Raw genomic sequence first — 230,659 nt, 5'->3', positions numbered from 1 at the left:
TCGATAGCGCTCGTCCTCATTTAGGTCTCCGGGCGAAAGGAGATGGTACACCTGGACCAGTTTCCAGCCAATCGCAGGTTTTGTCTGTGAGCAGAATGTTTTCCCAGATGGACTCTGCTTTGTCCAGACACTCGTTGGCAAAGATCACGGTTGCCAATACTGTTGGCCACGACTGTATGAGCCGACTATGAATGAGGTGGTGGATTTTTACTGCGACTAGAAAACACCCATTTTCATTCAGTGTTAAAAAAAAAAAAAAAAGTTGCATTTAAATGTGCCCATCCAATTGTCTTGTCATCTGCTCCGCTACGGTTTTCGCCATCAACGTGCCGACAAAATGGCTGCGTGGTCGCGCGCGAAAAAAAGGAGGACAGCTCGAAAACGTGAGGAAGGCGACGGAGGAGGTGATGATGAAGTGTTTGATGTATGTCTTGAGAACAAGCGTGGCCTTAATGATAAAACACAAGCGATGAATAAGTTTGGCAGTGGACATAGCGAGCCTGTCAGCGTAAAGCATAAAACTGTGATGGGTGAGAGCGTTGCACTGTTAAACCTTCACGCGCCACGATGAACAGCTCCGAAGACACAGATGAGGGTTGAGTACATAAAACACAGTTGTAATTAAAGGTGCACTCAGTGATTGTTTTTTCCTTTTTTTTTTTTTTTGTCAAAGTCAGCAAATAGCTGCTCGCGCTCCGCTAGCTGTTCAGTCACAGGTGTTTCCCCCGTAAACTGAAAATAAAATGGATTGGCCCCGAGCAAAATGTTCACTCTTCCCTTTTCATGGCCTCCCATAAGAAAGCAGAAATCTCAAAAATCGGTGCGAGTCGATTGCATTTGGTACCAGAAACTGGTGGGAACCCACCTGACTTGGGCCACAAACATCATATGGGGGCGCTTCATGATCAATATTTATGTAATGAAATGAATTTAAAAAATAATAATTTTTTGAAAAATACCCATCAGAGATGCTGAGTACGAAATGTATCAACTGATTCACTCCCAAACACGTTTTTAAACGTCTTTTCAGACTCGAATTGGCTGGTACTGAAATGAATGGCCACAGACATGTTTTGCTAGTTGAACTTGGCTTGCTTCGACCAACCAATCAGGGGATGGAAAGATTGTGATGTCATCGAGGGCAAGCTCGCTGACCTTGAGAGGATGAATTTGACATTTGGATTTGTTCAAGAAACAGTCTCATTGACAATCGAGTTGAGTCCGCACGACTGATTCTGAAGGCCTTGGGCAGATTAGATCTGATTGGACAGAAGAAAAAATAAATCGATCATATGCTACTGGACGCAATGCGGCCAAGAGAGATGTGACAAAATGAATACAATGGACTGCTGGGAAATTTAATGAATACAATGTAATGGAGCAAATATTAGAATCTAGTTCGTAAAAGTAGGTCAGTGTTTCTTTTCGTGTTCAGGCCAGCAGAGCCACGACTGCCCAAATCAGTATGGAAACGTTCTTTCCATCTCTGGTATTCATGCTAGCATTACATCAGCAACGAGAAAACGGTCACAAAAGACATTATGTTGTACATTTCCATTCTTATTTTTTTAGAGCGATCATGAACGCTTGACCAGCGCCACTCCCTGACGATAGCTTGACAATGCTGCAATCGAGCATCCCCATTGAATCTTGAATCCGAAGCCCTTCAATCGATTAGCATCCAAAACGAAGATCAATGAGGCATGAAAGCTTTTAATGCTAACGCGCATCAATGGAAATTTACCGTTACAGAGAAGAATCTTTTTGCTCAATTGAACAAATACGGGCCCATGATTGGCTGTCTGAATGGACGTGATGAAAATAGCACGTTGTGGTTCCATTGTACTCTTTTTTTTTTTAAATCCAGCTGCTCTTGGTAGAAGAAGAATAGAAGGCACACTTTCGGGGGCTTGTATGTATTCTCATGCCTGTCAAGCACATGGCAGCTGAGCTGAGCTGAGCTCGTTCCCTGGATGAGGTTTTTTTTATAATCCACCTTGAGTTTTAAGGTGCCTCCATTTGCACATTAGTATTTCACACTGCGCACACATGCGCACCCCCCCCTGGAGTCACATTACTTTGCTGGAGACCCCTTGTCATCATCTCTTCTCGCCTGACCTTTACCCTAGCCTTAACTTCACCTTCGGAAAAGACTTTATACCCGCGAGTTTGCTGATTTACGTTTACGGGGACTTGCTTGTTGGCCCCGAAAGGAAGATGAGGCCCTGCGTGCTGATATAGTGCATGCCCCGAACATGAAATACACACGCAGTATAAATGCTCCAATGCCATAAATGCCGGTCAGAGTGTGACAATGATGATGTCACAGCATGCTTTTATTCTTGTTGGAATCAACATGACTGCCATTTGTTACACACTCATCTATGAAAGAAAAATGAGATGTGCCCGTACGCGCCACATCTTTGCCAGTGGATTCTTCCTTTTTCTTTTTAGGGGTCAGTTGAGGGCACCCCCGTGGGCTGATTTTTTGTCCCTTTGATTCCGACAGGAAGAGTGTCCCAAATGTTGGAGAGTAAACAGTCCTAGCGGGATGTGCTTTACACAAAGCCGTCCTCTCCATTGAAAGACGCACAATGGCGGAGGCGCTTTTTGAGACTTTTGCTTTGCGGTTAAATTATTCCACTTAATGGATTCATCTCTGCTCCCTTCTGCCACCACAGATAGGATGGAGAGTACACTGCCAAATCTGCAGGAATGTGGACAAGTACGGTGGGATGAAGCAGTGCAAGAATGGGAGGCGGAGGGGCAAAGAGAGGAAGGAGAAGTGCAGATGGGATATCTCAAAGGTGAGGATGCAGCCACGGGCTTTAAAACTGTAAATCCTCCTTTCTTTAAAAGATCAAGGTTTTTCCTTTTTTTTCGTCATCTTCTTACAGTCCTCTTTTCCCCCCCACCCTCCCTAAATACACACACAGTACGCTTACATAAATGCACCAACACATCCCCGATGCAACCTCTCACAAACTGGAGCCATTCTCAAACTAACACACAGCTGAGCTACAAATGTGCATTCGGGTTGGCGACACATTGTGACAACAGAGTGGGCAGATCTTTTTTTTTTTTTTTTTTTTTTTTTTTTTAAAGCAAGAATTAATCTTGGCGACCGTCCATGAATCTCAGCCTTTAGGCTCAATCCGAATCCGAATGTATTCAAATATGCAACATGTAGAGCGTAACAAGTTGAATCCATCCAGGTCATCTATGTCACTCACCGGCTCGAGCATTTCGTGGACTCTAACGCACTCAAATGAGCGCTAACGTAAAAGCCGTGTTAAAATCGATGCCCGTATAAAGTAACGGTAACGATGCACTTTAACGCCGTTTGCTCAAACGTTAATTGTTGTGATTCGTATTACGTCATCGTGAGAGCTCTTTGCTTGAGTTGGTTTGCGCTACGTGGCTACATGAGAACAAACTACACAAGAAACGCAAACAATGATTTCGTTAGACTGCACAGCTAGCATGTGTATGATTCCAATGGCTTGTCATGTCATTTTGTTTGAACTAGATCTTGATTGTTTTTCTTAACATTTAGTTCTCTTTGAAATACTAATCCTATTTCCGGTCCATTAGTGGACTATTGTTTCCCACACTGCTTGATATTTATGAGTTTTTATCTGACAATTACTGGTGGCTGACTCGCTAGCTGCGATATAGGCAGGGTAGCGAGTTGCGTTTCAAAATTCTACTTCCAAAGTTAACTGATCGCATCTGCCATGCGACTTTTATTAAGCCCTTCTCATTCATCGTTAAAGTTAGCAGAGTGCGTTTTATTGTTTGAGCATATTAATATTGCAAGGGTTTACAGCTCTTTACGCATGTGGAACATCACTTTAGCTCGTGTATTTTTATTATTATTATTATTATTGACTGGCGGTCAAAAGTTCAATCAATCAGCAGTGCCCCCCAGTTTTTTTTAACCAAAGATCACAAATAAATAAATTAATTAAGAATAAACAGAAATTGGATACGTCTCAACGGATCTGATCGCTAGCTGCTAGCTGCTATTGCAGACTGCTGCCAGCGAACAACTTCCTGTGATGCAAGTCGTACACTACCGGTGAAAGTTGACCTACTCCTTTATTTTATTTTTGTTTAGAATATTTTTTTAACTGAAAATGAAACTGATATAATGCTCAAGGCGCAGTGTACACTAACACAAAAATGCTAACATTAATAACACGCAAGCAGACAACTTTATTGATGACTAAACAGGTATTTTTTTAACAATTATTTTATTTCTCTTCATGTGGTATAGCTTCAGCTGGAAAAATAAAATCTGCTACATATTCCAAAACATCAGCGGGACATGTGACAAAAATCATTTAGCGTCCAGATATTAATGACATTTTGTTGGGAGTGAAAATCCCTCGGCGCCGAGGCGGAGTGAAGAGCTCGGAGGAGTGTGCCGGGATGATAGGACAGGCAACAGAAAAGGAAGAATAAACAGCAGGGATATATCTTGTGTGCATGAAACCAAACAGGCAATGGATCTCGACAGCCAGGCAGGTGGGTGAGAGCAGATAGAGGGGGAGTTGGAACGGAGCGTATACAGATTAAGAGTAGTGTTAATGCTGACCCATAATCTCTGCCTCTGTAATTGAGGTCGTCTGCCGGGGGAGGCAGCGGGAGTTTGGACCGTCTCGCTGCTTTGCTGAGCTCCAAGAATAAGCAAAGACACACACACACACACACACACACACACACACACACCAGAGCATTCCTCGCTGCGCTCTTGGACGACGGCAAAGTGTCCCAGAACCCAGACAACGAGAGAGAGAGAGAGAGAGAGAGAGAGAGAGAGAGAGAGAGAGAGAGGACTCACTGATGAGGACCTCAGAAAAAAATCCAACACGGCGGAGTCTGGTGGAATTGGAGACAAATGTGCTCCAGTGAAACCTTCAAAGTTAAACGCAAGCCTTCCCATGACATCGGTGCAAAGTATTTCGTAACAAGTCTCACTTTGTAGGATCTTTCGGTAAAATTTTAAGATTTCTGAAAAAAAAAAAAAACATCTACAGGTATATCACTCAATAAGAACGCTACATCCATCCATCCATCCATTTTCCGAACCGCTTGATCCTCACTAGGGTCGCGGGGGATGCTGGAGCCTATCCCAGCTGTCTTCGGGCAGTAGGCGGGGGACACCCTGAATCGGTTGCCAGCCAATCGCAGGGCACACAGAGACAAACAACCATCCACGCTCACATTCACACCTAGGGACAATTCTAGAGAGTTCAATCAGCCTGCCATGCATGTTTTTGGAATGTGGGAGGAAACCGGAGTACCCGGAGAAAACCCACGCAGGCCCGGGGAGAACATGCAAACTCCACACAGGGAGGCCGGAGCTGGAATTGAACCCGGTACCTCTGCACTGTGAAGTCGACGTGTTAACCACTGGACTAGAACGCTACAACAAAGTGAAATAATACATTCACTGTAGCTAGATTAAAGCTACTCACGCTTTTTAAAATGCCCGACCGTGAGTGTTTTATTCACATCAGCATCTGATGGCTAAAATCCATTCGTGTAACATCGCTGCTATTTTATTGATTGGATGACTGCGTAATATGCTGAGCGGCAAACCCTTCCCTATGTTCTAGTTCAGCTTTCATGATGATCATCTTCGCCATGACTTGTACGCGTCTGCGGCGGCAACACCAAAAGATGAAAATCTTTTCCGACGACCAAGAGACGAACTTCAATAATGAAATAAAATACAACTTGATGGGGTATGAAATGCATTTCAAATGTGAATAAAGCTCCGATAGAGCAAACTCACGGAACAACGTGCTCTGAAGCTCCGAAAGACCGCTTTACAAGTGGGTAAATAATTTTCACTCTATAATTGTGTGACAGTAGACATACAAAATGATTTTCAGAGAGAATTTTCGATACAACTTTTGCATTGAACTGTGCAGGAATCTACTATCTAATGTTGTGGTTGGTGAGTGAATACATTGATGACAATTTGCCCAGTGTGACCTCGCCGTTTGGTTCTGAATATTTTGTGACAAAACTAACATACCAAACGATGCAGCGTTCCCTCCCGCGTGGGGACGAGAATCTACGCAAACAACGAAGCCATCAATTGATAAAAGCGTGTCACAGCCGTGCCAAGCCAGCCCCGGCATTCAACGGCTGCCTCCTTTTGTTTACCCTTCATCCAAAATTCATTCAGCCCCTTCTATACACTCTCAAGTCATCTGTATCGCAGTCAAATCAATATTGTAATAACTGGAGAGGAGAACGACTCATCAGAATCAATATGAGCAACGTATGGCACGATGCAGAGGTAGACGGGAGAGAAATCACTGTGCCCAAAAGCCGAGCTGGATGTTTCCTGGCATCCCATTCATTACACTATTGAATAATCCATCTGTCACAGCCACACAAGAGCAGAGGGACACGGTAAGCCGCGATGCAAAATACGCGTGCAGGCGGCCGCGCGCTACAGGAAGAGCCACACGGGGGCTTTATACGTTTACTGGCTGTAAACAAAATGGCACAAAGACTGTAGTGACGGATGCGCGGGGGCAGGAGGGCTTGAAAGTAAACACGGTCTCCGGGGTGTCAGAGTCACTTGTCACATCACACGTTTTCATTTTAGGAGGTCAATTCATAGGCGGCGTGTTGTTTACCGTCGCCAAGGACCGTGTTTTCATCGCCATTTGTTCGCTGGCTCGCCAGCGGGAATCGCAAAGCGTTTATTCATCACGTGCCGTCATGTAAGATGATTTGTGGGAACGATCTCACGCCGCAAACCGTTTCTGGTGTTTGGATTTGGTGTCAAGGTCGGGCGCCGCCTCTCGTATTTAGCAGCGTAATACGGTTAAGGACCAAAGTTGCTTTTCCCTCTGGCACTCCAAGTTTAAAACGAAATATTCAAAGTCGGGAGCATCATTTGAGTCACCCGTCAGTGCTCGCGGCAGTCGAATCGTGTATAAAAGTTTCAAGTGTTTTGCATCGAAGAAAACGCGTTTCTTTTTTGCTGTTGATCTTGTGACAGCAACATCAGTCCGCTGAAGCCCAAGGTGAGGGGGGGGAATCTATAAACATTAGTGGCGGTAAAAACACTCCGACGTGGTTTGAGATTCCGGGGACGAGCGCGGCACTTACTGACGATGCGATATTCATGTGGCTCAAGGAGCTTCTCATTTCTACACACAAAAATCAATATGTTGCTAAAATTACAAATGGCCAAAAATTACAAATCGCGCACTGCATTATTTCAGGCACATAAGTCACTCAGGCTTCTGTTCCCTACTACAAATTCTGCCTCGGCCATTCCCGCTTTCTGTTTGCCTGTCTCCGTGGCCGCCGCAACGAGCCGAACCATCAGCGGAACCATTCGGGCCCAGCCCACGTTGGTCAGCTATAAAGTCCTTGTAACGTTGTTACGTCTCTGAAAACTTTCGGCGGGTTCACCAACAACTCTCGACGGGGAGGAAAGCACGTCGGAAACTACGCCAAGGCCAGCTATCCCCCAACACCTGCCGATGAACTTCTTAAGAAGCACCACGGAGAGCTTCCGGACCTACCGCGGAACAAGTTGGATCGGCAGCTGCGCTGCAGCAGGCGGTAAAACCGGCAGAGTGGCCGATTAGCGCTTGGCGACGCCTCTTCACTGGCAAAATTCCTGCCCAAAGCCGACAGAATTATTCAACATCCCTCACCCCAGAAACGGACTTTTCGCAGATGGTATAGCGATACTCGCGCGCATACAGTACATTGTTGCTATATTCTGACTGATACGACTGTAGATTAGGGAGAGTTGCTCACAGCAGTTGCGAAAGGTTTCGTCACTTGTGTGACCGCGCGACTGCGTTATACTGTCCTCCAGCGGCCAAGTCCAACACGCGGTGACGTGAAAACGGTTTCATACTTGCCGTTCTATTGAACCCTTTCAGGGGCAGCGGTTACTACAGTGGACAGCTTATCATGTGATCGGGCTACAGGATGCATGAAAGGGTTGATAATCGTATTACTGCATGCTTGTTAGCACCGTATTGTCCGCACAAAAAGCCGCACCTAAAAGCCTTCCTTAGCTCATTCAGTACCAGCCAATTCTGGACCAAGTCTGAAAAGACGTTTAAAAACGTCTTTGGGAGCGAATGAGTTAAAAGCTCACAGCGCGCCTTAAAATCCGATGCGCCTCGTGTATGGTCATGACGGTCATATTTCGACCCCCAAAAGGGCTCCTTGCTCGAGACATGCTGACAACGCAGAGTTCAAACTTAAGGCGATCGGGTTACGCAGTTGAACGTGGAAATAGAGCAGCGGCAAGAGAGTTCAACGTTAACGAGTCAATGTTATTACTCGCCGTTGGTTAAGTGAACTGCGTCGCTGCTTTATTAAATACGTTTTACTGACATCTGATCGTTCTGTTCGCGTTTCATTGAGCGTAGCTCCATCTAGTGGATGCATTGTAGATTGCGTCTTATAACGCGTTGCGCCCAATGTATGAAAAAAATGACAAAATAGGCTATTCATCGAAGGTGCCCCTCATAATCCAGTGCGCCTTTTAGTGTGGAAAATATGGTATGCGGGGTATTCAGACGTTCCTTTTTTTTTTTTTTTTTTTTTTTTTTTTGCTTCCGCAATTACCAACACGAGACAGCAACAAAGGAATGCTAATTCCAAGGTCCAAGGCGTAGCGTTTGAAAGTACAATGAAGAGCAAGTGAGGATATTTGCCAAGTTGGTTGAGGTCATTGTGCAAATTCATGTCGGTGTCACGCAGGTAAGGGTAATTTCCCCCAACTACCTCTCGAAATAAGATCAAATATGGCCTCGGGAGATGGTCGTTACTCCTGCCGCCAAGTGCGCCTGCAGCGCGATCATTACACCGCAAGTGAAGTGAGGATGATGTGGGAGGAGCTGACTCTTCACATGTTCAGAAGAGCAAACACATTTAAGAATAGGTCTTGGCTGGAGGTCCCCGTCAGTCGAGTCGAAACCGGAGGCTAATAAGGATGCGCTGTAGGGAATTTGTGCGCATGACTGCTAAGCCGAAAGGCACGCTTTGATTAGCTGCCGGGTCCGCGCGGCGGAAATCGGAGCACAGAGAGACCAGGCGCAAACCTGAACCCCCGAGTGGATTAAAAAGATTTAAACTTACATGCGCCGTCCTCTCTGACTAGACTCGGTGCATTTACAGGTCACGAGCAATCGTAAAAGGAAACATACGGAAACAACAGACTCGTTTCCGTATGAAGTCAGACTTCATTTTGCCGTCAAAGTGTTTCGGGTTTAGAAACGAATGGAGAGCCAGACGTGAAACGTGGGAAAGAAAGAAAGTGTGGCCGCGACATAAGTGATCAGTGTTGCTGTTGACTTTTAGATTGTGTTTCGCTTGACGTTTGGTCATATTTTTCCCCAGCGTCCCTTTTTCATGTCTTGTCGAGCTCGTCTCGTTTTTGATTCCACCTCCAACTGCTTCCACCCAAATGTGTCTCGTGCAGGTTTGCCTCTTTGTCTCCTCTGTTTGTTTGTTTTGAGTCTCAGGATTTTGTGTCACCTTAATCCAGTCAGGTTATATTCTCGTTTGTCCAGAATTTAAGTCTTATGTTTATTTGTTCTTTTTTTTTTTTAAATAATCAAATTGAGCCCACCTTTTACACCAAAATGCGTTTACAGTTTCACATTAGCGCAACAAATACCATGGTAAGAGCCAAATCTTTGACCTATTTTGCTATCTTGTGGCTGCATTTTTTTATTTTCATTCCTATGTCATGTCTGGCGTTCTGTGAAAATGATCAAGTTGTGCCTTTGACAAATAATCACGGCGATTACTTCAACCGCTATGTGTCGTTTCCTTCGTCTGAAATGTTGCAACAGCAGCAACCTTTGACATGGAATATTTTAAATTGGAAAGTCTACGACGAGCCATTACAGTGTTGCTTTTAGTCAATTTCATGCCAGGAAAAACTCATTAACACGCCGGAAACATTTTGATTTAAGATTGCAAAAAAAAAAAAAAAAAAATGACAGTGGAAGCTCTCCACCGAATAAAATAATCTGTTCAAACAAGCGAGTTTATTCATTGTTTGCGATCTGGAGTGTTTTACATTCTTAGCGAGGGACACCTGCATGCTAGCTATCGAAACGACGACGTCTGTGTGTCGGTATTCTAAATCATTGGGTGTCATGGCTGCAGAGTCGTATCAGCGCGTTCGCTCGTTTGTTTATTATGGCTGCTCACGCCACATGTTTTCACTTCGGCTTTTTTTCGGGGGGGGGGGCATTAATCATCTATTTTTGGTTGAGGAAGTTCGACTTGCTGTTTGTTTTATTTTATTTTGTATAAGTTTAACTACTGGATAATTTACCTTTTATTTTTTCCTTCTTCCGAACGCGACACAGCACACGCCTCATTGACTTTCATACATTTCACCTTTTCACTTGGTGACATTAAGACTGCTGGAGTTGCAGAATTATTTATGAAGGCCGGCGTGTAAGAGAGGAGACAGAGCCGGTTTGGTGCGCATTTCACTCATACGGAAGCGTCAACAAAGCACAGAAAGTTTCCGGAGCTTTTAAAAATGGTATTGTTACGTTAAGAATTCACGATTTAACAAATTGCAACGTAACACTTCAGGAATATTGCGTCAGAAACAATCCTGTCTCCTTTGATGTCCAGCTGAACCGTGTCTCGCATTTGCTCTCAGCGGACCAGGGCTGAGGATTGTTTGACACAACCAATGCAGCTGTTTTACACTCGAGGAGACAAAACTAACCGAGGAAGCTTTCTGGGAAACAAATGGAAACCAAAAAAAAAAAAAAAAAAAAAATGGCTGCCAGGATATGATTTTTGATAGAGGTAATAAACTTGTTGGATTGACTGTAAACCAAAGCATATAAAAGGAAATAGAAAAGGAAGGTAAATGTATTTTGAAAAAAAAAAAAATGAAAGCAACACTAAAGTAAATTGAAAAATACACCAACTGGAAAGATGAGGTAAAATCTGAAGACTTTGTTTTCGTAAAACTGAAGTGATGAAAGCCTTATTCCCTGATGTAGGTTATTTCACAGCCTCTGGGCCCTGAACCGCCGCCTTTTTTTGTTTCTTTTTCTTTTTTTCAGGCCAGACTCGGAAACAAACAGAACTCACGTTTGCAATCTCGCTGATATAAAATGAGAAGGATGCGTTATCAAACAGGACATCATTACCGGACATCATTACAGAAGTAATCATGTTGATCATACTTGATAAAAGAAGAATGATCTTTTCAAAGAATTACAAGGGGGAACGAAGAGGGGGAAAATTACAAACATGAGCTAACAATATTATGAAAATAATACTTCTGTTCCTCTTGAGGTACACATTGACGTGTAATATTCTGACCTCTCACAATCATCACTTTCAAACTTTTGTTCTGGAACAGTTTTTTTTCTTTTCACAGTCTATTTTGATTTTTTTTTTAATCTTAAAAATGACCATATTTTCCCTTTAGCTCCCCCCCCCCCTCAAAAATATGTTGTCATGCATTCTTTTGCCAAGACTCATTTGTAAAAATGTCTAAAATATATTTATAATATATGCATCCAGATCATTAAAAGAAAACTTGAGATATCACACGATGGAACGACTGCTGCTTTGTTGCCTGGTTTATATTTATATTAGTGTCCATATGTTGTGTTCCTCGCATTATAAGAACACTTGGCTTTTTTTTAAGTTACAAAAAAAAAAAGAAGCAGAAGTTAAAAGAAAAAAATAGGAGGGGGATAAGGAGTGGGGGGGGGGGGGCAGTTCTTCCAAGGTCAAACTGCAGCCTTTACGCCGCATTCGCAAAAGCTGCGATGAGCAAGTTGAGGAGGGTCGCCGGGGTCACTTTTTCCACATCACTTGCACCTGCTTTGTTTGGTCGACATTCTTCCTTTTCCCCCCCCCCATCAGCGCCAATTAATCTTAGTGAAGAAAAAGGTAATTTGTTTTTGTTTTTTTTTGTTTTATTTCATGCGCCCTTGCGTGTGTGATTTAAGGGTTCCTGACAGAGCGAGTGACAAGATGACAGTGCGGGGAAAAAGGAGCGCGCAGACAGTGGGAGATTAATCTCGACAGCTTCGCTTCGTATTGCTGGCGACTCCTCTAATGCATAATGATTGCGTGGCTGTTTACTCCTTGAACTTTAATTGCCAAAGCTGGTGTCGATGTGCCGTGATTTACAATGGGATCGGGACATAACAATGCCGTACGACGAACTCTCTTGACGCGGATGATAATCCCTGGGCAGCGGCCCGTCAACAATGAGGTATCCCACTCGGAGCCGGAAAACCTCCGAGCATCAATGTGCCACCTTCGGCGAGAGGCCGAAAGGAATTTCCAACACACAACAGAAACGGACGCCGTGATTTGTGATGTTAAAAATAAAACAAGAACGGGGCGGAGGCGCCGCAGACTGATGGCAAAACATCTCAAGGCGGCCCAAAATGAGAAGAAGAAATATGAGCGGCGGCACGGCAAAGAAAGATGATGCAATAAAGCACTGACACAACAGAAAAAGGATGGAACGGGAAGGGAGTGATGGGGGAGGCTGAGGGGGGGGGGGGGGGGGGGGATGCTTGATGGCACGCTTGGCAACCATGCATTCACACAAGATCGAGATAGAGACACAGTGCAATAGGAGATGAGAGGCGCAGACAGCCAAGTGGGTGGCTGGCCATCAGCGCGCAAGCCCCGAGCAATGAAACATTGCGCCGGGATAATGAAGATGGTTCTGCTTGGTCACACTCCGCATTAGCCCAGAGTCAGGCCGACCCCAAAATGTCAACAAGTTAATAGACTGGGCATCAGTGAGTCTTTCACACTGCTGCTCTCTTCTGAAAACAGCAATTATTTGTCCAAAATGTGTGTGTAAACAAAAAAAAAAACAACACATTTCTCAACGGCCGGTTTAAAAAGGTACGCGGGCGCCCAATTGATTGTTGTGGCGTGAGCGGCCGCTAGTATGACCAACACGCGATGTTGTTTCCAAGTTTTTGGGTGGATGACAAACAACAAAAGTGCACACTGTGAACAAGAAAGGCTTTTTTTATTCTACAAACATTGAAATGGAATGTTGGAAAAGATTGAGGTGGGTGAGTTTGAGCTCATTCACCTTGAGTCGATTCTTTTTTTTTTTTTGAGGACTTTACTCTTTTACTCTTCAGGGGTCAGGTGGTCAAATTGTTCATTTTCTCTCTCATTTTCTTCACTTTGGATTTATGAAGTGGGCCCTCGTGGAAGAATTCAACCGACACTGCAGTGGATAAACTGTGACTCCGTATTGGGTTTTGAGGGACAGTACACTGTCCTGTATTAGTATTAGAATTTTTTAATTGAACCACAAAAACATGAGAGAATTGGCCAAGGAAGAACCAGCTTGCCACAAGTAGAGGAAATTAGCTGGATTAAAGGAGAGAGTGGTGGTATTTTCAGAGCATTTTGGCGACAGAGACTCTCCACGCTTTGCTTTATAGCCACAGGCGCATTTGAAATAATCACTATAGGTCAGTATAAAAACAATGCATGTATATTGGAAATGCTTTTTTTTTTCCGGAAAGCATATGTACATTTTTGATTTCCTATTGACATCTGTCCAAAAGCTAGCCACTCACAGATTGGCTGCCGACACTGGGAACACTGCAACAGTAAATCGCTCTTAATGATAGCCGGTGAAAAAAATCACCAGGAAAATACTCAAGTCAAGCTCAAATACCTAAAAATAAATAGAAAATTGACTTAAGTGCAGCAACTAGTGATTTGGACTTCATTTCCCAGCACTCGTATGCGTCATGGCGGTGTACGCAGAAAATCAAAAACCCATAATCAGCATCAACCCAATAATCAAGCTTTGGCCACGTGTGCGGATATAAATCAATTACCGGTACATTCCAAGGTGAGTACAGCGGAAGCAGACAGGTTGCACATAGCACGTCGTCAATACAATTCCATTATCTACGACATACACACTCGTCAACCCACTCTACCCGCCCACGTAAATCAAAACAAGCGCGAAAACACGGAGGTGCGTAGTTCGTTAAAAAGAGAAAATAATGGCGCCCGGATCCCAGCGGAGTCGCGCTAACTTTGCCTGCTTTTTGAGGAGCCGTGTTGTCACTTCTGTCACCGAGTCTTGTTGTTGTTGTTTTTTATGACGGAAAATAGTCGGGGAAACATTTTGGTTGGTTGCATAGCAGGAAAAACGATGCCAAATTGCCAACCGCAAACTCTCAACTCTCTTCGGCTCTGCCTTGCTCGCTTCTCGCCGCCTCAGTTTGTTTCAGATGGTCATGTGTTTCTCTTGCCGATTTAGATTAAAATTCCAGACATGCGAGATTAATCAGAATACCGTTTTAAACTGGTCTCGGCGTCTAGAACATTATATTTAAAAAATTAATAAAATTGAACCCTTTCGGGGACAGCTTATCATGTTATCAGGTTACAGGGAGGGTACACGAAAGGGTTAAAGAAATAGATCCGGTAACTAAAAATTAACTCGACATGTAGATTAATTTTTTTTTTTAATTGTCAGAGAAAACGGGGAAGGCATATACTGTATACTCAAGCCGTTGTATGTCTATAACATTTAGTTTGGGCAAGTCCCGCGAACACGATGCGGTGAGCAACAAAACGCACGGTGCGCAACGAAGACAATTTAGCGCGATGCATTCCGGCGACATTACGATGAAGATGAGCCAGTTGGAACGTCGTCCTTGAAGCAAAAAATTGGAATTGTGAGTTCTGCTCAAATGAAGCATTCTTTCCAACAAAGCGCGTCCTTGTACGGGGGGGGACATTTAGGAATGTCTTTTCACGTCTCGGTATTGCTGATTCCAAATGCAAATGTATGCGGCGTTAGCTGTGTGAATCAAAGGCACGGTTAAATTTGATGACGATATAGTCAACATTTAAAGAGTCAGCCAAGGAGAAGTCAAGCATCTTATGTTTCGAGCCCAATTAAATTTTTCAATTAAGATGGTTCTGACGGTAGAGAATGTTGACAGGCAGCCACTGTGATACTCCGCCGACTTGGCTTGGGCTTAATTTTACATATCAGCCATGATTATGTCATTTGCTTTTTCAATTAGGCGACTCCAGCTGCCTGCTCTTTTATTCCAGCGGTCTTTCGGGGACTCGTTCGACAAAAGGCAGACGAGATCTTGTCGATGGGAAGCTCGAAATAAGACAGAGGAGTGCGTTGGCTCTATTTGCTTTGAGTGAGTGAAACTAGCTTTGGGGTTGAAGTCCAAAATGGATCCGTATATCTACGTCATCGGGAGATGACAGGAAATGCCCTTCGGGGTACCTTTGCCTGGAGACAAGGGGGGTATTAAAAAAAAAAGGATGCTTAATTTCATAATTTACATTTTTGCCATTTAAAGTAGGGCTCGGCATCCCGGTTGCAGCTCGTTTAGCATTCAGCGCGGCGCAGCCGTCGCTTTCCCCTTCCTTTCACCTTTTCACATCGTCTACATTTTAACAAGTTTGGCTGTGATTTACTCGCAACATCTCACTCAAAGCTATTCTAAATCTTTGCAAAATATAATTGAATGATAATTAGATTGGCTCGGTGGGGCCCGCAGCTCAGTTTGGCTCCGGTAATGCATTTAGAGCTCGAGGTTATGTCTTGTGTTTTTGCCGCGCATTAGAAAGATATTGTAATTATATCACAGTTGCCTCGTAAAATGACATCATAGGGCTTCGCCGCGCACCGCAGATGAAATGACCTTCTTGTGGTCAATGCGTCGGCATTATTATTATTATCAGACAAAGGCAAAAGCCAGAGTCCTAAAAAAATGCTGGCCTGAATATGCAGTACAGAATAAACGTAGCGAGCTGGGTTTTTTTTTTTTTTTGCTTTCCCTTTGTGGCGTCGTCCTCTTTGATTGACAGGCGGGGGTCCCTTCAACTCTTTAATTCAATCGCCGTCTACCCGGTACATCCATATCCAGAGCCGGCAAATGTCTAATGTACAATAATTAAATCTAGAATTAAAACAAAGGCTGCACGGGCCGAGTCGCGTGCTGTTGTTTGAGCTTGGTTAACCACAATAGATCCTGACAGGAAATACAGACGCGAAGAAATGAACGTCTCGCCTCCCTGATAGCGAAGTATACCTTCGTGGCTATACTTAGAATTTACCTTGTGTGTTTAAGAACGTCACTCAAATCCCTCTTTGGAACTTGCTAAATGTAGATAAAAGTCACCCGGCGTCGAGGAGTCTGTTTTGAGATCAGCTCCTGACGGCTCCTTTGTCGTCCACTTGATTACTCTGCTGTTCTTTTTTAATTAACTGTGTTTAAAAGGCAACTGTGTTTAAAAGTAAATTACACAGACCGAAGGAGAAGTGGGGGGTTTTTTTGTTTTGTTTTTTTTCCCCCCCTAAAACGAATATAGCTTCTTTCTCTTTGGAAGCTTTGTGTTTGGCATGTACACGCATGAATAATGTGTGAAGCAGTCTGAATGGAAGGGATAAAACGTGGCACAATGGGGACTCAGTGATGTTTCGCTTTTCTTCAAGCCTTTATGTGATTTCCAGCGCGTTGCTTCTTTCGGTGCCTTGATCTCAAAACAGAGCGGTCCAACGTTATATCCTCGCAACACTCAAGCGTCCAGTTGCGTGTCATCTCGGTGTCAGCAAGTTCATCAAAAGTGTCTCGAGCGGGAGGGAACAGTTTGTATGGCGGCCATGATGACGGACGGGCTCGCACCGTCCCCGTAGAGGCCGGCGGGAACAGGCGGCCAGCGCCGACGCTTGTCGTGAGACGCGAGTGTCGTGTTACTTCCGCTAAGTCGGGTCAACTGTTGCCTGTCAACGGGCCGCTCGGGGGGGGGGAGGGGTCAATTTGTGTGCGTGCTACATGTTAGCAAACAACAGCGCCGCACGTGGGAAACTTACACGGGGAACGCAAAACTTGTTCAAGTATCCATCGGTTGTTTATGCTTAAAACAGACTCGTGCCGCGCCATCAAAATGGTAATATGCCGGCCAACCGTGCTTTCTTTCAATTTAATACAGGAGGAATTGATGCGATATGTTCATCAAATCCGCTTTGTACACTGAGTGGTTATCAATGTTTTCGATCACATTGCATTTGTGTATTCCAGGTAGCATGTTGAATTGATGGAAATTGAACAAAATGAAATAAAATGCTCATCCCTTGCTCCCTTCATACATTTCTCGTGCCACGCGCAAATTGACAGACGCGTCAGTGGATGTCTTCCATACTTAATCCTGCAGTTTGGCTGAGAATGCGTATCCAATTTAGTTTCAATAAACCGTGATACACGCGCTGCCTTTTCTTGAGGAGCGCCATTTTTGCCGGGGTGATTTTCACAGAACCAATTTCGTCAACAGCAGACTGCAATCCACAAATACAATGTGATTTCAAATTTTCATGTTCACCACCTACAGTATGTGGAACAAATCTGATTAACCTATCTCCTCAACTACTTTTTTGTTGTTGGGTTTTTTTTGGGGGGGGGGGTTAATTGCAAAGCAACTTTATGGACTCTCTGTATCTAATGACAATACACAGTACAGTATACTTCTTTGGGGTACACCAACAATATAAGTGTCAAAAAGATAACTAAAGCTTGGTATATATTATGCACATTTTTCATTTTTGTGGGTGTTATTTGTGATTCAGAATAGAAATGTTCTCATCCCCACAATTAGTTTCGTAGACAGACATACGTGTGAAATTATATGACCTGACGTTCTTGTGATGCTGCTCTCAATCTTTAACTGGCCTGTGTTCAACTTCTTCTGGTTGTTAGCACACCCGCACAAAAATTCCCAAGCTATGCAAGATTTTTTTTTTTTAATGCGGGCTGGTGATCATTTAGCAAAGGAAACAAAAAAAAAACGTATTTGGCTGACCACTACTTCCGGTATCCGAAAGGAAGTTGCACTCATAATTGTTCCTACATCAGAGCCCAAATTTTTTTAGGGTGCCCCCAATCCCTGGCAGCATCGCAGTTATATGCACATCATTAAAAAAAAAAAAAAAGTCCAAAATAAATGAAAAGTGCACCGCGCCGACACCAATTTGCTCACATAATGTGACTTTTAGACAGTCAAATGATTAGTGCGGTGACTTTGCAATATATGCACGATGTTAAAATGACTTTTCAAAGGTCAACTACTTCAACCACTGCTGAGTTTTAGTCTTCAGTAGATGCATTATATATTTTTTTCCACATGTTCGAACAGCTTTTTAGCATTTCTTTTCTTCTTCTTTTTGGGGAGCTGTCGTCATATTAAAAGCCAACCTCTAATTAAAACACCACCTGGAGAAGGAGCCAGTAGCTTCTATTCATTAACGTATGAATGGAAGGTGCGAACAAAGAACCTGCGGGCCAGGTAGAAACTAGCTACATCCCATCTGAAGAAAAAGAAGGAAGCCATTTATGTCATTTAAAACACTGGACGATATATTTTTAGAGCTTCTGAGGCAAGAGCTACATGTAGTCGGCCACCTTCCGTTATCTAAAACTCGATTCAAAACATTTTATTCTTTTTGGTCTGGGGTATTTGTATTGGTCATTGTTATTTTTTTGCAAACATGATGTTATCACAAGATCGAATCAACACATTTTCATGAAACTGAAGGGTAGAGTAAAATTATTTTCACCCTTTCGCTGGTGATGTCAAAGAAAAATAAAGTTAAGACACAATAGTTGATGAGTTTGTGAAAAGGATTTCCTGCCTACCTGAATGGGAGACTTGACGCGGATGCGTGCGACGCACTTTTGCAGCTTCTCTCGGTCCTCCAAAATGCCATTCTTTGCGAGTGCCATCGGTGAATTGTACACGAAACGAACTTTGACTGATAATAATAATAATAATAATAACAACAGCTATATCGCGACAGCTCTGATCGCAAGCTGCAATTGCAGACGGCTGGGCGCTAACAACTTCCGGTTGACGCAGGTTAAAAAAAAATTTTTTTTTAATACTTTTTGTGAAAGTGAGACTGATAGGATGATTGGGGTTTAGTGTGCATTCACACAAAAAGTATATTACTCATGCACAGAGATACACAAATGTTTGTTTTTCTTTTTGTTTTTTTACTTTCTTTCTTTTCTGATTAATGTAAAAATGATTCATTAGATATAAACACATAACACGGGGTAGGACCAGATAAGTTGTTTTTTTTTACTTCTTCCTACTCCCTTGAACATAATAACTGTGTTGAATGATGACTGATTTCTCTTCCCTTTTTACTATTTTATTTACTTTATTTTCTGTCAACTGTATATGTTTTATGTTCAATAAACAAACCAAACCAAACCTCTACACCCCTCGCGATCGACTTTGGACCAGTCTGCGAGCTACCTGTCAATTGCGATCGACCTAATGGGCACAAGAATACCTCCAATTAGTATTATTACACTTACTTTTTCTCCACTCAAAGCAGCGAGTAGTCGGATAGTAACGGTACTCGTAGTCTGCACTCCTTAGAGACACCCGTCTTAATTGAGTCGGTATTTTAACATCGGACGATGATGTCTTCAAGCTGTTGCCACAAATGCTACAGCGGCTTATTGTACTGCAGAGAAAATCCTGATGACTCAAAGGAGAGGGCTCTCACATTACTGGAGATAACCGTGCTGGTGTAAAAGCATATCGTTGACAGAGATTTTCCATATGAATTAGTTGGCTTTATGCTCCCGGTGTCCCATGGACGTAAAAGTGGAGCCGCGGGAAGGGTGGGTGGCGGGGGGGTCACGTAACATTAGATTCATTGCGTCTGCTCCCGCTCCTCTCAGCACCTGTCTCAAAGGGCAAATTAATCCTGTAGCCAAACCATCCCACTCGACCCCCCCCCCCCCCCCCCCCCCGCCCCCCTGCAGTGTGTACAGACGAGACACATCTGTCCGAGCACTCACCCGCGGCCTGCCGTCTTTTCTGGTACACATCACACGCCACCTTGACACTGTGGATGCGAATTGCAGCGTCCGTTGCTGTTTGTTGTGCCCTTTTCTCCCCATTTAACCACAATCAAATATTATCTTTGCTGACAAAACAGGCGAGCAAAGAAATGTCACACTAACCCGCAGGAGACAACTTGTATTTTATTTATTTTTTCTTTCTGTAAGTAGGCCAACGGAAGAGCACACTTTGAGCACCATTCTGGTCAACCTCCCATCTGATTGAATTCAGAATTAAAAAATACCTCATGCCATAATAAAAGCTTGATGAACAATGCATACAACTTTTTAAGTAGCCGTTTAGTTTAAGTTAACCACAATTAATATCAACCAGAGATTGAGCAGTAAAAAGCTACATTGATGCTATTATTTGTTACTTTTTTTTTTCAATAACTTTGTGGGTACTCGTCAGAGGAGTTCAAATGGAACGTAGTATTTTACTTTCACTTGTAACAGTGCTCTTGATTGATGACTCTGCAATGCACTACTTGTTTATCTTTCTTTTTTATTTCACTTTACAACTTTCTTTTCTACCTTACTTAAAAGGGAAGTCAATTCAGAAATTATCATTTCAACAAAATGGTCTATGTAGCCCCACAAGTCGAAAACTTGCATTACGATTAACATTTCACTTTGGGAATATGAATTAGAAGGGTGGCCGTTTTGACACTTGCTGTCGACTGGAAATGACCTCAAGGTTGCTCAGTGCTCAGGTAACAGCCACCGTTGCTAGTCATTCTGCTCATTGTCATCGCTCAGGCGGAATTCACAGTCACGAAACATCATGTCTTGCTATACGCTCTTCGGCACTTTACACTTTTGTTGCTAAGTAACTCCCAGGAATATATCGTGCATTAAACAGCTCTTAGAGCCATGCGGTGGATTGTGGCGTCCAAATAATGCATTAAAAGCATGAGCATGAGTGAGGCCAGTGCTCAGGTGGTGGCTGGCCCTGATGAGTCGTAGCCATTGGCTCCTCTCCAGTTCGGCTAAACAACATCAGCGGCCAATCGCACAACTCCGAGCCGGGCCCTAAAGATTGAAACCCCGGGGATGAGCATGTCTGTGAAGCGGCTTTTTCATGCTTACTTACACAAACGCAACAGATGTACATAAGTGTTTTTTTTTTTTTGCTCACAAATGTGTTGATTTTTATGGCCTCAGACATTCCTGCTGATATTTTCAAAGTTACAATCTCAACATATTGCCAAACAGCTGCCGAGCATCTGAGTTGTTTTTCTTCATGCAAATATGTTTGCCTCAACGTCAGATTTCTGACAGATAAATTCAGTAGTCGTCTATTCAACATCATTAAACACTTAGAGATCATGTCTCCCCCCCCCCCCACCAAAAAAAAGACATCTGGTCCACTATACATGATATTCATGATATGGATAGCACACAAAATGCGCATGCGCGCACACACACACACACACACACACAACACAACAATACGGTTGTCAGTGTGTTCCCCATTCAATTACATAGATGTCTTAAAATTCAGTCTCAGCGTCTTCTTGAATTTTCCTTTCCGCTGCTCCTCACATACCTGCGGGATATACACATATGCGGGGGTTGTTTAAGTGCAGTATTAGAGAGGTAAAGAGAACACAAAAAGTGTGGCTGTGTACGAGAATGAGAGCGAGAAATGGGAACAAGATGAGAACAAGAAAGTGAGGAAGGGCTGAGAGAAAGGGATGGTCTCTCTGGCCTGTCTCTGCACCTCTTTCAACCTGCTCAGTCAGCCGTGCGCTCGGCCTTGTAAACTGCAGTCTGACTTGATTACTTTGTCGGTCTTCTATGTAAGTGGCTTTTGCTTGCCGCGCGAAATGGGCAAACATGCCCGACAGAGAATAAGATGTGAGGTGAGCCGAGGGGAGAAGCTCAAACTAAACGAGAGGAAATGGTATTTCTTCAATGCGTGCGAAGGGAGGAGCATCGCTATCCATCACAACACAGAGTGTTGGTGTATTCTCCCTCTCTTGGCTATAGAGGGAGCTATATTGTAGTTCAGAGACTGTGCCTTACTCCATCCATCCATTTTCCGAACCGCTTGATCCTCACGAGGGTCGCGGGGGGTGCTGGAGCCTATCCCAGCCGTCTCCGGGCAGCAGGCGGGGGACACCCTGAATCAGTTGCCAGCCAATCGCAGGGCACACAGAGACGAACAACCATCCACGCCCACACTCACACCTAGGGACAATTTAGAGCATCCAATCAGCCTGCCATGCATGTTTTTGGAATGTGGGAGGAAACCGGAGCACCCGGAGAAAACCCACGCAGGCCCGGGGAGAACATGCAAACTCCACACAGGGAGGCCGGAGCTGGAATCGAACCCGGTACCTCTGCACTGTGAAGCCGACGTGCTAACCACTGGACTACCGGGCCGCCTGTGCCTTACTCCTTTTCTAAATTAGCAAGGATATGAACCACTTTGGAAAACATTTGAAGCAATCGCTAGGCTATGCAATCTCATGGTATCAATAGCGCTGGCCAATGGGACGGTTTCTTTTAAACATGCAGATTTGAAAGTTCCGTAACCAAATGTGGAAATGGCAAACGGCATTGGTCACCTGACAGCAGATGTGCGCCCTTTTCCCGGCACCTTTCAAGCATGTCACACAATGAAATGAACACGACGCAAACCTGAAGCGATCTGCTCTGAGGTGGGGGTTCAATTGTGTTGCTTGCACTCAAGGGGAAGGCAGCGCAACACTGCCACGCTAAGGCCAAATTAGGTATGACATAATTCACGTACTTGTGTACACAAATAAAGCATTAACTCTGAGCCATCCTACTTATGCAATATTGGTAGCCGCACAGCAGTTTGTTTTATTATGTTAGTACATACTGCAAATGTGTAAATTTAAAATTTGATATATCCAGTGGCAGTGCTGCAAATACCATTGTATGTGTACCGGTCATTGTGTTGGACTGCCGGATAGGCAGCACAGTGGGGAGTGGTTCACAATTCTGCTTCATAGTTCTGAGGTTGAGTTATGAGGCTTATTTTTGTGTTATATTTCATCCCTAAGATCACAAAAACATGTATTCTTTTTAGTCAGCAAAATTCAGGCCTTGCACTACCAAAAGATGTTCACTAATTTGACATGCTGTGAATGTTTTTCCTGCTCTGAGACTTTCACCATAAACATCTTCGACTCCAAGCTATTTCAGGAGTGGCCTTTTACTCCCACTTAAGTGCTTTGCGCAGCTGTCACAAGGGGGTTTGCTGGCGATGTGCACCTGTGCGATTTAAAGCCTTTTATTATTTTCAATGTTGTGCATACCGCAAAAGAATCGAGGCAAAGTAGGAAATGTAAAAAAAAAAAAAAAAGGCCGTAACGCTACTGATGTTGACAGACAGGAACATGATGAGCGGTGCTCCAGAGAATTGAGGCTATGTGGAGGCCAGTGACAGCATCTGGACAGGTCATTAAAAATACACATTCTTGGTACAAGCAAAAGTCACATTGTGCCTGTTCCTTTAAAACGGAGTCCCGAGTTATTGATCTCAAATCACTGTTAGTGAATGTACATAATAGTGCAAGTACAAATGGGGGTTTGACATCGCTACTGCTAAGTTATGTTTTGCACTTTATTCCTGAAAGCCTGACATTCAGGAGAAAGGAAAAGCCCAAATGGTGTGGTGGCATGTGTGGACTAAAACAAAGCATTGTCCCCTTTTTTTTTTTTTCGGAACTAGATGCTACACATTTGTTTATGTTGAACACATTCTTGGCAGTAAACATGATTGTGATCCAGACGATTATGAACAACTGTTGAAATCTATCCATTCAAGTGTGTTAGTCAGGAGACATTCCAAAAATTATTACATATCAACAAGAATTATGATAATGGTACAAGTACAATTCATAATAGTAATTAGTTGTAATGCAGTAAAAATATTCCCCAGCCATTTGAAAGGAATTCAGCGCCCTGCTGTGTAAAAAACAAAAACAAAAAAAACGCTGGTATTTTAATCTAATAGATCAAATGCAGAGGTCAAATTTCCTGGGTGTGTACATAACAAAATAAAGAGGATTGTAAAAAAAATATAACAACTCTTCCTACATCTGAAAGTGAAGGTTGCCTATTATGCATGTGAACAAAGTTGATGAAATAAATCATAATTCATGACTGTATAGTTAATAATATAATAGCTAATGAAAAATTAATCACATATTAAAAATAAAATAAAACGAGTGGACTTTCGACGTTCCGACAAGAGGAACGGTTTTGAGAAGCCGGAAGTGACGCCACAAAGACGTGGAACGTCAACCAATAGCGAGCTTTCTTTGTCGAGTATGAACATGGCGGCGCTGCACAGTGAGTTTGGGGACCTGGTGCAAATTAAAAAGCAGCTCCTGTCTGCAACATGGCTTTGTAAAGAAAGAGGACTTTTACAGAGCGCCAAATGGTAAGACTGAGGCTCAGTAACTGTCGAGGCACTGACAATTTGTCACCCGCCGAAGTTACCCTTTTGTGTTGTTGTTTACCTCACCGTTTGCTTCTTTTGCATTTTTTTAACCAAATAAAATAAAATTAAAAAACGTAATAACATCGTACTACACGGGTTGATGACTGAATAGCTTGCTCGTTAGGTGGAGAAACGTATCTAACTAAAGTGCACGCATGTCAACAAAAGCTATTCGTGTTGTATATACTGTACATACACTGGCAGAGATAGATGAGCAAAGAGAAATTGTTTGTCTGCAATAAGTCATTTTCAGATCAATGGCGTGAAAATGGAACTTTCCTGTGGCTTGCTGTATGATCTCATGACGCACAACTGCTGTTTTCTGTCTTCCATGATTTAGGGCTTCTGAGTTGGCCTTTGCTTTGGATCCTCTTCCTAAGCATGCATTACCACTACCAAATCCCTTTTCAGAGGTTTGTACCGCATATTCTTTTTCCATACTCGCACAGCTTTAATGCAAACAACTGAATAATAAACGGTGCAAGTAAAAATCACCGCAAAAGTTGTCTCAGGGCAATGTACACATGGGGTGCATGTGATGACTCTGCTTAGTTTTACAAAAGTTTTTCTCCCCAACCTGCTTTGCACCTACAGGAAGACATACAAGACCTCGATGCACTCACGCTGGCCAAATCCTACTTTGACTTGAAAGAGTACGACCGCGCTGCCTACTTTTTGAAGGGGTGCACCAGTCAGAAGGCTTACTTCCTCTACATGTATTCACGTTACCTGGTAACCGTCAGGCATCAATACCCACTTGGATAACATTTTCACACTGCTGAGCTGAAAGCATCGCCTTTTTTTTTTTTTTTTTGCAGTCTGGTGAGAAAAAGAAGGATGATGAGACGGTCGACAGCCTGGGTGAGGACAAAGTAATAGAGAGTGCAAGTGTTTGGGGTTTTTGGACTATCAACGTGAGCAATAACTGTTTGTAGGTCCTCTGGAGAAGGGTCAGGTGCGCAACGAAGCTTTGCGAGAACTGAGGGTGGAGCTGAGTAAGAAGCACAGCGCAGGAGAGCTGGATGGTTTTGCCTTATACCTGTAAGAAATATTCTTTGACTTTTTCAGTCAGACATAGATCAGGGCAGTAATTCTCAACCAGTGTATCGCCAGACATCACTTATCCAAATTGCACTTAATTTACAGGATATAAAACGAGCCGCCAAAATCTTGAAAAGAAACTGCGGTAGGTTGATGCGAGCGGTTTGTATGTGTGTAAAATGGCAGGTATGGAGTGGTGCTTCGAAAACTGGATCTGCTAAAGGAGGCGGTGGAAGTTTTCGTGGAGTCCATTCACGCCCTTCCTCTTCACTGGGGGGCGTGGCAGGAGCTCAGCAACCTTGTCACCAACATTGAAATGGTTAAAAGCCAACGTTTAAAAGCACGGGCGTTTGCCTCGCCGCAAGCTTAAGGGCGGAGCGACTAAAAATCCATCCTCTGGTCCTCTTCTAGCTCAAGTCTCTGTCGTTGGCTGACTGCTGGATGAAGGACTTCTTTTTGGCCCACATGTACACAGAACTGCAGATGATCAAGGAGGCGTTGCAGAAGTACCAGAACCTCATGGACGCCGGCTTCACCAAAAGCACTTACATCATTTCGCAGATGGCCGTCGCCTACCACAACATTCGAGGTTTTTTTCTTCCAAGTCTTAAAAATTACCCACCATCTCTGAAACTTGATGAGCGCTCATCCAAGTCACACCGCAACAATCACAGATTTTGCAACCATTTTGGAGAAAGTTTTAAGACTTTTGAGTGCTATCATTGCAGATATTGACCAGGCGGTGGCTCTGTTCAACAAGCTCAGAGAACACGACCCCTATCGCATCGACAACATGGATACTTTCTCCAACCTGCTCTACGTCAAGGTGAGGCCTTTTTAAGACGGAAGTGGAAGAGAAACAAAAAGATGGAACATTTCTTTGGTTTGCTTCCACAGATCATGAAGCCCGAATTGAGTTACTTGGCTCACACGTTGGTGGAGATCGACAAGTACCGAGTGGAGACGTGCTGCGTCATCGGTACGCATTGATCACACCGTGGGCCCACTATTTGGCAATGCGTACTTCTACTAAGCGGCGGTATTGTCAGCGATCTAAACTGGATTATTGTGTCAGGCAACTACTACAGCTTGCGCTCGCAGCACGAAAAGGCGGCCCTGTATTTTCAGCGGGCCCTCAAACTAAATCCTCGCTGCCTGAGTGCCTGGACCCTCATGGGCCACGAGTACATGGAGATGAAAAACACGTCGGCCGCCATACAGGCTTACAGGTTAGCGACCGCTTCTTTTTGGCGATCACATCAAGGTGAGCGTCACGAGTATGTTTTTGTCTCCGTCAGACACGCCATTGAAGTCAACAAACGGGACTATCGAGCCTGGTACGGCTTAGGCCAAACTTACGAGATTCTCAAGATGCCCTTCTACTGCCTCTACTATTATCGAAAGGCTCACCAGCTCAGGTTTGTATCTGACTCTCGTCTATCGTTGACATGGAAGCCAATAGCGATTTTTCACGATTTATTGCGGTCGCAGGCCCAATGATTCGCGCATGTTGATTGCGCTGGGCGAAAGCTATGAAAAACTGTCCCAGACCGCTGAAGCCAAGAAGGTAGCTTACCCAACTAAGACGGTATTCTTTCCTTTGCGTATGCGCATGTTTGGAGACACGCACGTTTTTTTTTTTTGTTTCAGTGTTACTGGAGGGCGTATTCTGTCGGAGACGTAGAGAAGATGGCGTTACTCAAATTGGCAAAGTAAGGTGGCGTATTTCACATTTTCATCTTTGTACAGGCAGATATAATACAGCTCTCGTCTTGAATGCCATTCCATGGCATTGTTCGGGTGTACCTACTGAAATGTTGGGTGTATTTTTCTTGTCATCCAAACAATGCTAAATGTGAATATTTGTCTCATTCAGGCTCCATGAACAGCTGAATGAAAACGATGAAGCCGCCCAGAGTTACATGCTTTACACCCAAGACGTCTTCTCCTGTAGGGTAAGCATTTTATGTAAACTCGTGGCTCCGTTCGAGGTAAAGCCTCTCAAAGGGCAAGAAAATAGACTCTTTAGTAGCTTTTTTTTTTTTTTGGGCAACTATTTGGGCTCCTGGAGGGCCTGGACACCAACCCGCTGGTTCCGATTTCCTATTTCGTACAGCCTGAAGTAGCTCGAGCTCCAAACGCTTTCCTTCCAAATACTGTTGTTCACACAGGAACAGTTGGAACACACTGAAGTCAGCACGGCCCTCAAATACCTCGGTCAGCACTATTTCAAGAACAAACTCTACGACGAAGCGTCTCTCTGCGCCCAGCGCTGCTGTGACTACAACGATGTGAGTGTTCATGTGCATTCTTTGAACAGTCTAGAAATGTTACTGGATTCAGCATCACACTACCCCTCCCCCCCCCCAAATACTTTTACAGGCACGAGAAGAGGGGAAAGCTCTGTTGAGGCAAATCTCTCAGGTGAGAGATCAGGCGGAGACACCGTCATGCGATGTGTTTGCTCCGCTCTCCAACAACAATAACAACACCGCAACACCCGTTAGGAGGGTGTCACCACTCAATGTCATCTCCTTCACACCCTGATGCGCCTGCTTGTTTTGGACTATCTCAGTGAAAATGATGGGAAACCGAGCAGATCGTGTTCAAAACATTTACTGGATGTGGCATGCAGTTTGATATTAAAATTTGTTAAGCTGTGCAGTCTTTTTTTTTTCCCCCCCTTTGGGTAACAAAACACCTGCGATCAAGCACAGTGAACACATGCCAAACTTGTTTAAACACTTCCCTTATAGCTTTAAATAATGACAAGGTTGTTTGCATACAATAGCCAAGGTTTTCCAATCAAAAAAAAACTCTTCTCTGTTGCATACAAAGAACCGTTAAACAGTATACTAAGACACAATGAGAATTGTTGAGAGCACAGTTGTTACAAAGAATATTTGCCGTTATATATAATATGAAGAACATACAAAAAAAAATCCCAAGAAGAATTAGAAGCACCACATCTGTGTAAATACACAACCTCTTTCAAAGTTTTTCCTCCTTGGTTGAACATCAGAACTGTACGAAGGTAACAAAACCAAAACCGCCCATATACACACACACACAGCCGATGCAGCGTGAACAAGCTCAGTACTTGCCTCGTAGGCTGCGAGGGGTAGGGATAGGAGTCGCCGGCGGGGACTGCTGGCGTGACCTCAGGATCCGCGAGTACGGGGTTTGGGCGGTGTCCGCGCCGTTGCGCGTGTTGTATTTGCGCGTTGGCGTGCAAGCGGGGAACAAAGAGTGGTAAAAGGGCCTCTTCTGAGGAGGCTTGTTCTCAGAGTTACTGGCCGCCACGGCAGCACATCCCCGCTTCTTGCAAGAAGTGGGCGTGGCAAAGCCCAGGCGAGGCACCGGAAGAGACTGGACGGCCTGCGCCTGAACGGGGGTCTCGACCTTGCGCCTCAGGTCGGCTTTGACGAGCGTCAGGCCGTTCTGCAGCTCCACCAGGATCTGGTCCTAAGAGGAAGTGGGTCAACAGGGTTAAACAGGGCGCAGTGAAGGCGTAGTCACCCAAAGGAGTTAGGACAGCAAACCCTCCACATGCTCGAGCACACAAAAGTCACCCCGTTGGTTTCAATCGATTAGTATTTATTAAAGCTGCTTGTGCAGGGTTAGAGGTGAGTGAAAATGAAAGGGAGAGGGGGGGAAAAAAAAAGAAGGAAAATTACTTGGAGAATTGTTGAAATAAATAACATCGTATTATGTTTCTCATCAAAACTGTTGTTGAGACGTGTCAACTCCTCTCAGCTAATCAGTACGTCTTTAATACGAGGCATTCACAGATCTAGAATACAAGACGACTGTGAATACTGTTCAGATTGTCTTATGTGTTCATCGCTTGAGGGTCACAAGTCGCGATGGCGGGGAAAAAAAAAAAAACGTACCTGCTTGAGTAGCGTTTCATCCGCCGCAGCCAATGCCTGCCGCAGCCTCTCGCCGCCCGTGTTGCGGCAGCAGGCCCGTTCGCCAGACTGCAAGTCGGAGCCGAGCTTCTGCAAATCCGAGCGCAGCTGACGCAGGTTCTGTCGGGAGCAGGAGCAAAAATTAGCGGGGGCCACGAACGCCAGTGGATTTAGCCGAGGGGGCAGCTCCGAACCCTTTGTCCCTCTACCAGCTTGCGGACGGCAGCGTTGGCGCCCGCAGTGCCTGGTGCTTCCAGCTGGAATTTTAACTGCGACACCTCTGCAATAGCAAGCAGGGGAAACAATGAAAGCGTGTGTGAGGGCGGGGAAACTTCTCATTTGTTTACACAACAACATCGGAACGTACCCCGCGTCTTGCTTAGCAGCTCAGCACGACACAGTTCGAGCTCTTCCCGCAGTCGCGCGTCTTCTCTCTGGGTGCTGAGGCGCTGAGACCGCCGGGGCCCCTCAAGTTCTTGCTGGGGCGCAGGGCCCGCCTCACTCGTCATCTTTCGCTCCAGGGCAACTGCCAGTTCTTCAATCTCCTGATCACGCTCCTACATCAGAGAAGACGGTTGACATCAACTCCCACCCCCGACATTCTTTACGTCAGAGTGCAAGTCACCTTTAACTCTTGGCTATAGAATGTCTTCAAATGTTTCTGTAGGTTTGTTATTTTGTCCTCGCAGCGCTCTTCAATCAGAGCCCGCTCTGCTTCCAAGGTCTCACTGTGTGGGACAGGAACAGATCTTTTTTTTTTATTCTCTGGAAAAAAAAAAAAACAACCCCCCCCCCCCCCCCCCAAAAAGGCTACACGGTATGTGCTAAGCACACCTGAAATCATCTTGCATTCTGGAAATTACTTCCATCATCTCTGCGACAACCTGCTCCCTCACGTCAGCCTCGAGAAGTTCTTTTTCTTGCCGCTGGCGCTGCACCTCTCGCTTCAGGACGTCAATGGCCTGCAGCAAAGACTTTAAAAATAAATAAATAAAATTAATAAAGCAGACATGACCATTCACATTTGCCCAAGTTCTACACCAAATGACTTTATATCGAAGAAGCGACACTGTGGCAGTTAGCGTTGAAGTTTGCTGCCTACGGGACAACTTCCAAGACAAACATTTTCAACACCGACATGAGGGTAAAATTATATGGGGCGAAAACGTCCCCTTCACCTCATGCAACAACTTACCTCTGTATTCAACATGGTGATATCGCCATCCTCAACGTCGCTCTCGTCTGCATCCCCTTCCAACACCGTGCTGTCATTCCTATTCGCTGGCTCACGCAACAGGGACAGTATGTACGCCACTCTGGTTTTTGTGGAGGGTCCATGGACCAGCTAGAAAGGGGGGGGGGGGGGGGGGGCTCATCACCTTTCTTTGGTCTAATAAGCAAAAACTAAAGTCAGTCCAAATGTAGATGCTTACTTGAGAAGCGATAGCCGAGAACTTGAGGGCTTGGAGAGTCTCATCATAGATGGAGGCGCACGTGTTGATATTGACCACCATGCTGGATGTTCCTCGGCCACAAAAGAAACCCTGAAGCACCCGCGTCAGCTTGCTGTCCCTGAAGGGCACCACTTGAGGTGGCCGTGACCTGTGAACCCCAAATTTGCTACATTCAGAATCAGAATCGCCTTTATTGTCATTGTATAGAATCCAACGAAATTCGGGTGCTACCCCTTAGTGCATTTCGGAAAAAAAAAATAAAAAATAACGGTTTAATAAATTCTTGTATACGGTGAAGTTTATTTTGCAAACTGAGCACCGCAAGTTGTAGTCGAGCGCGTACTTGTTGGTCTGGTTGTGTCTCAGAGCAGCGATACAGCGGCCCAGTGTCAGGAGGGAGGTGTTGATGTTGTTTGCCTCCTTCATCCGTTCACCGTTGCGCTGCTCTTTGCAGCGTTCCGACCCAGCTAGATCGCACACAGTCAGTCTGTCAAGAGTCCACATGAGAGCAGATGAGTAAAGTAGACGACATAAAAAGGAAGTGTGATATTTGGCGACACCCAAAAAGAGTCGACTTACTCGCTGAGGTGCATGTTCTGACCAGATTCTGCATTCGGGCGGATGTGCAGGACACGAATGGAGAAAATGCTATGGCTGAAAAGATGGGGGGTGGAAAAGGGTAAGCTCGGAGAAGAAATCAGGAACATTATCACGTCACACCGATACACAAAGAAATGAAAAATAACTTGAAAGACTCCTACCTACGACTCGAGTTTTGGTTGAGATGTGTGCTGGCAAAACTTTGGTTTCGATGTCCGATTCTCAGAATCTTCCAAGCTTCCTCTGCACTCCGGACCTGAACCCATGTGAGGTCTGACACAACCAGCGGACACAGCAGAGGTTTACAAACACACAACGTCGGCAAAACACAGCTAAAGATGACATACACATAACATCAGCGTCCAATGACAGCATCTATACATACAGTACGGCGCACACATCTCCCACCCGCGTGTACGCATCGTTTTGGTCATTTCAAAATGGCAACGTGACATTTGCATAGCTGTCAATTAATTACCCTTCACATAGGGATTGCCGTGCTTGTCGTCGCTAAGTCGCAGCGTGATCCTCTTTCTCGGCTGCAGAGAGGACGCGGCATCCAGTAAGTCGTACAGGAACTCGTTGTAGATCTCGTAAAAGGACACCCAGATGGAGAACTGCAGCCCTTCCTCAAGGTCGTCTCCGCCGCTGTGGGAGAGGCCGTCGGGCTCCAGACACACGCTGTCTGCAGGGTAAGGATGTGCGCATTTCAGGACGACTGAAGCATTTAGCTGAAACTATACGACTTTCCCGTTTGGGGGGGTCAGGAAGTCCAACATAAAGCAAAAAAATATATATGTTCCTTACCTTCCAGTTGGGTAGCAATGTGGCTTGTAACCGAAAGACCCCCAATGCCGCTGTCCCACGTCGTCGTGTTGCCACCTCGACAAGAACTCGGGTTCTCATCCTGTAACGCATTCATAATTCTAATGTCCAACTAATCAGCGGCAGACACTACTTCGTGCTCTGGGGGTTTTTTTTTGTGATACCTCTTTGAGCAGAGAGTTTCTGCGCATTTCCTCCACCCTGACCTCAGAGGGCTCCAGATGTCTCACGTCCTGGTACAAGACAGGCTTCAGGTCCATGGCGCCATACAGACGACCCTGCAGTTTTCGGAACAGAGACACTAGAGCTCTGGGGAGGAGGCCTGCGTTGCGACCGGTGCCTGCAAAAAAACAACAACATAAATATATATTGGATATTCAGAAAACGGTTTCAATGTTTAGGAAGGCTTCAACGCTGTCGCTTCAATCAATGATGAGCACTGGGAATTTTGTGTTTAGTCTAGCTCATAGCAAAACATAATCTCACCTTGAATAGTGTAAGTCTTTCCGGAATTGGTGACGCCGTAAGTGTACAGGAGTCTATTCTCTCCCCGAAGAACATTTTTGACCATCTCCTTCATGGTGCTCTCGTAAAAGTCTTGCTGTGTTGTCTCCGGTCCACAAATCTTATACAAGCAGAGATCAACGGGACAAAGCATATGTTGTTACAGTTCTTGCATTTGATCTCATTAGTTGCGTCACTATCGTGTGTGCCTACGACTGAGTGCTTCATCAATTCAGTTCATCATCAATGGCAAAAAACAGTTTCTATCTTGGAAACTAGGCCGCAATATTTTGTGATTTTTTCTACCGGGTTTTGTTTATGTTCGGCAAACAACGATCATTTTCAAGTATGAAACAACATACAAGAAAACAGCCCAGTGGAATCTAATCATGGAGTCAGTCACCCTGAGCACAAAGCTCTTCTTCTAGGATTACAACCACAGATTGAGATTTTTGCGGAATAATGAATAGATTTTTTAAGGCCATCATCACAAGCCCTTCATTGTGTCTAATGTGCTTATAAGAGTAACCCACCTTGGAAAAAGTGAACTTGTGCATGCTCTGAGAGATGCCCCTCTCTGCCATCTTCATGTTTTGCGAGCACTTGGGAGCTTTGAGCAGCAACGTCTCTTCATCTTGTACGTCCACGCATTCCTGGAGGAGGAGCACATTTAGAGAGGCACGACAACCATAACAGAGGTGCAGCATAGATCAAAATTCGGACCTGTTCTTCACCCCTCTCTCTCTCCAACTCTGTGAGGGGCCTTATACGCAGGAAGACTTTCACTCTGTCCGTGTCACCTTTGCCTCCACTTCCTTGCCTCGTCACAGCATGTTTGGAAGCCAATTCCTAAAATAAGAATGCAATCAGGACTTGAATCGTGATTTGTGAATTCATGACAGCCAAAATAGTTTGACAAGTGACTTATTCAACAAGTGAGTAAACTGGAGAGGGGTAAACTCTGCATTAGACATTTAGTTTTTAAATCAAACCATACAATGAAAACACTAAAAGCAGAGATCATAAAAGACCTAATCCAATAATACTTACCGGCCCCATGGTGGAAGGCCGGGTGTCCAGGCCCGGTGATATGACTGAGAGCTCAGGAAGACGCGGCATGCCCAAGCCTCCATAATCTGCTGCAGTTGACTCAAACACAGCCATATCTTCCCCTTCGTCGAAAGGCGACGCACACGTCGAGGACAAAGAAAACGCCATTGACCTGTTGCCAAGAGGACAATGTATGTCAACTTAGATGGGTGCAAAATAGCGTCTGTATAATTAAAGGTCCGTCTTACCTACTGATACACCTACTGCACAGCACATTTCTCAATTATAGTATACACATTGCAGTTGACATTTATTCGCCGAGTATTTGTACAGTCCGCAGCTCACTGCTAATCCGTGCACGTGAGGGAGTGTCAAAACGTAACTTCTACACAGTTGCCAAACAGGAAGGATTTCTCCAACCTCTCCCATATGACGTGGGGGGGGAAAAAGTAAAAACTTAATCCCACTTCCCCAAATTACGATTAATGACTGAAATGACCATTTATTTTGTTGCTACAGTGAAGACTAGTCGTTACATGATTGCGAAGTTCCTTCGAGTATAAACATGACTATAGATCACTAATATGTATGATAGAATAAAATTCGATGCAGTTGGATAAAACATTAAGATTTGACATACAATTAATGCTACGTAACAATTAGGTGAGATTTAACTATCATATATAGGCACGAAGTTTCGGTTGTTTTGAACTTACCTCGTTTGCAGAAAAGGTTCAAAGGACGCTTGTTCTCAAAAGACTGTTACCAGTCTCTCAAATCCTTCAATCCCAAATGATTTGAGATAATCTTCAAGTATATAAAACCACGTCAAAGTAACTGGAGACTTTTGGCCCGTCTAAACACTGTTTGCACAGTATCGTCGTTCAAACTATGCACCAGATAGATGGAAGGGGCTATGAAAGCAACTTCGAGTTTGAATGAGACTCCAACAGTGAAGCCATTCGCTGATTGGCTGCTGGTCATGGAAGTCTGCTTTGATTGGCTATTACGAATAGTGAGGGTGCTCCTTTCAAGCATTTCTTCCTAAACAAGTCAGGCTTTACAGTATTTCCGGTCACATGTTCATAACGTCCTCGAATTTTGATGGCGCGTTCAAATTCACTTCGCTTGAATTGAGTTTTAGTTGATCATACAAGACGCACAAATGGAGACGAGAGAGGCGACAGTTGTCGATTGTGACAAATGAATCCACCCACAATTGAATACCATAACCATACTACACGTTATTGTATTTAGTTTGAGAAATGGCAGAACCTTAACCCTTGATGGAATGTTCATTACACTAAAACGCCTTTTAGCTATTTAACCCTAACAATATATTTTAATGATTTGTTCTTTGTAAGCATCTCACGACCCGGACACAACTCATCCTGGCACAAAGTTAATATGGAATAGAATATGGAAGCACACTCACATCAAGTCAATTTATTTTTACAATACAGTCGATATGTTTCGTAAAACATTCAACGGTATGAATGTTAATACAGATTTATAAAAACAACAGTTTGTCAGTTTGACTAACACTTATTTGATATGTTTAATCATACTGGCCATGACCTATAGCTCATCCCATGTTTGTTATCAACAAACCAACAAAATCTAGTTGAAAATTGGTTCAGGGCCTAAGTTATCATCCACATTGGAAGTGATTCTGTTGATGGTGCCTTGGTTGCGTGAATTTTGGAGCCTTTGCTTCTGTACACTGTGCCGAACCCCATAAGCAAAGTAGATGATTAAACCTGTTTAAAGGAAAATATTTGTTGCTTTATGTCCATCCATTTTGACGAAGACTTATGTCGACATTTCGTCACATACCTATCGCCATCCACACGACGTAGCGTATCCATGTGTCCGATCCCAGTTGAACCATGAGGTAAATGTTGATCAAGATGCTCAAGATAGGAAGCAGTGGCACAAAAGGAACCTGTGTGTGCAAAAGAACAGAAATATGGTTAAAAAAAGAGTCAACAAAAGTAGCATGGGAAAACGTTACTTATATCGTATAAGTATTTTAATTAACAAAGGTAACATGCCATGAAAGCAGCTCTCGTCGCGCTCTGCGGTTGTCTCCAGATAATGAGGATAGTGAGGCTCAGAATCGCCATCACTACAACGACACAGAGCACGCTCCACCACTTCGAAGACTGCAGCGCGGTCATGGCTTGGGATATGAAGAGACTCAGGATGGTTGCTAAAAATACTGCGATCATGAAAAAAAAAAAAAAAAAAACGAGCTTGAATCATGAGCAATAACAGAAAACAGTGATACACGTCATACTTGGGAGCAAACAGAATATAAGTGGAAATAAAAGAACAGAACAAAATGAGCACTTACTTATACAAACTGTCAAAACGGACACACTTTTTGATGTCCGTGCTGTGCATTGTGAACGAGGAAAGAAGAGCCCACTGACGGTAAACGGTTCTTCGTTGTCGGCATTGACGTCCACTTGGTATCTATACAGGAGGAGGGCATACGTGATGCGCTAAATCTGTCCAGTGGGATCCACTGGAACTCATGCATGCATGCGATTAAAACGATTCTCATTCCACTGATGCAAAAGTATTTCACAGCATGGAATCAACGCAAAAGGAAATAAATCTGAAAACACGACAATTACCTTAATATGAGAATGCATATGGCAACAAGGGTGTAGGCAAACAGGGTTCCAATGGACATCATGTCAACCAGAGCCTTCAGGTCAAACAATAATGCCATGATGGCTGCAAAGTCACGAGCAAAAGACGACATGACAAAGTGGAGTCACATTTGTGATTTTAGTTATTGTTGTTGTCGTTTGTTGTTGTTATTACCCGCGATAACACCGGACGCCAGCGTAGCAATGACAGGACTTTGTCTCTCACTCATTTTGCTGAGAAGGCTGAAGAGAAGGCCGTCCCTCGCCATTGCAAAAAGCACTCGGGGCATAGGGAACATTGATCCCAAGAGGCTGGGGTGCAAATTAAAACTGATTTGGTGAAATTATAAATCAAACATGACCTCCTCATCACCAGGCTATTGAATTGATCCAGCACGGACTGCTCTGACTGTCTTAGAAGATGTTTGCCCCCACGCCATTCAGTTCATGCAACAAGGCTCGAGACTGGACCAGCTTGCGTTGGTGTGGAAAACTTAACTATTCACGCACCAAGTCGGAGGCACGAATTGTATCGAATTGGAACAGTCCACTTGCAATCGATTCAATGGCCTGGGAATGAAATGACCCTGATGAAAGATCATTTTCACAGGCACCTATCGCCTCATTAAAAAAAAAAAAGAGTTATATGAACAACAAACCAACGGAAGTGAAAATATGGAGAAGGTTGTGTCTCTACCTAGTGGACAGTGCACAGAGGGATCCCACTGCCACGGCGTACTTTGCAGGGCCCCAGCCCACGTATGTAAAAGCCACAGGCAGTGGGCTGTGAACACTGAGCAAATAGTATGGCATCATGAGAGTGAGGGCAGCGGACACGCCAAAGTAAGCCAAGAAGCAAACCAGAAGGGACGCCACAATTCCGAGGGGGATTGATTTCTGGGGATTCTGGACCTCCTCACCTAAGGAAGGAAAAAAAAAATGAAAACACACAAAATCTCATACCTGCAGCATAGAGTGGCTGCCTTTCCAGCAGCTCCTATATTTTGTTGTTCTACTTCTTCCTTTCATAACTTTGCTGCTGTGAATTGGGAATTTCTCCATTGCGAGACTAATAAAGGTTTTCTTAATTCTTAATAAGGCCCAGTGGGCAAAACATTATATGCTCGGTGCTCATATGCATATAAGTGAATTATTAGAAATACTTCATAATAAGCCCATATTTTGGTTACCTTATTGAGCCACAAAAAAAATGTCTCGAGGCAGATTTTTCATTTCAATTCAATATATTGATTTTTTTTTGCTTGCAGTGTACTTAAATCAGTTTACCTGTCGTTGCAATGCAATCAAAGCCGACAAACGCGTAAAAGCAAGTCGCCGCTCCCGCTAATGTGCCGTCAAAGCCAAAAGGGAAAAATCCGCCAGTTCCAAAAGTGACGGTGTCATTCGCTGATGATGCGTTTCTAGAGCAAACAGAATGGAAGGCATTCATGTCATTCATATTGTTAAACAAAAAGGAATCAAACAAATCTTTTTGTCTGTTCTTCCGAAAGGAAACGAGAAGATAGGGGTGTCTTTTTTTTTTTGTCCATGTAGTGTATTGAGAGAGCTTGAAACAAAGATGCGTACTCATGTGAATTTTGCAGACTTGCTTCATCAATGTACCAGTTGTTGAGATCTCCCTTTATGAAGCCGGTTAGAATAACAAAAAGCAACACCACGATATTAACCGCTGTAAACACTTTGTTCACGATGGCAGACTCTTTCACGCCGAATGCAAGAATCCCTGGATGAAAAGTCACACAGTCAAAAAAAAAAAAAAGTAGTCATGAAATAGGTAAGGAGCGTGTGAACGGTTAAAACATGCCTGCCAAGAGCAGAATAAGGCCAGCTGCAAAAAAGTCCGGGTAAGGAGCTAATCCTGGCAGTTCCATGGCAGCGTGTTTCCCCAGAGAATTGGCAATGACATTTCCGATGAGGTCATCAAAGGTTCCACTCCACGCTCTGGCCACACTAGACGTGCCTAAACACAACAAAAGGGGACATTCATCCAGCCACTTATTTGTAAAATCATTTGTTTAGGTCTCCTAGCATAGGCTTTAACATTGACCAAAAAAAAATAAAGAATCAAATCAAATAAAGGGAGAGCTCAGGCTCTGTTGCTAATGCCTGTCACCGTGCTATAGATACAAATGAATTGTGAAGTCATCTTGGGTCAGTTCTAACCCCCCCCCCCCCCCCCCCCCCAAAAAAGCACTGAAAAACGGACACATGGATGGAAAATGGACTTCGACTGTATTTACCAATGACATAAGACAGGAGAAGGTTCCACCCGGTGATAAAGGCCCATATCTCGCCCACTGTCACATAGCTGTAGAGGTAGGCAGAACCCGTCTTGGGGACCCGAGCTCCAAATTCAGCATAGCACAATCCGGCAAAGACCGAAGCGATGGCCGCTATCAAGAAGGAGAGGATGATACTGGGCCCGGCCACGGTTCGGGCCACCTCTCCGGACAGCACGTACACACCGGCCCCTAATGTGCTGCCCACCCCCAAAGCCACAAGGTCAAGGGTGGTCAGGCAGCGGCGGAAGTTGGACACCTCTCCTTCGGGCTCCAGAGGTTTCCTGCGTGATAAGCTCTGAAGGAACAGCAGGATCTTTGCACCGGACATCCTAGTGAGACACGAGGATACGCGGGTAGATCAGGTTTTGATACACGGGTATGCAGAGGTTTCAAATACAAAAGAAAAGGTGGTGCTGTGGTCGCCTGGGGAGCACGTCCGCCTCACGGTGCAGAGGTGCAGGGGTTCAATTCCGCCCTCCCCGTGTGGAGTTTGCATGTTCTCTCCGTGCCTGTGTGGGTTTTCTCCGGGTACTCCGGTTTCCTCCCACATTCCAAAAACATGCTCGGCAGGCTAATGGAACACTCGAAATTGTCCCGAGGTGTGAGTTTGAGCACTAATTGTTGTTCGTTTATACGTTCCCTCCGATTGGCTGGCAAACCAGGTCAGGGTGTCCCCCCCCCCCCCTACTGCCCGAAGAAGGCTGGGATAGGCTCCAGCACGCCCCGCAACCCTCGTGAATTGTCTGAATGTCTGAATTACAGGATTACCGGCAATATATTGGAAAATATGACTGATAAGACAAACAAATTTTCTTTGATTTTAGGGATGGGGGTCAAGTGATGCAATTTGTGACCACATAACTGCACAAGACCTTTTAAAATCATAAAGTTGACTGCAATCAATCAAATGGCCCCGATGAAAAGTTTACACACCCTTGAATGCTTTGCCTGATAACACAAAGGACAAAGTACACACGGTTTAACACACGCTACTTGAACTGGATATGAAGGGTGGATATTCAGAGTGTAATTGTTGGCTGTGTCTAAATAATCAACAGATATCTAACGATTTGAAAATGACAATCGGTAGGGGTTCAAACTCTTTGACATCCCCCCAACCCCCCCCCAAAAAAAGAAGTGACAGTCAGGTAGGACAGTCAGTCCCCAAAGCTCTCCGTCACAACTGCCAGGAAGATTGTTCAGGATGCAAAGTAAAAAAAAAAAAAAAAATCTCTGCAAAAAAGTTGTTTTGCCAAACCACTCTGGTTTTCACTCAAGAACGGGATATATTATAAAAATTCCTGCCGGGTATGTGTACACTCGGTTAAAGGTCAAGGTTTTTGTTTCGTCAGGGTTAGTTATGGTAGTGCTGGGCTATGAACATTCAAATGACAATTCAATTAACACAATCATTGATGCTTAGCAGTCATTTCCTCTGATTACCCCCCCCCCCCCAAAAAAAATAAATATTCCCTTACCTTTGCAGGCTGCGAGTGGCTTTCAACACGTTTCAGACCACACCACCTATGTGGATATGTCAATCCCCTCACTGTGAAGTCTTCATAGCGCGGCATTTTTTGATGCATTCTGTTACATTTCAAATGTATGTGCCATTTCTGGAGGGGGTGGGGGAGAGGGAGAGGATCAGAATTACTAAATACTGGCATGTCTAACATTCAGCCCTTTCATAAAAATCTATTGTCATTGCGTCATTCAATCCCCCAATGATTCAATCATTGGGGATGAGTTGTCTTGTACATGTGTACCGATGATTACGAATACAAATTGATAAATAGGATAAATAAATAAAAAGGATATTTGTGTGGAGGTGTTGGCAAATTATTCCTGGTGGATAGAATATTTTAATGAACCCCAGTGAGGGAATTCCGATGATTAGGAAGCTGCCAACTGTGGGGAATATCCTCAGCTGATGATATTTGACTACATTTGTTTCTCAATCTTATGGAAAAAGGCGAGGGTTAGGTCAGGGTTTAAAATAAGACATAGTCAGTAAAATTGCTAGAGTAATTGTGACAGTCACATTTATTTTTCCCTCGAGATGAGTTGCATTGAAACCTTTTGGGAGTACAATTGCCTCCCCTGCTACTAGAGCAGGAGGACATCCCCCCCCCCCCCGAACATGAGGAACACAATCAAGATCCCACACTGTCCAGTGGCGAATGCGACGTCAGTGCGCTACGCAAAAGGGCGAGCGAGCTGTCAAGTGAAATTGTTTTGAGCGGAGACATCTGCTCAGCAACAAATTGAGGAGTGGTTCATCAGAGCAGAAGGGGACACTGTTTGAGGAAACTAATGGGGCAATGCACAGCTTCCAGGGATTCTCAGCGCCATGCAGTCATACAGATTCGAATCGGACCCCCCAAAAAAAAAGACAATGTTTGAAAGAGATGTTTGTATATTTGACATAATTTTGATGTCTTATTTACAAGTATTATTGAAACGTTGTCAAGAATGGGGACCATATGAGGTGAGGAGGAGTGGAGGCCCAGTGGGCTTTATTAGCGGGAGGAAATGGACAAACCTTCTCCTTGTTAATCATTCATCCCGACCACAAAGTGGGCTCACAAAGTAATTGTCCACAGAATTCATTCTGCACTCCGGATGTTTTGCTTAAACACCTTTAAATGACTTGCTCCACTTCTTTGAGTGAATTTTATTGCGGTGATTACAAAGAGCTTTACAGGTAAGTTGGACTTTGGCATATTTGTCCATGTTTGGCCATTTATTTATTTCAAATTTAGTGTTCGTGGTCTCATTCCATGAACGATGCTGGTCATTTGACACACAAAATGTTTTTTTTTTCCCACGTACATGTGATGTATTAAAATAATTTAAACGGGATATTTGTGCACTCATCATGTCTGCATTATCTTTTCTGTATATATTTTTTGTTTATGAATCGTGCATCCTTTCCTAATCTGACGCTCTCGGGCCCCAGGTCAGGTTTTCTTGTTGTTGTTGTTGTTGTTGTTGTTTTTTTGGGCTTGCTTGTCAAAGTGAAACACTGTAAGCTCATTAGTTACACACATTTTAATGTTATGTCTATTCATGTTGTATTTTGTTATTTTTGTGATCAAGCAAATTTGAGCTGGAAAAAAAAAAAGGGGAAACCTTGGATAACATATATCGCTTGTTGAACTAAAGTCACACCAACCGCTGGTCACAAATTGGTTTCAAATCCGGCTGTTGTTTGAAAAGTGGCCTTTGAGGAAAAAAAAAACCCAACCCAAAACATTCTCAGTGAGCGGAGAGTGCGGCGGCCGTTACTTCATTATCACATCTCTGCCCCAGCATTTTTCCAGCAGTATTAACGAGATGCGAGGCGGCCCGCTTTTGGCTGTTCTCCATGATGACTGGCTTGACTGGCCACAGCGTGAGGCTGGAGGAAGGAGGCTCGTTCAAGCATGACTCCTCTTCTCAGGTCAACACTTCTTTCTTTCTAGGACACTCTCCACAGCGTGAACATGAACATCACACGGCCCCGCAGCAAGCAGATTGATGAGCAGAGATAAAGCAGTATCTTCAGCGAAAAAGGAAAAAAAAACCCAAAAAACAAAAACCACCCCGGCAGAAAAGATGCCATTTGTTCTGTGTTCCCTGCTGCTTCTCGGATGCACTCGTGTCATGTCCACCTATGGGCCTCATCAACGAGCACAGATGACTGGTGACATTTTGCTCGGGGGACTCTTTCCCATTCACTTTGGCGTTGCATCCAAAGACCAAGACCTGGCGGCGCGGCCGGAGTCCACACAATGTGTCAGGTGACCCACCCGACGCAAAACAAGCCACAAAACATTTGAATACACTCGAACAAGCTTAGCGCGTGAGAGAAGTTGGCCGATAAACTACAGCCCCCGTGCTGGATCTCATTCCATTTCGTGTACAGTTTCACATGCGAAAACCCGTTTTTACTACATGTTATGTGGTGTCCTACAGGTTTAATTTCCGTGGTTTCCGTTGGCTGCAGGCCATGATTTTTGCAATCGAGGAGATCAACAACAGCAGCAGTCTCCTGCCCAACATCACATTGGGCTACAGGATCTTTGACACGTGCAACACGGTGTCAAAGGCACTGGAAGCCACTCTCAGTTTCGTGGCCCAGAATAAGATCGACTCCTTGAATTTGGATGAGTTCTGCAACTGCACCGACCACATCCCGTCGACTATCGCAGTCGTGGGAGCGGCGGGATCTGCTGTCTCCACAGCGGTGGCAAACCTACTGGGACTGTTTTATATACCACAGGTAAGTCTGTGTTGGCGTCCCGCAAAAAACATCGAAAAAAGGATCACAAAATGATCTCGATCTATCGATCCATCTATTCGTCCGTGCGAGGCGTAAACGATTGTGTTTCAGATCAGCTACGCCTCGTCCAGTCGCCTCCTAAGCAACAAGAACCAATACAAGTCCTTCATGAGAACCATCCCTTCGGATGAGTACCAGGCTACGGCGATGGCGGATGTGATCGATTATTTCCAATGGAACTGGGTGATTGCCGTGGCCTCGGATGACGACTACGGGCGGCCCGGTATCGAAAAGTTTGAGAAGGAGATGGAGGAGAGGGACATCTGCATCCATCTCAACGAACTCATCTCTCAGTACATGGAAGACAACGAAATCCAAGCGCTGGCCGACAGGATCGAAAACTCCAGCGCCAAAGTTATCGTGGTGTTTGCCAGCGGGCCCGATATGGAGCCGCTCATCAAAGAGATGGTCCGAAGAAACATCACGGACCGCATTTGGATCGCCAGTGAGGCTTGGGCGAGCTCCTCTCTCATTGCCAAGCCTGAATATCTGGATGTGGTGGCAGGCACCGTTGGCTTCGCCTTGAAGGGGGGACATATACCCGAGTTTAAAGACTTCCTGCAACAAGTGCAACCAAAGAAAAACGCTCACAATGAATTTGTCCGGGAGTTTTGGGAAGAAACTTTCAACTGTTATCTGAAAGACAGTCGGCGGCGCCACCAAAGTGACAACGGCAGCACAAGTTTTCGGCCTTGGTGTACAGGTGAGGAAGACATCACCAGTGTGGAGACACCATACCTGGACTACACCCACCTCCGTATCTCATACAACGTGTACGTAGCAGTTTACTCCATTGCGCAGGCCCTGCAGAACATCCTAACCTGTCAACCCGGACATGGACTTTTTGCAAACAACTCCTGCGCCGACATCAAGAAAATGGAAGCGTGGCAGGTAAAACGTTGCACTTTTTCAACAAACCAAAGATGCTAAGCCCGTTTGACCACAAGACAAATTTGTGCTTCCACAGGTACTAAAGCAGCTCAGACATTTGAAATATACCAACAGTGTGGGAGGAAAGGTGCACTTTGACGAGAACTTTGACGTGGCAGCAAACTACACGATAATCAACTGGCACAGGTCTGCCGAAGATGGTTCTGTGGTGTTTGAGGAGGTCGGATACTATAATATTCACTCAAAGAGGGGAGGCAAGCTGGTCATTGACAAGACAAAGATTCTCTGGAATGGATACAGTTTTGAGGTACATACCAATCGCAATCTTTTGTCTGCCGGTAGTGAAAATCAAGGCACAACGGTTCCGTTCAGTCTGGAACGGACGTTCCAGATCTGGTTTGTCTGCGGGTAGTGAAAATCAAGTCACAACGGTTCCGTTCAATCTGGAACGGACGTTCCAGATCTGGTTTGTGTTTCTACACCGGGGCACAGAGGCAGGATGGCGCACGCCATCGCCACTTTCACTCACCGTGATAGAAAACAGATGTGACAAAGTGGCAACGGCTGAATTTGTAGAGGCTTGACCAGTTCCGCTCACTCTCGTATCCGACCTTTGTCTGCTTCCAACCTGTCAGGTGCCATTCTCCAACTGCAGCGAGGACTGTGAGCCCGGCACCAGAAAGGGCATCATAGACAGTATGCCGACTTGTTGCTTTGAATGCACAGAGTGCTCCGACGGAGAGTACAGCAACCACAAAGGTACGCCGGAAGCAGACGCTAACGTTGCTTTCCTGAAAGGTGGAAATTCAAAGTCTGATTTTATTTTCCACGCAGACGCCAGCATTTGCACCAAATGTCCCAATAACTCCTGGTCCAGTGGGAACCACACCTCCTGTTTTTTAAAGGAAATCGAGTTCCTGTCTTGGACCGAACCATTTGGGATCGCTTTGACCATATGCGCAGTATTGGGCGTTGTCTTGACAGCTTTCGTCATGGGCGTGTTTATCAAGTTCCGCAACACGCCCGTAGTGAAGGCCACAAACCGAGAATTGTCCTACTTGCTGCTCTTCTCACTCGTTTGCTGTTTCTCCAGCTCGCTGATCTTCATCGGGCAGCCGCGCGATTGGATGTGCCGTCTGCGGCAACCGGCTTTCGGTGTCAGTTTTGTCCTTTGCATCTCCTGCATCCTCGTCAAAACCAACCGAGTGCTTCTGGTCTTCGAGGCCAAGATCCCGACCAGTTTCCATGGGAAATGGTGGGGATTGAACCTGCAGTTTCTCTTGGTGTTCCTCTTCACGTTTGTCCAAGTTATGATATGCGTGGTGTGGCTTTACAACGCTCCCCCGTCCAGCTATATGAACCACGACATCGACGAGATTATTTTCGTCACCTGCAATGAGGGCTCCGAGATGGCTCTTGCGTTTCTCATTGGCTACACGTGCCTCCTGGCGGCCATCTGTTTCTTCTTCGCGTTCAAATCCCGCAAACTTCCCGAAAACTTCACCGAAGCCAAGTTCATTACTTTTAGCATGCTCATATTCTTCATTGTCTGGATCTCCTTCATCCCCGCCTACTTCAGTACTTACGGCAAGTTTGTGTCAGCGGTGGAAGTCATTGCAATTCTGGCGTCCAGCTTTGGGATGTTGGCCTGTATCTTCTTCAACAAGGTCTACATCATCCTATTCAAATCTTCCAGGAACACCATCGAGGAAGTCAGATGCAGCACGGCGGCGCATGCCTTCAAAGTGGCCGCCAAAGCCACGCTCAAACAGGGCACGGTGTCCAGAAAAAAGTCCGGCAGTATCGGGGGATCCTCCGCCTCCTCTCCGTCGTCCTCCATCAGCCTAAGGACCAACGGGGACGGTGGCGAGACACCCTCCGGAAGGCACAAGCCGAGAGTGAGCTTTGGCAGCGGGACGGTCATGTTGTCTTTAAGCTTTGAGGAGGCGAGAAGAGGTTCTTTAATGTGATCGCCCGCCTTTTAGTGACACCTTTTTTGGGGTACTTTAAATGTCAGCCTGCCTAATTAATTGTACGTAATTTACAGAACGTTCTTTTGACTTTCAGCCATTAATTTGACTAACCACTGCGCACTAAATACAATGTGTGTTTGTATTAAAACATGATTCCAAAAACAGGCCCGCGGTGATCGTGCGTGTGTTTGTTCGTGTGTTAGCAAGATTACAATTTTTATTTCATCGCGTGGTCTGTTGGATTATGTCTCCCATGGAACAACCCATCACATTAAGAACATAATCCAGGTTTCCCAACCTTTATAATTTCGATTACCAAGTCACGAAAGAGTCCAACGATGCAATAAAAATCTGAACATTGTTTTGACAAGAATGGTAAGGATGCAGGGAAAACTCAAGAGAGAATTTGCTGGACGAATTTTAGAGCACTTTCTGTGCTTGCTTATCACACGCTTGCGTCAAGGGCAAACAGTGCCTATGTGTGTCTCACGCTTAAATGCGATGCAGACAACAGGCCGACACCATAGGCAGCCTTGACCCGTGGGGGGACATCCAGGCATCAGGGAAGAATACTTTTGGGGATGGCACTATTTGTTTAAAACCACCCAAGCAACTGTGAAGGACCTGTGAAGCTTTATTGTCTCTTTTTTTTTAATGACAGTAAAATTACCCAAGGCGGCCCGGTAGTCCAGTGGTTAGCACGTCGACTTCACAGTGCAGAGGTACCGGGTTCAATTCCAGCTCCGGCCTCCCTGTGTGGAGTTTGCATGTTCTCCCCGGGTCTGCGTGGGTTTTCTCCGGGTGCTCCGGTTTCCTCCCACATTCCAAAAACATGCATGGCAGGCTGATTGAACACTCTAAATTGTCCCTAGGTGTGAATGTGAGCGTGGATGGTTGTTCGTCTCTGTGTGCCCTGCGATTGGCTGGCAACCGATTCAGGGTGTCCCCCGCCCACTGCCCGAAGACAGCTGGGATGGGCTCCAGCACCCCCCGCGACCCTACTGGGGATCAAGCGGTTCGGAAAATGGATGGATGGATAAAATTACCCACTGAACCAGAGAGAACGCTCGAACCCCCCCTACCTTATTTATTCGACTGTATCAACGGAATTTAACCATCACCTTCAAAGATGGGGAAATAACCGCTAAAACCACTTGTAATGAAAATTTAACTTCTTAGGGTTTTTTTTTAAAGGAGGGCAAAGGGCTCTTGAAGAAGACATGCTGATATTTTCAAGATCAGGGTTGACCTAAAACAGGCTGAGAGCAGCTGGACAACTAAAGACCCAAATAACAAATCAATGTCCAGCCGAGACCAGCATGGTGTTCACATCTGAGACTGAAAGGCATTTCCACTTGTCTCAGGCCTCACAAGTACCAGTGTAATTATATATATATATTTTTTTTTTTAAAAACTTCTTGTGACACGTTGACCACTACTTGGCTAGAAATATTTTTTAAAATGTAAAGAAAAATGTATAGCAAGTGTTTAATCCAAAACATTTCCAATTGTTTTTTTCTGCCAAAAATTGGCCTCGGAAAAAAATGACACTGGCTGATTCTCTAACTTGGTGGCCACTTCCTTACAAGAATAGCCTGTTTCAAGCCTCGCTGGTCTTCATCTCATCAAAATGTGAACATCACGACAAAGAGGACTGAGCAAATACGAACACAACTAGAAGGTATTGGTCAATTCAGCGATTAAATAACTGCTGTGAATATGCCACGCACTGGAACCAGTTGGATGTGCATTCAGACGTTTGGAGGTCAAATTCAATTCACTTGCGGAGGTGATAGTGCATTTTAAATTCATCCTGACATTTCACAGTAAAATCAGGAAAGCTTTCGTTATGAAAGCCCTAAGCCGGAAGTGCAGGTATTTTGGTTAACTTTACAGACGTCAAACTGGGGAGCCGCGGAAAGTGGCAACAAAGCAGTTCAAACCCAAAGCAGAGCACTGACTTTCACCGAAACAATTGCACATTCTTAGCTGACATTCGCGATCGCGTGGGTGACGCTACTGTGGAGTTAACCAGTAAGGGAGATAACGACTTGGGGTTTGGAGAATGGACGAGTTCATTTTGAGGCAGGGGTCGCGGCAGCGTCAACGTCACTCGTCGATGCTTCAATCGAGGCAACAAAGCAACAGCGGCTCCTCTTGTTGCCTTGCCGTGCTGTATGTTGCACATACAGCGCATTTCACAATAAAGTTGCATTTGATTCGCGACATTGTAGCTGTCGCGACCCTGCCCCTACTGCAGAATGCGCCTGCCCTTACGGGGGGGGGCGCGGTGGTGTGCAAACATGGAGAGCATCCGGCTGGAGGAAAAAAGACATGTCGCCTTTAGGAGGTGTCCGTTTGCACTTTGTCCCTTCGCTATTTGGGGTTATTACAAACGCAATCAACGTAGAGTAGTGGCCAGTGTGCTATGCTGCGATGCTCTTGGAGTGAGCCATTTTTAGCTCGACCTGTCCCGAAAAGAAGGTGACTTCGAGGAAAAACACGCATCGTTAGCTCGCTTTAAGTAAGTAAAGGTAAAAAATCCTAATTGTTGACATTATGTTTGACTGTGCACGTTATCCAGATTGTTGTGATTGTTAATGTGGAGCTTCATGTGATCAATATATTTACCACTTCAATTAACTCGGAACAGAATGACGCGTATATTGACGTCTACTCCATTTAATATTATAATAACATAATTTAGAGTACCGGTAAGTTACGCAATTAGATGATTGGTCAAGGTAATAGAAAACAGTATAATAAAATATATTTTTTTTGTATGTGATGAGACTAAGATTTTTTTTCTCAATATTATTATTACTAGAAAATTCCATCTCATGTTTTTAATGCAAATGCAAAATTAATGTAAAATTAATTATTAAGGCAATAAGGAGAAGAAGAGCAGGGCCTTTGTGGAGTTTATTCTCCACATTTCTGCGGGTACCGTATTGTGGCTTCTTTTCACATTCCAAATGCATACATGTTAGTTTAATTAAATAATTTTCCATAAGTGTGAGTGTGAATGGTCCTTGTCTATATGCGGGCCCTGTAAGTGACTTGCGAACAGTCCAGGGTATATTCCCCCGACCTCTCCTGCCCACCCGCGATTCTAATGAGGCCATGGAGAATTAATGAATGCATAGCATTGCTTGTGCAAGTATACCTAATAAAATGTGGAGAAACCTTTTGGGATGCTGAACTTGCAATTTACACTTGACACATTTCAGCTGTATGAAGTGTAATTGATCATTTGGGAGGATTAGATCTTTCATGGTGTAGTTAATACTGTCTGGACACATGTAATGAGATCAAATACCGAGCTGTATCAAAATTGTCTGCCTTGACAAAGATATCAGATTTTGATATGTTATTTTGGTCAATTACCGAGTAACCACAGTTACTTGTAAAAGGCAAGAATAATAAAACACTAGTGACGACGTGTATGGCCTCATTGGAATGAAGGTGGAGGCAAGTACTACAGTAATCCCTCGTTTATCGCGGTTAATGGGGACCAAAACCACCCGCGATAAACGAAAATCCGCGAAGTCGCGTCCAATTAACATAAACGGGTAAAAAAAAAAAAAATTAAGTCCGCAAACGGTCCGCGAGAAGCTGCAAAACAACAGCGAGTCACACAGAGCAACATATACAGTACTGTACTCCATGTATATTTAAAAAATATATACTGTATATATTTTGAAAAAATCCGCGATGCACTGAACCCCCGATAAACGAACCGTGAAGTAGGTCTGTAGGTCACTGTATTTTCAACTTGCTATACTCTAGGACTGTATTGGCGTCCGGTACGAGTGACTCGATTTACAGTTTTTTACAACTCAATCAATTCACAACTAGTAACAGTTAGGCAGTTAGTTCTTCGAACAAAAAAGGGCATTCGTGCTGTTGAATACCACTCGCAGTTGACATTTATCATCAAATCTGCTAAATCTGTTTCGATGGCCCAACGAATAATATCAGCATTGCGATGCTTGCACACCAGGTCCCACAAGTACCGGTAGTTTTTTTTTTTTTTTTTTCTGTGCACTGACATCTGATCTTTCTCTCTTTCACAGCTAGTATTGATTTACCTCCCCCTCCCCATAATTACACCTTGGATGTCCACCCCAATACGGAACCACAAGGCGGAAACTGTAAAACAGCGGCACGCTTCATTGTCATGAACTGATTGCCCCAGCCATGAAGGACCCATTTTAAACGAGAAGAACCAGAACATCATCACGCAGCCATGGGCTTTTGTTCGTCTGGGTTCAAGATGTTGTGCAGAGTCAAGTATGTTTTCCTGCTGCTTCTCTCCCTGTCTGTGCTGGCATGGATTTCCATGCTCTCGGGTGACGGCGTTAAATCTGCCCTGGCCCCCTCGGCGGCGATGCTACGTCTCGTTAAAGAAGAGGACACCCAGGATGTGGCAAACTCGGGGCCATCGACATCGGTTCGCTTAATGACACCGACGCCGAGAGCCGAGTGTCCGAAGGAGTCGCCGCTGCTACGTGAGTGAACGCCCATGTTTGATTCGACAGGCGGAGAACTAATGGCTGTTTGTTTTGTCTAAAACCAACATTGGTTGAAACTCCTTCAACTGCCAGACACCTCGACTCATCTGATGAGATGCTTTGGTTGCCTTTCCTGCAACGATAGTAGTCTTTCCGTGAAGTGAGCACCTCTCTGCAAGTGTCAATCAAAACTGAGATTTATTGTCATTTGAAAGGTACAATTTTTGTAAGAGTCTTACAGTATTGGATCGCATTTTATTGTGTAGATTTAAACAATGATTAGAGGTGATTTTTATTTATTTAGTTTCCTTTTTCATTTACAGCGCCCAAAATCTCGGGCGTTGTCCCGGGCTGGATGACTTATCCAAATATTCTAAACGCTCATCAGTGAGCCATAAATTTGTCAAAGGTAGCGCTGCTATATGTCAGCTGTTGCTTACAAGTGACAAAATAGAGTAAAAGAATGAAAAGATGGAAGGCTGCCAGGCATACTTCAATTCAAACGCAATCAAAACATTTTCCCATCTGTAATAATATTCATCGATTCCGCCTCCCCCCCCCCATCATGAATTCGTCATTATACTTAATATTTATAAGTTCTCAAGTATCGTGAGGCTCTACGCCAAAATGCTGAATGATTTAGCAACGAAGATGCAAATTCTGATTCCGCAGAAGGAGCGGTGAAGCTGAACTTTGAGCCCTCTCTGCAATTGGAGGAGGTGGAGGGCGAGAACAAGCGAGTCGCCGAAGGCCGCTACCGGCCTTGGGACTGCACGGCCAGACAGAGCGTGGCCATCCTCATTCCCCATCGCAACCGAGAGCGGCACCTCCTCTATCTGCTCCACCACCTGCACCCCTTCCTGCAGAGGCAGCAACTCCACTATGCTGTTTACGTCATCCAGCAGGTCAACGCTGACGTTTTTTAATTTAACATTTTTCATTTGTGCCTATCCTGATTTCGCTGTCTTGTGCGTGTTTTTCAAAAGGCTGGCGATGGCACTTTTAACCGTGCCAAATTACTGAACGTGGGCTACTTGGAGGCGCTGAAAGACTACAGTTGGGACTGTTTCATTTTCCACGATGTGGACCTGGTTCCTGAAAATGATCACAATCTCTACGTCTGTGACTCGCAACCCAAACATCTGGTCGTTGGCCGCAATGCCACCGGATACAAGTGAGTTCCTGGAAAAAGACTCATTTCCTATATGCCTACTCTGGTCTGGTATTAGTAAATTATTGGAACTGTTCTGACATCACCCGACTCTTATTAAGATGAATGTGTTCCCTCCCAACAGGTTGCATTACAAAGGCTACTTTGGAGGAGTCACGGCCATGAGTAGAGAGCAGTTTGGTAAAGTGAATGGATTTGCAAACACCTACTGGGGTTGGGGCGGAGAAGATGACGACCTACGAAGCAGGTGAAGCGGAAAAAATAATCCATTGAAATCCATTTTGAAGATATAAACCGGTTCGCATCTGGATTTTTGTTTCCCTCAAGCAGTACTGTTCAGTGTGGTCTGGCAAATTCCATTTGGACGTGTAGTACAGATTGATTTGATAGCAGCGATGATTTTTTTTTTTTGTCGTGTCATTACCCACAAAAAAAAAAAAAAGAGTGTAATATTACACTGCTCAATAGAAAAGGGTCTTAATGCCTTGCATGTTTACTCTTAGGGTGGAGCTGCAGAAAATGCAGATTGTGCGGCCGCCTGCTGACATTGCACGCTACACAATGGTGTTTCACAAACGGGACAGCGGTAACGAAATCAACAAGGACAGGTCGGCCGTTTGTCATTATTGTGTTTGGACAACAATCTCTTTTTTCCCTAATTGACTTGTGTGTCCCCCCCCCCCCCCCCCCCCCGCCCCTTCCCCTGATTCAGGATAAAGCTGTTGAGACAAACGTCACGAGTTTGGAAAAGAGACGGACTGAATAGCTGCAAATATCGGACCTTATCAGTGGAGAGGCTGCCGCTCTATATCAACGTGACCGTAGACATCGGGAAGCCGTAGGACCGACTGTTTCACACGAGCTCAGCTCATTGTGATGCCGTTTGAAAGTGTGGAGTGAAAAGACGACCACGTGCCATTGTGACTTGCACATGATATCAAGCAGGCAAGTGCATTTGAAGAAGCGGAAGTGAAAGAGCAAACGTGATCACCTCTGCAATATGCCACTTCGGGATTTCAAGCTGACCTCTCTGCGGCAACGAAACATTTCAGCAAATCTTCTCGAATCGACTGCAACGCTTGAGCTTTATTGTTGGGCTCCACATTTGTCAAACAACATATTGCGAAAGGGCCCTTCCGTGTGCCGCTGAGGAGTGTCCAAACATTGATGCGTTCCCTTTATCTTTTGACGTTTCTTTCACGGTGTGTCCATGCAGGACTCGGGACTGCGTGAGGTTGAAAGTAATGAATGTGATTCGAGTCGGTTCCTTTTTCTTTTTTTTCTTTTTTTGGGAGGCTAGATTGCACTTTTTGACATTTCATTGGCATATTCTTTCAAAGTCCACATTGCTCAACATATCTTTGGCCAAATGTCTGGCGGAAATGTAAATTGTTCAGACTCAAAAGGTTAAGTGAACACTGGGCCGAGCCATATTTTGAAATACTGGATGGGCAAATGACATCTCGATATTATTGCACGACTAAATACAACATTATTCTTGACTTGTTGATATTCAAGGAGCATTTGTTTTGCAGTACAAAAATGCCCTCGAGGTAAGCAATAAAAGGGGCTGTTCAGCTGAAATATTTGAATGTATTTATTTACACACAAGACTGATCATGTTGAACACTAGTTATGCGCAACAATTTCCAAAATGTGGTCATTAAAAAAAAAAAATGTGTGAAGTGTCCCTGTAGGGTTTGTGTGACGCAGTGAATCTTTGGCTGTCCTCAGATAAAGATGGTAATTTCTGTTTTATTGTTAAAATAGTCAATTATTATTCCTTGACTGCCTTTTCTTCAAAGTTAATTTTGTCCTGCCATGTTCAGCGGACTGAAAAGATGGAATTTTCTGTGCAAGTATTGCATTTTATTTTTTGAAAAAAGGGCCTTCTTGTTCTTGCTTTGCAAGAAAATAGAATGAGTGGTGGAGGATCAAGAATACCTTCACGGTGTCTCAATGTGACCAATGAAAATAGCCTCTCGTTATAACCAACTGCATGATGGTTAGTCATGGGACTCGCATGATATTATATCACATCTTCGAAGGGATGCGCGGCTACTTATGTGTTTACAACATGCATATTTTGTGACCATCAAAACTTTCTTCCATTCATAGGTTGGTTGCAAAGTACTTGAATGGCACCTTCTGACGATTTCAGACACTGCCAACCGTGAAAGACCAATCTTGCTACAAATGTTTTCTCTTGAAATTACGCTTTCTAGAGTCATAACAAAACAATTCATAATTTGAGAGTGTCATTGGTCGATTTTTTTTTCAAGTGGCGCTGAGTTTGATAAAAGATTCATTATGACACGTTTCGTGGTGAAGGAAATGTCTAATAAACTGTTATTTTCATATTGTCAGATGATCTCTGGTCTTATTTTCGGGGGTGAAGTCAGCCACAAGTAACATCTTGAAATAATAAAAAATGGCTCTTTTTTAGCTTGAAATGGTTCGGTTGGGTGCAGTGTATGGATCGTGCCACTGGGAGGCAGAAGTAACTCGGATGCCTGTCCTGTACATTTCGGCAGCATTTAGCGTACTAAAGTCACAAACTTGGCCCAAATCCTTCGTGATATACTCGATTCAGAGTTTTACAAACAATAAGTTCATATGAATGAGTACAGTCACACATGGTTGTTGAAGAGGGCCGCTCGAGGCTCAAATCGTGCTTGTTTAAAAAATAAATAAATCATGTTATCTATTTGTGATACACAAAAGTCTTTTTTGTTTTTTTTTCAAACACATCCATCTCTCTAAATGCAAAACTTTTCCGACATGATCACAAAACTGCGATGCATTTTGTCTACGATACAGGAAGTGAAGGTTAAAAAAAAACGATTGCAAATTTGCAGATATCCACCACTAAAATTAGTACACACCGCCAGGCACAACATTAGGTACACTTACCGAATATGCTGGTGAATTTCTTTTCTGGAGCAGAGCGAGAGGGAAACAAATATTAGAAATGGCACTCTGACCGAAACAAACGTCTTTGCTAAGGCAGATTTAAGTTTTTAATCTATTACAGAGAGAATAAAAATGTGCCTAATGAGTGTCCACGATAGAATTTCTTGTGTTTGCAAATGAGACATGTTGCAGACAAAGAGGAACCGAGAAGTTCATCAACCCTTTCCTGGAGGATCATCTTTCTGTCTTATCCAGAGTATAATGATTGGCACTTGGAGCCCCTCAAAGCAGTTTAGTGGAGATAAGCAAGCAATCACTGACACACAGAGACAGACAACCGCATGCATTCCTATCCCGACTGGATTTAGAATGCGCGTGAAATGCTCCTTGCGCTTTCAGAATCCTGCTGCTGTGAAGTTACCTGTGTGTAGATGTCTTTCTCCTCACATCAACACAAGAATAGTTACACATAGTTTCCACTCCCTCATATGTATCACATGCTAAATATTACAGCAATAAAATGTAAAGTGACCTCTTTAATGAAGGCTGCTTGTTATTTGCTTCCATTGACCTCTCGGCTATTTTTTTTTTTTTTTTTTTTTAACGGGGCAGAGAGCGAGCGAGGATATCTGAGGCTTTGTATGGACAGAATGATGTCATGTCCTCTTCCTATGGTGCAGAAAGAAGCTTTGTCTCGCAGAGGCCCGGCCTCGTTATCAAGCTCACATGTGACACACACGAGAGCGCATTTTATAAAATGGGCAGTGTTGACTCCATGTCGCCCAATGTGTGCTATGCATAGAAAGCTGAAAGAGATTTAAAGGCTCTATCAAAATGTCTTCCTTCACTCAACAACAGTTGCATGTGTTCGGAATGGTGTGGAACCGCAGTTATTCATCCTCGGATATTTTTCGAATATATTTTCATGATTTTTCACAATTATTATCGACAATCATTCGGTTGTGTCCGTTGACAACATAGCCATGGGAACGGCGGAAGTTTCGCTTTTGTTAACTCATGTTTAGCGCTGCTACCAGATTTCTACTTTTTGTGTTTGTGCCATTTTCCTTCACTTGATTCGCGGGAGCATCTTTTTGTGAAAAGGGGACTTTGATTCTGACTGCTGTTGATTTGTTCTCAGTGTCTGACAAGAAGGCGCACTGAGTGAAAATTCAACTGACGTGTTAGCTTGTCATGCTAGTTGCAAGTTAGCAGACTGGCGATAGCTGGGATCCGGTTTGATTACTTGTGATGTTTAAGATGATTGGCTGATGGAATGTTTATGCTTCTACTGATAAATAAATGTGTGAGGAGCATCACATTTAATCTCCCCAAACTGTCTGACACAGCTGGAAACACAGAATTATGCAAAGCGTCTCAAGTACGACCAAAAAAGAGCAAGCTTACGGGATCTGGCCCCAACCCTGATTGATTGATTAACTGACTGATAATAGCCTGTCCATGTAGAGCTCTGATTGATCGAAACAAATGGAGATACTGTTTGCCAGGTTCAAGTGGCCACACAAAGCAGTAGATGAGCAAAGGATCCATAACGGTCCGACGATGCTAACATAGATTTTCTGCTTCACTTCTCGTCATACTGCACTTTGTAATCCAATTGAGTAAATCATTGAGGTAGGTGGTCCCGTCTGCCCCAACGCACTGCAATTACAAGGCGGGTCTTAAGATATGACATTTTGGCATACGGTTGAGAGATTTCAAACCTCGGAAATGTGGGACTTGGGCTTGCGGGTGTGTAATTTTCCCTGTAAAACCACTTAGTCTGGGGATACGAGGAGTCAATCATGACAACCAGTGGGAATGCAGTGATGACATCCACTTGGGATGCCTGGAAGAGTGGAAGAAAGTGCTCTGCATTTTGTTGGAGTCCACTTGGTCCAGGATTAAAAAAAAAAATCATGCATGTAACAAGAACCATGTGTCCATCTCCTAACCCTAACACCCCTTGCGGCCCACCTCCCATTTCCCATCTGTGCCCTTCAAGCCCTCACTTCAGTCACCTCCCACTTCCCTCCTTCCTTCAGAACCCCTCTGTTTTTGTTTTCCAGCCTGGGCGCTTTGCACAGGAAATTGTATACACTGGGAGCATTCAGGAAGGCGCAGGGCAGCCATCCCCCGTATAACTTTGGCGAACGTGAAGAAAATGTACTTGTGCTTTTGACATCCGTCTCCCTTCGGTCAACCTCAACATTTCTTCCAAACCGTGCCACACCTCGGGCCACGAGTTCACGCGCACAACTCCCAACACGTTGAAGGGGAAATCGGATTATAAATAGAACGTTCTTGAGATGATTGGCCTCCCTTGTATTGGTCGGTGCTTGCTACAGAGGAGCCAGTGAACGAGGAGGCTGTGGAATGAAGGAAAAGAGGAGGAGATAGAAAGGAGTAGAGAGGACTGGCCAGTGGAAGGGGGTGGGGGGGGGGGAATCCCAACAACAGGAAACGGAGCGATTCTAATGCTGTTTCTGCAAGTCCTTCGCAGATAAAGCGGCCGCTTGCCACGTCTCAGCAAAGCAAAAGTGTCAACTGTGTCATTCCTGTGAGGCGATGCCACTCTTAACGTTTGACCATTTAAAGAAGTGACGTCACGTCACTTCAGCCCTCAGCCTCCAGTCGTGCGCTCGGTCAAAATGTGAGCGGATGCAGCACATTTGGCAGAAGAGTGCCGGGGACTTCTACGCGGTTGCTTTTTGATCCGCAAGCTCGCCCTTGCTTGGGGGGGTCATATGGATTCATCGCGACCATTACAAGGAGCTGCTAATCATCTGGACCGTTAACTGGAACCACATGAAGAAAAAAGGGACCAAGCAGAAGTCCAAGACGAAAGGAAGTGAAAATGCGTTCGGCTGTGACCTGACCGAACATCTCCAGAACTCAGGACAGGAGGGTAAGATTCTCTTTTCTTCTCATTCAACCACGAGAACCTTTTTTTTTTTTTTTATTGCGTCGGAACACGAAGATTCAGGATGCTATTGGACAACACGTGTAAGACTCTATGGGCACGTAAACCAAACGACACGAAAGACAAGAAGTGAAGAACTTACAAGTGACAAAATGGGCTTTGTTCAACGGCTCCATACGTGTGGCGTGTGTATATTCAAGCGTTTAAAAACGGACTTGCCATTCATCCGACTATTTTGCCTGGAGCCGCTGGGTCATTGGTGAAGTTTGGGTGTGGCTGTGTCTCATTTTTTTTTGGACTCACTTGCTTCCAGTGACGGAGAGTCCCTGTGACTCGTCGTCGGGGCCTCGCTGCTGCCTACAGGAAACGGAGAGAGGCACAAAGAACAGGATGGTCAACTATTCATAGACGGGACCTTTGTTGTTGATGCAATATTTCCATGATGCCAAATGAAAATGTGTGTGGTTTTTTTGTTTGGGGGTTAACACGTTATGTACAAAGAGAGGGAAAGGAAATGAACACCAAAGCAAACTTTGAATGTAACTTTAATGAGCAGGACTTGCGGGGGGTGCGTGTGAGAGGCGGAGCATTCAGTCCAGGAAGTGGAGGCGGCGGGGGGGGGGGGGGGGGGGGGGGGGGGTGAGAGGTACGGTGACACCGCCGTCCACCTCTGTCATTGATACTTTTTTTGTTTTTTTAATCGTTGATTTTGATCTTAAAGAATCATAACAGCAGACCTTCAAGGTTGAGTCCTCTTGGCAAAAAAATCTAATCAAATACTGTAGATGTAGATCACCGCATGGTGTCTGACAGCCGAAATGTTATAGGCTGCTTGCTGGTTTAGGGGGGCTGATTTGTTCTATCCAAATCAAAAGATTGTGAAGTACCACAAACCTCTAAGCCTGTATCTAATTGATGGAGAACAACGGGAATGATACAGTATTAGCAATAATGTAGATGAATAAGGGACAAGGGAAAAAGTCCTAAATTGCTTGATCATCGGTTTTATCTGTATTTCCTCATCGCACTTTTCTTCGGGGTTTCATGAGAAGCAGCTATTTCGTTGTTGTGTAATCCCGCTCTAGATACATGACGAAATGATGAGACCTCGTCTTTCTGCAGACAATATACCGGTAGTGTGCACCCACAACCAAGCTCAAAATGGGCTGTTTTGAGTGCATCTTCAGCTTTATTATCTTCTCTGAAGACCGATTCACCGAACCCCTGGGGTTTGATCGAACCACTGATCTGGAGTATAAAAGCGACCGTAAAAAGATGCGCCGGCTGCATCACATACAATACTGTGCAAAATCTTCACCACTGGATTTGCTGTTTGAATGACCTTTGGTCTCCAACAGTCATTTTGATATTAAAATAGTCAACAAACGCACAATTAGCAAGTCCATGCCGAAAATTTTCTTGAGACGTGGTGCAAGATTTAATGAAAAAAAAAAATCCTTCAAAACATGAAGTCACTGACATCAATGAAATTGTACAGGCACCAGGATTACAACTGCACCACGCATCATCTTCCATGAACTAGGAAGTACAGTGATTAAAAAAAAAAAAGGCAAACCGACATTTAATTCATTCACCTAATATAATCAACCCCCCAAATTATGCAGTGGTGCAAAAAAATAATAATAAAAGCCCCAACAATGCACTGTATGGCCAACAATATCCTGAATGTAAAATTTCATGAATACAAGTGTGCCGGCGCTCGGGCGTCAAGCTGACACCTGTTGCAGGCACAAACATTGACTTATTTTTAAGACGTTACGTGACAAAAAGTTGCACGAGTCTGTTTGGGCCTCTGGAGTAAAGACAACTAAATGTGCATATTTAAAGCAAATATAGATGGATGCCAAAGCAGAAGTTAAGAGTGTCCCCTGTGTTGGCGTCCGAGTATAGAGACAGAGAACATAAATCAAGGCCGCGACACTGGTCATTGTCCAGCTTTTCGCCGCAGGCACGCAACCTAGAATCACGTCAAACACATGCTGGAAGACTCTTTGAGACGGAGATGAGGGAAGACAAAGCGCATCCCAAAATAGCTCGTAGACTATCTTCACGGTGAGATGCATGCAAGTGAGGGCGGAGTTCAAAGTTGGAACAGTCTGCTGGTCAGACAGAACACAAATTACATGGACGTGGACTCCAACAACGTTTCTATTCAGAAAAGCGAGGGATCACCGTTTTCGGCAGTTTGACTTAAAAGTCCCAACTCAAACGGCTGGAGCTGAAAGTGCATGCGCTGTAAGTGAGGAAAGTCGCGTCGGCCACTGGGTAGCCGTTTTCTATTAGAGGAAATGTCGTAAGTAATACCCGCTACAAGGGCTGGGTGTGTCAACCTTCCTCTGAAACAAACAAACCATTTTTAACTTCCTGTCAAAGGCCACCTACAATCAGTAGCCCAAAGGGAGAGAAAACAAGCCCGTAACGTCCAAGGCAACGTGCGCGGCATGACTTTGCCGATAGATTTCATGACCGGAAATGCCACTGGTATTCACCGAGTACATTTTGAAAAGGTGTCCCGTGTGCCGGCAAATAAGACAAACACTTTCTACGCTTCAGTCCCTCAGGTGCTACGGAAATGCGCAGAGTTCATCGAGAAGCACGGGATTGTGCATGGGATCTACAGGTTGTCAGGGGTCACCTCAAACATCCAGCGACTCAGGTATGTCGTTTCTTGCGCAGTCCCCCCTTTTAGATTGGGTCACACGACACGTCAATAGTCAGACGAGTAGTGCGGGGAGGGGCGGGGCTTTGCTTACTTTCCTCACATCACTGCAACAAAAATATAGTTGACTGGATCATGTCAAGCGTTCACCGTCAATTATCTGCTGTGTGTGTGTGTGTGTGTGTGTGTGGGCCCGCGCAGACAGGAATTCAGCGCCGAGGCGTGCCCTGACCTTACAAAGGAAGTGTACCTCCAGGACATCCACTGTGTGGGTTCCTTATGCAAGCTGTACTTCAGGGAGCTACCAAATCCTCTCCTCACATATGAGCTATATAGCAAGTTCACTGTAAGTTACAGAGCCGTGACGGGAATTTTGCCTCTTTTCTTTTGTGGCTCGCCATCTATGACTGATAAATCGATGTTTAGTTCTTGTAAAACCTGAAATCTTTGTGGCAACGACTGGGAAAGGCCCTTTTCTGTTTCAGCTTCTGTCCACAAAGTAAGGTTTGTAGACATAAATTTGTACTTCCGAGCCCTGACCTGAACCCCATCGAACCCGGGATAAACAGCAACCGCGCCTGTGGGCCACGTGTTCTTCATGTCCATGTATTGTGGCCTCTCAAGAAAGCCTTCCCAAAATGGAGCCCCGCCCCCCAACTCCAAATTTTCAAGTGCGCCAATACTTTTGACCCTATCTCAGGTTTCCAGAGCTGCGTCTTGTGTTTGATTTGGCACCATGAGTGCGACTCGTCATCTGAAGGTGATTTTCAACATCCCTTCCATCCCCAATAACCTTCCTGGAAGCTTTTTCGAGTATATATCTGTCATCCTGTGCTTTAGTATTACCTTTTTTTCCCCCCTTGGAACCGTGCCACCAGACTTGCCGCCAGACACATAGGAGACTGCATAAAAACAATTTACGTTGGCCACAAATGCCCGACAAATCCAGAAAATGTGTTGAGGCCTAGGTAGCATCATTTTGAGGCGGCACACACTCCGACAAAAGGCTTGTTGACATTCACGCAAGTGTCCTGGTGGGAGTTGACTTTGGAATTCGGTTCATATTCCAAATAAAGCAGCAAGTGGAATTAAAAACATGATGTTTATTTGACATGCTAGGAAGTGGCTTCAGTGTGCGGTGATCACGAAAGACTTCTACACATCCAAAAGATTGTGAAGCAACTGCCGACCCCTCACTTCAGGTGAACTGCGGCACGGAATGCCATCTCATACTTCATTTAAGCCTTAGTATTGTGATAAATGAGAGACGGAGTGTTTCTCAACTGCTTTCAGGACTCTGGAGTACCTCACCAAGCATTTGGCCCGCCTCGCCACTTTGAGTGCCCAGACAAACATGCACACACGCAATCTGGCCTTGGTTTGGGCTCCTAATCTACTGAGGTGGGTTTATAAAGAACAATCAGATTCTGAACTTTTTCCCCTTTGCACGTCCGAATGTATTATTTATTTTCACAGATCTAAAACAATAGAGGCCACATCTGGTAATGGAGACATGGCTTTCCAGGAGGTGCGAATACAACAGTCGGTGGTAGAGTTCATCCTAAACCACACGGAGCAGATCTTCAACAGCGACTCGGTGCAAATCAAAGCAAAAGACGGTATGAAATTCACCTCAGGCAAACCGACCCGGAAAAGATTTGTGAAAACATGACTTGTAATACTTCAACAGGGCCGAGTTTGATGTGCGGGGAGAAATACGCCACGCTCCCGATTAGCGGTCAGTGCGGGCCGATGAAACTGATGAGTCTGGAAGAAGCCCAAGCTCGTTCCTTAGGTCCAAACCATCCCGTGCATAAAGAACGCCAACGAGAGAACAGTCTGCCCAACACCAGCACAGCCACGCTCTACCACACCGTCATAGATTTGGACAGCAAGTAAGTCACACTTCACTGAGCGTACAATCAATTGTGGCCAAAGCTTGCAACTGAGCGGGGAAAAAAAACAACAAGAAATGTCAGCATGTGTGCCATACTCAAAGGAATTACCAGCAAGGAAAACAACTATTTATCTTTCAGGAGAAAGCTTTCTGGGAAATCCAAGAAATGGAAATCCATCTTCAACTTGGGACGCTCCGTGGACTCCAAGGGAAAACTGAGCCGAAATGGAAGCGTGTTCATTCGAGCTCCAGGCTTAACAGGCAAGTTATCTTGGGACTGTAACAGTAACGCGGACAGCTCGCCAGTGACAAAAGTGTCCAGTGCCGCAGGGTACGGCATAAAGTACAATATCATCACCCAAGCCTGTCATTCAAGGCTACGCGTTACGAGCCAGCGGCATAGTCCAAAACAATGCACATACTGTGAATGACATTCCAAGAAATCTTCCTAACCAACAATCAGGAAAATAATTTGTAGATGGCACAAAAATGAAATCTTTGTTCCTGTTGGCATAAATTATCTTCAAAATAAATCAAAAATGCCTTGATGAACGTCAGAAGGGTCGCAGAAACTTCAGGTCAACAGTTAAACTCAAATGCTTAAGACAAATGAATGAAGCGCAGTAACCATGCCAAAAATAATTCTTGTTGAGAAATGAGCGTGTTACTCTGTGAAAGCGGTCTTATGACAACCCCTCACCCTGATGAAATTACAGAAGATTTTATGACACAATAGTTCCACAGCTACAGTTGGTTTTACAGCAGCACACTTGAGGGGGCCTGAATGTATTGCGCCATCTGGTGGATCCTGCCAACTGGTGTCATCCACTGTACCTCCATTTTTTGGAGACACCAACACAGCATTATCCCGTTGACACAAACATGAATTTGATCAAATTCCACATGACAGACCCATTTCTGAACAGTCATAAGTGGTCATCCAATTCATCACGGTATCCATCCTGACCGAGCTCATTCCTGGTTTCTCAAGAGCTCAGTAAATTTGTGGTCGAAAGGTCTTTACAGATTCATGTAATGCTCAGGGACTGTGTGTTAATCATATGCATTTTTCCCTCAGAAAAGGCATCTCTTCGACCATCCAGAAGCATGGAGTCGCTGTGCTCCTTGCCAACAGGTAGAGTCTATGCCAAAGAAAATGAAAATGATATATGGCAATCCTTTCATTGGTCCAACTCCTCTTGTTTCCAGATGATGATAGAACTGGAAACAGTCAATCCGATGGACAAGGCGGCATTTTTGTTCCAGATGTCAAATCAAGAACACTGGGATCGGATTCACTTTATGACTTGAGCGAACACGAGCACAACTGGGAGTTGAAAGGGAAAAAATCTGCCGGCGCAACAGGTGGATGGAACGCCGGCTTGAGCCAAAAAGGCGGCTCATCGGGTGCTTCGGCAACTTCTCAAAGAACACTGCCAGAGCAGCTCAAGGTGTTCAAAGGAGATGAGCTGAGTGGCTACAAACCCACATCGCCTAAAAACAGGAGAATGCTCTACTCGGGTTCCTCCTCTAACAGCACCTCTCGACCTTCCTTTCCGGGAAGCTTATTTCCACTGGAGTCATCGCCGAGACACCAGCGTAGAGCGGTCAACATCTCTGAGCCTTTCGCTGTCTCGGTGCCCCTGCGCGTGTCGGCCGTGATCAGCTCCAACAGCACGCCATGCAGAGGCCTTGCCAAAGACCGAATAGCTGCAGCAACCCTGAAAGCCTGTCGAGAGACTTCAGAGCAGAGCAATGGTGGAAAAGGCGGCATGGGTCCCGAAACGGAGCCCGACAAGAGAGATGGAACAGAGAAGAAAAAATCATCGGAGCCGGCCTCAAGTGGACCGCCGGAGGGTAAGAGCTGCTGCGTCTTTCAACCCATTTTAGAATGCAGGTTGCTTAACAACGACAGTCTGTTCCAAATCCAACCGTATCCAAAGGCATTCCTTTTCTTCCTCCCTTCATCACGACTCTTTAAAAGATGTGTCAGACGGGTGTGGCAAATATGTATTTCAAATCCAAATGACAAAATGCGAGTTTTGCTCTTCAATGCGGGCCGGATGATCAACCCAAGCTCAAGGGAATCATGATGTCAAAAAATATTTATTTTGTGACACCAGTCCTAGAACCATTCTGGAACAGTTTGAATGCTACTGTCACCTTTGGTAGCATAGGTCAGGAATCGCAGGCTACCCATCCGGCAATTAATAATGTGCTTCGCTCTCAGATTCAAGCAAAGGAGTACGACAGGGAGCTGGGGAAGAGGCGAGTAATACTGCAGTGGAAGATGTTTCAGTTCTGAATGAGGGCATGGCTCCAGTGCACTTGGTTGAGCAACAACTGGACAACCAAAACACGGCTCAACGGGTAAATAATCGGTTGTTAGTATTGCTACAAGAGTCTTATGAACAAGTATCTCGAAACTTTATGATGTCGTGACAAATGTGCCGACAGTATTTGTTATACAAAATGTTTTGTTTCTTTTTAATCTAGGACGAGGGCTTACGAAACGCAGAGGAGCTATGGTATGATGTCCGCCAAGAGCTTAAGATAACCGAAGCTGAAAGTGACCTCAGCTGCGATTCCATTTTACCTAGCGAAAACAAGAGGCTAACCATGGATGTTAAATCAAACAGAAGTCGCAGCTCTCCATCGCTGTCCATGTTCTGTAAAGACCAGACTTCAAAGACCTCTCTCAACCATCATCTTAACCCCTGCAGGGCTCAGTCGACAAAGAAGCAGCCTTCAGAGTCTGACATCTTATTTTCTCTCTATAAAAACGATGCTTGGGTGAACCAAAGTCGAAAACAGGGCAGCCCTGCTCCTGATGAAACAAACGACAAAAGTCAGCAGATGTCTCCAAAAATTCTGCCTTTGAACAAAGACGCAACCAGTGCAGAACAGTGCCGACTCACTTTGAAAGAAACCTGCGTAAATGAAGTTCCCGGTGACTCTCCAATAGTCGGCGGCTCCTCAGCAGCGGACGATGACCAAAGGCGATTTGGGGAACACGAAAGTCCCAAAGAAAACCAAAACGTCTCGCGTGATAGAGAGAAAATTCCTGAAGTTATTTCAAGGTTTTCCGCATGTTTGGAGGAGAGACCTAAATCTCTGGAGCTGCCAATCCAAGACGATGATGAAGGATGCGCAGGAAACTCTGAGGAGCTGGACCTGGTGGAATCATGGGAGGACCTCAGCTCCAACAAGCAGTGGGTCACCAGTCCACTGCACTCACCTGATGTGGAGGAATTGTTTCTACAGCAACCCTACGTCAGCTCCCAAGAGGTAACTTTGACCTCGGGCGATGACCGGACCCCGTTTCCTTCATCCGGTGTCAAACAATCAAAAAGAACATCTGTGGCTAAGACCTCGTCAGGAAACATTCCGCCAACATCCAGCAGCAAATGTCCGACTAAATTGAACTGTTTGCCTTCGATGCAGGCTAGCATCAGCACCAGCAATGGGTTGCACGCTCCAACTGGGAAATGCGGACCGAAAAAACTGAAATCATCGCAGCACTTTTACAGACAGATGTCTTGTGATTCAGCAGGGCCGGAGAAAAGAGAAGAACACAACCTTGCTAAACACAGACCATACTCTCTGAATCTGGACTTGGGGCCTCGATACATTCGCGACATTTCTAATCAGCAAAGCCGACCTTCATACGAGTTCTCCTCCTGTACGAGGTGTTCGTCCGGGACTGTGAACAATGGGCTCCTCTCTGAGTTGGACTTATTCCTGAATGATCGGCAGGCACCGCTGCGGCGAAACTCCGCCCCCGTCAGCGTGTCATCAGTGCGGACTGCCTTCATGATAAAGACATGCCAGGCCAAAGCCGTGCCTGTTGTACCACCAAAGGTGCAGTACAGTCAGATACCTCACTCGAGGAGAGACGGTGACATTGAGACAGGGACGGAACAGGACAAGGAATATCCTCAAACGAGTACCGAGAAAAGCCACGCTGCACCTGTCCCAGTTATGTCCGATCTGAAGGAGGAACTCGAGAATAAAGAGCCTGTGCCCGAACACCAGTCGCACCCAAAGGTTGAGAAACCAGCGGAGAACGCCAGAACGAGCACGACCGAGCTACCGGTTATCACCAGGCGACACGCCCCGAGTCTTGATGTGTTTGTTGACTGTCCCAGACCCAACAGAGCAAACCTTTTGCAAAGGCCCTCTTTTAGGAACCGGCAGAGACCCCAGAGTCTGATCCTGTTCAGTCCCCCTTTTCCCATAATGGATTACCCTCCATCGGGTGACGACGGCAAACTTCTGTCCTCCATCAAGAGCCTGGATGAGGAGTCAGCAGCGAAAGAGACGTCGGGAGAGGGGATCGCTCTCCAAAGTAAAATGACCATTCCCAAAAGTGGTCAGAGACTCGAAACGTCAACCAGCTGCTTCTACCAGCCACAGAGGAGATCGATGATATTCGATAACAGGAACCACAGACAGATCGAGTAATCAGGAAGACTGGCTGAATGTAAATAACTTACTGAGACGAATTTGAGAATGTTGTAAATCACAGTGATAGTATTTTATAGAAAGCTGTTCTGGGGGGGAGGGGGTTTTGAATGTTTTATTAAATTAAGATTTCTCACTACATTCACGGAGTATTTAAGAGAGTGTACATTTCGGAGATCTTTTAGTCACCGAGGCGTTTTAGCGGCGACATGGGCGACAACATCCGCGATTCAGACACGCAAAAGTGCTTTTGACCCCATGTGTGGTGCTTGAGTCACTTTAGTACAAACCAATGTTTTTTTGAGAGCATCTGACTGGCAATCAGCTTTGGATGATCGATCAATTACCTGCAGAATTGACTCTGTTATTTGATACTTGAAAACCAATGAAGGTTAGTTTGACTGGAGATAGTTTTCTTTTTGGCTCAGGCTCTTACCTGTTGAGTGTCTGTTACTTACTGGAAAAAAAAAAATGTTTGTTTTTTTACATGTCCAGCATAAACGCAACAATTCCAAAGACTAGCTAACATTCTCTGTATGTCATGGATCCAGTTTCCGCCAAGCAGCCCAGCTCCATCCGTATCTTAGGAAGTCTAGCAAAATATCTTCCTGGTAGCGCTGAAAAAATGTGTCAATTCATGGTGGGCTGCACTCTGTCGAACGGTCGCAAATCTCAAAACTGTCAATGATGGATCAAGATTGGCAGTTCCAAACCAGACCGTGGCAAGAACTGAACTGTAGCACTCTGCCTTCAAAGATGTGACATCAATCGCATTGCGATGTACTGACACTGAGCTCTCAGAAGCCAGCGTTTGTCCTGCAACCTTTTCGTGTTTTGTTGCATCCAGTTGAAACAAATCCTCCAACGTGAAGGCTTTGGGATCAACGCAAGTGTACAAAAACTGATAACGATTACCTGTGCTAGCTATAATGGCTCTGATCATATCGCTTGCAGGAACTATCCTGTGAAGATGCGTCTATCGGTGACATGAAGTCAACTTTAAACAGAAGGAAATAGAGGAAACAGTACCAAGATTTTGACTGTGATCATGATATTTAAAAGGAAATACACTTTCTGGTATACAGACTGTAAATCCGACCATTATCTTAACCGGCGGAAGAACCTTTTTTTTTGGGTGTTTATTTTCTTCATATGTTTACATTAGATTTTTTATCTGACAAAGATGCTTTTGAGAGGAGGAGCAAAGGCGATTGATACAGCCGACATGTAAAATCCGGGAGTTGCTCCCCCTGTGCATGCTGCTGTATCAATGTCCACCGAAAGCATCTAGAAACAATTTTATATGTTTGATATTGTTTTCCCAAATGACAACGTGTTGGGTGCACGATTCGACACAATTTGATGACCGTCGCTGTTTTTATTTGGTTGTTTTGTAATTTTCGCCTAAAGTGGACGCCTAAAATGTCTCCCAAGAAAAGTCCTCCTTCGGAGAGCTTGACCACAATGAAGATTATGAGAATAAACAGTTCTTCAAATGAAATGTTTTTGTTTTTGTTTTTTGTACAACAGATCAGAATTTGGGGAGAAATTTCACCCGCAACAACGTAGGCCAGAAGAGGACTTATTCTGAGTAACTGTAACTAATATTAACATTGTTGATGTATGAATGTTCCTTCAGGGTATTGCATGGACAAAGCCTTGTCTTGGTTCTAGTGGTGTACAAGTCCTCCATACAGTATTTCCACCATGTCGGAACCAAAAGAACATAAAAAAAATATGAGTTGTGGTGACCCGTCTTTCTTTGCTGCTGTAGTAGTAAATGCTACACATTCGGTGTACGCACAGTAGTTTAGGACAACATACAGAGACACGTTGGGCATATTCGTCTGGTTTTGGAGACTACAACTGTAATCAGTGACACAACGTTTCATCAAATGCAGGAGCGTGGCTTAGTTACATTTCCAATGCTGTTTTCAATCGTGTCATTTTAGCAGTGGAAGAAAAAAAAATATGGGGCCTTTTTTTGTGTGTGTTTGTTTTGAAACGCCACACTTGGCAATTGTGAGCTTCTATGTGGAAAGGAACCCAAGTTTGTCTTTTTTTACCAGCAGATGGCGCTCATGCGCCAAAATGCGGGATAGCAAAAGCAAGCCCGGGTGCAAGTCCAGCTGGACGCACACTGACCAAGTAAAATAAGTAAGTGCGTGTCTGTGTGCTGCAGGAGCAGCAAAGTAACTCGCCGCGAAACCCAATAAACGGGCGGCAAACGAATGCCATCCACGTTTTATCCTTAAAAACACCTCCAAACAACGGTGCTTTGCTGCGTAAAAATCGCATTTGTTTTCAAATGGATTTGATTCATAATTGCAGTGTTTCTCCTCGACACCATCACTGCCTTGCGTGTGGCATCTCAACCGCGATAAGTTGTCATCACGAAGAGGGAAAAAAATCCATCAGTGTTTTGTGAATTTTCACGATAAGATGTGAATAAATACAAAAATAAAACCCAAGCAGAAAGTGCACCCAAACGCGTAAAGGACAAGCGTCACACGCACGTCCAAGTCTATAAATTGGCGCTTGCAGAGGTCACTTCCATGTCTACGTCAGTTCATTATTAGTCGACCTCTGACACCGCTTCTATAAACCGAGGCCGAATTAGAAAGGCGCATTCTGAGCACCCTGGAAAAAAAAAAAAGGCAAAGCAAAGCACGGTTGCGCGCGTTGAATATTCAATTAAGAAGGGGGGCACATGTGGGAGAAGTGAGGCTGCGTGCCAGTCCTTCATCTTACATTACTGATTAGTTGTTAAACAGATTATATGCAGCTGAATGGGTTCAAATGTTGCAGCGAGAATACACTCAGGAGTTCAAGGCGCCAGTTTCCTTCTCTGACACTTTGACAAGGGCTCTGCACCCCACCCTGGCCCCTCTTCCAAAAAAAAAAAAAAAAAAAGCATGGAATGATGCAGCTCGCTTCATAGAAAAATAAAAATAAAAAATAAACGTCAACAAAGAGAAGCAAGTATTGGGTTAGGGGTAAAACACACAAAATCCTTCACTATTTATAAAGTGAAGTTAGCGAAACAAACATTCGCCATGCATAAACATGCCAGTTGTATTTGTTTATGTGATATATTCTAAAAAGGCTGAAAAAAAGTACTTATCCTTTCATACTTAAACAAGAAAGTCGTTATACTATCTCCAAATAGGAATTGATTCTCCCAATTGCTCTTGCTTGAAAGATAGAACACGTTTCAAAGTAGCAGCTGCTATTTATCCTTTCAACAAACAGGTCGAAACAACTTTAAAAAAAAAATTAAACTAAGAGTGTTGTGGTTTGCCTGCCGGCGGCTCTATAGATTATTTAGTGGGCCTCAAAAGTTTTTTTTTTGAAAGTATAGTCGAGTGTGCAGCGGCTGCAGCGAGCAAGCCACGCTCTCATTGAGAAGCCACGTGTCCGTTTGCAAAGCCTCTCCAACTTAACCACCTCCTTTGTACCACTAACCCACATCGGCAGCGTCCCTCCACATAAAGGGATTTGCAATTTCAAGATATTTCAGCTTAAATGTTTTTGACAGTTCCCTCGCTTTTACCTCGGCTCGGTTATTTTAACTGTGCCAAATGGGTCACCTTGGGTTGCTGTCTGCGCGCAAAGGGGCTTTTGCGCGCATTCAGCCTGAATTTTTTCCAACTTTCCTTGACGGGGAAACCAGCTGCTGGTCGTGAAAAGACGGCTTATTAATTGTCCTTTGTCATGCAGAATTGCTTGATTTCTAAAGAAACGTACAAAGGCTCTTTTTCAGGATTCAAGTATTTTGTTTCGTGCGTATTTTCAAACCATCGAATCAGCTGCAGCGCTGCGCCCGTCTACCAGACTCTCAGGTACTGACTGCCTGCTCCTTTTGTCCCCTTTTAATGCTGTTGTAAATCGGGCAGACTGATTTGTTACAAGCCGTTCTTTTAATCTGATAGATAAGAGACATGTCAAAGGAAAGCCGTAAATAAAAAATTAGCCGGGATAAAGACGAGGGCGAGTCTGCGAGATGGGCGCCTGTTGACTCAAGCCGCTCTCCAAGCGTCAGGGGAGCCCTCTCGTCAGCCCCGTCGAGGTTACGTCCACAATCCCCTTTTCTTCTTTTTTAAAAAGACACCGTGGTCCTTTTTGCTTCAATGAATTGATCGGCACAAAATTAAGAATAAATAAATTAAGCATTTGGAGCAGCGGCCGTCTAAGCTCCCCCAGGGCGCGTAGCCCCGGGCTATTGAATGGATAAAGGCTGCTTTGCAGAGAGCACATTTGGGGCAAAATGGGGCTATATGATGCAATTAACAAAATAGTCTAATCCCACATCTTAACAAATGCAAATATTGCCGTTTTGTTAAAATGCTTAAGTGAACCATTAAAGGGAGGTTTAAAAGCGAAACGTAACTTCCAAAAGGGACATTGATGCAAATAGCAGGCTGTGCACTTTTGAGGTTGGCATTTTTTTTTCGCCCTTTACAAAATTATACGATATGTTTAGAATGAGGCAGATATAATTTAAAGCGTATTCACTACAATAAGATCGGTTTAGGGCCCAAACAGTCCAGCAGAAAGCGGCTGGAACAGTGCGTAAAACAAAGGAGAAAGTCAGTGCGTGGACACTAAGCGCACAGGCTATGCGAGAAGAGATATATTATTGATTAAAATACATATTCATAAAATATTAATTTTTTTAAACCACAGATTTTTTTTTATCCGAAACATTCTAGTGACATTTGACAACGCACGATTTGACCATACATGGCACATTTTATCCATATTTTTTTCCCATCCTTTTTTGCGGTTTCCATTTTGTGTTCATAAAAAAAAAAGATGACGTCAATAAATAGCGATGTTTTATCCAGGGTAACAGAAAATGAGGCGTATTGTATTTATTCCCTTTAGGCTTCAAGCCACCTGCTCATGAATGCGGCAATAAACTTGAGCACACTTTGGGGCGCGTGAACAAAACAATAATGCGGGTCACGGACACCAAGCAGTGGCTCCTCATTTAATTTTCATACCCGATCGATATCTGACGCCATACGCACCCTAAATGATGCGCGTTTATTCACTCGCGGTCACGATTAACTCGCGCAGTCACACGAGACTTCTCGTTTCAGCCTAAAACCGCAAATGAATGAGTGAGTGGCAGTGAAATCCGCTTTAAAGGTCCCCCCCTACGGGAGAAAACGCCAAGAGATAGGTTTATTACTTCAGCAAGAAACAAGACAAAATATTTCATTTGTCACTCCAGGTTGCACTTCAGCAATCTGTCCACACTGCTAAGTAGGATAGTCAATATCAAAATGTGTTGGGAACACGTCTCTCTGCACACCACAGTCGCTTTTGTATTTATAATAAATGACAAAATTCTGAAGATGAGCTACACATTTTGTGAAAGCAATACTATTCTTTTGTATTGGTGTGCACACTTGCACACTTGAGTCAAGTCCAGTCGACTCGCATGAACTTGGCTCAGGTTTACGCGCGCGCACAAAGGCGCGCGCAAAAAAAAAAAAAACAACACCACCGAGACAACACAACTCGTACGGCTCAGAAATCTGCTTTTATTTCCCCACATTTTTAAATAAATAAATAAACTTGAAATCACGTTGAATCATAGGATTTGAGTCCAAGCTCAAAAACGGCGCAGGGTTCGCCTTTCCAAATATGCCTCCCATACTCAAGGTTTCGGCAACAACAAACGGACCGTTTTCAGAAGAAGAAAAGAAAAAAAACCTACATTACAAAACGTACAACATGTATACAGAATTATACAATCATTCAGGACAATTCCCTGATTAAATATTCTCTTTGTATTTACAGAAGTGGAACAGTCTTTTTGGCTCATGTTACATTTTTTAAAAAAAAATCATAAATCGTCCAGATGGGTGTTCAGGGGGAGACGGACAAGTCCACGTCATCCTTTTCGGAGAATGAGGAAGGAGACACGGGCATGTCGTCCTCTTCTTCCTCCGAGCATCTGGCCGCCGACGAGCATTTGCAGCCGTTGGTGGCAGTCCGTGGGCCGCCGGATCCGCTCTTGCCTTCCTTTTTGTGCTTCACTCGGCGGTTCTGGAACCAGATCTTGACCTGCTTCTCGGACAGGTTGAGGTAGGTGGCGATCTCGATGCGCCTCAGCCTGGACAGGTACATGTTGGACGTGAACTCGCGTTCCAGCTCCAAAAGTTGCGTGCTGGTGAAGGCCGTGCGCATGCGTTTGCTGCTCTGAACTTTGCCGTTGCCGTTTTCTGCCAAAATATGAAACGGGGCGGTCAAGTACACGCCGGGATGGGGGATGAGGGAAGGAGAAGTGCGCACGCGGCGACGGACTCACCGATGGAGATGCAGTGGTACTGTCGCGGGTCCGGGACCGCGTAGGCGGCCTGGTACATGGCGGCTCCGTGGGCGAGATTGATGCTGTTGGATGAGCCGTGTTGCCTGGATAGCGCCGTGTGGCAGTACTGCGAGCCGAAGGCCGGGAAGGAAGCTTTGAGGAGCGGCAGCGCGGGCGGGGACGGGTGCAGCTGGGAGGCGGCCATGCACAGCGGGCAGAAGCACAGCAGCCCGGCCTTCCTGGAGTGGCAGGAGCCCGGCAGCCCGTGCGCGGGGTGGCCCGGCGAGTGCACCGCGTAGGGGAAGAGAGGCGGGCTGTTCTCGCTCCCCTTGTCGTTGGCCTCTCTTAAAATCAACGAATCCACGAGAAAAGACCTCGGCATGGTGGCGGGTAGAAGTTGTGCGGCCGCAAAAAAAAGGCGTGGGACGTTGGCAGCGTGCTCTCGCGTGGAAGGGTGGACAGCGAAGTGGTGCTGAAGGCGCGCCGGGGGCTCCTTAAATAGGCGCCGCCGAGCCGCTTCAGCCATGTGACGGTTACGCTGCAAGCGGGCCGAGAGCCCTCAATAGGGTTTTGTGCTTTTCTCTCGGCATTCCCACTGCACGCTTCCCCATTATTTCACTTGTTAACTAAATGAACTGCATAATGTAGTCTATTCTTGTCAGCCCCACCCACGCCGCGAGAGGCGGCACTGCCCCATTCGGCCCTTTATCATCGCTCTTATTTTATCATAAAACACGGGCTTCAATTGTCACATTCAGAAAGCCCGGCGGTCGGGATTTCGAGGATTTGTCAGCCGGACAGGAATAAGAGGTGCGTGGCGCAAAAGCAAGCTCGAAATTTGCGCACGCTATTCGGTGACACCATCGCGGGGAGATGCGTCCGAAACGTTTGTTTTACTTTTTTTTTTACTATATGTATACGTACGCAACAGCTGAATGTAAAGTTTATGCAAACCAATTTAGGGTTAATGTGTCATTTTCGAGGCACAAGAAAAGGGACAAGTCATTGCCTGAAGGCAGTTCTGTTAAAGAGCGGTGATTAATTCCTTTGCTCGGGCCCCTGCCGAGTCGCGGGCGGGAGGGGCGGTGGTTTGGAAGAATATGTAAAAATAACCAGGTTTTCACTCGGCGGCCCTTATTGAATGTCATTGTGGAGGCTTTCAATGAGGGAGAAAGAGAGTCGAATTAAAGTGTGTGACAGCGGCGGATAGACGTAACAAAGGCGACTCTGTCATGGAGCAGCCCGGCCTCGCTTTGCGCTCTCATTCAATTAGCTAATAGGAAAACATTTTCTTTCACTTTAAGGCGCTCTGAACACGACCTTCAAAGACAGGACAAGTTTCCCCAACACTTAAAAAAAAAAAAAAAGTTGGACATTTTTAAGATCATTAACGTCAAAAACACGGAGCAGGCAAAAAGTGCCCTGCATGCATGCACAGCCCACCGTCAAGACTGCTTTCAAATAATTGTTTGTGGGCTTTTATTTTTGGGCCATCCACTTCGAAACACATCAGGATAAATGGTGTCTGTGTGACCATTAAAAAGAGGCCCAGCAACATGTAATGTGCTCGGCATCACACCGCTAATGCGCAATAAACCTTAGACCTGTCATTAGGCTTCAGCATTACAGCGAATTAGGAGCAGTTAAACCCTGAGATGAGATCTGTTATCACAGGATACCAAAAAAAAAAAATGCCGTTGCTCATTAATTAGCATGGCAACCTCGTTGAAACTTGTGACAAGATCACGACAGGTGTTGGACAAAAAAAATCACAGCTGTAACGGTCACATCAGTCAATGGGCCAAATGTGTCAGATTACGTTCTAAAACCACAAAGGGAAGATGAAATGTGTGTCCGCTTAAATTATGGCTCAACAGAAAGCTGCTGGTCGCCACATCAATTCTCAAATGAGGTGAAGCAGTCACCCCGCGGTTAGGAATGGAAGTTCTGCGGGTCATCACGCAGGGAGGCTCATCCCAATTTGCAATCCCAACTGGAGACTGACAAATAGTTCTGACCTCCCTCTGGAGGCGCAGGCCAGAAGTGCAAAGATTCTCATTCTCCACCATCACTTGTTACTGAAGGGGGGGGGGGGGGGGGAATCCAGCCTGCGTGCTCACTTTAGAGCACTGTACTTTTTCAGCACAAAAAAAAAAAAAAAATCAACATTTCAAATCATGAGTCCTGTGCGCCTGTACTTCAACAACCATGCCCCAAGCGAAACCGACTTACAGCTGTTTGGAGAATGTTCATGTTGGATAAAAGAGAGAGGAATCGACACTGCAAAGAGTAAATTATTTATACGACATTAAGTTGGAACAATCGCCGTCACTCAAATTCACCCCTGACGATAAGGCTGACCGGTGCCTGCTGTGCTGCAGGAGGAGAGCATTTTCACTGGCTTTTATGCAATTATACCCAAAGATCTCGTGCCCGCTGACATAAAGAGCGCAGTCTGTTTATGGAGATGTAGTCAATATCTCCTTTTCTTTTGGTATGAATAATTCATCGTTTTAAGACACTATCCCCCCTCACTTAATATGTACGCGCACTTAAACACCCACACATCTCTAATACAAATGATGGTTTTAGCTGACAGTGTAACAGGATTTAAGGTCCCACTGGGGTTTGGGCCCGGCCGACGATGAGCGCTGTGACTGTCGACGTGACACAGAGGGCCGGCTGCCCCTCCTAATCTCCCCCCTCAGGCAACATCACAGAGCGCAGATCCCGCTGCACCTCTCTGGACACACAAAGGCCCTGATTATCATTCATATGCTCACCAGAAACACCAGCGCAATAGATAACAGATGACACATAAGTACCGGCTGAATGGCGCAATATGTTTGGGCTGCTGGAGTCTATAGGGACCAATGAATCTTTAAGCGAGAGGGCTTCGGCAACGCCGCGTTGGGGAGGGTTGCCGGGAGGCGGGGGGGGGGGGGGGGCTCCACAGGTGAATGTGCTCTTGTGGTTTAATGTTCTACAGAAAGGGAATCAAGCTAGCACCGCATTTCAAAATGTGATGTTAATTAAATGGAGGGGGGGGGGGGGGGTATTATCCAGAATTGCACAGGGTTTCATAAGTCGATGTAACTTTGCAAAAACTCATATCTCGAATGGCAACACGCTTGAAAGGTGGACTCGTCAAGTTTTCTTCTCGGGCCGTTGTTACGTCACTAACAATGTTTGTACTTTTTGGGTGTAAAATGCGCTTTGTACTGATCTCATTGCGATAAAACTACGAAAAACAGTTGAGTCAAAAACATCCTCAAATGGGTCAAAAAGTGGCCGACCCAACTTTTTGGACTATTCATTTAACCCCCCTCCCACCCCGAAAATGGGTCAAATAAATAACCCACAACGCAAAAGACCCCATCTATTAATTTTAATGAATGTTACTTATTATTTTGGCCTACCTTTTCCACCCCATGGCTATTTTCGATCAATTTTTTTTAGGGTGTGGAAGGAAACGGGAGAAAATGCAAACTCCATACAAAGGGTGAAACAAGACCAGAAAACCAAACAGAAGAGGCCACACTCTCCAAACAGTTCGATTTTTTAAAAAAAATCCACTATCACACTGGAACATAAAATTCCTTTTGGGTTGTTCGCACTGAATCTCAAACATGCAATTGTCCAACAGGTAAAATGAAGTGGAAAATTGAAGGGGTCTCATCAGACCCCTCAATAAATAAGAAGTGTGTCCTTATATTGAGGACAAGAAAGAAATATGCCTGATTTGGTTTTTGAGTTGTTTGTTTTGAATGGACTTTGAAAACATATTTTTTTCACAGTTTCTCAACTTGATCTACGCGGTCTCTGAACCCATCACTCAACCTCAGACAAGGATCTCTCTGATGCGGAGGAGTCTGGGTCAAGTACTGGTCCCACCGACAGTCCCAGTGCGGCTGTGCACTCCCAAGACACGACTGCTGAGTGCACTTCGCAAGCAACTTTAAATCCAAGACAAGACTGAATAACCTCTTTTGCGCCACGTTGAGAGAAGACCAGAGGTCGGTTTGACAATTGCGCTACACCGTAAAAGCTTAAGCCCAGACTTTTCAAAGTATCGCAAGGTATTGGTTCAAGTGTTCGTATGAGTCGTCACAAGCAATCAAATGTTACGATGCAACCACTCAAGATGCCGTTCAGATCTGCCACGTTGCAAATCACTGTGTCCGTCCACACCCACACATTATAATGGAAACTTGAGAAGAGAATTAAAAATAATAATAAATTGAAAGTACTGTTGACATTAATGACTAGTGTGAAAAACAGGCAAGTGCCCAAGACAAGGAGAGCATTTTTGTGGGTCAGGGACACTTGGGCGAACAGAAACAGCCTGCCAACAACTTCACGGAGCAATTAATTGTCATTTGACGGAAGTTAGTTCATGCCGCTATCTTATTTAACACGAAAGCTATCGCAGGTGGATCAAGCACCAAATCCAAAAACTACTCTGCTGTTCCTGTCGAAGTTGGAAAAGGCCCTGACATAGGACTAAACATTTTTTGGCCTTTTCATGACCAACTCATGTACCTGAGCCGTTAAAGTCAAGCAATGAAGGTCCAAAAAGCAGGATCGCAGAGGCAGCTTTGCCTACGCGGTTTTGAGAAATCCAATCTAGATGGTTTGCATTGAAAGCAAAGCGCTACAAATCAATTACCTGTATTTATCATTCAACCCTGATCCACTAACGTCTCTTTTCAAGAGTTCAATCGAGTTTTAAAGCTTTTCAAAATCATCTTCTCAGGACCAAGTTGTCGCATAGCCTGGCAAGTGTATGACAAGAATAAATGGGAGATAAATGCAAACTTGAGAGTGTGGCCATTCTAATGAGCCAATTTACATCTAAATGTGGCCACAGTATGGGAACTAAGAGGCTCACGTTTTCCACGACGTGTTCCGACATCTCAACAGCCGACGCCACGAACCTTTCAGAACATGTATTCGATTCTCCAAGACCAACCTCTTCACTTGTGGGGAATCAACGGAAAGAATGAGTTGGTAAATGCATTTAGGTCGAAATATTAAGTGTAGGGAGGGGGTGGGGAGGGGGAGCCCCCAGAACCATTAGAAGTGTAACTATCTTTGTATTATTTCCAATTCCCTTTTGATGTCAATCCATTTGTTTTGCTATAGATATGTCTCCAACTTTCCCTTTGACTCCATTCATATAAAAGCCTTGAAAAACTCTTCAAAGGTTTTTGTTTTGTTTTGGGTTTTTTTACCCCGCGAAGGTCACGAGGCGATTACGTACGGCTGACTCACATTTTTCCAAATCAGCAGACTTTTGGCGGAGAAATAACAGGTCAAACCAATGAATTTAATGGACTCTCGCAGACACAATGAAGGCTTCTTGCCATTTGAACCCCGGCAAAGGGATATGGGCAGGTCAGCAAGGCCTTTCAAGGGCTCTGTACACCAACGTGACAGAGTGGAGGCGCTTGAGTGTCCACGTTGACAAGTTGTTCAAAGTGCTGGGGATGTCAGGGATAGTGCCTTCCTCTACACTGCCCCTTTTGTTCCACGTTTTGTGCCCTCGGCTGCACCGTGAACAGTCCCCCGCGAGTACAAAAGCCCGAGGCGGCAAGGCGAAGCGCCTTTTGCGATGTTCTGTTTGCCTTATTTCTCTCCGCCGAATGTCATGCTCCGGGCCAACATGCCGGAGACGTGATTGTGGCCAAAACAAAGAGGAGTTATGGCGCCGAACAACTTTTGATGGCGACTCGCCGCCCCTCCCTCCTTTTCACTCGCCGTTCCTGATCCTCCCCTCATTCACTTTCCTAACTTTCCTTCATTGTCACTTTTCTCTCTCTGTCCATTTTTGGCCACTCTGATGTTTCCACGGGACACTCTTTCAAATGACAAAAGATCACAGGAACACAGGATGGGAGGACGTTTCGTTTTCGCTCAAGTTCCCACTGCCGTGAGCGTCCTCGATGCAGCTGCGAGGACGTTTTGTGAGAACAAACATCTTTAAGCATATGGTAGTTGTGTGTTCACTTAATTGAGTCAATTGGAGGCTCATGGGAAACCACAGAGGGGGGTCAGAGTCAGGGAGGAGGGAGGTCAGAGAGCAGCAAGAGCAGTGCCTAAACACTCCAAGAAAAGAAGTCGCGCAAACACGATTTACACATTTTCGGCTCTGCGTATTATTGAGATTTACCTTCGTGGAGGTCAAGACACGTAAGCGGTTAAAGTTTCAAAGCTGGGACGCTTCAAGGAAACAAACAAGCCAGTGTGACTCTTTTGAAAGTTTATGGTTTTCTCATTAATGACCTCCTGGGGTTTGGACTATTTCCTTCCCATTCATCTCACATTAGTTTCTTTTCAGGGGTCGCCTTTGTTTCGGAGCGGTCTTCATTTTTTATTTTTTATTTTTCCACGGTGAAGCCGTTTGACTGCCAACACAAACTCTGACTTCTGAAAAGTGGACAAAGGGGTTTAAAAACATTCCGGCCGAAAGTTGTCAAGATAGTCCAAGGCCGTAATTAAATGTGTTGATTGTTGTTGATGCTTCTTTTCACTTTTTTTTTTTAAAATAATGTAAATTACCATATAAAAAGGTCATTAGAAGAACAAAATTAGCAGTGGCTCAATAATTGAATACAGTACAGTATGTCGGGCAGAGTGACATTTTTATGTTTTAACAAGCAATGAAAAACACATTTGGACATACAAACGAGTACACCGGTCTCAGGATGATTTTTGATTTGAAATCTTCTTTGGTAAGATTCTTATGCTCCCCCACTTTGATGTTGTATCCCCCCCCCACACACACACACACTCCATCCTTATGACAGCCTTTTTTTTTTTAAACTCCATTCATGCTCCACTTTTGACTGAACTGGGAATCTCTCTCACTCTTTCTCTCCCTCTCCCTCCCTCTCTCTCTCTCTCTCTCTCTCTCCCTCTCACTCTTAAGAGTTATGACACATGCTGCGCGAAAACAAAATTTAGGGGTGAATTCAATGTCTATATATGAGCACATGCGTGAGAGTCGGTGTGATGACGGGTCACTGCCCATCTCCCCCCCCCCGTATTCTGCAGATGCGCTCCATTGGGGAGGCGACACGCGGCGGGGCGCTGCTGGGAGGTAGTTACTTTTTCACCATTACCATAGAAACCGACACACTGGCTCTCAGCTGGTCAAGGCCAGGGGTCCGCCGACTTTCACACTACTCCGACGCCACGGCAGAGTCCAAAATGGAGCTATGCACTCTGAATAATCAGTGTTTATACTTGGTTCAAGGACAAAATGAGCTGCCAGACAACAAAACCAAGAGGCCTCCTATTTATAATGAGCACCAGTTGGAAAACACCGACACCGTACCGTTATTTGGTCACTGATGTAAAAGGGAACATGGGTTATATTTGGCATCTTTAGAATGGCAAAAAAAGCAACAGGTACCCCCCCCCCCCCGCTCCCAAAAAAAAAAAAAAAACAGTGAAGACAACTGTGTGCTATTCAATACAATGCCTGGCAAGTAATGTGATGTTTACATTGGGAATGGGCAGAACTATTTAGTTGGTTAATTGATCAGGAGGAATTTAGCATATCTTAAAGGAATTGAGGCAAAGTGGACAGCAGAGGGGCAGTTGATTCAGACTATTTTGCTGCCTAACATTCGGGAAAAAGATTCTTCCATCCCTCGATTGCCATCCCTTGATCGGGCTTGGTCACCGATGGGCAGCATAACACAGAAAGGGACACACTCGAAGTTCCTGAACCAACTCGGACAGTAAGCTGTCATAGTCATTTTGTGCAGAGGATAAAGAATGCCTGTGATATTTTGTTATCGTCTGTCTACATATATCGCTTCACCGTTTATGTTCAAATGTCCGTTGCTCATCGGTGCCATTTGTTAGCCTGTCTACGGTGTTTTGACTTGTGTGTTAGCATTAAGCTAGCAGCTCAGCGGTTCACAAAGTGGATGGATGGATGAATGGATATTTAAAGTGATGCGGTAGTTTTAAATCCACATGTAATTCTCTTTGCTTCACGTTTAGCTTGAAAGTAAACTCCAGCTAGGAGTGGCTGTCAACGATATCAAGCCCCTTCTTTTGAACAACCGTGAACGATCAGCCGAACTGTTGCTTGTTGTGAAGTGAGCTCCGTTGAGTTTGCGGCCAACTTTTAGAGTTTGTAACTCAATGCTGTCGGGTTACTCACTGGTATTGATTGCTCATTTTCTTCATCAGCCAGTGAAGGAAACTCCCTCAATGTTGACATGGGCCTATGAGGTTGAATCTTGCGATGCACAACTTCAAACCCGCGCCGCCAACGGCGCCGAATGGTACAGTTGTGGCGCATCCTCGACAAACGGCGTATACATTACATGCTAGGAGTAATAAGCGGGCATTGTGAAAGGTACGGGGTCAGAGTTCACCATTGATCCTCTCACCCCTGGCAGGTGCAACTCACAGGAGTGAGGGGAAGTGCCCCCCCCCTACCCTCCTCCTCTCTCCCACCTCTTCACGCTGCTCAGCGAGAGAAAAGGAGGAGTGTAAATGAGTGCACTCCAGAAAGCCATCACCTGCTCCCTCCACCCTAAAATCCCCACGACTCAGCCAGACAGAGATATCCTCGCACCCCGGCCCCAAATTTCTGCAACTCCCGATTAATGAGTGGGACGAAGTGGAGAAAGAGAGACGGGCCGGCGGACAGAAAGAGGGAGGGGCCGGGGAGGGCAGCGAGGGATGGCCAGTTGAAAAATTTTGGTTAACTATTCGCCTCTGTGCCGCGAGTTTGTTTTTTTGTTTTGAGCATCAACGCGTTCACGGGCGGTAAAATGTACATTTGTCATGCCCATAGAGGCAAGTGAATTGGGCTGGAAGGCGCATTGAGTTGGTGCGCTCAGAGAGCCCGAGGGCGAGGTTGGGTATTGATGGGTGCCCCTCCCAGCTTCTCCCAGATTCCTCCTCTTTTGTGACTTTGAGTGAATGTATCCTCTCGCTAAGGGCACTGGAATGTGTCTCCTCAACTCGTGTGATGGATGGGGGCCTTGTTTTGCACTCCTCCGCCCCTCCCTCTGAATCCTTCTCTCTCTGCCAGCCTTTGACTCTTTCAACCGCATCCTTTTATTCGCCGCCAATAAAAGTCAGCGATTCTTCATCGGCCGTCGTGCAGATCTGAGGGCGGCTGTTATTTTTCATCGGGAGTGTGTCACACATCACCATTCAGACGCCGGCACGGAGGCTGAAGCAGGTGGAGATACACCACCAATGAATTATTTAAATGAGACACCCATCTAGTCCTTTAAATTTCATTTAAATGCTGGCTTCACGTGCCTCACATGCAGGCCGTTTTTGCATGACGCCGGTCAATTATTTTATTTTTATTTTTTTTGGTGAGGGGTAGAAATAACGTCAGGCATGAATAACAAACTGCTGAGAACCTCCCAAAAAGACATCAAACTAACAGATTCCCCATTAAAAAAAATTAAAAGATGTATACAACACTAGGACATTATTAGAAACCAGCCAATCGATCCAACACAGCAATTTCTGAAATATGCATTTCAAATGTTTGTGAATCATGTACTGCCCCCACCCCCATTTTCAAGGGCAACCAACAAAAAAAGTATTTTTTTTTCCATCACGGTGGAAAAGCACAAAAACAGTTTTAACAGTATTACACAACACGTTACATAAGATGTTCCAAACTGGAGTCAAATGAATCACCAGCTTCCGCTTTAAGCAATCATAACCCGAACCTCTCTGTATACGCATACACACACACACACACACACACACACAAAAAACAACAACAGTTTTTGTATGTATGACTTCCTTGGCAGAAAATCAAAAAGATCTGCCTGTGGAAACTAAGGTCAACAATGCGTCTCCATCTCTGTCATCATCATTATCACAGAGGAATAGTGGTGAGCTCAGGGATGGGCAATTGGCTGCCCGCCACCACACTCTGACTAGGCGCCTTGATTAATTTCGTCCCTGAAAGGAAATATTTATGCGAGAAATTCTCTTCTAAAATAGATGACATGTTTTCAAAGGAGGGAGGGGGCGGGGTCTTTTTTTTTCCTGCTTCACAGACTCATAACAGGTTGTCATGTGCTGCTTGAGTTGTCACTGATCTCATGTCAAAACGTAACATGCACGGGGGACTGTGATTGGAAAGAGGGCCTGCAAGCCCATGTGAGAGGGAGCCTGTTCTTTTTTTTTTCTCGTTTTTGGTCAATCAAGAGTGGAAATGTATTGAGGTTCTCCGTCTCAATACGGTAGTTTGAAGGGCAATATTTTAGGTTATTCACATTTAATTTGCAGTGCCACATCTTTGGTCATTCCCAAAATCGCAAGCTGCGTATATGACCTGAACCGGTTCAAATACCTGAATATGTGCCGGAGGGAAGTAAAGCTATCTTCGAGAATCTTCCCGAGCTGAAGAACATGACTTTTGTCGAGAATGCGAGATTGTAAATTAGCTCATATGAGACGTCAGGGGAAGCAGCGGGTACGCGTCTTTTTAAATTTGTCCACAAGACAAAATGGTCCGCGTTGTAGCCACTCTCGCCGCAATAACCTGAAGCCCCGCAAAATGGCAAAGGCATTACAACAGATGAGAGAAAGGGCAGTAACGAATTTCAAGGAAAATGGGCATTAATGGTATTAACATTACTCATGTTCCGTGTAACAAATTATTTGAAATTTGACAAGCACGGCAAATTATCTCCTCGTGCTGGCCAGGAGTGTGCTGAAGTCCTCTCTACCTGCCGAGCAAAGACAATTTCTCCTCATTTCACTATTTTTAACAATAGAACCGAGCCATTAAGACAAATTAATGTCATTATCAAGTCTCGATGAATATGACAAATACCGGCATTTCGAGCAGCTTTAGAGGCTATTGACAATAATGAAATTCGCTGTACGGGCACTGAAAAGAAACACTCCAAGTAATTATTTTCTAGTAGCTTGTTTGTCTGCCATCCGTTCATTTGCTTTCATCTCAATTATCTGACTCTGTGAGCATGTGGAGGCGCATAGTGCTCCGCAGCCCACGGCGCGAGGGCCCTAATTGGGCAATTACCGTTCTGTTTCTGGGCTTTTAGCACCGGTGGAGAGTGGAGGGAGACCGCCGCGTGTAAAACCATGAGGACCTTGCATGCACCAAAAAAAAAAAAAAAAACACACACACACACACACGCGCGCATACAACAAAACCACCGCAGCCCTATCCGGTTGGCGCTTGGGAGCAGCTCGTGCGAGGCACTGAAAACAGGGAAAGCGACAGCGGCTGTGGGACCAAACAAATTCTCTGCTTCAAATGTGCGATAATGAATTGGGTGTACGGATGCAAACATGCCATTACACCACTGCCTGCTCAGCTCACTGTGCGTGCATTCCGCCAGCCTAAAACAACAACACAAACTACGGGCAGCCGCTGTAAATTGCGAGTACGACTAATCACTATTCACTTTTAGATGTTTGGGTGGTCTGAGGTTTTATTTTGTGTATAGGGGGGAGGAAAAACAAAAAAAGACCCACGAACCCGTTTGACTAAATGGCGTTTTTTTCCTGCTAGTAGCCATTCTCAACTTTTTGGGAGAGAAAAAAAAGGGGGGCGGGCGAGAAATGAAAAATAAAATCTACGATGGCTCTCAGAATAGCCAAGTGACAACTTGATTCTTTTCATGTTGGGTATAAAAGTAAAACTTGTAAAACTCTTGCATACAAATGGCAAACTGCATGTTGCCATTCGTATGCAAGAGTCCAAAATCAAATTTCAAAGCACGACTGATTGTGGCGTGTCCGAAAAGTTCCGGGAAGCTTATATTTTAAACCCAACTGCGCGTTTCCCGTTCAACGTGGCCTGGACGATCCACCAGCACGTTTACAAAGAGCTCCCGCAGCGTTCAGTGCGTGAGAAGAAGCAAAAGCATCGTCACAATGATTTCCTTCAATTGGATGTCGCTGGCTAAGTGTCACCAGAATACCCCCATTTGAATAATTCACTGCCTTTTGATAATTAAATGTGTTTTTACGAACAAAGACTTGCCAACAGGCTGTGAAGTAAAACACTTTTAAAACTACCCCCGCCAAAATAAATTCATATGGACTGTTTCCAATGCATTTTCTTTTTCGCGCCACAGTTTTTCAGAAGCAGATTCTTGATTTTAAACCTGCATGCAGATAAAAGTTGGCGCCCACTTTTCAAGCGCACCCCTCCCTCCCCCTCACTAATTTTCATATTATCCCTGTGCCGTGTGCTCTCCCCCACACTTTCACATTCTGTCACGCGCTGCCTGGATCACGTAGCTGCTGTTAATTAAAGCCTCTTTGGGATCATTTCCTTGCACAAGTGGCCTCGGAGCAGCACCCATTAGGTAGAAAGCTCTGTTATCTGAATTTCCAAATGCAGCCCAACATTTATTAAAGTGAAATTCATCCAGTAATTGCCCGCCTCGGTATGCCCCATGTCTCCCTCTTACCTCCAGGGCCACCTGCTCGGCGGCACCAACTATTTACCGGCATGACGCAGGGTAATTAGACCTCTGACCCAGTCCAATAAGAGCCGGGTAATTGCGTTAATAAAAAAAAATTAACAGCAGCAACATGAGGATCATTATGTAAAAAGACCCTGTAATGAAGCATTAGCCATGATTCTATGCAGATTAAAAACAGCCACAGGTATTTAAGCACCCAATGTAAAATAAAACAATTTCGGTGATTTGAACAGATTATTTCATCTCTGTGCTGTGAGAATATATATAATGTATGGCTATGTAGCAAAATTTTACAGTTAAATGTGAACAAGCTAAAAAAAATTAAGTCATTTTAAAAGAGAAACAAACTTTTTTTGGAGGGGGGGGGGTGGTTACTGAGACTCCTCAAAGGTCTCTTGTTAAACCGTGGGAGACCAGTGTATCTCCTTTGCTGAAAGAAATGAAAGTACCACAATCAATTGTGTTGTTGTTTTTATAGGTGTGAGATGGCAAAAAAAAAAAAAAAAAAGAAGTGAGGCAGCCTGTACATTAACGATTTAAATTTCCATTATGATAAAGGATATATGTTTCATGGAACCCTTTTCGAACATATTATTCACAGCTAGCTCGAGACACCACCGAACTTCTTGGCGTCTTGGTAAACTGCGGCGATTTAAGTTTGTTTTGTTTAAGTTGACATTAAACTACACAAAGTAACAGGGGAGTTATTCACCTTTCTACTGACACCCTGTGGTCAAAAACGTAACTGCAGGACCACTGTAAAATCAAAAGACTGTTTTGGACTGGCGGAACAAATAGCAAGTCTGCGTGTGTGTGTGTGTGTGTGTGTGTGTGTGTGTGTGTGTGTGTGTGTGTGTGTGTGTGTGTGTGCGCGTGTGTGTGTATGTGTGTGTGCGCGCGCGTGTGTGAAAAAGAAATGCTGTCTATTTTGTATGTAAACATTTTTAAACAAGGCTATTTGTATGACCAACTTGGTCACAAACATACACACATACAACCACTTCTATCTTAAGATTAGTTTTCTCCAATAATTTTGCAAAAATGACTATCTACAGCCAAAGACCAAAAGCTACTTTTTGATTGAAATAAGTCAAGATGCGTCATTAGCATATGAAGGTATTTGGATACAATGATACTCACACTTCATTTAACATCTGTCCCGCCGTGCACTGCAGGGTCCTTGCCATTTATCACTTCATTTGAAACTCATCACGCCATCCATCCATAAGGCTATCAATGTACAGTGGATATAAAGTCTACACACCCCGGTTCAAATTCCATTTTTATGTCACATTAAAAAAAATAATAATAACAATAAAATAAATCCTTTTAAAACCTTTTTCCCGTAACATGAGAATGGAAATTAAAAATAAATAATAAGCAAGTGAGATATACTGGACACCCGCTTGGCTGTGTTCACAATTACCCAAGTGAGACCAAACAAATGAGAGATAAATGTACAGTTACCCCTTTAACGGGTGTAATTGTGAGGCGACAAGACAGTCGAGCATTCAGTTTGTTTGGTTAAAAAGGCTGAATAGCAAGCCGGGCTGCGGCCTCGCTCATTCCAGACCAGCTCAGTTGGTATTTACAGCATCACGGAGGAGCTGACCTTCACACCTCGCACCCCAATTCATTCACTGTTACTAAATCAAGCTGGCCGCCACAAACAAAGGACTGTTTGCTGTGAAAAGACAAGACTTTTTGTGGCTTGACTCAACTTTGGGGGGGGGGGGGGGGGGGTTGTTATTACAAACAATGTGAGGGATGCGACAAGGAAGCGATGTCCAATTAGCAAATGAGGAACAGCGCCTTTATTGAATGCCTATTCGGAAATGATCAGTCAACCGTGCTGTCATCCACCTGCTACTACTGAATTCTTTTTTTTTAGATGTCTCTTTAAAAGAGTTTTCAAACATCCAGCATGATGATGAAAGCACCCAAGGGCTTTTGGGCTTCTGGACTGTTTGCGTTCCCACATAGTGAATTCCCGTCCCTAACAGAGAAAAAAAAAAAGCTATATACGTGGGCTAGTACCGTCCTAAACTAAGCAGAAAATTGCAATCGCAAGTCATAATTGTAATTTGAAGCTGAATTGCTTCACATTGGGGAGAAAAAAAAGAAGCATTTTCAAACATCAGGCAAAATTAACTTTTCTACCGATCCGCAACTGATTCGAGCATGCGATGAGAACATGAGAATGAGTGACCCGTGAGAAGAGCAGGCGACGGGCGCTGTCTCTTAAGTGTTGTTGAAAACACTCCATTAACGCCTAAGTTAAAGCCTGAGAAGAAAGTAAAGATTAGAGCGTCTTTTGTGCTTCATGGCATGAACCATATTTATCTTTTGCTGATCATCTGACTGTGAAATCCTTGGAAAACGCTCCTTCTAAAGACCAATACAACACATCTTGATTTATGTTGCGCTTTCCCAACGGCTGCAGCTGCAACAAGGAGCTTTCCCAGAACACTTAGCATAAAATAACAAGAATCACAACCGAAAACGTAACATGAAACATCGACAATATTACAATTGTGACAACTATTCCGACGTGCGCCTTGCTGCTAGAAGTGTTTGTCGATGAAAGAGGAGAGAGAATCAAAGTCTCCTTTCACCAGTGGCTCAGAGACGTCACGATCACAGCGCGCCTGACGTCACACGCGTCTGCTACAAGCTAACTTTGAAAGTAAACAAGAAGCTGTTGCGTCCACTGACAAATGCAGACATTGGTTCACTTATGACCTTTTTTGCTTTATTTTAAACTGCCTTAGGGAAATGACAATTTTATAGCTACGCATTCTATTTTTGCCTGCGTTTCTTTTTTAACTCACACATTTTTGAGACATATAAAATGAGCTAACAATAGCCTCTTCATCCCAGCCTCTAAAGGAAGCTTTGCCTTTGATGAAAGCCTGCGCCAAACAATTCCATCAGACCCCCGTCCTACTCGGTGAAGGCCTACAAAGGGCCATTCCTGAAAAGACAAGCGGTTGTGGGAAATAATAGAAAAGCAAATGTTGAGAAATGAGAGCTTAGAAGACTAACACATTTGATAGAATGTGTACGGATAGTATTAAGTGCCATTCCCAGGAGAGCGCAGGAAAACAAAAGGCAAGCGGAGAAGGCTATGGAGTGAGGTCAAATTGTGTCAGGCTGAGTTACGTGCAGATGACTGCACTGCGGTTGACCTGTGGAGCAAGTGTTGGCCTGCGCTGGCGTGCTGAAAAAAACGAGAGTGCATTCGAGTTCCTTGATGTCATTCTATCTCCAGTGGGCCATGTGCCGATAGTTGACAGCCTCCTACTTTGACGAGGTTATTTTTCCTCAAAGCAGTCTATGAGTGAAAGCGCCCATAAGATGTCCGCGTCTGCGAAAGGGCACATGTGTGATCCGGTAACAAATTAGGCTATTCATAAATTCGGAACAAAGACAAGAATTTGGGCGGTCAGGGTTTCACTGGTAAGTGAGCTTCAGGTGTACATGTCACGAGCATCTGCCAATAGTATATGAACCCATTTATTTGCGCAAAAAAATCCACCATGCATTTGATAAGAAGGCAAATACTTATTTGTGGCAATGTGTACTTATATATGTAAAATATTTCCAGGTCCACCTGGACAATCCATGAAAATCCAGCACAAGAGCGGTATCAAAAATAATCGACCACAAATTCAAGCAATCATTTATTCTAAAGGCAAAAAGAAAATATCCCAACACGCATTTTCAGTGTAGTTTAACTCAAATACATTGCATGCATCTCCTTTCAACACGACTCGAGCAAATCTATCCAGTGTCTTATCAACGGTAGGCGCCTCGAGTCGAAGTGGGGTGCATGGAAACATTTCAATAGCTCGATATCCCCCTTGTGGCGAGTGCCGGGTACTACAATACAACCGGTCCAATTTACCAACACTTAAGGTGAATTGCTTCGAGACTGAATTTAACAACAGGTTAGGTTTAGCAATCTGGTCGTTTTACGGAATCGTTTTAATCAATTATTCTAGTCCCTGCAATATTAAAAATACAATATGATAACCTCTTGGTCATCCACTCTATAAAGTTGCGACAAGAAAACGTGTCCATTCACATTTAGATCTACGTGAGGAAAAATTAGCCAAAGTGCTCTAATATCACTTGATAGCGCCTTCGAGTGATTTGGGTGGGGGGCATTATTCCGGAATGCCTATTGGTTACGGTTAACATAACTACAAAATACCTTTGGTGTCCTCATCACAATTACTGCTGCACCATGCAGAATTATTAAACTCAGAGTATGAGGTCTAATTTTAAGTAGCCAAATATTTGCGTGCATACCGGTACAATAATAAGGCTCCTAAAATGTGTTTCTTTCATTTCATACCTTTTTTAAAATTATTATCAGAGGAGTGTGATTTTGTCACGTTCCACACACTGCCCGGCTAACTCATGTGTCAGTGTTTCAGTGATATAGACTTGAACTTTTGAAATGTTTTTTATTGTCAACAAGTTATTTAATTATACAAATAATGTTGATCATGGATATTCAATTTTTGTGATGATATTAAAAATGTAATTTACAAGTCCCTGAAATTGCTGTCCACCTTGTCAATATTGGGGTAACTGCCCCTTTAATCAACCTTGAAGTATGTCATTGTCTGTCCTCGATCAGCAGCTGACATACTTCTCTGTATGCATACACACCGTCTGCTGGTTGTTATCAAGTGTGGAAGCTTGACCAATATGCATTTCAATACAAGATTGAATATGAAGTGCAACGGAAAATCTCCATTGTCTTATGGTGAAGTGGGGAAGTCCGAAAAACACCTCATGGTGATCTTGACTCTGTGACTGGTTCAAGTTAGCTGACCAAACTTTTTTTTTTCGCCCTCATATCTCTATTAACTGTGGAATAATTGAGCTCGCGTGCCTTATGAGAGTCGCACTGATGGTGGTAAGGCCATTTGTTTTTTTTGGGGGGGGCTACACTTCTTTTGCGAAACGACATTGCCCCCCCCTCCTTTTTTTTTTCCTCCAAAGCAACCAACGCACACGATGAGATTCCTGGGCGCACACAGTCACACCGCTTTTAGACACTCATTAGCCCCAGCTAATACAATAAGTGTCACCTTCCATTACATGGTGCTGGCAAAGATATCAGGATTGGAAAGCCACCAAATCTCCACACAAGGGGCGCCGCAGTCTCATGCCCAGTATTGTCTTGCAGCCACAATGTCGAATTGTTCTTGCTGGCTCCTTTACTTATTTGATTCAAATCAAAATAGATGCAACTTAATGTGTCGAAAATACTCATCGAGAAAGTTTCCCCGCCGCAGAAGCAACAGCAGCGCATTCCTTCAGAGTGGGACCCTTCATGTTAACTTTGCGGCTCGTTTGGGAGCGGGCAGCTGTTTAAGGAGCCGCCACGCCCCACCCCTATTCATCCCCGTTGTCTCGCATATGAACAGCACATGCAGAGTTGTTAAAAATCTTAATTAAGACTCCTAATTCTCCATGCTGTCGCCTGAGCCGGGCTGTGTGCTCACGTGCAATGCCGCCTTTGTCATTCTGCTGTTTATGGGGGGGGGGTTTGCTTTAAATATACTGTAACTCACGACAAAATGTATGTCTGACAAAGTCAAACACAAAGCAGATTAGAGAAAAAAAAGTATAAGTGACAGGTGCTTGCCAGGTTTAAAAGTAACAGGCACTTTCAAGAGGTTTTATATTTTTTCCAGCACTTTCTATGTCACCTTAATTATATTTTGACACAAATGTACCAAAAATGCCGATTCCATTTTTATCCCTTTCAGGGCCAGCGGTTACTACAGCGGACAGTTTATCATGTTATCAGGTTACAGGGTGCAGAAATGATCTCAAGAATTTTAAGCACTTTGACGACATTGAAGCGTCATTCTGTACTGAAAATCATTCCGCTATGCAAACATTTCAGTTAGTATTCAACTATCAATGCCTTTTTTTTTCCCAGTTTCCTGGCAACAAACAATATTTCACGAGCAGCCTCGCAAACAGGAATCACCCCAACAATCATCAGCCATTGTATTTACTATGACTTATTTCACAGACAATCTGCAATTACATCCCACTCTCTAAAAAAAAAAAAAAAACACGAAGTGACAAGTGTTTGTCAATGTCAAAATGATTTCTGAATGTCGTTCTGTGGCTTGGGGAGCGCTCCCCCGTGAGCGGTGGCAAAGGGCATGTGGTCCTCTGCGTGCAACAGTGCCCCTAAAACGACTTGAGTCAAAAATGAGCGTGGCGCGTGTTAAACAGGCGAAGCCCCCCCCCCGACCCCCCCCCACTGACGTTTGACAAGATGATGGGCGTCGGGCAATCAAAATCGTCTCAGCGAGCAGTTAACATTGAGCGTTGGGCCGTAAACAAAAGGACCTTTGGGGATTTCCACAAAGGTGTGTGGATGGGTAGGTAGGATTGAGAAGGGAGATGCTTTGACACGCATGAAAACGTGCAAGTCGAATGTTAAACAAGCGGTGACGCATTTGTTTAAAATGATCAGCGTTAGAAGAGACAAACAATTCCTTCCCCTGCGACTTAGCACCAAGTTGACCTCAGTCTTTCCTTCCTGACAAAAGGTGCCACTGACTGCAAGTTGGGCATCATGGTGAACATGCCAAGGAGGTGCCCCCCCCCAACAACCTCGCCCCCTCCCCGCCCGCTCCAGAACCATTTGGACCACAGGCAATGGGTTAATCACATTAGAGGCCCAGAGGAGAGATGGGAAGTAGACAGTACCGTGACAGGCGGGGTAGCACTGGCACGACTAATCCCGTTAGAGCGAGGAAAAAGGGGGACGCCATCGCGCCTACAAGGCTGAGAAAGAGAAAAACATTTTCCCAGGAATGAGTTCACCTGTATGGTAACTGGGAGAAGTTGGCCTGTTGATGCCTATTAGCTGAAACAATCCCACTTGGCACATCCAAATAGGTTTTTTTTTTCTTCCCGCTGGGCATCATTTTGTCTTTGCTTGCAAGGGGAGAAAAAACCCAAAACAAAACAAAAAAAAAAAAACAATCGGTAGCAGACAGTGGCATTGCGTGAGATCCTCTTTCATGGCACAGTAAAAGCAGCCTCTTTCAACTCTGTGCCATCAGCACCCTAAACGTTGAGAAGATGGAAGGGGGGGGGGGGGGGGTTGCTGTAAGAAGGACAGGGCTTACTTCATCTGCCATTGTAAGTGCACCCGAGTTCAACCTTAATGTAAACCTTTGCAGGCAGGATATGAATAGGATGCTCTCTATAAAAACATATCCTGCTGGGTAATCCCGGCAGATGGCCACAGCGGCGGACACTACAAGCGCGGCTGGCCACTGCAGGGGTAAACAGGGAATGTCCGATCAGCCGCCACTCTTCAGCCTGGGAGATACGGAATCAAGATTCCTAACTCCCTTTCGGCAAGGCTGGGAACCCGAGCCGTCACTTTGGATCCATCACGTTTCTTCTTAATCTCGCTCGCCATTTTTTTTTCTTCTCTCGCCCCATTTTTTCGCGTCGGCCTCTTTTGTTGTGGGGATTAAGCCAAGTGGTAAAACAGTGATTTAATGATCTTTCCATGGCTATGTGCACCACTTAAACCATGAGACAAACAAGCCAAGGCATTCTGAGAGTCACCCCCCACTTAAGGCAGCTCAGCAACTATGAAGGCTTTTCACGCGGTATTAAGCGGCGCCTGATTATTTTTTCCGCTGCTGTGTGATGTGTGGTGCGCCACTCTGGGAAAATTCTACGTTCCGTCTTTTGTTGAGGCCCATTGTAGACAAGACAAGAAAACAAAAGTAGTTTAATTACATTACGATAGCGCCAAAAGGAGAACGGACAAGTCGGAGTTTCAAATACTGTACAACATTTAGGAAAGAAGTCTCAGGCTTGGATCCTTCATAAGGTGTTTGTGGGTGTTTCTGTTGACTCACTAACACCAAAATGAAATTGGAATTTTCTCTTCACCTTTGTGAGTGGTCAAACCAACTTGAACACGAAAAGAATTCGTTTTGGAAACGGCGTTCTGGAAAGTAGTAGTACCACTTACCTGCCAAAATATTGTGTCGACTTGCACAAAGCAGTGTTATCCAATACAAGGGCTAAAATACAAATTTCTGTGTAATATCAACACCTTTAAAACGCTAGTTAAGATCAGTTTGAATTGACACCGTCCAAGAGGTAGTCCTCTGGTTGCTGTAGAACATGGTGTACAACTGTACTGAACAGAATATCTGATACAGTTCGTCTTGAATATCATCACGATTGTCAAAGTGGCTGGTCAGGAATTTAAGAAAAATATTTTTTTTACCTGCAATTTCCCACCAGGTGGAATGGCTGTCATCGCGATGAAACTCCATCGCCTTGCAGTGTTCACACAGCTGGCCGTCTAACCAACTAAAGATTTCAGAATGTATATTAGTATACACATATATTAACCATACACTTTGGTTTATCTCATGATCATGAAATAGCCCATAAAACTCAATTCATTCATTAGAAATATTTGACATCTCCTAAAATACATGCAGGAAAACGCCACTCTACTCATGTGCATGTCATACCAACAATGGCCAGCCAGCGACACTGTTGTGGAAGAAAATATGAATCTGTAAAGTCCAGTGGCTCTCAAACATTTTTTTTTAGCTTTCTTATACCACATACGTAAATGTTGGTGAACGCTCTCTTGTACGAATGCAATTAATGAAATATTGATTACAACCAGGAAACAAAGTCATCATAGCAGAACACGTGAATGTTGTTGGTCTAGAGTGCAATCGGCTACAAAGATGATAATGGAGGTGGGTGGGGGGGGGGGGGGGGCGTATGGATTATATTGGGGTTAATACCGTTGATCTGGAGATTACTGAACCATCAAAAACACAGAAGACCCCTAAGTGACAAGACATCATCATGAAATCAATCACCAAGAAAGAAAAGGGCTCATGAGTTTTTAAAAGTGTGGGGGGTGTGGGGGAGTGGGAATGTGTTGACCCTGCTTAAAACATATGTTAAAACATAAGTTCCAGAGTCCTGTTATGAAGCGTATTGACAATGTCTTAGTAACATTTTAACTGTCATGCAAGTGTAAAAATAAGTTCCCTGTCATATAAAACATTAGAACTACAGTACTCCTAAAAGGTTGAGTTTATACTGACGTTAGAAAAATAAATAAATTGTCACATATATTAAAACTGTTTGACCTGACAGTAGGATATTACTGCAATGATCTTTTGGACGGTCATTGTTGTACATACTCGATGATGTAGTTGACTTTTTTTTTTTTGTTGCCATTTTCAAAATCATGCAGCCGATCAAATCCTTAGTTCCACTCTATTCAAATAACTGCAAATGTGATCGACAACATTTCGGTGTTATACGATAGGTATTATTGAGGTATGATACAGTGAACACTTTCACTGTTTGGATCCTTATCACTTGCACTCAATCAAGCCTTGTACTTTAAGCAATGATAGAGGACGATTCCAACATTCTGCTTGCAAGTGGTGCAAGGTCGTTCCAGCTGTTTCCTGCCTAATTGCATGACTACACTATAAAGGGTTCGGCAAAAATACTCCAGCATTAAAAACAAGGCGAAATGTGAACAAACATCCTTAATGTTGGATTAAACAATGTATTTATGGACTAAGCAGTTTGCAGGGTGAAGAGTGTGACGGTGTGCTACTTATAAAGATTTAAGCCTCCATATATCTAGGTTACACTGCTCCCTCCCACAATCCAGATGATGCCATCTGTGATAAAGGAGCGTTGTGTATGTGTGTGTACGTGCGTGCGCGCTTGTGCGTACGTGATGCTTTCAAATGAAATACCGAGTGTCTCCTTTCACTGTTAATCCAGGGCAGCTACAGTGAGCTATCCAACAGACTGGAATTCTTGTGTTTGTTTTAACATTTCAAATGTTAAAAAATGAAGTGGGCATGTATCAATGGCAAAAGTTAGCGTGAATACATGAAAAGTAAATGTGAAACGAGCTCTCTCACCGCAACAGGTGAACCCTACCTCTGAGAAGGGAAGAATGAAGATTAGACCACCAAAACTTTACATACTGTAATGAATACGTTTGAACTTTGCAGTCTTATTTTCAGGGACGATTTGGGGGAACACGTTTTCATTATTAGATGACAAATACAACGTAATGCGTCAATTGAGAGGCAAATGAAAGCTAAATGTTCACCTGTTCATGGTGAAAAATGTTGATTCAAACTGATGACGTCACTCATACTTTGTGTATATACATACATAGGTGTACGAACTTAATTGGGCCTTGGAGAGGCGGGGAAAAAAAAGCACACAGGATGTCAGAGGTCTACCATGGCACTAAGGGATTGGTCGAACAAGTAAATCTGCTGACTAAATCCCTCACGTTGTGATTTAGACTGAGGGGTCATGTTGTCACAGTGCATTCCGTCGTGCACGTATGTCTCCAGAAGCTACCTGGCACACGACAGCAGCGAGGTGTTTTGAGTTAAATCAAAGTGTGAGTGTTTTTTTAAACGTTATCTTAATTAAGACACTCGGAATCCACGGTTCGCGTCCTTCGGAGGAAAAAAAACAATGGACGCGATTATGACAACAACGTAGGTAAGGGTTTGTTTTGTTCTTCTATTTTGGGGCGTTTAGAGAAATGTGTTTGTCTCTCTCCCGCCGTTACATTTTCGCGCAGAGAATGTTTTTGTGAAGAGAACTGGAAAAAAGGTTACCTCGGGTATTTGTGAGCTGCACGGTCATTTTCAAAACGCTCTGGCGTATCGCACCTGAACACGAATGGACTGATTTGCTCGCCACGCAATGAATTGTGGGTCACAGTAAAAAATAAAATTTAAAAAATGAAAGCCAGAGAAAAATTTTGAATTGTGTGTACAATAATTCTTTGTAACAAATATAGGAATTTTTTTTCTACGTATGGCCCCAAACTCGTCCAAATTTTACCATGTTTGGTCGATTGCGGAATTGTTAAATAAAGACTCTTATCATCTCCATGAACGTGAATGTTACAGTGAATGTTTGTCTGTACATACATGTAGAAAATGGATGGATGCACATGCAACAACATGGACATTAAATAAAGTGAACCAATGAATATAATGCTGTAAATATGCATTCGAAATCCGGCGTGCAACGGTGACTTCTCCTGTATCATAGAGGTCATCCATTTTAGAGGTATAATACAGAATATACAAGGACAATAAATATGATTATGTCATCACTTTAACTTACAAGCGTGCAGTTTGCGTGACATTGTGTTTTGCAACAGCTCACTGATGACTGTCTTTTCCAGTGTGGTATGGATATTGAATCATATTATCATATATGTGTTTTGATTTCAAAATTAAGTGACTTCCTCGTCAATTATTGGAGAGTTTTCCCTTTTTTTAACCTCTTGTTTATTAGGGATGGTATAATCAGGTCTTTTTATGTCAATGTATGGTTTTGTTCCTGCCATTGGGAGTGGTCTTATCGTTAGATTTGGAGTTGTGGGTGAATGTCATGTTGTCTGCCCGTAGGTAGCCGTGGAAGGGATGTGAGAAGGAGTGATGCCTCTAGTCAGGAGAACCATTGAACCTCGGCACCTGTGCCAAGCGGTAGTGCCCGACAGGATTGATAGTGAACTGGAATGTGTGAACAACAACACCTTGTCAGCCATCATCCGTCAGCTCAGTAGTCTAAGTAAGATCCAACAACAACTTACTGCACTGTGACATTCAGAGAGAAAAAAAATTATATGAGGGTATTTTTGGAAACAAATTTACCCTCGGACATCTGTCTTGTAGCCTCTGACACATACGTACACATGCTCAGTGTGTGTGTTTGTGGTGGGATTTAGTGAAGTTATGAGGGGTTTGACCTTGCTGCCGAGCTTGCACAGGCAGATAAGAAGGAGAATGGGTGGGTGGCAACACAAAGCCTGTCTAATAACATGTAATAATCTCTGCCATTCTTAATGTTTGCTTGGGAAGGGATCACGTGGCGCTCCCGTAATCCAAACAGATTAATTGGATTTAGAAAGGCACACAGTCACTGAAATGCCCGGTCAGTGTAGACTAATACAATTGATGGATACTGGATGAAATAGCATTTAGCCTATATTCCGACGCGCTAGCATAGTTAGTCATTTATTATTTTGCACATATTCCGTTTTTTTTTTTTTTTTTTGCCACTCTCTCGTGACAGATATTCTGGAAAATGTTAATTGCAGGTAAACATGCAGAAAATGTATTCGGTGATCTCTTCAATGAAGCCAACATATTTTATGTGCGCGCAAACTCACTCCAAGACCGCATTGACCGCTTGGCCATCAAGGTCACCCAGCTGGACTCCAGTGTGGAAGAAGGTCAGTTGAACAAACAACAAACGTGTTTAAAAAAAAAAAAAACTAACCAAAAAAAGTTTTCTAATTTGTTGTCCACCCTTCTTAGCCCTTCATAACATCTTTAGCATGCCTCTTACTGTTTTGCAGTCTCTCTTCAGGCCATAAACCTGAGGAAGGCGTTCAAAAGCTCGACTATTCAGGACCAGCAGGTGTTGTCTAAAGGTAGCACGCCGACCTCTTTGACTAATATGTACGACAGCAGCGACCAGCCACCTCCTCTTCGAGATCTCACTGCGTTTCGGTATGTCAAAAGCATGATGGTCTAGTTTAGTGATTCCCAATCACTGCGTTGTAGGACATTACTAGGCCGTGGGAGCATTATCCAATGTCACTTTATTGGTCCAAAAATGGCTTATTTACGAAGAAGAATGCATCTTTGTTCATTTATCTATGCCAGTAACATGTAGTGACCGGCAGAATAATTGAATGCTATTCCACTGAATGGCAGAAGGTGCAAATAATCTCTGCATCAATCTGTTGCCATTCATACAACAGAATCATTTGATTTAATACGAAATAAATTAGTAAGTTAAGACAAGCTCGTCATTATTATTATTTCACTGATCATATATTTGATGACATTTTAGTTTGGCGATGCTAGAAGATTTTTGGAATGTAGAATTTTGACTCATTAAAGGTTGGGAGACACTGATCGAGTTAGCTAGTGAAACAAAACAGGATAAACACAAGGTTTCGTTCTTTTTTTTTTTAAACAGAGAGGACGGCAGTGACGCCATGAGGTTCTACTCTGACCCGTCCTACTTTTTTGACCTGTGGAAGGAGAAAATGCTGCAGGACACTGAGGAGAAGAGGAAAGAAAGGAGGAGGCAGAGGGTGAGCGCATGAATACTCCTCCTCTCCGAAAAACAACAAATATTGGTGAAACTTACTTAGCAGGTGTCAATGCCAATGGCTTTGCTGACGAATGTACCCTCCATTCAGGAGCAGAAGCGATGCGTGGAAAACAGCACCCTCCAGCGCCAGGTGAAGAAGGTGAGGAAGGCTCGAAACCGCAGACAAGAATGGAACATGATGGCTTTCGACAAAGAGCTCCGACCGGATCACCGCCACCCTCAAACTCTGCGGCGAGGAGCGTCTTCCGAGGGCTCACTCTCCCCAGAGGGCAGGTTTGTGCCGAGGGAATGTGATCGAGGAGTCCATTTTGTGACCTCAGAATCCCCAGTTGTTTGTCTCTAGCACAGAGGCAAAAGTGTTAAAATAGCAGTGCCACGCAATTCACACAATGCAATGAGATCCAAAGTCATTTTGTCTTGACCACACAGACATTAACGGCGTATTTTAGTTTTCATTGACACCGTGTGAGAGGTATTTAACAATGTGTATTATTGCTTTTGTGGTGGTGGTTGGCAGTGGCGTCGAACTGCTAATCAATTAGTTGTTCGCTCACTCTCCCAATCGACCGTGTGACAATAGCCGAGTTCCACATTCATAAAGCAGCAATTGACTTTTTCAAACCACAAAGCCTGTCTTGCTTTCGTTTTGTTCTTCTAGGCCTGACCTTCCGGACTATCCTACCCCGCCCGTGCCAGCCCACAGTGCTTCTAACTTTATCAAGTCGCATGGGAACGTGCAGTCTTCCCCCCCATCAGCAGAGCACGAATACCACAGCATTGACGTCAACTATAAGATAACAACGGTCGAAGCTTCGGCCGCAGAGAAGATGAATAGGTCCATACGACCTCCTTCAGATTACAAGTATGTTTGGGATGATAACCACGTGTTATGTAATCACAGCTGGAATGACTATTTTTTTTGTTGTTGTTTTAAAAAATGATACATAATGCTTTTGCTTTTCATTGCCAACCAGCTGTGCCCACCTTCCACCTGCCCAAGGCCCACCCATCCCGTCAGCCCAGACGGCCTTTGGTTTCACCCCCGCAGCAGCTCATAATGGAGACACAACACATGTCGGTCCAAGTTACCCACTTCCACCGGTCCCTCCTCCAGGCCCTTGGGTGGCTACTCCACCAGGTCCACCGCCGCCACCTCTCCCTCCCCCAGCTGTCCCATCACACCTTTCGGGACTGAGTGGAAGCATCATAGCTGAAATGAAACCAGTGAGAGATGTGAGGAGCGATCTGTTGTCTGCAATCCGAATGGGTGAGTATTGATATGCCTCCATGTTCATGACATTTATATTTGGTGATGTCATTCTAACATTTTGCTGGGGGTCAACAGGCATCCAGCTGAAAAAAGTGCAAGAGCAGCAAGAGCTGCAGAACAAGCGCGACCCAGTCGGGAATGACGTGGCCACCATCCTGTCGCGCCGCATTGCAGTGGAGTACACTGACTCCGATGATGACTCGGAGCTGGACGACAACGAATGGTCGGACTGACCAGAATGTGGTTTCATTTCACATTCTGTGCAACCAAAGACTATTAGGAGGGTATTTATTAATGATAATATGATATCATGACTCATGTTCTCACCTCTTTGGATAAAAACAGCAATGAAAACATGACCTTACTGGCAGAAATAACGATCTTAATTAAAAAAAATAAGACGTTTGCACCAGTCTCCTGACACACATCCTGAATTCAGGCCAACCGTTTCAATCCATGCATACGATCTTACCCATGACCCCCCCCCCCCACCCCCCTATTCTTTTGTTCTTTCATGCCATGTACGGTTTTTGATCAAACTTTAGTGAAGCACAGTCACAGGTAACACTGACGCTCAAATAAAACCCACATGCTTCTTGGGAGATGTCTGCAGGGAAGATCATGAAAATTCATGAATAGGGACAGCTATAATTACACTTTTTAATCAGGTTTTTGGTATAATGTATTGTTTTATGTCTAATATATGTCTATATTTATTATGCATTATTGTATTATTTTAAAAATTCACCATCTGTCTCCCTATCTTGTACCTCCATCTACGTATCTTTTATCCCTTTCATTTTTATTGTATATCTTGTTCCCCATCCCTTATTATTACATCACAGTAAAGAACAAAGTTCTATGTCGCAGCACAGGTTGGAATTATCATCACTTAATAAGATCAATAAAGAAATATGCTTGAGATACACAAGAGTAAAACATTTATTACCGGTATTATCATTTTTATTACATGTTACATTTTATGCAGGGGCATTCAAGCCAAGCATCCTTGCTCCTTTGAATGATATGGAGTAGGACAGCTGTCAAAAAGATGTACCTGTATGTGTCATGGAAAGGCAGTATATAAATCCAAGCTATTATTATTGTCCGTTTGAAATGGCTTTGATATCAAAACTGCTCTGTGGAAGACAGTCACGATCCGCAGTGGAATGCACTTGAATATAGTACCGTATAAACAGTGAATAATTAAATGCCAAAATACTGTACCACGTTTAAGTCGTGTTTAGAATCACGTGTTTATTTTATCATCAAAGAATGAATTCTAATTATTCGTAGTTAGTTGAGCTGAAGCTATCAATTGTGTCCAATAGATGTCAGTAGCGTGCCTCGTATAACCGCATCGACCAATGACATGGAATCTGTGGCGCTCTCCCATCGCCATGTTGGTTCCAAGATATGACTCATTCTTCGGCACCGAAGCTAACGGCCCGAGCCACAATGGCGACGTTTTATTCCAGTTTCTTCACCGTCTAGTGTTGGGCAGGTGATTAGCATAGCTAAGCTTCTCTCTTCGGCCAATACGTGAGTGACAAACCTGGATAACTGTACTTGGATTACTATAATTCTCTGCGAGGTGGGACATTACTTTTTACATAGCTGACTTTTGAGCAACTCGTTTTTATCACTCGTGACCCTTTTTTTCGGAAATGATGACGGTTTTTCGTGTTTAAGATGAGGATGATGACGTTAACATGTCGTTGCAAGCCAGTCACCTGACTTGTACCCGCACACGAATCAGCTTGACCTCAACTAACGATTTCATCGAAAAATACTCAATACCGAACTTGGAATCAAAAGCGCCACAAACAAAATAGAAGTGACGGTCGTAATAGCGCTAGTGACTGTTTAGCAGCCCCATCTGTGTTTGCCACTGACCCTGTGCTGTCATTCATACTGCGGCATTGGGTCATGTGAGCTGGCCTGTTATGGACATTCGAGATGTTGACGTCTCTACGCTTGTTTATATGCCCTGACAGCATGTTTGTAACGTACGTCTCAATGGCTCTTTCAGAAGAGGAACTGTCGCGATGGATACCTCAAAGCTTCCAAAGATCCAGGATGCGGAGCGAGAAAGCCAGTTTGGATACGTCCATGGAGTTTCGGGACCAGGTGTGGTTTGGTTTACCTTTTGGAAATAGATTGAAAACACAATCTAATTTCAGTGTTCTTTTCGTATTATTATTATTATTATTATTATTGTTGTTTGTTATTCAAAATCTAAGATGCTCCATTGCTAAACCTAAATCATAACCTAATGTCATAAGTGCCATATTATATCTTAAATACTTGGCCATTGTGTTTGCTCATAAATATTTGCTCTCTTTTCTCTAGTGGTGACAGCTACTGCTATGGCAGGAGCCGCCATGTACGAGCTGGTCCGTGTCGGCCACAGTGAGCTGGTGGGAGAGATCATCCGTTTAGAAGGAGACATGGCCACCATCCAAGTCTATGAGGAGACTTGTATCCTGTTTATACTGTATACCCTAATAGCTCCCCTGGAACACTTGGCAAGCCATTCTCATTAAATGTTACTAAAGCTGTAAAATGTACATTTCTCACAAGTCAAATATTCATTTGGTATATATTGTCATCTGGTTTAGCAGTTAGTCACTTTCCTTGACTGTGCATCACAGCTGGGGTGTCGGTGGGTGACCCAGTTCTTCGCACAGGTAAACCCCTCTCTGTGGAGTTGGGACCAGGAGTCATGGGCTCCATCTTTGACGGCATCCAGCGACCACTGAAAGACATCAATGACCTCACACAAAGCATCTACATCCCAAGAGGAGTGAACATCGGCGCCTTGAACAGAGACCTCAAATGGGAGTTTACTCCAAGCCAAAGTCTTCGGGTATGTTGTCAGGTGGAGGTTGATGGTCCATTTTCTATATAGGCAGGTTATAACCCCTGGACATAGTGTGTACAACAAATTGACGGATCCAGCTGCATAGAATTAATTACATGCCACCTCTTGTAGGTTGGCAGTCACATTACAGGTGGTGACATCTACGGCATGGTGTTTGAGAACTCCTTGATACAGCACAAACTGATGCTTCCGCCTCGCAGCAGGGGCACAGTCACTTACGTGGCACCGCCCGGAAACTACGACGTCTCTGTAAGTCTTTTTTTCCCCCTCCATAAGTTCTTTTGTCGTTTGTGTTTGATTAGAAATTATCAACAGTTTTTTTGTCACTTTTGCGTTCAGGATGTGGTTCTTGAACTGGATTTTGAAGGCATCAAGGAGAAGTTTACCATGGTGCAGGTATGGCCGGTGCGACAGGTCCGCCCAGTCACCGAAAAACTGCCTGCCAATCATCCTCTGCTCACTGGTCAGAGAGTCTTGGATGCACTTTTCCCGTGAGGCTTTTTCAACAAGAAGCAAACATTTTGCTTTTGTGCTAAACATATAAAACTAATGTGCCTGTTCCACTTAACAGCTGCGTGCAAGGCGGCACCACAGCTATACCAGGTGCCTTTGGCTGTGGAAAGACCGTCATCTCCCAGTCCTTGTCCAAATACTCCAACAGTGATGTCATCATCTACGTTGGCTGTGGAGAACGTGGGAATGAAATGTCGGAGGTGCTGCGAGATTTCCCAGAGGTTGGTGCGAGACCGCAAATTGATTTAATTCAAACTGAATTTGTAACTCAAGCCATCACAATATTTGTACCGATCCTGCCCAACAGCTCACAATGGAAGTTGGCGGCAAAGTTGAGAGCATCATGAAGCGAACGGCACTTGTTGCCAACACATCCAACATGCCCGTGGCTGCCAGAGAGGCTTCGATTTACACAGGTGCCAAAATAAAATTGTCGTCGTCCACGACTGTCTTCGGTGCTCATGTTTATTTCCTGATCACTTGGGCAGGAATCACACTGTCTGAATACTTCAGGGATATGGGTTACAACGTGAGCATGATGGCCGACTCGACGTCGCGATGGGCCGAAGCTCTGAGAGAAATCTCTGGCCGATTAGCCGAAATGCCCGCCGGTGAGTTCACGTTATATGTCACAAACACGGACGAGAGAGGAGATGCCCGTTTGTGAGCGGCGACTTGGGTGTCATCATGTGTGTAGACAGCGGATACCCGGCCTACCTGGGCGCCAGGCTCGCCTCCTTCTACGAGCGAGCGGGACGCGTCAAGTGTCTGGGGAACCCCGAGCGAGAAGGCAGTGTCAGCATCGTAGGAGCGTAAGTTGACTTTCATTTTCAAAAGATGCAAATAAATAAGTCTTATGATGCGACACATGATTAATTAGCAGGTTCCCTTTTCTAGTGTGTCACCCCCCGGTGGAGACTTCTCAGATCCCGTCACATCAGCTACATTGGGCATAGTCCAGGCAAGTGGTGGCTAGTAGTTCACTATGCACTTATTCACAAGACACAGTTCTCGACGATGACACTCACTTGCATTTGCGCCCTTGCAGGTGTTCTGGGGACTGGACAAGAAGTTGGCTCAGAGGAAACACTTCCCATCCGTGAACTGGCTGATTAGCTACAGCAAGTACACCCGGGCGCTGGATGAATACTACGATAAACACTTTCCTGAGTTTGTGCCTCTTCGGACGAAAGCCAAGGAGATTCTCCAGGAGGAGGAAGACCTGGCTGAGATAGTGCAGCTTGTAGGAAAGGTGAGGAAAAAGATGATTTTGAAAGCTGAAGAGAGACATACACACATCATTTTTAAAGTATCAACAGGTTTCGAGAAAGTGAGAGGCCCCACAGATGACAAGAAAAAATGACTCGCGCCATCTTGGGTTACGTTTTGTCCCCAGGCTTCTCTGGCCGAGACAGACAAGATCACGCTGGAAGTCGCGAAGCTCATTAAAGATGACTTCCTGCAGCAGAACGGTTACACGCCTTACGACAGGTGGAGACAAAAGCATCGCATGCCTCATATTAAGGTTTCGGTCTTCATCTCACACTTCCCTCCTCCCGCCCCCACCAACAGGTTCTGCCCCTTTTACAAAACGGTCGGCATCCTCTCAAACATGATCGCCTTTTACGACATGTCGCGGCACGCCGTCGAGTCCACGGCTCAGAGCGACAACAAAATCACCTGGGCCATGATCAGGGAGCACCTGGGCGAGATCTTGTACAAGATCAGCTCTATGAAGTTTAAGGTACGGCTTATTGTATCGACACAGCAAAATGGCGGGAGAAAGAGACCATATTCCACGATATTTACATTGATTGGAATGCACTTCTACTTTTTGTATTCCTCTCCCTCAACAATGGACACCTCAGGACCCAGTCAAGGATGGTGAAGCGAAGATAAAAGCAGACTACGCACAACTGCTAGAGGACATGCAGAATGCGTTCCGGACCTTGGAGGAATGAGTTTTTCAACCCTCAAGCCCCCCCCCCCCCCCCCCAATTTCTCAACCCCATTTTTGGTGGTGCAGTCTAGTGCAGATTAAACGGTCCTATTTCTGAATGTCACGTAAACTCCTTTGTGTTTACCTCTCCTGTGTAAGCATTCCATTATGTGCGCACGTTTTACATTTCATTCTTTTGATTTACCTCGACTGTATAAAGGGCCAGTCAGTACATATTTATTTATCCATCGCTATGTTTCAGTTCAAAACAGTCAAGTGCTGCTGCAAAGAAGAGGGAATTTACTGGGAACACGCACATGACTTAAGGGACATAAGTGTTGTCTGGAGGGAAAGCGGACCGATCTTCCACCTCTTAACCTCCAAAGTCTGATGACAATGTGATTTTGTGGACTATATACTTGATATTATGTGTAAAATGTGAATGAAAGAGTGTATTAGGAATTGTGCTGTAGCAAAACAGATGTCTGTGTAAAGTCAAGTGCGTCTCATGAAATAAAAGAACTGGGCAATACATTCTGTCGAGTTTGATTCATTTGTTGCCGACTTTTTTTTTTCCAAAAAAGTAGGACTCCTTGACCCTATATAATAATGAAGACCCAGAGCCATTCTCCAAAGTGATGAGGTCACAGTTTTTACAAGACCCTCGCACCACCCCGACTCCTTGCATACCGTACATCTTTGTGGTGCGCTCATGCACTCGTCACACACTCGCTTGTTCAAATTGCGGCAGTAATTCCTTCAAAATAGATTAGAGGCGGCCTGCGTATCTCCAGTTCCGGCCTCCATCAAGACTAATGGAGGCACAAAGCCACAGGAGCTAGAGCAGCGGCTTTGCGCCGCATTGATTGAGACCATCCAGACTCACACTCAAGGACGTTAAAAAGGTTTCAGTGACCTCAAGACTCGGGCCTTCATCTCGTAATGCACGTGGCCCCGTTTTAGATATTCTGTTCTGATATTTAGTGATACATTGAAAGAAAAAAAAAAAAAGAGGGCGTGTCCTGGTATTCGCTCTATTGCAGTTGCTGTCCTGACATCACCTAAATGCAACTTACAGTCCATAGCAGATTGCTAGTAAATCGTGGATTGCCATCCATCCATTTCCGCTTATCCTCATCGGGGTCAGAGGTGAGCTGGAGTCTATTAAAATGCAAGGCGCACATAAACATTTACGCTCATTCACCCACGCAGGCGCAAGAACATCATGTCAACTCCACACAGGAACGCCAGAACCAGGACTTGACGCCCGACCTCAGAACTGTGAGGTGGCCGCGCTAACCACTTTGAAACCGTGCCACCAGACTGTGCACTGTTCCTTTCCTTATTGTGTGTGTCTTCAATTGGTAAGCAACTTTGCTTTGACTTAGTTTCACTGAAGGTAAGTAGGTGTGTTCAACTTTGGAGGTTCCATTGCGTTTTTAGTGGATCATCAACACTGTCACACAGAGTGGATATGAAAAGTTGACACGTCCTTGTTCGAATGTAATATGAAAAAAATGTGAATTTTTTTTCAAGGGGGGAAGTTTAAAAAAAAAGCAGTGCACAATCATCTTTAAATTGGGATGCGGCTGTGTTCAGAGCTAACTAATCACATTCAAACTCATGTTGAATAGGAGTCAGTACGCATGACTGCCATTTAAATAGTCTCTGATTAAGTCAGAATAAAGTTCAGCTGTTCTCAAAGGCTTTGTCTGACTTTCTTTTAATGTCTTTCCCATCCAATTAATAAATCACAGGAAAAAAATGCTACAAAATACAAAAAAAAGTTTTCTGTAAGGGAAGTTCACACTATAAACCTGCCACTTTAAAAAACGATATATTTTGTTTGTTGTACACGTGTTTTCTAATAGACGCTGTAAAAGAATTAGTTTATGGCCCTGACAATATTGTCGATTACGACATTACACAAAGTGGAACGCAAAAACGTAAATATCAGAACAAGTGGAGTCGGCACAAACAAAGTCTTCCAGAGTTTTCTGTGAGTAAGCGGTCAGGTTGCTTGTGTTGGGGAGGAAATGTGATCCCAGAGGGTGGAGCTGCCCTGTGGATCATCACATCACATCACATCGCTCCACTCCACTTCACTCTACGTCCATCTACTACCCGGCTTGTCATGTCGCTAATCTTATGCGGCTTTGTCCTACAGTGCGGATCTACCAAGGCTGCTGACCATCTCGACAACACGGCTCCCGCAGACAATCAAAGTTTTTAATTCAGACCCGAAAGGGTGACTACGGCAAAACTTTGTTAAATATGCTCAAATATCATTTTTCGTTGCCTATGTGAAGAAGCAAGGACATTTGTGATGCTTGTACCCCCGAGGAATGCTAGAAATGGCAACCATCTCATTGCTTTGACACAGAGGTACCACAGCAGAGACGTGACAATTTTTCAATTTTTTTTTATCTTTTCTTTTTTTAACCACAAACCAGCGGCACTTCATTTACTCATTCAAGAGCTGAAGCTTTAGTCGAGAGACCTTTCTGCTCATCTTTCTGCTCTGATTTTCTGTGTGGAGATAAAAGGTAAGTTAAAAATTGATAATATGTTTATCCTGGCTTTGCAGGTGGACAAACAGAAATAGAGGAATAATCTGTAAACCTGCATAGGTAATAATAATTACAATTTTTTAAAAAACGTATCTGTGTTGCGCGCAAACTTGATTAGATCATGAATACACCGCGCGGCCACAATACCAGCACTGGCTAATTAATACAAGAGTGGTATCAAAACGTCTGCCGATACTAAGATACGAATGCTCATTTCGATTGACACATTTCAAGGTGATCATATTTTACATTCATGTTGAATGATATGAAATATGCAAGAATAAATTAGTCGTTGGACAATAGCTCAAGTTGCAATACAGCTGCGTATTGAGGACCCGATAGGCCCAGAGAGTTTGTCTCTATGGACACAGTGGCCTTGTTTCAACAAATTACGTTGAAAGCCCCAAAGGCTGATAATAGAAGTTATTAATTTTTTTTTAGACACCCTGTGGGACTCCAATAAATTAGGCTGCAATATAATGTACTTTGTAATACGGGAATGCTAAATACACTCTCAAGAATGTGATTACAAATAAATGTCCTCAAGTGAAAGATTTGGGGGTTGTGTTTGTGCGTGTGTAGGTCAACGTAAGCCGCGATGAAATGGGAAAAGTTAAAACCGCCAGAACCGGATGATCCGATGTGTTGCTGTGAATGCGACGTATACCAGTACGGCTGTTGCTGTGACTGTGAGGATCTGGATGAGGCCTTCAACAGGTACGGCGGTCTACCTAAACATTATATCCAACAATGTGATGACATTTATGGATAGATACTACATTTTGTGAATGCAATCTTAAGATCTATCTGATCACCAACATTCATTCGTCATCTCCATCGATCATCTACTTATCCATCCATTCAACACCCATCAGTCCTTTTATCCAGCCAACATCCGTCTATCCATCCACCCACTGGTGCCCTCCTCTCTTTGTATGCCCATTTGTCTGTCATCCGTTCGTCCAGCCATCCATTCTCTGTCCCATTTCTCTTTCCATTCATGTTTCTGTCCATGCAAACACTCATCTCGCTAACATATGACTCCACATCCACTGCTTCGTCTGTCCCTATCTGATGTAGATGGCTGAGGGACAAGGCACCAAAGAGTGGATGTCATACATTTCTACTGGGGGCCTTGATTGACAACTTGGAGATCTCCCTGGTCCCTGCGCTGGTTTTACTGCCTCTGCTGATGCGTGTCGCGGCGCTGCACTACCTGCTGGGTATCATGATCTTGACAGCTCTGCCCGGGTTGGTGCTCTGGCTCTACTATGCCACTCACAAGAGAAAGAGACGTACGCTTTTCTTCCTCACACTGGCGCTCTACTCTCTGGCCTACATGTACTATCTCTTCATCACTGAGATTGTACCTCGCGGGGACGTGAGTCGTTTGCAGCTCTGTACCGTGACCACGGGGATGATTTTCACTATTGCGTCTCTGGTTCGGACCAAGAGGAGCCCGGGATTTGTTAGTACTGCAGCACGTGAGGTGGACGGCAAGGGTTCACCAGGTCTCATTGAGTCCGTCCAGACAGAGGCATCGTCGTCTTTCTCAGGACCGAGACCAAGTGATAAATGGAGCAGGTGTCCTGTGTGCAAAATTGCACGACCTCCGCGGGCGGGACATTGTGGAACGTGTGGCGTTTGTGTTCAACGCCTGGACCACCACTGTGTCTGGTGTGTGACTTTCAATTTCCAATAGAAAACTAATATGAACCAAGATTCCAACAATTCTTCTCCAGTCGAATTCAAGCGCATGCAAAACATTTGTGTTGCACAATAAACTGACCATATTCTTTTGCAATAGCACAGCGAGCACAACTTTACTTTATTTCTCCACTTACCAAGTAACCTGTTCAGTCCAATAAGCGATAGATTTCTCATGAAAGAAGTTATCATTTTAAGCACTTTTTATTGATGCAAGTCTATTTGACAGTATATTTTACCGACAACACATTTTGCTTCTTGAAAATTTTAGATGTATTAAATGTAGTATACTATAATGAATCAAAGCTTTGCCTTTCAAGCTTTTGACACATTTAAACTTTATCTGAGCCCTTAAATGTTGGCGCCTACCACACAAGGTTTTAATGCGAAACGTCAATGTGTGTGCACTATGTTGTAGGATAAACAGTTGTGTAGGGCAAGGTAACCACCGCAGCTTCCTGTTGACCCTGTGCGTGTTTCTGCTAACATCGTTGTACGGGATCACTTTGGTGCTGCGCAGCCTGTGTCCTCAACAGTATCTAGTCAGCGCGCTCTTCTACTGCCCGAGCGTCTACTCTCAGTCCAGGTATGAACGCCAAAACCAAACTCGAAGTGAACAAGTCAACCGATTGTTTGTAGCGGGAGCGATTGTCCTCATCCCAAACACCTGACTCCAGAATATACCGTGCACCTTCAGGAGAATTGTACTTATCCACCCACTTTAATATACTTAGGGTTACAGAGGCACTTTAAATGCTGGCACGTGTGTGCAGAACCGCCACTAAATACGAGTTTGGACGTAATTGGTTCATTCATAAGATGGCCACATCACCATGTAGAAGAGGGTGTGTGCACTTATGCAACCATGACATCTCAGTTTGTTTTATTGACTAAAAAGATCAGCTAAAAATACATAACTGGGTTTTTTTCCCCCAATACATTTTAAGAATAATTTTGGCGACGTGATCCCTTTTTTTGCCATTAGCACCTGCTTCCGAAAACGTCTCCGCATGTGCCCGAGAAGGAATGAGAGTTTCTCTGATGATGTAATGCATATGGGTGCCACTATTTTTAACCGCAGCACAATTTTATGTCCCTCTCTGTCGGTATGTTGTAGCTCAGCGCTCTGCTTCACCTGTGCCTGGTACAGCGTCATCGTCACTGGGGGGCTGCTGTACCTACTGGTGGCACAGATGGTGAATATCAGCTTCAACGTGACTGAGCGGGAGGCCCAGCTGGCCCTGAGGAATAAAACGGGCCAAAGTCGCCTGTGGGGGCTCGCCGTCGCCACGGGAACGTATTCGCGAGGCTTCTACCAGAACTGGGTTGACTTCCTCACTATGGCTGATGCCTCGACATGTCCTCGATCCGGCGCCCCCGACTTGGTCTAGTTTCGCATCCTTGGATGCAGCTCAACATTCTCAGAGTGGAGCTCATGTATTTCTAAAATGGGAAATGGCGCTTTCTGTTTTGTTGTTGATGGATACTGGACGTCTCAAACAAAATATGGATCTTATATGCCTTCCTGATTGAACCGAGACTGCCCATGTACTTAATGTGTGCAAAATAAAAAGCTCTCTGACGACTGTTTTTGCAGTCATGGCGTAAATATGTACTTTAAATTATTAATATGTTAATGAAGGTCTGACCATTGTGAGTACCATATTTAATGTGCTCTTTCACCTTTTCATAATGCATACGGTGGGTGGAGCAAGCTGTTTAAATCAATAGGTTGTCTTCATGTAATGCCCAAGTCAATGCACGCTTTTTGCCATCAATGCATCCCCCTTTTTTTATCACCAAGTGAATGAATGTAGGCTTCTTGAGTTAAATGGTCATAGTTTGGCTGATGTACAAGAGAGGGAGGTTGGGGGGGGGGGGGGGTACAGACCAGAAAAACCTCTCTGGATGATGTGCAGTTCATATATTGTCAAACACTATTGACAGTATTGGATCTCAGACATCCTTTATGTTTTGGCCTGGGAGTGTGAGTTTCAGATTTATCACTTCACTCGTGCTTTACAAGGGGACCGATAGGAGAATATACACAAAATGTTTTGGAATATTATATTTTCTAATACTGTTTATTACAAACCGGAGACTGAAAATAATTCGTCTTATTGTAAATGAAGTATCTATAATCAGCCTATAGAGGGCAGTGTTCAACTGATGGTAGTTTTTGCTTTGACTTAATTGCACAATCTGATTGGACGCTGTGAATGATGCGTTACTTTTATGTTCATGATTTCGTTTCAAAAAAAGTTTAGGAGCCACAAGTGTTTGTATTGAGACTTTCTGTTTCGCCCAAAGCACACGTTTTCCACCTTGAGCTGCACGTGGTTCTATCAGTGTGTAAATTTCCATTAAATTGGGCCTTTAAATCATTCCCAGGTAATAAACCATCCATCCATCCATCCATCTTCTACCGCTTATCCGGGGCCGGGTCGCGGGGGCAACAGCTTTAGCAGGGAAGCCCAGACTTCCCTCTCCCTAGCTACTTCTTCCAGCTCTCCCCGGGGGATCCCGAGGCGTTCCCAGGCCAGCTGGGTGACATAGTCACTCCAGCGTGTCCTGGCTCTTCCTCGGGGTCTCCTCCCAGTGGGACATGCCCGGAACACCTCACCAGGGAGGCGTTCAGGAGGCATCCGAATCAGATGCCCAAGCCACCTCATCTGGCTCCTCTCGATGTGGAGGAGAAGCGGCTCGACTCTGAGCCCCTCCCGGATGACCGAGCTTCTCACCTTATCTCTAAGGGAGAGCCCGGACACCCTGCGGAGAAAACTCATTTCGGCCGCTTGTATCCGGGATCTCGTTCTTTCGGTCACGACCCATAGCTCGTGACCATAGATGAGGGTTGGAACGTAGATCGACCGGTAAATTGAGAGCTTCGCCCTTCGGCTCAGCTCCTTCTTCACCACGACAGACCGATACAACGTCCGCATCACAGCAGACGCTGCACCGATCCGCCTGTCGATCTCTCGCTCCCTCCTGCCCTCACTCGTGAACAAGACCCCAAGATACTTAAACTCCTCCACTTGGGGCAAGATCTCTCCCCCGACCCGGAGGGGGCACTCCACCCTTTTCCGACTGAGGACCATGGTTTCAGATTTGGAGGTGCTGATTTTCATCCCAACCGCTTCACACTCGGCTGCGAAACGCTCCAGTGAGAGTTGGAGAGCCCCGTTTGAAGGAGCCAACAGCACCACATCATCTGCAAAAAGCAGGGATGCAATACTGAGGCCACCAAAACGGACGCCCTCAACGCTTCGGCTGCGCCTAGAAATTCTGTCCATAAAGATTATGAACAGAATCGGCGACAAAGGGCAGCCTTGGCGGAGTCCTACCCTCACTGGAAACGATTCCGACTTACTGCCGGCAATGCGAACCAAACTCTGACATCGGTGGTATAGTGACCGAATAGCCCGTATCAGGGGGTTCGGTACCCCATACCCACGAAGCACCCCCCACAGAACTCCCCGAGGGACACGGTCAAACGCCTTCTCCAAGTCCACAAAACACATGTAGACTGGTTGGGCGAATTCCCACATACCCTCGAGGACCCTGCTAAGGGTGTAGAGCTGGTCCACTGTTCCACGGCCGGGACGAAAACCACACTGCTCCTCCTCAATCTGAGGCTCGACTTCCTGACGGACCCTCCTCTCCAGCACCCCTGAATAGACCTTACCAGGGAGGCTGAGGAGTGTGATCCCTCTGTAGTTGGAACACACCCTCCGGTCCCCCCTTTTAAAAAGAGGGACTACCACCCCGGTCTGCCAATCCAGAGGCACTCTCCCCGTTGACCACGCGATGTTGCAGAGGCGTGTCAACCAGGACAGCCCCACAACATCCAGAGCCCTGAGGAACTCCGGGCGGATCTCATCCACCCCTGGGGCCCTGCCACCGAGGAGCTTTTTAACCACATCGGTGACTTCAACCACAGAGATAGGAGAGCCCACCTCAGGGTCCTCAGACTCTGCTTCCTCCAAGGAAGACGTGTTGGTGGAGTTGAGGAGGTCTTCGAAGTACTCTGCCCACCGGTTCACAACGTCCCGAGTCGAAGTCAGCAGTGCCCCATCCCCACTGTACACAGTGTTAGTGGTGCACTGCTTCCCCCTCCTGAGACGTCGGATGGTGGACCAGAATTTCCTCGAAGCCGTCCGGAAGTCGGCTTCCATGGCCTCACCGAACTCTTCCCACGCTCGGGTTTTTGCCTCGGCGACCACCGAAGCTGCGTTCCGCTTGGCCAGTCGATACCCGTCAGCTGCCTCTGGGGTCCCACAGGCCATAAAGGCTCGATAGGACTCCTTCTTCAGCTTGACGGCATCCCTTACTGCTGGTGTCCACCAGCGAGTACGAGGGTTGCCGCCACGACAGGCACCAACCACTTTACGGCCACAACTCAGATTGGCCGCCTCAACAATAGAGGCACGGAACATGGTCCACTCGGACTCAATGTCCCCCGTCTCCCCCGGAACATGGGAAAAGCTCTGTCGGAGGTGGGAGTTGAAACTCCTTCTGACAGGGGATTCCGCCAGACGCTCCCAACAAACCCTCACAATACGTTTGGGTCTGCCAGGACGGACCGGCATCTTTCCCCACCATCGGAGCCTACTCACCACCAGGTGGTGATCAGTTGACAGCTCCGCCCCTCTCTTCACCCGAGTGTCCAAAACATGCGGCCGCAAATCCGATGATACAACCACAAGGTCGATCATCGAACTACGGCCCAGGGTGTCCTGGTGCCAAGTGCACATATGGACACCCTTATGTTTGAACAAGGTGTTCGTTATGGACAGTCCGTGACGAGCACAGAAGTCCAATAACAAAACACCACTCGAGTTCTGATCGGGGGGGCCGTTCCTCCCAATCACGCCCCTCCAGGTCACACTGTCATTGCCCACGTGAGCATTGAAGTCCCCCAGCAGAACAAGGGAGTCCCCAGCAGGAGTACTCTCCAGCACACCCTCCAAGGACTCCAAAAAGGGTGGGTATGCTGAGCTGCCGTTTGGTGCATATGCACAAACAACAGTCAGGACCCGTCCCCCCACCCGAAGGCGGAGGGAAGCAACCCTCTCGTCTACCGGTGTGAACCCCAATGTACAGGCACTGAGCCGGGGTGCAATGAGTATGCCCACACCTGCTCTGCGCCTCTCACCATGAGCAACTCCAGAGTGGAAGAGAGTCCAACCCCTCTCGAGAGAACTAGTACCAGAACCCAGGCTGTGTGTGGAGGCAAGTCCGACTATATCCAGTCGGAACTTCTCTACCTCACACACCAGCTCGGGCTCCTTCCCTGCCAGAGAGGTGACATTCCATGTCCCAAGAGCTAGCTTCTGCAGCCGAGGATCGGACCGCCAGGGTCCCCGCCTTTGGCTGCCGCCCAGCTCGCATTGCACCCGACCCCTTTGACCCCTCCCACGGGTGGTGAGACCATGAGAAGGAGGACCCACGTTGCCTCTTCGGGCTGAGCCCGGCCGGGCCCCATGGGTGTAGGCCCGGCCACCAGGCGCTCGCCAACGAGCCCCACCTCCAGGCCTGGCTCCAGAGGGGGGCCCCGGTGACCCGCGTCCGGGCAAGGGAAACCAGAGTAAGAAATTCCAAGTTAGCTTCCTGAACTTACTCACACTGAAACTAAATGACAATCAAGTGTGAGTGTGAAAATATACTGCAAAACGTGACTTTACATTAATTACATTTGCCCTCAGGGTTAATGGTTTACCTGTTTTAACTGGCACGGTATGCGTGGATTCTGTGCAAAGATCCTCCTAGGATGAGGAAAGCGCCTTGGCCTTATGTTTGCTTTACCATAGTGCAGCGCTTATAGGATATAGTTAAAATCACTCAGTCGACACTCACTTTTGCCATTCTAAAGCCTACCTGCAGTTTACAGTCAATCTAGACTTCTGTAAATGATTTTGGAGCACTCTGGCAAAACGTTTTTGGAACTTTAAACTCAAAAGAAATGTGCTTGTTTACGGTGAGATTTGCATCATGATGCATTGTTTTAAAGTCAACTTCAAAAATCGGTGCAATATCAGGCTGAATGCGGTGGCAAAAGCATTGCCAGAGTAGCACATGAGAATGCGGTTTCTCATGTGTCGAGTTGTTTGTGTTGTAACTGCTGACAGTTGAATTTAATTCTGCGCTCTCTGCTGTGGAATACACCAGAGAGGAGCCGCCGTTTTGTTCTCCGTATTTAGTCCAACTAACTCTTATTATTATGAAATATGCAATGTGACACATTGGACGAACACTCATGTTACTCTTAAGTACATTATGCTGAATTCTAAGCGCAGTAGGGTATAACGTGTGGTTGCGCCAACATGTTTGGACTCATCCCAGCTATCATTTTGTGTAAGAGTGTGCTTGCGGGGGAGAGAAAGTGAGCCCTGCACTATATAAAGAGATGTCAGGCAGGCAGAGCATTACCAGTAGACGTTCTGCTCTTCGTCCTCCCTTGCTTTCCGGCTACTATGGTCTTTCTGGTGACAGTTTTGGCGGCCGCGCTGGCCTCCATCAGGACATCCGCAGAAGTCATACCCCCAGCTGACTTCAACGTGCAGGGGGTAAGACGTCTCGACTGGGCAAAAGGTGATTTGTGTCTCATTTTTGCATGTAAACAACAGTTTTTGGGATATCTTGCTTCTGTCCACAGATGGCAGGGAAGTGGTACCTGATCGGTTTTGCCTCTAACGGCCAATGGTTCATCCAACACCGCGCCAGCATGAAAATGGGCACTGCCATGCTCCACCCAACTGCAGACGGCGACCTGGATATTTCGTATGCCAGTCTAAAGTGAGCAAGACAGATGGCAAAAAGGACTTTGGCGGTGCGGAATGGTTACATTGCTCACCACGTTTCTGTACAGATCCGATGGAACATGTTGGAGAATGAACAACCTGGCAAAGAAGACCGACATGCCTGGAAGGTTCACATACACAAGTGAGTGTACACAAACAAAAAAATCCAGCGACAAGAGTTACATAGTTACAATGAAGACGGCATTTGAATTGACATTTTAAACATTAATTGAACGATAGGTTGAAATGTCGATCTCCGTTTATGAGGGAAGAACGGGATTGGATCCCATTATACTGTGGCATGTGCAGGTGTATCTCATAAAGTGGTCGCGTGTTGTACTAAAATAACTAGTCGGCATGTATCAATCTTTACAATCTAAGTGGTTCTGACCTTCCTGAGATCCGTCCACCTCTGTCCATCAGGTTGGGGCAATGAGAATGACATGCGCGTGATGGATGTCAAGTACGACCAGTACGCACTGATTCATACTGTTAAGAAAGACAGAGATCATCCCACTGTGGTCAACAAGCTCTACGGTAACGCCCTTGATTTTAGAGTTTGTAACAGTTCAACCTTCGGAGTGGTCAACGAACCTGATGTTGTTCCACAGGCCGCGGAGTGGATCTCAGCCCAGATCTGATGGAGAAGTTCAGGCAGTTCTCCCTGGAAACCGGACTCCGAGCTGAAAACATTGCATTCTTCCCCCCAAACGGTACTGTTATGACCAACGTTAAAGATATATGTGTAAAATGATGATTACAGATTGAATATCACTATTTTGCCTCATTTAGGTGAGTGCACAGCTGCCTAGCTTCCTGCCAGCCTCAACAATGCTGTCAAGACAAACAAAAAGTTTACAAATGTATGCTAATAAAGGTCAAAGAGCTAAATCCTTTTTTTTTTATTATCTTTTGATTTTTTTTTAACAAACACGACACATCCAGAATGACACAGCCCACTTTCGTCAAGTGTTTACATCTACACGCTTTATACAGATTTGTATACAAAACAATAATTTACGTCCCATAGAAGTCTAGTTACTCAGAACTATACAACAACTTGTAAATGAAATAAATATAAAGACAAATCACAGGGTGGAGTGGGGGGGGGGGGGGAGGAAAAATGTAAAAAGTACACCACAAGCACCTGTCTTCCGAAGTTGCTTCTAAAAACATTTACATTTTTTTCCCTTCTGGTAAGAGCAACGCGTGTTGAAAACAGAGAGTCCATTTATAGTTGTCAGCAATACATAGCATCCTCTATGGATATGAAGTGGGCCACTGTGAATATGTTTTCTTAGCCTGCAGAGAATAGGCTATTTCTGCAAACGAATGCTCCGGTTTGCTCATAGACAACTTGACAATTTTTTTTTAAAAAGGCTTCTTTAGAAATAATTCATGAGTCAAGACTATTTAGGCATTTTTAATTTACAGGGACTATTCTCTCTGGTGTGTGCAAAAATAAAAAATAAAAAATACTGTCTGGTGAATGTTGCCTCCTGATTTCCGTCACTTTTCGATGCACAATGACTCAGGCGGGGTCACGAGCTGGTGGCAATTGGGAGAATTTTCACTCAACTACGAATGTCCCAAGTTTCCCAATCTCAGAATGATTGTTTGTTGCTCACCTGTGCGCTTTTCACATATAGCCTTGGCTATTTGTCACAACACACAGGGCCACTGTGATCCCAAAATGGATGTTCCAGCATCAGGAAGCACACCAAATACTTGGAAGTCAATCACACATAATTGGCACACACCATTCGATAAATGCCTTTACCTTTGCCCAGGTGTCAAGCGCTACAGCAAACATGTTCCTAATCCACACAGCTCTGTTTCAGTACAACGGGACTCTCGGAGACAGACTTTACACTTGGCTTTGGAGACATGAAATGAGAACCTTTCTGATTGCAGTCTGCAAAATGAAAAAAGAAGCGTATCAAAAAAACGGACATTTGCACTATCTGCCATGCAAGCTTCCCCACTCCTCAGCATGGAACATGCAGTAAAAAGTGCAAGTCTACATACAGAAGGTTCTGCTGCTCCCCAACGGCGTTGGTGTTATGTACATGTGTATACATGCGGAGAGACGGGAGGGTGAGGCTGTAAAAGACAAGTACAGTGAACCCCCGCTTTATTGCGATGAGAATTCATGCCTCTGCTACATCGGGAATTTTTCAGCAATCGTTTGTGGGTTTTTATACGGGCAAGGTGGAAAAGCACCATTTGTTTGAGGGTATGCAATTACTGTAACATCTACGTTAAATGTCAGCCATGTATGGCGTTTCACGCTAACATCAAGATAGTGGAAAACAGGATTTGAATGACGATTTTAGCGTTTAATCATTTTGATGGCGCCGTAGTTGGCAGCCGTCTGCGAGAGCGTTTTGGCCACGACACTCGTCGAAGGGAAATAATCTGTGCCTGATGGTTGTGCCTTCTCGGCGCGCGTGTACCAGCACTTATTCTGATGGGGAGGAATGTCGGCACTATTTGACTGTCACCTCTCGACGGCCCCGGGGTGCTTGTGTCTTTTGCGCCTGTAATGGGAAGCATTTTCACAGCCCCGTTTTGTTCAGCGGAGATGTCGGCGATCTTGGACAGTCCGAGTTAGTACGGCTGGATGGATGCTGGAGCGTCGGCGTGGAGCGCGGATGAGTATTTGGACCTGAGAGTTGGCGCTTGGAATTTAAGCGGATTTAAATGGGACAGAAGTGAACCAATTTATTTTTTCCCCATCAATTGGAAGCTAAAGCTTGTTTACTTTCAAACTTCATTTTGGTCATTTGGTTTTATTTATACACATACTTAATTTCCCTAGAATGTGTCTAGATAAAGTCATTGCTTAGAAGTGCAGTTCACACATTATTTCAGGAAAAATGAAACGATGAAGTGATAAAGCCACAGATTATTCGTTTGCATTCTTGTTGAATCTGACTTATGTTTATACCACGTGTTTGGTATGAATCCGTGAAGTTGTTGAAGTGAATGCTTAAAAGACTGCAAGTCAAACTATCCTTCATATTAATCGATGACTTGTTTGACATTATTTTACCATAAACCTAATCTATAAAGGCAAACTATTTATGTATAATAAATCTGATTGTGTTTATTGTAATACAGATTAACAATTGATTGCTTGTTTGTTCAGAAAATAATAGGAGAGCCCTGAAAAAAAAAGAAAAATCACAGATTTTCATCTCTTGGAATGCATTTATGCTCAAGGGGGGTTCACTGTAAAGAAAAGGACAGGCTAAGTGCAGCAGACGCTCCACATAGTTTCACGTGAGTGTTGCAGTGCTGAGGGTTTGGTGGTCCGTCCCGTCACTCTGCTTGAACCACGTCTTTGTGGTGGCGCAGGATATGCTGGTTCTTCTCCGATGGTCGCCGGAAGCCTTTCGAACAGATCTCGCAGCGGTGCGGGTAGTCCTTTGTGTGGATCGAAATCACGTGCCGCTTGAATCCCGACGCATCGCCCGTGCTGTAGTCGCAGTACTGGCACTGGTAGATTCGGCGCTCTTTTTGTCCTTTGCCGATAACGACCGTCACGCTGCTCGCTAAACTGGCTGCACTCACTCTAGTCGGCAGGCCGGAGCCGGAGGAGGCGCTCGGGGCCGACTTTTTGGGGGATGCGGCGGGAGAGTGCGTCTCTGTCCTCTTGGCCTCGCTCTTTTCAGGGGAGGCCTGCTGCTGTTCCTTGGTATGGACAGACAAGATATGGCGACTGAGGACAAAGGGGTCGGCGTTTTTGAAGTTGCAGTGTCGGCACTGGTGGAGTTTCTTGGTGCGATGTGCAACCGAGTGCTTCTTGAGCTCGGACGGTCGGTGGAAGCCTTTGCCGCAAACGGCACATTTGTGCGGGTAGTCCTTGGTGTGCACGGATATGATGTGGCGTTTCAGGTCGCTGGAATTGGAACTTTTGTGGTCACAGTGGGCACAATGGTGGGTCTTATTTTCCTCGTGTGTCAGTTCGTGCTGGTTTAACTCCTCCTCCTCCGCAAATGTCTGGAAACAGCGCTCGCACTTGTATGGCATCTCCTTGCTATGCTTTGTCTTGATATGAGTCTTGAGGTTGGACGAGTCAGCTGACTTGTACTCGCAGTACATGCACGAGTAAGGTTTCTCGCCTGTATGCGTACGCATGTGTTTCTTCAACTCGGAGGGGTGACGGAAACCTTTCCCGCATTCCACACAGATGTGCGGGAAGCTTTTACTGTGAACGGCCAACAAGTGTCGGTTGAGCAGTCCTTGCTCAGCAGTTTCATACTCACAGAACTTGCACTTGTGCGTCTTGGCGGGTGGCGGAGGAGGCGTCTGCTGACTCTTGGCCTCCCGTTGGTGGTGCTGCAGTCTGTGGGAGAACAGCGCCGCCTGCTGGTGGAACTCCTTGCCGCACATTTCGCACTCGAAGGGGGCCTTACTGCTCAGGGCGTGCACCTCCATGTGGTTGTGGAGGCTGGCTTTCTTGTTGGTGGTGAAATCACAGTCTGTGCACTGGTACTTTTTTCGGGTCAAAACCTCCTGGTGATGATTCTTTGTGTGCCGCTTCAGGAATCCGCGTGATTTGAACTTTTTGCCACAAAGCATGCAGGGATACACTGTCAGAGGTTGACCATAGGGACCGATGATGATGGCTGGCAAGGAGAAATAAGAGCAACATCAAGTACATTTTTGACTAAGCTGAGAGAAGCATTTAACTAGCTCTTTCTTGTGTACGAGTCTGGGTTAATCTACTTTGTGCCGCATTATCCAGACCCAGATATGTGAAAGATGAATACATTGGATTGGGCCTCTAAACATATGTAATGCGAGCGATTAAGTGAAAGAAAAATACAACCACACTGAAGTTTGTACGATTTGAATTTCAATGTGTCCCCAGAGCGACCATCTGCCGGGGTCAACTGTACCTGTTTGGACTTGTCGTGGTTCGAATCGCCGCTTGGTCTTGTTGCGCTGTCGGCCTATTTCGTCAACACCGTCCGATTCATCGATGTGCAGGAGCGCGCTTGCAGCTCCGTTCCTGTTTTCACAGCTCTCGCTATCCTCCACATCTGTGAGGACAAAATCATGACTTTGATAACAAGAAAATCAGTACAACTTGCATCTCACGTGCGGTTGATTCATTCACTTCCGGTATGGCTCGAAGAGTTATAAAACCTGAGAAACCCCAAGCGGTCACCCTTCAAAATGTAACAAACTCCTTTCACCTCAAACAAACTGCATCAGTCCCAAAACTACAAAAAATGATAATGGGCATAGCAGATAGAATGATATTCATAACTGATTGTTGAAATCACCCATACTTGATCAAATTAAAGTATTAAAGGCTATGTCATGAGGCTCTGTAACCTGTTTGGGTGAACACAAAGCTATTACTCGGTTATATGGCAAGAGGTCACACCTCTTCTGCCATGTAGTGGAAGATCAGTTCATTGTTCTTCCTTTCAATACACGCCACTGGCACAGACAGAAGAAGAAATAAAATAAAGTAAAATAGCGAGAACGCAAAGGGAAGTGAGGTTTTCCCAGGTCTGCAAAGTTTGGTTGCACTAAATCACTCACCATGGTTTTCTTGGTGATGAGAATCGCCGACAGACATGTAAACCATCTTTTCTCGAAGCGTTTGGCCCGAATCTGTCAGGGCAACATTCTCCATGTCCCCATCGCTGATGTCAACAGATTCTCCTGGAAGACAAAATAAAAAAATAAAACTAGACACACAGCCTCTTCTTTGTTTGCGATACATTTCAGAAAGACCGTGCATGGGTATACTTTTTTTGTTTGAATTGTCTGGTTTTCATACTTGCTCTTACCCATGTCATCCTCCCCAGAGTCCGCTTTGAAAATGTACACCTTTATCACTTCCTGTCCATCCTCATCCTTCTCCACTTCCTGGTCCTCCACTGCTCCCTCCACCGTTACCTCTGTCCCATCCTCAGACACCATTTTGCCAGCTTCATCCACTGGTGAGAGGGACAAAGAGATGCGTGGATAAAACAATTTTTTTTTTTAATCATGGGGACACTTTATTAGACCTTCTAACGTAATAGCTGGAGTGATGATAAGTTTTTTAAAATGAAAGATTTTCTTAGTTTTCTGACCCCGTTAACCCACAATAGGCCCAAAGCCTACTGTATTCTTTTCGTATTTTCCATACAACAGTTTACATTTTCCAGACCTGGAAACGCGTAAAATCTACCTCCATACATGAGTACGGACCCTGAATGCTGGCAGTTCTGATCTGAAAATCATTACATCATGACACAAAGCAAGATTATGACAACAAAGAGTTGACTTACATGATATCATCAGATAATCGCCGCAGTTATCTTGGTCATCATCCTGCTGCTCAGGGTCCAGGCCGTCTTCAGGGATGTCACCCATGGCAACGCCTTCCTCCTCACCATCCAAGGCCATCACGCAGGTTTCTACAGCGACATCTTCATCTTCATCGCAGTGCACATACTCAGATACCACATCCTCAACTGCATCCTGGATGACTAGCTCGTCTGGGGCAAACCTGTGCACCGCCATGCCTTCACCCTCGCCCTCTGACACCAACAAAGTCTCTTGAAGCTCCACAACAAACTCCTGCCCGCCGGCACCACCCTCATCTGGAAGAAGCAGGATTACCCAGTTAGCCAGATAAGCATGCAGAGCATTCGTTTATTCAAAATAAAGATCCAGTGGATTGGATGGCTGACTGTCATGCATGCATCACCATAAACTCTTAGGGTCAAAATTATATCTGGCTAAACTAAGAATCCTGCTTCTTCAAATACCCCAATACTCTCTACTATATGACATCAACATCTGTCTGGCATAAACAAGCAGTCATACAAGCATGGCTCATTACCCGATCCGTGTAATATAATTTTAGGCTCTTCAGAAGGTATTGAAAGCCTGGTGACCTCCTCATCCATTGTCCTCGCACTGCATTTGTTACTGGAGCGCTGAAAACAAATGATAAAAGAAATTTAGTCGTCCACACTATGGGTAATAGTATCACGGGATAATCCGTTCCCCGAAATTTGTTATTGAACCATTTCTTACCATATGTTACAATGTCTTTGGGATTTTCTATGATATGGTGTGATGTACAGGAAACCCCAACTATACCACAGTTAAATGGTAGCATCAGCATGACAATGCAAATTTGAACGTAATACAGGGAAGTCTGAATTCAGCGCGCCTTCAGGAATAGTGCTGCAACATGCCGGGTAGCACTGATTGCGACTGGACGAGATGCTGCGTAATTAAGAGCAAATAGCGGAGGCAGAGAAAGCACCCAAGTGAGGTTGAAATTATCGTTGTCGTTCCCACAGAAAACATTGACTATATGCCTGGCTGTGAGGATCATAGTTTGCATGTGTTAAGAAGCAACTATGTGAAAGCTTACCAATACTGAAACATTCATGCTGACTTCCTTTAGCCCATCTACGGGATTTTGATGTGAACATTTTGCATTAAGTTAGCAGACCTTTGTAAGGTTTGGTTTAACAATTTGGTGATTACATATACAATGTTTAATTCAATTTTATTTTAGGAGTTAGTTAAACAGTATACTTCGACTGGGGTGACAAACAGCTTTAAGCAATCATGCTGTGTATCTTTTTCTGAGTATTGCGCAAGCTGAGTGAAAAAAGCTACGTGAAAATTTGAAGGACCACTTTAAATGTGTATTCAAACTGGTTTTGCATGTATTTATACATTCAAATGTTTATACATTCACCACCAATCCATCTAAACCCTTTACAAGGCAACCAGCACCACCTTCCTGTGGTACTGTACATCTTTTTGCTCTCACTCTCCCCTACGCTTGCGGAGAGGGATGCAGAGGAGTAGTGATGAGGGATGCTGGGGTACCATCACCCCCCCCCCCTCCCTAAATCCCGACAAAAGAGTCGGCTATGGTGTTAAGTAGCTCAAAAATGTACACCAGCACACCGAAATAAGCGAAGGCAAAAAATAAAAGCATAATGTTGGACTGGCCACCGGAGAACAAGTGACTTACACACGTGAAACCGACTCTAAAACAGATTAATGCAAAGCAGCTATGGAATAAAAGAGTAGCTATAGAACAGAGAGAAGGTCGACATGTCGTGAGCAGCTTTTGGGAAAGGGAAACACACACACAAATGCACACCTTTGCCAAAGAGCATTTTTAATCATACCAGCATCCGCCATTTTGTTAGCTTCACGTACAAACGAACGCTAATTAAACTCACGTATTAGAATGAACGAGTCAAAGTAGAGCACATAAACAACTGCGCCATTGAGGCTATGTCGCGCTTACAAAGTGTTGAAACAATACACGCGTGGCGGAAGACGTCACATTGGAAATAAATCCGCTTCTTTTTTCGAGCTAACTAGCTAGTTAGTTAGCACGCTAGCTAACAACACAGGCCCAAATTCCCGTTACAAATTGTGGCCTTTCTTCAGGCCTGGGCCTAAGAAGAAAAGGCCACACCGCTTCTTTTTGCGGCCTCTCGGTGAGAATTAATGAATAAATGAAAATGTCTCATGCATGCAATAATGATAATAATACTGATAGAAAATAGATAACACACACGAGCAAATGCACACTTCGCAGTGCAGGCGGCCGCGTTACGAGCAACAAGGAGCCCCGTACCAGATGCAGCAGGGATGGCCTCCGTCCGCTCCTCGGCTTCCCAGGGCCGCTTGGTCCCCCCTCCCCACTAGCCCAGACTCGGGCTCGATTCAATCGGGAATTTGGTGTTATTTGGGCGGGCCGGAGAGGAGTAGAAGAGGAGGGGTAGGGGGTTTATCTGGAGCTCCACTCAAATCAAGGCAGGGCTGCTGGAGCCTGATCTTGACATGCTAGTAGCCACCCGCACCTCCGAGCTCCGAGGCCGCCGTCAGCACGACACGTCACAGCCCGAGAGCGGCAGGAAAATGCGGAAGGGTTTGTTGTGGAAAGCACGCGGGTAGGTAGCAGACGAAAACAGGCCATAAACCCGCGACGACCCCTCATTTGTGGCTGTTATTTTAATGTGCAAAGACCACCGGGGAAGGTGACACTTGATGCTCCTTTGTTGTACACTTAGCCATAGAATTCGGAGCAGCAGGCGAGTAGTCGCACAATTAAAAGTCAAACTATTGTCCCATTTGGGGCATCAAAGCGAATATAACGGAAATAAATAAAAAAAAACAGGGAGTAGTTTCTATTGGATTGGTGTGAACTAGTGGATCATGTCATCTGGGGGAAAAAAAACAATTGTTGTACCAGTTTTCCACACATTTTATTTCAACACAGTGGTTCTCAAACTTTTTGTATCAACAAGTGCTACTTAAAAACGACATTGCTTTCTGAGTTCGAAAGTAATGACCAACATTAAAAACAGTACCATAGTAGACCCAAGGGACCCACCAAGTCAAAATCAATAAGCAGGGATTGGTAGTTATGCACTAAATTTATTCCATTATCTGATAATTAGGATTGGGTGATAATTCACCATCAATGCTTCACCGTAGATGTGATCAATCTGGAAAATTATTGAAAGGAAAACAAATCTGGAAACTTTGCATGTCTGTTCAAATTGAATCTTTGAATACATTTGAATAAAACTCTCTCAAACAGTTGTATTTATTGCATGACAATTAAAAAATAAACAGGATAAAACTTCTGCTGGTGTTTTTAATTTGTTTTCATTTACTCAAACATGCCTTCCCTATTATTTCAATCATTTATTGTAGGTGTTCCAAAGGGGGTGGGGGGACCGAGTAGGGTTGACATAGCAGAATTGTAACTCATGTAGATGTACAGTATTCATCAAGTCTACCTGTAGAAAACAGAGCTGGATTAACCATTAAAGTTTTATTTGGTAGTCATTTTCAACAGCTCCTCCTTGTCAATGGCAAACAGGCGCCAACCTTCCTCGGAAGAAAGGTCAGCTGCCCCTCGTCTTTTGTAGAATTCAATAGACTTTGTGTTGTTTTCTGCCACGATGAAGTGCATGCTGCTGCATCGAGTCCTCACTGCCGTCTGTGGCAAGAAGTACACATTACATGAAGACTAATACACACAAGAGATTGAAGGCGGCTGTTAACAGCGGTGTTTACCTCACTCAAGGCCTTCAGGATCTCTGAGCCGATGCCAAAACCTGACCAAACATCGAAATGACGACATCATTACAAATATTAATTAACAGACAGTGCCCGTTTCAACATTCTACAATGTTTTCTTTACATTCTTAACACACATAAGACAACAATCTTTACCCCGAAACTCTGGCATGACAAAGAAGTCCTCCAAGTACAGTAGCTTTCCAATCCAAGGATCATATGTGAAGTAGTACATGGCGAAGGCAATGACAGTGTGCCCTGGTGGATAAGAGAAAGAATATTTAATCAAGACAAATGTATTTATAGAGCCGTTTGTGAACAGAAAGGTCTCAAAGGGCTTCACATGCCCACAGTTGAGAAATATTAATGACATCCCCTGATCTTAACCCCCACGAGAACAAGGAACGACATCTGGGGAGAAATGAGAAAACCTTGAGAAGGTGCCGCAGATGCCAGGATGACCAGGTTGCATTGGATGTCGAGTGGGCAACATTTCACATGTAATATGATGCTGTGTAACGTGAGCTCAAATAGTGTGAAAGTCAATTCAATCAGATGAAGCATTGCAGTAAGGCGCCTTCGGTGAAGTGGGCCAATGCGGAAATCTCCACAGATTCACCTTCTAGGGTGTGTTCAACCTCAGAGGCGCCACCATTTAGAGAAATTATTTCACAGTCTCGCTCCCAGAATGGGTTTATTGCTTTTACCTTCTGACGTTTGCTTTTCTTTTGGCACCTCGACAACCAAGCAGTGGTAGAATGGTTGATCTCCAAAGCCATCTTCAAGTAGGTCTACAAGAATAATGCAGATGTTGTTGTTCTCATTTGCATGGATTTAAATATGATTACAGTCTTGACAATTACACATTTCGATAAAACAATGACCTTTCTCTGTCAGGATGACCTGCTCCTCCATCTCTTCAAATTTTGCAAGTTCCTACGAGGCAAAAAGAATCAAGTACAATGTTTAACTGGCACCACTTTCGGCAATTCAAGTGTTGTAACGGGCTTACCTTTATGAGTCGCAAGATATCACACACATCGTTTGGTTGGGCCGTCCGTATGATAAAATTGGCCATTTTCTTTTTTTCCCCTTTTTGCCTTTGCTCACTATCCCTCTGAATGTGAATAAAAGCAAAATTTGTTTCTTCATCCGCTCCTCAGGAGTTGACCCCCCGATGAATCAGAACAAACAACATAGACTGAGTTTGCTTCGCATACTTCGCATGCTCTATATATAGACTTTGGAGTGTGCAAAACAAGGTTCCATATATGGGAATGACCGTCACTTCCTTGGCAGAGTACATGGGCCTTATCTTTGGAATGATGACGAAACTGCACCGTGATTGTGCTCTAAAGGTAAACATTAATCAGACCTGGAAAATTTCCAGTCGATTTGAACAGTTTAACGAATATACAGTACCGCATACGTTCCACCAAACTTAATGAGTTAACATATCACCTGCACTCCTTTATGGTTCCCGTAAATGTCAACAACCAGTAAACGCTCAGTTGCCTTACATTTTTTTCCCAGATTGCATGACCCAGATAACTGGGAATAAACAGATAATAAGCAACACTTTAATACCTGATATATTGCTGACATTGGTCAATTGTTTTATTGTTGAAATTAACTGCTAAATTAACAACACTCCCTACGATGCCTACATAGGGTATATTCAAATAGGTTAGAGTTATATCGACAATCATTTTTTTGCTTATATATAACTTGGCGGGCAGCCTGGTAGTCGAGTGGTTAGCGTGTCCACCTCTGTGCAGAGGTGCAAGGTTCGAATCCAGCTCCGGCCTCCCTGTGTGGAGTTTGCATGTTCTCCCTGTGCCTGCGCGGGTTTTCTCCGGGCACTCCGGTTTCTTCCCACATTCCAAAAACATGCTTGGCTAACATTCTAAATTGTCCCTAGGTGTGAGTGTGAGCACGGATGGTTGTTCGTCTCTGTGTGCCCTGCGATTGGCTGGCAACCGGTTCAGGGTGTCCCCCGCCTACTGCCCGAAGACAGCTGGGATAGACTCCAGCACCCCTTGTGAGGATAAGGTGGTTCGGAAAATGGATGGATGAAAGTAGTGATTCAATCATTTTTGGGCGCCACCTAGTGTTTAAGCGTGGTAACGCTTCGTTGAGTAGAGTACAGTACTGTACAGTACAATGATTCTTTCGAGTACATTCAAAGTCACTTACAAACTCTTTGGTTGATAATAAATAAATAAATATCAGAAAAAGGGTTGGCCAGACAAGAGTATTACCAAAAGATATTTTATTTGAATTTTCAAATGTATTCCATCAGTTCAGTTTATCAAAATACTTCAGTTTGCCTGAAGGGTCGGGAATGATCTGCAGAAAAGAAAAGGTCAAATTAAGCTCCAGGAAAAAATTTCAATTTCAGATGATATTAAAATCTTTCAATCTCTCAAGTGAAGCAGGTATGTTTTAAAAGTGGGAGGACGATCTGCTGAATATTGTGAATGCATTGTAAACAACAAGAAGTTAGTGGCTATGGCTCAGTCATACTCACTGTGGCACTGCCTGGTTTCCATCCTGCTGGACACACTGAAAAAAAGCCGTTTCATTTCAGTTAGTGCTTGAGGATAACATCTGCAAGAATCACCTGATCCGCTAAAATATGGATGTCTGAAAGTTCAATACTAAATCCCCATGTGTTGACTTTTCATTTGTCAGTTAGGTGAGATCAGTGTACCTTCTCCGTGTTTGTCGGTGTACTGGAACGCTTGCACCAGCCGAAGCGTCTCATCCACAGATCGCCCGACTGGAAGATCATTCATGGTGATCTGCCTCAAGACGCCTTTGTCGTCAATGATGAAGAGCCCCCTGAAACACATCAACAGAGACTCTTGAATATGAGGTATGACACCGGGGTGGTGTGAAAGGTAGAAACGGCGAAACTGGTTTGACGACTGCACCTCAGCGTGTGGCCCTGATCCTCCAGGTAGACTCCATAGTCTTTGGAAATCTGGTGAGTGAGGTCAGACAAAAGAGGGATTTTCATTGGTCCAAGTCCTCCCTGCTTCCTGGCTGTATTGATCCTGGCCAAGAAAATGATTGGGAGCACAATTATTCTTTAAATTTGAATGTTTCACAAAAAAAAAAAAAAAAAAAGGATATCGATATGGGGTCAAAAAGTGTAATCAATTAATATGTTAAAATGTATGTGGATCAGCTCCAAATTAAACATTTCTTTTTATTATTTAGCACACTGAGAGGGAGGAGGAATTCTGCATTTCAGGTTTGTCCATGAACAAAACTTAATTGTGGGTGGAAGAAGGTTGAAAGAATGCTGTCATTGCGAGGCTGACGGAACATCACTCCATTAACGTGACACCAATTTGTTGTAGCTCGTAAACATTCTGTACTGCAAACCGTACAACCACTTTTAATCCAACCAGCCCGCACAGCTATAATTCTAATTTCCAGTTGCGGCTGTGATGAGATCATGTCAGGTTACCAGGCCAAGTGGGTGAACTGGGAGTCCACCGAGCAGGCAACCACTTCTGTGTTGATGGCTTGAAACTCATGCACGCGATCACTGAAGGCGATGATTTCGGTGGGGCAGACAAACGTGCTGGGGGTGCAGAGACAAACGTAAAGCGGTTTCACTTCCCCGCTAAAGCCATTAAGTATTTAAAAAGTGACGTTTGTTTTCAATCACTCACAAGTCCAGAGGGTAGAAGAAAAAGACGAGGTATTTCCCTCTGTAGTCGGACAGCTTCAGATCCTTGAATTCACCGTTGATGACGGCTGTTCCTTCCCAGTGTGGTGCGGCCTTTGAAACTGCAAGATAGTCGAAAGATGCCACTGTAGTTAGCTCAGATTAGACAGGCTGTCTTTGCATTATATTTAATTACATGTGGGAAAAGCGAATTTGTAAATGCATAATCCAAAATGAAGACAATAATATTAGCTGTGTGTGTTCAATGCACTACATGTTTGCACTGTGGTCGAGAGAGGAAAGTAATTTCATCTGTGCTGTATGTTGCACATAGAGCATATTTGACAATAAAAGCTGACTTGACTTGAATATTATATATATTATACACACACACATTATTCATCTTAGCAGGACAGTTGCACATGTATCATCATCAATAACAATAACTGTATTCTAATCATATTTTGACTGAAAAAAAATGCCAGTTGATCAATTGTAACAGTATCATTCAGCCCTACCAGGAAGGAGCACCCAGTGTGTTCCTTTCGTTTTATACTGTGTTCCAGTATCGTCCAACCCGTTTGTTTCTTTGCCAAGCTCCGTTATGTGTGCGCGGGGGGGGCGGGTGAGGAGCGCAACATTTAAGAATGACGTGTCCTAAAAATGCACCGAGTCCTTCATTTCAAATCTGGCCGAGTGTCTATGTGCAATTTCCCACCATAACCTTAAAAGGAAAGAAACGGACCGATAATAAAGCAGGCTGCAGCTAGCTCTTGAAACATTTCTGTTGTGCTGACTACTGCAGCCGGAGCGGCAGCGTGGCAGCGCGACCAAGCGCTGCAAATGCACGATTTCATAAAAGGCTAATCGTTCGCAGGCGTCGGAACTCAGCGGACTCACTCTTGGCCTGGCTGAGATGCAGGGAATGATCCGAAACGGGCACACGGGAAGCCTCCCCAGGATAGACGTGTCCTCCCGCATAGTTGTGACACTGAGCGTTCTTCACCGGGGAGTCTTCTTGCGCGGAAGAGAATGTGACGAAGAGCAGCAGAGCGGCACAAAAGAGTTCCCTCTGCGTGTTGACGTGAACGGAGGTCTCCATCACGATGGTCCTTTGGGTGCACGTAGACACGGGCGCGCGAGCGTGGTTGCTGGTTGTTGTTGTGAAGGATTTGGTCGAAATTGCAGACGCTCTTCGTCTTCAAATACGACGGCAGTTTTCCATTCTTTCTACCGCACTACTGCCACCGTCTGGAGAAAAATATATGCATTCATTCCCAACTTTTTGAGGGACGGAAAATTTGCTTTGGATAGGTGTCAATTACTTGGGGATTTTTACTAATAGTGGCATGGGTTGGTTTATAGGCTCCTCAAATGGTATGAGTCACTTTAGCATTCCATTTCTTTGTTTTACAGAACAAGCTGCCAAACAAAAGTGCCAAATCCAATGCTCATTTTGTCCAACTAAAAATGCGGATATAATGAGTAAGGCATAAAAAGTGCTGTCCAAAAGTACAATCCATATTTCTCTCCGTTATGCTGATTTTTCATAATTTTTGCGGAGGTAAAATAACCAGCGCTATTGATCTCAATGTATTCAGATGTGTTTATTAAAGCGTTAACTTGTTATGGGTCTCAGACAGGTCCATTGAGTTGCGATCTTTCCCAGCGCGTTCAACTTTAGCTCACAGACTTCAACTTGGTCCAGGGGTTGATGCCACGCACGTCTTGTGGCACACAATTGCTGTAGATGTGGTTGCACAGTTCTTCTACTGGGGGTTCAGGGCTTTGGATGGCAAATTGTGTAGCTTCTTCAACATCCTTTTTGATTTGCTCGTCAATCTGCTACATGAAGCGGGGCACAAGAAAGGCAAACTGTTTCCAAAATATCTGCTACGCTTCCCTCTAGAATTACAGACAGTAGTACATAGTTAGTTACCCTCAGTTCCTCCGTGCTGGCCATGTTGTTGTTGATGATGAGAGCCTCAAATTGCGAGATGGGGTCTCTGTTTCTGCGGACCTCATCAACCTCCTCCGCTGAGCGATAACTGGGAGATAAGAAAGGACACCGAGTGTATATCTCCAGTAGATACGCAAAGTCTGGACACCACTTTTCAAATGATCGCCCTTTGTGGTATCAACAAAATAAGACCCAAGGTCTGCGTTTACTCTCACCATTCCTGCACGGTGCTACCACCACTGAAAATGTATATATTAAATACTAAGACTTTTACCTGTCCTCATTGTCACCCGCATAGTGTCCAAAATAGCGATAGGTCTGTAGCTCCAAAATGATTGGACCCTAAGAAACACAAATAAATTAAACATACTAATTAATTTGGCATGACATTTTAAATGTAAATTACACTGTCATCAAAAATTGGAAATATTAGGAAAAAAAGAATAATTTCTCACTTTCCCCGACCGACAGTGATCAGAAGCAAACCTGGTTGCCTCCCGAACGCAGAGGATGTCCATCCCGTCCGCCTGGAGACGCATCAATGGGTCAAGGCAGGTTTCCAACAGTCAAAATACTGAAGATCATGTATTTTTTAAATAGCCGTCGAAATTTATTCTCTTAGTCTCGTTTTTCCCTTTTCTTAAAAAACATATTTTCCATTCCATTATTTGCTATGTTGTTTTGATTTCCAAATTCCAAAAAGCAGAACAGACTGTGTTGGGCCTTCCAGGCTGCTAAAGATTGACCTCATCTCTCGGCATCATCATTTAGTGCTTGAAGTTGACGAATTGCTCATCACGTGTTTTGGCGATCTCATCGACCATTCGGCCATTTTGCACGACAGACAACTTTCAAATTACCATCTGCTGCCATTGGCTGACTATAACGTTGTGTAGAGCGGCATCATCTCTGGGCAATAAAGCAACGCAGTCTTCACATGGCAGTACTGTACCATGGACAAAATATGCAAATGATAATAAGTCAGGGCTGCGTGTCTGTCCTATGTGGCTTCATTTGAAACATTTGAGGGAATCTCCAGAACTTTACCCTGAGCCCAGGAATGACGTCCCCTCTCGCGTAGAAGTTGGTATTCACACTACCTCGCTCCAACGCAGTACCTTTTGCGTATTTATTATTCTCGCAGACGAAAATGATGGGGAGCTTCCAAAGTGCCGCCATGTTCATGGTCTCAGCAACCTGCCCCTATCGAAAGGTTGGAGGTCAAGAGGTCAGGTGTTGATGAACAAACAAGACGCAGTGTGCGTACGTGTACCTGGTTGACTGCACCGTCACCATAGAGACAAACGCACAGCTCATCCGTCTTCTGGTACTTGCACGCCAGCGCCAGACCGGCACCCAGAGGAACCTGAGGAGAGCCCAAATCGAGTCACATTGATTGCATCAAACAAGGTAACATTGGAGCACGTAACTGTCCCACCGATATCATGAACATTTTTTTTATAAAGAAAAATACGATCCTGATTATTAAATGAATTACTGTGTGCATTACCTGAGATCCAACAACACCGCAACCTCCGTAGAAGTTTTTTGAATACATGTGCATGGATCCCCCTCTGCCTTTTGATAGTCCCGTCTTTCGGCCTAAACACAGTCCAAATGCGAGCGATTTCCAATCCATCCCAAATTCTCTGGAAATCTATGCCTCAATATTCTCGCTAAAACATTTGAGTTTAAACATTGCATGTGCTCTCACGCGAATTGTCAGAGCATCTTCTCATGCTTACCTGCAAGCTCGGCCATAATCGCCCGAAGAGAGCCACTCCTGGTGAATGCGAAGCCATGAGTACGGTAGCTAGTAATGAGGTGGTCAGTCGGTTTAATGGCTGCCTCAATCCCAACCGCGCACGCTTCCTGTTGGAAGGAAGCAACGGGAGTCATTCTTCGTCCTCTCGCGACTTTGACATTTGGCTGGAAGAATCTTTTTGTCATTTCTAGGTCACCAAAATATTGCAAAAAAAAAAATGTATGCGGTACACTGAAATAATGACGAAATAAATATTTTGGGGTGATAATTAAGTGAAAGTTAATCATTTCATTTTTTGTTCACATTGAATGGGAATCGCCGCCCTGGAATCTTGATCCTTTTTATGTTTACGATACCTGGCCAGCATACAAGTGGCAGACACCTCGGATGATCATCTGCTCAAACAGTTGTTTTGTCTTCAGCTCGAAGCTCCGAATTGTCTGCATGGTGAGGTAGTATTGCAGCGCCTCATCGCGAGTCAGAAGCACTTGAGTGGAAGGTGCCTCATCCAATCGATGGACGTCACATTTCTACGGCAAAAGTAGAAGAGTGTCCTCAGCACGGAGCGCATATCGGGAATACGAAACGGTCCTATTCCACCTTGATTTGAATGGCTGCCTGGGTTGTGAAGCTCGCAGATCTGAGCGCTGCTGTCCCCTGCAAGTAAAGCCGTCACTCAAAGTACATTTTATGCGGCATCGATCAGACTCAACCCATCGGTGGGCAGTATTCATTTATCTCATCAAATATTTTGTTAAATGACCTATGGTAAATAATACAATGAAATATGAGTAAAATAAAGGGTGTTATATACAGTACACATTTAACACTTTTAATTATTTATTAAATGCGGAAAAGTGGTTAGGACTGCACGACTGTCTGTGTTTTATGTTATGTGTTGTGTTTATTATTTTACTTTATGTTAAATGTTTTGTGAAGCGCTTTGTTACAGCTGTCGCTGTTGTGAAAGCGCTATATAAATCAGCATGTATTGTATTGTATTGTATTGTAAATACCAGGCTTATTGATTACAATGACAATAGAATACAGTTGGGGGTGAGGGGAAGGAGTGTTCTAAAATTGCGGTACCTGTAGTTTGAAGTGGTCGAGCAATGTATGCGTTGGGGCTAAATATGTTAAGATGTCTTGAGGTGAGTATTTGCAATGTTTTAGGACGGCGGCACGATGTTTGAGAGGTGAGCACATCCGCCTCACAGTGCAGAGGTCATGGGTTTACTGCAATTCCGGACGATCCCAGCCGTCTTCAGGGAGTAGGCGATTGGCTGGCAACCAATTCAAAGGGGGTTCACCCTTTGAATTGGTTGCCAGCCAAGTACCCAGTGAAAACCCACGCAGGCACGGGCAGAACATGCAAACTGCACACAGGAAAAAAGCCGGAGCTGTATCAATTGTATCAATTATTGATGTTAGGATGCATCGTTTGTCCATGGTGTCGCTCCCTTTTTGTTGTTCCCTTTTTCAGTGTGGACTGGGCGTCTCGCTAATTGGTGCACCTGCCTCCCTTACTCACCTGCGAGTCTTCTGCTCATCAGCCACTTGCAGCATAAAAGCCAACCTGAAAAGCCACCTGTTGCCAGTTCGTCAGCGATTCCTTCCTGCCGCACTCGCTTCTGCCCAGCCGATACGCCCCTGCGCCCTGCTCTCCTTGAATTGGTTGTTTTTGTTCTACTATTCGATTCCTGCCCCCTTGACCTGTCCGACTCCTAGCTAAATAAACCCTTCTGAGTTCATTGTGTCTGCGTGTGGGTCCAGTACTCTATTTCCACGAAGCCTAACAATTGAGCCTTTGAAGAAAAAAATGCTCATCCAACTGATGTCATTTAATCGCAGCGATTCTTATGTAGTTGTCGCTTGGAAAAATGTACATCTAAAAATCATTGTAGATACTCGAAAGTATTTTTAATTGCTTTATTTTGGCACACTAGAGAAGCAAAATATTACAAAGAACCTGTGACCATCTGCTTATCCTCCACAAACAAGAGCTAAATTCACACTGGGAAATGCCAATGTACACATACCTTTAGGCCAGCAAGTGTCCTCTGTGTTAGGATGGTCGAGAAAAAGAAAGCCATTGAGCCTCCCTGACTCCAGACAGCAAACTTACTGGATTCTCAGACGTACATTGCGTTAAGTTTACCGTAGTGGCACACCTTCACTGGAAAGTACAAAGCTAACCAACCAGTTCTAATGTAACAGATAACGTTGTCACCAAATTATACAGGAAACCTGAAATTGTCTGCATTCCATTGGTTTATTCAACATATGATAAAATAAAGAAACAAAAACACAGTATTTCAGAGCGTTTATTTCATAATGCGCTCAAATTGCTCCCTTGAAGTGGTACATAAGTGGGAGGTGGGGGTGGGGGTGGGGGGCTTAGAAAAAAATAGGTGCCTGTGGAAATTATAGAAACTCGAAGAAAGCGACAATTTCTCACGTTCGCACTCCGAGAGAACGTGTCGTTTTTATTAGCACACCAAAAAATAAAAAAATAAACTCCCCGGGCAAAACGAGACCCGCCGAAAGTTAGTTTCCATCGAAACAAGCGGACTAACATGGCGGTCCTTAAAGGGACTGCAATTATTTCTACCTCCTTACCAAATGATCGTGAACTCTCTGACAAGCATATGAAAACATTGCATTCACACGTTTGCAGTTGGTGGTGAATTATGTATATAGAAGTCACTACATGCCACTATTTACACAGAAATTGGTTTCTTTATTCTAGAGCTTTTCTAGACTCGCAAAGTCTTTATAGCTCCAAAATATGGTGGAGAAAGAATTCAATTTCAGAAGTAAAAATAGTTTCTTCCACTTTCTGCTCGGTGTCAAGGCCTGATTTATGAACATTAACGATCTTCAAGAAATTGTTTTAAAAACGGTCAATTTACGGCAGAGTGCTCTAGTTTTGGTTCTAAATATGGAGATGGGATTCGGTCGCTAATGCCTTAACACCTTTAACAGGAAGCTGTTATGTATGTTTGGGGGTACGTTTATTTTAAGAGCCCCCCCCCCCCCCCCCCACAAAACAAGTAGCTGAGACTTCAGGTTGTGGGTTTAAGGTGTGACTTTGAGCTAACAATGAGAGAGAGCTTGCTTTGGGGCAGTTGCTTTATGTTGGAGTGGAGTGGGGGAGAAAAAAAGATTCTTTAACTGACAGACTTCAGCTTGGTCCAGGGGTTGGTGCCGCGCACCTCCAGCGGCGGATCATTGTGAAAGATGTGGTTGCACAGTTCTTCTACTGGGGGTTCAGGGCTTTGGATGGCAAATTGTGTAGCTTCTTCAACATCCTTTTTGATTTGCTCGTCAATCTGCTACATGAAGCGGGGCACAAGAAAGGCAAACTATTTCCAAAATATCTGCTACGCTTCCCTCTAGAATTACAGACAGTAGTACATAGTTAGTTACCCTCAGTTCCTCCGTGCTGGCCATGTTGTTGTTGATGATGAGAGCCTCAAATTGCGAGATGGGGTCTCTGTTTCTGCGGACCTCATCAACCTCCTCCGCTGAGCGATAACTGGGAGATAAGAAAGGACACCGAGTGTATATCTCCAGTAGATACGCAAAGTCTGGACACCACTTTTCAAATGATCGCCCTTTGTGGTATCAACAAAATAAGACCCAAGGTCTGTGTTTACTCTCACCATTCCTGCACGGTGCTACCACCACTGAAAATGTATATATTAAATACTAAGACTTTTACCTGTCCTCATTGTCACCCGCATAGTGTCCAAAATAGCGATAGGTCTGTAGCTCCAAAATGATTGGACCCTAAGAAACACAAATAAATTAAACATACTAATTAATTTGGCATGACATTTTAAATGTAAATTACACTGTCATCAAAAATTGGAAATATTAGGAAAAAAAGAATAATTTCTCACTTTCCCCGACCGACAGTGATCAGAAGCAAACCTGGTTGCCTCCCGAACGCAGAGGATGTCCATCCCGTCCGCCTGGAGACGCATCAATGGGTCAAGGCAGGTTTCCAACAGTCAAAATACTGAAGATCATGTATTTTTTAAATAGCCGTCGAAATTTATTCTCTGAGTCTTGTTTTTCCCTTTTCTTCAAAAAACATACAGTATATTCCATTCTATTATTTCCTATGTTGTTTTGATTTCCAAATTCCAAAAAGCAGAACAGACTGTGTTGGGCCTAAGAGGCTCCAAAAGATTGACCTTATCTCTCCGCATCATCGTTTAATGCTTGAAGTTGACATTCATTTCGAAAAATTTGAGGGACGCTCCAGAACTTTACCCTGAGCCCAGGAATGACGTCCCCTCTCGTGTAGAAGTTGGTATTCACGCTACCTCGTTCCACCGGAGTACATAATGCGTATTTATTATTCTCGCAGACGAAAATGATGGGGAGCTTCCAAAGTGCCGCCATGTTCATGGTCTCAGCAACCTGCCCCTATCGAAAGGTTGGAGGTCAAGAGGTCAGGTGTTGATGAACAAACAAGACGCAGTGTGCGTACGTGTACCTGGTTGACTGCACCGTCACCATAGAGACAAACGCACAGCTCATCCGTCTTCTGGTACTTGCACGCCAGCGCCAGACCGGCACCCAGAGGAACCTGAGGAGAGCCCAAATCGAGTCACATTGATTGCATCAAACAAGGTAACATTGGAGCACGTAACTGTCCCACCGATATCATGAACATTTTTTTTATAAAGAAAAATACGATCCTGATTATTAAATGAATTACTGTGTGCATTACCTGAGATCCAACAACAGCGCAACCTCCGTAGAAGTTTTTTGAATACATGTGCATGGATCCCCCTCTGCCTTTTGATAGTCCCGTCTTTCGGCCTAAACACAGTCCAAATGCGAGCGATTTCCAATCCATCCCAAATTCTCTGGAAATCTATGCCTCAATATTCTCGCTAAAACATTTGAGTTCAAACATTGCATGTGCTCTCACGCGAGTTGTCAGAGCATCTTCTCATGCTTACCTGCAAGCTCGGCCATAATCGCCCGAAGAGAGCCACTCCTGGTGAATGCGAAGCCATGAGTACGGTAGCTAGTAATGAGGTGGTCAGTCGGTTTAATGGCTGCCTCAATCCCAACCGCGCACGCTTCCTGTTGGAAGGAAGCAACGGGAGTCATTCTTCGTCCTCTCGCGACGTTGACATTTGGCCGGAAGAATCTTTATGCCATTTCTAGGTCACCAAGTCTTTTGCTTTTGAAAAATCCCACAACTCACCAAAATATTGCAAAAAATATATATGTATGCGGTACACTGAAATAATGATGAAATAAATATTTTGTGGGTGATAATTCAGTGAAAGTTAATCATTTAATTTTTTTGTTCACAATGGATGGAATCACCACCCGAGAATCTTGATCCTTTTTATGTTTATGATACCTGGCCAGCATACAAGTGGCAGGAACCTCCGATGATCATCTGGTCAAACAGTTGTTTTGTCTTCAGCTCTAAGCTCCGAATTGTCTGCATGGTGAGGTAGTATTGCAGCGCCTCATCGCGAGTCAGAAGCACTTGAGTGGAAGGTGCCTCATCCAATCGATGGACGTCACATTTCTACGGCAAAAGTAGAAGAGTGCCCTTAGCACTGAGCGCATATCGGAAATACGAGACGGTCCTGTTCCACCTTGATTTGAATGGCTGCCTGGGTTGTGAAGCTCGCAGATCTGAGCGCTGCTGTCCCCTGCAAGTAAAACTATCACTCAAAGTACATTTACGATGTTTGACTGGTCAGCACATCCGCCCCACAGTGCAGAGGTGATGGGTTTGATCCAAGTGTCTTCAGGCAGTAGGCGGGGTACACCCTATGAATTGGTTGCCAGCCAATCGCACTCGCAGTCACACCGAACGATAGTCTAGTGTTCAGTTAACCTACCATGCATGTTTTTTTGGAATGTGGGGGGAGGACCCAGAGTACCTGGCGAAAACCCACGCAGGCACAGGAAAGCCAGAGCCTGGAAATCAAACGCTGAACCTAAATGCTAAATCTACTTTTGGGGAATAAAAACTCAGTTGTGAGTAACACCTCGGCCTACTGCGCTGCTTTATTTTAATACTGCTCATTTTGGCTGTAGTTATTTAAGCATACTGGAAGTTTGAGAATCGCAGCAGGCACATGGTATGCTGCTACAACCAGCCTATCGAGGGAAGGCCAATTCCACTTTCAAATAGTATAAACAAAAGACTTCATCCTTGTCTCGAGTGTGTCCGTCGGGTCGATGAAAAACAAGGTACACTTGCAAAAAAAATCTTAAGAGGATGTAATACGAGAGCTGTATCAATTATTCAGCCTTTGAAAAAAAATGCTCATACAACTGATGTCATTTAATAGCAGCGATTTTTATATAGTTGTAGCTTGGAGAAATGCACAACTAAAAGTCGGTCTAGATATTTGAAAGTATTTTTAGTTGCTTTATTTAGGCGCACAAGATGGACAAAATATTACAGAGCACCAGTTAGCATCTGCTTATCCTCCACAAATTAGAGCTAAATTCACACTGGGAAACAACAATATATGCATACCTTTAGGCCAGCAAGTGTCCTCTGTGTTAGGATGGTAGAGAAAAAGAAAGCCATTGAGCCTGCCTGACTACTGACTGGAAACTTATTAGATTCTAAGTCATACATTGTGTTAAGTTTACCGTAGTGGTAGTGACACACCTTCGCTGGAAAGTACAATGCCAACCAACCAGTTCTATAGTAACAGACAACATTCTCACCTAATTGTGTCGGTAACATGAAATGGCCTGCATTTTACTGGTTTATTTAACATACGGTAAAATAAAGAAACAAAAACGCAGGATTTCAGCTCGTTTATTACATGATGCGCTCAAATCGCTCCCTTCAATCATCATCCTTCTTTCAACGTAACAGTTATCATTGGCAGAGCAAGAATGGAAGCTGCATCAAAACAGGGTTAGACATTGTGAATGTTTCTTTTTTTTTTTTTGGCAAAATAGGCTACTTCTCACATCATGGAGAAAAGCCTTCACATGTTGTGTACTTTGTTCATTTTAAGTGTTACATTAAGTGGGCTTGCAGTTTAGCTTCCTGCAACGGAGGGGATACCCCCCCCAAAAGAAAATGTAACAATAAGTAATTGCTCGATTTATTAATTTCACTGTGTTTAATAACTTAAAGTAAAAACATTTCGGAGCAACCCTTGCATCCAGTAATTATTCTGTTTGCCGCCCTCAAATTCAGTTTGGACACCCCTGATGTAGCCACATCTTGCACGTTTATTTTAAGAGCCCCCAGCTGTAAAAAAAAACCCACAAAACAAGTAGCTGAGACTTCAAGTTGTGGGTCTAAGGTGTGGCTTTAAGCTAACATATGAGAGAGAGCTTGCTTTGGGGCAGTTGCTTTATGTTGGAGTGGAGTGGGGGAGAAAAAAAGATTCTTTAACTGACAGACTTCAGCTTGGTCCAGGGGTTGGTGCCGCGCACCTCCAGCGGTGGATTATTGTGAAAGATGTGGTTGCACAGTTCTTCCAGTGGCGGTTCAGGATCCGTGGTGGCAAACTGAGCAGCGTCTTCGATTTCCTTCCTCACCTCGACGTCAATTTCCTACAAACACAACGCAAAAGGTAACTCAATCAAGTCGAAAATGTTATATGAAACAATCGGTTTTAGCTGAGCGGCGGTAGTTGCTACCTTCAGCTCTTCCACGCTGGCCATGTTGTTGCTGAGCATTCGGTCCTTTAGCAAGGAGATGGGGTCGCTCTTACTGCGCACTTCCTGGATCTCCTCACGTGTACGGTAGCTGTGAGGGCAAAGATTGGTGCAGGGGTGTTGTGAGGGTGCACTCGAACAGTACTGTGTAGCATAGTAGTACATACTAGCACAATGTAGTGTAATTAGCTCTTTTGTGTTTTCTGAGCTGGCCTTGAAGAACAACTGCTAGAAATATTTGCCATTTGCCATGATTGCATTTAGGCCAAAGCAATTTCCATACTACTTTGACACCATCAAGTGGACTATTAGTGTTATTGTTTTATGGCCGCTTGTGCGATGTCCTGTTGTGTTGGCGGTCCGAGAATGAGCCTTGTACATCGGTCAGTGCGAAAGTATGTTTCTGCTTCCCTCCCCAATACCGGCTACAAATGGCCCATAAATTACCTGACACCAGGATCACTCATACTGTGACCGTGATAGCGATACGTCTGAAGTTCCATCAGAACAGGACCCTAAAATTAAAAAACAGGGTAAGTCAAGAGATGGGGGGGGGGGGGCATCATGTGTATCATCATTTAATATGTCGAACATACTTTCTCTGCTCGACACATATCGGCTGCAAACCGAGTTGCTTCCCGGACACAGAGGACATCCATCCCATCCACCTAAAATCCAAATGATTGCAGATGTAATTAACGCATTCAAGGTTGCTGGAAGATGTAGTCCATTCATTCTATTCCACGTAAGCTATTTACGTAGCATCACAACATGATAAAAAGACACAAAAATGTAATTCACAGGCATCTTAAAAAGAGCTAATGTTCATGACCAGATCGCTGTTAATACCACACTACTGCCTGCTGGGAAAAAAGAAAGCAAGACAGTGGTTTGGTCACATCATGAGATGTCTATGATCTATAATTGTTCATTCTGATACAAAAGGGCAAGAGAATTGAGCAATGACTGACACATTTGACTAAATATGTCAAGAAGTGTTTGTTGATGATTTACATTAACGCAAGGAATAGAGATGTAGAGGAGCTGTATACCCTTAGACCAGGGATGTAGTCTCCTCTCTTGTAGTAGTCCGTACTGGCTGCTGCTCGCTCCACTGACGTGCCCATGCCATACCTGTTGTTCTCGCAGATGAAGATGACGGGCAACTTCCAAAGTGCGGCCATGTTGTACGTCTCAAAGATTTGACCCTGTGGAGCACAAAAGTTGCTGGAGAAAAACAAAAACAATCCCTGTGGAGTGTGTGTGTGTGTGTGTGTGAAATGAAGTACAACTCACCTGGTTGGCAGCACCATCACCATAGAGACAGACACATAACTGTTTGTTGCCAAGATAGTTGCAGGCCAGAGCTATGCCAGCACCGAGTGGAACCTGAGAAGTCAGACACACAAGCGCAAGGCTCCAAAAATGTTTTCCCATGCGTTTCGCCAGAGAGCACACATTTTACACAAACACACACACACCTGTGCTCCAACAATTCCATTTCCTCCATAGAAATGTTTACAGTACATATGCATGGACCCTCCCTTTCCCTTTGCAATGCCACCTCTTCGCCCTGCACATAAAAATAATGCCAAGAATCATCAAAATGAACATCAGCATCTCAATACTGAAAGTGTTATTTAGTAACTGGGATTTCACCAGTGAGCTCAGCCATAATTTCCTTTACAGTGCCTCCCCTGGTTAAAGTGTAGCCGTGAGCGCGGTAGGCCGTGATCAGGTGGTCGGACAAGTTGATTGCTGCCTCGATACCAACAGCACAGGCTTCCTGCGAAGAGAAATAAAAAGCTTAAGTCCAACCGGAGTTGTTTATAAAAACACGATATGGAGATTTGGCTTCACGAGGGAAGAAATTTCATCTGTGCTGTATGTTACACATACAGTGCATTTGACAAAGTTTATCCAATTCAATCCAATCCAACGATTACCTGGCCGTCATACAAGTGACAGAAGCCTCTGATGATCTTCTGCTTGTACAGCTGATCGGCCTTCAGCTCCATTCGCCTCATCGTCTGCATGGTGCGATAGTACTGCAGACCCTCATCGCGAGTCATCACTACCTCAGTGGCCGGGCCCTCGTCCAGTTTGTGGAGGTCGCATTTCTAAGTAGGAACAACAACACGTCAATTCCAATTCCAAAGTGCGCTTGGCATTGGCCATTTGTGTTATTTGAAACGAACCTTTATTTCAAAAGTAGCTTGAGTTGTGAAGTCGGCATAGGTCCTTGCTGACATAACCACTGCAGCACCCTGAGAAGAGGCATTTATATGTTCCAGACTTTGTGAAAATACAAGGAATTTTCCTTTCCTCAAAATTCAACAAGACAAAAATCTCATGACTTCTTTTGTCGTACCAACACGTTACTACATTACATGGCACAAAATTACAATCCCCGAGGTCCCACGTTAACAGTCAGTCCCATAAAGGCATCAAAGGAATAAATGTCGCATAATGAAAATGCAAGAGGCATGAATTTCACATGATCTTTCCAATGTCGTTTTGTACTTGCCAAAAGGATAGGATGTTAAAGAATAAAGTCCTCAAAGTGCAGGGATGAATGGCCATGAGGCTATGATTATAGTTTTGAGTAATTAGTGATCAGTAATCAGTGATTAATCGTTTTAATGATGGTGATTTTTTCCCCCCATATTCGCACAGTCCTAACATTCGTTGAGATTAGATGGTAGAGAGCGAATCTGAATCACAAAGAAATATCGTCGACAGCATTCGGCTGGGTGTAAATTTGATCTTTGTCTGTAGGAGCAGTGTGCAGGCGTAAAACGCGTTGGCATAATCAAAACGATAAATGTATGAATATTTACATTTAAAAAAAGTAGCGGTGGGAAAGCATTTGTCAACCAAAACAATTTGGCCGCCCTCAGACCTGAGGCCAGCTGCCAGCTTCCATTCGGGCTAACAAGGTCAACAGATCGTTGACAGTTTCATTTAGGGTGTGGATATCCATAATATGGGCTGGAGGTCGATGCAGGATATTGCAATTAAGCCCTCGCGATACGAAAACAGTGCACTTACATTTTTTTGAGCACCGGTCCTAAGCACATTAGAGAAAAGTGACAGCATCTTTCCTGAGATAGCTTGCTACCGCCCAGCACAGCTACGTCCTTCTGATCGCCGATGTACTTCCGGTTCCGCTCCATTTCTTCTTCCTCTACTCTTACGCTTGTGCCATGGAAGCTTTGCTGCCACCGTTTTTTTTAGCGGTTTGTGTGTGACAACAAATGTGCATGAAATAAGGTAAAACACCACAACGATTTTATGAAAAATTATACCAAAATCGACAAAAATAAATACAATAGTAAACAATAGTAATAATAACAGGAACACCACAACATATTTTACACTGTGTAGTGAATCCATGTAATTGTTTTATATAAAATATATATTCTGTATATTATTAATATATTTGGGAATATATATCACACACTACTATCTTCTTTATGAGATTCTAAAATCCAAAAATATGGAAATTTTTTCAAACACTCCCACCATTGGCTGTATGGTGCGTCATGCAGTCAGTGCATGTTTCCGCTGTGTTCACTGGATATATCACGTCAGCATCATCCGAGCCAGACTCCTCATCCCCATCCCTCGCCATGACCTTCATCGGGACTATTTAGGTTCATGCTGAGTTTGTTATATTCCCTTGAGATTCGTAGATGAAAGCGTACACCTGAGCTGCATAGCGGCGTTACTGCGGCTGGTTTGCAGCTTTTCTTTTCTCGTGCGATCCATGGCCAACATAGTCACAGCGTCCGACACAGTGGCAGCAGGTAAATATTTACATCGTATTTTATTCTTTAATTTTATGTGTTCATGAGGCTTTATTGCAGGTTCGCGAATAAAGTCATTTAAAAAAATCGGCGCCGTGTGCTCGATGCAAACAATAGCTAAATGTGTACATGACGATGCAGCATAGCCATGCTTCATTTTCCTGAAAACATCCGATTTATCCATCCATTCATACATTACAATAGACGTCCTCGTGTTTCCTGTCATTTGTTTAATTGTGCTTCCGGAAGGGGAAGCCTTGTTAGAGATTTAAAGGAAAAACGTAGATATACGTTGTTATTGTAATGACGTCACTCTGTGGTCGAAGAGCTTTGAAGGGTGTTGAGCGCATTGACATGGCCCCCTAGAGATTAGACTTATTATTTTTACGAGCATCCTCCCCCGCCAGTGATGAAGATGCCGATGATGATGGTAAAAGTTGAAGTCATTGTTAGGCCCTCCACACCCTGAAACAAGAGAAACATAAGCAGGTCAGTAATCACATTTCCTGTAATCATGTCAATGACTCCTTCAGTGCAGGGAACAGAGCCATGCCCCTATCACACTGAGTGAGGTTCACTACCCATTGGAGACAAATTGGCTGAAACTGAAGCCCTCTTTTTAGTAGTATTATGATGATAATATTAACCAGATGTTTATTATTGTGTTTTGCAGTGGTTTGAAACAGTTTTGCACCACAACAATTTATCTTTACATGCTCCGCAATATTAGAACGTCAGTATGCACCAGTGTAGTTTGACGCCACTGCAAAGTACAACCACAGTAATGACTGTGTCAATGTAAATTGTGTCGCGAAAACATAAATGTGGATTCATGTCTTGTGTGAGTTTGCGTCAACATATTATTTGTTTTCTGCGCCACAGTCGAAAAGATGGCGCCTCCAACTGTCCCGCTACTTCCCGACAAGAGAAATGGAACAAACAGTCACGGCTCCCCGGCCAGAACTAAAAAAACAAGTGCGTAATCGACATCAACACTGCAGCTGGTGAGACAAAACCAAATGTCCCATCTCTCATTCCATCTTGGCGATTATAGCTGCGACAAACACAGACAAGAAGCCCCTGTTGAATGGACTTGCGTCGCCTTCACACTTGGTTGCGACCATCAGCACCAACCCTGCCAGCAAACCAAGTAAGTGTCACACTTATAGTGTCACATTCTTCTTTCGTCTGCAATTAGTCTGAATTGATTCCCCCCTGATGTTTCTACCGTTCAGTTGTGGAGGGATTTTTGAAGACAGATGACAGGATGCGTTTAGCCAAAGAGAGACGGGAGGAGAGGGACAGAAGCCTTGGTAAGAGAGCTTACTGTTTTCAAGCACAGGTCACATCATCTAAACGTTTCTGTATTTTTCAGTCTCCCTGAAACGGCTTTCGGATTCCTATTCTGACATTTGCCCCTCACTGCCTAATTGCTTTGCCAGTAGAACATTTAGTCTGAGCTCCCTGGCTCGCTGACATGATGAGCTTTGTCAGACCTCCGCATCTCGTGTAGCCCACAGAAGCGGGTCTCTGCAGATAGCGCTGCAGCTTGACCCTCAGGACAGTCGATTCCCTCAGAAATTCTGGGTTAATACTGATTTGAAATAACTGTGAAATTAATGAAAGACTATGATGTTGGAATGGAAGTTCGCCCTTTCACTCTTTATCGTTATTTTTTGACACGACACATTGGGCTTCACCTCTTTCAGCGGCACGGGAGCAGCTGATCAGGGAGAAGGAGCGTCGATCTCAACTGCAGTACGAGCGCACGGTGGAGGAGCGCTGGAAGCGGCTGGAGGAGCAGAAGCACAAGGAGGAGCTGCGCCGGGCTGCGGTGGAGGAGAAGCGGAGACTGCAGCTGGAGGAGGAGAGGGTCAGCTGAATACAGAGCATCCTAAGAAAAAAAAAATCACCTGTAATATTGATTTTCAAATGCTAAAGGTCAAATTGATCCAAAAAATAATTTGCCACTTGGAAACTTAAGATGGAAAAAGTGGTCGCTTAACAAAAAAAGCTCCTCTATGATGCATTTAGGAGCGGCTGGAGGCCCTGATGAGACGCTCTCTGGAGCGCAGCCTGAACCTGGAGAACAGACACAAACGCTGGAGCAGAGGCTTCCATGTTGTAGCAGGTGAGAACGTATAAGCCTTCGCAGGTTGTGGCAGTAAGATTAACAGAAGAAAATATGTCATTTGAAACAGGAAACAACTAAGGATGCTTCATTAAATGCATTTTAATGCATCTTAATAAGATGCCTGGTGACTCTTAACTCATTCAGTACCAGCCAATTCTAGACCAAGTCTGAAAAGACGTTTAAAAACGTCTTTGGGAGTGAGTGAGTTAAGAGTTCACGATTTTTAGTGAGCACTTTTGTCTTGGCCTGATGACTGCTTACAGATCAGCTTTTCGAGATAAAAATGCACGAGTAGAATTCAGTTTTCCTCGATACCCTTCGAGACAGGATGATGTGACATATCCGCGCTGGCATTTGTGTAGCCCCAGCTTACTAAAATGTTTCCTACAAAACCGCGCCACCCAACGCAGCTTCAAATGAAAAAAAAAAGTTCTATGTACCAAAGTGACCAAAGTGCGGGTATCTCAACTCATATCTTGGTCTCGAAGAGCGGCCTCAACTGAAATGTTCATAATGCTCTCCTCTGCTCCACCCGCTGACTTTAGGTGACACTGAGAATGCCTCGCTCTCTTTCTCTGCTGCCTCCACCCTTTCCCATGGCCTTGCCTCCCCTATTCCTGCTGTCAGCGAATCTGGTAATGTTTGGCTCTTCCCAGCCACCTCCACTCCCAAATGTATATTCCCCCATGCAACTGTTAGAATTTTATCCCTGCATTTGTTTGCCTTTGGGTGGGATTTCAATGCCCCCACGCACAAAGGTAAACCACAGTTATGCCTGCATGTTTTTGTGTGTCTGGTTATGAATCATTTTAAAGGATGAACGACTCATTTTTGGAGGGATTTCAGAAGTACTTTGTTACCACCATTTCTAATATGCTATGGTTTTGTAAAATGGTCTTAATTACCTTTGATCATCAAATGATGTTTTTTTTTTCTTTCAAGATTAATCGCACATGACCCAGAACATAAATGCATACACACCAAAATAGACATGGCCGCACTTTTTAGAGATTACACTTCACAGATGGCGACAGATGGAATCGGAGGTCATGTGGAGCGGCAAGCAAACAGTTTTTTTGTTTTGTGCGTGCTCAGGATGATGTTGAAGTTTGGGTTTCAGTGTTATAGCGTGTCAGTTATATACTGTAGAATGTGTTTTGCATCAGGATGCATCTGCTAGACTCGATTTGGCAAAATGAGTGAAATTTCAAATGGCTGTTTTAAAAATGAGTATGTTGATGGTTTACTTCTGCAAGTGGCTATAAATATGACACTTTGCGGACAAGCCTCCACTCCCTGCTACTCCTGAACTGATATCGATCTGCTGCAATTTGATTTCATGAGCATCCTCTTTTGTGGTCATGCAGCGCCTTGCAGCCCTCGCAGGTCACCTTTGTGCAACTCGCGGAGCTCCGCTGATGCCCACAGAAACGGACTAGTGGAAGGCTCTCGGTCCACTCCCAACACCCCCAAGGTTAGGCAGGGCACATGCCGACATTCGGCACCTCCACTTGTCACCTCTGTGAGAACAAACAAGTTAAAGCTCTCTGTTCCTCTCAGAAAGAGCGTCTGCGAAGGGAGAGGAGAACTGCCTCCCCGGGTGGTCCGTATTTGACGAGAAGATCAGAATCGCCGGCGAATGTCATCAAACAGACGACACCTCCGACTACCTCCAAGTGAGATCATTTTGCTGGTGCTAAAATGACACGAGATATGAAATTCCAAATGTTTTCGAGAAACTGTATTTTGCTGTAATTTTTGTCAAATGTATACCTGCAGATTGGCTTCTAAGACACAAATGCAGTCTCCCATCAGTGTCCACGAGTCCCACCACTCTCCCATCGGACCTCGGCCTTTCACGAGTAAAGCACAACAGGGTGAGATGGTGGGAAAAAATCCCGGCCATACCCGCAGTGCAGTTGACGTATGCAAAGCCGGATCATTTGAAGCCGTCAAAGGTGACGCACCTGAGAAAAAAGAGGACCCTTCCGAGAAGAAATCAGAGCATAGCACTCAAAATAGAGAGAAAAAAATAGGTAGATGATAAATCAACTTTTTAACTCACGTATGAGTTATTTTATTTTATTTTTTAAGTCTTCGTGCACATCTGCTCAACAGAATCATCGCCATGCACGACCACAGGGAAGGCAGCAACCGGGATAACCAATGCGGAGGAGGCTAGCAGGCTGCTAGCAGAGCGTAGACGCCAGGCTCGGGCACAGAAAGAACTGGAGGACAAAAAACGAGAGCAAGCGGATGAAGAAAGGTGAAAAAAAATGGTCCAATTAAAGGCAGAGTGGATTGAATTGGTATGATGTGCCCTGCTGTCAGGCTCCGTGAACAGCAGACCAGACAACATGTGCAAGAGCAACATGCGCAAGAGCAACAGCAGCCTAAGGCCAAGGAGCCTGGGGAAAATGGCACAAGTTCCAACAAGGCAACACAACAAGAAGACAAACGGCAAGAGGATGTGCAGGAGAAGGAGCAAACGGGCACAGAGGTAAGAGATTATTAGAAATCATGCTGGATGGCTCCTGCTCAAATGGACCTTATTCAGCAAAACGTTTTCACAGATGTCTTGAAAAATGTCTCAATAACCAGGCGCTCCAGAATTACATTTCAAGTCTTGTTGAGAGCCTTGAGTTAGAATATTTTTTTTTTAAATGGATAAAAAGAATCCAGTGGCCACACCAAAATCTCAGCGGCTTGCTAACAGACATTTTGATACCGTAGCTTCACACGTGGGTTGGCAGGCAGTTTAAATAGCCCAAAATGTACGTACAAGCAATTAACTCATTCACTCCCAAAGACGTTTCTAAACGTCTTTTCAGACTTGGTCTAGAATTGGCTGGTACTGAATGAGTTAAAATTTGCCATTCTTCTGACAAATAAGCAGCATCGGTAAAGATTAATAATTAACGCTATTCTCATTCTACCGTCTTCAACACGAAAATGCACTGTTGCCCTTTAAATATGGTTTTCGATGCCATGTTGGAATAGGAGTGTCCTCATGTTAATGGCATAATCATCTGAAAAAAAGTGCCACAGAAATACAGTACTATGGTGCCTAGTTTGCTCTCCTGAAATCTTTTGCTCAATATCTTCAAAAGAGAGAAAGGGTGAAAGTTCAAGCGCATGACGGAGCTCAGCGTCAACGTCAAGACCGTGAACAGCAGTCGCAACAGGAAGAGGAGGAGAGGCAGCTGAGAAAGAAGGTTATCGCAAAACAGGACAAGGTTTTTTGTTCACGGCGCTCCACTCGATACACATACTTACATGTTGACGCCTTTTTGCAGAGAATTGAGGAGATCATGAAGAGAACGAGGAAAGGGGAAGCTGATGTGAAGGTACCGTAAGAGACTTCCTCTCATACAGTCGCCCTGCTGCCTTCAAACACCTGCTCATTTCACGATGTCATTTTATCTAGTTTATTTTTATTTTTTACTTTATTTGATTTTCTGTTGATTGTGTATTTATTAAATTTGATGATGGTACTTTGGTTTTGCGTCCTATTTGTCATTGAATCTGAAGGACGAACAGGTGGAGACCAGGTCACCACCAGGTTAGTATTGATTTAGGTAACATGCACATACTTTGGTCTGCTTCTTCTGCTTACGTCAGCCCTTTTTGTATGCCTCGCAGCCGCGTGCATGGCAGCTACCTATTGCTACGAGCTGGCGCATTTAAAAAAAAACAAAAAAAAACAATTGACTTTTTCAACTGAGGTTTTGTTTTCTGCTTGTTAGCGGGAACATGCAAAAACTGCCTGCTTGAGTGATTTTCAGAAAACTGGTCGTGGTGGTGCATGGTCCCAGAAAAAAGGTATTAAAAATGACAATATTATTTTTTCATTTTTATTTATAAGTGAATGATGCATGATAAATCTTGGCAAAATTGAGCCAAATGCATCAGGTGAGTAAAGAATTTGGTGCTGATCCAATTTGGGCGTATGGCTTTTGCACTGTAGTGAGTGCCATTCTGTCCATTATTTCTAATTTTCCTACTGTATGTATATAATCTGTCAAATGCGTGCTTTAGCTGAGATTGGCTGCAGCTGAATCTCGCCTACATAATGAGCTATGTCATTGTTCTAATGTTTGCTCCCACACTCTTAAATCCCGTTGCAATGAGGGGCTATTTGGCTCTATTGCGGATTATGTCATTTAATGGAGTGAAGCGCCATGGGAGCTGGCTATAAAAGAATGTGCCCTTGACATTATCTTTCTACTTCTGCCCCAGCTTTTTCCAGACACATTACTTCAACTGTTATGTCTTGTTCACACTGGTAGGTTGAAGAATAAGGTTTATTTTCGACAGTCAACTGAAAGACTAAATCCTGCAGTTTTGCTGCATTTCCTCAAATACCAGTGGATTGTTTGAACGAATACAAATATTTTCAGATGGGGGTTGTGGCTAGTCACACCGATGCCCATCTGATGGACAGAATTATTTCACTATTACAATAGGAAGGGTGTTTAAAGTTGGACGCAGACCATGCGACAATCAAGCACACGCGCTGACCTGACCCAAAAACTAACAACTTGATGAGGTTATTTATTGTTCATTCGCCTTACTTCAATTCCTGCTCATTGTGAACCTGCATCGTTGGCCCTCTCTATGTTGCACCTATGATTGACTGGCCAGCAGTCCTGGGTGTAGACTGTCCTGTGCCTGATATCAAAAGGGGATAAGCGCCGACCATGGGCAGAAGATAGCTGGAGACAATGAGACATCTCTTTGGATAGAAGTGTTTATTTGTTGAAGCAAACAATACACCCGGCGGAGGGATAGAGGAAAGACCTCTGGTGGGTGATACAAAATTTAGCGGGTATGCGTCATTCCTTATCACCAGTTGCGGGATTTGACTCAAATCCAATGCAGTTGACGAATGCCGGGCGGTTCGAATGAAGTGAAGCCCACAGTGATGTTTGTTATTCTCCACAGGAGAGTTAACGACTGTCGAAAGTAAAGCTCAGGAAGACTTTAAACGGTGTAAAGAGCGGGTCACAAGCGACGGGGAGGGGAAGAAAGAAGCTACAGCACAGATGGAGTATCGGAAGCATGTTGAAAACAACGCTGAAGCGATGCCAGCTCACAGTTTTCCTGACTCGAGAATGGACATCGGAAAAATGATAGTTGCAGATGAACTGAACAAGGAGGGTGCGGACGATCCCCGACTACAGGAGAGGGAAGTGCAAATGATTGCAAACAAGCAGCCGAGAATCAAATTTAAAGACATGGACCCATTCACAAAAGAACCAACCAGTGAGGCAGGTGGCACGGTTAAGCAAAATGGGATGCATGGAGCAGTCACAAGGGCAGAAAGTATCTCTAGTCGAGGTCATGTGACAGCTGAGGTCGACAAACTGAAAGCGGCGTCCTCGGCGGGGGGGCCCGAAAGACAAGGACCTCGACAACCATCCGCCATTCATCTAGAGCCACCGGAGGTGAGGCGGTCTTCTGATGAGGTGCAGTCCATGGACATCAGGTGAGCCACGCTGGTCTTCTAAATGAGCTCAAATAAAATCAATGATATTCTCAGGCATTGAATCGATTGAGATTAGGTAAAATCATTTCAGAAAAACAATTATTGTTGGCGGGCAGAATTAGTCTGCTCGGGCGAGAGGCAGCACATCTTCAAAGACAACCACAAACAGTCCAGTTGCGCTCAATCCGATACCCTGAGAATCAATCCTGATAATTTTGTGTTTATGTTCCAGCCCAGCATCAAAGGAGGAATTGATTTCCATCCCAGAATTCTCACCAGTTAATGAAATCCAGCAATGCAGCTTAAGTAACACCCGGGCCCTTCAGGACTTGATGGACCTGACAGGTAGCATCACATGCTCCAAAAGGACCTCTGAAGGCAACGTCGGCGACTGCAACAAAAATCTGATCCAGGGAGTCGTCAGCCCCATGTCGGACTCGAAGCTCATCGGGATGTCACCACCCTCCTCGAATCAACTTAATATCCACTAATGCAACCAACGTTTTCTCCTTTAAACATACTAGAGCTGGCATTTAGAAAATAGACATCTGTACCAATACATTTATGGACAAGAGCCATAGAAACTGACAGCTACTAAAATTACCCCTAGCGATATTGCAATATACTAATCACATATAGCAGATGTGGATAACGGAGTAAGGGTGGGCCTGTGATTGATTGGCAAGCAGTCCAGGGTGTATCCTGTGTTTCACCCAAAGCCATAGTCTTAAGACAATTTGATGTGATTTTCTTATTGAGACTTCAGAACTGTAAGTGGTCGATGAAGATGATGCTGAAAAAAAAAAGATGTTTGTTGCAAATTGGAAGGAAATTTGAACTTGGATTGGTGCAGCAGTGAAATTGATTTGATCTTATTACAAAGGTGAATTTGGCTCAATGAGCACTTTCAACCTTGCCTCGAATGTTTTCATAGATTTACTTTAAGAAATAAGAAAATTTGTCAACTGTTGAGGGCCTTGAAAATGCTTGCACAACCACGTTTAGGTTTTTGTGTCTAAATGTAGATTCATTTTGGAATGACCTGAAGGAAGAGCTTTGATATCGCAATTCTGTGCTACCACTGTGCTGACATCTATTTTTTTCCCTCTGTGCAATGAGGTTCAGTGTGTGACCTTTAACACCTGAACATTGTATGCCCAAAATCTTGTCCAAGTAACATTGCTTAGCACATGTAGCCCAATACGTGTCAACTTTCCACTCTCCCCTGCAACGGCCTTTAGAATCCTCGTTGATAGATCAGACATTTAATCTGCTGCATAAAGTGGTTTGGAATTGACTTGATTTATTTCCAGAACTGAATTTAAAGAAGAATATTTCATTTGCAGATACATTTTTAGCAGAAATAGAACCATATCGGCTCATATTTCAAAAGGAGTGACTTTTGTGACTGTTGAGTTGTGCATGGTTATCATGGCCAAAAATGATCAACCCAATAAAATATAAAGTCATCAACACTGTTTTTTATTGTTCATACACGATTAGTCACAATGGCCCATTGACATACTGTATACTGTAAATTGGATGCTTGGAACTGGCAAACATTTGCAATCCTGAACGAACCCGGACGAGAACGCAACATTCGCTGCCTTTGCAAGCACTCGCAATTGTTCACCGCTCAGTGGGATAGGGCCTGAAATGAATCGATTTGTCTCACATGATTTGCTTGATTAGTGTTTTCAAGATTGATCGAGTAACATCGATGTACAAAGCCATATATTCAGAACACTAAATGTCCAAGTTAATAATGGGTCATCCATACTTTCCTACGTACCAGCAATTGCTGAAACACAATTTTTCTTCAAATTATTTTGGAACGTGGCAAAAATAAGGGAGCGCCTTGAGAATCCCGCGGTTCTAAAATCAGTCACGTACCCACAGTACTCAGTTCCATAGTTGCGTCTCCCTGGTACAAACCAATCACGTCTTGATCCGAAAGGATTTTCGTACTTCAGCGAACGCCATTGGCTCAGAGCAAGTCACGTGACCAGCAAGTAAACGTCCTCCGCGTTGCGTCATGGCCAAAGGGACGAGCCTCTGCCATGGCTGACGACGAAAGAGAATAGCTAAATTGCAAGCATTCCGTGAAGCTAAGTGTTCGACGATTGCGCTTTGGTAAGATGTCCAAAATCACTTATGATAATCTTACGCGATCATATGTTATTAGGACGAAAGTAAGATTTCTGTGCAGTTGTCCAAGTATCGATATTCCAGCCGTACGTGGATGCCATTTTGTGGTAACTGCGCGTGGTTTTGCTTTCATTAGCTTAGCATCAAGGTAAGATAACGATCGTCACGAGCCTTTTTGTGTTTGTGAGCTAAAACCACGTAAACGACATTAAACATTGTTGTGAAATGTATGTATTTCCCGTTGAAACTACTGTTTTGTGGAGCGTGAACTGTGGTTTGAGGTAAAACGGTTGGAGGCCCTGGACTGAAATTAGCCAGCAAGTACGTACCAGGCGAATGAGCTAGTTGTATGATAATTTAAAAGCAATGTTAACAAACGGTACTAGAAGAAAAAAATATATATATATTTGTGTGTGTGTGTGTGTATACTGTGGATTGTTTTTGACCATCAATTCTACCGTTCTACTCTGTGAAGCTTGTAGAGTTGTTTCAATCGCTAACATCGAAGATATGGATTACACCATTGTCATTAAATCACTTCCAAGACGAATCAAGTTCTTTAATTTTTACTTGGAGGGCTTAGTTTGGTTGTACAGTACTGGATCAGCAAGACCTTGACATTTGCCTTTTTTTGTCCTTCTCTAGAGTGTAGATAGATACACCACAGAAGATTGTCCGACCACATTTTGAATCTCCACGCATGAAGCCAAGGTATCACATACGTTGATCTTGAATTGCATCCACACACCAAGTGTTGTGTTATTAGTTAGCGATGCATAATTTAAATGGTTTATCCTTCCGCGTTGTTTCTGTACAGCAGAGCTTATGGAGATGGTCATGGGAGTGGGGCCAGAGAAGGTAATTATTCCCCGAACTCCAAAACAAGAAGAGACCCCCATGGCCACCCAGGAAAGCCCCATGAAAACTGGAGAGAGTCAAGGGGTCGAGGTCGACCCCCACCGAACAGAAGAGTCCCACTGATGGAAGACCAGCGAGAGCCACGTTTTAATAACTGGAGGGCACAAAATTCGGATTCTTATCAATCATATTCTCCGAAAATGGAACCGCATCACAGCCATCACAGGAGACCGCCTTCATCCAGACCAAACCGCTCCCCGCATGCCCAGCATCAGTCATCATCCCGCAGTCCTGCACGAGGGTCCCCGGGTCATAGGGGGCCTCCTCCCCATGGCCACTCCTCAGCTCACAGGTCACCTTCCCCGAGACGTTTTCGAGGCCATCCCGGCGACAAGAGGCCCGGCGGCCCTGCACCTGCCTATCAGGGTTCTTTCAGGGACCACAAAAGAGAGCCTGGTTTCCCCCACCAGGAGCATAGGTATCGAGGCCCTCGTGGGGATGTGAGTCCAAGGGAGAGGCCCTTTGTGGACTCTGGCCACGGCAAGAAGCGATGGAACGACACCGGAGCCTTCTCTCATCCACACAATGGCCAACACGGGCCTTCGGGGCCTCATCGGAGCCCAAGGGAGATGCATGGGAGAGGCTCGTTTCCAGAGAGGTACAGGATGGAAGCAGCTCCTCCAGCTGGTTAAAATGATTAAAAAGAAGGCTGACCCTGATGCCGACCTCAGTTACATGGCTCGTAATGCCCGATGCCCAGCTCCCCTTTAAATAATTGACGGGTGTTAATAAGATCTGATATAAATGTGCTTTCACCTGCCTTTGAGAAGGATTTCTGTAATCGGTCTAGATTTTGTCATTGAAAATGATGAGCTGCCTCTTCCTCCAGTTTCATTTTATCGTGGCCTTGAGGAACGGGGCTGCTTTATATAAAAAGCTTCGCCACCCACTTGAATTGGCAGGAGGATCTGTTATTGTAACGATTTCTTCTGTCTGATGGATATGCAGGTGGTCATCTGAGCAAGACTCCAGAAGGCAGCGTGGTCCCATGGAGAGGCAGGGTGGCAGACCCCACAGCATGGAGAGTGCAAAAGATGTTCCACGCCTGCCCCTTTTCAGACCCCCACCTTGGAAAGGAGGCCCGCCGCCCTCATCGTCCTTCCACAGGAGCCCCCAGGACAGGCAACTGACGGGTCCCCGCAAGAGGAGACTATCAGATGTCAGCATGTCCTCTTCAAGCCCGTCACAGGATCACAGTGGCCCAAAATACCCCAGAAGAGAGAGAATCCCACTCCTCAGTATTCCCAGACCATTTGGTGGTAGACCCTTATCACTTAGGGATAAAAGTTTCATATTTAAAGGCAGACAAATGAGATTTGAGTCTCCCATGAGACTAAGAATTCCTCCGCCTTTTAGACCCAGACCACATCCGGGCGACATTCCCCTTCGGGGACCACCCAGCTCTATTCTTGCTATGAGGAAGAAACGCTTCCAGGGTAATCCGGTTCCCCTGAAAAGGCTGCAACCAAGAGACACAAGAGCTCAACAGTCCCCCGACAGAGATGAAGAGAAAGCCAGCAGGTCCCTGCGAGAGACTAATACCAGAAAAGAACAGGTGGAGTCTCGTCGCTCCTTGAATACTCACAGGTACGGTATTTTCCTTCTTGCACTCTTCGCAGGGGCTTGATGATGAGAATTGGGAGGTCAAGAAAGAATATGTTGATCGTGAGACCACATGCGAAAAATGAAGAAGACACGATGCACAAAATGCTGCGACTCCGATTCTCCTCCCCCTCGCCATCTCCGATCTGCATATTCCAGAAAGAGATGGCGTTTATTCTCCTGTACCGTGAAAGCAAACGTCCGTCGAAGTCTGGCACAAAATGTATGGCACTGCTCCCGAAGCCCCGTCCCGATCTGTCGGTTGTCTCGAGCATGAAAGGAGTTTCCCCCTCATGTTTTAAAAACGCCTCTTGAATCACGCAGACTGTTGAAAGAGAGATCCCGGTCTTACTTTGATGAGAGACCACAAAAAACAAGGCATGCTTAAGAAATGTCCCCAAATTCATGCTAGTGTGAGCATTGGCGCTCAGCGGGAATTTGTTTCCGGCGAAGAGGAGTTGTTCACGAAAAGAAGGAAATTTACACGCTGCTGGATTCTTTACTCATCGCTCATTGCAGCAAAAGAATTTTTACTTTATGATGCCTAGAAAAACGTACTCATGGCCAACTTTGCAGTCACGTTGGCTGCCCACAGAAACGAAGAGGAAAATCACATTTTGTGTGCCGAACGAATTATCTGAAGAAGCGATGGAAGACAAACACTTTGACGCACTGCAGAGGTCTGCCTCTCTCTTGACCACTTGGAAGAACGATGTGCACATCAGATCCATGCTGGAGCCCCAATTTCTCCGTGCAGACAAGGTGGCAATACAAAGATTTAGCAACAGAAAAGACCATTGCCGAAACCATAAATCCCCAATCATGCCGCAGTGATGCCGGCGATTCACTTGCGCGAGTGCCGTGAATACAGCGCAGAGCACTTGTCACCAAGATGAGACTTAAAGTCAATTGACAGCAAGATCGCAAAGACCTAACCAGCATCGGCAACGCAGAAGCTGCGTCGCTGAAGACTTGAGATGTGCCCCTTTTCCAACTCGTTGCTCCCATTGCGGCCTGCTACAATATGAATGCATTTGGGCGACAAAGTGGTGCCACGGTCTACGAATCCTCGGTCAGTCCTGCCTGATACGGTGCACTCTATACGACCTCTAACGTACCCCAACTTGCCCCTTTTGTATGTCGGTGCTGGTTTGCATGTACAAGCCCAAGAAGGTCAACCGAAAAGATGATCTCAACCGTTGCCCTTGCAATGCCCCTAAAGGAAGAGGAGCCCGTTCACCCTCCACCCAAGTCCCATTTCTAAGATGAGCTGAGGTGTCTTAAAAGGCCGACAGATGCTTTCTTTAAACCACCAGCGCAGCCGGAGTTTGGATCCCTCTCTCTAAACTTACAGAACCCGTCATGACGACTCCGTTTCCATTCATCTGGTAAAATAGACCATGCGGCATCAGCCCCGGGGCATAAACATCTTTGAGGAGCGTCGTGGCCAAATAAAACGCCGATTGAAGAGTTGTTGATGCAATTTTTTACGATACCCACCCGACCGGCCGCTTTAACGATCCCCGGGTAACTGAAGAGTGCTCAGGTTGATTGCGAGTGCAAATATAGGAGTAAAGAAGCGTGGACATGCCATGGTTTTGTAAGTACCACCCTGTGACATCTGGCTTTACATGCTCATTTCCGTCCTTACAAAGCTGTGCTGTTCATTACCGTTTTTTACACGATTTTGATAGGTCATCCTTTTTGCGTGCGTTAGTTTACCTGACTGTTTATCTCTCTTCAGATCTTCCCCCATCGAGAAACGAGACCTTGTCGTCGTGTCTCACTGGGCAGCCGGCCCGAGCACGTCCAAGGAAGACTCTCCCGCAAAAGAACGTAGCCCAAAGTCAAAAACCGGTAACTGCCACTGTTTCCCAAACGGGCTACACGCTTCCTGTCTGTCAAAAGCTCATTTTGTCATTTCTTTTCATACCCTGGTTCAGACGCGTCTCTGAATAGCTCACCATCAAAAGCTGACTCAAGGTCCCAGTCGTTCGACAGAAAACGAGGATATCTGGAGAGAAGAACGTTCAGGTACTTGCTTGACAACATTCTGACAAAGTACAGGCGGTACTGAGGTCGTGTTTTTTTTTTTGTTTCCTCCAGGCCACTTAATTTAATGGCCGACCGGCCCTTCAAAAGACCCGGACCCATGCAAGTGAGTGCAGCCATTCCACGAAATGAAGGTTTTATCTCCATGGTGTTGTCTTGTACTTGTGAAAAGATGGCATGTATTGATTGTCTTCATTGTGACCTTTGATAGAGACCAAAGTTTCCCGGCCCGAGGAGACCTGGCCCTGAGCCGTCTGGGAACTTTCGACGGCCCCTCATGGTATGCAGAATTTATTGATGAGATCTAGTCCCTCCCAGGAATTAAAAAAAAAAAAAGTTTTTATTTAACCGCTAATCTGTCTTAATGTTCTTTTGACAAGGAGAACTTGGTGCCACGCCCCTTCCCAAACCAGAAGCCAGTGTTCCAAAAAAGTTACAGTATCATGTCAAAGTACCGCAACATGAGAGTGATGCGACAGCGCCCTCCGTACAACAGAGCACCCCAACAACAACGCTGGTGACCATCCCAGGTACCTAAATGATTACAAGCAGTCGGTTTGAGGTAATCATCTTTAAAATGATCTGAATAAAACACTTTTTTTTTTTTTTTGGTGAAGGTGCTGATACCGGAAACACTGGAAAAAATAAATCACCATTCAAGTTGCATCGGCAATGCACTCCTCTTATTTAACAATGCCTTGTAGGATGAGTATTTTTTTTCCATTTGTAAGATTTTAAGTCATTTCACAACTGTTATAATTTGAAAAAAGTCAGGCGACAGATGTTTAGGACTATCTTGTTAATTATATTCTTTTGTATTATATAACCCGATGTCCTGTTTTGAGAAATGGAGTGCATTTCTGAGGAAACTACAGCTTAAAAAAAAAAGACATGGCTCCCTCTTGTAGATATACTGTTTAACATAAATGAACCTGTTAGTTTCCTTTCAGAATCGATATTTTTCTCTGGCGTCCTATATTCTGTATTACAACTGTAATTCAGAAGAAATAAACCACTGCTCAATTTCATGCGTGTACTCATTTCTTGAGATTTTCTTTCTTTTGAGATTTTGAAGTAAAATCTGGCCAAGCACAAAATCAAAAATGGCCTAACCCTGTGCTGACTCGCCCTTCCTAAAAGCACTCGTCCTTCAATCGGCCACACTTGACTGTGTGGCCTCGTGATATTCAAGTGAGCTGGGGTGGCGCCCATGCGCTAAACATAGCCATCCGTCACTGCTGCACCCCTCTTCAAAACACTGAGCAGGCTACAATGGCCGGTGTTGAATTACCACAGATGCTGCTGTATCTCACTGGGGGAGGATTGCTAAACACGGTAAGCGTGTGTCCTGTATTCCGTCTCGGTCTGTGCAGTAACTAACACTAATCTGGTCATCAGGATTAGTATCGGTTATTTGTTTTGAACACTAATAGAGGTATCGCGTCTTTATTGCTCATACCGGAGTGATGTGAACATGAAAATGACAACATGCCAGGTGTCCTTTACAGTGGCCTCCCCGTTTCGAGTTATCGCCGCTCCAATGTGTCAATATGATGTTTATGTGATTGAATTGCTGTTTCTCCCCACACTTGCATTCCTCTCTGTCGCTCTGGGTTTGTGTAATGTGCAGTACTATCTCATAAAATTGCCTTTTAAAAAGATATATGAATCATTCCCCTGTTGTTTTTTTTAAATTGCACTTGTAATTTAGAAATGTATGTGTATACTAAAAGTATGTTTCCGATGCACAGTTATGCACTAAAATTGTTTCAAATATCTTTTAGCCAACTTTTAATGAAAAGACGTTTTGTGTATGGTGCGGTGAGCTACAGCCACGATAAGAATTAAAATGATCTTGTTCAAGATTTGTGATGCTTTTCATGTCATGAGAAGGAACGTAAATGTCACTGATGATGTGGCCATGGCTTGGGTGCATAGGATAAGATATGAAGCCATGCCTTAAGAATGCATGTACGTGTATTTTGGCCTGTGGTATATATTTAACCCAACACGAACAGCGAATAACTACCTGTAATATCTTACAAAATATAACTAAATATCTTTCCTGTCCGCTTGCTTGTGGAATAAATGTATGGACAGGATTTTATGTTTTCCTTGAATACAGTATAGCTCAAGTTTTTTTAATTTTTTATTTAGGTTTTTTTTCAATATCTTGCACTGCATTTAGGTGTTAACTATTTATGGAGAGAAAAAAGAATCTGAATTCTTCAATGCTGCATGAAAACTCCCATGAAACCAATCAGAATGGAGCTTCCCTTACTGTAAGTATTGGGGGGGGGGGGGGATCATATAATCTTGGGTAGCGCAAGAAAATTAGAAAAAAAACTAACAAAACTTTTTGCTGTCTATTCTTCACAGGCAAATGAACCCAGACATGTTCACACACAATCATCTACGTCGCTCTCCCCACTGCTTCCCAAAGCTCTCTCTGCTGTTCTGCAAGCCAGGCAAACCCCACCGAGCCTCGACCCCGCGCCTCGACCCTTCAGAGGTCCAACAGATCACTCGTCACCCACACTGGTGCGACTGCAGTCCGAGCTGAGAGAACTGAGGGAGCAGTTTGAACAGATGAAAAGTCAACACAAGTAGGGTCTTTAATGTACCCTCCTCCTCAGCCACGACGACATAATTTTCCTCCACTCTTGCGTTACAAGATCATTATCTTGTCTCCCAGCAAGGAAATTAAACTACTCATGAATGAGCTGGATGAGGAGAAGAGAATTCGTCTGACCTTACAGGTAAGAAACAAAAGCATCCGTTCACGTGTATTGGTTGTCCATGCGATGGCATCCGTGGTTTTATATTTGTCTTCTTTTTTTTTTTAGATGGAGCTACAACGTATGAAGAAGCACATGTCAAAATGACACCAATTACTAACTCAAATTATTGTAGCCAAATATGGTGTGGGAACTAAGCTGCACCATACGGAGAACTGTTGCCGACGTATGGACATAAATAAGTAAAATACTAAGAACTGCTTCCAGCATGATACAGTGCAGTTCTACACATACAGTGCAAACTACTTTAAAAATGGATTGTTACATTAATAACTTCACGATAATGCGAATCAATTTCCTTTTACGGGGGCAACATTTTGTTCACGCAACTTTTGTATTGGATTGTGCAGATTTACCTCATGGTCTGGTCAATGAACGCACATGTATTTCTGAAATTGTTTTTGGTAGATGACATGTACAAAACCAATATCGTATTATTATTATTATTATTATTAGTCATAGTTCCCAAGAGCAAATGAGCCAGTGCCACTTCATTTATAGAAGAACACCATGGAGTGTTTTAATTCAATTTCTTTTGTTTTGTGTTTTAGTTGACTTTCTTTGTTTTCCATGTGTCATGTCTTAATGTGTACAGTGAAAGAGGACAAGAAGTAAATATGCACAAATGAGTGATTGTGTGGTTTTTTTTGTGTGGTACTTTCCAAATGTGTGCAGAAAAAAAATGCTGTGAAATGAGTCGCTTGTTGGTTGGAACCCATTAAAGGCAGAATATTGGAAAATGCAATCTATACATTTTTTTTAATAATCCATCCACAAAAATAAATAAAATATATATTTTTCATCTATTCATATATTCATCTGGTCAGTGAAAAATACAATGTATCCTGTAGAAGGGCACTAAAAATGTCACAAAGTCACATATGAGGCAATGACTATAGTTACATTCACTTTTCGAACACAAACAATACTGTTATGAGATATCTGAAGTTTTTTTTTTTAAATCTGTCTGATTGAGAACTAACCTAATTTTCAGTGGCATCAGATAATCGGAACCGACAGACAGTACATTCGATGTGGCACATTGTGTGTGTGTGGCCAATTTCAGACCGAGCGGTGCAAGTTTGCCATGTGATCTCGCCTCAGAAGTTGGACTCTTGGCAGGGAAGTGGGGCGAAGTAGACCTCTTTGCTCTCCTCCAGGACCAGGTCGTATCGACACAGAGGCCTGTGATGGACACGTGAACACAGGTCAGAAGGGCGAGGTATCCTATAAATTGTCAGGTGACCGTACCTGTCGTTGCGTTCCAGATGTGTGAGACGGATCCGGAGAACACGCAGTTTGTATTTGGGTTTGAAAACATTGCCCGTGGAGAACATGAGAGACATCTTGGTCACTGCCTGGAGGTCGGTGTCAAACTGGGCGAACAACTTGGTCTCTGTGAACTTCTTGAACTGGGCTGCTCTACTGAAAAAAGATGATAGCATATGCTTATTGTCATGTTTGCTTCAGACCCTTGGTTGTCGGGTTAGCTCAACACTCTTCTGGTATGAGGCCGTGATTTTTATTTTTACTTTTTTTCAAATTTCTAATATGTACCTTGGCTCAACAACTGTTGGGGAAACTCAGCATTCAAATGAAGACTTACTGGTCGATCTTTGCCACAGCGTCTGTCCCATTCCCGTGGAGTTTCACCGTGATATAGCCCCAGTGATCCTCCTCATTCCAAACCACCACATCCAGTTTGTAATTCGCCACTGACAGACAAGATGCGATCAATTGACACTCCCGCAAAGACAATGACTATATGCTGTTCATACATTTATATTGGATGTGGGAATGTAAAAAAAATAAATAAAATGTGACTCATCCCAACTGATCCCATCTGTTACTTTTTTTTTGAATTCTCATGATACTTACTGCAGAATGGAGCCTTTTCATTTGTGATGAAATAATTTTTGGATTGGCCCAGCTTCAACAAAATGTGCTTCCACTTGTCGATGTCGTATCCTTCATTGCAGGAAAAACGTCAATGAATAGCTTCGAATTTCTAGAAACAATAATGGTGACGCAGTCTAACGATAGAAAAGATGAATCACGCAATCGATGTCAGAGCCAAATATGTATCTGTATGCTTACTCTGTTAAGCTACATCAGAGGGTTAAAATGGTTAAAAAAAAATTAAAGACAAATCTGTAAGCATGATGAAGTTCAGTTTTAAATCACGTGAACGCCAACCACAAAAATAGACATATTCTTAACCTGTCAATCAAATATGACCATTACTTTTTTTTTTTTGTACAGCAGAATGAATTCATACATAATGGATAATTGAGTATGTACCAATAACAGGGCATCCGGCGTCACCGAACTGCTCACAGCTTGTGCATTTGCCATCCCGGAAGTCCTTGAAAGAGCTGCATGGGAAAGCCCTGCTGGTGCAAGTGTGATTCAAGGACTCACAGTAGAGGTAAACTGATCTCTGATGGTCACATTTAAAGTAAGCGGTTCCTACAAAAAAAAAAAAAAAGAAAAGCGAAAAGTAAACTGTTGTCAAAACATTTTTTCCCGGGATCAGAAATGAAGTTACCTGAAAAGATGGTTTTGGGGCAACCGGGCTGATCTGTTCCTCCATTGGCGTAAAAATCAATGTGGCCGAGAGCCCCTCTGTAGCCAAAGGCTGGAGAAGCACACGTTTGTGAAAGCAATCGTACAACGTTTATTCTACGAATGAACGATTTTTGTTTTTACCATCTATGTCTGTGTGCAGGGCATCTACAAACTGGGCGTCTGTGGGATCCAGACGGTTCTCTGGGGGCGTTCCAGTGAACTGGGGCCCCGCGGGATCCAGCGCTGTACAAATGTCGTAAGTGTCAAAAACCATGACGCGTATTATTCTCGCCGTGGCGTGCAAATACCAGGGGTGATTTCTATATTGAAAAACTCTCCGTGATCATGCCTGGCAGTGATTGTTGACATGCAATATAGTATATACTGTAATACCCGTGGTTCTCAAAGATTTTATAGCACCTGAAAAAATATTTCATGACCGTCATGAGAATACAGTAGCATAGTAGGCCCAAGTGTTCATCGAAAAAAACAAACAAACAAGGCACAGGTTTTGTCCCCAAAGTGTGAATGTATTGTACCTAAAAGTTAAATACAACTGAACTGTACTATCTGTACTATGAAAGGCCATGTCAGTGCTCGTGTATGCATGACGCAGATTTTCAGATATTGACATTTTCAATTGGATGGAGTGAAAATATTTTACCTGTAATTCTTCCGATTGCACCGTTGAAGTTTGCGCCCACAAAACCAGATATGTGAGCGCCGAGACTGACTCCTATCATGTGGATGTCACTCAGAGAGGCGCCGTGCTCCTGCAAGGACCATCAATTAGACACCATCAAGGCCTCGCTTGCCTTCATAAGTCAGACTACACCTCAAGTGTGACATGAAATTCCGAATGGTACCTTCATCAGTTTAAGAAAGCCAGTGAGGTTTTCTCCGGCTTGGTGCGTGTTCTCCACCGCTTTGAAATAATTCACATTCGCCGCACCGTGGTTCCAGTCCACCAATATGACGTTCATGTCTTTTTTGGCCAAAAGCAGCTCCATGATTTGGTGAGCCCACACGGGGGGAGAGCCCGTGGGCCGGTACCCGTGGATGACGAAGGTCGTGGGCCGAGACAGGTTGAAGTGAGGGTCGGCCGAGAAGTTGACGTGAGACAGAAATGAGCCGCAGTGCATTGTGTCCCTGGTGAAAAGCAGCAACCTTATCTTGAGGCTGGTCCCGATGATCGCGTGAGCCAGTTCTAAATCTATGAAGTCGGCACATTCCTTAGCTGGAGGGGCAAACGAGACAACGTGAGGGAGATGGTATACATTTAGGACAGAGGACATTATCCGGTCGGTGGACACAAAATGTTACGTCATTTTAACATACATTTAAATGGACTTGTCAGTAAACTCTCCGATAAAAGGTAACTCGATACGTATCTCTCTATATTTTGAAGTGAAATGGATTCGATGGTTCGATGCGCTTGAATCTTTGAAATCGAGAAGCGATTTTCCGGTTAAAAAACGTTTTTTGTTACACCCCTACCACTCTGTGTGAACTATAAAATAAGTCATCGACATTTGCTAATGCGCTCTAATTAGAATTCAGTCGGAAATTGTCAAAAGGTTAAGCACAGAGATTAGTATGACTAAAATAGATTGCAGTGCATTTTTCTGGGTGGGAAATCCGACAAAATTCTCGCGATATCAGCATTTATTTGGGGGTAGTATCGATGACACGGCTGTATGCAAATAATGGAGATAACAACAGCACAACACGGTCTGCGTCATTCTTCATCAAAGCAAAGTGTAGTTTCCCGAGCGGTGTGGGATCATGGGAATTTGTACGGGTCAACACAACCACAGAGCCATCAGGTGAGAATCATCATGCGGCCAAGTGGCACGCATGCACCACAAAATTGGAACATCAGTACGTAGACTGACACGAGGTGCACCGTGTTTTCAAATCATGACAGTCATCTTCTTTCATACTATATCTGATCAGTTTTCTATCATCCAAACCAGAGCATAAATTGCTTCTCCTTTTATTTGTTTTACATTTTCAAAAGGGAACGACGGGGCACACCTAAATAGCGTAAATATTATTGTAACTGGTCATCACATACAATAGAGAATGAAATACTACACATGCTATTCCTGGAATTAAAGCGCACATACAAGACGTATTTCGACACGTCGGTCGGCTTCTCTTTTCAAAGCATTTTCACAGCTGATGTGAATGTGGACGCATACAACAACAACAACGTTTAAAGCACCGGGCCTTACCTTTGCATATATCCGCACTTAGTGCCAGGAGAAATGTCAGGAATTGCCACGGGGACATGATTGAGGCCAGCCACATGCAAATTTATCTGGAGTTTAAAGCGCACAGGATTCGAGGTCAACTCAGCAGTTTCATTTCAAATCACAAACATAACATTACCGGTAATACATGATTAATGCATCCTGTAGCTTCACTCCACACAGCATCATAGCGAAGCGATTACAACATTTCTATCTGCAGTTTTCTCCCACTACCCTTTTTTGTTCTTTGCGTCTTGTATTCTCGCCCATAAGACAGCAGTTTCAAAGTTATAAACATTTTTTTTCCCCCCGGTGACAGGCCAGTTTAGTTACTCATCTACTGACCCTCCCACATTGCCACACAGGATCTGGATGTCTAACATTTTTTTCATTGTCCGCGTCACAGAGCCTGGCATTTTTATTTTTTTTTCCCAAGCAGTGATCTCATGTGTCTTGAAGTGGGAGATGTGCAGAAATCAATCTCTGACTTGGTTCCTGACATGTGTACACAGTTAGGCATTCCTAGTTAAAATCCAAGACTGCAATGAAATGTAAAATCATTGAATCAACTTTCTGAGTCTTACCTTAGTTGTAGGGAAGTCGTCCCTGACCTGTCGGGTCCAAGATTTAAATCTACAAGGCTATCCTGTGTTTATATCCCTACATGTTGAGGCACTGTTCACTTCAGGAAGTCAGAGGAGTGAGAGATACTTGTCCCGCCCGCCTGCTCTCCCCAGGATGGCCACACCCCTTGCTCCAGGTCATTGTGCTCGCAGGTGAAAACATTCTTGTCAACTTACTCCTGGTATGTCTACTGTTACTGTATGTATCCATGCGCTAGTCAAGTCTCCCATTGGCGTGGTTGTTAGTCGAAGGACATGCCTGTCACTGCAAATTCATTCTTTCAGAAAATTGCCAGTGAAACAGACGAGCCAAAATCCTCACACAAAAAGAATAATTTGAGGACCCAAACTGCCGGTTTATACATGCCATGTGCCTTGAAATCAGTACTTTAGTGTCATGACATTGTAATGGAGTCTATATGATGCCGGAGTAACACCTTTTGAACTGATCTACTGAAATAAATTCACTTTATCCACAATATTCAAATGTAGTGAAATACACCTGCACACAGTGCATTTAAAAAGTCACACTTTTAATTAAAAAAAAAAAAAAAAGCACCTTTCCCCAAGCACCTTCCCCCAGATGGTTGATCTTTTTGGCCACAATTAGAAAAGGGTTGTTGTTCGCAAACAACGCAACTCACAACCGAGTTTGTACAAAACCACAATCTTTCTATTACGCGTACCTATCAGTTCCCTTTCAAAATGTTTGTGTGTCGGTCTTGCTGCTACACTCACCAGAGGACAGTGTTATACAAAAAAAACTTGGCATCCAACCACGGGAAGAAGGAAATACTAACAAAAGAGGCAAAACAATCATCATAAACATTTACAGCCTTTTAAGCAACTCTTCTGAACTACATCTTCAATGTCAACAACCTTTATGAGGTGCCAAAACTACCGCATAGCCACTTTATTCAACTATATTCAATTACATAACATCACATCGTCCTACTGTGTTTGGCTCCAAAGGCTGACATTTTCACTTTGTGGCTGATCACAATTGACAACTTTCTTGCTGTGTCACACATCCAAATATGCAATACATTTGGATTAGCTTCTCACAACATTGCTACCTTACATTGTATTCTTTGTTTCAGTCTTGCGCTGCCTATGTGGAGATATGGGAAGAAGTCAACTGGATGACAAGAACACTCCACGGTGTAGCGACTTGAACTTTGCTCACTACATTGTAGCGTCATCACTCATCAGAGTCCGGCGGGGCCAGTCGATGGTATGCATACTTGGAGGTAGATAGTGATTTCCACATACTGTATCTGCTGTGCTATACAAAGGCTGTTTGAGGAGCCAGTGGTGCAGGATTGTCACTGGACACTTTATAAGGATGGCAGGAAGGAGACGTAACAGAGGCGGCACCAACCAGCAACAGGCCCCGCGGAGTCGAAGAGGAGCGTCAAGCCGGGTAAAATCCATCTCCCGTGGCTCTTGATTTGAATGGATGTTTTGTTTGGGCCCGAAGAAATCCAAACCCAAAATAGTCTATAGTCCAGGGCTGTCAAACTAATTTTTGTCGTGGGCCACATTGTAGTTACTGTTTCCCTTTGAGGGCTGTTATGACTATGAAACCAAAAAAAGAATAACAATTTCCTCAACTCTTGTTTAACACTTTCATCGACACCGGTTATCACAGTGGACAGCTTATCATGTTATCAGGTTACAGGTGCATGACAAGAGTTAAGTTACTGTCATGAGGGGTTTGAGAACAAGAAAATGTTTACAATACCTCTCTTATTTATTGCGTTGAAATTTTGGTACATATTTTAGAAAGCATCATGGAACTTGATGTGTTTGATTTGCTTTCGCGGGCCACATAAAATTATCTGGCGGGCCAGATCTAGCCCGCGGGCCTTGAGTTTGACACAATTGGTCTCGTCAGTGTGTCAAGAAAAAAAAAATAGTGAACTTTTAATACTCACTTAGACCTCGGACATAACTCATAAGATGGGTGGGACGATGACTCACTTTGAAACCGGCAATACACGATAGAAGGCAGTTCATGAGGTACCAGCTAGTACTTTGGCCCTTTTCATGTTACAAAGTATTGTTCATGTGTAAATGTAAAGACATTTCCCCCACTAAATACAGCCCTTATCTCACGTCTAGGAAATGTTTTGATTGTACATGAAATGGCGAGCAAATGAAAATGATTTGTTCTCCCAAGTGTTAAAATGTGATTTCACAAAATGTATTTTCAATTCGGTTTTATTCCTGAAGGAAAATAAAACCTGACACAAGTATAGGCCTGATGGGATCTTTTTAGCAGGCTTTCCCAACAGTTAAAAAAAAAAAAGTGAATTAATGGTGTATAGTAATTTACTCACAAATGATCTCACTGAATGTGAGATCTAGAATTGTTTAATTGAACACAAAGCTGATACACCTGCAGGAGTCTGTGATTCATTCTGTTGTATAAATAGCAACAGATTATTGTACTTTCTACCATTCAATGTAATTAATCTTTTTTTTGACAAAAAAAAGTAAAAAATCATTTCCCATGGCACCCCTGCTGATTTCTTATAGGCTTCTTATTATCCACTTTCCAGGCTTTACAGGAACCGGCTGCGTTTGCCAAGTCGACTGGTTACGAATCCGAGGTCCCCCATGAAAAGCTGACCATAGCCCAGGCCAAGAGGGGCACACCAGGTTCCCATCGATTTCCATTTTAAAAATGGTGTTGTCTGTAGATTTTGGTTTGACTGCAACAGTTTATTTACGGCAGCTATTAAACAAAGTTTATAATAACCTCGACTGCTAATTCCGTGTTATTCATCGTTGTGAAGTGGGGAAGCCCTTGGCAGCCATTTTACATTGTCCCTCACTAAGCGAATACATAGATTTTTTTCCCCACGCCGTTTTTATGTTCTTTTCCGTCTCTACAGTGAAACCGCTGCGATGTGTGGCATACGGTTGTACCAATAAGTCTGGGAGATCTTATCAAAAATGTAATTCTTCCTTTCACATTTCTTGTAGCTCATAGACCAGTGCGCGTGTACGCTGATGGCATATTTGATCTTTTCCATTCTGGACATGCCCGAGCTCTGATGCAGGCCAAAAATGTGTTTCCCAACACACACCTGATAGTGGGCGGTAAACTGCGACTCTTGCTTGTTTATTAATTGACAGTAGCGTAAGAAAATCAGCCGAGAATGGAACTTGCGTTTGTTTTTTTGTTTGTTTGTATGAAGTGTGCAGTGACGAGCTGACGCACAAATTCAAGGGCTACACGGTGATGACCGAGGACGAGCGCTATGATGCCCTGAGGCACTGCCGCTATGTCGACGAGGTGGTGCGAGATGCTCCCTGGACCCTCAGCACGGAGTTCCTGACGAAACACAAGGTCAAAGGTCATGTAGTTGGAAAACAAGCCACCTTTTGGATGACGCTTTTAACACTTTGGTGTGACTCGTGCAGATTGATTTTGTGGCCCATGATGACATCCCTTACACCTCTGCTGGATCAGAGGATGTTTATAAGCACATCAAGGCAGCAGGTGAGGAGTCATAGTATCACAGTAGTTTTCATTTTACTCATGCCATGTAAGGTTGGGTAGCACGGTCAGGTGGTTCAGCTCCAGCTCATCCATGGGAAAAATGGCGGATGGATAGCTCGTTCAAGCTTCAACATTTGTCATGTGTGTCATTGTGGCAGGAATGTTCGTGGCCACCCAGAGAACAGAGGGCATCTCAACGTCCGACCTGATCACCCGCATTGTGAGAGACTATGACATTTACGTACGACGCAACCTGCAGAGAGGCTACACTGCTCGGGAACTTAACGTTGGATTCATTAACGTAAGGCTGAAATATGTTTGATTACTTGTACTGCATCTTTTTTATTTATTTTTTATTTTTGCAACCTGAACAGAAATGAACCACCTTTATGTACATGACAGGAGAAGAAATATCGCCTCCAGAACCAGGTGGACAAGATGAAAGAGACGGTCCGTACAGTGGAAGAGAAGTCGAAACATTTTGTGTACAGAGTGGAGGAGAAGAGCCAGGACCTCATCCATAAGTGGGAAGAGAAGTCACGGGAATTCATTGGAAACTTTCTGGAGCTTTTTGGACCAGATGGAGCTTGGGCATGTTTACCTTGACATTCAGTCCTCATAAAAATATTATGCTTGAACAACTATACATATATATTTTTTATCCCAGATGATTTTGGGGATATTTCTACCTCCATCTGTTCCTTTTCTATAGCACCTGTCTTGCATACTAAAACCACAAACATATCTGATGAAGTGTCCGATGAGTGTATATATATTGTATTATCTCCTTCTTTAATGTACTGGCCTTGCATCTGCTCTTCACATTTTTTAATCGGCATTGTGGAGCATTCTAACAAGCTCCACCTTTCTGTTTGTGTCCTCGTGCAGCACGCTATTCAGGAGCACAGTGGACGAATGCTCCAGGCTCTGTCACCTTACTCATCCCCTCGTGGCTCCCCCAGCAGCAGTCCCACCAGAATGCGCTCAGGTTCTCCTGACTCCTCCTCGGCCTCCTCCAGAACGTCTCCCTCCTCCACTTCACCACCTGCCTCCCCATCCACCCGCCACCACTGAAATGGGAACACTTTTCTTAGTCAAGGCTACCTCCAAATATTGTGCAAATCTGAATTTATGGGCTTAATGCTGGATCTCATTTTTTTTCCAAGTATGATTCAAAATATGTCAGAGAATTTCCGCTGATTCAATTCAATTATAATCGGTATTAATTTGTTACTGGTTTATTTAAATTAAAGTACAATACATTCGTTGTTATGGTGTTTTGTCCATTAAAAGGTACAATAAACAAATTTCAATTTCTATGTACTCTACATGTTGCATGCTCAACTGGAAACTGATATGTATGATATGATGACATGTATTTTTTTCGTGGCAAAAGTTCATTAAAAAAAAATCTGCGACACGACTAGGGAATCTTGACGTCAGTGGGCTTTTTGGGATTTGTAGTTTTTAAGTGTTCGACGCGCATGGCCGTGACATCATAACTCCACCTGCTGCCACAGACCGGCCAATACAGATTAAAGATGGCGCCCTCTCGTACACTGAGGTGCTGCAAACGGGCTCTTAACTGGATACCTGTCTTATTTATTAACCTGGTCGTTGGCTGGTCGTACTACGCTTATGTTGTGGAGCTTTGTGTTTGTAAGTATACTTTATTTTATTTATTTAGTTTATAATTTTATATGCGTGTATATGTATATTTGTCGTGGAGGTGGATATGCGGTTGTGTTGACAATTTCCCGGTCTCCGTCAGCTGTTTTTTGTCGAAGTGTGATTTACGATTATTTCCGGGCTTTAAAGTTAGGTTGGTCTTCATTCATTTTTTTGTATTCGTTTTTTTTCCATTTACTACAGTTTTTCCATCGAAGAATTCTAATTTGAGAAATTGTGCTTTTGCGCGCTATAAGAGGAAGCGTAACGGTATCCTCACGTCAACTGTTGTCTTCTGAACTATGGAAGCTAAAATAGGTTATATAATACAACTTTAAAAGACAGTTGAAATTCCTTAAATATTGCATTTTATTCTCATGTGCTTTACATGGCTTTTTCTCGTAACAAAGTTATCTGACTGACATCAGTACATTTAAAAAACATTTTTCGAAGGCACCTTTCAGAACTTTTCCATCGACTTAAGTGTAATGATTATGAAGTGAATTAGTATGACGTTTGAATTACGTATCCCCCCGCCCCCGGGTGTTTACCCAGAATTATTTAGGTAAATGTTTCATAAGTAATTTGATTTTTTTTTTTGTCAAACAAGCAGGATGACAGTTATTCGTTTATGAGAAGACAGGACTGAAAAGCATTCACTGTCCTTCATTACAGATAGCTTCTTTTTAGTTGCCAGCATGGAACTGATGATACCATTATCTGCATCTCGATGATTTTTAGCTGCTGTGGTCAGGCGAGGGACGTCCCTTCTTTCTCAACAAAGCTCTTTCTCATTGTCTTATTGCAGGGGGGGGGGGGGGGGGGTACTGCAAGCGGTGCCAGGCCGCTGCAACATGGTGCCAGGACTGGGTGTCGTGCAATGGGGGATGTGAATTTATGCATTCTTGATGAGCACTAACTGATACTTTTGTCTACTTCCTTTGTGCATGTTTTGTAGATACAATCACAAACAATGCAGAGAGAAGTAAGTGACTGTGCATGTTCCTTTTTAATTTTTTGTGAGCAAGTATTACATTAGAGTTGCTTCATCTTTGTTTCCTCTCAACAGTCAGCTACCTGGTCATCTTCCACATTTTCTTCTTCATGTTCATATGGTCTTACTGGAAGACCATCTGCACCAGACCTGCCGAACCATCGAAAGTGGTAAAAGAGAGATTTTGTGTGTGTTTTGATCTTTATACCTTAGTCGCACAAGCATATTTTGCCCTGCACTACTCGCAGTTCTGAGGTACAGGCCAGGTGCTCATCTTGGCCCTTGTCCGCATGTATGGTCATTAGCGCTATCATTTCTTGTACTGTCAGTTCGCCCTGCCGAGTGCGGAGAAAGACCAGTTTGAAAGGGAAGAGCAAGCGGAGATGCAACAGGAAATTCTGAAGAAGGTGGCGAGGAATTTACCCGTTTACACACGCACAGCGGGAGGAGGTGAGGCCTTTGACCGCTATTGTAAACACTGACTGCATTGTAAGCCGTTCAAGATCAGACCACCAGAGAGTGTGCTTGAACAAAGGAAATTCACACACCTCCCATCATTAGTCATGTCATCGTTCGTCATCATCTTGACACGCTAGCACTAAACAAAAACGGTAACTAGCAGGAGCTCATACAAGATGATAAGCAAATACCATTTTAAGAGGAATTTCATAATTTTCAACATTTTGCAAAAAGTTAAGGTTACCTGTACTCCCAGCGCCTTCAAATTGGGGGAAAAAAAAGCTTCTGAACAAATGTATTTTTATACAAATCCAGAAAATGAATTATTCTTTTCAAGTTATAAGCTATACCTGCTGATGCACCGCCTTTTAGCCACAATTGCTGACATGGCATTAATCGAAACCAACAAACATGATAATAATCAAAGTAATACCTGTTGGAATCTTAAACCGATTATGCACTTTTACATTTTGCTCAGAAATATCTATCTATTGTAATAAGAGCTTGTGTTTTCTTTCTCAGGCGCAGCAGGTTCATGCGTAGCCTAAGCAACATTTAACGGGAAGGCTAATTGGACTCTGGTGCATTTGTTTTTCCTCTTCGGGCACACGGGATCTCTTCCACCCAACAGCAACATGTAGAATACTGTCATGTTTTTATACTGCATTATAGAGGTGTCATATCTGTTAAGGGTGGAAGTAGCTCATCACTACTACTAGGATTTGGAACTCGAGGGTCCTGCTGCGGAGAAAATTTTACAAAAATTTACAAGCAGCGTTGTTTGTGTACCCCTTTTCACTTGGACATCTCTGTGTATACCTTGCATGTGTGTGATCTGCTTCTCTGTGTGTGGCGCAACACAAAATATATGCCTTTGATTTAAAGGTAATTTTCATATTTACAGGTAATGTGTTGGGGGAAAAAAAAGACAAAATGGACGCCAAAAAAGTCATTCTATTTTGTTCTATTCGCTCTAGTCATCCGATACTGTGGCCTCTGCCAGGTGATCAAACCTGACCGCTGCCATCATTGTTCAACCTGTGAGATGTGAGTCGATGGACTTTATTTAAGACTTATTTGTACACATAATTATATTTTAAAAAATGTTAGATGTAAATGTTGGATGCTGTTCAGGATGTTCTGAAAGCAGCTGTACTCTCATAGTTTTGTTCACTGATGTTTCAATCAAAAATGCATTCAGTATCGACCTCCCCATCATCAACATGAAAAGTGCACAGTGACTTTCGGAACAAGCGTACTTTTCTGCGCAAGTTGAAATGATATTGTCAAATGATGTGTTAACCTAATTACACATCTCCTCTATTTCCTGTTGTTCAAGGTGTGTGCTCAAAATGGACCACCATTGTCCCTGGTACAGTAACTAAAAAAAACAAAAACAAACCTATTTCTTTGTCACGTGTCAATCTAGCAAGGTTTTTTTTTTTCTCCCCTCTATTTCAGGGTGAATAACTGTGTCGGCTTCTCCAACTACAAGTTCTTTGTCTTATTTTTGGCCTATGCTTCACTTTACTGTGGCGTGATATGTGCTACAGTTGTTCAGTACTTCATCAAATTCTGGTCTGTGAGTACAGACGCTTTTATCCAAACCGATTGCCATTTTGTACTTCCTCACAAGCAATATGTACATTTAGTTTGTTTATTAATTGAGTCGAGGGTCAATAATTGGCTTTCTGTTCTTCTCCATAGAAACATCTTCCCAACACGCATGCCAAATTCCACATATTGTTCCTTTTCTTTGTGGCAGCGCTGTTTTTCATCAGCATCCTGTCACTCTTCAGCTACCACTTCTGGCTCGTAGGCAAGAACAGGACCACCATAGGTACTTTTTGTATTCTGGAAATGTGGCTTGGCTGATGTCACGCTTGTGCAATTTAACAGGTTTCTTGCTGCTCCTCAACAGAGGCTTTTCGGGCCCCGGTGTTTGTAAAAGGTCCAGACAAAAACGGATTTTCTCTCGGCTTCAAGCGCAATGTCGCCGAGGTTTTTGGGGATGAAGCGAAGCACTTCATATTCCCTCTTTTTTCCAGGTGAAAAATGTTCTCCTCTAATTTGGAAGTGCACATAATATGGAGACAGATTGACTACATGAATATACAAGTAACCCTTGACTTTTGATGTTTCGTCAGTCTGGGGGACGGGCATTCTTTTGTAACCAGATTGGTACACATCGATCCTGAACAGGCAAACGGCATCTTGCAACAAAATGGCAAAAGGTTATTTTAAGTTACTTAAAAAAAAAAAAATCAAACATTTCATTTGTTGGCTGTTGATTGTTTTTGTTGTTGTTGTTGCAAATCATACCCACTGTGACTTGAATTATAGTCTTTCTAATGAGGAAATAAACCCGAATGGGCTGGCCAACGATACACAACACAAAGCGGATGACAACAAGGAAGAGAATGGTACACTATATTTAAAAAAAAAAAAAAAAAAAACTATATTGAAATTGAGTGTCATTCTACCAAGCGGGCGTCTCAATTTTTGGATGCCGTGTTTCTCTTTTAGGAGGAGTCCAAACCGTGTCCGTGGCCATGGAAAGTGAGACATAGAAGGTATTATCAAATGGTATAATTACTAATTATATCTTGGCGGGTTTTCTCCAGTTTTTTTTGAAGTACTTTTTCTTTTTCCTTATCCAGCTGACCTCACATGTTGCCTTGACCATCAGCACGTCCACTGAAGCCATCCTTCAGTCCCGATATCTTTTTTTTTTTTTTAAATGTACTTTACATTACGCTACTTGGTACTACTAGAGCTTTGTCATGACCCTTTAGACTGCCGCACTCCGATCCAGCGGTTTGCATTAGTTGTTGTCGAAAAACATGAGCAACAAAATGGTCATGCTTTTACTCTCCCAGCCAGTGTGTATATTTTACTTCACTAAGTCATTGACATGCTATTCAGTATTATTCTAGCCTCCTCAAGTACGTCTCACGTTAGTTAAGCCTCCGTGCGCACTGAGAGATGAACGCTGCCAACCCTACGTGCAATACGTCCATGGAGATTCAGCATAGTGAATCGCTTTTATTATTATTTTTTGTCACGCGTAAAAGTATCCTGGTGATTTAAGCTTCACGTGTGAGAACTAAATCAAGTTTAACTCGATGAAACTATGATACCAAGTGTCGATTCACTTTTAACACATATGTACTCACTTCCGCTGCACTATCAATTTGTGTAAATGACTTCCTTGTACTGTTTGTAACCATAAATGTTATAAAGCACAAAGTGTTGATTTTATTACAGCATTTGAGAAGTCTTTCTTTTGCGTGTCATCTCTGACGTCAGTCCACCCCACACAATGTAGGAGTAATTGGATCTATTCCCAGCAGATTTATTCTTTTTTTTACAATTACCTGAAAGGCCCACGCCCAGCCAAAGTTCACATGCGCCGATACATTCATTGCCTCGCTTTTGGTGTCATTTTAATGACGGTGACTGTCTGTGAATGAATGAGCGACAGTTACTTCTGGAGCTATTCTCGTAAACCCGTCATTTCTTCACGTGTCATCAAGCCATGGATCCTTAAAAGTAGCATACGGTTAAAGTACACTTGACTTTTGAACCCATTGCACACACTGCCATGTGAAGGAGAAAGACTTTTTTTTTTTTCCCGCCCCCATCCACCTACCGTCACATTCCAGGTAGAAGCTTGGCTTGTTCAGAGTGTATGAAGTTCCAATAACAGGATTTTATAGGGTGGAAATTTAGGCAAGAAGAATATCGGGAGCCATGGAGGAAGTTGACAACATCACGATTGATCCCGCCTGTTTACAGGAACCCCCTCTGGCTATGGATGTGATCAAGCGTAAGTCTTTCCTTATCAAGCAGGTCAAGTGAATGACAGATTGTAGCCGTGCAGCAATGTTGAGCATCTGAGAGTCTCCGAAGTTTCCCACCGCTTTTAGTCTCTGCTTCTCATCCACCGCAAAATAACAATCAGCTCATAAGAAGTTTGCAGGAAGAATAATTAAAGACTTTTGTACAACACCACGTGGCCTCTTAAGAACAATAGCCACTTTTTAATGCACTCAGAGAATGCTCTTATGTTCACATTTAATGTCATTTGCAGTTGCACTGCTTTTTAAATTTTTTTTTTTATTAACCTTTCTTTGGTATTTGGTTCCAAACAGAGCTCGATGTGTTCGGAATCTGCCTGTACGCCATGCTCACCGTTATGTCCTGCATATCCCTGCTGCTCTACTTGGAGCAATGTGTTTACATTTATAAAAAACTGCCCTACCCGAAGAAGACAACCATCATCTGGGTCAACGGCGCTGCACCGGTGAGCCATTGCCTCCTAAATTGATCTTCGATCAACCCCTCGAATAGAATGTGTTGAACTAACACGTCCAAACGATGGAACTTTGGAATGATGGATGTTTTAATGGATGATATTCTTATTTCAGGTCATTGCCACCATGTCTTGTTTTGGGATGTGGATCCCCAGGGCTGTTATGTTCACAGATATGACATCAAATTGGTGCGTTAAATATTTTTTTTTTTAAACCTTTGATGTTGAACGCTGTTGGTATGATTTTCTGTTTTAAACAAAATGTAAAAAAAACAAAAAACTACTGTACAACTAATGTACTACTGTAGTTGGAAATATGCCCTTGAGCAAGGCACTCAATTGTTACATCATCAACTCCACAACATCAGAGTGAAATCTTGCGTGTCAAGTCCGAGTGTAGTTTAAACCACTCGATGAATCATTACACATGAAACGAGCACAGGTCACACGATACTTGCAACTAGTTAGCATGTTTGCGATACACCACTGTTAGCAATGCATGAATCGGTGTGGTTACTAAAACGGCGATGTATTTCTGTAGTTATTTTGCAGTGGTGGTCTACAAAGTGCTGGTCCTGCTGATCGAGGAGTTGGGGGGCAGCGATGCGTTTCTGAAGCGCTTTTCCGGGAAACCCTTCAAGATCACCACGGGGCCTTGCTGCTGTTGCTGCCTGTGTTTACCTCGCGTACCTATGTCACGGTGCTGACGCTGAACGTTTTGATCCGACTTGTCATCTGCAATGGCGTTAAGTGCCACTGCTTATTTTATCGATTTGAAGGGGCATGCTGTTCCTGCTGAAGTTGGGTGCACTGCAGTACGCCATCCTAAAGACGGTGCTCAGTGTCCTCTCCATCGTACTGTGGACAAACGGCAACTTTGACCTCTCTGACGTAAGTTTGACTTTCCTGCTTCATCCCTGAACTGCAAGCGATTTGCACACGAACCGTTTTTTTTTTCCCAGCTAGAGATCACCGGCACTGCAATTTGGATCAACCCGTTCATCGGCGTTCTCACCATCACCTCTCTGTGGCCCGTCGCCATCGTGTTCATGAACACCAACCACCTTTTACGCAGCCTCAACATTATACCAAAGTACGCCATGTACCAAGTGAGTAGAGAACGAGCAGTTGGCTATGAATGTAGCGTCTGGCCAGTACGAATTTCAGTGGGACGAGTACAATTCCCTGTCGTGTGCACATCGATCGAACGAGGCTGCGCGGATGTTACCCAACTTAAACACAATACGAGGGCTGCTCGGTGCATTCCAATCATCAAGTGCTTGTTTTTAATCCTTAGCTAATACTGGTATTAAGTCAACTGCAGACATCCATCATCAACATCCTGGCTCTGGATGGAACCATCGCCTGCGCCCCTCCCTTCTCTTCGCAGGCCCGTGGATCCAGTGAGAATCATTTCCACCTCTCTATTTTTGTCCTCCCCTTTGGCGTGACATGGACCCAATCAATCCCTTTCTGTCTTTTGCCCGCAGTGCTGAGTCAGCAGATGATGATCATGGAAATGTTCATCATCACCCTGGTCACTCGCTTCTTTTATCGCCGCACATATGACACCCTTCCCTCACCGGCACATAACCACCACCTCAAGGACGGAGCCCCCCTGCAGGCCGTTCATATGGAGCATGACGTCTGAACGAGGGGAGCTGAAGCGCTTTTAACCGAGGTACCACCGGTCAAATTGGATGTGGGGCGAAACTACCTCATCTGTCACTCAACGGGGAGAAAAAAAATCTTTGCGTTATAAGTATTTCCTCAACGCTGTATTTGCTGATTTCATCTACAGATAGTTCAGGATGAATCAAGCCACCAAAGGTTTATTTAAAGACTGCTGACCCACTTAGTACAAAGCGGGAAATATTTTGTGCTGCGGATGAGGTGGCAGCTTTTTTCTGCTGTTCCGCTAATGGCCAAAAGAGAGCGTGTTCCACTTCAAAGCCTTGTGTACTGACCTGAAAATAAAGATCATCACTCTCCCCCTCCACCTCACATGCCCCATTTATAAAACCGGCAATGTTGAAATGTTTCATCAAACAACTGTTTTACATTCTTACTTAATACTCGGTTTTACATTATTCTAATACATATATACTTACACACCAGCTTTTCTATTCACTTGAATTTCCAAAACAGATACTTTCTTGTTTCCTTCTAGCTACTCCGCAGCAGTTATGCAATCTTTCTCATGACTCCATTGTGTTCAATTTTGGTTCCAAAGCTCGCTTGTCTGCCATTTTGAATTGGATTTATTCGTTCTAAACATAACATGAAGACCCAAGCCTCGCATTTTCTTTTCAACCTACCGGTAAATATTCGACCACACCTCATTGAAGGATAAACAGTCGCTCTTGGTTGTATAACTTCAGAATCTTTTCTTCATATTTTGTGTACACTGGATATAAAAGTCTACACACCCCTGTTAGAATACCACCGTTTTGTGAAATAAAAATGAAACCAAGATAAATCGTTTCAAAACTTTTTCCCACCATTAATGTGACCTGTAACCCGTCTAAAAAAAGAGGAAGTCAAAATAAACAACTAAGATCATGTGATTGTACAGGTGTGCCCACCATCTTCATGAGTGGGAAATGGTTGGGTTCAGAATGAACTAATTACGTACAGTATACACTCATGTAAAATGGAACGTCGGACTTCAAGAATTAGTTTGAAAGAGCAGTCATTGCTGGCACAAATTCTTCAGGCTTCTGCTCAAAAGAGATGCTCAAAAGTTTAAGAGGTTTGAACGGGTGAGTGGATTTTTTCTATCCACTGTATGTAGCCTGACTCTGCTTCTCTCACACAGTTGATAAGAAAATGGCCATTTTACTCAGAATGAAGCTTCAGTTAATGATATTGATTATGCCTGTGGAGATATTTGACCATATCGTGATCATTTGCAAATTCCTATTAATAACCTAATTGTCTCTGCGGTTTATGTAAACAGTCGTCAGGCGTTTTGGAGAAAGAGAGAACATGTCGATGACAGCCCCTGGCTCTGCATTGCTGACGAAAGCAGCTTACCCCCCTCAGTTGCCATGGTAACTGGGGAGAGGAGCCAGGCCAAAGCGATGTAAAGGGGAGGGGCTTTCGAGGGAGAACGAGAGGAGGAAAGCATTGGAGGGACAGAGGGAGGGGACGCGGACAGACGATAACATAGTAAACGTGGCGAGGCCAACGCAGGTGAAGACGCGCTCTTTCGACGGAGACAAAGACAAACTCGGATATAAATGCTCCAACTGGCGAGTCGTGAATAAGAACGGCATCTAAAGAGGGGAGGAGACGTGGGCTGACGCAGTGGAAAGATGGATGTACAGATGGAGAACGTGGACCCCCCGCCTTGTGAATCCCAACCAAGTGGAAAAATAAGAAAAGGATTCAAGCTGTTTGGTAAACGCAAGCCCGGCAACATCTTTTCTCTTAAAAACAACAAATCGCCCGTCACCAGGGGCCAAACCCTCGATGGATTACCCGAAGGCGCCGCGCCTGACTCCGAGCAGGAGGCGGACAAGGAGAAGGCGCGGGAGGCGAGTCAAGGAGACGGCGAGCATGCGGCGGAAGAGCCGACGGGCGAAGATGGCGTCCTGGCCGCCGCTCGCAACTCCATCTCGTCGACCGGCTCGACCAAGACCCTGCGTTTTTTTTCCCGGCTGAGGGGAGCCCGCAGAGGAGACGGCGGCCGCAAAGACCACACCGTCTGCCAGCCATCGACTCGACAACGGCAAGGGTTGAAGGGTCTCTTTGGCAGCATGAAGTTACGCCCGAAAGACGAGGGGGACAAGGTGGACGCTCCCCCGAGCCCACTCCTCATGTCCTCACGCTCGAACAGTGTGGAAATCATCAAAGAGGACATCGGCCTCACCCCCAAATCGCAACCTCGCTCTCTGGAGAGCCCAGACAAAGCGAGCAGCGAGAGCTCCCTGACACAAGCAGACGATGAGAACAGAACTGAGAAGGACGCGGGACCCGTGCCTGCTGCAGAAGCTCCAGCGGTGCCCGCCGAGAGCAGCCTGGGCTCCTTGCTGGACGACATCTCCTCGCTCCTCACCTTCGAGTCCATCTCAGGAGGAGACATCATGGCTGACGTCAAGGCCGAGTGGAGCAAAGCCAGATGCGGCCCCAGCCTGGAAGCAGACGAGCTCTCGGCATCGCCCGCTTTTCCTTCATCCGGACCTGCCGCCGCTTGTCCTCTGACCTCCACCTCTCGCTCACCCGCGGCTGCCGGCGCTCATTCCCTGACTGATGTGACAACCTCAACCTCGTCTTCTGTAGCTCCGTCGGTTGTGAGCAGTTTGACCAAATCCTCCACACTGACAACTGGATCAGTGAAACCAAGTTCAGACTTTTCTCCAGCCTCAGAGCAACCTTCTGCCGGGATTACAATAAAATCACCTCAGTCAACCGCAAATGCAAAACTTTCACCGAGCCCTCCCACAATGGCCGCCCCTTCAATCGCAATGCAAACCGTACCGAGCACGACTCCCGTGAACCGGTCATCTCTGGACAGGACGCAAGAAAGCACTTGTAACTTTGGCGACATGGCTTCATCAGACACGGCAGCTCCCCCCGTCCCTTCTCCTTCTCCAACTCTCGCCTCAGTAAGTAAACCTCCCGCTGTAGCTGCATCCCATAAACCCGCCACCCATAGTCTGTCTTCCCCTGCTGCCTGCACTCGACCCGATAGCAATGTTCACTCTTCCTCCTCCACCAAACCTCAAAATGTAGCTCCAAAGGTGGAAACTGCGCCCAGTCCTGTTCAAAGTCACCCTCCTTTAATTTCCCTCCCCCCAATCACCGCAACCATTTCCAAACCCGCACAAACGCCCAACCAACCGTTGTCCAATAGGATCTCCGTCACGCCAGAATCTCCCCAACCTGAGCCGAGCCCGACCGCTTTTACAAGTTTCTCTATCGCTAAAAAATCTCCCGTGTCTTTGGATAGCCCCGTTGTTGCACTTTCTAAAGAACTTCGAACAACCGCAGGTCAGAGTCCAGTTCCCACTCTGCCCCCTGTAACTGTATCGAAAGACCCTCCTGTTCATGCATCTTTAGTTTCTGTGACTAAAGATCCTCCTGTTGCTGGGCCAACCTCGACCGCCCTGACCCATATTTCCGTGTCGGTGCCCAAAAGCCCTCCTGCTCCGGTACGGATTCAACCGAAATCACCCGACCTCCCTGCCGCTTCCCTCCTCGCCACTCCCCCTGTGCCTTTGCCAAGTGACACCGCAGCATCTAACCAGATGAGCGGCAATGAGCCATCAACAAATGGACAGTTGTCTCGCTCGAGTAGCGCAGAAGCACGGACGGTCAAAGCGGAGGAACAGCATAATGGGTCACGCACGGACGTCCCCAAAGAAAGGAGGACTCAAGTAAGGGCGCTTAGCAAAATACCCGTGGTAGGAGGAGGCCGCGTCGGAAAGCAACCCGTGCGGGACAGCCAACATACCGATGACGATTCAAGCAGGGACCCGCCCACTCCGATCGAAGACGACGGCCGTCGTTTGGACTTTTGCAGCACGGGGAGCGGAGACAAAGGTTGCAGTGTCGAGGTCCATGTGGCCACCTTCAAACCCAGCCAGGGGGAAAGTCAACCGCCTCACCATTCGAAGGCCCCCGCCGGTGCTCCGCGTGACTCCAAGATCCCCGTCAAGCACGGTGCGCAGTCTCCACCCGCATCCCAAACCCCTCAAGCGAAAGAAACCCCTCGCACCAAGATACCCGTCTCCAGAGTCCCGGTTCGCAGGGTGGCTAATAAACCTGCAACTGCCGGTGCCGTGAGAAAATAATAAGGTACTGTGACACGCCATGCCCGTTCTCCAAAGTTACGACTGCAACCATATTCCCCCTTTAACGTCAACGTTCATTGTCACCAACCGGCTTCACAAGACCACAAACTACAGGAAGGAACAGAAATTAAGCACAAACATCTAACACACAAAGTCACAGAAGGGTCAGGGTCAAATCTGAGATATAAATCAAGATAAAAAGTTCCCTTATAATGCCCACACACAAAACACAACTTGGACCGGTGCCTTTTTTAAAAGGTTTCTTTTCCTACAGGTTTCAATTCAGTCTTTTCTACACTATTTTCAACTTTTGTTACACAGACGTTTTGTAGGGGCCGTCAAAAACCTTCTTGTTTTTCTTTCCGGGACCACTCTTGTTTCTATCTAGAAACCACGCAGCTCCTAATATACATTCCGCACCTAGCTCGGGATCGACCGCATGTAGCAGAAAACGTGCCATTTTATATTTGCACTCGTCCAATGTACATGCTCGTATGTGTTTGCCTGCTCCTATATAATGATGGGTTGATCACATGGTGAACAAAGGGAGAGACTGGGACTTTGAAACAGGGACGGAAAGGACTCGGCCGCCATTAACGGCTGGCTCCGCGGACGTTTTGAGAGGATGCAGTGATGTGTTTTTGCAGTTTGTATATTGACACATATCCTCATCCTGCTTCTGCTCAATCTGTGTGCATATAGTCTGACCGATGTAGTTTCCTATTTAATCAATAAAATGAGATGTGTACTTAGTCAGTTTGTGCTGTTCAAGCGGTTTGTCGGCATGACATTTTTTATTTTTTTTAAAGCGGCTCATAAAAGAGGATTTATGAAGTCGGCCGGATTATCTTTTCTGCTAATTTAATATGGAAGGAAATGACATAAGCCTGTCATTCAGGAAAAGATAAGAGCATATAAAGATTTTTTTTTTTCAGCTTGGTTTCACTCTGACCTCCTCGCAGAGCACGATTGTGACAGCGGTCGCACTGCGAGTTCACTGACCTGAATAGAAAGCACATTAATGTCAATTTACAACCTGGCCAATCCGCTGCGAGGGAACGCGGTTGTCACGCTAGCTCACTAACGGGAAGGGTTTGGAAATCGGTGTCGTTGCTATTCGTGGTGCGTGTGGTGCGTTTGTGCATCTTTTTCAATCAGAGGCGAACATTCTGCAGGGGAAGAGTTAAAATGGAAAAACAAGGCATACAACACATGTTGAGTACATAGACTCGTGCGAGAAAAAAGACAATTGAGGAGGTCTGGTGCTAAAAAGAGAACAAATCTCCCACACAGCAACAAGTGGTTATTTGTTGCGGCCAATGGCTATTAAATATTTACACTTTAAGAGCATGTCGAAGTGATGCCTCTCTGAGTCGAGATTCGAATTACATTATACACTTGGGAAATGGATGGCATGGTTCCCGCTGCGGTTTGCATTAGGAAACTCGTTCAGGAAATTTCAATGAATGTCCTTTTTGTCTGGAAGCTTTTCACATGATTTCCCGCTAATGTCTCTTTCTCGCTTATAAGTCATGACTACAACAGCATTGCTGCTAAGTCGAGCCACACAAGACATCGGGCTTGACTTTTGAGACTCATTGCATAAGCTTTGACAGACAATCAAGTGTTTGTGCGCTCCCAGTGCGGTACACTGATTACATGGCCCATAATGCACTGGGACAGCCACCCTGGTGCATCTCGTGTTTTGAGTCTGCATCTGCCCCCGGAGAGAGATGTGCCTCTTTCGAGCCTAATTTAGCATGCTTCATTCTGTGTTTCCATGCCAACCCCTACTAGGTCAACCAATGGACGGCCGCTGGCATCGATGGGAGGAGCACATGAGTGCCTTGCTTACTCACTAAAAAGAAGACTTGCACTCATTAACAATTTGCATGATTGAAATACGGCACACACACGTTTCAGAGCACTGAGCTGTGGATTTGACCTGATTGTTTGTTGTGTGTGTGTGTGTGTGTGTGTGTGTGTGTGTGTGTGTGTGTGTGTGTGTGTCCAGGTTTAATTATGCTAATCGTTATTCATTTGGCCGGAGCAATAACGTGTCACATCATACTGGTAAATCAAATAACTCGTGCGCACATTAATTCGGCGCATTGCTTTATGCCTGAGATGATGGTCATGGTGACTATTTGGATCATTTTGCCATGGGATATTTAATACATTTTTTAAGAGGAAGAACCATAAAGGCAATGGTGGCAGGTAATGACGTGAAAATACTTAATTAAGATAAGTAAACCTCTATTTGTCTCACTATGGAGAATTCCCAATTACTGCACTTCTGCTAAAGTGCAGAGTGCGAGTTCTTTTGCCACCTCTGATTAAAGTTTTACAGGAAAGAAACATACATATAAAATTCTTTAAAAAAAAAGAATTTATTCCGTTTTTTGTTGTTGTTGAAACCTACTATTAAAAAACGTGTTGACTAACAAAACCATCCATATTGAAAATACACTATAAAACACGTATATTGAAATATAAAAAAATATAAATGTGATAGACAACTCATACACAGGAGCGTGTTGATCTTAAATGGGGACATTTCAAATTGCGACTTGACATCAGAGACCGAGAAAAGCATTACGTCATGCTGCTGAAATACATCGCTCACTGAGGGCCTCTGCTGATGGACAAAGAATACTGAAATGTTGAGCTCACGGAGCGAGGATCAGAACATGACCTCATCACAAATTGTCATCAGTTCCTATCGCCTCTCGAGGGCGCCACTTCCACAGGTTCTGCTTTCCAAAATGACAATACTGGCAGCTGCGTCACAAATACTGGCGTTTAGGAGGTAATATAACACCGGAGAATATTAACACAAATCCACTGCAATATACTTGGAGATATACGAAGAATGTGAGTTCTTGCAAACACAAAGTAAGGAATTTTCTTTCTCAAATCACCAGGATGCTGATTGATTAAAAGAGTCATAAGTGCATCGAAAACACCTGGCAAGTTGCTATTATGATTACAACAAAAGATAAATATAAAGATAGGACACGGACTTGGTGTCAAGACCACAAAACAGCCAGTGAGCTTCTTGAAAGTAGGTTACTGCATGCGTTTGTTGACAGGAATGTAGAAAAATAATTTAAGATGTGGATAATTGGCTAATTCCTTTTTTTTTTTATTCTGATCTGCTTGGAAACTGTTTTTTTTTTTTTTTTTAAAGCTTTGCTGCAGCGGTCCACTTTCTTGCCACCCTAAGTCGCCTCTCGAAGAAAATGTATCCACATGCCGCAAACTAGACCGTCACTTGTGTTGTTAGCAAGTTCTAGTTCCGACTGTGGTCCCTGTAGCGCGGTTTTCACAATTTCTATTTTGAAGTGGAACACTAGAACTGACAACCCTAAACCGAGGCAAGGAGAGCTGCTCCAATTTCGACTGATGGCCATTCTAGTTCTGTCACAGAGAATTGTAGCTATCATAAACAAATCAACGAAATAGCTTAATTATGCGACTGGTATAAAACATATTTGATCTTTATACTTGATTACATGACAGTGGATGAGTTGTCACATTCAAACACTGTGAAGTGGAATCGTGCAAATCTTCTCTTCTGACAACAACAATAAAAAGACCTCTTTGGATCTGTTACACCATGAAGTGCATGTGTCCCTCTGCGCCGGTCACAATAACATCCATCCATATACGCATGGCCTCCGGGGACGGGGCCACCATGTAGTAGACCCGGTCATGAGTTTTCACACTAAAGGTGAGCGAGGGGTTGGGACTCTTAGTTGTAGATGGCAAGAATAGAAAGGAGAGAGATTGAGAGCTTAGATGAGCAAAATGAACCCCAAAAAAATAAAATTGCAAGGCATATGATCATCTTACTTTGTGTGCATTCTTCAAATGGTCATAGTACACCTCCTCTATTGCCTGGAAGTAAATGACTCCTTTCATCTTGGTTTCATGCTTGTCTGTGGTGAAGGGGTGGGGGGGGGGGTGGGGGGGTTTAGCCTTCAAAGTATGCCAGCATTGTTTAAAGGTGATATCGCTGCTATCCTATGTCACATTTCCAATTGGAAGACGACTTCCTCACCTGCATAGTAAGTGAGCGTCCTGCGATTCTGGTCAAAAACAAACCAGCGTTTCTTCCAGGTTTTTATTTTGCCTCCCATTTTGACAAGGAAGCCTCTGCACGTTTTGTCCGTGATGGCCAGATGGAAGCAGGCGTCTGGATTGTGTCCCGCCGCCTCAATATGGCAATGAAGGTCAAAGTCGTCGTTCCTCATGGGCAAGTAGCGAGTCAAGAGTCGGGACTGTGGACGAAATCATGGATGATGTATTCATGTGGTGTACCTGCAAGTCCTAAAACAGGGTTGGGCAAAGTTTTCACATCCGGTCTATGATGGAATACCTGAGATCTCTGTTTCTCCCTGAGCTTCACCTCCCTCTCCACAAGTTTCTGTCTCCGGTTGGTCTCCTCCTGCAGGCGTTTCTCCAGTTCCTCCCTCCGTCTTCGCTCTTCCTCCAGAGCTTGCCGGCGTATCTCCATTTCACGTTCCTGCGCGTGCCGGATCAGAATGGTCAGAATCACCATCAGGCACAAACAGAAGGTTTGTTCATTTCGCTTTTTTTTTTTTTTTTTTTTTTGCCATTGTCGGAGTTTTTATACTGTTATTTTCGGATTGTATTATGTAGTAGTAAATCCAAAACATTTGCCAATGACGGGTGCACGTCAGATACCCTGTGCTCAAGCAGCCTTAGCTTTTCCACCTGGGCCTCTCGGAGTAAACGCTCCATTTCCTCAAGCTTGGCCATGTTGGTCATACTGGCGCTGACAGGAAATAGAGAACACAACGGTTTGATTCGTGTGGGTGACATCATCGCCCTCAACATATACCAGGAATAATTTACGATGTCCAACCTGGAGATGTTATCTGGAGAGCATGCGGAGAAGCTGGTCTCCATACTGTCAGAGCTGTCCACACTGATCGTGTCGGAGGCCTGGCTGTTGTCCGGGTAGGACAAAGAGTCCAGGAAAACGTTGTTCTCAGAGAGCAGCCGACTACCAAAATCACTTTTTCTTTGTCGGGTGTGTACGCCGTCATTCATGTGCGTGTGGCCTGTTGAGACAAGAAGACAATTTGAATCAGTCGATATTCAGCCCGTTTTTCCTCCCCACGTTAAGTGACAGTATGTCATACAACCCGAGATGGTTGTGTTGTTTATTGGATGCGGGGAGTGCAACAATGACTCACTTTTTGGCTGGCGGCGAGCATTCAGGTCTCGAGGGGCAAAACTGAGCCCTTGGGGGATGACGCTGCCACAGCTGGAGCTTTGCGACAAAGGCAGATGGGCCTGTGGAGTGGGGGAGGGGGGCGGGGGGCAGAATTGCATGCTGGTCACGGGCCACGGCACCCCAGCATTCACACAAGTGCAAGCATCTGTCTAACTCGCAGCGAATTCACGAGGACCGCTCTAAACGCATCCAGAGATGGAATTCCACCCCCACCCCTCTTCTGTGGCTCGGTTAACAACAAATAGGATCTAAAAGTCATCATATTATGTGGCAATTTCCTTTTCAAGCAGATGTGAAACGTTGTATTGATTAATAAATAACGACCTTGGGCGGAAGGGTGCGTCCCAGAGATCGGCCGTAGTGAGTGACGATCTGCTGGCTCCTCTTCGGAGTTCCGTTGTCGCTCAGATGGATCGAGTTGTCCTTGCCGCTTCTTCTCCTTTCCTTCATCGAGTGTATGTGCTAGAGCAGAAATGCATTAAAAAAATTTTTTTGGTGCTAATTCCGTTATCATTCGCACGGATGTAAAGCCTTCAGCGTTGGACAGCTTAGACTTCATTTGTGGCCAGCAGATTGCGCAAGATTATGGTGGTCAACAAGCTATATTACTGATAAATGAGCTGAAGTGTGGAGACGCTTGTCAGAAACCAAAAAAATATTGAAGGATAGTCACTTTTTTTTAATCGAAAAATTTAAGTGTCGCTCCAAAAATCGGAAGCCTAACGTTGTCTTGAATGACTTGAAATTAAGATTCACTGCAAACTTGGCCATTTAGCGCAGCTCTCGATTGACTCGTTAATTGAGGAGTGTTTCTCGGACCAACTGTATTATTCTGACGCCCACCTCTTTGATGGCCCCATTGCTGTGCGCCAAGTTCTGCCTCTCAGACAGCTCCGCATACTTTCCTTCCAAAGACGCCAGCTTGTCTCTCTCCTGCGGTCGTCATGATGACATCTTCAGTGATGGCGACCTATTCGTCGAGCTCGGCCAGCTTTCGTTGAATGGCTTACCTTCTGCAGCATGATGAGCAGATTGTTTTTTTCCCTCTGAAAGTCTTCCCTTTCCTGCTGGGACTGTAAAGTGATCTGCGAGGACTGTTTCTTCAGAGTCGCGAGTCTCTCCTGCGAAGAAGGAAGAAAGCAGCAGAGTTTCACATGAAATTGGTGGCACGCTGTATTATGTGGCAGTGTAAAAAAGTTCTTATTTTAGGAATCATTATTTGAGATCCGTGCCCCCTTATTAGTCCCTAATTGTTTGTACATATACAATAGTTGTGTGTCCACCATCAAGTGTGAAATTCACCAAATAAATCCGTAGTTATCTGCCAATTTCTTGAAATACATTTAATTCCGTCTAATTTGCATAATAACCACCCCCACGTCGAGAGTCTTAGCCCATAACATGATCAGCAAGCCATGGGAACATCCAGAGCCACTTCCGAGCAACTCTTCCATCTGAAACACCATAATGAAGAAGTACTAACATGACATCGCCCTCGTTACGCCTCTATCATGTCAAAGACAAAAAGTGAGTCGAGCTGCATGGAGTTTTGTTGGATGCACAGAGTGGCGCTCACTTCAAGCATTAGCTTCTGATAAACTGCACATAGTGGACCCCAAAGTTGTCGATGTGGTGACGGGAGACATTTGTGCTTGGTGATCGATCCATATGCCACATACACACAGTATAGGGTATGAACTGCTGTCTTGGATTCTGTTTCAATTTTATTCCCACAATTTGCGTAACAAGCACGATACGTCTACTTTAAAATATGTACTATTAATGCATAATATATATTTTTTTTGGTTGCGTGGATTTGAGGCTACAGTATACTGATGACAACAAGCCACACTGCAATAACTAAAAGTGAAGGCATATTAGTTATGCACATACTCTATACTGTATTATACTGTACACATTATATTATGTACCTTGCGTGTGATAGCGAGACGCTGACAGTCAGCAATTTCTCTCAGTAACTGACTCCGATTTTCCTTCTCCTCATCCTGGTGAATCTCTCTCTCCAATTTTTGAAACTCCAATTCCTCCAAGCTTTTTGCTTGATCCTCTGCTTCCTACGACAGACAGGATATGCATATTGATGCGCGCACCAATCTAACGAATCTGTAAGCGGGTAAATTCGCTTTCAAATCGGTTTGGAAACGCTTACTTTCTGGATACTTAAAATTCCGAGCTGACCCAAATGTGTCACAAGAATTCACGTGACATTGTTCGCTTTTCTTATTGGTCATTGCCGGGGCACAATAATACAAACAGCATGTTTCCTTGTCGTGTACTGTCAGGGACACTCTACGTGGAACAATATTGACCTTTCCTCACAACGTGTTTGGTTTCAAGGTACGTCGTTTTCGCGCTGCAGAAACAAGACGTGCGAAGTGTGGACATGCTAGGCATTGAAGTTACCCGGTTTTACCATACATGTGTAATTTGGGGAAACTGCTCATTTTGTCTAGCTCAGCTGTGCCACAAATTAAGAAGCCAGACCTCTTCTTTGTCAAATTCGCAATTTTTATGTTCTTTTTAATACCTGTGCTTTCTCGGTGTGGCTAATCTTCTCACTAGTGTGACTATTTTCCTTAAGCTGGTCCAAAAGGTCATTTTCTTTTTGCAGCTGTGCCATCTCTGATTCTTGCTCCCCTTCCAGCAAAGCACACTCGACCTCCATCTGCAGGAAATGATATTTAAAAATGGGTAGAAATGAGTAAACTGATGATGAGCTAAGGAAAAAAAATAAACACCTTCACATTTTGATACTCTTTGAACATGTCATAGCTTTATACAAATCCGACACTAAAAATGTGCACAGTAACAATAATTAATGCATTGATGTTCGTGTCAGCGGCAGTCAAAAACAAGCATTATTTTTGTAATGCTTGTGATGGACATTTTGTTGCATCTGTATTAGTAAATTAGTATTTTGGCCAGTGAGCGTAGCTGTTGGGCATTTGTATAGTCCAGTTACATAATGTCGGATGTTGTCTTGACTCATCAGCTGTGTTGTTATGCCAGGAGGAGTACAGTAATTATATTTTCAACATTTGTTTAAAGTAATAAACACTGTGTGGGCAATGTATTGGACTTTGGTACGGACCTCTCTCACAGACTCTTCCATCTGGTTGTCCAGGTCTTTAATCTTCTGCTCCAGCTCCTCAATGTTGTTCACAACTTGGATCCTCTCCTCTTCAATGTGTGTTACTTCCTGCTTCAGCTGCACACTCTCCAACACCTGGATGCCATACAAGGAAGGTCAGTTTGGATATTCTCTCTGTCAGCCCCACCACACACAGACACACGCGCACACAACATACATCTTATATGGACATTTATGATCCGAGTTTAACATAAATATCTCCATCATAACGTTTCATGGCCGGGGAACGGTTTTCTAAAAACCAAACATTGAGTTACATTCTTACATTAAGTGTGATGTTAAACACCCAGACAAGCAGTATATTCCAGCCCCTTTTGAGAGTAACGGCAGCAGATGTTTTAACTTGGTAACTGTTGGATGAATGACAACAACAACAGGATTCCTTTTGGCTTGGCCGAATGGAAATCGGAGCATTTTGTTGCCACTCTTGCCAAAGTACCCCAGAATCTCTCGTTAAGAATCACTCAAATATTTATCGTTGTTGGTCCTTCTTCTAGCAAAGTGCAGAGAGGGATCATATTGTGTCTACAAACTGATGTGACAAGCAACTCCCAGACATGTTTAGTAGAACAATATTTTTAACTGGCAGAGTGCAGAAAGCATTGGCTTGAATTGGAGTCTATTAACATAAAAAGTTGTGCTGATGTTTAATCATTAGTCTAGAGAGCTCGAAACATCTGGAAAAACGGCTTTTCCATGTGTATACACTAGAATTCTTCCATTCAAACACGCACACATGATAATTCTCAGTGGGATAGAGTCATTTCCTGTCCCCCCCACCACCCTCCTTTTCTTTTTGGAGTTGAATGGCCGAGTGCTGAAGCACGACTAGGTCTTCTTCATTAAAACCAGACACGCTGCTGGGCTCTAACTGTTTTAGCGTTGAAAAAAAAGAAAAACGAAAAGGCTTCACTTTTACAGAGACGGTAACGGCACCGCTGCGGCTGCGGAGGAGAAGCCGAGCTCGCAGCTGAAATTGCACAATTTGATACAATGCGCCTACTGAGTCCACAGCGATGACCACAACGGAGAAACCTATGAGAATTGCAATCTCAAAGATCCGAGGGAGGCCTATGACATGTGACGCCTCGATCAAAACAACCCCTGCTTAGACACCGCCAGAGATTGGCACTGCGCGTTTCCACTTTACACTAACACAAATCCAGTCGGAACTAAATATTTACTGTAAAATGTCCTTTAGAATCTCTGGTGGTGCCTGAAACAAGTTGATCCGCACAGGGCGATGTGGAAAAAGAGAAACACGGGAATGGTAATTATTCGCGCTGATTGCACGAAAGGGAAACAAACAAAGATAAACAAGTTCTCGGCAGCTTGATAAAGTGCATTCCACACACTGGAAGCGGTGCGTCTCATCCCATTGGTCTTCGATGATAGAACGTGTTCTTTTTTTTGGGGGGCGGGGGGGGGGGCAAGTGTGGAAAATGGAGAAGAGCAAGTAAGAATAGAAGGGTGTGTCATGCATAAAACAGAGACAGATTTCAGAAGACTTTACAACCGCAAACTGGCCGTTTTAATCACTGTCATGAATACGTCAGCTAATCCAGTCTCACCAACTTTAGTTTCCAAACCTAACAATGCAGTGGGTTGGGGTGGGAATCTTTCGCCAGACACCCATTAGAATCTGAAGGGCTATGATTTGATTCCCAGTGAGGCACCAGAATGCAAACTTTGCCCAAATTTCAGATTTTTAAAATTTTTTTTTAGTTTGGCAAGATTGGGGTTTGTATCACATGATGCAACTGACAGACTTGCATATGTTTTCTTCTAGTGTAAGAGGAGGCGATAATCTAAAAATGTGGTCACTGTTGTTTTGGCGTTCGGAATACGCCTCACTTGAGACTTGAAACCTGTTTGTGGCAACTTTGTTCCTTCAATGAATCATTAGCCTGTTTAGCATCTTGTTGTTTGTGCGGGATGACGTACGCTATGACTAATGTCATTGTGACCAGCCCGTTTTTTGGCTTCCCAAAACTCGAGGCAGATTTGAGTCGCTATGAAATATTAATCAAACCAGAATTGCATCAATCCAACCAGTTCAGTGTAAATATTTGAATGGGCCACGAGGTCACGAGGTCAAAAGTCAAAACGGTTCCGAACTATGATCTTCCCGCGATGGCGTGACATCGTTGCCTCACATTTTGCTCAACACCGCTAGCAAAGCAGTGACGCAAATCAATAAAGATAAAAATGACGCAAACATCGGTGAGCAAAAAGAATATCAGCGAACTAAGATAAGAGCGTCTAGGAAAACCGACTTATTATTGGAAAAGCAAATAGAGCCACGTCAGGTCGAGTATGAAAACGGGCATAGGGCCGGTAAATCAAATGACCTTCGCTCTGTGGTTGCCGGACGGTGAGGGGGCGCTGCTGCTAAGGCCGGGACCCGGCGAGTCAACTTCTCTGTAACCGTTTTGCTGACGACTGCTGACCTGCTGCTCGTCACCGAGGAGCAAATCTCGTCCCCTGGCGCCAAAGCCGTTGCCCGGAGCCGCGCTGCCGGGAGAGTCGGAGAAAACCGACTCGTCGTCCGACACCTGCAGCTTCTCCAACTCCTTATTGATCTTCTGCAGATCCGAAACTGCCGAACCCGCGGGCTCCACCTGCGTAAACTCCGTACACAGGTTCATGATGGTCTCCAGCCGCTGGCTCTCCTGCAGACCGAGACTTACCGTTTGTATTTTGCGGATGATGCCTCGACATTGCGACGGCGTCCCGCAAGTCCCAAGAATCAACTCACCAATTTGTGCACTTTCTGCTCCCTGAGCCTCTCGTCTCTCTGGTGCTGGTGATAGTCTCTCAACTCCTCTTTGCCATTCAAAGAAGTGATGCTGCCCACCCTTTGTCCTGGACTCAGCCCCGCTTTCCCAAACGATAACCTCCGCTCCCCGAAGCTCACGTCCAAATTCGGGCCGTCTACCTCAACACCGAGCGAGCTCAGGGAGGCCAGGCTGGCCCTCCTGGGCGTATTAGGCATGCTGGCCGGTACGGTCACATCTGGTGGTTGTTCAAGGGAGGAGAGACTGCGACGAGCCGCCGCCGAGCGCCCCGCTCTCTGGAGATGAGGCGGCAGAGATAAAATAGGAGGATCAGCTGGATTGTGGAGGCGGGGTAGGGAGCGGCTGTGCATGCCCAGACTGTTGAGGGAACCCGTTGAGTATTTCCTCTGCCTGGAGTCACTTGTGGCTTTGCCGTGCGAGTGGAGTCTCCGGCCCAATCGAGGGCTCGAGGGCACACTAGCCGTGCCGCTCTTGACCCTCGGAGAGCGAGGTAGAGGTTCGCCATAAGGGGAGATGAGAGAGCTCCCATCCGCCGGGTGAAACAGGCTGTCTTGCGATTGGTGGCGAGCGTTTGGGTGACGCGGCAAACCGTTGGGGCTAAACTGCCGCTCACCCTGGCGAGGCGAAGGGGGCACGCTGCTGCTGGTCATGTAAGAGAAGTTTCTCGAGGAAGGCGGCTGGTATTCGCCGTTTCCCAGGATGGACAGCGGCCGTTTGGACTGGGGTCCGCCGGGCGAAGGCAGATTGAAATACTTGCGGCTGCACTCTGCCGCCCTCAGACTGGCCTCCAGGGCGCTCTTCCTGCGCTGCAGCGTCTCCATCAACTCCTGCAGCTCTGCCTTAGAGCGGGAGCCCCTGAGTAAGGTCCCACCGCCCGGGCCGCTGCCGCTCGGCTCCAGCTTCACACAGTCTGCAGATGGGAGCAAATTAACAGAGCATGTAATCCGGACCCCTTTTTTTTTTTTTTTTTTCGGCTCATGTCATAAAGTGAAGCCAATTTAATAAGCTGACGTCCTGAGTAAGGGGGCGGGGGGGGGAAACCGGCGAAGAATGCGCGCTCACCCTCTTCCAAACCCAACACAAACATTGGCCCTGTTGGTTGCCAAGTGTCTTCTAAAAATGGAAGAAGCCAGGATGCGTCACGGGTTTATCTGTGAGAACACCTACCAACACATGCTTCAGCGCCCCGAAAGGGCAAAAGACACCTGGCCAGGAAGTCAAAATATGAACTCAAGGGAGATTTTCTCCATTTTTTTTTTCTTGTGGACCATCGAGGATGATGACCTGATTCTGACTCCCAATCATTGCCCTACTTCATCTAGTCAAACCAAATCTGGACTGATTTATTAAACGACGACGAGCCCTTTTCTCCGCTCTCCATCTCTACCCGGCGCGTTAGGCGATGGAAATCCAAGCCGGATCAAGGTTGACTGTTCTAAACAACGGAAAGCTGAACCAAACGGTTACGGCTCAGTGGAAATGTCACTTGATGTCGCAAGTTGACCCGTGGGTTGAGGTCTACCTGAGCCGTAAGCCAGCGTGCTCACCGCCGCCCTTTGAGGAAGCATCCTGCTCATCTGGCTGACCTCCGTCCTTTTGATTCAGCCGGCGTCAAGATTCAGCTGCGCTTTGCTGCCAGAAAGGGGGGGGGGGGGGGGGAGAAAAAAAAGAAGCTTGGAGAAGAAGCTTTGGTGCATGTGCAGTTTGTTGAAAAGCGAAATTTAGAGATTCATTAAAAATATAAAGACTGCCTTTCACGCCCCCTCCCCACCCACCCCGTTCTATTTCATGCAAATTTAAAGAGAAGAAAATCGGATTCTTTGAATAATATATGTACTTAGTGCTACATTAGAGGGACTCCCAAAGTCAGACTGCAGTTTCCTGAATCCAAACACATAGTAAGAGGAAAGATGGTTGATGGGAGACTTTGTGGTCCTGCTGTCTGGAGAGCGGGCCCACAGGAAGTAGGGTATCCTTTTACACGCTCACACAATCAATCAGCATGAGTTCATTCTTAGGACCCCCCCCCCCCACCCCCTTGCCCACCCACCCCCTGAAAAAAAAGAGGTGGGCCTCATGTCAGCAGTGAGAGATTTTACGGCATCACCCAGACTACAAGCTGGCAGGCGAATGCACAGAGTTAACCCACAAGCAAATGTAAACAGTATGCGGAAGGAAAGCATTTCAATCACACGTCGGGTTCGTCACGAAGATTCACGAAAAAAACACCCATGAAAGAAAAGTGACGCCGAAGTGATTACAAATGTCACTTTCTGTTCTTTCTTTTTGAACAGTGGCTTCAAAACGCTGACTTTCCCCTCACATGCCCTTTTTAGTATAAATTATGAAGCGGAGAAGCAATGACTCACTGATGTCTGTAAAAATGCGATACCGATGATCGTTTTCATGCGCGGGCTCCACATGCCGTTCCCACGTTTTGAAATCCAGCGTTACTTCCCAGCGGTGTCATGCTGAACAGCACGTGAGAGCAATTTAGTTTGGGAGCTGCAGAACTTGTACGTTAGAATTTTCGCTCCGTTTCAGAAAGTTCAAGAAATAAATAATTAAGGGTTTGGATTTGAAATCCCAGCATCATTCTTGCATGGGGAGGGGGAACTGTACGGTATTTCATCTAATCTGGACATGCATCTCTGTGAGCATCATTCTCTGAGCTGACCTTTTGACAAGAAAAAACCCCCCCCACCCTGCGCTCACCTTAGTTGACATAGTTGCAGTCTCTGTTGGGTGGAGGTGAAATCCTCTTGTCCCCGCTCGGAGGCAGCGGCAGAGTAAAATCCCAAAGTCTTCCCGTGACAAAGGATCAGACGGGAGACCCTTCCCACCTCCCCTGAGAGGGGAGGAGGTGGCGGAGGGGAAGGGAGTTGCAGCCTCGGTGTTACTTTGCAGCATCTGGCATCTCTGCTGCCCTCTATGGTGGTTCAAGACATTGCAGAAGCGAGAACTGAATTATGTCCAGAATCAAAATGCTGGGGAATCGCTGAAACGAGTGTATCATCGTGATTTACATCAAGGAGGGAAGTTTGCTTCGTGTATTTGACGTTACGCAGATGATTTACTTGTCAAGAATAAAGTGGTCTTTTTTTTTTTCAAGAAATGCAATACTGCGGTCCGTAGCAAGAGATGGAAAATACACCTGGCGCGTCGAACCGTAAGAAAAGAACTCCCGCTGATCTCTGTAAAACAAAAGCAAGCCAGAGTATGCGTTTGAGTATCGAAATATGTTGGATTGTTGTTTTTGCGCGGTGTGTGCAGGCAGGGGCTGCCCTTGGCTGCCTCATAAAGAGACCAAAACGACTCCACTCCCCCTTCGTGACGTCCAGATAAACAGATGGAGTGTAAACATTTCAACTTCAACTAGACTTTGCTTGTGTCGAGGGAATAGGTAAAAAAAAAAAAAAAATCTGTAAAAAAAAAACAACCAAACGAAAACAAAACAAAACACATGATGGCGATTGCCTAGATGAAATGTAAAAACTGTCAAGGAAAAGGAGAGAGTTTGAGAAAACCGTACCTCAGAAAAATCCCCCAATTCTCCCGGAACTACAGCTTCGATGACATCATGGGGAGGGTGGTGGGGGGGGGGGGGCTGGACAAGATGATTGCTTCCAGACACAGACCTTGGATCTTTGTCTTAACTTCACATACACAAACATGAATTTGTGTGTGCTGCTGATACATTCTCGGAAAATAGTTACGGAGGGAGCAGTTTTCAGGTGACGTATCTGGCCGATTTGATGCCATTGTCAAGGTCCACAAGTGCTCCAGTTGTGTGCGCTGCAGGTTTTAAGGCCCTCTTGGCCTATGACCCCTCTAAGTGGGACTTGATGCCGTTCCGATGAGACGCTGCTCCACATTTGCTTCCAGAAAACAACATGTGGCGCATTGAAATTATGTTTTTAAAACCATTGATGTGGTTTTGCCCTTTTGCCTAATTTTAGCTCCCTGCATTGATACGTCCTCTTGACTTTATTCGCATTCATACTAGCGCCTGCATTCCACACACGGCCACAAAGACGCATTGTTGCATTCTCCCCATCGATTGTTATTTATTTTTTTAATATATATATAATATCAGGGCAATAAAACAACCCTCATTTAAAAATGTCACTCTCTTGCCTACATGCGCAGATGTGTTTTCCACTCATCATGGGAATGTTACACCTCCAGACAGTCTTGGGGAAAGATTTAAGTCCAACCATATGCGCAGTCATTTAAAATTCTGGTCAGATGCCAAAAAAGAAAAACAAGTCTAGTGGAGGAGGAAAAAAAACGTTCTGTTCAACGACATTCAAAAAAATCTGTTCTGTGTATTCTGCACATTTGTTTGGCATGGATCATAGAATTCTAACTTGCTCAAAGTTCAGTGTACAGGGTGTCACAAAAGGTATTTATCCCAAATCACAATTTCTTTTTTTCCTCTTCCCAAGTGAGCCTTAAACTTGACTTGAAACTTGAAACCAGGTCGGGGTAAGTCGGGAGGCTGTTGTATCATGGCAATGTTCCCTGTCAGGAACTTTCGGATGCTCAGGGCGTTGTGAGCGGGCGTGTTGTCATGGTGACGCAGCCACGAGTTGTCCTGCCAAAATTCTTGCGTATTGACGGGATCTCTTTTCGGGTGTCCTGGCTGATGATCTGTCTTATGTTGAGGAGGAAAAATTCATCGTCTGTTGCATTCGGGTTTGAGATCTTTTGTCATGCTGTCTCGGTACTTTTCTGACACACCTTTCGAACTGGTTTAAAAGTTCATTTCGGTTGCGATCCGTTTAGTTCTGTAACGTCGACAGGCTCGCTGTTGATTGACACGCTTGACCACTGGACTGCAAATGATCATTTTCTCCGGCGTCGTCTGTTTTTTCTTCGTCGTCTTCCCGGGCTCTGCGGTCTTGTGCCGCATTTCCGCCCGGAAATCCGTTCAGCCCTCCGCCCTGCGCCGCCGATATGTTGCAGTCGACGCCGTGCTGCTTAAGTGTTTGCAAAGCTGTGACGTTGGGATCTCGATGCAGGCCAAAGTCGAGGAGTCCTCCGCCGTTGTGCCTGTGTGACGTCGACTGTACTCCTGTTGGCAGAAACGGGAGCCATTTTTGACGCTGTGTGATATAATGCTCGTTACCATAGCAACGGCCTTCACTCCGTTTCGGACGTGAAATTAGCCACATTTGACGCATTATGCAATGTTCGTCAATCCTGCCGTGAAAGATGAAATGGATTCAAAAGTTTGAGCAGAGAATGATCTAAATCATCTTAAATCTGTCAATGAGGAGTTGGGGTGGACACTTTAGCTGCTTCTTTATGTTGGCAAGACATTTTGGAACTGTTTTATGTTTCCAGCTTTGTGGGAACAGTTTCGGTAAGTTTTCTGCTCCACGTTGACCCCCGCCGCCCCGCCCTCACGCTCCCAGAAAATCAAATTGGACTTTTTTTTTGGGGGGGTGTTTGATTTGAACCACTTCAAACATCTCCGTGCGGAGCTAGAACAAATTTTGATCCAAAACTAGTCCCTTGTACTCTTTTGGGTAAATAGGCAATTTCAATTCCAGTGATTATAAGGGCCTTGCGTCCTAATACCGAATTGTTTTCCATCATTGTGATAATTTACTTCAGCGTTATTTGCAAATTAAAGACAGAAATATTTTTCGCCCATACCTCTGCGCCTTAGACACTGCGGAATAGCTAAAATGATGGTGAACAGGACAAAAGCCGCAGAAGCTCCCGTGCTCCATCTCGACCTCGGCATACTCCGCTCACTCAAACCTGCCGGGCGACTCTTTTCAGAATATTTGTTTGCCTTTCTGGGTTCATTTAAAGCCGTGCAGTGTTGTACTCACTTATTGCCGCGACGGTAATGTTGACTTTGGTCAGAACAATGAGACGACTTTGCAGACCCGTGAAGGTGCACGTGTACGTCCCGGAGTGCTCGTCGCTGTCGGGCTTGCCGAGCAGAAGGGAGCCGTTTCCCGACGGAAGTCGCTCCAGGTCCACTTGGGCTCGGCCCTCCCACGAGTTGACGGTGTGGCCGTTTCTGCTGTCGTACCGCAGGATCACTGCGGTCTCGCCGGAGGAAGCGAAGCTCCAGATGAGGGAGAAGTTTTGAAGTCCGTGTGGCGCAATGCAGGGGATGCGCAGCATGCGCCCCTCTTCCTGTGTCATCACTGCAAGACATTTGACCTCACATTGCTATCCGTTGACGCGATCATCCTTCATTATGACAAGCGCGGCCCACCTTGATTCTTCCGAGAGGCGGTCCACACTTGGGTCTTGTCCGCTGACACAAACGAACAGAAGAAGGTGTAATCGGAGACGTTCCCCCGAATCCGAAGTGTGCTTTGCACATTGAAAAGTCCCTTGTGGTCCGTGGTTTTCGTGGTGACATTTTCCAGCTCTTCCTCTGCGGAGGGGGGGTCGGTAGCCCACGTCACCTGGGGCAGCGGGTAAATGTTGCTGGAGGAACATGTGACCGTCTCATCTCTCAGCTCCATGATGACTGATTGGATCGGCGCTTTGGAAGAAGATAGAGAATTGAAAACGGATGAGCACCTATCGGGTCATAAGGAGCCAGAATGGTGAGTCTTGTACCAAGACGTTTTTGGACAAAGATAGTTGAGGAAAGCCCTGTTTTGGTCCAGAAACCTCATCCTGACTTAAACCCCATCAAACACTTTTTTTGGGGTGGATTAACTATAACATCGATTGTTTCCGAGCGCCATATTTTAAATTTCATCCCAGAGCCTTCCCCGGCAGCAGTAAAATAAATCTCCAACAGAGGGCGCTATTTGCCCTACACTGCACTCATTAAGCACAATACATGATCAGCATTTATTTCTTTTGTTTCACAACAGTTTCATTAGATTTAGCAAAAAGAGTCAATGCAGGGGCCTAGTAGTGGCATCGCTGCGATGTAAATATATTCTCGAAAATGAGCCAAAAAAACAAAAAATCGACTGACCCTTCACTTCCAGATTTACAAAGAGTTCCTGGTTCCCCTTCCGCGTGCTCGTGTAACACTTGTACCTGCCCTTGTCCTGAACTTTGACCCTCCTGAGGAGGAGCGATGCGTTCCCATTGGGGATGTGAGCGTTAAATAGGCAAGTCCGCCCGCTGAAATGTTTATTTTGCAGTCCAAACTGGTCCTTGTTGTAGTAGTAGCTGTGGACGGGTATTTGCTGCTTGTACCAGTGGATCACCACGGTGCCGGGGGGTCGGAAGCTGCAGGGTAGGAGGCAATCGTCGTGGATGATGCAGGAGACGTTGGCGTCTGCGAGGACGAGATGAGCGTCGTTTAGCGTGCAGGATCACGTCGCTAGAACCCGCGTTATCATTTCTTAACTCATTCAGTACCAGCCAATTCGAGACCAAGTCTGAAAAGACGTTTAAAAACGTCTTTGGGAGTGAATGAGTTAAGATTGACATCATCTTTCATGAAAGTCACATTGAAATCATCCGGCATCACATCCGGCATCATCCATCGCTTGAACGGCCGAGTGCACATTTACCGGTGACCGTATTGTTTTTATGTTGCGTAGGACGAGACGTTGACGTTACCTTTTGAGAGCGTGGCGAAGAATTCCCCCAAGAAAATAAGCAGCAGCATGCCGGATGCCCGCGTCCCTGCCATGTCTTGAAGTAATGTGAGAACAATCGCTGCGGTGCAGTGAGTTGCATCGACGCGACTCGACTTTACATCCTCCGAAACACGAATGCAACACTGACTAATTAACTCGGCGGGTGAATGTTTAACAAGCTCCGTGTGAATGCTCCATCACGCGACACCCCGGCCTTCCAAATGTGTTCCCGTTTCACGTGAACGCTCCCGCCGACACACCTGCATCCCTCACGAGAGCATACTATTATTAATTCAAGTAGATATCAAACCAAACAACAGCAACTAACAAAAAAAAAAACATCAGCACAGCAAATGTTACTTAAAGTGCAGGTGGAACTTATCCACGGTTAATACAAAAAGTCTACACACCCCCTGTTTCAATGTCACGCGTCTGTGATTAAAATCATGAGAGCACATGGACTCGTTTCAAAACGTTTCCCAACGTTAATGAGACCTTAAATCTGTTTTAAAAAATTGAATAAAAAAAAATTCATCAAATCAATAGTGTGGTTGCACAAGTGTGCACACCCTCTTACAACCGGAACGTCGCTGTGATCGGAATTCATTCACATTCAGATTCATGTGAGATTGGAGTAAGCATACACCTGCCATCATTTAACGTGCCTCTGATGAATCTCAAATGAACTTCAGATGTTCTAGTAGGCTTTTTGGGCGCGGGGGGGGGGGGGGATTCTAGCAAAAGCCAGACGTTTTTGTGCTAAAAACAGCTTTCCATTTTGAACTGCTCATAATTCCTTCCACCTTGTCCAGTTGAAGGAAGGCATGCTGCCACCACCATGCCTCACCCGTATGAGCGCTGTTCTTTTGGTGATGAGCGGTGTTTGCCTTTGTGCCAAGCGTACGTTTTGGAATTCGGGCCAAAAAATTCAACCTTGGCTACATCGGACCGGAGCTCACCCTGCCCCCCCAACACGCGTTTGGGAGATTTCATAATACAGTGAAACCAAATTGGCACTTTTTGCCCATAATTCCGTAATGTGAGTTTGCCGCAAACACAACGTTGGTCATTTATTCGTACACGCGTAACCTTAAACAGAATCGCATTTGTTCCCCCTCCCCAAGGTGAAAGCGGCTCATATCCCTCATGTCGTCGGGCCGAGCCATGCAAATGCAACGTTTACAGAGGTGGGCCAAACAAACATATGCTGACATCTGTCCCCTCTGCTTGGGATCATTCGCATCCCACCCCGATGACAAGAGTGCATCTGGAGGGGAAAATCCCGTTGTCTGTAAAAGTAGGCTACAGGCTTTTTTATTTTTTATTTTTATCTCTTCAGAATGATGATGAAACCACTGGTTGTATTATCCCCGCTCCCCTCCCCGCCCTCGGCTGCCTCCAGTTTGTAGGTTACCGAAAGATTTCGCCAACCACAGATAAGAAGATTAGGGAGGAATTAATGGTATTCCTTTGTCGTTATTGGAATAAATTGATATTTGGTTTTAGACAAGAGGGTGGAGACTGTTAAGGTCAGCGGCGAAGCACGTTCCGGCAAGAGATGCAAGAGGACGGATGGCACATTTGACAACCAAACTCAATCAGGGGACTATCTGGACTCATGTATAGCGCTTTTGCCGCAGATGAGAGTGCAGGACGGTGCGACCATGATTGGGCGTGCGCAAGCCACAGCGGAATGAGCGCTGCCGGAACATGGACGTGCCAGTAAGGGACGGGGACTGAGGCTTCCATCGGAGGGCAGGGGGAGGACGCTCGGGCGGTGGGGGGATCCTCTAGCGTTCCCAGCACCGCTTTCACCATGAGAGCGGTCCTCCTGGCCTTACGACTCCTGTGCTTCGCCTGCTGGTGGCCTGTCACGCAGCTGAACGGCAGCCACTTCCCCAGCAAGAGGAGACACAAGGAGCTCGACCTCGGAGACGTCAACAGACAAAAACACGGCGGGTGAGCTCAAGTGTGCTTCTCTGCTTTATCTTCATTGATGGGCTGTCTGTTGGTGAGCTGTCGTTTCTTTTGGGAGGGTTTTGGGTTTCATTCCTTTGGTTCAAAAACAGGGCATCATTTCAAAGTGACAGTGTACAAACGAATATGATTCCGTTACCGGTTGGATGTGTAAAGTCAGAAAGCTTCCCGAAGTAAACGCAGATTATTATTATTTTTTTAATAACCACAAACATTAATCGGTCTGCTTTCACGAAGGACTACAAAAAAAAAAATTCTGCTGAAATCCTGAAATTCTGAGTATTGGGCCAGTTTTAAGGGACACGATTGGCAAATTTTTTGTTCTACCTCTACAATTTTTTTAGGTTAGAGTAAATATCACTTCTTACTTTGCATACATGCTTTCTTATGACCCTCCAAAAAATATTGTGGCCTAAACATGACCTAAATTACAAATGAATTCTGATTCTTTAAGATGAAATCTCGGAGTGATTCCGCCAAAATTGCTTCGCTAAAGTTGCCATAAATACCTGAACCTATTTGTTTCCCTCCTGCATGCATTTGATTGATAAGTAGTCTGTCTGTAGTGTATTTAGATTCTTCTCACATTTTCTACATCTTAACATGAGTACTAAAAAAAAAAAAATTTAGTAAAATATCCATGCATGGTTGAATGCAGAAATCGTTACGGTCGCATGCGACCATGAATTTGTCAAAGATCTTGACTCCTTCCATCGTTGACCCTGGTGGATAAAGTTAAGTGAGGCCTTGGGGTTGGTTGATGCCAGGTGAGAGTTCACATTTCGAGTCTAATTTTGTCACAATTATTTGCTTGATTCCCCATAACAACACAAGCAAGACAAGCCAGTTGAAAAGATGTTTGAAGAGCTTCCCAGCAAACGAGGAACTGCCATTATTTGGATCACAAGCTCTCTTTTTAATCACACAGCTCAACTCCAAGCAGTGGTCAACGAAGTCTCCACCAGATGTCAGTTCAATGAAAGATAAAGACCGAAAGAGATTTTCTGTCGGCCTCAGCCCTGTTTGTCCTCTTTGCGTCTTAGACGAGTGGACCTCAAGATGAAAAAGCTTGACAGCACAAAGTCGTTGCTCATTAAATCGGAACAGCTGCTTCGAATAGAGGACCACGATTTTGCCATGCGGCCGGGCTTCGGAGGTAAGAACCACATATTCGCTTTGTCCGTCACGCTTTCTATACCTATGCGCCCCCCCATACCCCCCCCCCCCCCCAACCCGCCGAAGACCGATCTAGGTTACTGTGCTGTCCTTGCTATTACACCTCCCCAAAAAGCCCTTGGTGACCTAGATAGTCTGCGTGAGACAATGGTTGCAGACAGTAGTGCAAATCAAATCATCTCAACTGCGCACCTCATCGCGGAGCCTGATGTGTCGAGGCGATTGAAAAATATCAGCCGTATCAACAGCACACACGTCGAATACGTTTGCCTCAAAATGGCCCCAAAATGGAAAACGAGTAAGAAAATCCAAGTCAAGAAATGCAGTTTTGTATTTTCCTTGTCTTTAACGCTCAGCTTTGGGTGGTCCTGGCTATATCGTTGGCACTTTCCATTGACGTTTACGACCCCGCATGCTAGCAAAACATACAGCAGCCAACCACAACATGACACGCAAATGAATGAGATCCAATACAAACAGCTGTATAAGAACTATTCTGCCAAGAAAAAAAATTACAAAACATGAATGTTACATTCATCAAAAAATATAAATTGTCCATATACATGTGAATGGACGTTTGTCTCCATATGACCTGCGAGTGACTAGCAAGCAGTCCAAAAGACTTGCTACCTTAGGCTTCATTTTACCCGACAAACAGTGAAGGAAATATCGTGATTTACAGTGGCCCTAGAACTGTACCACCTCGTTGAGCTGAGCGTAGAGCTGCGCTTACTATTTTGATTGCCAAATTAGTCACATAGCGCGGCGACAAATATTAGGGTAGATCTGACAAGGCCTATTGAGCGGATCCTTACAATATCATCTTGGACAAGATGTTTTTATATTTTGCAGTGGTCGGTGGCGGCTAGCCGATATACAATACGGTAGATGCTATTCTGTTGCCTAGCGAAAAATCCTATTCAAAGCCATCAGGTGAAATCAAAATGTATATACACTAATCCCAACGTAATAAACTACTTTGGAGTTCTGTAAAATCTTGTTATTGCTTGCCGCATCTTCACACTATAAAGTTATAGTTGACCTTTTAGCCATTATATTGCGTCCTGTTTTATTGTATGGAACCAGCAATATTTATTAGGAAAACCAAGCCTATGGTCCGCCGGGTATAATCCCTCCTTCCCTATGCTATTGTAATCGAGGAATGATGCTTCTGAGTGGTTATTGTCATTAGGTAATGGTAGCGATTGGACAGGATTCGTATACCTCACCTCGGACATTTTCATCATGGCGCCACGAAACAATAAGGTAATAAACGTACTGTTTCGAATAGTACCATATAGCTGCTTCCGCGTGTGACAGCTAACCTTCCCGTATTGCGGCGCAGACGGTTAAGATGGAACTTGTGGTTGTGGTTCTGTGAAGTTCAAGAAATGAACATACAGTATATACTCATTGGCCACTTCATTATGTCCCGGATTGTAAGTGGCTTAATGTTATAAAATGTCTTTGGTGTCCTCATAAAAGAATGAAATTGCTCGCAAGCAGTATGCCGGTGTTTGCACGCACACTGGCTCTGGCAGTTGATTGATTTAAAAAAAAATAAATAAATTAAAAAAAAACAGTGTCGAAGTCTAACCAATATACATCTGTGCCACTAACTCATGTACCGTAGGCACTAATATACAAGCGTGGAAATAAATGTAAATTTGTTAGAGTAAGCTTGATGTATCCGGGGCATTTGATCAGCATCTGTCAGTCAAGACTGTCCTAGCGTCTTTACTATATGACAGGCGCTGAGCTCTGAGCTTACCAGTCATGATTACCTAACATGTCGTTGTCCCTGGCCTCTATGTCGCTATAGTGTGGATTACACCTTCTCTTCCCAGGCCGATCGGGGCCATAAAAATGCGTAATCCGTCATGGATGTACAGATGGTGAAAACATGGCGGGTGACATCATCATGACAACGTGTCATCCGGCTGCCGCTGAACCCTGATGTATGTTGACTTGTGACCTTTTGTGCCAGGTTCAGCCATCCCCGTTGGCATCGACGTCCAGGTAGAGAGCGTCGACAGCATCAGTGAAGTAAACATGGTATGCACGACGCTTTGGGAAGTCTTCCTCTGCACTTGAAACCAATGTACAGGGTTGTGCTTTATAACGTTTAGGACTTCACCATGACTCTGTACTTGAGGCATTACTGGCAGGACGACCGACTGGCCTTCCCCTCCAGCAGCAACAAGAGCCGAACCTTCGACTCGCGTCTCGTGAAGAAGATCTGGGTGCCCGACGTGTTCTTTGTCCACTCCAAGCGCTCTTTCATCCATGACACAACCATGGAGAATATCATGCTGAGGGTTTTTCCTGACGGCAACATCCTCTACAGTGTCCGGTAAAAAAACAACAACAAACAAACAAAACCAAAAAAAAAAAAACAACATTACCAAGATGACGAAATCAACAGGACTGTTCCTGTTCCAACAATATTGTCTGTGGGCAGGCTTTGCACATTCCTGATATCCATTTCAGTCCCTCATGTTGACAATATGGCGCCACAGACTGCCCCAGCAGATTGTGCACAACGAATAGCAGTAATTAGTAATTGAATGGGCCATAAGATCAGTAATGCGGTTGACCGTGTTTTCGGATTCACGCTTTGCCTCATAAATTACACACCGAATGGTCAAATTTAGTCACGGGATGATTTTAGCAGGGGACGGTGCGACGACATCTTTCCTGTTTTTGTGTCAATACATTTCCGATGGAGATCTGATTAAAGGCACCGATTCAAGATAGTGATATATCACTTGTTAACGTTTCACAACAAGAATGTTTAACGCAGTCCTTTATTTATTTATAAATAATGCAGGAATCAGCAAGAAAAATCAGACGTACTGCACACAAAAGACTTTCCATTTCAAAGCAATGAGGGTTGGCTTAATTTTTTTTTTTTTTGCGGCGCCGTCAGGCTTTTAGATATTTTTAGCACCCTCACTAGCCAGTCGGCCAGAAGCAAAGAAACAACATGCTGCCGCATGTCGTCGGACAGTCATGTCTTTGTCTTTAAACATTTGGTGAAGCAGCAAGTGGCTCATTATCCAAGATTTTTCTCGGACGTCTTGTTCCATATAACTGTAAACAATGCTACGTTTGTGATCACAAGTTGGCTCGGTTGACGATGCTGGACAGCTGCTGCCGTGGTAGAAGACCTCATAATCTGTATACATTCAAAAACAAAAAACATACTTTCCATATGCGTCTGGTTCAATGCGGTTTATCTTCTAACTTGAAAGACAGTAATGAAAAAAAAATTAAAAATCACAGCCCATACACGATACTGTTTTATTTTCGACGTAATTAAGGTGGTGATTTTTACCGAGCAAAAGAATCATGTATAAAATACCAGCAAAAGTAACTTATCCAATGATTACCTATTCTGTACAAATTGGTACGACGGGTCAGTTCTCGGCCCACCAGACGCGTTTGGTCCCACTGTTGCCATCATGAGAATTTACTTCTTGTAGTTTGTGTGTTTCTTTAACTGCGAGTTTTGCTTTAGGATTACCGTGACAGCGCTTTGCTCGATGGACTTCAGCAGCTTCCCTCTCGACACACAGAACTGCTCTCTGGAACTGGAGAGCTGTGAGTATACCGCAAAGTTTGGAATGGTCTTTTGGAAATGTGTAGCCTTGTTTATCGTCATTCTCGCATAGAATACGGTCGCGACATCTACTGTTAATTCAGATCAGACACTGTCCATTATATAGTTTTCTTTAATGACGGCTTTAAAGAGGATTATATTTCCCTTCCATACTTTGTTGTTGATCAAACTTGCTCTAAGTGCAGCACGAGTGAGGATTTCCCTCCATTTAGAACCTTTTTTTTTTCTTTTAAATCTTGCTAATCTTTGTTAAGGGTCAACATTGCATGAATAAAACATGTATCCTAATCTCAGAGGAGAGCCAGGAGTTCCATTTTCATGCACTATTCTCTTCTCTGAGAACAGCATCCAAGAGAGGCAATATGTGAAGTTCATCCTTGTGCTTTTTTTTTCCCCCTTTCTTGAAGATGCTTACAATGAGAACGACCTGATGCTGTACTGGAAGAATGGGAATGATTCATTAAGGACTGACGAGATTGTGCTGTCTCAGTTTTTTGTTGAAGATTTCCAGCCTTCTTTTGGGCTCGCCTTCTACAGCAGTACTGGTTTGTGGAATTAACTTTCGAAATTAAGAAAAAAATATACTGTATATATATATTTTTAAGCAATATATGATGTCAATACATGGTGTTGGTTTGAACTGTCGCTTTTTGTTGCTGTCCCACCCCCATGTTTTATTTCTTTAATGATCCTCAGCCTTTTTTTCCTTTTTTTTTTCAGGATGGTACAATCGTCTCTACATTAATTTCATCCTCAGGAGGCACATATTCTTCTTCATGCTGCAGACATATTTTCCCACCATGCTGATGGTAATGCTGTCCTGGGTGTCTTTCTGGATAGACAGGAGGGCCGTGCCCGCCCGTGTCTCCTTGGGTACATCACATTTTTCATTATATATTCATAAACTTAAATGTTTGAGAGTTGTTTTTTTTTTTTTTATTCAGAGGATTCTAAATACATTGATTTAAAAATAGTCAAGTGAGTTCTGGATGTGAAAACACTGACTGTAATGTTCTAAAAGTAATGGAAGTAAATGATGTAAAATTGGTCGCCTCAATGTAAAACATTTTGGTTTTGGGATAATCAAATGTTCTCAGAAATAATGAAATAAAACAAAAATATGTGTATCGAGCACATGCAATGCACTAAAGTCACCCTCGAAATATCCATTTTCACATATTTATTTGTTTATTTTACAGCGGTAGTCCTCACAGCGGTTTACCCACGTCAGTTTAGGCTAGCGTCTGATTTAGGCTCGTACGCTAAGCTACTAGTATTGGTGATGTGAAGCGGATTGGTTTGTGTTGAATAATATGTAATGACTGAATAGTTGTTTATGTAACGGGGATTCATTATTGGGCACACGCTCGAAACGCAGTGTTAACGCTCAATGCTGCTCTCCGTTTTAAGTGCTTGGCCGCCATCTTGTGGCGTCTATGCACAATTACAACCCCCTTTCCATACCATATGAAATACAGTAGTTGGGATTCTCTGTTTAATACAATGCATGCAGTAATCTACAAGTAATGGCCATTATTTATATCTCATTTTTTAAAAAACGAAAAAAAATACAATTCATGTTTTTTAGAACGTACGTGGAAAAAAACACAAACACGTGCACAGAGTTTCCAAGGTATCATATAGTGAAATAACTTGTGCTCCCCGCACGCAGGCATCACCACCGTGTTGACCATGTCCACCATCATCACCGGCGTGTCCTCCTCAATGCCTCAGGTGTCTTACGTGAAAGCGGTGGACATCTACCTGTGGGCCAGCTTCCTTTTTGTCTTTCTCTCCGTCATCGAGTACGCAGCCGTCAACTATTTCACCACAGTGGAGGAGATGAAGAAGCTCAAGAGGGCACAGGTCGCCAACGCTCCCACTTTGCTGACTGGATTTTTTTTATTCCCTCCATAAATCTCGTGCGACTTTTTTGACCCACACAAAATCATTTTTGCACCATCTGGATTGACTGCTTGATCTCGAAACGTAACCCCGCCTTCTCTTGCCTTTGTCGTTACAGATCCCGGCGTCCTACAACGCCACACAGGCCATGGCTTTCGATGGCTGTTTCCATGACAACGACATTGACCTGACCTCTTTCCCCGAGGTTTCCAGCACACCGAACACAGAGAGGAACGCACAGTCACGAAACTCCACTGTGTCGGCCCCCCCAGAGGGTACCAGGCTACGCCGCAGGAACCCGTTAAAACACAACCTCCGTTTCATAATGAGCAACAGCTACATGATTGACTCCTACTCCAGGGTTTTATTCCCTCTGGCCTACCTGCTCTTCAATGTCATTTACTGGAGTATGTATGCGTAACACACTCTCATTGCAGGTGTGTGTGTGTGTGTGTGTGTGTGCGCGCGTGTGAAAACATCACAGTCATAGGATTTTAACTTTTGTCTGTTTTATTGTTGTACAAAGCTTTTGAATCAGATGATTATTTCAGTCTTGGGATTGTATTCCGTTGCTTAATTGCCGCAGAGTAAAATGCATATTTATTGTAAAATATCTCTAAAATGAAAAGTAAACGTATGCAGTGTTGTTAATGTTTCTTTTGTTGTTTTGGATAAACAGGGTCCTCGGTTTACAATATACGGGATTAGGAGTGACGTGTAGTTTGCAGAGGTGTCAAAAGTACTCGCTCGCTTTTACTCGAATTGAGGTTATGTACAAATATTTGTGTTAAAAAATACTCTGGTGAAAGTAGCACGAGTACTCATCAATTCAACTCCTTTATTTTTTTTTATGTAAAAGAGAGAAAGTACGGACCGAAATGTGCTAACATACAAGCATAAAAAAATGTTTTACTCATAACCAACTTGATAGCGTTCCACAAAACTTCTCATCTGATGAAAATTGTTTCTTTCTTTTATTGCATTGTGACTGAAAACACACTTTACCGACATGTTTTTGTGTTCAGGGGCACTCAGCTGAGAGCGTTGACTGTTTCTCAAACTTAATAAGTGGGTAGAAAGTAGTTCAAGCACAGTTTTGCAGTTAAAAAAAAACACATTCAGAAAAGGTGATGCTATGCTAGGCTAGGCTAAATGGCTCATTGTAGACGGAAGCAAAAGTGTTGTTTGCTGGTGACAGTCACGACAAGCAGGTGCACACAATGGTAATTTAGATGATTTACGCTCGATTTCTTCTAACGACTCTGTTTAATCTCTTGTTTTGTTGCCCTGGAAACAGGCATGTGTCACATCTTCCCATCGAAAGTACCCTGGTCGGGCTACCACGCAAGGGCACGCCCTCGAACTCAACACAATAGAAACACGTTCCTTCAAACAAACATGTTGAGTGATTTTCCCCACCCGCTCTTATCTAAATGGAAAGTTAATTCAGTTTAACCTTCCTTGGCTGTGGAAGCAGTGAGTTTCCATGTTTTGCGAAGTCAACCTTTTCATGCCGATGACTGAGTGGGCGCGTCGCAGAAGTCGCCGGCGTGACAGACTTGATGTAAACCTGCTAACAAGAATAATCACCATGGACGTCATCAATCAAGTGACTTGGATTTTTCTTTCACAGCTTTGAATATAACCCGACGGGAGCTTTGTAAATCTTTGTAAAATGTGCGTGGCATCATGGCATTTTCCACAGGATCTTCTTGGACAAACGCAGATTTAACCGTCATCAGGTAACATGAGTTTTCTTTCTTGAAGGCGCTCGCTTAATTCCCACCATCAGTTTGTTTTCATAATCGATGTCGTGCTTTAATTTCGGGTATCCAGATAAACATTTCTTCGCCAACTTTAGAAAGTGCAGGTCTTATTTTAGATAGACTGGTAATGGGTGGCCGATTGTCAGAATAAAGCGCCTGCACCGAGTTGATGTTTGTTTTCTGAAGTAATTCATTTTGTGCGGATCTTTTATAGTTAGAGTTGTTATATGTCGATATGATGGCAATATTGGCAGTTTTTTGGTCAATTTGGGTCACTGAAAGGAAAGTTTTACTCTTGACTCGAAAAGGTGAAGGAAGCTCCGGTGTTTAAATTATCGTACAATATCGGTGCGAATCTGGTGATTTATTTCTCCGTCCAAAGTTTTATTAACTAAAACAAGAGAATGATCATGACGAAAATAAATAACACAGACAAATGACATATTCCACAAAGGGTTACAACCATTAGAAGCACCCCGCAGGTGTGATTAAGTTGTCTTCATTACTCACCCTATTCTCTGTTGTTGTACAGCACATTGTGATTGTCAGGTGGAGACCCATATCCAAATTTGGTCAATTTCCTTTTTTTTTCCTTCCCGAACCATTGGTCACTCCCCACATGGGTCCACGAAGATTCCTTTTATACACTGTTGTCATTTAATGAGGATGCATGTCATTGATGTTTTTTGTACATTGATCTATTTGTGATGTTCCAGAGTGAACAAGCCAAGTTCACAAATACCAAAGGTCATCCACCTGCTCCTACTATTCACAGGTAAAGTCACAACACAAAATTATAAATAAATAAAAAAAAGGTCAAATGAGCAGCAAGTTTAGTCAGTCAAAAAGAATACAAATGTTTTTTTAGAGCCGCATTGATAAATAAATGCTTCTGGTGATTGATGGCAAATGCTGCATTGTGGTCTATTTTTAAGTCCCGAATGGACACCATAAATCACTTGTCATGTTGTACACACATTCAAGCATTCCATTCTATTTCTTTAGGAAACCCGTTGTTCCAGTCAGAATACTGTCTGCGTGCATTGTGCAATGACAACCCAAAAGTCCAGCAGATTCTTTGCAAACACGGAGAGTCTAACGAAGAGAGAGAAGAAATGACCTCACACATTTGGAGTATTTTTGATCAATCCAAAGTGCTCTTTTGATTTTAGGAATATAATAAATTCGAAACAATATAAGTCATCCCATGTATGGGGGGGGGGGGTCATTTTCTTCTTATACTGTATTGTGAATGTAGATTGGAGATGTGTCTCATCTTGACAGCTGTTTTGATGTTGACGTCAATGTTTTATCCAGCCAAAGTCCATTTGGACAATGACAATTGAAATGCAGACAATCCAAGTAACCTCACCCTAAAACTGGACGCACTCAGCATCCCCAAAACAACAACAACAAAAAGAATGTGTTTGTTTGTGTGGAACATCCGAAAGTGAAGTCTTAATTTCAGTGACATCGTTGAGTCATTCCCAAGAATAATGCTAAGTACGGTATCTGTTTCCTCGTCATGCAGGTCTCGCTTCCTGGACTGAACCCTCCACGACGCCGCCTCATGTGACTTCAGGTAAGCTTGCACACTCACGTTCGGCATCAGTGGTATAACCTGTACTCGGGTGTTGATAGATGACGCCGGCAGGTGCCGGGTATGACATGTTGTGCGTGTGGCTTCTGATAGTTCCAAATAAGGCCTTACAAAATGCTACTACGACCTTCCTGTTTCAAAGTGCTCATGAGAAAGGAGAGGTTTTACTTTAGCCAGCTGCCTAAGATGAAAGAAGCTGGATTTAACAACGGCATCAATTTTTACCAATTTAAAATCGCTGTCCTGTTTAAAACTCAATAGAATAGACACAAATTGTACTCAAGTAAGTTAGTGTGACTGAGGTAAAAGTACGTAGTCCTCGAAATGAGAGTCATTATTTCGGGGAGTATTCAGGAGGAGAAAAAACCCTACTCGCACCGAGTAACTGATAAGCAATGTCTGATTAATTTATTTTAGCAAGTACCACATGAATCAGCAGCAGACAAAAATACGAAATAAGAAAATGCAAATTGTAATCGATTGAAAGGCGAGAAGCAGAAAACCTTTGATACAGTATAAATTGCTGCTCCGTTTTCATTTCATTGCCTTCTCTCACTGCAGAACACTACTTAGTAGAAATCGCTATCAAAGTGACGGGCCCTGCGAAGAATGAATCGGAAATTGCATCCTGGGTATGTTTAAAATGATGTATTGTGTCAAAAACAACAAAGCCCCCCCTCCCAAAAAACGGTTCTGTTCCACTTCTCAGCTCCAGGATGTGTTCCAAAACAATCTGGGAAGCTGTGTTTTTTCCCACACGGAAACCACAGCTTTACCACCTCCGTTGCAAACTACATCGGCAAACTCTTCAGCGGGGACGACGACGACGACGACGACAAACGAGACTCATGGCACCAACACAACCGCAGCCACTTTTAGTAACACGTTACAAAGCAACACCACCGCCGCGGCTACGACCGCGTTACGGAACACGACCGCAGCCACGACCATTTTGCAAAACGATACAACGGTAGCCACAACTACACTACAAAACAATCCGACTGCAGCGACAACCCCAGCTGCAGCTACAACAGCAATGTCTGACACAACTGGAGCAACGACCAGTGATGCTGGTAGCAACACAACAAGGACTATCAGAACCAAGAGGGCAGAAAAAATGCCCAACTCAAACAATGCACATTTCATTCAAAAAAACATTCTGAGGTATGTCATAATTTTTTATTTTTTAGTTCACTGGCATTGGTCTTACACGGTTTTGGTGATCATATTTCTATTATTCTTTTCCAGGAACTCGGGTGGCTTATTTCAGGTTTGCAGTCTCGCTCTCACAAGTACTGTCGTTATTTGGCCCGATCGTGTTAATTTGCATTCATGTCTTATCACAGGGAGTTGAAGTTTCCTGTGCAAAGAAGACGGAAATAAGGTATCGGTTTGATTGAACTGCATGTAACATTCATCATTTTTTTGAAAACTTGAAAAAAAATGTTCTTTGTAACCCCCCCCCGCCCCTCAAAAAATATATACACCAGAGTGAAAGTCTAATTTCAGTGCAAAACAAGAGCGGTATTTAAAATCCTTCCCCTTCTACTGATAAAAGTCGTGTCGTTCCTAATGAAGTGTCCACAGTGAGAATAAAAGTACAGAAAGTCGTCTTCTTGATCAGAAAGACCAACTGCTCGGCGGTTCTGGCGCTGAGGCAGAAGGCGTCGCCGTGTTGCATCCTCCAAACAATCTGCACAGCCAATCCAACTTCCTCTGACATCCACGCAGTGCCCAAAAGAACCAATCTCTTGAGTGAGTGCTCCAAAATATTTTTTTATTGTTGTTGTTGTGCTTTTTTTTTTTTTTTTTTAACGTAACTTTTCTATGTTCTCATTAACAGGTCCTCTAAACGATGCCTGCGGCAGTGATCACCTGGATGAAAAAAGCTGCGTTTATACACCAAATGCGAACAATTCAAAATGGTAAAGCAGTTCATTTCAAGCGCTGTGGATTTTCCCTTTCGGTCTCCTCGTCACTTTTGCGTCGGAGACATGAACTATGAATGAATGGCAATTTCATTTGACAGTGAAGACTCGGCGTTTGCCGCACCTCCGTGTGCTACAGGTGAGCGCCGACATATTCCTGATTATAAGTTCAAGGTAAAAATGTGGCGGTGCAGCTAAGAGGAGCGGTGTCTTCCAACTGCGTCTTCCACAGCGACCCCAAATGTGACGACCGCACAACCAAACACGGCCTCCGGTAATACGACATCATCCCCTCACGTCTCCACCGTCTCACCTAATGACACGGAGAGCCAAGCCAACGCTCTCCTCGAGCTGTCCGCCAATGCGTCCAGACTTAACTCCAGCCAGGTGGATCAGCTGGTGTCTCAGTTGGAGGACCTGTTGGCGGGCCCCAATATCAGCCTGGCACTGGCGAACACCACCGTCCACATCGTCAGCAATCTGTTGGACGCCCCTGCAGAGACACTGGCGAGCTCCTACAGCAGGTCGCGTTCGTGTTTTATGCCATGATTTATTTATTTGTGTCATTGTTTGATGTCAGTTATCTCATTTTTGTACAGTAGCTTGTTTGGGTAGTTGCATATCGTGTCCAGCAGGGGGCTTTTCATCGTGGGTACCGTTTAGGGGCGAAAAAAGGAATCTGTTGTGCCAATCTTTTGCTTCCCCCAAATAATGAATTAAACGTTCTTCTTGTTTCTTCATCAGAATTATAAGCATGGTTGATACGGTGGGCCTCAAATTGGTCCTTGAAGCAGAAACGGAAACTCTCTTGTCGCCAGCTTTGGCTCTGTCCGTCAAAGCGGTGGATGCAAGTAATTTCCAACAAGTGCTTTTCTCCATCTCCGACCCCAGCAACGCACAGGTATGGTACTGCAGCTTTAGGAAGAGCTAAGGGACATGTGATTAGACCGCCAAAGTTCCAATACGTGACGGTAAAAGAACGTCTTAAAATAAATGTTGTTGAGCCAATGAAATACTGTTGGCGCAAAAAAAAAAAAAGAAGCTCTCTGCAAAAACGTGAGCGCAACTAAAACTACAGACTCGGTATTTGAGTTTTTTCACGGAATACATTCTTATTCTTTCTCAAGTAAATATTTAAAGGGCTAGATTTGATTTTAGTCATATTAGTTCAAATCATCCTAATCAACAGTGATTGTAGCACGATTTGCAGTTACGGGACTTGAATAGGCCGACACCTCTGATTTGACGTTTTATACCAGAAAACAAATGCTGTGCCGATCAATCCTATTTTATGAAATGGAAAATTTCAATGTTAAGTCCTCGTATGCGTTTATTTAGGAAAGTGGTTCAGATTGCACGATTGTCTGCGTCTTATGTGTTTTGTTGTGTTATTTTGACTTCAAGATGGCGCCGCGAGAGTGGCCGCCTTTACAGCAGCTCCTATATTTTGTTCTTCTACTTCTTCCTTTCCTAACTTTGCTGCTGTGAATTGGCAATTTCTCCATTGCGAGACTAATAAAGGATTTCTTATCTTTAAGGTCCGAGCCGATCCCAGGTTTCCAAGGAGTGTGAGGAACAACTCCTCCATCCCTCAGGGCTCCATCACGCTACCCGCCTCCCTCACGCAAAACCTCACCTCGGAGGAGCAGCGGATGGCCTCCAGAGTCCACTTCAACTTTTACCAGAAAAGCTCAGCATTTCAGGTCTCACTCACTCAACAAGTACCATACACTGGTGCATCGCAATGCACTGGAATTTTCCGGAAAGTGCTGCGTGTCCTCTGTCCACGTAGGACGCATCTTTAGGAAAACGTCGACTCAACAGCGGGATTCTGGGAGCGAGTTTGGCCAACTTGACAGTCGCGGGACTTCGGGAGCAAGTTGTGATTAGCCTCAGGAACGTGGAGCCCATTCCCGTCAGTGTTTATCTTTTAAAGACATTTTTTTTTCGTCCTGTACATTTACTGGCTCGAGGCGGCACTAATGAAAGCCACGCGAAGCTACCCCTCAATGAAAACCATACATCTGCAAATCTGTGATGAACAACTTCTGTTTTTGCCTTCGCTAAACTCCAGGCTAATTACGTGGCGACATGCGTCTTCTGGGACTTTGCGTTAAATGGTGAGAGTTTTCCTTCAAAACATCCATTCGGACGAATGCGGCTATAACGCATGAATGCGCGGTCGCTTTTCTTCCGCTGGCAGAGCGATCCGGCGGCTGGAACACAAACGGCTGTTATGTCCACAACAGCACAGACGAGGTGACAGTTTGTGGCTGCGACCATCTCACGAGTTTCTCGATCCTGCTGGTAAGCCTGCGTTTTGACTTTGACCGATGATAAGATTGCTAGTGAAGGCCAGTCATCTACTTCATTCGGTACGCTGGCGTCTGCGAGAAGAAACTTGTTTCGCTTTTGATTGAGTCTATCATAGAGTTATTAAGTTCACAGTATCTTTATGTAGTTTTCTGTGGTAGAACTGAGCTGCCTCATATTTATATCTGGTACTGGTGATCATTAAACGTGTGATGGCAATGAACATATTTGGATCAAGTCATCAAAGTTGGTTTTAAACCAGGAATGAACTTGAGTCAAAACCATTTTTTTTCTCTTTTTAATTATCGTGGTCCAAATAATTTTCGTTGCGAGATCCCACTTTTTCCAACTACATGTATAACGTTGCCTCCTCATCCAGGACCTCGCCAGGGAGCCTCTAACCAGTCGAGTGAACGCCACCATTTTGACCTTCATCACATATATCGGCTGCGGGATCTCTGCCGTTTTCCTGGCATTGACGCTCCTCACATACTTGGCCTTTGGGTGAGTAGTGAGTGCCGCAACATACCAGCGGTGGGCAAGTCAGGTGACCTGCCGTTAAAACCTCAACCCTGATATTTGTTCCATGACATTCTTAAAAAAAAAAAAAGGATTCTCAACAGTACAGCTTCCAGAAGTGTTTGTGGTGGTCAGATATTTTTTTTTTTGGGAGCGTTTCTCAGACTAGTCGGATGACTGATTTGCCTCAGCGGGCCGCGAGCCATCCCAAAATAGCATTTTAATTTTTCCATCCTCCGATTCGTCGGCCAGGGCAAGCCGAGCGCACGGAACACATCGGTTGCGCTGAAATCGAACAGCTGACGAATAGACCGCTTTTGTGTGAAACCGTTGCAGCAAACTGCGCAAGGACATGCCTTCCAAAATCCTGATCCAGCTGTGCGTGGCTCTGCTGCTCCTCAACCTGGTCTTCCTGGTGGACGCTTGGCTGGCTCTGTACCCGGACGCCGTGGGCCTATGCATCTCCACCGCTTGGTTCCTGCACTACTTCCTGCTGGCCGCCTTCACCTGGATGGGCCTGGAGGGCGTGCACATGTACCTGGCCCTCGTCAAGGTGTTCAACATGCACGTCCCGCGCTACATCGTCTGGTTCTCGCTGGCAGGCTGGGGGGCGCCCGTCATCGTGGTCATCATCGTCATCGCCGTCGACAAGGACAACTACGGACTGGTGTCGTACGGGAGATTTTCCGACGGCACAAGTGATGACTTGTGAGTCCTTTACCCGCCGTCTCAAATATCTCCTCATACAATCAACATCGCCTTTCGTCCAAGAAATCCGTTCCCGTCTCCGACAGCTGCTGGCTAAAAAACGACATTGCCTTCTACGTGGCGGCGGTGGCCTACTTCTGCGTCGTCTTCCTGTTCAACTTGATCGTGTTGGTGGTGGTGCTGGTCCAGCTGCAGAAGATCAAGCGGCAGAACCCGCACAACTCGCAGCACCGCTCCACCGGCCAGGACGTGCGCAGCGTGGTGGGCGTGACCATCCTGCTGGGCCTCACCTGGGGCTTCGCCTTTTTCGCCTGGGGGCCCGTCAACCTGCCCTTCATGTACCTCTTCGCCATCTGTAACGCCTTGCAAGGTGAGACGCGGGAGCTTCACCCCCAAAACAAAGACTTAATTGTCTTGCGATGAAAACTGCACATTTGGAAATGTGTTGACCGGTGTCATTTAACGCTTGAAACCCACAATTCAAATCACTCATCACCTTTCCCGATACAGTGATACTCCTCTACAACGAAACCCACATGGGCGAAAATACCCCCTAGTGTGAAAAAATCTTTATGCATTAACACCATTCCTACTCTCCTGCCCCCCATACAATGAAAAAAAACCCCCTGTTGCGTTATACGAAATCTTTTTCTCTGCTCTTTCCTCGCTAAGAGATTCACTACAACTAAGTCAAACCCACAGTGACCTCTACTGCTTCGTTCGGAAACGGCAACAGAAACCACCACACTGGTTTACACATGCGCAGTCATCCAGGAAGTATTTGTTATTGTTAGTTTCAGACACAGCAAGAACGTTGCATTGCTAAAATGGCTACAAAACTGACCTTTGGATGTCAAGTAGCCAAGACAAGAAGAGCTCTGACGCTGTAAAAGAGGATAAAAGTGATCAAAATGAAAGACACAGGAAGCAAAATAAAATACTTTATCCACGAAATTGATGTCAGTGAAAGTGAATGCTGATCGTAAGTTTCACAATTTCTTTCCCTCTTTTTCTTTCTACACTGACTATCTGAAGTGTCAAATAAGTGTATACTAATACTTATGCACTATTGGAATAAAAAAAGAAGAGTACACATATGTTTATGTGCGCGTGTACACATACGTTTGTGTTTACATCGAGATCAAATTTGCTGCAGTGAAAAACCCCCTGTTGTGAAAAATTTCTTGCTGCAAACATGATTTCGTTGTAGAGGAGTTTCACTGTAGATGTTGGCTCACTCGTAGCTCAAGGCACCACTGTTTTGTCGTAACCGCCTAGCGGGGAAAACTCGTGCCGCTCGCGTGCGTCTACACTAAAATGCATCCTCGTTTGCAGGTTTCTTCATATTTGTGTTCCATTGTGCGGTGAAAGACGTGGTGAGGAGGCACTGGCGGGCATACCTCTGTTTCGGAAAAATGAGGCTAGCTGAGAACTTGGGTAACATTTTGAGTTTTCCCAAAAGTTGTTCAGTTCATACCTGCTTGCTGTAAAGTCAAAGATTTTAAAGTTGGGTATGAGATGAGACGCGTGTAATAACTCAGCTCACCGGAATTTGTCCCGCTTTCTACAGAATGGAGTCGCACGGCAACGCAGATGGTGAAGAGAGCCTCAGTGAGCGGACCGCCGTCCAACAACTCATCGGCTTTCCTCAGTCACAACTTGGAGCAGACTCACGGCATAGGTCAGCTAGAAATAAAAGTTCACCGTCTCTTCTGTGGCTTTCCCGTTTTTTTTTTAATGACAGGGATGTTTTGCTTCAGGAAATCCGTTGGAAGACAGAATCATCACCGCTGACGAAGAACCCAGCGCGGACGTCGTTCTCGACGACGGGGAGCAGAGAAGCCATCAAATGCCCTCACGCACACATTCGTATTATACTTAAAAAGCAATATTGCCAGTTTTTTAAAAGACCGTTTTTAAAATATTTGCGCTTGTCAGGATCCTTAAAAGCTGAAACGCCCACTTTGTTCTTTCGGTGTTTGTGACACAAACACATGCATTCATCCGTGAGGATTCGTTCCCCAAAAGTATTCACCGCCAAAGCACTTTAGGCGTCAAGAAGATTTGGAGCGAGCACTTTAACCTTCTCACACATTCTATTTTGTTCATTCCTGAACAAAGGATATTTGTTGAAGAGGATTTTTAAAAATGTCTCAAGCTGACAGGCTAATTCATGACATTTCCCATTGTTCTTCTTTTCTTTGCATTCACTTTATAAGGGCCCTTTTGGTTCCTGTATATTATAGCCAATTTTTCCCCTCCACTAAAGACAGTTTTAACCAAGCGAATCCAGTAATGACCATTTCATCATTCAGCTTTGAAAGTTTAAAACAATCATAGTTGTAAAATGTGACTGAACCCTGCTGGTATCGTTGCAGCTCTTCCATCACAACCACATCAAACGAGAATGGAAATGATAACATGCATTTTACTGACTTCCTGTTCTTTAATAACCAATTAACATCTCACCCAAAGTCAAACCCATTGGGTTAGTGTGAGTGAATCGCAGCTCCTTGTTTTTACTTTTTTAGATGCTACTTTTTAACGCTTGTGAAATTTTCATGACATCACGTCACATTCTTTTTCAAAAATACAGAGGCTTTCTTTCATTCAAGTTGATTAAATATTTGTCGTGGGAGAAAAAAAAAATAGTCCATTCGCCCAAAAACCCCCCCATAAAAAACAAATAGCGAGGGAATAAATAAATGCCACCAAGTGACATGGGGTCGTTTGTATACGTGCTACGCAAGCTGCATTCACCGTCCCTTTCACATCCACGGGCATCATCTACAGCAGTGGTTCTTAACCTGGGTTCAATCGAACCCGAGGGGTTCGGTGAATCGATCTCAGGGATTCGACAGCGCCTCTGCCATGGAGGGTAAGGCACACTGGACTCAACATGTCAATTAGTTATGACATGCTCGTTCATTTTGTGTACAATAAAAAAAAAAAAGAATACTTATGTCTTGAAATTGTATTGAGGGGTTTTTTCCCCTGTTTTTATAAAATGTGTATGTCTCAAATTTGTAAAAAAAAAAATCATATTTTTTATTTTTCACTAATGAAGGGTTCGGTGAATGTACATACAATGTATGAACTGATTGGGTTCGGGACCTCAAAAGTGTCGATCCACTGATATATAGTATGCGTATTTAGCCCCCCAAAAACGACCATGTATAGGAAGGCATTTTTAGCCCCAAAAAACGATCATGTGTTGCAAGGCGTTTTAACCGAAAAATTGACCATGAATATTAAGGCGTTCTTAGCTGGAAAAAAAATGACCATGTAGAGTAAGGCGCTTTTGGCCGAAAAAAACGACCATGTATGGGTGAGGCGTTTGTAAATGAAAAAAAGGACCATGTATAGGAAGGTGTTTTTAGCCCCAAAAAAACGACCAAAAGTAAGGCCTTTTTGGCCGAACCCCCCCACCCCCCGACCATGTATAGTAAGGCAAAAAGCCTTACTATACATTGTCGTTTTTTGGGGCTAACATTTTCAGCTAAAAACGCCTTACTATACATGGCCGTTTTCGGGGCTAAAATTTTCAGCAAAAAACGCCTTACTATACATGGTCGTCTTTTTCGGCTAAAAACGGCTTACTATACATGGTTGTTTTTTTCGGGCTAAAAACGCCTTACTATACTATGTTGTTTTTTTCGGGCTAAAAACGGCTAACTATAATGTCGTTTTTCTTTTTTTTTTTAGCTAAAAACGCCTTACTATACCATGTCGTTTTTTTCGGGATAAAAACGGCTTACTATACTATGTGTTTTTTTTCGGGCTAAAAACGCCTTACTATACTATGTCGTTTTTTTTAGCTAAAAATGCCTTACTATACATCATCGTTTTTTTTCGGCTAAAAACGCCTTACTATACATGGTCGTTTTTTGGGGCTAAAATTTTCAGCTAAAAACGCCTTACTATACATGGTCGTTTTTTTCAGCTAAAAACGCCCTACTATACATGGTCGTTTTTGGGGCTAAAATTTTCAGCAAAAAACGCCTTACTATACTATGTCGTTTTTTTTTCGGGCTAAAAACACCTTACTATACTATGTCGTTTTTTTTTCGGGCTAAAAACGCCTTACTATACTATGTGGTTTTTTTCGCCCTAAAAACGCCTTACTATACTATGTGGGGTTTTTTCGGGCTAAAAACGCCTTACTATATACTATGTCGTTTTTTTAAAATCTAAAAACGCCTTACTATACATGGTCGTTTTTTGGGGCTAAAATGTTTAGCTAAAAACGCCTTACTATACATGGTTTTTTTTCGGCTAAAAACGCCTTACTATAGTAAGGCGTTTTTTTTAGCTAAAAATGCCTTACTATACATCGTTTTTTTTCGGCTAAAAACGCCTTACTATACATGGTCGTTTTTTGGGGCTAAAATTTTCAGCTAAAAACGCCTTACTATACATGGTTGTTTTTTTCGGCTAAATGTCGTTTTTTTTTAGCTAAAAATGCCTTACTATACATCATCGTTTTTTTTCGGCTAAAAACGCCTTACTATACATGGTCGTTTTTTGGGGCTAAAATTTTCAGCTAAAAACGCCTTACTATACATGGTTGTTTTTTTCGGCTAAAAACGCCTTACCATGGTCGTTGTTTGTGGCTAAAATTTTCAGCTAAAAACGCCTTACTATACATGGTTGTTTTTTTCGGCTAAAAACGCCTTACCATGGTCGTTGTTTGGGGCTAAAATTTTCAGCTAAAAACGCCTTACTATACATGGTCGTTTTTTTCAGCTAAAAACGCCCTACTATACATGGTCGTTTTTGGGGCTAAAATTTTCAGCAAAAAACACCTTACTATACATGGTCGTTTTTTCGGGCTAAAAACGCCTTACTATACTATGTTGTTTTTTTTCGGGCTAAAAACGCCTTACTATATATACTATGTCGTTTTTTTTCGGGCTAAAAACGCCTTACTATATATACTATGTCGTTTTTTTTTCGGGCTAAAAACGCCTTACTATACTATGTCGTTTTTTTTTTAGCTAAAAACGCCTTACTATACTATGTCATTTTTTTCGGCCTAAAAACGCCTTACTATACTATGTCGTTTTTTTTTCGGCCTAAAACATGCCTTACTATACTATGTCGTTTTTTTTTTCGGGCTAAAAACGCCTTACTATACTATGTCGTTTTTTTCGCCCTAAAAACGCCTTACTATATATACTATGTCGTTTTTTTTCGGGCTAAAAACGCCTTACTATATATACTATGTCGTTTTTTTTTTCGGGCTAAAAACACCTTACTATACTATGTCGTTTTTTTTTTCGGGCTAAAAACACCTTACTATACTATGTCGTTTTTTTTCGGGCTAAAAACGCCTTACTATACTGTCGTTTTTTTCGCCCTAAAAACGCCTTACTATACTATGTCGTTTTTTTTTCGGGCTAAAAACACCTTACTATACTATGTCGTTTTTTTTAATCTAAAAACGCCTTACTATACATGGTCGTTTTTTGGGGCTAAAATTTTCAGCTAAAAACGCCTTACTATACATGGTTGTTTTTTTCGGCTAAAAACGCCTTACTATACATGGTCGTTTTTTTCGGGCTAAAAACGCCTTACTATACTGTCATTTTTTTTTGTTGCTAAAACGCCTTACTATACTATGTCGTTTTTTTTTTTTTAAGCTAAAAACGCCTTACTATACTATGTCGTTTTTTTTTTTAGCTAAAAACGCCTTACTCTACTATGTTTTTTTTTTCGGGATAAAAACGGCTTACTATACTATGTGGTTTTTTTCGGGCTGAAAACGCCTTACTATACTATGTCATTTTTTTTCAGGCTAAAAACGCCTTACTATACTATGTGGTTTTTTTCGGGCTAAAAACGCCTTACTATACTATGTCGTTTTTTTTTTTAGCTAAAAACGCCTTACTATACTATGTGTTTTTTTTCGGGCTACAAACGCCTTACTGTACTGTTGTTTTTTTTCGGGCTAAAAACGCCTTACTACTATGTTGTTTTTTTCGGGGTAAAAACGCCTTACTATACATGGGGGGGTGCTCATCGAAAAACGGCAAACATTGTCATGATAGAAAGACTTACTATATGTGCAACCTATATGTGGTTTTTTTCGGGCTAAAAACGCCTTACTATACTATGTCGTTTTTTTCGGGCTAGAAACGCCTTACTATACTATGTCGTTTTTTTTTGTTAAAATCGCCTTACTATACTATGTCGTTTTTTTCGGGCTAAAAACGCCTTACTATACTATGTCGATTTTTTCGGGCTACAAACGCCTTACTGTACTGTTGTTTTTTTTCGGGCTAAAAACGCCTTACTACTATGTTGTTTTTTTCGGGGTAAAAACGCCTTACTATACATGGGGGGGTGCTCATCGAAAAACGGCAAACATTGTCATGATAGAAAGACTTACTATATGTGCAACCTCTGCAGATGAAGGCCCCGACTTGGATTCGAACCGGCATCTTCTCGCCGTTAAACTGACGCCCTAACCAGTGGACCACGGTGGCTGTGCTTTCCCAAGCTCATAAGTAACAACCCAAAAAGGCCTTTACATACCTGGTCGTTCAATAAAAAGCTTGATGTGCAAACTCTACAGATAATGGCGGAGACCTGGATTCGAACCGGCATCTTCTCACTGTTAAACGGACGCCCTAACCAGTGGACCATGGTGGCTGTGCTTTCCCAAGTTCATAAGTAACAACCCAAAAAGGCCTTTACATACCTGGTCGTTCAAAAAAAAAAGCTTGATGTACAAACTCTGCAAATGATGGCGGAGACCTGGATTCGAACCGGCATCTTCTCACTGTTAAACTGACGCCCTAACCAGTGGACCACGGTGGCTGTGCTTTCCCAAGCTCATAAGTAACAACCCAAAAAGGCCTTTACATACCTGGTCGTTCAAAAAAAAGCTTGATGTGCAAACAATGGCGGAGACCTGGATTCGAACCGGCATCTTCTCAGTGTTTTCTGACGCCCTAACCAGTGGACCACAGTGGGTGTGCTTTCCCAAGCTCATAAGTAACAACCCAAAAGCTAAAAATTTCGGCTGAAAACGCCTTACTATTCATGGTCATTTTTTTCGGCTAATATCGTCTTACTATATATGGTCATTTTTTTTCGGCTAAAAACGCCTTACTAAACTTGGCCGTTTTTTTCATCAAAAAAACGCCTTACTATACCATGGTCGTTTTTTTCGTGTAAAAACGCCATACTATACATGGTCGTTTTTTTCGTCTAAAAACGCCTTACTATACATGATCGTTTTTTTTCGTCTCAAAAACGCAATACTATACATGGTCTTTTTTTTCGTCAAAAAACGCCTTACTATACATGGAGTTTTTTGGGCTAAAATTTTCAGTTTAAAACGCCTTATTATTCATGGTCGTTTTTTTTGGGCTAAAAATTTCGGCCAAAAACGGCTTACTGTACATGGTCGTTTTTTTCGGCTAAAAACGCCTTACTATACATGGTCGTTTTTGGGGCTAAAATTTTCAGCTAAAAACGCCTTACGATGCATGGTCGTTTTTTTCGTCTAAAAACGCCTTACTATACATGGTCGTTTTTTTCGTCTAAAAACGCCTTACTATACATGGTCGTTTTTTGGGGCTAAAATTTTCAGCTAAAAATGCCTTACTATACATGGTCGTTTTTTTCGGCTAAAAACGCCTTACTATATACATGGTCTTTTTTTCGGCCAAAAATGCCTTACTATACATGGTCGTTTTTTTGGGGGGGGGGGGGCAAAACCGCCTGACTATACTGTACATGGTCGTTTATTTCGGCTAAACGCCTTACTATACATGGTCGTTTTATTGGGCGAAAAACGCCATACTATGTATGGTCTTTTTTTTCCGGCGAAAAACACCTTCCTATACATGGTCTTTTTTTCGGCCAAAAATGCCTTACTATACATGGTCGTTTTTTTCGTCTAAAAACGCCTTACTATACATGGTCGTTTTTTGGGGCTAAAATTTTCAGCTAAAAATGCCTTACTATACATGGTCGTTTTTTTCGGCTAAAAACGCCTTACTATATACATGGTCTTTTTTTCGGCCAAAAATGCCTTACTATACATGGTCGTTTTTTTGGGGTGGGGGGGGGGCAAAACCGCCTGACTATACTGTACATGGTCGTTTATTTCGGCTAAACGCCTTACTATACATGGTCGTTTTATTGGGCGAAAAACGCCATAATATGTATGGTCTTTTTTTTCCGGCGAAAAACACCTTCCTATACATGGTCTTTTTTTCGGCTAAAAATTTCTTACTATACATGGTCGTTTTTTTTGGCCAAAAACACCTTACTATACATGGTTGTTTTTTTCGGCTAAAAACGCCTTACTATACATGGTCGTTTTTTTTCGGCTAAAACGCCTTACTATACATGATAGTTTTTTTGGGCCAAAAACACCTTACTATACATGGTTGTTTTTTCCGGCTAAAAATGCCTTACTATACATGGTCGTTTTTCTTTCGGCCAAAAACGCCTTACTATACATGGTCGTTTTTTGGGGCTAAAAACGCCATACTATGTATGATCTTTTTTTTTCTGCGAAAAACGCCTTACTATACAAGGTCGGTTTTTTTCGGCTAAAAACGCCTTACTATACATGGTCGTTTTTTTCGGCCAAAAACACGTCTTTTGTTTTGGCTAAAAACGCCTTACTATACAAGGTCTTTTTTTCTGCCAAAAATGCCTTACTATACATGGTCGTTTTTTTGGGCCAAAATTGCCTTACTATACAAGGCCGTTTTTTTCGGCTAAAAATTTCTTATACATGGTCGTTTTTTTGGGCCAAAAACACCTTACTATACATGGTCGTTTTTTTGGGCCAAAAACGCCTTACTATACATGGTCGTTTTTCTTTCGGCCAAAAACGCCTTACTATACATGGTAGTTTTTTTCGGTTCAAAATGCCAAACTATACGTGGTTGTTTTTAGCCGAAAAAAAAAGACCATGTATCGTAAGGCGTTTTTGCTGAAAAAAAAAAAACACGATCATCTACAGCAGTGGTTCTTAACCTGTGTATGATCGAACCCTCGGGGTTCGGTGAATCGGTCTCGGGGTTCAAAAGAGCCTGTGCCTTGGAAGGTAAGGCACACCCAACTCAACATGTCAGTTATGACACGAACACTTGGCCATCACTGGCTGGTTAATTTTGTGCACACTTTTAAAAAACGTACAGTATGTCTTGAAATTTTATTTACCGTATTTTCACGACCATTCGACGCACCGTATGGTTGGGCGCAGTCTCATTAATGGGTGCTATTTCTGTATTTTACACATAGACAAAACGCACTGTATTATTGGGCGCAATTTTAAAGTGGTAAAACATACGCCAGCTTAAACATACGGCATGCATGCGCGCACGCTAAAAACACGTTAGCTTGTAGCATGCCAAGACATACAGATACAAGCTAAAAACACGTTTTTAAAAAGGCAACGGAAAACTGAGTTCCTTTGTATTTTATTTAGCCATCGTACAATGTACTCACGTTTTTCGATCAATCATCACCCAGAAATCCATCAAAGTCCTCATCCTCTGTATCAGAATTGAACAATTGTGCAAGTACCGGTAATCCATCAAAAACGCCGTGTTCCCTCTCGTTGTCAGTCACTCTCATTGCCATGTGGCTCCACAGAAATGATGCCGGCTTTGCCAAAAACTCGAACAACAGTGCAAGCAGACACGTTCGTCCAAGCAGCCACAATCCATTCGCAAATTGTAGCGTAACTCGCCCGGCGCTGCCTCTCACTCTTTGTAAAGTTGTGTTTGCCATCGATCATTCATTGTTCCCATGCCGTTCG

General features: G+C 44.3%; 28 protein-coding genes across 57 annotated transcripts; 17 read left to right on the top strand and 11 right to left on the bottom strand.

Annotated features, from left to right (window-relative positions):
• Positions 1-24,237: 24,237 nt before the first annotated feature.
• cdc23 (CDC23 (cell division cycle 23, yeast, homolog)) lies at positions 24,238-28,121 on the top strand. Its single transcript, XM_086130907.1, has 16 exons — positions 24,238-24,360; positions 24,761-24,833; positions 25,015-25,152; positions 25,239-25,281; positions 25,356-25,461; positions 25,648-25,780; positions 25,873-26,050; positions 26,190-26,287; positions 26,359-26,440; positions 26,537-26,690; positions 26,760-26,879; positions 26,953-27,028; positions 27,112-27,173; positions 27,338-27,416; positions 27,633-27,752; positions 27,844-28,121. The coding sequence occupies exons 1-16, from the start codon at positions 24,248-24,250 to the stop codon at positions 28,006-28,008; spliced, it is 1,740 nt and encodes a 579-aa protein (XP_085987033.1). The 5' UTR covers positions 24,238-24,247; the 3' UTR covers positions 28,009-28,121.
• Positions 28,062-34,704, bottom strand: kif20a (kinesin family member 20A). 2 transcript variants are annotated; one of them, XM_086130905.1, is made up of 19 exons: positions 34,522-34,704; positions 33,806-33,977; positions 33,479-33,604; positions 33,289-33,408; positions 32,738-32,876; positions 32,416-32,591; positions 32,234-32,333; positions 31,905-32,111; positions 31,588-31,699; positions 31,406-31,480; positions 31,170-31,313; positions 30,806-30,974; positions 30,568-30,717; positions 30,207-30,346; positions 29,998-30,100; positions 29,740-29,929; positions 29,567-29,652; positions 29,355-29,492; positions 28,062-28,926 (listed from the first exon to the last, which is right to left on the bottom strand). In XM_086130905.1, the coding sequence occupies exons 2-19, from the start codon at positions 33,971-33,973 to the stop codon at positions 28,555-28,557; spliced, it is 2,715 nt and encodes a 904-aa protein (XP_085987031.1). In that variant the 5' UTR covers positions 33,974-33,977; positions 34,522-34,704; the 3' UTR covers positions 28,062-28,554. The 2 variants fall into 2 exon arrangements, with proteins under 2 accessions (XP_085987031.1, XP_085987032.1); XM_086130906.1 differs by lacking the exon at positions 34,522-34,704 and adding an exon at positions 34,054-34,176.
• A 588-nt stretch (positions 34,705-35,292) lies between these two features.
• On the bottom strand, positions 35,293-40,373 carry LOC147193922 (cationic amino acid transporter 2). 2 transcript variants are annotated; one of them, XM_086130909.1, is made up of 12 exons: positions 40,248-40,373; positions 38,727-39,109; positions 38,291-38,446; positions 38,053-38,209; positions 37,753-37,886; positions 37,163-37,385; positions 36,641-36,777; positions 36,448-36,550; positions 36,162-36,283; positions 35,860-36,026; positions 35,642-35,750; positions 35,293-35,565 (listed from the first exon to the last, which is right to left on the bottom strand). In XM_086130909.1, the coding sequence occupies exons 1-12, from the start codon at positions 40,352-40,354 to the stop codon at positions 35,426-35,428; spliced, it is 1,938 nt and encodes a 645-aa protein (XP_085987035.1). In that variant the 5' UTR covers positions 40,355-40,373; the 3' UTR covers positions 35,293-35,425. The 2 variants fall into 2 exon arrangements, with proteins under 2 accessions (XP_085987035.1, XP_085987034.1); XM_086130908.1 differs by lacking the exon at positions 40,248-40,373 and having other exon boundaries at positions 38,727-39,096.
• A 1,869-nt stretch (positions 40,374-42,242) lies between these two features.
• Positions 42,243-46,005, top strand: casr (calcium-sensing receptor). Its single transcript, XM_086130904.1, has 6 exons — positions 42,243-42,550; positions 42,726-43,032; positions 43,144-43,983; positions 44,060-44,290; positions 44,619-44,742; positions 44,818-46,005. The coding sequence occupies exons 1-6, from the start codon at positions 42,288-42,290 to the stop codon at positions 45,951-45,953; spliced, it is 2,901 nt and encodes a 966-aa protein (XP_085987030.1). The 5' UTR covers positions 42,243-42,287; the 3' UTR covers positions 45,954-46,005.
• Positions 46,006-48,238: 2,233 nt separating this feature from the next.
• b4galt4 (UDP-Gal:betaGlcNAc beta 1,4- galactosyltransferase, polypeptide 4) lies at positions 48,239-54,007 on the top strand. 2 transcript variants are annotated; one of them, XM_086131827.1, is made up of 7 exons: positions 48,239-48,480; positions 50,033-50,467; positions 51,143-51,375; positions 51,457-51,644; positions 51,766-51,888; positions 52,145-52,249; positions 52,354-54,007. In XM_086131827.1, the coding sequence occupies exons 2-7, from the start codon at positions 50,206-50,208 to the stop codon at positions 52,481-52,483; spliced, it is 1,041 nt and encodes a 346-aa protein (XP_085987953.1). In that variant the 5' UTR covers positions 48,239-48,480; positions 50,033-50,205; the 3' UTR covers positions 52,484-54,007. The 2 variants fall into 2 exon arrangements, with proteins under 2 accessions (XP_085987953.1, XP_085987954.1); XM_086131828.1 differs by having other exon boundaries at positions 48,239-48,490.
• Positions 54,008-57,058: 3,051 nt separating this feature from the next.
• arhgap31 (Rho GTPase activating protein 31) lies at positions 57,059-68,019 on the top strand. Of its 2 annotated transcripts, XM_086131286.1 has the most exons (13): positions 57,059-57,462; positions 60,052-60,154; positions 60,359-60,503; positions 61,277-61,359; positions 61,451-61,558; positions 61,634-61,776; positions 61,848-62,052; positions 62,194-62,315; positions 63,133-63,189; positions 63,264-63,911; positions 64,285-64,424; positions 64,551-65,342; positions 65,499-68,019. In XM_086131286.1, the coding sequence occupies exons 1-13, from the start codon at positions 57,363-57,365 to the stop codon at positions 66,516-66,518; spliced, it is 3,666 nt and encodes a 1,221-aa protein (XP_085987412.1). In that variant the 5' UTR covers positions 57,059-57,362; the 3' UTR covers positions 66,519-68,019. The 2 variants fall into 2 exon arrangements, with proteins under 2 accessions (XP_085987412.1, XP_085987411.1); XM_086131285.1 differs by having other exon boundaries at positions 64,551-68,019.
• Positions 68,020-72,050: 4,031 nt separating this feature from the next.
• Positions 72,051-73,366, bottom strand: gsx1 (GS homeobox 1). Its single transcript, XM_086131143.1, has 2 exons — positions 72,841-73,366; positions 72,051-72,754 (listed from the first exon to the last, which is right to left on the bottom strand). Exons 1-2 carry the CDS (start codon positions 73,364-73,366, stop codon positions 72,399-72,401), a joined length of 882 nt encoding a protein of 293 aa, XP_085987269.1. The 3' UTR covers positions 72,051-72,398.
• Positions 73,367-95,713: 22,347 nt separating this feature from the next.
• Positions 95,714-100,757, top strand: LOC147193917 (actin-binding protein WASF3-like). 2 transcript variants are annotated; one of them, XM_086131940.1, is made up of 9 exons: positions 95,714-95,900; positions 96,828-96,986; positions 97,516-97,650; positions 97,777-97,930; positions 98,406-98,523; positions 98,632-98,816; positions 99,202-99,405; positions 99,518-99,810; positions 99,889-100,757. In XM_086131940.1, the coding sequence occupies exons 2-9, from the start codon at positions 96,854-96,856 to the stop codon at positions 100,044-100,046; spliced, it is 1,380 nt and encodes a 459-aa protein (XP_085988066.1). In that variant the 5' UTR covers positions 95,714-95,900; positions 96,828-96,853; the 3' UTR covers positions 100,047-100,757. The 2 variants fall into 2 exon arrangements, with proteins under 2 accessions (XP_085988066.1, XP_085988065.1); XM_086131939.1 differs by having other exon boundaries at positions 96,824-96,986.
• Positions 100,758-101,219: 462 nt separating this feature from the next.
• LOC147193916 (V-type proton ATPase catalytic subunit A-like) lies at positions 101,220-105,683 on the top strand. Its single transcript, XM_086131489.1, has 15 exons — positions 101,220-101,407; positions 101,846-101,943; positions 102,166-102,294; positions 102,468-102,682; positions 102,809-102,946; positions 103,037-103,188; positions 103,269-103,431; positions 103,518-103,626; positions 103,699-103,821; positions 103,908-104,022; positions 104,108-104,171; positions 104,259-104,462; positions 104,607-104,701; positions 104,783-104,954; positions 105,079-105,683. The coding sequence occupies exons 2-15, from the start codon at positions 101,862-101,864 to the stop codon at positions 105,169-105,171; spliced, it is 1,854 nt and encodes a 617-aa protein (XP_085987615.1). The 5' UTR covers positions 101,220-101,407; positions 101,846-101,861; the 3' UTR covers positions 105,172-105,683.
• A 1,596-nt stretch (positions 105,684-107,279) lies between these two features.
• On the top strand, positions 107,280-111,013 carry zdhhc23a (zDHHC palmitoyltransferase 23a). Its single transcript, XM_086131022.1, has 5 exons — positions 107,280-107,695; positions 108,302-108,436; positions 108,800-109,396; positions 109,845-110,012; positions 110,544-111,013. Exons 2-5 carry the CDS (start codon positions 108,318-108,320, stop codon positions 110,815-110,817), a joined length of 1,158 nt encoding a protein of 385 aa, XP_085987148.1. The 5' UTR covers positions 107,280-107,695; positions 108,302-108,317; the 3' UTR covers positions 110,818-111,013.
• Positions 111,014-115,834: 4,821 nt separating this feature from the next.
• On the top strand, positions 115,835-117,117 carry LOC147193914 (lipocalin). The gene is made up of 6 exons (XM_086130627.1): positions 115,835-115,992; positions 116,082-116,221; positions 116,295-116,368; positions 116,650-116,763; positions 116,838-116,939; positions 117,019-117,117. The coding sequence occupies exons 1-6, from the start codon at positions 115,900-115,902 to the stop codon at positions 117,036-117,038; spliced, it is 543 nt and encodes a 180-aa protein (XP_085986753.1). The 5' UTR covers positions 115,835-115,899; the 3' UTR covers positions 117,039-117,117.
• Positions 117,118-117,636: 519 nt separating this feature from the next.
• On the bottom strand, positions 117,637-125,132 carry LOC147193913 (zinc finger X-chromosomal protein). Of its 4 annotated transcripts, none has more exons than XM_086130624.1 (8): positions 124,859-125,132; positions 123,083-123,179; positions 122,747-122,840; positions 122,526-122,672; positions 122,040-122,189; positions 121,789-121,911; positions 121,134-121,277; positions 117,637-120,860 (listed from the first exon to the last, which is right to left on the bottom strand). In XM_086130624.1, the coding sequence occupies exons 2-8, from the start codon at positions 123,143-123,145 to the stop codon at positions 119,551-119,553; spliced, it is 2,031 nt and encodes a 676-aa protein (XP_085986750.1). In that variant the 5' UTR covers positions 123,146-123,179; positions 124,859-125,132; the 3' UTR covers positions 117,637-119,550. The 4 variants fall into 4 exon arrangements, with proteins under 4 accessions (XP_085986750.1, XP_085986751.1, XP_085986749.1 ...); XM_086130625.1 differs by having other exon boundaries at positions 122,526-122,654; XM_086130623.1 differs by having other exon boundaries at positions 122,526-122,840.
• A 682-nt stretch (positions 125,133-125,814) lies between these two features.
• Positions 125,815-127,534, bottom strand: sat1a.1 (spermidine/spermine N1-acetyltransferase 1a, duplicate 1). The gene is made up of 6 exons (XM_086130628.1): positions 127,325-127,534; positions 127,197-127,248; positions 127,020-127,103; positions 126,469-126,570; positions 126,310-126,350; positions 125,815-126,232 (listed from the first exon to the last, which is right to left on the bottom strand). Exons 1-6 carry the CDS (start codon positions 127,388-127,390, stop codon positions 126,065-126,067), a joined length of 513 nt encoding a protein of 170 aa, XP_085986754.1. The 5' UTR covers positions 127,391-127,534; the 3' UTR covers positions 125,815-126,064.
• A 1,033-nt stretch (positions 127,535-128,567) lies between these two features.
• Positions 128,568-131,199, bottom strand: prdx4 (peroxiredoxin 4). The gene is made up of 7 exons (XM_086131565.1): positions 130,895-131,199; positions 129,999-130,116; positions 129,791-129,907; positions 129,249-129,371; positions 129,026-129,156; positions 128,843-128,877; positions 128,568-128,661 (listed from the first exon to the last, which is right to left on the bottom strand). Exons 1-7 carry the CDS (start codon positions 131,094-131,096, stop codon positions 128,611-128,613), a joined length of 777 nt encoding a protein of 258 aa, XP_085987691.1. The 5' UTR covers positions 131,097-131,199; the 3' UTR covers positions 128,568-128,610.
• Positions 131,200-131,580: 381 nt separating this feature from the next.
• Positions 131,581-135,888, bottom strand: LOC147193910 (pyruvate dehydrogenase E1 component subunit alpha, mitochondrial-like). Of its 3 annotated transcripts, XM_086131560.1 has the most exons (12): positions 135,759-135,888; positions 134,809-135,095; positions 134,320-134,376; positions 134,076-134,249; positions 133,700-133,826; positions 133,465-133,556; positions 133,228-133,320; positions 133,002-133,157; positions 132,410-132,481; positions 132,229-132,296; positions 131,934-132,042; positions 131,581-131,839 (listed from the first exon to the last, which is right to left on the bottom strand). In XM_086131560.1, exons 2-12 carry the CDS (start codon positions 134,923-134,925, stop codon positions 131,675-131,677), a joined length of 1,230 nt encoding a protein of 409 aa, XP_085987686.1. In that variant the 5' UTR covers positions 134,926-135,095; positions 135,759-135,888; the 3' UTR covers positions 131,581-131,674. The 3 variants fall into 3 exon arrangements, with proteins under 3 accessions (XP_085987686.1, XP_085987688.1, XP_085987687.1); XM_086131562.1 differs by lacking the exon at positions 134,809-135,095; XM_086131561.1 differs by having other exon boundaries at positions 131,581-131,836; positions 134,809-135,880.
• Positions 135,889-136,027: 139 nt separating this feature from the next.
• On the bottom strand, positions 136,028-140,467 carry LOC147193909 (pyruvate dehydrogenase E1 component subunit alpha, somatic form, mitochondrial-like). Of its 2 annotated transcripts, XM_086131559.1 has the most exons (12): positions 140,252-140,385; positions 139,605-139,683; positions 139,356-139,412; positions 139,112-139,285; positions 138,699-138,825; positions 138,464-138,555; positions 138,227-138,319; positions 138,001-138,156; positions 137,625-137,696; positions 137,444-137,511; positions 137,149-137,257; positions 136,028-137,054 (listed from the first exon to the last, which is right to left on the bottom strand). In XM_086131559.1, the coding sequence occupies exons 2-12, from the start codon at positions 139,605-139,607 to the stop codon at positions 136,890-136,892; spliced, it is 1,116 nt and encodes a 371-aa protein (XP_085987685.1). In that variant the 5' UTR covers positions 139,608-139,683; positions 140,252-140,385; the 3' UTR covers positions 136,028-136,889. The 2 variants fall into 2 exon arrangements, with proteins under 2 accessions (XP_085987685.1, XP_085987684.1); XM_086131558.1 differs by lacking the exon at positions 139,605-139,683 and having other exon boundaries at positions 140,252-140,467.
• A 59-nt stretch (positions 140,468-140,526) lies between these two features.
• Positions 140,527-144,574, bottom strand: LOC147193908 (pyruvate dehydrogenase E1 component subunit alpha, mitochondrial-like). Its single transcript, XM_086131564.1, has 11 exons — positions 144,451-144,574; positions 143,598-143,666; positions 143,346-143,519; positions 143,059-143,185; positions 142,881-142,972; positions 142,696-142,788; positions 142,452-142,607; positions 141,996-142,067; positions 141,847-141,914; positions 141,382-141,490; positions 140,527-141,294 (listed from the first exon to the last, which is right to left on the bottom strand). Exons 1-11 carry the CDS (start codon positions 144,496-144,498, stop codon positions 141,130-141,132), a joined length of 1,173 nt encoding a protein of 390 aa, XP_085987690.1. The 5' UTR covers positions 144,499-144,574; the 3' UTR covers positions 140,527-141,129.
• A 368-nt stretch (positions 144,575-144,942) lies between these two features.
• On the top strand, positions 144,943-154,303 carry map7d2a (MAP7 domain containing 2a). 3 transcript variants are annotated; one of them, XM_086131556.1, is made up of 17 exons: positions 144,943-145,208; positions 146,091-146,183; positions 146,263-146,358; positions 146,444-146,521; positions 146,918-147,081; positions 147,243-147,339; positions 147,888-147,977; positions 148,710-148,816; positions 148,903-149,018; positions 149,122-149,378; positions 149,461-149,608; positions 149,674-149,842; positions 150,453-150,557; positions 150,639-150,689; positions 150,874-150,904; positions 152,287-152,830; positions 153,063-154,303. In XM_086131556.1, the coding sequence occupies exons 1-17, from the start codon at positions 145,169-145,171 to the stop codon at positions 153,319-153,321; spliced, it is 2,445 nt and encodes an 814-aa protein (XP_085987682.1). In that variant the 5' UTR covers positions 144,943-145,168; the 3' UTR covers positions 153,322-154,303. The 3 variants fall into 3 exon arrangements, with proteins under 3 accessions (XP_085987682.1, XP_085987681.1, XP_085987683.1); XM_086131555.1 differs by having other exon boundaries at positions 150,453-150,689; XM_086131557.1 differs by lacking the exon at positions 147,888-147,977 and having other exon boundaries at positions 150,453-150,689.
• Positions 154,304-154,836: 533 nt separating this feature from the next.
• Positions 154,837-160,578, top strand: LOC147193906 (uncharacterized). Of its 3 annotated transcripts, none has more exons than XM_086130714.1 (10): positions 154,837-154,963; positions 155,624-155,689; positions 155,799-156,494; positions 156,845-157,483; positions 159,243-159,355; positions 159,442-159,532; positions 159,605-159,656; positions 159,762-159,830; positions 159,931-160,080; positions 160,168-160,578. In XM_086130714.1, the coding sequence occupies exons 2-9, from the start codon at positions 155,679-155,681 to the stop codon at positions 160,069-160,071; spliced, it is 1,812 nt and encodes a 603-aa protein (XP_085986840.1). In that variant the 5' UTR covers positions 154,837-154,963; positions 155,624-155,678; the 3' UTR covers positions 160,072-160,080; positions 160,168-160,578. The 3 variants fall into 3 exon arrangements, with proteins under 3 accessions (XP_085986840.1, XP_085986841.1, XP_085986838.1); XM_086130715.1 differs by having other exon boundaries at positions 155,796-156,494; positions 159,934-160,080; XM_086130712.1 differs by having other exon boundaries at positions 155,796-156,494.
• Positions 160,579-160,690: 112 nt separating this feature from the next.
• On the top strand, positions 160,691-162,977 carry LOC147193905 (uncharacterized). 2 transcript variants are annotated; one of them, XM_086130721.1, is made up of 5 exons: positions 160,691-160,885; positions 161,739-161,832; positions 161,930-162,156; positions 162,246-162,309; positions 162,397-162,977. In XM_086130721.1, exons 2-5 carry the CDS (start codon positions 161,752-161,754, stop codon positions 162,433-162,435), a joined length of 411 nt encoding a protein of 136 aa, XP_085986847.1. In that variant the 5' UTR covers positions 160,691-160,885; positions 161,739-161,751; the 3' UTR covers positions 162,436-162,977. The 2 variants fall into 2 exon arrangements, with proteins under 2 accessions (XP_085986847.1, XP_085986848.1); XM_086130722.1 differs by having other exon boundaries at positions 161,708-161,832.
• Positions 162,978-163,088: 111 nt separating this feature from the next.
• Positions 163,089-167,892, bottom strand: LOC147193904 (lipase member H-like). Of its 4 annotated transcripts, none has more exons than XM_086130719.1 (11): positions 167,756-167,892; positions 167,154-167,239; positions 165,783-166,153; positions 165,581-165,689; positions 165,058-165,159; positions 164,897-164,986; positions 164,650-164,817; positions 164,227-164,316; positions 163,955-164,063; positions 163,600-163,770; positions 163,089-163,533 (listed from the first exon to the last, which is right to left on the bottom strand). In XM_086130719.1, the coding sequence occupies exons 2-11, from the start codon at positions 167,227-167,229 to the stop codon at positions 163,449-163,451; spliced, it is 1,371 nt and encodes a 456-aa protein (XP_085986845.1). In that variant the 5' UTR covers positions 167,230-167,239; positions 167,756-167,892; the 3' UTR covers positions 163,089-163,448. The 4 variants fall into 4 exon arrangements, with proteins under 4 accessions (XP_085986845.1, XP_085986844.1, XP_085986842.1 ...); XM_086130718.1 differs by having other exon boundaries at positions 163,600-163,773; positions 167,756-167,891; XM_086130716.1 differs by having other exon boundaries at positions 163,089-163,773.
• An 879-nt stretch (positions 167,893-168,771) lies between these two features.
• Positions 168,772-172,728, top strand: LOC147193903 (choline-phosphate cytidylyltransferase B-like). Its single transcript, XM_086130720.1, has 8 exons — positions 168,772-169,217; positions 170,359-170,458; positions 170,786-170,902; positions 171,001-171,152; positions 171,227-171,305; positions 171,464-171,606; positions 171,708-171,896; positions 172,194-172,728. The coding sequence occupies exons 1-8, from the start codon at positions 169,140-169,142 to the stop codon at positions 172,377-172,379; spliced, it is 1,044 nt and encodes a 347-aa protein (XP_085986846.1). The 5' UTR covers positions 168,772-169,139; the 3' UTR covers positions 172,380-172,728.
• A 97-nt stretch (positions 172,729-172,825) lies between these two features.
• Positions 172,826-177,695, top strand: LOC147193902 (palmitoyltransferase ZDHHC20-B-like). The gene is made up of 13 exons (XM_086131791.1): positions 172,826-172,964; positions 173,932-173,958; positions 174,043-174,137; positions 174,297-174,417; positions 175,404-175,473; positions 175,766-175,798; positions 175,888-176,008; positions 176,134-176,266; positions 176,348-176,474; positions 176,574-176,660; positions 176,770-176,849; positions 176,953-176,999; positions 177,087-177,695. Exons 1-12 carry the CDS (start codon positions 172,847-172,849, stop codon positions 176,994-176,996), a joined length of 1,056 nt encoding a protein of 351 aa, XP_085987917.1. The 5' UTR covers positions 172,826-172,846; the 3' UTR covers positions 176,997-176,999; positions 177,087-177,695.
• Positions 177,696-178,152: 457 nt separating this feature from the next.
• Positions 178,153-180,605, top strand: LOC147193901 (organic solute transporter subunit alpha-like). Its single transcript, XM_086131134.1, has 8 exons — positions 178,153-178,255; positions 178,581-178,732; positions 178,857-178,930; positions 179,283-179,441; positions 179,521-179,632; positions 179,704-179,850; positions 180,039-180,144; positions 180,232-180,605. The coding sequence occupies exons 1-8, from the start codon at positions 178,180-178,182 to the stop codon at positions 180,390-180,392; spliced, it is 987 nt and encodes a 328-aa protein (XP_085987260.1). The 5' UTR covers positions 178,153-178,179; the 3' UTR covers positions 180,393-180,605.
• A 1,263-nt stretch (positions 180,606-181,868) lies between these two features.
• LOC147193900 (uncharacterized) lies at positions 181,869-185,291 on the top strand. The gene has a single exon (XM_086131520.1). The coding sequence runs from the start codon at positions 182,059-182,061 to the stop codon at positions 184,537-184,539; it is 2,481 nt and encodes an 826-aa protein (XP_085987646.1). The 5' UTR covers positions 181,869-182,058; the 3' UTR covers positions 184,540-185,291.
• A 1,619-nt stretch (positions 185,292-186,910) lies between these two features.
• LOC147193899 (pleckstrin homology-like domain family B member 2) lies at positions 186,911-198,775 on the bottom strand. 3 transcript variants are annotated; one of them, XM_086131515.1, is made up of 17 exons: positions 198,491-198,775; positions 197,298-197,407; positions 195,736-196,685; positions 195,329-195,649; positions 192,918-193,052; positions 192,354-192,491; positions 191,737-191,880; positions 190,816-190,926; positions 190,649-190,738; positions 190,130-190,267; positions 189,765-189,864; positions 189,431-189,629; positions 189,250-189,340; positions 188,921-189,067; positions 188,603-188,822; positions 188,395-188,480; positions 186,911-188,292 (listed from the first exon to the last, which is right to left on the bottom strand). In XM_086131515.1, exons 2-17 carry the CDS (start codon positions 197,350-197,352, stop codon positions 188,152-188,154), a joined length of 3,066 nt encoding a protein of 1,021 aa, XP_085987641.1. In that variant the 5' UTR covers positions 197,353-197,407; positions 198,491-198,775; the 3' UTR covers positions 186,911-188,151. The 3 variants fall into 3 exon arrangements, with proteins under 3 accessions (XP_085987641.1, XP_085987642.1, XP_085987643.1); XM_086131516.1 differs by having other exon boundaries at positions 195,428-195,649; positions 198,491-198,771; XM_086131517.1 differs by lacking the exon at positions 191,737-191,880 and having other exon boundaries at positions 198,491-198,772.
• Positions 192,082-213,493, top strand: LOC147193898 (gamma-aminobutyric acid receptor subunit rho-3-like). Of its 8 annotated transcripts, none has more exons than XM_086131523.1 (13): positions 192,082-192,163; positions 192,951-193,072; positions 204,996-205,314; positions 206,261-206,299; positions 206,376-206,488; positions 208,496-208,563; positions 208,638-208,861; positions 210,029-210,111; positions 210,538-210,675; positions 210,851-211,003; positions 211,803-211,996; positions 212,154-212,442; positions 213,333-213,493. In XM_086131523.1, the coding sequence occupies exons 3-13, from the start codon at positions 205,172-205,174 to the stop codon at positions 213,488-213,490; spliced, it is 1,602 nt and encodes a 533-aa protein (XP_085987649.1). In that variant the 5' UTR covers positions 192,082-192,163; positions 192,951-193,072; positions 204,996-205,171; the 3' UTR covers positions 213,491-213,493. The 8 variants fall into 8 exon arrangements, with proteins under 8 accessions (XP_085987649.1, XP_085987648.1, XP_085987647.1 ...); XM_086131522.1 differs by having other exon boundaries at positions 204,480-205,314; XM_086131521.1 differs by lacking the exons at positions 192,082-192,163; positions 192,951-193,072 and having other exon boundaries at positions 202,992-205,314.
• On the top strand, positions 213,471-223,588 carry LOC147193897 (adhesion G protein-coupled receptor G2-like). 2 transcript variants are annotated; one of them, XM_086131519.1, is made up of 23 exons: positions 213,471-213,599; positions 213,669-213,777; positions 214,518-214,576; positions 215,333-215,383; positions 215,963-216,033; positions 216,111-216,565; positions 216,650-216,671; positions 216,748-216,785; positions 217,026-217,156; positions 217,245-217,326; positions 217,431-217,468; positions 217,562-217,853; positions 218,074-218,230; positions 218,868-219,032; positions 219,122-219,244; positions 219,404-219,449; positions 219,533-219,636; positions 220,022-220,146; positions 220,498-220,869; positions 220,956-221,239; positions 222,205-222,306; positions 222,440-222,550; positions 222,630-223,588. In XM_086131519.1, exons 2-23 carry the CDS (start codon positions 213,725-213,727, stop codon positions 222,749-222,751), a joined length of 3,003 nt encoding a protein of 1,000 aa, XP_085987645.1. In that variant the 5' UTR covers positions 213,471-213,599; positions 213,669-213,724; the 3' UTR covers positions 222,752-223,588. The 2 variants fall into 2 exon arrangements, with proteins under 2 accessions (XP_085987645.1, XP_085987644.1); XM_086131518.1 differs by lacking the exon at positions 213,471-213,599 and having other exon boundaries at positions 213,629-213,777.
• Positions 223,589-230,659: the final 7,071 nt, after the last annotated feature.

This window comes from Hippocampus guttulatus, chromosome 15 (genome assembly GCF_054856545.1).
Source record: "Hippocampus guttulatus isolate MCC_2025c chromosome 15, RoL_Hgut_1.0, whole genome shotgun sequence".
Classification (NCBI taxonomy): Eukaryota; Metazoa; Chordata; class Actinopteri; order Syngnathiformes; family Syngnathidae; genus Hippocampus; species Hippocampus guttulatus.
Note: the sequence above shows the minus strand (reverse complement) of the source record. Positions and strands in the feature narration are given on the sequence as shown.

What these genes read in the sequence shown, in the direction of transcription:
- cdc23 (XM_086130907.1), top strand. Translation starts at nt 24,248, where the DNA reads ATGAACATGGCGGCGCTGCACAGTGAGTTTGGGGACCTGGTGCAAATT. An exon ending in CGAAAGGCTCACCAGCTCAG is followed by an intron (nt 26,880 to 26,952) that starts GTTTGTATCTGA and finishes TTGCGGTCGCAG; the next exon opens with GCCCAATGATTCGCGCATGT. An exon ending in GCTGCTGTGACTACAACGAT is followed by an intron (nt 27,753 to 27,843) that starts GTGAGTGTTCAT and finishes ATACTTTTACAG; the next exon opens with GCACGAGAAGAGGGGAAAGC.
- kif20a (XM_086130905.1), bottom strand. Translation starts at nt 33,973, where the DNA reads ATGGCGTTTTCTTTGTCCTCGACGTGTGCGTCGCCTTTCGACGAAGGG. An exon ending in ACAAGTTCACTTTTTCCAAG is followed by an intron (nt 32,877 to 33,288) that starts GTGGGTTACTCT and finishes TGCTTGTATAAG; the next exon opens with ATTTGTGGACCGGAGACAAC. An exon ending in AACCAAAACTCGAGTCGTAG is followed by an intron (nt 31,481 to 31,587) that starts GTAGGAGTCTTT and finishes CCATCTTTTCAG; the next exon opens with CCATAGCATTTTCTCCATTC.
- LOC147193922 (XM_086130909.1), bottom strand. Translation starts at nt 40,354, where the DNA reads ATGCATCAAAAAATGCCGCGCTATGAAGACTTCACAGTGAGGGGATTG. An exon ending in CTCTGTGCACTGTCCACTAG is followed by an intron (nt 36,778 to 37,162) that starts GTAGAGACACAA and finishes TTTGCACCCCAG; the next exon opens with CCTCTTGGGATCAATGTTCC. An exon ending in ATATGCATTCTCATATTAAG is followed by an intron (nt 36,284 to 36,447) that starts GTAATTGTCGTG and finishes CCTCCTGTATAG; the next exon opens with ATACCAAGTGGACGTCAATG.
- casr (XM_086130904.1), top strand. Translation starts at nt 42,288, where the DNA reads ATGAGCAGAGATAAAGCAGTATCTTCAGCGAAAAAGGAAAAAAAAACC. An exon ending in AGAAAATGGAAGCGTGGCAG is followed by an intron (nt 43,984 to 44,059) that starts GTAAAACGTTGC and finishes GTGCTTCCACAG; the next exon opens with GTACTAAAGCAGCTCAGACA. An exon ending in GGAATGGATACAGTTTTGAG is followed by an intron (nt 44,291 to 44,618) that starts GTACATACCAAT and finishes CCAACCTGTCAG; the next exon opens with GTGCCATTCTCCAACTGCAG.
- b4galt4 (XM_086131827.1), top strand. Translation starts at nt 50,206, where the DNA reads ATGGGCTTTTGTTCGTCTGGGTTCAAGATGTTGTGCAGAGTCAAGTAT. An exon ending in CGCAATGCCACCGGATACAA is followed by an intron (nt 51,645 to 51,765) that starts GTGAGTTCCTGG and finishes CCCTCCCAACAG; the next exon opens with GTTGCATTACAAAGGCTACT. An exon ending in AACGAAATCAACAAGGACAG is followed by an intron (nt 52,250 to 52,353) that starts GTCGGCCGTTTG and finishes CCCCTGATTCAG; the next exon opens with GATAAAGCTGTTGAGACAAA.
- arhgap31 (XM_086131285.1), top strand. Translation starts at nt 57,363, where the DNA reads ATGAAGAAAAAAGGGACCAAGCAGAAGTCCAAGACGAAAGGAAGTGAA. An exon ending in AGCTATATAGCAAGTTCACT is followed by an intron (nt 60,504 to 61,276) that starts GTAAGTTACAGA and finishes TTGACATGCTAG; the next exon opens with GAAGTGGCTTCAGTGTGCGG. An exon ending in GCTGTGCTCCTTGCCAACAG is followed by an intron (nt 63,190 to 63,263) that starts GTAGAGTCTATG and finishes TCTTGTTTCCAG; the next exon opens with ATGATGATAGAACTGGAAAC.
- gsx1 (XM_086131143.1), bottom strand. Translation starts at nt 73,366, where the DNA reads ATGGCTGAAGCGGCTCGGCGGCGCCTATTTAAGGAGCCCCCGGCGCGC. An exon ending in GTACCACTGCATCTCCATCG is followed by an intron (nt 72,755 to 72,840) that starts GTGAGTCCGTCG and finishes ATATTTTGGCAG; the next exon opens with AAAACGGCAACGGCAAAGTT.
- LOC147193917 (XM_086131940.1), top strand. Translation starts at nt 96,854, where the DNA reads ATGCCTCTAGTCAGGAGAACCATTGAACCTCGGCACCTGTGCCAAGCG. An exon ending in CCGTCAGCTCAGTAGTCTAA is followed by an intron (nt 96,987 to 97,515) that starts GTAAGATCCAAC and finishes TGTTAATTGCAG; the next exon opens with GTAAACATGCAGAAAATGTA. An exon ending in TCACTCTCCCCAGAGGGCAG is followed by an intron (nt 98,817 to 99,201) that starts GTTTGTGCCGAG and finishes TTGTTCTTCTAG; the next exon opens with GCCTGACCTTCCGGACTATC.
- LOC147193916 (XM_086131489.1), top strand. Translation starts at nt 101,862, where the DNA reads ATGGATACCTCAAAGCTTCCAAAGATCCAGGATGCGGAGCGAGAAAGC. An exon ending in ATTAGCCGAAATGCCCGCCG is followed by an intron (nt 103,822 to 103,907) that starts GTGAGTTCACGT and finishes TCATGTGTGTAG; the next exon opens with ACAGCGGATACCCGGCCTAC. An exon ending in TAGTGCAGCTTGTAGGAAAG is followed by an intron (nt 104,463 to 104,606) that starts GTGAGGAAAAAG and finishes TTTTGTCCCCAG; the next exon opens with GCTTCTCTGGCCGAGACAGA.
- zdhhc23a (XM_086131022.1), top strand. Translation starts at nt 108,318, where the DNA reads ATGAAATGGGAAAAGTTAAAACCGCCAGAACCGGATGATCCGATGTGT. An exon ending in CTGGATGAGGCCTTCAACAG is followed by an intron (nt 108,437 to 108,799) that starts GTACGGCGGTCT and finishes TATCTGATGTAG; the next exon opens with ATGGCTGAGGGACAAGGCAC. An exon ending in CTGGACCACCACTGTGTCTG is followed by an intron (nt 109,397 to 109,844) that starts GTGTGTGACTTT and finishes ACTATGTTGTAG; the next exon opens with GATAAACAGTTGTGTAGGGC.
- LOC147193914 (XM_086130627.1), top strand. Translation starts at nt 115,900, where the DNA reads ATGGTCTTTCTGGTGACAGTTTTGGCGGCCGCGCTGGCCTCCATCAGG. An exon ending in CTGACTTCAACGTGCAGGGG is followed by an intron (nt 115,993 to 116,081) that starts GTAAGACGTCTC and finishes TTCTGTCCACAG; the next exon opens with ATGGCAGGGAAGTGGTACCT. An exon ending in TGTGGTCAACAAGCTCTACG is followed by an intron (nt 116,764 to 116,837) that starts GTAACGCCCTTG and finishes GTTGTTCCACAG; the next exon opens with GCCGCGGAGTGGATCTCAGC.
- LOC147193913 (XM_086130623.1), bottom strand. Translation starts at nt 123,149, where the DNA reads ATGGATGAGGAGGTCACCAGGCTTTCAATACCTTCTGAAGAGCCTAAA. An exon ending in AATTATATTACACGGATCGG is followed by an intron (nt 122,841 to 123,082) that starts GTAATGAGCCAT and finishes TGCTTCTTCCAG; the next exon opens with ATGAGGGTGGTGCCGGCGGG. An exon ending in ACCACGACAAGTCCAAACAG is followed by an intron (nt 120,861 to 121,133) that starts GTACAGTTGACC and finishes TCTCCTTGCCAG; the next exon opens with CCATCATCATCGGTCCCTAT.
- sat1a.1 (XM_086130628.1), bottom strand. Translation starts at nt 127,390, where the DNA reads ATGGCCAATTTTATCATACGGACGGCCCAACCAAACGATGTGTGTGAT. An exon ending in GGTCATCCTGACAGAGAAAG is followed by an intron (nt 127,104 to 127,196) that starts GTCATTGTTTTA and finishes TTATTCTTGTAG; the next exon opens with ACCTACTTGAAGATGGCTTT. An exon ending in AGAAAAGCAAACGTCAGAAG is followed by an intron (nt 126,571 to 127,019) that starts GTAAAAGCAATA and finishes CTTATCCACCAG; the next exon opens with GGCACACTGTCATTGCCTTC.
- prdx4 (XM_086131565.1), bottom strand. Translation starts at nt 131,096, where the DNA reads ATGGAGACCTCCGTTCACGTCAACACGCAGAGGGAACTCTTTTGTGCC. An exon ending in GATCAGGGCCACACGCTGAG is followed by an intron (nt 129,157 to 129,248) that starts GTGCAGTCGTCA and finishes GATGTGTTTCAG; the next exon opens with GGGGCTCTTCATCATTGACG. An exon ending in CACCGACAAACACGGAGAAG is followed by an intron (nt 128,878 to 129,025) that starts GTACACTGATCT and finishes GCTTTTTTTCAG; the next exon opens with TGTGTCCAGCAGGATGGAAA.
- LOC147193910 (XM_086131560.1), bottom strand. Translation starts at nt 134,925, where the DNA reads ATGTGCTCACCTCTCAAACATCGTGCCGCCGTCCTAAAACATTGCAAA. An exon ending in TCGACCACTTCAAACTACAG is followed by an intron (nt 134,377 to 134,808) that starts GTACCGCAATTT and finishes CTTTACTTGCAG; the next exon opens with GGGACAGCAGCGCTCAGATC. An exon ending in ACGTCATTCCTGGGCTCAGG is followed by an intron (nt 132,482 to 133,001) that starts GTAAAGTTCTGG and finishes ATGCGTCTCCAG; the next exon opens with GCGGACGGGATGGACATCCT.
- LOC147193909 (XM_086131558.1), bottom strand. Translation starts at nt 140,467, where the DNA reads ATGTTACCGACACAATTAGGTGAGAATGTTGTCTGTTACTATAGAACT. An exon ending in ATCACTGTCGGTCGGGGAAA is followed by an intron (nt 137,512 to 137,624) that starts GTGAGAAATTAT and finishes TGTGTTTCTTAG; the next exon opens with GGTCCAATCATTTTGGAGCT. An exon ending in CCAGCACGGAGGAACTGAGG is followed by an intron (nt 137,055 to 137,148) that starts GTAACTAACTAT and finishes CGCTTCATGTAG; the next exon opens with CAGATTGACGAGCAAATCAA.
- LOC147193908 (XM_086131564.1), bottom strand. Translation starts at nt 144,498, where the DNA reads ATGCTGTCACTTTTCTCTAATGTGCTTAGGACCGGTGCTCAAAAAAAT. An exon ending in AATTATGGCTGAGCTCACTG is followed by an intron (nt 142,973 to 143,058) that starts GTGAAATCCCAG and finishes TTTTATGTGCAG; the next exon opens with GGCGAAGAGGTGGCATTGCA. An exon ending in ACTACATCCCTGGTCTAAGG is followed by an intron (nt 142,068 to 142,451) that starts GTATACAGCTCC and finishes TTTGGATTTTAG; the next exon opens with GTGGATGGGATGGATGTCCT.
- map7d2a (XM_086131555.1), top strand. Translation starts at nt 145,169, where the DNA reads ATGGCCAACATAGTCACAGCGTCCGACACAGTGGCAGCAG. An exon ending in GAGCAAGCGGATGAAGAAAG is followed by an intron (nt 149,609 to 149,673) that starts GTGAAAAAAAAT and finishes CCCTGCTGTCAG; the next exon opens with GCTCCGTGAACAGCAGACCA. An exon ending in GGAGACCAGGTCACCACCAG is followed by an intron (nt 150,905 to 152,286) that starts GTTAGTATTGAT and finishes TATTCTCCACAG; the next exon opens with GAGAGTTAACGACTGTCGAA.
- LOC147193906 (XM_086130712.1), top strand. An exon ending in CGCTCCTTGAATACTCACAG is followed by an intron (nt 157,484 to 159,242) that starts GTACGGTATTTT and finishes ATCTCTCTTCAG; the next exon opens with ATCTTCCCCCATCGAGAAAC. An exon ending in CTGGAGAGAAGAACGTTCAG is followed by an intron (nt 159,533 to 159,604) that starts GTACTTGCTTGA and finishes TGTTTCCTCCAG; the next exon opens with GCCACTTAATTTAATGGCCG.
- LOC147193905 (XM_086130721.1), top strand. Translation starts at nt 161,752, where the DNA reads ATGGAGAGAAAAAAGAATCTGAATTCTTCAATGCTGCATGAAAACTCC. An exon ending in AGAATGGAGCTTCCCTTACT is followed by an intron (nt 161,833 to 161,929) that starts GTAAGTATTGGG and finishes TATTCTTCACAG; the next exon opens with GCAAATGAACCCAGACATGT. An exon ending in GAATTCGTCTGACCTTACAG is followed by an intron (nt 162,310 to 162,396) that starts GTAAGAAACAAA and finishes TTTTTTTTTTAG; the next exon opens with ATGGAGCTACAACGTATGAA.
- LOC147193904 (XM_086130716.1), bottom strand. Translation starts at nt 167,229, where the DNA reads ATGTGGCTGGCCTCAATCATGTCCCCGTGGCAATTCCTGACATTTCTC. An exon ending in AAGTGCGGATATATGCAAAG is followed by an intron (nt 166,154 to 167,153) that starts GTAAGGCCCGGT and finishes TTGCCCCTCCAG; the next exon opens with CTAAGGAATGTGCCGACTTC. An exon ending in CGCCGGATGCCCTGTTATTG is followed by an intron (nt 164,317 to 164,649) that starts GTACATACTCAA and finishes CCTGCAATGAAG; the next exon opens with GATACGACATCGACAAGTGG.
- LOC147193903 (XM_086130720.1), top strand. Translation starts at nt 169,140, where the DNA reads ATGGCAGGAAGGAGACGTAACAGAGGCGGCACCAACCAGCAACAGGCC. An exon ending in GGCCAAGAGGGGCACACCAG is followed by an intron (nt 170,459 to 170,785) that starts GTTCCCATCGAT and finishes CATTTCTTGTAG; the next exon opens with CTCATAGACCAGTGCGCGTG. An exon ending in AGTTCCTGACGAAACACAAG is followed by an intron (nt 171,153 to 171,226) that starts GTCAAAGGTCAT and finishes TGACTCGTGCAG; the next exon opens with ATTGATTTTGTGGCCCATGA.
- LOC147193902 (XM_086131791.1), top strand. Translation starts at nt 172,847, where the DNA reads ATGGCGCCCTCTCGTACACTGAGGTGCTGCAAACGGGCTCTTAACTGG. An exon ending in ATATTCCCTCTTTTTTCCAG is followed by an intron (nt 176,475 to 176,573) that starts GTGAAAAATGTT and finishes ATGTTTCGTCAG; the next exon opens with TCTGGGGGACGGGCATTCTT. An exon ending in TTGCAACAAAATGGCAAAAG is followed by an intron (nt 176,661 to 176,769) that starts GTTATTTTAAGT and finishes CTTGAATTATAG; the next exon opens with TCTTTCTAATGAGGAAATAA.
- LOC147193901 (XM_086131134.1), top strand. Translation starts at nt 178,180, where the DNA reads ATGGAGGAAGTTGACAACATCACGATTGATCCCGCCTGTTTACAGGAA. An exon ending in CCTCGCGTACCTATGTCACG is followed by an intron (nt 179,442 to 179,520) that starts GTGCTGACGCTG and finishes ATCGATTTGAAG; the next exon opens with GGGCATGCTGTTCCTGCTGA. An exon ending in GCAACTTTGACCTCTCTGAC is followed by an intron (nt 179,633 to 179,703) that starts GTAAGTTTGACT and finishes TTTTTTTCCCAG; the next exon opens with CTAGAGATCACCGGCACTGC.
- LOC147193900 (XM_086131520.1), top strand. Translation starts at nt 182,059, where the DNA reads ATGGATGTACAGATGGAGAACGTGGACCCCCCGCCTTGTGAATCCCAA.
- LOC147193899 (XM_086131515.1), bottom strand. Translation starts at nt 197,352, where the DNA reads ATGAGCAGGATGCTTCCTCAAAGGGCGGCGGTGAGCACGCTGGCTTAC. An exon ending in GTCTCGCTATCACACGCAAG is followed by an intron (nt 190,927 to 191,736) that starts GTACATAATATA and finishes CCTTCTTCGCAG; the next exon opens with GAGAGACTCGCGACTCTGAA. An exon ending in TAAGGCTGCTTGAGCACAGG is followed by an intron (nt 189,068 to 189,249) that starts GTATCTGACGTG and finishes CGGCACGCGCAG; the next exon opens with GAACGTGAAATGGAGATACG.
- LOC147193898 (XM_086131523.1), top strand. Translation starts at nt 205,172, where the DNA reads ATGAGAGCGGTCCTCCTGGCCTTACGACTCCTGTGCTTCGCCTGCTGG. An exon ending in GCATCAGTGAAGTAAACATG is followed by an intron (nt 208,564 to 208,637) that starts GTATGCACGACG and finishes TATAACGTTTAG; the next exon opens with GACTTCACCATGACTCTGTA. An exon ending in CTTCAATGTCATTTACTGGA is followed by an intron (nt 212,443 to 213,332) that starts GTATGTATGCGT and finishes CCCTGGAAACAG; the next exon opens with GCATGTGTCACATCTTCCCA.
- LOC147193897 (XM_086131519.1), top strand. Translation starts at nt 213,725, where the DNA reads ATGGCATTTTCCACAGGATCTTCTTGGACAAACGCAGATTTAACCGTC. An exon ending in CCGACCCCAGCAACGCACAG is followed by an intron (nt 218,231 to 218,867) that starts GTATGGTACTGC and finishes CTTATCTTTAAG; the next exon opens with GTCCGAGCCGATCCCAGGTT. An exon ending in CGAGTTTCTCGATCCTGCTG is followed by an intron (nt 219,637 to 220,021) that starts GTAAGCCTGCGT and finishes CTCCTCATCCAG; the next exon opens with GACCTCGCCAGGGAGCCTCT.